The following is a 255,239-nucleotide window of genomic DNA, read 5'->3' on the forward strand; positions in this document are numbered from 1 at the left end:
GAAGCTGTCTACTATCTCAGAAAAATGTACACCCACACAGTCTTCACTTCGGAGAGCATGAAGGACCAGTGGGGGGGGGGAGCCACGGCCTGGAGGAGTTGCTCTTGGAACAGAGCACATATAATTCCAAAGCTTAGAAACAGTCCAGCCTATGGTTCTGGTGGGTCAAAAGAGGGCACATTCAGCCTAATAAACGGAGCTGGGAGGAGAGCCAGTCTGGTGTGGGGACCTGAGAGCCAATGGAGAAAGTGATCCCAAGAGGAGGGTGACGCTCAGGAGGAGGGAGCATCAGCCAATGCTGCTCTGAGCCCAGGAGCAAGAAGGTCCTCGAAATCGACCCTTGGATCCAGCCACATGGGTCAGGGGCCCATGACAAGAGCAGTTTCAGGGACCTACTAAAGGTTGTCCCGAGTAGTGGGACCTCCAAGGGAGACCAGGAGAGGGACTGATTGGCCATCTGGTGGAGACAGCTTTGGAGGGGCTTTGCTCTCAAAGGGAGTCGGGGAGCACTTCCCAGGCACGTGGGAGGCTCTAGGTTTGAACTACCAGCGCCACCCAATAGTAACAGCAGTCACAAGAAGCAGGGTTGTAACTGTCAGAGATACATGAGGCCAGGAGGGGTCGTTTACTACTTGTAGATGGTGAAACAGCATGTTTGTCTGTTGGTGAAGACGGCCCAGTCTGTTGGTGAAACTCGTACAGTTGTTACCTTGCCGCCTCAGTTTCTTGTGAAGGTCGGCGGAAGCCACCTAGGGGCTTGGCTCACCTCTGCCGCCCACCCCCTTGAGGTCATTCTAGCTTGGCTCACCTGGGCCTTGTCCAGGAGTCCATACACACTGAAGATGTTTGTGTCTGGATGAACCATGACAGCTTGGGATGGCATCTGTGCCAGGTTGCAGGCTTGGAACTGGCTGACTTCAGCCCGGGCTCCATTGGGGCACAGGAGCTCATAGTCTTGTGACCTGAGGTGAGCAGCCCAGGGCTCAGGGTTGTGGCCTGGGAGATGGCATGGGGTGGGGAGAAGTGGGAGAGAGATCCATGAGACCCTTCGTCAGAGGAGGGGGCGATATCTAGAATGCTTCCCAGACGCTGTGCTCTGCTCTGTCACAGGAGTGACAGAACCTGCTGGGCGAATGTGAGGAGGAGGCGGGCTCAATGTGACGGGCGTGGGTCACAGCCACTGCCTATAACACGGCAGCGTTGGCATTATCACCTCCACTTTACAGATGACAAAACCAGGGCTCCTAATTTTTTTTTGGGGGGGGGTGGGGGACAACAGGGTCTTGCCATATAGCCTAAGCTGGCCTCAAACTATGATCCTCCTGCCTCAGCCTGCAGAGTGCTAGGATTACGGGAGTGTGCTATAGCGCCAAGTCTCCTTATCTTCCTGACGTTCCCTCCCAAGCAAGAAGTCCTATCTGTGGGTTATGCCCTTGAGCCTGGGCACGGGTGACCTCGAAAGCTAAGTTCTCAGAATGCAGAGGGTCTGATGCCACCGATGGGTGTAAAACACAGTTCCAAGGGACACGGCTTGTGAAGAACCTCACTCTGCAGATCCTGGGGCGAGGCAGGAGTCTGCGTTTCCAACCAGCACTTGTGATGCTGAAGCAAGTGCCCGGACTCAGAGCTTCCCAGAAGTCAACACCCTGGGGCCTCACATCGGTTTTTTGTCTTAGGCGTTCACTTCGCATCCGCCTTCCTCTCTCTCCTGAAGGAACACCGAGCGAGCGGGTTCCACATGGAGCTAAAGATAAAACAGCACCCTGGGGGGGGGGGGCAGGTGTGTCGGGGCAGCCAAATCTCCCACAGTCCTCTCCAACACGCTGGCTGCCAGGTTTGGGGGACCAGGCAGGGCTGTCAGGCTCATGCAGGGAGGCCAGCTCCCTTCCCTGGGAGGTGGGACAAGGTTGCTATAGCAACAGGGAGGGCTTTCTCCAGCTTGGCTGGGGCGGAGTCCTGTGACCCCAGTGGCCTCCCGGGACTGCGAGTGGAATCTGAATTTTGAAATACTGATGTGTTTCCTACGTTTCTGAGTTGCCTTCTGGGCCACAGCTGTGCCCCCCTGAGCTGTGACTCTGAGAAGAAGACAGTGGATGGGTGAAGATGGCTGAGCCTGGTTTTGGGGGATGTCAAGGCCTGGGGCACAGCAGGTAGGTGAAAAGCACATGAAGCATTAAGTGCTGTGGACTCAGCCGCCAGCCTTTAACACAGATGTGGCTTCTCCACCTGGGTGGGGGGTGTGTGTGATGGAAGGTGAGAGGCACTGGACTCAGGATCTTGGATGTAGCTTTTGGGGTCCTGGGGGGGCTCTTCTGCCCCAGTGGAGACTGGGAGAGTGACTCCGGGAAACGCAATGGTTCCTGTGATGAACCTGGCCGGGCCCTGTCTTGGTGCCACTTGAGTGGACTTCCTTGCACAGGGCACTGACCTGCTCGTGACCCCCCGCCACAGGCTTCAGCGCCCCAATAAATACCCGCAGAGGGGCTGAGATGCAGTCACCACATCGCAGCGGGATATGAACTTGAATTCTGGACCAAAAGAAGGCATCCCCAGCAGAACCTTCCAGACTCAGTCTCTCCCGGATGCCGCTGGGTCTCCAAACCCAGCAAAGCCCCGTGCCTGGGTTGTTTTGGACCAAGAACAGCCTCCCTCCCCCCCCCCCCGCCTTTGCTCCGGCCCAAGCCCTCTCATGTACCATTTGTATTCTCCAAGACAGTCGTGTGCTTGACAAAGGCGACGTCCCCTGCCTTCTCCGCAAGGCACCTGTCACAGGAGAGCAGGGCGGGCGTCGGAAGGAACGTCCCGCTGGGGAGCCAGGTCAGAGGACACCCCCCCTGCACCCCCCCCCCCGACAGCTGCCACCACGTACCTGAAGGCGCCATTGTAGCCGTAATACCTCTCCTGGCTGCTGCCCACACACTTGTTGCGTCCGTTCTCATCGCCCACGCAGAGCGCGCACAGCGCCGGAGGGTAGTTCCTCGGGTTGTTTACGGGCACGCAGCTGCCATTGAAGAACTCACTCACCGCTGGGGCAGAAGGGGAAGGATGTGATGAGGGGCGGGCAGCAGAAAGAGAGCCAGGGAGGAGAAGGGCAGGCTGCAGCCCCTCCCCACCCCACCCCCCAGCCTGCTGGCCTGGGCCTGGACTTCCTCAGGGATGGGGGGATCACTATCTGAAGATCTAGTCGCCCTTCTAGAGCAACTGCGAGTACTGCCAGGAGAGGGGACGGTCAAGCCCAGTGTCCTCCCTGTGCTTTGAAGTAAGAAAACTGTTTCTGAGTTCCCGGCCAGGAGAGAGGAGTGTGGCCAGTCAGCTTAAGGACCTCACTGGCTTTGGACTGTGAGACTATGGGGAGAGATTTGCATGAGACGCATGGCGGGCAACTGGCAAACATTTCTTATTCTGTTCTCATCTTAGCACTTAGGACATTGAAGCACTTTCTAACAAGGTCCTCAAATGCGAGGGGGCTGCTAGGTGTGGGGGCCACCCAGGCCCATTCTCGTTCCCATATACTTGTGTTGGCCAGTGTAAATTCTACTCGGGTTGAGTGTCTGGAATACTTAGCCATCCCACGAAGCTCTGTGTGTGTGTGTGTGTGTGTGTGTGTGTGTGTGTGTGTGTGTGTGTGTGTTGGGGTGCATCTCTCAGGACCATGTCAAGAACAAGACCTATTAGGGTGGATTCACAGGCTCCCAACCCTCACTCAGAGCTGACCACCTCCCCATCGGATCCCGAAGAGCTTCGGGATCTGTGTCCCTTAGAGGGAGGTACCTGTGAGGACATCACAGTCCTTGGGCCGGATGAAGCCCCGCTGGATGAGGGCGCCTATGGGCACATCCCAGCCCGCGGGGCTGCCCAAGCCTGGGTGGCAGGAGCGCTTGCTGCGGAGCTCATCCAGGGTGAAGGAGTAGGCGCTGTCCCGCCTCGCCACAGCCACCACAAAGTAGGAGTTGCTCCTGTCCTCCTCTGCCGGGAGATGGACATCTTGAAAGGGGTCCTTTATCAGAGCTGTGACCCGTGCCTCAACCACCCCCTCCTGTTTCTCTATCTCATCTTGTGGGTACCCCACAGGCTTGGGGGTGCCCAGGCTGATGTCCCAGGACCCTTAGCGAGCAGCTGGTGTCTCCCCTCTTTACCCGGCCCCAGGAGCCCTTACCCATGGTCTTCCTCACACCCAGGTGGAATTATCCTCACTTTTGGGGAGAAAAGCAGGCGCGGCTGAAGCCTTTAGACACATTTCCTAAGCCCAGAGATTTCTCACAGCCAAGGGGAAGGGACCAAATGTCCCAAGGTCAGTCCTTAAGAGGACCAAGGACAAACTCAAGCCCCAAGCCACCAAGAAGGGGTGACTGAGTAAATAGGCAGAGGGCTCCACGGAATGTCAGGGAGAGGCCAAGGACACCCTTGCAAACTGTGGTCTATACGTATGGCCTGGGTCGGCCGGTAAGAAGGGCTGTTATAGTTGTTAACGGGAATTTAAAAATCAGAAGAATATGCAACAGAGACCGGCTGGGCTCTGCAAAGACTACGGACCCTGCCCAGAAAGTTTTCAGACACGTTAGAAGTGTGCATTGCCCAGATTGGTAACTGAGGCCTGGGGTCGGAGGGGCTCGCTTCCCGACAGAGATGAGGCCCAGAGATGAGGCACCAAGAGGAAGCTGGAGGGTCTCAAAACGATTTAGGGCAAGGTTTCAGAGTTATAAAAGAATGGACCACCAGACAGGGGCAGGTACACTCACCGGCATACTGCTCCCCAGCGGCCGGGACCAGGCCGTACATCTTTCCTGCTGTGTAGATGTCCTCTCCTGTCAGGGTCACCGCATCGATATACCCCACCTGCAGGGAAGAGAGAGAGTCGCAGTATGCTTCTGGATGGCAGGAATCCCTGGACATGGCAGGCCTTTTCCTCTCTTCCTTTGGGAGTCACCCTGGTTGGGAGAATCCCATTTTGTTCCTTCCCGTACTCGTGAGGATGCCAGGCCTGGAGCTGCTGGACAGATGGAGGACTAAGGGCAGCCAGTACCGGTGGAGGTACCCCAGTTCCTGCCAACATAGTTTTTTGAAAGCATGGCTGCGGAGACTCCCCAATCCCTGCTTGGACCCTGGGGACTGCCATCTCCCAGAGGCCTGAGGTCTCTCAGCACTCCTCAGTGGGTGGCACATTGCATGGACAAGATGTACCTGCAATGGCAGAATGGCTGGGAGATTAGAAGATGATAATTCTGGGGCCTCAGGAGGATTTTCCTTGAGTGTTAGGGGCAGATTCTGTCTGAGAAGGCAGCTCTTCTTTGCAGCTCCCCTGGACCCTTCCTCCCAGGTCACCTACGCCCTATCCCACCTGCCCATCCTGGAGCCTTTTGGTTCTAGCCTAGGTAGCTAGCATCCTAGAAAGGGGTTACATGGCAATAAAGCCACAGGAATATGATACACCCCAAGAGAAGGGCCAGGCTGGAGAAAGAGGGGTCCGGGACCCTATGAGGGTACCCCACACTATACAGCCCACAGGCGTGAGGAGGTAACCATGGAGCAGCAGACATTGGACCTCGTGGGTGTGTCCCTAAGGGCTTTCTGTTTACTCAGAGTTCCTCACACCTCTGTGATACCAAGGAACCCACATCCCCAGGGCCCACTCACTGTGGAACCCAGACTAGGGAGGTGAAGGCCACACTGGACACCAGCTCCAGAGTCTGGGAAGCTAGAACTCAGGCTCACTGGGGCCTCTTGCTGAGCTTCTGAGGGGGCCTGGGGCAGACTCTGCCCCGCTCGCCACAGGCCTGGGTGCCCCTCTGAGGCTGAGTGGAGGAGTCTGCAGCTGAGAGGCAGCTGACCCTGCCCTTCCCATCTCTTTGTGCTGTGGCATTTGGAAAGAGCTACCGAGACGAAGGCCGCCAGTCTGCCAGGCGCCAGGACAGAGACACCCTCTCCTCCCAGCCTCCCTCTGCCTTAGTCTCCAACCAAGGAGGCCAGGAGGACGCACTGGATGGGCTCCGAGCAAGGGCTGGGGTTTCCCTGTGGATCAGTGGGTGCCAATGCCCCTCAACGGATCATAGAACGTGCTCAGGGCAAAGACTAAACCCAAATGCAGTAGAAAGAAACACCAAGCCTTCTTTCTATCCTTTTATATGCGGGATGCCTAGTTTTCAGACATTCCTACTAGATCTCCAAACACAGTGAAATCTACTGAGTGTGGGCCGCCCCAGCAACTCCAGCGAAGGACAATCTCCCACTCAGACCAAAGGTCTGCTCCCGATCAACTGTGCTCTTTCCTCTTTCCTCCTCCCCTCCCCTGTGAGCTTGTCACAGCCTCCCCCCCCTCCCCACCACCGTGCATTGGGATGGGAGATGAGGACCCTGGCAGGTAGCACAGCTGCCTCCTCCCCGGCCCACCCCACCTGGATCTGTTCCATGCAGTGCTCAGCGGACTCCGCCGACACACACTGGATCTCGGGCTTGAATCTCTGCCGGCTGAAGGCCACAGCCATATCTCCGCACTTCTGGATCTCCGCTGTGGACAGCACGCACCAGCGTAGGTAGTGGGGCAGCCCTGTGGAAGGGTACACACGGGGGCGGGCTCTTCACCAGGAAGCCTTTCAAACCAGAGATGCTTGAGGCAGCCCGGCTGCTGTGTATTGAACTCAGTCTGGCTTGGCCATAGGGGTGAGGGCTGGAGGCCGGGGCCCGCTTCTAGGCTCCTGCATTACTCTAGACGAGAGATAACACCTGAGCCCATAAGGTGATGAGGGAGGAGCAGGAAGCTGTGGGGTGAGAGCTGACAGTTCTGAATCGTTCTAAAATAGGCTCCGATGGCCTGGGTCCCAGACCTTGGAAGTTCTCCTGGGGTCCCACAGGTCACACAACTACAGGTCTGCCTCCTCCCCAAAGCTGAGGTAGAAGTGACTACAGGGGCCACAGGCACACTCCAGACTGCCCGGGTAGGTGTCCTGCCTGGCAGCCTCATACAGAATCCTGCCATGTTGCTTAGGCAGGGATGCCGCTGGAAGGGCCGGGACCGGCCGGGACCCGAGGACTCACGGTTGGGGTCACACAGCAGACCCTTCATGGCGTGCAGGTATTCCTGGCCCAGCCAGGCCTCGTAGTTCTGTGTGGCAATGGGCACAAGCTCCAAGGTGGAGTCTTTGAACAGCAAGTTCTTCTGGCCATAGGCCTCGGAGCTGAACATCTGGAAGCTGCTGCCCTCATGGTTGAACAGACTCTGCGTGCCGAGGGCAGAAGCAGGGTGGTGAGGGGGATTGCGGGCTACATCCCGTCCTCCCAAGTTCAGTCACCTGAACCCCCTTCCTGCGGCCGCAGGCCGGGTGCCCACTCTGCCAGTTCTCCGCATTGCCTTCCCCGACGACACCCTGCTCCCTCCGCACCCCTCCGCTTCTGCCTCATCAAACGCCACCGTTTGAACACAGGGCTCGTGGCCCAGGTTTAGATGCTTACGAGCACTCTGGGCAGCGACTGGCATAGCAGGACCTCTGAAAAACCCTGTTTGCCAGTTAGGCACAGTGCTCTCCGTTTCACACTGACCTGGCTGCTGGCCCCATTAGATCTGTCCCAGTGGAGTCCTTCCAGACCTTAGCCCCGAGTCCCCACCTCCACCCTAAGGGGCCGGCCGGTGCTACCTGGGAGCTTTCAGGGCACAGCCTCCCTCCTCACCTGGCCTTCATTGAGCAGCTGGAATATGAGGCCCCCATTCATGTCATCCCTGACCACCACGGCGTGCGCAGGCACCCGGGCCAGGTGGCATCGTCTCCACTCAGTGACATCGGCCCGGCTGCCATCCCTGCACAGTAGCTGGAAGTCCCGTGACATCAGCGCCTTGCCCCAGGACGGCAGGGTTTTCCCTGGAAGGTGGGGACCGGGGAGTCAGCTCTTGTGCCACAGAGGGTAGAAGGGGCAGTGGGGGACAGGAGAGGGGTCTGGAGGAGGCTGGGCATTTTGGTGGTGGGAATCCAGCACTCATAATGAAAGTCCTTCAGCTATACGCACCGCCTTGGACGTATACACTTTCTCCCTCTCTCCGTTGAGATAAATGTGAGGTAGTGTGCCACAATAGAACACACACAAACCTGGGCCACTTACACATGAGAAGAGGAGTAAGGAACCAGAGCTGCTTAGGGTGAGAGAGCTAAATGTAGCAAAGAAGGCAGGGGACAGGGGACACAGTGAGTCGCCTGGCAGAATCCCCAGAGCCGTGGCCCCGAGGGAGAAGGATAATCCTCCAATCTTTGTCCAAAGCGCCAAATGTTACTATTTTGGTTTTTATTCCCCCTTAAGGTCTTTTTTCTAACTTGCCTTCTATTTATTTCTCTTTTCTAATGCCTTGAACATAATTAAGCACACAGTTAATTTTGCACACTGCTTTTTCACCTATCTCTATATTTTTCCGCATTATTTTTATAAAGTCCATGATTCCTTTTTGCAGATTTATTTATATTTTTGTTTGCATCTATTTGTGTCTGTCTGAGTGTATGTGAGTGTGTATAGTTCTCCGTGGAGGCCTAAAGAGGGCATCAGATTCCCTGGAGTTACAGTGCTTGTAAACTGATTGATGCCTGTGCTGGGACTTGAACTCAGGTCCTCTGGAAGAGGAGTAAGTGCTCAACTGCTGAGCCATCAATTTCACACATTCCTTAACAGAAACACAGTGTTTATCTGAGATTGGCAATCAATACTAAACAGGAGTATTATGAAAAGTCATCTTAAGGCCTAGACCCAAACTACCGTGGGTCCTACCTACTGATCCTCCTATGACTGCTAGACCAGTGGTCCTCAACCTTCCTAAGGCTGCGAGCCTTTAATACATTCCTCATGCTGTGGCGACCCCCAACCATAAAATTACTTCATTGCTACTTCATGACTGTCATTTTGTTACTGTTATGAATCGTAATGTAAACATCTGGTAGTTCCGATGGTCTTAGGTGACCCCTGTGAAAGGGCTATTTGACCCGCAAAGGGGTCGCAACTCACAAGAACCCCTGCTCTAAACTCAAACCAGGGGACTCTGCTAGGAAGTGGGAAGGCAAAGGTAACCTGTGGGATCATGAGAACTCTCACTCACAGCTGGCTACAAACCAACCCCTCAAGCCGCAGGCGCACCCAGCAAGGCCATTTCACTCAGCACAGACACGGAGAGCCTTCAGTACACAGAACGCGTCTCTGCACATCCGGCCTCTCTCCACTCTAAGCTGCTGAAAATCTGCCAGTATCTGTGGTCTATGAGCCAAGCAGGCCTTTCAGGCCTCAATCCGCCGTTCTTACTTCTCAGCTTCCAGGGGCATCTCTCTATGTAGCCCTGGCTGTCTTGGAACTCACTCTGTAGACCAGGCTGGCCTCGAACTCACAGAGATCCACTCTGCTTCTCTTTTCCTAGTGCTGGGATTAAAGATGTGTGCCACTATACCTGGTGCATGAGGATGTTTCTTAAACAACTAATTCTTCAGAAACCATTAGATTACTACTCACACTTAGAAACACAACAGCAACCACACACACACACACACACACACACACACACACACACACAAACAAAACAACAACAACAACAACAACAAAATGATCTGGGGCTGGAGAGATGGCTCAGCAGTTGAGAGCACTGACTGCTCTTCCAGAGGACCTGGGTTCAATCCCCAGCATCCACATGGCGGCTCACACCTGTAATTCCAGCTCTAGGGAATCTAATGACCTCTTATGGCTTGCTTGGGCACCAGGTGTGCAAATGATGCACGGACATACATTCAGGACAAACACTCGTGCATACATAAAACTGAAAAAAAAAATTCAATGCTGATTCAAGCTCAACACATCCCTATTTTTTGCCCTCCTTCCAAATTCTTCTTTGCCCAACCCCTCTTGGGGCCTGTATCAAGGACAGTTCATTTAGACCTTTACAAGATTGGACCCATCAAATGGTCATGGAGTGGGAGGGGCTTCCAAGACCCAGTCCCCCTGATTCTATGAGCAGTTATTACTGCTGAGGGAGGAGGAAACAGTTTTTTCCTCAGTGGTGTAGCCACTAGAGGCCACACTCCCGTAAGTAACCCCTCATCTCTGCTCCTGTAAGTAATCCTAGCTAAACTCATTGGTTAAAAATCTACAAGGAAAGCCGGGTGGTGGCACACGCCTTTAATCCCAGCACTCAGGAGGCAGAGCCAGGTGGATCTCTGTGAGTTCGAGGCCAGCCTGGTCTACAGATCGAGATCCAGGACATGCATCAAAACTACACAGAAAAACTCTATGGGGGGGGTGGGGGGGAGAACAAAAACAAAACAAAAACAAAAAAAACCCTAAAACAAAAACAAACAAAAAAGTAAATCTTGCTGCATATAATTTCTACTTCAATTTAGGGAGGGGAAAAAAAAAAAAACAAAACCCTTATTGATATCCGGGTAAATCCAAATTAAAGGACAGTTCCAGCCAGGTCTGTAATCCTAGCACTCATGGCAATCCTCCTGCCTCAGCCATCCAATTGCTGGGATCATAGGCATGCACCACCGTGTCTGGCTGAGCGTGCTAAAACTCAACTACTACAAAATTAAAAACAAAATGAAACCAACACATCCCGGCAAGCCATCTTCAGCGAGACTGTCCAGGAGCAGGCCAGTCTTCTCCAGGTCACAGGGAGCACCAGGAAGGGACAGGGCAGCCCACAGCGTCTTGGGCAGGGCGTGTAGACTCAAGTGGTCAGGGACAGAGCCCCACTCAGAGCAGAGCCTTGCTTGCCCCTAGGCAGTGGGAACGTCGCTGGTGAGACTCACCTGCCGCCTTCTGCAGGTGGGGAGCTAAGGTACATAGGTGTGAGACTTGTCCAGAGTCCCCGGGGAGACTCAGAGCAGCACTTAGCCGGACTGCTTGCTGCCATCTGGGGCCAACCCGGGCAGCTCCTGCCGATCCCACTCACCATCAGTGTTCTCCAGCACCGTGCTGTGCTTCACAAAGGCTACGTCACCGCTCCTTCCGCCAGGCACCTGTGTAGGAAAAGGCACCAGCCTAGGGAGGGTGTGACCCCTGCTCCGGCCACTCAAGCCCACCCATCTTCTGCCCTGGAAGTTTGACCAGGGCTCAGGGGATGATTCTAGGAGGCATCTTTTCACAACTCTGCCGTTCTGGGGCGGGAGGGGGGGGGTCTGCCCCCAGATTGTTGACTGTATGCCTTTGCCAAGTTGTGGACCCTTCCTAGCGTCGTCATCATGTGTCAGGTGGGACAGTAAGTAAGTGGGGTGGGACTCCTCTGAGCTTGAGTGTTCTCTGTCTGTCTGTCTCTCTGTCTCTCTCTTTTCAAGACAGGATTTCTCACTACAGCCCTGGCTATCCTGGAATTTACTTTGTAGACCAGGCTGGCCTTGAACTCAGATGTACTTGCCTCTGCCTCCCAAGTGCTGGGATTGAAGCCACCATGGCCAGCTATGAGTGGTCTCTTTCAGTCAGTGCAGGTCCTGAGCTGCCTTCCTTGGCCTGCTGTCTGAAGCCCAGACACCCAGTGTATTTTGAAGATGACTCTCCTCTGACACAGGGGACTAGACTAGGAGGCCTTTCATGCCATACCCAAATATCCCAAGTGGAAAGGATCTCGACTTTCATATATTCTCCCAATATGGGAGGCAGGTTGGGAACTCCTGGGCGAAGGGGTCCTCACAGTAGACTGGACTGGGGGCAGGGGTGGTACCAGAACACTGGGGTCTCTGAGGGCAGAAGGAAGAAGGGGCAGATAGCCAGGGACATGGGGAGCTGGTAAGGACTTTGTCCTTCTTCTGCGGTAAAACTTGTTCTTTCTCACCACCGGGAAGCCCCCCATCCTAGGTGGGGGCACTGGGACCGATTGCTAGAGGGTCTAGTGTGGGAGCCCGTTCTGGGGTTCCTCGTGGCTTTACCCAGCAGGTCCGAATAGAGGATGATCAGGACCACGGGCTTGAGTGCAGGTGTCTGAGATGGCCTGCACTTGGCTGTGCTGGGGGAGGAAGTCTTTTGCTCCACCCCTTGGCGTCTCTATAAAAACCCTGGACCAGAGACAGTCCTGGCCCGTTGGAATAGGTTCCAGGCCCTCTCGAGGCTATCCTTTATTTTCTATCTGTTTATCTCCGCTATAAATCCTTCTATCTAATATTTCCTGCTGCTCGCACTCAAGAAAACTCTGGGAAGCTGTGGGGGTGGTGGGTAAACGCCCCACAGTCTAGGAGTCTCATGGCATTAGACATGAGGTGCTCTCTCTCTTAGGTCACAAAAGGCTAAAGTGCCTGTCAGGACCAGCATAAGGAAAGGCCCTCCCTGACGGTCAGACATTGGAATGGGGGCCCGGGAGGGAGCAGCCTGAGATGGCTTTTTCCATTCTCTCTGGTCAGAGCTCTCCTCCCTTTTCTAAACACGCCAAACATGTTGACTTTGTGAGCAAATCCTGCCTTGGCCCCGTCCGGTTTCGTGTTTATAAACTAACCTGGACAGCTCCGCACAAAGAGCTCTTTGAAGGGGCGGCCCACACCGTCACCCCCCCCACCCCCTGCACACTGAGCTCTCTCGCTGCGCCCTGCCCCAGCCCCCTCACCGGAAGGCTCCACTGTAGTCATAATATCTCTCTAGAGGGCTCTTGTCACACACGTTGTGCCCGGAGGAGTCGCCGCGGCAGAGGCGACAGAGGGACTCAGAGGAACTGGTTTCTCCTGTTCCAGGGACGCAGCTGCCCCCAAAATAGTCACCAACAGCTGTGGGAAGGAGCAAAGAGAGGTCACTGACCCCACACCCTGGGAAGTCAGGAGTGGCACCAGCCACCTTCCAGCGCCCAGTGAGGAAACCCCAGTATTCCCAGACTGGGCCCTCGGACCCCGGCGGGGCTGTTGCCGTGGATGGGAAATAAAATGTTTTCTCTAAATGTCTTCATAGGACAACTGGATGAAAATTGGATTCTGTCTTCCCTGTAGGGTTTTCAAATCAGTGACCAGCAATCTCACCAAAAGAGGGGAAAATATTGAAGAGACCCATGTGGTCAAGTGGTCTGACCCACTCACTGGTCTGCATAGATTCTGCGGGTTTTTCTTTTCTTTGCTTCATCATTAGTAAGAGTCCCAGAAGCCTGCTTCCAAAATACTTGCCCATCCGCCTGGTGGACCACCCACCCTCAGCCACCCTGAGAGGCTGTGTGGCCCTGTGTTCCCCCAGGTTGCCAGTTACGCCGTGGCTGGGCCCACAAGTCACTTGGGGGCTTGTGGGTGAAGTCAGTAGCATGTCTGGGTCCCGAAAATGTAGTTTCTGATCCTGTAGAGCTCGGGGCATGTGTCTAGACAGAGACCACCCTCTCCAGCCTGCACAAGGTCCATCTCTTCTTGGTTTTCTTCCTACGACTGTGGTTGGGGCCTCCGTCTGGCTGTGTTACACGGGACATGGGAATGGGCAGTGTGCTCTGTAGTAGCCGAGCAGCCCAAAACTCAAATGGAGGCCACCAGGCCTGGCCAGCAGAGGGGAGGGAGGGACTGCAGTCAGGGAAGGCTCTCACAGGAGGTGGGGCTTTGCAGGTTCCAAGGGGGCGTGGCCTGAGGGTGACTTGAACAGACTCAGCTGGGAAAGGAGGGGTTGCCCCCCAAAGGCCCCAAGCTGGGCCGGAGGTCCTCACCTTTGAGCACATCGCAGCCCATGACCGAGAGATGGCCGCTCTCCACTAGGTAGCCAATCGGCACGTTCCAGCCCACAGTCCGGTTGACGCCTGTGTGGCAGGACTTGGCGCCCTTCAGGGTGTGGATGGTCACATTGGAATTCCTCCTGACCACAGCCACGGCGTAATAGGAGGTGCCAGCGTCTAGGAAGAGAGACGTAAGGAGTGAGGACCGCCCGGGAGAAGGACACAGGTGACTCCAGGAAAGGCTGGGCGAGGTGGTATTCAGTGCGCATGCGTGCATGGATGACTGCGTGGACCTGTGCTTGGTTTCCTATCATTGAGAGAGCTGGAGGGCTTGCTCTCTTATACCACAAGATCTCCCCTACCCCGCCACGCCCCTCCTCTGCCTCAGGAACCAGGCAGTAATTCATTCAACTGTCCCCATGTCCCTTCTCAAGCCATCTGGCCATTGCCGGGTCTCCATTTGCTCGAGTCAGGGGAGCCTTTGATTTCTAAAAGCTGAAACCCTTAGGGGAACCTGGAGGTCTGAAGGAGGGCACCGCGGTTATGGAGAGAAGAGAGCTCAGGGAGCAGGCTAGGGTGCTCCCTGAAGGAGGAAAAACCACGGCATGGTGCTGAGCTGTGGGGGTGGGAGTGGGGGTGGAGATGGGGTGGAGACACACACGGAGCTAGTGACGCAGCCCCAAGTCACTCAAGACCCTGAATGGCTCTGGGCACGTGAGCTCTGCAGCCCCACAGGACTCCCCTGGGCCCACGGTAGAGAGGGGTCATTCAGAAAAGGCACATAACTCATCGACAGGGACTGAAGACCGGGTCAGTCACATACAACACACAGACACAGACACAGACACAGACACAGAGACACACACACACAGACACACACACAGACACACAGACACAGACACAGACACACACACACAGACACACACAGACACACACACAGACACACACACACAACAAAAAAAAAAAAAAAAAAAAAAAAAAAAAAAAAAAAAAACACACACAAATAGAACAAGACACAGACACACAGACACACACACACAGACACACACAGACACACAGACACACACACACACACACAGATACAGAGATACAGAGACACAGACACACACACACACACACACAGACTCAGAGACACAGACACAGAGATACAGAGATACAGAGACACAGAGACACAGACACACACACACACACAGACACAGACACAGACACACAGACACACACACACAGACACACACAGACACACAGACACAGACACACACACACACACACAGATACACAGATACAGAGACACACACACACACACACACACAAACAAACACACACACACACACACACAGAACACAGAGATACAGAGACACAGACACACACACACACACACCGGTCTCTGTCTCCCACATACACACACAGCATGTGGTCATGGATGTTCATGATTAGAGCATGCTTGGGTTTGAGAAAATTAAGCGGCTGTTTCCAGCCATCAGGTACTGCCTCTCTCGTGAGTTACTGGAGCGGTCAAGACCTCTGCCACCAGGCCCTCACTGGAGCCCGCCCCCTGGCTGGAGCCCGCCCCTGCTGGAGCCCCGCCCCTCACTGGAGCCCACCCATCACTGGAGCCCCGCCCCATCACTGGAGCCCCGCCCCCTCACTGGAGCCCCGCCCCTCACTGGAGCCCCGCCCCTCACTGGAGCCCACCCCCTCACTGGAGCCCCCCCCACCCACCCCATCACTGGAGCCCGCCCCCTCACTGGAGCCCCCCTCAGGGCCCCTCACTGGAGCCCCGCCCCTCACTGGAGCCCCGCCCCATCACTGGAGCCCCGCCCCATCAGCCTTCTTTCTACCCTCCTCTGTAGGCTTCCTGGCACCTCTTTCTCTTGGCCTTTTCCTTTCACACAGTCCTTGCCCTGTGGGGACCCGGGGCTTGGGGGCGCATGTCGGCTCTCTGAATCCTGCTGTTGAAGCAGGGCCTCTTCTCACCACTCCGTTCCCGACCAGAGTGCAGTGGGTGCTCAGCGGGGTACTGAGTTAACCAGAGGAAGAGCTGTGCTAGGGGCCCCTGAGCCAGGGCTGTCGGTGGCCTTCTCTGGCAAGTGTGAAGTCTTGCATGAGGTACCCATCAGAGGCTGGCAAAGCGGAGGGGCAAGGCCTTAGGTAAGGCTCCTGGAGGAGAATCAGAGCTTGGGGACCCTTCAGAGGCCCTCTGCAAAGACCGGAGGGCCCGGGAGCTCATGGGGGGATGTGGCTGCTGCCTCGCCAGCCAGCCGCAGAGGCTGAGCGTTGGTCAAGCTATGGGAGACACACAGAGCGTGTCCAATAGAGGGAGCCTGGCGTACGGGACATGGGATGGGCTGAGGAATCTGCCCCAGCTGGGCATGGTTCTGGGTCTGCTGGACTCTGCAGCTCTCACCTTCCTGTTCCCATCCCCCACGGGCTGCCTCTGAGAGGGGCACTGAAGTGTGTACATATGGGCACCTTGGTCACCAGGCACCGTGGATTCCACCTAGTCCTGCCCCAGGCATGGCACTGCCCCTCAGTAAGGCCCAGTGGACAAAAGTTGGGGTGTGTGTGTGTGTGTGTGTGTGTGTGTGTGCTGTCGGGACACCCAGGAAGAAGAGCGGACTCGGTCAGCTTTTATGTTCCCGGCTCTCCCACCTGAAGCTTTCAAAAGAGAACTAGGACATTCTCAGAGGGGCTTTCTGCCTGGACCCCTGGAAGTGTTCTGTGGACAGAGCCGTGGACAGAGCCGGTGACCACCCTGGGGGCTTGAGGGTCATGTGGCCAGACGGCCCGCTGACTGACTTCTGTGTGGGATCTTGGCTTCTCCCAGAACCAATGCCCCTTACCTTGGTCATATACTTCACCCACCACTGGCTTCAGGCCACGCTCCTTCCCTGCTTCATAAATGGCTCCTCCATCCAAGGTGATGGCATCAGCTTTATGGTCCTGATAAGAGAGTGAGGATCAGCCAGGCCAGCTGTGAGCCAACTCATCGAGAACTCAGCGACCCACAGGCGTCCCAGAACCCCTCAAGAGGCATGGGAGATCACCAATGCCTTTTGCATCTGACCCAGGAGCCTTATCTTATCTCGGCCCTGCCCTAAGGGCCCAGGACTTCCCCCTTTGGCAGGCCCAGAATTCAACCTGGCTTTACCACATTTACTCTTTACAAATACTAGTTACTAATTTTGCAGGATCATAACAGACACAGTGAAAAACCAGAAGATGCAAGATGGAGCTGAGCCGAAGTATCTCTTCACTGTGCGGTCCTCAGCCTCTTGCCCTGATCCCAACCAGGCTTTTCCTCCAAGAGAATTCACGCAGGACCAAGACTGAGAGGAACTGTCATTCATTATTGCGGCCTTCTGCTCTTACAGGGCTGGCCCCACGAGTGGATTAGTTCTCAGAAGCCTGTTGGGGGTCAGGCTGCAGTGGAGACCCGGTACCTGTCCTATGGTGACTACCTTCCTCAACCGGTCCTGCCCCTGAGAATGGTTGATGCCAGTTCAATGGGTCTCCCATCACCCAGGCTTGCTTTCCTTTCTCACACAGTTACTCAGGACCCTAGAATGGAACCTTACAAGCCTCCTTCTGGAAAGCTCCATGGCAGTGAGTGATCATCATGGGCTATGAAGTCGCTGTGTTGGTTAGGTGGCCATCGTTCCCCCACCCCCCACACACACACTTGGACTTGAAACAAGCTACAGTTATCTAAGGAGAGGAAACCTCAGTTGAGAAAACACCTCCATCCGATTGCCTGTGGAGCACTTTCTTTTTCTTTCTTCCTTTTTTTTTTTTTTTTCTTTTTTTTTTTTTTTTTTTTTTTTTTTTTTTTTTTTTCTTTTTCTTTTTTTTTTTTTTTTTTTTTCAAGATAGGGTTTCACTGTGTTGTGTAGCCCTGGTTGTCCTGGATCTCACTCTGTAGACCAAGTTGGCCTTGAACTCACGGAGATCCACCTGTCTCGGCCTCCCCAGTGCTGGGATTAAAGGTGTGTGCCACCTTTATGGGCAGAGCCTTTTCTTGGTTGATGATTGCTATGGAAGGGCCCAGCACAGTGTGGGCAGTGGCATCCCTGGGCAGGCGGGTGGTCCTGGGTTTGTATAAGAAGGCAAACCGAGCAAGCCAGGAGGAGCGAGCTCATAAGCAGCTCTCCTCTGTGGCCTCTGCTCCAGCTCCTGATTCCAGGTTCCTACCAAGTTCCTGCCTTGACTTCCCTTCTTGATGGACTAGAAGAAATAAACCCTTTTCCTTCCAAGTTGCTTTTGGTCATGATGTTTATCATAGAAAAATCAGCCAGGACAGTCACTGTGGCTTGCTCTCTCCCCCGTGAGTGGCGAGCATCCCTGTCGCCACCCTGGCAGGGGCGTTGAGCAAGGAAAATTCTACCAGAGGATTTTCTCCGCTTCCTCCTTTCCTCACTGGTGCCTGTCTGGACTACAGCCCCCTCCATTCCCCCTCCCCGCCCCCACCTCCCACCTGGAAGGAAAAAGTCAGAAGCTTGCTGCTGGGAAAAAAAAACTCCAGATTGCATCGCCCAGCCTTGGCAGAGGGACACCGGCCTCTTTCCCAGTGAATGGGGCTGTTGTGTGCTCCTCCTGAGTCAGGGCCCTCTTGTCTGGGCCAGGGGTGGGGAGCGGGCGGGAGGGAGAGGCCTCACCTCGATGAGCTGGACACAGTGGTCAGCAGAGGTGCCCTGGATGCAGAGGAGGGAAGGCTGGATGCCAGCCCCCTGGAAGGCCTGGCTCATGTCTTGGCATTTCTGCTGCTCCGGATCCGAGATGGTGCACCAGCGGACCTCCGTCACACCGAGTGCTGTGGGGCGGACAGTTGACATCGTATCCAGCCCGTGGTGACCCCCACCAGCCCGTATGGCCAGTTCCCTGCCACACAGCCTGGCATTCGCATGGAGAGGCAGCGGGGCGCAGAGGCAGGCCAAAGCTGTGCTTGCAGATGGGCTAGTTCAGAACGCAGCCCACGGATCCCCGCCATCGGGGCTCAGGCTGGGGAAAGCGAGCACTGGCCCCAAGCCTAACAAATTCTTGTCCCTTTCCAAAAAGGGCACTGGCCCAGGATCCCACCTCAGCTCTGTCCCTGCCCTTCCGCTCCAGAACGGGACCTGATGACTGAGTGGGTAGCTGTGGGTGCCTGCCTTCTGCAGTGGGGGCAGAGTCAGGTCCCTGTCGGGGAACGAGCCACAAGCGAGGGAGGCTGAGGAGTGAGTAGGTGGATCCATGTTTCTGCTCCTTTAAGGGTGACTTCAGGAGACTTATTAGCAGGTGAGAAGCACCCCCCCTCCAGTGTTGGAAGTCAACCTATGCAGAGCAGGACACACAGGGCTTCCTTCTGAGTTCCTTGATCTGACCAGGTCAGAGTCCTAGGGAGCGTCCCCGCAGGGGCCCAGGGGAAGGGGTTCCAGAGTTCCTCGGGGTTGATGACTTTGCAACCAGGATCCTCTAGAGGCCTATACTTCGGGGAAACATCTGGAAATTGCCTTTGGGCTGTTTGTCTGGGGGCTGTGTCCTTTCTGCTGACAGCTTGCTCTCCATCCTCACCAAAGGTCGCCACCTGGACATTCCACTGCCTTCCTCTGCTATTGGGCTCACAGCACCCAGCCCTTGTCCCCAAGGCTCCTCTCTTCCTCCTCCTTACCCTCTTTTTCTCCTCCTCATAAGGGCTGCTACATCCCCTAAGCTCCCTCCCGCCTCCCACACCAGACAGGCCACTCCAGGACTTCTTCCCCAACATATGGCACACATGCATTTTCGAGGTCTGACTCAAGGTTGCCTCCTCCAAGAAGCCCTCAGGACGTCGTGGTGCGTCCTGGTAGGGGCAAGGGGACGGTAGGCTTAGTGTAGCACTGCTGGGTACCCTCCCCTCCCTCCGGGACACTTCTCACCAATGTGCAGGACCAGGAGCAGCAAAAGAGCCATGCCCAGGAGCCTCATGGCAGCGTTGGATTGGCTGGGGTCCAGGGGGTTCCGGCCTGGCTTCCTCCTGCTTGGTCTCACTGGGCCTCCACTATTTAAGGGTGGCCCTGGCAGAGTCCACGCCTCTGACACACCCCTCACTGGATACCTGGGCCGGTCAGCTCCGCCGTGGCTTTGGCTCTGGCACCCCCTGCTGACGCCTCCTCCGCCCCCAGCTGGTCCAAGGTTGCTGACCCGACACAACTACTCCCTGGCCCTCTGTCCTCAACAATTCGCCTTCCAAACCTTCCTCTTCGAGGCTAGAGGACCCCATTGTCACATCCTATTGGACAGGGACACATTCAGATTTGGAAGGAAAAGAAGGGGGAAGGTCAGAGTGTGAGCTGAAGGGAAGCTGGTCACCAAAAATTCACCGCCACCTCCTCCCTTCCTACGCAATGCACAAAGGGTCTGGAGGCATGGAGGATGAACCTGTGGAGTACTTGCCTGTCTGGGGAGGGACAGCTGGTTGGAGGGACCTCAGGGTCTAGGCAACTGCTTCTGCCTGGGCATAGAGAGGAGAAGAGTTTGCCTCCGGCTACCCCCGTCAGTGGCAGAGAAGGCACTAGACCCAGGCGTCCAGGAGAGCGGACTCAGCCTTGTGTTATGAAAGATGGGCCGAGGACCAAGGAGGAGGGAGGAAGAAATGGGAAGAGGAGCAGGAGAGAAGAGGGCATGAAGGGGAAGGGGGAAGAAGGGAGGGAGGAGGGAGGGAGGGAGGGAGGCAGGTGAGGCCAGGCAGGGAGGGAAGGGTGGTCCTCAGAACAGCTGTATGAAGTTCACCCAGGAACCTGCTGGGACTCTGACCTCAGGCCCTCTTCATACCCACTTGGTCCACAGCTCTGCAGATGGGGCCATCAACGTGTGTGTGTGTGTGTGTGTGTGTGTGTGTGTGTGTGTGTGTGTGTGTGTGTGTCCATGTCCCCCCCCCCTCCTGCCCCTGCTCCAAACAGTAAAGTGTGAGAGCCAGTGTTCCAGGTCGACCAGTGCCCTGGGCCTGGTGTTTGTTAAGATACTCGGGAAACAGGCTGCAGAAGGTCTCCTCTCCTGCTCCCCCAGAGGGTCCGGGCAGTAAGGAACGGAGTCCCTGTAGCAGCAAGTGTGCTGTCAATGGAGACATGTTCCTACTCCAGGTGTCCCTTGTGGGGCATGGGCTGCTGAGGCCATGTGCGCATGTATGCTGAGAACACCAGCAATTGTGAACAAAACCTTTTGCTTTAAATATATATATATTCTTATTTTTAATTATGTGTAGGTCTGGGCATGTGCGTGCAGAGGCTCTCCAAGACCTCAGATCCCCCTGGAGCTGGAGTTGCAGGTGGTTGTGAGCAAGCTGCTTGGCAGGAAAGCTGGGATTCAGACTCAGGTCCTCTGTAAGAGCGACCTGCGCTCTTCACCACTAAGCCAACTCTGCACCCTGCTGTAGCATTCTGAAGGATTTTTGTGTGTGTGTGTCGCTGAAGCTGGATTTAGGCGAGGCCTGCTGGGTGGCATGTGTAAGTTTGCCTTTTCTTCTTTCTTTCATTCTTTCCTTTGTTAGAAACAGAGTCTCACTCCGGAGGCCAGGCTGGCCTTGAACTCCCAGCCTCCTGAGTGCTAAGATCGCCGATGTGGACTGCCACACTGAGTTTATCCACAAGCTTTCCAAGGGCAGAAGCCAGTGCTCCACCTCTGCTCATCACAGAACCCTACGGGTGAAGTCTCCCCTCTGATTTCCCCGTCACTGTGTGACAACATCCTCTGCCCAGGGTCAGGGAGATGGCCAAGCTGCTCAAGGTCTTTGCTGCCTGCAGGTCTAACAGCTTGGGGTTGAGCCCCAGGACCCACATGTGGGGAGACAACCAGCTCCCCCAGACCGTCCTCTGGCCTTCACAATGCATGTGGTCTGTGCACTCAAAACCAGTAAACATCAACGCAATCAACCATAAGAATACTCGGACAAAAGCAACCAAAGAGAATGGGTTCATCTCAGCTCACAGTTCAGGGTTCCAGTCCATCGCTGGGAGGGGAGTTGCAGAGGCGGGAGCCTGAGACAGCTGCTCACACACATCTTCAGTAAAGCATCGAGGAGCAGGGGATGAAAGCACACCCTCTCCATTTCAGACAGTTCAGGACGCTCCGCCAAGGAAAATGGTACCAGTGGGCGGGTCCTTGGCATCCACTGACCTAATGACTTTGTGGAGAGTTTTAGAGGCTCATCTTTTTTTTTTTTTTTTTTTAAATTCAAAAGTTTCTTTTTCCATTTTATATACCAACCACAGTTCCCCTACCTCCCCTCCTCCCTCTCACACTCCACCTCACCCCTCATCAGTGGACTCCTCAGAGAGGTTAAGTCAACAAAGTCTGGCATATCAAGTTGAGGCAGGACTAAGCCCCTCCCCTCTGTATGGAGGCTGAGCAGGCATCCCTCCATAGGGAATGGGCTCCAAAAAGCCAGTTCACGCACCAGGGATAAATCCTGCCCCTTCGCCAGTGGCCCCACAAACTGCCCAAGCCACACAACTGTCACCCACATTCAGAGGGCCTAGTTCGGTCCTATACAGATTGCCCGGCTGTCAGTCCAGAGTCAGTGAGCTCCCACTAGCTTGGGTCAGCTGTCTCTGTGGGTTTCCCCATCATGATCTTGACCCCTTGCTCATACAATCCCTCCTCCCTCTCTTCCACTGGACTCCAGGAGCTCCTCCCAGTGCGTAGCTGTGGATCTCTGCATCTGCTTCCCTCAGGTATTGGATGAAGGTTCTGTGATGACAATTGGGGTAGTCGTCGATCTGATTACAGACGAAGGCCAGTTCAGGGACCCTCTCCGCTATTGCTAGGAGTCTTAGCTGGGGTCATCCCCGTGGATTCCTGGGAATCTCCCTAGCACCAGGTTTCTCCCTAACCCCATAATTGCTCCCTGTCAAGATATCTCTTTCCTTGCTTTTCCTGTCGTCCCTCCCCAACTCGACCATCCCTTCCCTCATGTTTTCTTGTCACCTCCCCTTATCTCATCCCCCACCATGCTCCCAATTTACTCAGGAGATCTTATCTATTTCCCCTTCCTAGGAGGATCCATGCAGGTCTCTCTTTGGGTCCTCCTTGTTACCTAGCTTCTCTGAGGTTGTGGATTGTAGCCTGCTTATCCTTTGCTTTATGTCTAATATCCACTTATGAGTGAGGACATACCATGTTTGTCTTTTTGGGTCTGGGGTGCCTTATTCAGGATTTTTTTTCCCTAGTTCCATGTGCCTGCAAATTTCATGATGTCATTGTTTTTTTACAGCTGAGTAATAGTAAATGTACCACATTTTCTGTATCCATTCTTCAGTTGAGGGGCATCTAGGTTGTTTCCAGGTTCTGGCTATTATGAAATAATGCTGCTATGAACATAGTTAAGCAAATGTCCTTGTGGCATGAATGTGCAGCCCTTGGGTATATGCCCAAGAGTGGTATTGCTGGATCATAAGGTAGACTGAATCCCAGTTTTCTGAGAAACTGCTGCGGGCCACAGGAATATTATCTTAAGAACTCAGCTGGTTATGGCGAAGTCACTACCTGAAGGGATCAAGGAATTCCTTCAGAGGAAGCCAAATTCCAAGGAGCTTTTGGTGTTACTTGGCTTGTTATATATCAGCTGTCTTCTGTTATGAAAATCATGTGTGCCTTCATAGCTTTCCCAATTGATTTTTCCCTAAGAAGGGCTAACAGTGTGGACTGATCACTCTCTGGACATACACATTCCAGGTATTTGGAGAACAGCCTCAGGAAAGGCTTCTCTGGAATCAGATATCTCCCTTAGCCACTTTCAAGGGCTAACAATGATAAGCTTTACACAGTTTAGCTCGTACCCTCCCTTCTTACAGCCTTACTAACTTTATAGACCTGTAACTCCTTACCTAACCACTTCTAGGAATATTTAGATAACCTTCTGCGCTGACAGCTATGTGCAGCCAGAACCCCAGTTCAAGCCTCCTTGTAATTATTATCATTGGCAGCATCTGGCCAGGTCCATCCCCAGATGGAGGAAAGTACCTTATCAGAGATACCTCTGTATTCTCTAACAACAGACTTAAGCGTCCAGACTACCTGTTTGAGAAGGCCTGGCAGATGTACCAATTAAGCTTAGCTTCCTCCTTTCCCAAATCTTACACGGCCCAGACCTCCCTGTCCACCAGAGAGAGACACACTGGGCCAGGAGTCTTGTTGAGGCAGGAACTTGCTTTATTGCATCAGGAGTGAACTTATATAGGTTGGGGTGATGGGGGGGATATGGGGTGAGGATAGCGGGCCAATGAGATGATGCCATCTCAGCAGTTACTAGGCAGAGGCCGATTCTAAGTCAGGTAGTGCTGAGTCACTCGCATTTGGAAGTCATGTCCCAGGATAGATCGCCAAACTCGAGCTAGGCTTGGGAAGTCACACTGGGCCTCACAGCTGGGCCCTGTGGGGCCCAACACTTGTAGACTCTTAACATGTTCTACCAATCATGTTTAAGATTATAGTTGCGCACATAAGATCCCTTTTCTTAGATATTACCCAAATTTAGCCTTTAGTTAATTCATTGGTAACTTCCCCTTTGGGTTGCAAATGATAATTAACAAATACTGCCCCTTTATGTGATTCTTATCACCCCTCCATTTGACCCTGGAAGCCTGACAATCACTGCCTGAGGAAACTCTTACCGGCCTTTATGACTACACAGGAATTCAGGCCTGGTGATCTGGGTGGAGGGGAGGATTGTGCTTGTTTGGGTATATAACTGTAAAACTAGAGGCGGAATGATGAATTAAAGTGAATGGACTAAAGAGTTTGGTGTGCCAAGATTCTATTTTCCCAAAAATAGTCCTCGCCATTCATAGTTTCTCTCCTGAGCCCCTGGGATGTATGGTATTAAGGCTGGTTCTTCTAATACTATAAAAGAAGAAACCACCATACTGATTTCCAAAGTGGTTGTACAAGTTTGCACTCCCACCAGCAATGAAGGAGTGTTCTCCCTACTCCATATCCTCTCTAGCATAGGCTGTCATCAATGTTTTTGATCTTAGCCATTACAGGTGTAAGGTGGTAATCTCAGATGTGTTTTGATTTGTATTTCCCTGATGGCTAAGGATGTTGAGGTGTTTTTTTGTTTGTTTTGTTTTTGTTTTTCTGAAATAGGGTTTCTCTGTGTAGCTTTGTGCCTTTCCTGGAACTCCCTCTGTAGACCAGGCTGGCCTTGAACTCACAGAGATCCACCAGGCTCTGCCTCCTGAGTCCTGGGATTAAAGGCATGCGCCACCACTGCTTGGCTCTATATCCCATTTCTTAATTGGATTATTTGGTATTTTGATGTCTAGTTTCTTGAGTTCTTCATATATTTTGGAGATAAGTCCTCTGTCAGATGTAGGGTTGGTGAAGATCTTTTCTCATTCTGTAGGCTGCCATCAGCCAACATCAAACTAAAAGGAGAGAAATTCAAAGTGATCCCACTAAAATCAGGAACAAGACAAGGTTGTCCACTCTCTCCATATCCATTCAATATAGTACCTGAAGTTCTAGGTAGAGCAACTATGACAAAAGGAGATCAAGGGGATACAAAATGGAAAAGAAGTCAAAATTTTGCTATCTGCAGATGACATGATAGTATACATAAGTGACTCCGAAAATTCTACCAGGGAACTCCTACAGCTGATAAACACCTTCAGCAATGTGGCAGGATACAAGATTAACTAAAAAAAAAAAAAAAAAAAAACCAGTCCTCCTATATACAAATGATAAACAGACTGAAAAAGAAGTCAGGGAAACATCATGTGGTGATGTATTGTGTCCTTCCAATATGTGTGTACCCTAATAAAGCGTATCTGAGGATCAGAGGAAAAAGCCAGCCACTATATTAAACACAGAGGTCAGACAGTGGTAGTACATGCCTTTAATCCTACCATTCAGGAGTCAGAGATCCAACCAGATCTCTGTGAGTTCAAGGCCACACTGGGAACAGAGCCTGGAATGGTGGCACACGCCTTTAATCCCAGTACTAACCATAGAGGTCTGGAGGTCTGTACAGACAGACAGGAAGTGATGTAGCTGGGCAGAGAGAGGAAGTGAGATGGCCAGACAGAAAGGAATATAGGCATGGATATACAGGAAGTAGGTCTCTTTGGAAGCTGAAGAGTCAGTAAGGTGAGGTTGGCTGTGGGCTTGTCCTATTCCTCTGATCTCTCAGTTTTAACCCCGAAATCTGGCTCTGTGTTTTTTATTAATAAGACCGTTTAGCAATTTGTCTTACAACATCACCTTTTACAATAGCCACAAATAACAAAAAATATCTTAGGGTAACTCTAACCAAACAAGTGAAAGACCTGTATGACAAAAACTTTAAGTCTTTGAAGAAAGAAATTGAAGATGTCAGAAAATGGAAAGATCTCCCATGCTCATGGACAGGTAGGATTAACATAGTAAAAATGGCAATCTTACCAAAAGCAATCTACAGGTTCAATGCAATCCATCAAAATCCCAAGACAATTCTTCACAGACCTTGAAAGAACAATACTCAACTTCATATGGAAAAACAGAAAATCTAGGATAGCTAAAACATTCCTGTACAATAAAGGACCTTCTAGAGGCATCACCATCACTGACTTCAAGCTCTACTATAGAATGCTATAGTAATAAAAGCAGCTTGGTATTGGCATAAAAACAGACATATGGATCAATGGAATTGAATCAAAGACCCTGACATTACTCCACATACCTATGAACACCTGATTTTTGACAAAGAAGCAAAAAATATACATTGGAAAAAAGAAAGCATCTTCAACAAATGGTGCTGGCACAACTGGATAGCAGCATGCAGAAGATTGCAAATAGATCCATATCGATTGCCCTGTACAAAGCTCAAGTCTACGTAGCTCATAGACCTCAACATAAATCCAGCTACACTGAATCTGGTAGAAAAGAACGTGGGAAGTAGCCTTCAATACATTGGCACAGGAGACCACTTCCAAAACATACCACTGGTAGCACAGACACTGAGAGCAACAATTGCTAGATGGGACCTCCGGAAACAGATGCTTCTGTAAGGTAGAGGGCTCAACTTTCGGGAGATTTAAGACTGTCAAGTTGGCAGGTGACACGATCACAGAGGGTTACTTTTCAGTGTGAGCGATGAAGTTTTGTAACTAATGTTAACAACTGTGATGAAGTACTGCCGCTGAGGGAAACAGATGAGACCAGCATGGGTGGGGGGGACAAGGCTGTCCCCCAGGGCTCTGCTGAGCAGCTGCAGTGGCATGATGAGGGCATGACCAGGAATCTAGGTCCGCAGAAGGGGGCATCTTTGAATCTCTCTCTGTAGGTCAGAGAACAACTTGTGAGAGCCAGCCCTCCCCTCCCACCATGTGGATTCCAGGGATCAAACTCAGGCTGTCGGGCTTGGCAGCTGTCGGGGGGCATAAGAGGTCCTTGTACTCAGAGAAGCGCAAAGAGAACCAGGAATGTTAGTCACGTGGGGTGTCTCCTCAATGTCAAATACCCAAATTCCATCCGGAAAGCTGAGAGTGGAGGACATGGTGACCTTTTTGCATCTGTGGAGGCAGACCCTCACCTAAGCCCCCAGAATGATCATCCCAGACTCTTCCCTCCCTAGACCGTTACCCATCCTTAGGGGAGATGTCACAGGTACTTCATGGCCTGTGACCTCTATGCTGTCGGTCAGAGACCACACGAGATTCTAGGCCTTGAGCTACAGAACCCACCTTCCTGGTCACATGTACTCTGTATAAGAGTCTCTGTGTAGTCACACTGTAAGCTTCATTGTGCACCTGGAGTTGGACTGGATTGTTGTCTGGAAACCTTTCCCCAAATTGTACTGTGTTTTAAATATGCTGACAATGATCCGCCTGGCATTAGACTCCCTGAAGTCTGACCCAGGTTGATGAAGTCAATCTGCACTGTTTCTTTTTGCTGCTGTTTTTGTTTTTCAAGACAGGGTTTCTCTGTGTAGCCCTGGCTGTCCTGGATCTCACTCTGTAGACCAGGCTGGCCTTGACCTCAGAGATCCAACTGTCTCTGCCTCCTCAGTGCTGGGATTAAAGGCGTGCGCCACCATGGCCCAACTGCGTTTCCATTCTCCTCTCTTTGAGCAGTTCTTTCCTTGTATGACACCTTCAGGGACCGCTTTAGGCATCGAGTGCCTTTGCTCACCGAGTCATCTCACCAGCCCAAAGATGGTGACATCTTATCTGCCATCATTCCCAACATGCCTGGGAACATACATGGAACATAGCAACATAGTGTGGAATATTCAAAAAACAATGACAGCATCACTTACTATAAACAAAGGGAAAGGTGGGAAAAAAATCTCTTTCAAGGAGAGCACAAGCTTTGAGCACCCAGCTACAGCATCAGTACTCTGTGGAAGAACCAAGAAAAGGGAGAAGGGTAAGTGGAGGAGACTCCAGGGAGCTCAGTGAGACCGCTGTAGATGGATTCTCCAGAGGAAGCCACTTGGGAAAAAGGGATGGCATTCCAGCTGGGATCTGGAATGCCCCTAGTCCACGGTGCTAATGGGAGGGAGTCGGTGAAAACTTGTAGAGGCCTGTCCTAGTGAGATGTAGGCTTCAGTCTCTGAAGGGGACTGGAGGGTCTGTGTCCCCGCCCCCCTTCTTCCTTTGGCCATGAGGAGTGGTTGTCTAAGATGTCTGTTCCTGTCCTGCCGCTGCACCTGACTTGGAAGTAACTGGTCCATCTGATTGTAGATGGGAGCCTGCAGATGCAAGGACCCCCAGGGGTCTATTACAGGCACGGTCAGTTAACACAGATGGGGAGGGTTCCAGGAGGGTCAGATCCACAAAGAAGTCACTGGGGCTGGAGAAGGCCCAGGGTGTAAAGTGTCTGCCATGTGACCCCTGGGACCCACATAAAGATAGAGAGAAGGGACACGACCAGTGTTGTCCTCTGATGTCCACGCATGTGCTGTGGCACACTCTGTCTACACATCATACTCATACTGACTAAAAAGAAAATTCCTTTATTCTTGAGCCCACTTTACTATTTATTACTGAGCCAAAGAAGTTTTTCATTTTCTGAAAATTCTACTACAAATACAGGTTTTCAATTTGTAGAATTACAAAGATTAAAACATTTTGGTAAGTTTCAAAGCCACTATAGAATTATCAATTTTACTGAAAAATAATGTTTCAATATGAGCAAAAACCAGTATAAAAGAAGGCAAGGGTAGAAAGTGAAATTCAGTAAGACTGTAAGTGGTCTGCCATGCGATTTTTCATATCCTCAGTATCTTCCCAGGAGGCATCAGCTGATGGAGGACGAAAACATCTACCCACAAGAAGATCACATTAATACAAAAAGAGAAAAGTCACAAAGCAAGATCAGGAAGAATTATACCACAAATATTTCAAAAAAATTGGGTGCCCTAGAGATTTAAAGTCAGACCTTTTTATTGCCTGCTACCTTTCCCACCCTCCTCCCAATCTGCAGATGAAGTTACCCCAACAGTTACACAGGCCATTTTAGACAGAACGCCACAGCAGTGAGGACCAGGCTGTGGGGTCCAAACTTGCACTGATTCCCTACCCTAGAAACTTGCTGGGGGAGAGGAGGCAGGGGACAAGGGCCCTAAACATGAGTATGGGGACTGTGGAGTTCAGAGGGCAAAGGCTGCCATGAAGAAGCCTCCTGTGAGGGGCTGGAGAGATGGCTCAGAGGTTAAGAGCACTGGCTGTTCTTCCAGAGGTCCTGAGTTCAATTCCCAGCATGACTCACAACCATCTATAATGAGATCTGGTGCCCTCTTCTGCACACAGGGATACGTGCAGACAGGACACTGTATATAATAAAGAAGCCTCCTTGTGGGTGAACTTAGCTTCAGCCATGAAGAAAAGCAGGGCTTTGCTGGGGAGGTGATGTTTTGAGATGTAGCCATTTGCATGACAGCCATGATATGTTCAGCAGAGTATACATCAAAGGTATGGCATCAAAGGTATGGCCAGGGAGGTGGTGGTAGGTGGTGGCTGACTCTGCGCACATACTCCATTCTAGGACCATATAGGCAGATGTGTTAGTGTGGATTAGGGACTGATGGAGGCCACTGAGCAGAGACATGGTTCAAGCCACACTTAAGACAAGTCATCTGGTAGTAGCTGGATCAGACAAGGCAGGGTTTATGATTTAAAGGATCATTGCAACAACTTTCTGGGAGCTGAGAGTGACGTCAGTAAGAAAGGTGTGATGTTTGGGAAGAATTAAAAGTATTTGGTGACTGAAGCCGGGCGGTGGTGGCACACGCCTTTAATCCCAGCACTCGGGAGGCAGAGCTAGGCAGATCTCTGCAAGTTTGAGGCCAGCCTGGGCTACAGAGAAAGATCCAGGACAGGCACCAAAACTACAGAAACAAAAACAAAACAAAAAAAGTATTTGGTGATATGTCAAAAGCACCAGTGTTGACATTTAGGTGGCTGAAAGAGCATCCTAGGACGCAGCCACTGTTAGCCACAGGGAGAGATGTGCTGAGTAGTAGTGTCAGGTAAAGCAGACCTGAACCAAGCATTGAATGTTCAGAGAAACGGAGCTATACTCAGAAAACTGTCTCTTCTAGTCTTAAATACCACTGGGGAAGTAGGTATTTTTGATTAAACGACTCACAAGATTTAGAAAATCTTTTTGCAGAGACTCACACTGTGGGACATATGGAGCGTTCATGCGCTGCTGTAGCTGCTCCATCTGGGAAGTAAGAGAGTCTAATTTTAGACACACTGAAGACAGATTAGGTCACTCATCTTCCCTAGAGAAAGTTCCCATCGTGCGCTCATTAGCAACTTTCACATGGTAATTGTTCTGTGTGCTCATTTCCAAGGTTTTTTGTTTGAGACAGGGTTTCTCTCTGTAGTTTTGGTGCCTGCCCTGGAACTCTTGCTGTAGACCAGGTTGGCCTCAAACTCAAGCGATCCTCCAGAGTGCTGGGATTAAAGGCATGCGCAACCACCGCCCAGCCTGATCTCCAAGTTTTTTACATTAAGAAACAGTGTATATTAACTTACAAGGTAATAGATTTGTGATATTTTTGTTCATATTCCATATCTTTTTTTTTTTAAAAATTCAACCATAAGTACAAGCTGTTCAAACAGAAACCCACCACTAACCACTCACTGAGGAGAGGTGTGTATGTATAAATGTGCTGTGCCAAGATTCCTAAGGGTTAGTCCAGAGCCAATCTAAAGGATAAAACAAAGTCAAAACCCGTGAGAGGTCACGTGAGGGGACAGCTGAGGACCACGTGTTATCTGCAAACTGTACTTTCAGGTCAGTGTGTGGAACCAGCTGACAAAAGGATCCTTAAAGACACTGCACTTGAGTCTTCTTTCTTTCATCTTCTTGTTTCTAACCTTTCTAGTGGCTTTATTGGGGGAGAGGAAGGGAGGGAGAGAGGGAGAGGGGGGGAGAGGGAGGGAAAGAGAGAGAGAGAGGGAGGGAGAGAGAGAGACACCGACCACACGGAGGGAAGAGAATACGGAAGGAGAGAGCGCAGAAAGAGAGTGAGTCTTATTTCTATAAATCATGTAGTAGATTTAAGGTCCATGGGTTACTACACAAAGAAACCAGGTAACTGATTTTTATGGAAAACAAGGTGGAACCATTTGGAGTTCAAAAAACCAGGTTTTCTGAAAAAACAAGGAAAAACCAGACTTCTGTCTCTCCATGGGTTTCTAGCAGGATGGCTGATTTTTAAGTTTGTTGCTCTGACCACAGCTATCTTTTGGAATTAGCTCCAGGACCCCTGTGGATACCAAAGCGGGATCAGGGCTAGGTGCTCCGAGTCACCCGGACGACCTGAGTATTTGGGAAGCTGTGTATGAGTTATACACAAATACAGTATCACTTCCTTGGGACTCTGGCATCCAGATTTTCCTGTACCATGGATCAATTCTCTCCTTAGATACCAAGACAGGCAACAGGGAAAGGAGAGAAATGGCTCTCCCAGTCATATTTAAAGTGTTTTCATCTCATGCCAGCCATGGTATGACCTTTTTGTATCATAGTTTTTTAAAACAAGTTTTATATTCATTGTTTTGCCTGCGCGCGCACGCACACACACACACACACACGTGTGTGTGTGTGTGTGTGTGTGTGTGTGTGTGTGTGTGTGAGAGAGAGAGAGAGAGAGAGAGAGAGAGAGAGAGAGAGAAAGAGAGAGATAGATAGAGATATCCCCTGAAAACGGAGTTACAGTTGTGAGCTGCCATGTGGGTGCTAGAAACTGAACCCAGGTCCTTTGGAAGAGCAGCCAGTGCTCTTAACTACTGAGTCATCTTTCCAGCCCCATGGTGTGACTTTGTAAAGAAAGGTGTATGCCTACATTGAACTGGAATTCTTTCGATGCACCGTGATTTTGTGTGCACGTGTGATTGCGAATGTGTGTGGGAGCACCTGCGGCAGGGGAGATCAGAGCCGGATGTTGGCAGTCTTCCTGTAACAGTCTCCTCCCAAGGCTTCATGGGTTTCATGGAAACCAGAGCTAGCCATTTGATCCAGTGATCTCACTCCAGCCCTCACTCCTCTCGGCTGCTCCCCCAGTCCTGGTGGATTACCACTACTATTGGTTTACCGAATTGTGGAAAACCAGTGAGAAACTCTACCATGCTGGCACCTGCTCCCCAAGGTCTCAGTAGTATAAAGCTACCCGACCATCAATTCTGCTCCGCAGACATCTGGAAAGAAACCAAATACAATGTTCAGAACACGAATGACATTCTTCCTGTTCTTCAGGGTGTGACCACTTACTACTGCACACTCCAAATGGCTTATGCTGGGACCTCGCTTGTTGTAAGGTGGCTTTTGGAGCTCTCAACATCTTTCACTTTTCTTTTCTTTTGGTTTTTTGAGACAGGGTTTCTCTGTGTAGCTTTGCACCTTTCTTGGATCTCACTCTGTAGCCCAGGCTGGCCTCGAACTCACAGAGATCCACCTGCCTCTGCCTCCTGAGTGCTGGCATTAAAGGCATGCGCCACTGCCCGGCTATCTTTCATTTTTCTTCCTGAGTGTTTATGTTTGGCAACAATCTACCGTATCTAGTGTAAGAATTACACATATTGCCTCCTGTCTTTAAACTTAACTTGTAATGTGGTGAATGAGTCTGATTTAACAAAACAAAAACACAAAAACCCCTCCAAAGATTCAAGACACATTTGATATATGGATTTTACAATAAAGTTTATTAGCTGTTCTCCTCTTTCTCATAAATGGAATGGATAATGTTGGTATTTTTTTTTACAAACCAGTACTCATTTAAGAAATTTTAACAAGGTTGCCAAAAAACCACATATTGAATAAACAATTCCAAAGAGCAATGGGAAGCCAAATGATGATAATGATGGACTAGAGAGACCGATTTCTGAAGGCCTTCGGCCTCTCACTAAAATTTAACAAGTTTGCTGTGAAGACCTGTGCAATTCTAGTACAGCGCAGCCACACAAGATGAGTGAGGTCTGGGACATCTCCAGAGCGGAGCTTGTTCGTCTACTAAGGAGAGAGAACTAAAAGGAAAGGCGGAGGACCCACATCAAACTCCACCACAGGCACACAACACTGACAGGAAACCTAGGACTCCTCGGGAGCTTCTGTAGGAAGGAGGAGAACACGCTCACACGGCTACCTGCAGTCTAGTTTTCTAGGATTTCCTCACCACCACCATACACTTGCTTTCAGTTCACATGATTAAGGAAGATAGGTCTCATCAATTAATACTTAATTTAAAAACCAAACAAAAAGTTAGAAGTAGGTGGCAAAAGAAAAATATATTTTAAATATATATATATATGTTTGTGTGTGCAACTATGTAAAGAAAATAATTCCCATAGTTACAGAGTTGAGTTAAAGAAAGTTTTATATATATTTATATATATTTTATTATAACAAAATAGGCAGTTATTGTGGGTAAAATAGTCATTAAAATCTGCCCCCCTCCCTAAGCATACATTAAAATTTCAGGCTATGAACTGGACACCTTCCCACTGACATGATTATCACCACATCTCCACATTAACTTGCCTGTCCGCAGTTCTGTCTGTGGAAAGGTGAGCCCCCGAACCCCTCAACAGAGCTGTAATGAGAAAGTGTATGGACAACACTAACCAGTGCTGCCCACACCGACTACAGCACACACCACTGTTCTTCCTCGCAAGTGGACTAGGGGAGGGCTCACACGATAAAGACCTCTCATGAATAACAAATAGCCCTCCTGAAATTATGAGTGAACTCAGACATTCATTGTGAAATAAAACCCCTACCTTTCTTGTCTTTAGTGAAATAATTACTTTAATACCAGAAGTCAATTGAGGAAAGAACTGGAGAGCTATCACACCGGCCAAACCATGCTATTAAATAAGTGTGCACTGTTGCTCAAGGTCCACTGAGTCACTGATTGAAACCACCTTTCGTTCGTTTGTACCGAAACTGGAAAAGAATGTATATAAAGCTTTTCTGAAAATCTCTTAAAGTTAACTTTCCCTTAAACATTAAGGAATTTTACAATTTTTGCATCTACCCCAAACCCTTGATAGCTGGTCCGGCTATTCCTCTTCAGTCTGAAGAATGGCCGGAAACCGAGAGTAACACAGAATAATACAATGATGCAACATGAAGGAGACACTGGATGTCAATAACGGGCACAGGTGCCAACCGTGAGGGGTCTGAGTCAGTGTGAGAGGAGACTCGAGAGACTCCAGGACAGGGGAGAGAAACGAGACCGTGGGAAAGGAACAGGAAAGCCATCTTCATAATTTCTCTTTTGCTGGGACCCAGATATAAGGACCAGACTGCTCTTCTATGACCTGCTTCACCTGGTTGTAGATGTCCTCCAGCGTGTCTCCCTGTACAATGGCTGTAACGACACAAAGTTCCAAGGCCCGTGAGTTGTCTTTCTTCGCCAGCAACAGTACTGTGGACTGGGAGAAGGTAAACTTTGGAAGCAGCTGTACACAAGCATCTCCTACTTGCTCGGCAACAGCTGGTCATTCAGCTAATTTCACTACGTGGACAGCGCACACACACACACACACACACACACACACACACACACACACACACACACACAGGGACCGAAGAGGAGACGCGGCCATCCTCCTTGACCTTTTCTTTTTGTTTAGTTTGCTGTCATCTGAGCTTGTATTAGCTCACTCACTCACTCACTCATCTGATGGTGCCTTGCACAAGCTAACCCCATGCTCTATCTCTGATTTATGATTTCCTCAACTTCTGTGGGAACTACAGAGAACAAGCACAGCTACGTATCTCGTGGTGGCGGGGTAGGATATTAGGGAAAGACAGCTGACTGGATTGTGCACTCTGCTGAAGTATGAAGTGTGCCAGGTCCTGGGTGTAGGTGGACTGATATACATAAGCCGGGGTCTTGTAGTTAGAAACTATTAAAATCAATATTAAGAAATAATGTGTAAATAAAAAATGGCAACACAGGCATGTATTAAGGTGCATACCTATAATTTCATGACTTGAAAAGCCGAGGCAGGGGGATTATAAATTCTAGGTCAGCAGGGGCTACACAACTAAATCCTGTCTCAAGAATCACAAACAGAGCTGGGCAGTGGTGGTGCACACCTTTAATCCCAGCACTCGGGAGGCAGAGCCAGGTGGATCTCTGTGAGTTCAAGACCAGCCTGGTCTACAGAGTGAGTTCTAGGACAGGCACCAAAGCTACACTGGAGAAACCCTGTCTCGAAAAACCAAAACCAAACCAAACAAACAAATGAAAAACAAACAAACAAAAAATCACAAACAGTAACAACAAAAATGGCAGTGATTACTAAGAACTAATTATTTGGGTACTTGGAGCCTCTAGTCTGTAAGGCTCAAAGGTGAGTTAATGAAACTAAAGAGGACTCCATGGAGCCAGGCAGGTGGCTTACAGAGACTAATCCAGCACTCAGAAGGCCCAGGCAGGTCTGTAAACGTGAGGCCCACATGGGCTAGCACCAAGTGTGAACAGGTGTAAGGAAACCACAATGTCTAGTTTCTGATGGCCTGAGACATCTGGAATAAAATGCCAAATGGAGATGAGGTGTTAGGTAACACTGTCTGGCTGGTGAATGAGGTTAAGTATACCATAAGGAGGAACATCTATGTGCATAAGAAGAGCGTCTATGTGGCGAAGAATGTTGGAGTAATTAAAAGTTTTAAGTTTTATAATGTTTGCAAGTATCAGCTTTGTGATAGAAGTTCACATTCTGAGCTACACAGAGTATCCTTTAATATCTGCGGAGACACAGACATTTGGCAAACACCAGCTTCATCTGACTGGCTCACAATGCTTCACAGGGCAAGTCACAGTGTCGAGCAGTGAAGGGCAGCTGCTGAGGTATGCCTTGGGAAACACACACACACACACACACACACACACACACACACACACACTTTGTTTACTGGGTAAGTTGTGGTTCTCCTGGGTTGGAAAAGCAAGAGGTCAAGGCCACAGACACCTCAGCCATTACCGCTGACACCACCCCACTAGGAAGAGTCCAGAATGGCGCCCCAAGACTGCATGATGCAGAGGCTCAGTGTCGCTTCTTTGAAATGCCTGCTCCAAACTCAGATCCCACATCTGGGGAGATCACAAGCTTCCCCCTGCCTTTCACTCTGAAAGAATGCCAAGGTTATGACTGACTAATAAATAAAGGCTAATGGGTAGTTCTAGATTAAAGGAGATCCAATATACATGCTCCTGGATTGGATCCTGATTTTTTTTTTTTTTTTTTTTTGTCATTTCACTCTAACACTGCTAATATCTGGGGAAAGTCTGTATTACATGGTAAGATTATCAATGTTAATCGCACGCTTTAATCTCGGGAGCAGAGCCAGGCGGATCGCTGTGAGTTCGAGGCCAGCCTGGCTACCAAGTGAGCTTACGCAGAGAAACCCTGTCTCGAAAAAACAAAAAAAAAAAAAAAAAAAAAAAAAAAAAAAAAAAAAAAAAGATATCAATGCTTGAGTTGATTAGCAGCATTCTCATATGAGGGATATAAGCAAACATTCAAATGTCTTTTTTTTTTAAATATTGACATATTTAGAAGTAAAGGGCATCTATTTGTAACTTACTCCGATGTTTTAGAGATAAAATGATAACATTTGGAAAATATGGGTAAAGGGCACGAGCTGTTCTTATGCTAATATTCGTATGGTTTCTAAGTCTGAAATTAAAAAAACCAGACCCCCTCTGCCTTCAGCACATGGCTTATGATGTCAGAGCACTTACTGGAACTCATGTGATCATTAGTTCACATGAGGTCTTCGAGGTACTGTGTGTCGTGGTCCCAGCTACTCAGGCAGCAAATGTCAGAGTCACCTGAGTGCAGGAGTTCAGGGCCACCTTGGGCCACCCAGCCAGACCCTCTTTTCTAGCCAGGTCTCAGCTGTTGTGCCAGCAGTGGGCTAGCTGCTGCCACAGTGGGGCTGTTCATAGTCCCCTCCAGCCCTCAGTAGCCTGTGTGTACCCAGTCTACAGTCTACTGTTACTGTAGCAGAAAACACACTAAGACACCTGATCCAACAATCTCATTTCTGGGTATATACCCGAATAAAAAAAAATCAGTATATCAAAGAAACACCTGCAATTCTTTGTTAACCTCAATATTCACAATAGACAAAATAATGAAAACCACTTATATGTTTGTCAACAAAGAAAATATGGGGCATCTGAATAAAAAGAAGGAATCCTATCATTTTTGAAAACATGAGTGAATATACAAGACACTACACTAAATTAAACAAGACACACAAAAACCAATTTTCCATGGCCTCATTTACCTGTGGAATCTAATCTGAATTCCTAGAGGAGTACAGTGACGGACCCCGAGACTGGGAGAGGAAGAAAACCTGATTAAAGGATACACACTTCTCTTTTCAGGAGGACGTGGTGCTCTGGCCACAGACAGCACTGGGAAAAACAAGACCCTCCAAGACATTTCTGTATTTGATGTACAGCATGGTGACTACATCACCAAAGCAGACCTCAAGTGACCTCACCAACACACACCACACCAGAAACTGTGCTGACGTATGTACTACCATGACTGTGGCAATCAACTTACAAAGTATATGATATTACACTGTACACCTGAATACCTCTGAATTCTAGAAGTTCTATCTCAGTAAGCCCGGGGAGAATAGATCAAAATTTACAAAGGGTTAAGAGAGAAGGCCGAGGCTTCACAGAAGCAGTGAAATTAAATCTAGTTTCCTCTGGTCGATTGTGAATTCTTCCTGTGCGCACACCACAGGAACACTACATCTTAAGGCTCCCCATTCCCAGCTAGGCTAACTTTTGAGTATTCTGTGGGATAAAACCCACAGATCTTGTAGTTTACTTTGAAAATTACAGGACTAGTTACTACGAGTAGATGTGGATACAGCAAAATTCTCTCATAAAGGGCACTGTCACACATGGTTCCAACCTGTGAAATGTTCAGTGAATTCCTGTTCCAATTTCATGGCTCTCTCAAATGTTTTTCTGGCTTGTTCTTCTGTTAGGCGCTTATTCATTTCCCTATGCAAATAAATTTAGAAATTGGTGATTACCATATTGTAATACTCTTTGAAAAAAGATGAGAGAAGACATAAAATAATGCGAGTTCAACTCTGGCAAACCGTGGCCGTCACTAAGAACGGCTGCAGCCACAGGCCTGCTGCCCAGCACACAGTGGGAACAGGGCTGCAGCACTTTCTACACTAGCTCAAAGCAGCCAGCGCACTCACCTGGGACAAGGCTCACTGTGCACGTCAGCACGACGTGATTCACAGGCCTATGTACCAACTCACAGACTGTAAATGCACACACCAAACAGCACGGTCAGAGAGTAACAGTTTGAGGAAACAGTGAAATAACCTAGCTTCTTCGCTGCTCAAAGTGTAGTGGGATGAGAGAGAAGAAAAAGGAGGAAGACTTGTATATTACAAGTTTAATCATCTGTCCTGAGTAAAACTTATTTAGAACTTGGTTAGAGGGGAAAACTGTAAACATATGACATAAGGAAATCTGGCTATATGATATTAAAAATATTAAATGTGCCGCTTTAATCCAGCACTCGGGAGGAGAGCAGCGGATCTCGTGAGTTCGAGCCAGCTGCTACAAGTAGTAAAAGGCGCAAAGCTACACAGAGAAACCCTGTCTCGAAAAACCAAAAAAAAAAAAAAAAAAAAAAAAAAAAAAAAAAAAAAAATTTAAATGCCACATTCACAGCGAAAGGCTTCTAATTCAGTAATTACTACTCTTCAAATATATATGAAATAATACATGACATTTATTTCAAAATAATCTGGGGGTGTGTGGACAGAAGTAGTAAGCCAATCCTATAAATCTTCTTGCAGCGGCATGATGGGTCCACAGGGAGGGATTTGGTCCCACTTGTGACAGGAAGCCTTTGGTATCTCAGCATGACGAAAGGCATTTCGTGTGGCTATGGTACAGTGTTCTTTCAATCAGGATTCAGAATTTCAATCAGGCATCAGAGTTCCCTAGACACTTCTTGTAGGGTAGGTATAATGGTGATCAACTCCTGCTTTAGTTTATTTCCTCATTTAAGAAGAATTTTATTATTCTATGTGTCATGGTACATGGGCATACACACCATGGCATCCATGTGGAGGTGAGGACACCTTTGTGGTAGTTTCTTTCCCCACCTTCACATGGGTTTCAGGGACTGAATGCACATGAGGCTTCTGCAGCAAGCTCATCTCCTCGCTGGGCTGGATCGCTGGACCCTCCCCCACTCTTGCTGGGTGTAGGGTTCTTGATTGACAGGCTCTATTTCTTCCGTGTTTTTGATGCACCGATTCACTGCCTTCGGACTTAAAGTTTCTGACAAGAACTCCGCTGATAATCTTACTGGAAAACCTCTTGGATGTGATGTGTCATCTCTCATGCTGTGTACAACACTGTCTTCCAACAGTCTGACTATAATGTGCCTCTCAGGGCACCTCCATTTCTTTTGCTTGAACTTTACTCAACTTCTTGGATATTTATATCCTTTTTTTTAAAAAAAAGATTTATTTATTTATTATGTATACAGTGTTCTGCCTGCACGCCAGAATAGGGCACCAGATCCCATTACAGATGGCTGTGAGCCACCATGTGGTTGCTGGGAATTGAACTCAGGACCTCTGGAAGAACAGTCGGTGCTCTTAACCTCTGAGCCTTCGCTCCAGCCCTTATATTCATTTTAAAATAAAATCTGCAAAGTTTCTTCAAATAATCTTTGTTTCCTGCTCCCATTTTTGGATTCATGATGTATATAGGTCTATTTGATACCGTCTCCCAGTTTCTTGAAGCTCTGTTAATTTTTCTCTAAAGTTTCTAGTTGCTCCTCAAACTTGATAATTTCCATTGTCCCATCCTAAGTTTGATCAGACTTCTGTCTGTCTGTTCAAATTTACCTGAATCCCTCTAGTCAATTTACTTTAGTAACTTTTTTTTTCATTCCCAGAACTGAAAAAAAAGGAAAGATCTTACTTTCAATTATGTGTCTCTGTGTTGCTGTATGGGTATGTGTGCATGGGTGCAGTGTCTGTGAAGCCAGAAGAGGATGCTGGGTCCCCCAGAGCTGGAGCTACAGGCTGTTTCAAGTTGCCTAAAGTGGGTCCTGGGAACCTAAGTTGGATCCTCTCCAAGAGTAGTATGTGCTCTTAAAGGGTGAGCAGTCGCTAGCTCCCCAGAACTTCACATCTTCTCTTACTGATATTTTCAATTTGCCCAGATAGAATTTCCGTGACTTTGACCTTGTCTTTTATGTATCCTTAAGGTGTTATAAATGTCATATAACCTAAGAGCAGAAAGAATACTATGGAAACAAAGAGGACAACAGAGGCGAACACAAGTGGGTATGAGCACTGAATGATATATATGCATGAGAATGTTACATGGAAACCCATAGTTTTATTTAAAAACCATGTATTGTAATAAAGTCATTTTACAGTCTGTAGTGAGTTTGACATTTGGTCTGTCTCAGGGAATTTATTTTATTTTTTCCTTTGAAAGGATCATTCTTTGCTATACTTTTTCAAAAAAGATTTTTTATGTATACAGTGTCCTGTCTGCACACCAGAAGAGGGCACCAGATCTCATTGCAGATGGTTGTGAGAAACTATGTGGCTGCTGGGAATTGAACTTGGGGCCTCTGGAAGAACAGCCAGTGCTCTTAACTGCTAAACCATCTCTCCAGCCCCCTTTGTATACCTTTTTGTTTTTGTTTAAACATTTGAATCTTATGATTCAGTAACTCTGGACACTCATTTTTGCTGTTTTATTTAAAATTTTATTTTATTCAGTTATCTGCTGTTGTAAAGTGTTTCTGTGCTGAGGCAGCCTGATAAAATTTTTCTCAGGTGTTCTCTGAGACTGTGCCATTCTATGGTCATGTACAATATATCTCTAAATTATACCCATACATGTGACTACTTTTCAAATGTCCTGGGCTGGATAAATAAAGGAGCAGGAGCAGGGCAGGGCTGTGCAAAGGCACTGAGGCGTCCAGTCTTGAAAATTACTTAATAACCAGGGGTAGCTTACTGTACTTCTAAGTCAGACACAGAAACCATCTAGCTGGCAGTTCCTCATCCACAAAGACAGGGTCTCTGTTGTGTCCTTGGCACCTACAAATTGCATGCAGACAGCTGAGGAAATGCATGAATGGCTGCTTGCTATGGGGCTAAAAATAAAGGCATGGGGTGTTGACACCATGCTGAGAGCTAAAATTAACCTTTTAAACCAACTCTAGGGAGCTGTAAGGCTTCAAAAGATTTCAAAGTTCCAAAATCGATAGATCAAACAGATAGATCCTGCCAGTGGAACCACTGCACACGTGGGGTGATGGGTGATGGATTACTACTGTAATCCATCATTTGGAGATCTTCTTGGGTGACCCTGCCACCCCAACCCCAGGCTTTGTTTATGGTGGATAAGTGCTCTACACTGGACTTTCAGTGCCCTGATGTATTCTTATATTTTATCCACCTACCTACCTACCTACCTACCTACCTACCTACCTACCTACCTATGTTTTTTGAGACAGGGTTTCTCTGTGTAGCTTTGCACCTTTCCTGGAACTCTCTCTGTAGACCAGGCAGGCCTTGAACTCACAGAGGTCCACCTGTCTCTGCCTCCCGAGTGCTGGGATTAAAGGCGTGTGCCACGACCACCTGGGTGGATTTTTAAATTTTAAACCAGCCTTACATTCTAGGAATAAATTCTGCTTGGTTATTATTATTATTATTATACTTTATTAGGTGTAGGATCATGTAAAATTTTCTTTCCTTTTGTCCTTTTCTTGTTAACACTTTTTGAAGTGTAACTTTAAAAACATGGAAGGGTAGTATCTTAAATGTACAGCTTGACAAATGGTCACAAACCTGTGCACTGAGTACTCAGGTCCAATGCAGAGCATTACCAATGCTCTGGAAGTCAAGAATGCCATCCTCAAAGCTAAGTTTTATTTGGTTTCTGCAAGAGATGATTAAACCTGGAATTTCAAAACATGCAAACATTTAACTTGAGATCTTTTATTAAAATTGTTAGGATTCTTCTATGCATTTGTACATAGCCAGTGACTGCTCATGCTTATTTTTGCAAAATGTTTCATCATGAAAATGTCATAATTGATGTATTCGGTTGGTGGTAGTCATTTAGGTAGTTTCTAGGTGTTGGCTATTTGAATAGCACTTTTGCTGGCAAGAAAGTATGTTTGGTTAAAACAAGCAAGCATTTCTGTTGTATGTTTCTAGGAATGAGAGTTCTAGGCTAATCATAAATTAGCATATGTCAACCTTTCAAAGCTACTGTAAATTTATCAGTGTAGATTCACCAAGAGACTGTGAGGCATTTTCAGATGCTCCACATCTCTGTCAAAGACGTGCGCTGTCTTTTTCCATTTTCGCTCTTCTGGTATGTGCAGGTGGTAACATGAGCACGGCTTTCACTGTGTAAAGCTGGTCTCCTGCTGAGTGTGTGCCGACCGTCTGGAGGGCATTTCAGTGCTCTGTCCACGGCCTGATTTCTACTGGGCCTGTGTCGAACTATAGCGACTGCTGATGTACGCTGATGCCCCTTCCCATTCTGGTGTTAGCACCGAATGCTTGACTTCGTTTCTTGGTCATTGTTAATGTTCACTGTATTTTCAAAGACCATCTTTCCATCGACCTGCTCTGTTGTACACCGACTTCCTATTTCACTAACTTCTCTTCTGCCTTCTTGGAATTTAATGGCTTCCAACTTCTCTTACGCTCTCTGAAACAGCACCTCTCTCACTCCGTAGCCCAGGCTGGTTTGGATTGTCAGCAGCCTCCCTAAGTGCCTCAGTCCTGAGATGGTGTGTGACAACATGCCTGATGTTTGGTTTCGTCTAGTATAGGCTGTGTAATCTCTCCTTCACCAAAGACATGACATTAAGTCTGTTAGCGGTTTTTGTTTTTTAGTTTTTTGAGACAGGGTTTCTCTATGCAACAGTCCTAGCTGGTATTGATATGTAGTTCAAAACATTTATCACTTTTTCTGGAATTTCCTTTTTAACTTATTCAGAAGTATAATACTCAGTTTTTAATACGAAGGCATTTGAATTATATTTTTTATTAATTTTGCTGTGGGCAGAGGATATTTGTTTTCAATCACTTGAAAACTGTACCTGAGCAGACAGTTTGGTAACTGTCACGTGTGTTTGAAATCAATGTGTATTTTGCATATGTTGAGTACAGTATTTAGTGAGTATTGGTGTCAAGTACAGTATTTTAATGAACGGAATATTTAGGTTCATTGACACTATTTTTTCTCGTTTTTATTTGTGCTTTTTCTTTTTTAATTAATTCTACTAAACAATGGAATGACATGTTTCCATGTATGTATGGAATACGTGTGTCCTTGTATGTGTGTCAGAGAGCAGCGTGCAGGAGTCCTTCCTCCCTCTGCTCTGTGCGTCCTGGACTGCACTCGGGTCGTCAGGCTTGGAGGAAAGAAAGCGCCTTTGGGAACCATCTCACCTTCTGTCCGTAAGGAGCCACCATCCTTCATCTTTTTAATGGCTGTTATACAGCCGCACTGCCCATTTATTACTATGAATGAAGATGCTGCTGCTGCTTTAATCTCACAACACCCTCTAAGACAGGTGTAACACTACTCTCTCCATTTTATATGAGACACTGCGATGCACGCTGCAGTTAAAGGGAGCACCATAGGCATTACACTTACATGATATTTTCCATGGATTTGGGTTTGATAAAAATAGATATTGGGTAAAGTTGTGCAATCTGCAATCTCTTTATGGCATTTCCGGACACATCAAGGATACAATGTTTGCCCTAAAATAGAGACAATAAGGAAGAAAATTAAGTAAGTGGACCAAATCTTTTCAATTACATTGAAAGTGTCCCCCACAACTCACCATCTGAATTATTCTTCATTTAGATCCTTTTTATCAAGCAAAATTGTCATTTATCAGTAAATTTTAGAAGGAAAATTAAATGAAGAAAACAATGATTATGAATAATTACTTTCCCATTCTCAAAGCCATTTCAAAGAATTAAAATGCAGTTCTCACATCCCTCGTTTTTATAAAGCAGCAACCGCTCAGTGGGTGGAGAGAGCTCGGTGCTAGTGTATGGTCTTCTTGCAGAAGATCTGCGTTTAGTTCATGGCACCCATGTTGGGCAACTTACAGCCACCGGCCAAATTCCAGCTTCAGGGGATCCAAAACCCTCTTCTGGCCACAATTGGGACCTATGTGTACTCACGTGTACGTACGTACACACACACACACACACACACACACACACACACACACACACACACACGTTAAAATATACAAATAACTCCAAAGGTCATTAACCAACTTCATTTTATAAAATGGCATGACCAACAGAAGGTGAACAAAATCCTAGAATTCACACTCTTTCAAACCTGTAAACCCTCACTACCGCTATCCTTTAAAAATTATTTGTATTTATGTGCTCCACGTCTGTATGTGCTCAAGGAGACCCGAGGAGAACAAAGGATCCCCTAGAGCTGGAGGGGTAATAAATAGGCAGTTGTGAGCTACCTACGTGAGCACCAGGAACTGGTTCTCTCTCTGTGAGAGCAGTACACACTCTTCACCACTGAGACCCCTCTCTAGCCCCTCACCACCGCTAGTCTGTTCTTTCAATCCTCATTTCATTGGGGACTAGAAAATACCATAAATTGACATTTGGTAAACCCAATTCTGGATTTATGTGACTTTTCTGACAAATTCACTGACACAAAAGGTCATTTATATTTTTATTACAGATGAGTATTTCTAGTTAAATAGGAAATGAAAATTAAATAAATTTTGTGATGTTTAAAATTAGGTCCTCAATCTCATAAAGTACCTTATAATTTAAAGGTTATAGTTCCTGTTAAGAAATATTTAATAGGCATATTTACAATAAAAATATTGAAAAAGACTCCAAACATACAGAACAGGAAATGATATACTCACAGCACTAAATTTTATTACTTTTATGTACATGTGCATGTGTGTAGGCCAGAAGCTGACCCGACACCAGGTGTTTTCCCTAATTGTTCTCCACCTTCCGTTCTGAGACAGGGTCTCCCTGAACCTGAGGCTTGTCGCTCAGCTGGACTAGCTGCCAGTGGTTTCCGGGGAGCTTCCTGTCTTCAGTTCCCAGGGCTGGGGCTACAGGTGCACACAACACGCTCTGCCTCTTGTGGTACTAGAGGTCTGAAGTCAGGTATCCATGCTTACGTGGCGAGGGCTTTGGCAGCTGAGCCGTCTCTGTGGTCCGTGTTAGGTTTATGACACAGTTCATGGACAAGCTGATGGACTAGTTAAAAGCGAGGCCTAGCTGGAGGAAGCAGCTCACTGGGAGGGATTCTGAAGGGATTTGTGTATATTTCTACTCTCTCTTCCTTTCTTTCCTCACCATGGACTGAAACCTCAGAGACCATGGGCTACAACAAATGCTTCCTCCCCCCGCTTTCCTTCACTGTGACAGAAAACTGACACGCTGGCTTCACTCTCTTCACATAGACATGTAAATTCCAGAAATACTACCCACAGATAGTGACATTTACTATACGATCACAGTATAGCTCTAGCCGGTCATCTAATGTCCCTTACTGAACAAGCAATAGAAAACTGCTGGCTGAGGAATTGGATTTACTTACAATGTCCGAGTTGCCATCAGGTGGGCGCAGTCCCTCAGCCCTTGACATTCCAGATCTGGGTATTTTATTAACTGGTTTGTGTGCTGCATGTGTGTGTGAACGTGGGGATGTGGAGGGCAGAGGCCAAAGTTGGGTGTCCTAGCTCCTAACCTTACTTTTTAAGGTTAGCTTCCTCACAGAACCTGGGCTACACTGGCTGGCCTGTGAGCTCCAGGGACTCATCTGTCACCACCCCGCTCACCCCCGACTTGCCGGCTCTTACATAAAAGCTGGAGAAAGCTGGACACAGGTCTCCCTCTAACTAACAAGCACTTCACCCAGTGAAGCATCTAACCCCAATCCTGGCATTTCAGAAGAGTACCGATCATTCATTTCACAGGATAGGATTAAATTTGGCTCAGCCTGTCTCTTGGCTATCAGAGGGCAAGTTATACATTTTTGGAAGGCACACCACTCTTATGAGATATCTATTTTTCCCATTTCTACTGACCATGTGATATTCAAACTTCTGTCTGCTTAGAATTTCTCCAAGATAAAATTATCTTTGTCTTTGTAACTAGTAATTTCAGGGATGACGCTTTCTCAGTATGTAAATAATCTTGTTTCTTATAAACCATCACTTACTGTGATTATTATTATTATTATTTTTTTTTTTTTGGTTTTTTCGAGACAGGGTTTCTCTGTGTAGCTTTGCGCCTTTCCTGGGACTCACTTGGTAGCCCAGGCTGGCCTCGAACTCACAGAGATCCGCCTGGCTCTGCCTCCCGAGTGCTGGGATTAAAGGCATGCGCCACCACCGCCCGGCAACTGTGATTATTTTAAGATAAGTTTTAATAATCTCTAACGTTCTTGCCTGAAAGCATTACTACCGTGTGTAATTTCCTACTGTGTCATGCCGTGACCTTGTTAGCGGCCGACAGTGCAAGCAAGCACAGCTTCTCCTCCACCTTTTCATTTCTGTATTGCTCATGCCTTCATGGGATACTTCATTTTATTTAACCCTATGCTTTGTGATCAGTTATTAATTTACTTTGACAATCAAATGCTAATTTTAAATTTCAAAATTATACAAAATGTTTACTCAAACGCCACTCCCAGCCTCGTCGATCCATCTTAAAAAATACAAACGTGTAGCTAGGCTGGCCTGAGCTGCCTCCACCTCCTCCAACAATCCTACCAGTGTGCACCACTCCTTTCCCTGTGCTGGTAACTAATCTCATTAGGTCCTGATTAGTCCTTCCTGTGTTTTCACATAACTGAGTAGATTCGTTTCCTTATTTCTTCTTTTCAAATATCAATTCAAGACGGGCGAGGTGGCGCACACCTTTAATTCCAGCACTCAAGAGGCAAAGGCAGGAGGATTTCTGTGAGTTTGAGGCCAGCCTGGTCTACAGGACAGCCAGGACTACACAAAGAAATCCTGTCTTTCAAAACCAAAACCAAACCAAACCAAACCAACGAACCAAACAAGCCCCAAAAGATAAAATATAGATCTTTCTTCATGTTGCATATCAATTCATAGATACTTCATCATTTATTAAGTGTAAAGAACTCCAGCTCATAGATATTGCTGATTTTCAATCACTTTTCAATTATCTTTGCTTACCAACATGTACTAGTTTTACGTATTAGTAGGGTTAAATGTGATACATGTACTGAGTCCGGACTCATCAAATACAACTTTTTATTCACTTTCCCTATATTTTTCCCTATCTCTACTAGTTATTAGCCTACCATTGTTACTTTTTTTTTTTTTTTTGAGAGACCAGGTATTACTAAAACCACTGATGTTGGCGTGAAACTCACCATAGTCCAGCCCAGCTTCAAGGTTATAATTCTTCTGTGATGTTTCCTACTGATTGATTTGATAATGCCAGATTGACCTTGAATTTATTGGACAGACTGACTCAGTCATGGTATGGTAACCTTATGATATAGTTAGAACATCATCTTGAAATCATCATAAAAACTGTTTTAACCTAATGTCAACGTATTATCAGACTATGTTAGATAATGTTTTAAAATTACTTGTTGCAGGGCACCTTTAACCCCAGCACTTGGGAGGCAGAGGCAAGTGAATCTTTGCCTCTCGAGTGCTCCAAGTTCAAGGACAATCTGGTCTACAGAGCAAGTTCCAGGACAGCCAGGGCTACACAGAAACCTTGTCTTGAAAAACAAAACAATAATAATAAAAAACAAACCAAGACAAAAAAAGCAAAACCAAGGCCAATCCAAAACGAAACCCCCAAAACTTGCAGTTACACTGTTTTTGAATTTTTATGCTGTCTTTGAAGACTCTGGAGACTTTTTTGGCACCTACGATTAACATCTTACTCAGTTTTTCTCATGGTTACTTGACTTTAGCCAGGACAAGGTCTGGCTCTAGAAGAGGCCTTAAGATTTTATTCTATTTTACAGATAGATACATGTGATCACCTTATTTTCCGATTTTACTTAGCTACAGAGGTAACACTAACAGATAGTAAGGCCATGTCATCCACCTTCTATTTCTCCATACAAACTCCTTAGGAACCACACCAGGGTGACCCTGGCACTCACCTTCTCCGCTACAGCTCGCACAGACTGAACGCTTGTTCCATACAGATGGTTGTTATACTGGCCAGCTTCAATGAACTTATGTTCCTGGATGTCCTTTTCCATCTGTTCCCTTGAAGTCACAAAATGATAATCTCTTCCATCCACCTCATAGTCACGCTTTGGTCTAGTTGTATCTTCAATAAAAAAGAACTTGGGGAAGTGTTTCATATTTTAAAACAGAATAAACACATCTTCTACTTAATTCATTGCTTTTTAAAAAGTTTAACACAATACTTTTAAATCTAAAAAAGAGAAAGTAATATTGAAGATAAAGGAATAATTAATAAAACAATTAACTATAACCCTTTACAGCAGTTACATTTATTTTTACCAAACAGTGACAGAAAGTGCTAAAACAGTTTTAATTTGGGTTACTCACGAGGGACGCAGGATCCAAATTTGTCGGGAAATTCTGAGATTAAATCATCATTTACCCTGTCTTTCATGGGTCCCAATATAATGACTGGTCGAGTATAATTAACTACAAAGATAAACACATCAAAAAGAATATATACTTAACAAACACTAATGTGTTTTATTTTAGCAGAGAAGAAAACCATTCTGAAGAATCTCTTCTTTATTCTTTCTCTACATTATGCTGTTTTGTAAATAAATGTTATTAAAATTAAAATTACAACGTCAATCAAGTCAAATTTACCATCTTAGACCTTTCAATATATCGCTAACACCTCATTGTAAACAGAAAACAAAGCATGGTGTTTTACTGGTGGTTTCTGAAGTTAAAAACTAAGAAAGCAGAGCAAAGAGGACAGGAACAAGAACAAGTGGGTGTAGAAGTGATGGACGGCAGCAGTGATCTAGAAAGACGATCCAGCAGAGCACACAGTGGGCCATACTGAAGGGAAGCTGGTGGTGAGCATCAGACTAGTGTTGTGGTTGGGGAGTTAGATCTAGTGAGGAAGATTCAACACATGGGATAAAGAGGGAGGGCCCAGGGGAGGGGTAACAAACAAGGACTTTAAAATCATCTCTGATTTTTTAAAAGTTATTTCAAGGGTAGTAATGCAATATTATACATGCTGAAAAAAAGTGGCTTAGGAATACAACACCAATAAAAACCAGTCAAAATAAAATGATTTGGTTCTAATATTCTCTGGGTTAAATAGTGCTTCTTGAAATTCATATAGCAATTTCTACATTTATAGTTAAAAACAGCAAAATTCCAATACAGCATTTGACTTGTGGGAGTTGCTTCTCTTTTTCCACCATGTTGCTTCTGGGACTGAACCAAGGCCATCAGGTCTGGCAGCAGGCACCCTGTCCACCTGCCCTGTCTCACTGGCCCTGAATATATACTTTTTAATAAGGCTAGAAAACATTAACAAACTTCACAAACCTTCTTGTTGGTTCACTGGCTCATACGATAAAACATATTCTTCTTGACCACCTACGGAGAGTTAAAGCAAGGGTAAGGAAATCTCAAGGGAATGATGTCAATGTCATCCGCGTCCACACAACTCACCCAGTTCCTTACACAGAAGACACTAGGACGTTCTGAGAACTGACAGGGTATACAAAAAGGTACTAGAGCAGAAATTATCCAAGGCAAGATTCAGTACAAAAAGGGAAATTATTAAACCATATAGGTAAGTTTGATAGACATGAGACAAAACATAAATGTACTATTTTTTTCCATAACTTAATGTTATTATGTGCTTCTTCTATTTATAGATCATCTTCCTTTCTAGCTGGAGGTTTAATGTACTGGAAGGCTGCCTGGCTTTGCTCACCAGTACTACAGAAAACAGGCAACAAACAAGTAACAGCCTCCCTAGATAAAAAACCAAAACCAACAAAAATCCCTTCCTATGGACTAGGGCTAGATGTGGGACTGCTTGCCTACAATCCCAGCAAGCTTGAGGTTGGCCTGGACTATGTAGTGAGTTTCTGCCTAAAAAAAAAAAAAAAAAAAAAAAAAAAAAAAATCAGAAAAACCCAATAAGCCATAGAAAATATGTTTTTGTTCCAATTGAGTATATTTATCTAAAGCTATATTTTATTTTTAAAAACAATTATAATCTTGCTTTGATTACAAAAGCACTTCAGAAGTTAAAGCATCTGAAGTTTAAATTAAAGGAGCTTTGTAAATATAAATGAAAAAAAAAAAAAAAACAAAAAACAAAACTACCAACTATGTGAACACCATGAAAATAATTAAAACCCTAGTTCTAAACATGTACTATAGAAAACAAACAGATTCAGTGACTGAATGAAAGCAATGAAAACTGAATAATGTATTTGGAAAATGGCCTCCTTATCAAGATTCTGTAACAACTCTACCACCTTTGTGATTGGTTTTTACTGTGTGTAGCTGTTGGCCTTACCAATCTGTAACAGTGGCACACATATCTGTACTTGCTTTAAACTGTGTGTTTAAATGTGTGTGCTTGTTTCCAATCTTATTACTGCAGTATCCCAAAACAGATACTTCATGAGCTGTTTTCTCTTCCTCTCTCTCATCTACTCATGTATCTAGGCATGGTGGCACACAGATCTCTATGAATTCAAGGTTAATCAGTTCTCTGTAGAGAGTTCCAGGCTAACTAAGGCTACACCTAGTAAGAACCTGTCTCAAAAAAAAAAAAAAAAAAAAAAAAAAAAAAAAAAAAAAACAAAACAAAAACAAAAAAAACAAAAAACAAAAACAAAACAAAAGTTACTGATGTAAAATATGGTTTACATACTACAAAATCATGCAGTTGGATATTCCACAACTTAATTCATGCAAATGGTGAGAAAAGACAGTATATACTTTCATTACCCCTTTTTAGTCTAGAAAAACCACTCAACTACTCTACAGTGGATTCTGGTTATAAGCAAATAAAGAAAAATTTTCCCATTTGTCTTCTTCAAATTACATAGCATTATGTAGAAAAAAAAATCCAACCAACAAATGAGGGTTAAAAGTATATATTGCCAACATGAAATATCTGGGACTGGTAACAGGATTAACCTTTTGAGCAGCCATACTCATCTGTAATCAAGATTACTTTCATTTTAGACAGCAGTAAAAAAAGTCAGAAAAACAATTTTAATTTTTAAGTTGCTACAACTGATATTCACATACTCTCCCCTCTTTCTACACCCCAATTTGCCTAAAAAAATCCATATTTATATAGTTTAATTAACATCAAGAATATAGTATTAAACATCAAGGGAGAAAACAGTATTACTTTTTGAGCAATGGTTGCACAGAATAAAAAGGAAATAAACTAATAATCATTTAGTATTACTAACAAATATCTTTTTAGTGCTTATGTTAAAAACAAAATTACTAAGAAAAATGTAAGTTCATTCCCTATCAGATAATTACTTTTTATAAGATATGCACAAATCCACACACTATGTATCGTATACACAATCAAGTTGGTAAATAGGTTTGCTTTCATTAAAACCTTGAAATTAACCTTTCTATGTGTGGCTTGAGGGCCTCTTAGCCAAAATGCTTGTAGCAAAAAATTCTTTAGATTTATTTTTTTGCATTTAAAAATACTTACACAGCCAATCCTGGCTAAGCAACTCTAAACTGAAAAGTTTGAAAATTAATTTGTTCTAGATCTGAAACTTTTAGAGTGTCACATTGTTGCTAAAGATTGTGAGTTTTTGGGTCGGAGACACTCAAGCCTGTACTTTATTTGGCTTTTCCTAGTTTCTCAATCTTAGGTATCTGACTTTTGGTTTTATAGCTTATCACCGAGGAAAAGCCACTCGAAGGCACTTATCCCTTCTACAAAAGAACAAGACATGGAACACTTACGGTAACTGCTCTCACTGTCGCTGGCGTTAGAAGTTACGTGCTCTGATGGGGAAGGAAAACGAAAAGAAAAACAAAGAAAACCCAGCGTCACAAATTTAAAAGCTGATAAAAGCAAATTATCAAAATTAAACAAGGTGATAATATAAATGTTGAGATATAAACCACACATAACCACAGAATTTTTATAAAGCATTTTAGATTTTCTATGAAAAAGTTAAGTTTTCAACTAAATTAACACGAATTAGCAAGGGGAAATACCTGTAGTAAAAGAAAATGCCTTACTCTTTAAATATAGTTTATGAACAAAATTCTCAGCAAAAACCCACGTAGAACATAGAACAGACACAATGTAATCTTGAATTAGTTCATAAAATACCATATCATAAAATCCAAAAGGAGAAAATATTTGGTACCATTTAGTTTAGGAAAGACCAGTAAGGACACAAGTTCCACTTGAGCAAAGAGAGGCCACCTCCTGACGGGACAGGCACTTTCATCATTTATAACAGGGAAGGTTCTACCAGAGCTCCCCAGCAGAACCTAGGCTCCAGAGGCCACCCAAAGCTCTGCAGATGACAAACTGTCTCACACGTCACAAGGAAGGGAATTTGAGAGGCCGGCACTGTCTTTTAATAGACTGGCTGGCATTCCTCAGCAACTGTGCTTTGATAACAGACTACTTTGCAAAATAAAAGAACCGCCCCAATAAATATTAGTAAAAAGCCACCTAGCTTCCGCTCACAAGTGGCCCCATTTCATAACTCGGTAAGTTACAGGTGCTCATCTCTCAATAAATATCTTTATATCTTTCTTGAATAAAAGAGCAAAAATTTTATTTATAAAAACAAAACCACAAACTTTCAAGGACAGAGGGAAACCTAAATTTGTAATGTTAGGGAAAGAACACCACCACCACTACCACCACCACCGATGACATTGTAAGACAAAGGAGTCTGAGGCTAAGGTCTGCTCAGGCCAATCAAGCAGCTCTGAAGAAAGAAGAGTGGACCTCATGTGAGTGAAAATAAATCCGTTCATTTTAACTTGCAAAGAGAAAGACTCTCTTTAAAAAATGTGCATGTGTCGAGGCCGCAGGCCAACACGGAGTGTCTTTCTCGCTAGCTTTCCAGCTTATTTTTGAGACTTTTTCACTAAAGCTGGAGCTCACTGACTGGGCAGGACTGGCGGGCCAGCCGAGTCCCAGGGATTCTTCCATTTTCACTCCCAAGTGCTAAGATTATAGGCATGTGCCATTCCACCAGTCTTTTTTTTTTTTTTTTTTTTTTTTTAAACATCAGGTCTCCACGCTTCTACGACAAACTTTGTTGACTGAACTACCTCCCCAGTCTTAAGGTACATACCTTTCTTAATCACATTTTAAATAAAGGGCTTAAATTTTAAAAATAGAATTAGGGGAGGGGGAGTCACTGGTAAGATGCCCACCAAATAATCCCTCTGTACCCATGCTCAAGGAAGTCCAATGCTCAGTGCACTGAAAAGGGAAGCAAAGACGTCAAAGGAAGAAAGAGACTTGTGGGAAGAAGGGTGCAGTGGGGCCAGAGAGCATGATGGGGGAAAATAACTAAAACTTACACATGCAAGAGACTACCAGGGAGGAAAACTGTAAAAATTGTAAAGTTTGTCTTCTGTAAGTTAAGACATTTCAATAAAATAATTGTACCTAAAACTGAGAAGTAGAATACATGACAAGCACACATTAAAAACAGTACTTTAAGTGTATATTAACTTTTGTCTCTTTCCATGTTCATGTGTACACATGCATGCTTTACACGTGCATGTGGCTGTGAATGCATGAGGAGCCTGACGAGGAGGCTGCCCATCATCCTCTGCAGCTCCTCCACCTTCTTCACTGAGGCTGGTCTCTCCATCAACCCTGGAGCTCACTGATAACACTGCTAGTCTCACCCGCTATTCTGCTTCCTTTGCCTGCAGAGGCTGGAATTACAGGCAGGCTACGACACCCATTCAACATTTACACGGGTCTTGGGGATTTGAACTCTGGTCCTTATAGCTATAGGGGCAACTGTTCTAACCACTGAAGTATCTTTTTAGCGCTCCCCTCCCCCACTTCTTTTTCACGTTACTACACGGACTTCAATACAATCTTTGAGATTCTTGAATAATAGTCAATTTGATTTAAATTATAATTTATCTGTTAAACATTTCAGTGTGCTTTAAATTGTTTTTAAAATAACATTAATAATTCTAAATGTTTTAGCTTTTATCACTTTTTACCTATCCTATTTCTTTAAAATTTGTTGTAAGTAGAAATTAAAAAATAAAAACCTCTGAAGCCTGTATTAGGACTGGCATTACAATCTTTAGTCTCTAAGTTGTAAAAGAAAGAAAAAGTTATCTGCAGGACGAGAATAAGTAGGTATGTAAGAGACAAAACTGATGAATGCTGAGCTGGAATTGATGAAGCAGGGTAAAAGAACAGAGTTTACATTACTAGTCCACCCTTCAATCTGACACACTATAGAATAAAAAGTTATTATTCTTTGTTTTTTATTTCACCCCCTCACCTCAAACCCTTCAAAACTCCCAAAAGATACACTATACTAACTTTGCAGGGTTTTGCATTTTCTGTACTTAGTTCCTCTATAATAAAACATTGCTGTTCTGAGCTAGGCTTTGGACTAGGACAATCACTGCACTGCTTGAGAATTACAAGAAAGGTAAAGCGCCCTTCTCTAAAGATCCTGTGGGGGGCGGGGCTGTAGCTCAGTGGTACAGCACCTGCTGAGCATGCAGGATGAAGCACATGGGCCGAAGCCCTAGCTCTGCCAAAATAAAAACAAAACAAAAACTTGAACATAATTTGCAAAAGAAAGTTGGAGAGCTAATACACAGATGAAAAAGTGTTTAAATTTACTTACAACACAACAACAGAACCAGACATGCCAAACAGAGACAAGGATATAAAGCAGCCAGAATCATCTACTGGGGTTAGGATTGAGGGGAAAAAGAGTCTAGACAACTATTTGCCGGACAGTCATCGCTAAATATCTCCCAAAGGTTGGTTCCAGGACTCCAGAGGTAATACAATGTGAGGATGTGAATGTCCCTTCATAAAACTTGTGGATTTGTATGTATTTCCCACTCTCTCCTTTCCTTCTAGACAGAGCCTCATGTAATCCAGGCTGTCCTAGAATAGGTAGCTAAGTCCTTCTCACAGGCCTCTAACCTCCCAAATGCTGGGACCACAGGCACAGAGTGACACAGTCGTCTTCCATATACTTTAACCCATTTTTGATTCTGTAACTACAATACAGTGTAAATAATGGCTAAACTGTTCCGAGACTGAGAAGGAAATGAAAGCCAATTCAGTAGACGTTACTGGAGGCTGGGAAGTGATACAGTAGGTAAGAGCGCACAGTACGACTGCGGGTTGAGAAATGCAGGAGCTGCAGGAGGAGAATGCCAACCCATCAGTTCGGTGCATTTAGTGTAGTGCTTTGAGTATGTGACAAATCCAAGTCCTATGCTTTGCAGATATCTAGACTTTTCTCCCAAGTAATTTTTGTTGTGGAATATTACTTTTACTATGTAAAGATGTGTTACATTTGTTTAATGATGTAAACATGTGCTACATTTGTTTATGCTACATTTGTTTATGCTACATTTGTTTATGCTACATTTGTTTAACGATGTAAAGATGTGTTGCTCTGCCTACCTAACACACCTGATTGGTCTAATAAAAGTTGAAAGGCCAACAGTTGGCAGTAGAGGGATAGGCAGGGCTGATGGGCAGAGAGAATAAGGAGGAGGAGCAGGGGAGAGAGGGAGAGGCCTCTGGGCCAGCCATTCAGGCAGCTGTCAGTCAGCCAGACTCAGAGTAGGACATGTAGGATGAAAAAAGGATAAAAAGCCCTGAGGCAAAATGTAGGCGAAGAGAAACAGGTTAAATTAAGTTATAAGAGCTAGCAAGAAAGGAGCCTAAGCTAAGGCCGAGCATTCATAACTAATAAGTCTCTGTGTTTTTATTTGGGAGCTGGTTGGCAGCCCAAAGAAAGCCTGGAAAATTGGTGCCAAGATGCTATTTTACCTTCATCACAGTGGCTGCTCTTTTAATTACTAGCAACTTGTCTGCTCAGGCCATAGCCTGGGGGGAATTCTGTTCCCCCAGACAATGGCTCTGTTGCTGCCAACAAACACAGTGCTAACTAACTAAATCTCTATAGTTCTAATAAAACTTGAGATTCAAAGGCTAGGGAGAAAAACCTGTGAGCTCAGAGAGAGCAGCAAATGCCTAACTTTCTCTCTCAGCTGGCATCCCGGGAAGCCATTCCCTTCTACACTGCCCCAAATAAAAAACCCACACTCAGGTCCTACCTGCTACTTCCTGTCACCTAGTTGTTAACCCCGACTCTCTGAGTCTAGGTTAATTTTATTTAATCAACACAAATGGAACACATCTTTACATAGTTAAATAAATGCAGCATAGACAAATATAATGCATCTTTGCCTAAACAAATATTCCACAGCAATTTTCAACCTGCAGTTTGATTAATTCTTAGATAAGGAAACTATGCATATAGAGAGTCAATTTTGTAAAGCTAAACAAATATATATGTACAACCTAAAAATCTCTCCCTCTCCTATGTATTTCCCCAAAAGAAAGGCATATATCTGAATCTCAAAAGACATGCACAAGAATATTATTTCTGACTGCATATCTGAGGTACATATCTTCAGTTTGACTTTTGGTTTGTGCTGTGAGCATTTTCCATGTCATCTGTATGTAGATCAGGCTAATCTCAGGCTGTGATGCTCTTGCTGTGTCTTCCCAGGACCAGATTACAGGCATGAGCGACCTGGTTAATATGATTTTCAACTGTCATATAATACTATAAATACAGATAAGTCATATTTCATTAACCATTTCCAAATTAGAGACAGGATGGCTTCAATCTTTTTTATTCTTTTTGCTGTTACTTCTAAATAATGATAAAATTTATCTTCATCTCCAATTATATCCCGAGGATAATCTCCCTGAAAAGGATTTAATGGACTAAAAGAAAATTTTTGAGAAAGGCTGTATTAATTTACACTTTTAATCACAGTGCTTTAAAAAGCTACTCTATAGAACTATCTCCACCATGGACTGCATCTCTAGGCAATGGGTAGAAGGCATTACTTTGTATATGCTGACTACTGGGAAAATACACACGCTTCTTCTGCTTATCTTCTGAACTCTGCTGTGCTAGGTAGGGGCTGCACCTGTGGCGTCTCTCAGAGGTCCATAAATGAAGGACTTGGTCCCCAGCTTGACACGAGCAGAAGGTGTAGACACTTAAAGCTGCAGCCTCGTGTGCAGCTTTAGGCCACCGAGGGTGTAGTCTCCAAGAGGGCAGGAAGTAGGACACTAGCCTTTTCAGGCTTTTTCTGTACTTTCTGGAACCCTGAGGTGAACAGCTTACTCCACCACACACATTCTGCACTGATGTGCTATCTTGCCACACGCCTCCCAAACAGCAGGGCCAAGCGATCATGGGCTGCAACTTCCAAACTGAGTCAAAGTGAACATCTGTCTTTATAGCTGATTCTCTTAGGTTTTGCTAGTAAGAGAAAGCCAACACACTTGTCTCATTCCCTGTCTAGTTTTCTAGTGGATAGATGTTTCTTCTTATTGATTCATAAAAAACCCTGTACTTGATGCAAATATATTCTTCAGGTCTAAAAATGCTTGTGGGGTACCTGTCTAGGAAATGTGAGGCCTCAGGTTGAGTCTCTTAATAATACAGGAAGAAAGTACTCCCTAAGCTTTCTTTCTCTCCTCCTCTTCCCTCCTCTGCTTTCCTCTCTCCTCTGCCTCTTCTATTTTTACCATGTTTACCTGTCTTCACAAACACTTCCTTTCTGACAAGGCATGTATTGTTATCCTCTCCAAATGTTACATTGCCAATTCCAAGCGATACTACTTGACCGATTATTTGTAATCAAAGTAAAAGTCAGCCTGGCTTCGGCCTTGAGAGCTGTGCACAACTGCTCCCATCAACTTTTAGAACAAGAAGAAAGCAGACAGACACAAGACACCTATGTGGCTAGCCGAGGTGCTTTATAAAATTGAAAACTGTGAAGATAGAAAGGAAACAGAAAATGAGAGTGTCGTAGACGGGCAAATTCCTTTCTGAAACTGTGTGTTATGATTTCACTTCAGAGTACCCCATCTACTGCCCATTGAGTTATATCTCCTTTAGTCTTATTTAGTGAGTTTTGAACTTTAGCATACAGGTTAATGAAGTCATAAGTAATACCATGATGTACCCTTCTTCCAGTATTTTCTCTAGAATGAGCAGCCTCTAATGCTTTATGTGTTTGTTTTACATGATAACCTCCTTCATACCCAGTTTTAGAATTCTACTGGTATTTTTCTGTCTCCTTCAATATTTTCTGAATAAAACCTTGACCTTTAGATTGCCAAGTTAATAAATTCTTTCAATTCCTAAGAAATGAAGCAGATACTTATAACAAAATGAATTATAATACACTATGTAGAAAATCAAATCTTTCTCCAAATGACATTGCCTGATAATCATTTTTCTTCATAATTTTTTTCTTAAGGAAGTTTCAATTCCCAATTAGAGAGAGACATAGGATGAGGTGTAAGCATACATAACAGCGTATGTTATGTATGTATGTATGTATGTATGTATGTATGTATGTATGTATGTATTATGCAGGAGCCATAATCATCTCTAGCAGCACCAGTAGGAGCCCAGTTCCCACTGAGTTCTTTTTAGTGTTTTCATAGGCCTCTGGTACTTTAAGGAGATTAAAAAATTCCAAGTTGATGCATATAACCTCTAAAATATACGAACCACAAAATAAATCCCAGAGCATCTGGGGAGACATTTTCCAGTTACTGAAGGTTTTCATTGACAACTTCCCTAAAATGTAAAGAAGCTGCCACTAGTAATAGGAAATCTGTGGTGCCACCGAATTATATTTTTAATTAAAACTTCTTCATACAATATATTTTGATCATGTTTTCCCCCTACCTTAACTCCTCTCAGATCCTCTGCATCTCCCTACTCACCCAACTAAGCAAACATAAAAAAGAGCACAGCATGTCTAGAGTGAAGCGTGCCTAGAATTCAGCATGCCTAGCAGAAGTACTTTACATACATATAAAGTACACTCTCTTCCACCTAATGCAAACCTAAGTCATTAAGATCGAAGTAAAAGTAAATCATTAAAATGTAAAAATCCATCATTAATACTGTAACATTTAATATTATTTAATGATGTAGTTCTTGGAAGGCTAACTAGTTAGTTATCAATAAAACTCTACAAGTTTTCAAAATGCCTAATAATTCTAATGAAATGAACAATTTAACAAAAAAATTAGATTGATTATTTCTATGAGTCATGATCACCTAAATTTTAACTTAGTAATATTAGGTGGTTTTCATACTTCAGTGATTTGAAAATAGCCAATTTAAAACAGTAACTCACTCTGTAGACCAGTGATGTAATTGCACTCAATGTCAGTGATGGGATCACACTCAGTGTCAGTGATGAGATCACACTCAATGTCAGTGATGGGATCACACTCAGTGTCAGTGATGAGATCACACTCAATGTCAGTGATGAGATCACACTCAGTGTCAGTGATGGGATCACACTCAGTGTCAGTGATGGGATCACACTCAGTGTGAGTGATGAGATCACACTCAGTGTCAGTGATGAGATCACACTCAGTGTCAGTGATGGGATCACACTCAGTGTCAGTGATGGGATCACACTCAGTGTCAGTGATGAGATCACACTCCAGTGTCAGTGATGAGATCACACTCAGTGTCAGTGATGAGATCACACTCAGTGTCAGTGATGGGATCACACTCAGTGTGCAGTGATGAGATCACACTCAGTGTCAGTGATGGGATCACACTCAGTGTCAGTGATGGGATCACACTCAGTGTCAGTGATGGGATCACACTCAGTGTCAGTGATGAGATCACACTCAGTGTCAGTGATGAGATCACACTCAGTGTCAGTGATGGGATCACACTCAGTGTGCAGTGATGAGATCACACTCAGTGTCAGTGTCAGTGATGGGATCACACTCAGTGTCAGTGATGGGATCACACTCAGTGTCAGTGATGGGATCACACTCCGTGTCAGTGATGGGAATCACACTCAGTGTCAGTGATGAGATCACACTCAGTGTCAGTGATGGGATCACACTCAGTGTCAGTGATGGGATCACACTCAGTGTCAGTGATGAGATCACACTCAGTGTCAGTGATGAGATCACACTCAGTGTCAGTGATGGGATCACACTCAATGTCAGTGATGGGATCACACTCAATGTCAGTGATGAGATCACACTCAGTGTCAGTGATGAGATCACACTCAGTGTCAGTGATGAGATCATACTCAGTGTCAGTGATGGGATCACAGTGTCAGTGTCAGTGATGAGATCACACTCAATGTTAGTGATGGGATTATAGGCATGTATCATATGCTTGGCTCTTATTAAAATATTTATTAGATTCCTTCTACTTATCAGATCTGCTAATCTTTATATAACTAATTAGTTAGTAGATAGAAGGTTAAGAGCAGCAGCAATAACAACAATAGCAAATCAGAGTAAATAACCTGGTTAAGAGAGGAGCACTAATTATAGTACACTCTATATCACTTCTTATGGTCTTAAGAAAAGAGGCTACTTAATTTTCCCCCAGACTGCTGCTTGAACTTGATGTCTATCTTATCCTTTCACATTAAAGCAAGGGGTTTCTAACATATAACTGTAGTGATTTAAACTTGTTTTAAAAAGGGAGACACAAAACTCCAAAGGTATACATGTCAATGTTCTATTAATATGGGCAGGTAGTATCATTTAAAAAAAACCTTAAAAAAGTCTATAATTAAAAATTTTCTAGCAAAAGTAACTACTAGAAAAATTATGAAACTCAAAATGTAACTGAGTTTTTCAAGTGGTATCTTAAAAAGGGAACACAAGAAACAACAAAAATTGTATTATAGAAATAAAAATCCCAAGCATGTTACAAACATGGAAAGTCTAAAAGCCATCTAAAGCACATACCTCCTCATGCCAGAAAGGCACTATTGTGAATCTCAAAATGTACCCGAATAAGGTAGGAGGTTAAAAAACAACTTGGGAGTGTTTTGATCACTTACTCAGGCCTTTTGATCCCATGTCGTCAGGGATCTCCTGTAGAGAGTAGTCCCCAGAGAGCAAGCAATAAAAAGACAATCAAAGAGAATAGTTGTCAGTGATGCATAGAATTGGTGCTACAATAAGAGACAGTTCCAAGACCATTACAGGTACACACATCTTAAGAAGAATGCTTGTATAGTTTTCAAAATTTTCGAATGAGCTACCAACTAAATGTTACTTACGAAAGGAATGAAAATTGGAGCTTGACTCCAGATGATCTAGTATCAGAAACTGGTAGTACTATACCTACATTTTTTCTCCTCAGAAATACTCTTTGAATGTGTGTCAAGTGCTTTTTATATGAACCCTTACTTCAAAGAATTATATTTATTTTTATATGTAAGTTATAAACAGATAACTTAAAATACTGTTCACCAATTCCTGGGTGCCAGAAAAGTTAAGACTGGCATACAGATTAATTTATGTGTATTAAATTTCTCCTGGTTAAGACAATCAGTCACCTGTTGCAGCTCTTGAAACTGTCTCCATGGTAACAACCAACTGCAGGGCAGTAGGTCCCTCTACATTCTATTTTCAGTTGACCAATGGATCCACATACTTACGGTCAGCATCACTGGTTTCCTGCTCACTCTGGTCCTTGTTCTTGTAGAAGGGAAACTTTCGGGAAAAGAGGTTCTTTTTACGCTTGTCATTGAATGACTGCTGAAGAAGAGAAGGAGGGCAAAACAAAGGGGGTGTCTACTTCTGTGTGCACAAAGGCCCAGCCTAGCAGCTACGGAAGCTGACTCCTGTGACCACAGTGTGCAGTCTGCATCAATTTTACACTGATCACATAAAAAATGAATTTCTGATTTTGTATAAGGTCCTATAATTCTAATATTTCATAAGTGGTAAATATTAGAATTTTAGAGCACATTCAGTTTTATCTTAAATAATAAATGCTACTTGACAAAAAAGTTAATCAGATTACTATTATAGTATAAACCAAACTAATATTTATTTATATGAATATGTATTTTTCTAGGAAAATTCCCAGGTAGAGTAATAGATATGTGATACCAAGTTATTTTTAATATTATATTGCTGTTCAATTACCTGTCACGTATTAAGTAGCAATTTTGATTTTATTTTGTCCTAATTATGCTTTTTCTTTTGTGCCTTTACTTGTGGCTACAATGAATCAACACAATAGCCACTATAAACAAAGCAAACCTAAATAATTATGAGGATGTTCCTAACCAAGAAAACAACAACAACAACAACAACAACAACAACAACAACAAAACCACCCTTCTTTTGGAAGAGAAAAAGGTAAGTGTGACCTCTGTGACACACGAATGGGAAGGACATCTGTGCAGTCACTAATCGAGACTTGAAGCATGAAGGGTGTTTGTTGAAGAGGAAGTGCTCCCTGGGCAAGGCTTCTGTTACGGGCTTTCTAAGTAGAAAGGACCCCACCTACCAGTGACATTACATGAATTATCTGGCGTGAGGATGATATGAAGAGTGTTTTTTGGGGGGATGGTGGGTGTAGGCAGTGCTAGGGATTGAATCCAGGGCCTTCTTATACATGCTAGGCAAGTGTTTTACCACTAAGCTACACCACTAGCCCAACGAGAGTAATCTTGTTTTGATTTTCCAAGTTCACCTGGGTCATAAAATGCTACATGCAGCAGCCCTGTACCGTCAGCAACCTACTTCTCAGGGCTTCAGTTACCCGTGGTCAACTTGGTTTGAAAATATTAAGTGGACTATTTCAGAAATGAACAATCCCCAAGTTTTAAACTGCATCTTGATATGAGTATCATGATGAAATCTTACGCTATCCTGCTCCAACCTACCCTGGATGTGAATTGTCAGTCATTCTGTCCAGTGCATCTACTGTATACTCGACTGACTCATGAGTGATTTGGTAGCCATCTTTGCTATCAGATTGACTTCTTGGAATCAATGTGTTTATGTTCAAGTAAACATCATTTGACTTAATGTATCAAGGCACAAGAGTAGCAATAATGGCAATTCTATTCTATTGCTATAATTATTCTGTTATTATTAATCTCATATTGTGCCTAATTTATTAATTATACTCGTCATAGATGTGTATCTACAAGAGAAACCCAGTATATATATATATATATGGGTTTTGGTTCCATCTATGGCTTCAGGAATCCACTGGAGTCTTGAAATGCATCTTTACACGTGGGCCATTGCTGCACACTCTTCCGCAGCATACTGACACCAATCTGTACTGCATGTCCTTGTTTATAAACAGGGGGTGCGAGCAATTAAGGAAGGAATCTTTAGCTCTACTTTTATAACTCAAGTTTTACTTTGAAAAGAATCATTATAAATTAATTAGATAAGTAAATTTATAAACCAAGCAAATTATCTTCAAAGTGGAAGGTTCTGAGGAACTAGAAAGAAGAGAACTCTTAGCAGAAGCTGAAACGCTGTTGCTGAGAAGTAGGGTTGGCCGCTATTTCATAAACCGTCAAGTAGCATTATGTGATTAAAAATGGCCATCTTTTTTGTATAATAATCACTGACCAATTTATGGTTTTTGAAAAAAATGATGATAAAAAGGTTATTTACCCTGTTTACTGCATATATAATGGTCAGAGTCAGTTTCCTAGCACACAACCAAAAGAAACATGAAGTTCAAAAATGTTTTGATTTTTGTTATCTTTGCAGTTAGCCAAAATGAGATATCACAAGGACATCATAATATAGGACAGGGAGAAATGTGTGTTAGTTAAGAAATGTGTTAATTATACTAATTTAATATCATCTAGGTGAATTTATTAAAAGTGCAAATAAAAGTAGCATAAGCAAACAAGTAAGAAAAAGTTTATGGAAAATACAAAACTGAAGAGACATGTTACCTTCAGTTTTTCTGTATTTTCAATGAAAATTATCTGTAATTTTTTAATATCATCAATGTCATATTGTAAGAGTGTAATAAACATAATAAATGATACAATGCCACAAACTCCTGATACATATATTAAATATAGATACACAATTTCCGTATGTAGCATTTCAAAAATAGCTAAATGAGTGTTAAAAATGTTAATGAGGAACTGAAATGTTAAAGGTTTGCAATAAAAAAGTTTGCAGCCCACTATGTAAGGAAGGAAAAGGAGGAACAGAAAACACTACAGGAAGAAACGCAGTTCTGCATCAATGGCAAGCGTAGTTTTACCCCACTGAGTACCATGCATACTTCTGATGCTGTGTTAGAACACAGTGACTGTGTACAAAGTTGGTTACAGTCAACAAACAAGACTAAGATTTAAATGTCGTTAATTAAGTTAACTTTTTACAGAATGAAAAGAAAGTTAAAACATGCAACCTCTTTTTCAATTCACTGATGGTTTACTGTACTGACTTATTTAAATACACACATAAAACAAGTATAGAAAACACTGAGTATTTAATATCCTGAGTATTTACTTGGGATTTTTCTTCTAATAAAATTTTCTAACTTATATATTACTTCAGGTTATAAGATGTAATTGTGCTTTTGTATGGAGCTACAAGTTAATTTTACAGAAATTTTCACTTTCAAAAATTAAATTATGTAATTTATTCAGATTTAATTTCTTTAAAATATTGACGTTTTAAGCATTGGGTGCTTCGTGAGATGTGATGTATAGTGATGAAGGTGTACAGAGAGTAAATGTATTTGCTGACTTAGCTTTTACATTTATTTCAAGAATAATGAAAAGCTTATAAAATTTTGCTTCAGATTAAAGAAACTGAAGACACAAATGTTATGAAAAGCATTTCAGTACAGCATGTGTAAAAGTTCTTTCTTCGGCTTACTTAGAACATTTCAGTGCAGGGGGTTATGGGTAAATAGGAATTGCACACATAGTATAACTGAAACCTGTACTGTCTTTCTCATCTATCAGCATCTTATATTTTCACATTCAGCAGACTTAAAGTAAAAATATGCAAGGAACTTGATATATTTTCACCATCTATACAACTTCTTTTGACTTTCTTTATTCCCTCCAAATATAGCTTCGTGTTAATCCTAACATCAAAAACCATGGATTCTAGTAAGAAATTAATTATGGGATGAAGGGGATACAGAACCAAGAACATGACTTCACCTGTAACTTGTGAACTTACACTGTGACTTAGTTCAATGAAACACCCACCCATCCACCCTGTAAAGACAAGGTTTTACCATGTATCAATGGATGGCCTGAAATTCACTATGTAGAGCAGGCTGCCTCAAACTCACAGAAATCGCCTGCCTCGGCCTCCTGACTATTGGGATTAAGGTGTACGCCAATATGCTCAGCAGATAATAATATTTAGTGGGAGTTAATAGTATGGAAGAATCACTAAACTAGCTGTCCTATAATACCTAAAACACAAGCATGTCTGTTGCTTATCTGCTTCTCTCTACACCTTGGTATTAGAAGTGCGCATCATCAACTCAACTAAAAAAGTATCATCAAACAACTGAGTGACAGCTGAGTCCATATCATTTATAAAAATAACACTGATCAAAAGTTACCAGGAGTCTATCAAATGGTGTAATTGGAAAAGTTGTGCAGAATAACTACTTTATAATTAATGACTATGACTATTCTAACCTGCACCAAGAGCTGCTCACAGTTAATTCGTACAGTAAGTCTTCTTATTGCAACAACAGAGCTGAAATAAAAATTATGGAAAGGCCTACTGTCTTAGGAATTTCCAGAAGTAAGAGATTTCATAGACTCACCCCTTTGTCTCCTCTTGCTTTAGAATTGAACTTGACGGTCTTTAACCGGGCTCGTTCTTTCTTCTCCACTCTGTCAAAGCACACAAGGTCACTGACTTTGTTGCTGGAGACCGAATCCTAAGCCTTACATGTCTCAGACGTATTTTCTAGCACCGACCCTTGATTCCTAGGTTTTCCCCGTTTTCAAGTTGGACTTTCACTATGTTATTCAAGCTTGATGTGAATTCAGAACCTTGTCTTACCTTCCGAGTAGCTGGGGTTTATAGTCTACATTACTACTCCTGGTTAGAGTGGTTTTCTCTTAAAAAATGTGTGTGTGTACATGTTTGTGAGTGTACATGCATGCACACATGTATGCATGGAAGTCAAAGGTCACCATTAGAGGTCTTCCTTACATGTTCTCTACCATTAAAAATATCTAGTTGTATGTATGTATGCATAGATATATGTATGTATGTATGCCTGTAATATGAGAATGAGCAAATGAGCAAATTGAGGAAAGACAGAAGAGTTGGATCCTCAAACTTAGGTCATAAGCATACAACATGATTTGGATGTTGAGAACCAAACTTGGGTTCTCTGCAAGAGGCAACACATGCTTTTAACTCAGTGAGCCATCTTTTCAGGCCCCTACCTACTTTTTGAGGCAGGGTTTCTCACTGAACCTACAGTTCACCAATTAGGGTAGACTGGCTTGCCGGCACACTCCAGGATTGTCCTGTCTTTGTCTCCTCCAGCGTTGGAATTCCTGGTGTGCACCATCCTGCACCTGACATTTTGTATGGGTGTCAGGATTAACTCAGGTCCTTACACTTGTGTGACATTTTACAGACCAAGACATCTCACCAGTCCCTAGATGTTATTTAAGTCCAATACAATTAAGAGCCTTGCTTGACATCACCTATAATCTAAAATTCATTAGACTTGCTGATAAATGACACATCGTTTTACTGTGAAGTCAGAAACCTCTTATGAAGTACCAAACTACAGTATAACGTGTACACTCCCATGCACTCAGTTCATAACTACACTGAACACACTTCCAGACTTCAGTCATTTTCCCAAGTCTCCTTCTTTCCCCTTTAAATACTAGCTTAGCATAGCACATACATAATGAAAATAAAGCTCAAGAGAAAGCAAACGTAGCAAAATTAAAAAATTTGGACACACACTGTATTATTCTTGAAAAATTCTGTACTGTTCTGAAGCTCTGAAATGTAAAATACATGTAGAAAAAAATTTAAGCTTAATTTCAATAATATATATGTAATAGATACAATTGTATCTTGTAATATACAAGTCAGAGCTGAAACGTATTTTGGAAGGAGAACAGGCAACCTTCATTACGTCTTTGAGGGCGAAAGGTATACTCTGGGAACAGGTTGAGAGGTGCCAGAAAGGCTTTACAAATACTGAATTTGAACCTTGGTAAAGGAGCATCTACACTGTGCATGGAGGCTCATTGTGAGCTTGAGGTCAGACTGTGTTCCATAGTGAGTTCCAGCCAGGATGGGCTAGTGTCCTGACACTTAAAGATGTAACAACAAAAGGGTCACCTATTCAAACATGCAAGGAAATGAAACCAAATCTCATTTGGATAGTGACATCAAAATCAATCACACAAATTTGGTTTCATGTATATTAAACTTTAGTTTTCAGCTTTTAATTACGATAGCATACTTCAGGAAAACCTAACATAACAGCCTATGAAAACTATTTAGTTTTCATTTCTATGTTTGATTGTGAGTACAACAGGACCTTCGTATCAAGGATGAAAGCCTCATGTTCTTTAGTACTCCAGAAGAATACTTGGAGAATTTAGTGTACCACTAAACTAGAATTTATTGATTAAACATTTACCATTCAAAAATGAGACTTTTCTAACTACTGTTTGGTTTAGTAAATATATTTATTTATATTTTATTATATTAGTATTTATAAATGCTATTCCTGAAATAAAAAGAACTTGAGAACTGTAACTCTTCATGGTATTAGATTTCTGGATAGAAGATGGTTTTATTTAAGAAAACAAAATTTAAAAACATTCAAGAAAAAATGAAGGTGCCTGTGTCTCCTGAAGCCTGTGGCTGTGTGTCCAAAGCTATCAAGGGCACTGTGGAGGAATGCCTTGCCTTTCTTTGATATGCAGAAATGGCTGGGGCATTATAAGCCCTAGATTGCTGCCCAACAATCCAAAGTGCTGAACAACCTTTCAAGATCCCCTCTTGGTGCCATGCTTTAGAAAAAGAACAGAACTGGTACTATCTGGGCTCAAATATAGTGCAATGTAAATACAGAAGATTTTAGGGGCTGGAGAGATGGCTCAATAGTTAAGAGCACTGGCTGCTCTTCCAGAGGACCCAGGTTCTATTCTCAGCACCCACAGGGCAGCTCACAACTGTCTGTAACTCCTGTTCCAGGGGATCCAATACCCTCACACAGACATACATGCAGGCAAAACACCAATGCACATAAAATAAAAAATAAATTACTAAAAAATATATAAGATTTTGATGAATATTTCTTTGGAACAATATAATCAAAGGTCTGGTGACATGAGCAGGAGAGGCTAATCAAAGTGGGGGAAGTACTCCAACCTCACCACTTGGGCAAGGAGAGACCCAGCCCTGAGCAGAACACCTGGAGGCTGCTGCTTATGATCTGTTTTCCACTGGGAAGAATGTTTAGTGAAAGCTTCTTCAAAGTGTGTAAAAACAAAGAACTACTTTATCTTAAAAAAACAAAAACAAAAACAATAAGGCCAATTTGTTGTGCCTTCCTACTATATTTCATGGTAGAAAAAATAATCCCCTAATTCTATTTATGAACTAGGGGATGAGTGGACACCTCAGGTGAATCTGTCTTCCTTCTTTCTTTCCACCCAAGTCAGTATGCTTCTCAGCAGGTGAGGGCACATGGGAAGCATTTGTACGAGACTGCAGAGATAGGACAATTTTTAGGAGCTGCAACTTTGATATTTAAGATGTGAGGTTTCTGTCGAATCAAGAAGGCAGAGAAGCAATTCTAACTGAAACACACTATATTCTAATCTAGGAAAGAGGAATGCCAAAGGCTGCACTCCTAAAATAAGATTTCCATCAAACATACGATTATACAACAGATGGATCTTGCTAAGCAGATAGATCTAGCTAACAACAGTTATAACCCGTCCCGCCCCCAATCAGTAATTATCTTGGCAATACTTTAATGTTGCTCTGGGGCTTAAGGTGTAGTTCAGTGAAGAATGCTTGTGTAGCATGCACAAACCTGGGGGTGGCGTGGGGCTGCAAATAAAATAAAGTAGCACTGTTTGTGCTATATATGAGAAACAGACATGATACGGTGTATTTTTTCCATTAAAAAAAGTATAAATCCAACTTGTCAACAAACTTCATCCTAAATGAATTAATTAACTATAATAAGCATTAATACCAGATTTGCTGGCTATCTTGAAGTAAGTCTAGATAACTGAAATAAAAGGGAATGAAGCATCTGACAAGTTCTTTCTTCTTTTGTGGTACTGGGGATTGAACTCAGGCCTCATGCATGCTAGGTAATCAAACCTGGATCCCCTGGAAGAGCAATCAGTACTCTTAACTGCTGAACCATCTCTTCACAGTCCCCTCAAAGATAATCTGGTGACAGAATATTTTGTAGTTATATCACCGGCTACTATTTTGTTTGTTCGTTTGAGACAGAGTCTCACTATGTAACCTTGACTGAGATCTGCCTGCCTCTGCCTCTGAGTGTTGGGATTAAAAGTGTGTGCTACCTCAGCAGGACCCCCACTGGTTACATTTAAATGTGATAGACTTAAAGAGTTATGAATCACATCATTGAAAACAAAGCATACATAAAATCACTATTTAAGGAAAGATATTTATTAATTAGCTTTCTCAACTTATTAGTTCAATAATCTTAGGGTTCCAAAATTTTAAACTGTGTATATTTGAAGTATAGTAATGCACATCTGCATCCTGGCACTTGGGAGGCTCAGATAGGAGAACTGAGAATTCAAGGTCAGCCCATGATACATAGCAAGACCATGGCTCAAAAAACAAGGTTGGGAGATGGCCCAGTGTGTAAAATGTTTAGTGCACAGCTCAGAGTCTCAGAATCAACACAGAACAGGAAATGGTAGTGCCCCTCCTACGTTTATGGCTTGTGGAGACAGGAGGATTTCTGAAAGCTGAGATGAGCAGCCAGCCTGGTGTCTGCAGTGGTGACAAGAGATCCTGCTGCAGACAAAGTGGAAGACGAGGCCTGACTACCACACGTGTGCCACGGCACATGTAGGCCCTCCCTCACACATAAAGCCTATAATTTGATTTGTTATATATATTTTTGATATTCATAGGTAAAAACAATTGCTATAAATAATGGTATTACATACCTATCAAATCAGTTATTTATTTATTTATTTTTTTGGTTTTTCAAGACAGGGTTTCTCTGGTAATGGCCATGGCTGTTCTGGAACTTGTTCTGTAGCCCAGGCTGGCCTTGAACTCACAAAGGTCCATCTGCCTCTGCCTCCCAAGTGCTGGTATTAAAGGTGTGCCCCACCATGGTCCAGTTCACATAGTTATTTTTAAAACATTCTTTGGGTGGTGAAATATTTAACAGTCTTCTTACCTACAGGCTCATCATACCACACAGTAGCATTCTGGAGTTTATTTTACAACTGAAATGACGTTATCTCTTGACCAACATCCTCCCACTCCTCTTCCACCCACTCCGGACTATTTGGAAGGTCACATAAAGTGACACAGGCTCTGACTGTCTGTATCAGACTGACCTCACTAGCACAGTGTGCTCCCGGGACAGCCGGAGAGCAGAGTGAAGAAATACCAGCACAAACAGTGGCCTCGGAAGGTCTGAGAAAAGCATTTACCTGCGTTTACTAGGAATCACTCCGACTTCATCCCTCTCACCGTCTGCCGCCACCTGCCTGGCTTGCCACCACTCATCATCCGACGCGTTGATAACGTGGAGAATGTCTCCAAATTTGAAGTTCAATCCTTGACTGGGAAGGCCGCTATCTTTAGTCTTGTCGTAATCAAAAAGGGCTCTAGATTCAGAATCAAAGAGTTCATAATGATTTGTTATAGTGGTACTAATCAATTTAAAAAATATATGGGATTCCAGAAGTATATATAATTTGTACAAACAAATTATTAGTAGAGTATTTGTATAGACAAAATGTTTAGACTTATTTCACATTATATGTAAGACAGTAAGAGCAAACAGGAATCACAGAAATCATACTGTAATGGAAACAGTCTTAAGTGTACTATTTATTGCTTTCAGTGTTTTAGGACAGACTGGATGCCTATTTATCTGATACAGGGAATTGCTGTATAGCCCAAGTGGGCCCAAAACTCAATATTGTTCTTGCCTCAGCCTCCTGGTGCTGGGAAGTCTAGCTTCTTTATCTCCCTGTGACTTCTAGGAAACTAAAACTGTCACACGTGACTCATGAGCACTGTTTCTATTGGTTGGTGGGGACATAGATGCTTTAGCGTAGGGTGGTTTCAGTGCTGGGCCCAGCACTTCCTGAGGCTTGGCTGTACTTCGTTTTACTTTGACAGTTTGTTTCGTTTCACTTTGCTCTTTCTTTCCTATTAAATGGGACTAATAATGACATATTGTAGAACTGTTCAGAGGATTACATCAGATTTTGTAAAGTGTGTAAGAGAAATTTAACAAATCTCTGGGTACAGTGACCTACACCTGTAGTCTCAGCTAGCCATGAAGTTGAGGCAGGAGGATTGCTTGAGTCAAGGAGTTCAGGGTGAGCCTCGACAATATATTGACACTCATCTCACAACAAAGAATAAAAATAAAAAATCCAGCACCCAAAATTTCTTTCACTATAATCCAATAACAAACTATACTGGATTTTTAAGTGAAAAGAAATATAGCTATTCTAACAAAATACAATGTAAACATTATTTATTGTCCTCTCTGATTAGGTATCTAGAAAAACAAACTTGCGTCCATAGGTTAACATAGATGTAGACATAGATGAGACTACACCAATAGTCTTGATTCCACCAGCTAACTACTTCCCCCGCCTGTTTGCAAAGGTACAATTAAAATACTTTATTAATTTTATCCGACATGCACAATGTTAAGTTTTTCAAAATTTGTTAAAAAGAAACTAGTATTTGCTACCATTTAACTAATTAACACACACTATTTAAACAAATTGATTCTTAAGTCCAAATAATCTCTCCCAAAAGAAGAGGGAAAGGCTGGACTGCAGTGTGCTTGTCCAGCATGCACAAGGCCAGGAGTCTGATTCTCAGCACCAGGGACGAAGGCAGGCTGTGATGCCCAGCACTTTCAGCACACAGCCAAGAGAACCACAGACAACTGTGGCAAGCAGACTGAAACACAAAACATCAATTCTTTTGTCGAAGTTGAAAACTGAAAATTAAGGCAAAGTTTTTCCATGCCAACCAACACTACATTTTTTTTTTTTTTTTTTTTTGGTATTTTTGGTTTATAGTTAGTTGTTCTTTAAAAAGTGGTCAGTTTTAGACATAGTGGGATGCAGTGCCTACTGTGTTCTCCACCCTTTCCTTTTACAATATATGTGCTAATGATCTAACTAGTTTTAGAGTTTTATTAGTCTTTTATAGCATTACTTTTTATTATTATTTTATGTTTAAGAGAATATGCACAGGTAAATGAGACCCAACCAAGCTTATGTAGTCATTACTAAAACATCAACCTAAATTTTTCTTTTTTTAGTACACATTTATTTTGCTTTTCTTTACACCATTATTAATTCAAAGGGTCACATAATTTAAATTATTAAAATTATAATATCCTAACTCTTGAAAGATACAATTCAGAAAATCACTCATGAAAATGTTTTTATTGATTTGCACTGAATTTTTCTATAGTAAATTCAAGTCAGTCACAGTAAAAACCTAAAAGAATCTGTATACATAAAGTGATTAAGTGATGTCACAATTATAAGACAGACTCACCTGACATAGAGGGACCGCTTCTGGCTAGTTCGAAGAGAACCCGACCCTGAACTAATGCTACTGCTCATCAGCTGCTCCCGTAAGTCATGTATTTTAGCTTCAAAACGGCTGTACTCTGATGGGAAAGAAGAAATAAACTAAATATTCCCAAAAACAAGTTTTTTAAAGGTAAAATGTAAACTATATAAGGTGTCTTAAAACTGACCTAATAGCGGGCAGTGGGGGCACACACCTTTAATTTAATCTCAGCTTTCAGGAGGCAGACCCAGGTGAATCTCAGTGAGTTTGAGGCCAGCCTGGGCTACAGAGTGAGTTCCAGGACAGCCAGGGCTATTACACAGAGAAACCTGTCTTAAAAAAACAAACAACCCACCCCCAAACCTTGACCTAATGACCTAAAAACTCTAAATTAGTTAGATCATTAACTTCTAGCCATTAAGTATGGCTGCAAATTTAAAATAGCAATAAGCTTCTAACTGTACCAGAAATTAGAAGTGACTAGTGGAGGATGTCTCTGTTCAAGTTACATTTGATCCACTGAAAGAAAACTCCATGAGCTGGGCGGTGGTGGCGTACACTTTTAATCCCAGCACTTGGGAGGCAGAGCCAGGTGGATCCCTGTGATTTTGAGGCCAGCCTGGTCTACACAGCAAGATCCAGGACAGGCACCAAAACAACACAGAGAAACCTTGTCTCAAAAAACCAAAACGAAAGAAAAGAAAAAAGAAAAAAAAGAAAACTCCATGAATCAAATAACACTAGCAGTTTTCATTATCTTTTAATTTAGTTGTAAAATTTAAAAAGGACTTATTCCAGTTCTCAATTTAAAACAGAAGTCTACAATAATTAATATCAAATGCTTTGACTCCTGCTATTTTCCTTGTGAGAGAAAAACTCTCAAATACAGAATTTATGCAAAGTTAATAACAATGGAAAATATACCCAGGTCAGATAATAGAACTAAACTAAACTAGTTTATAGTTTTTAAATTGTCAAAATGCCAAAATAAGAAAGGTAATCAGAAGTAACATTCATAAAATTAAAAAAACATTTAATTTTTTTTTGAAGGTGTCTATTTTAAACCATACTATAATGTTAAAAACCATTAAGTTCCCTGGTACAGTGAACCTGGTCACAAGCTCTGCCTCAGTCAGAACATTATCATAGTCTTTTTAAGACTCTGTGAAGTATCTTCTAATTTTGTTTTTTCTGAGTGTCCACAGACCGAGGCTGGGCAACTCTGGCAGTAAAATCACAGCAGAGGAGCTTTGATGCCCCCGGGTAATCTACCTACATTTTCATGTCTTGTTGTTAAGTTTGATGATTTTATGTCTCTGGCCACTTGATGAGGGAGGCTGCCTGATGGGTTCCTTCCCCCATTTCAAGTGAGTTGTTGAAACTGTGCACATCTTTTAACTCTTTATATTAAAAACAAACAAAACAACTATTCAGTGTGTTGGGGGAAGGTATGCATATTCCACGGACCCCGTGTGGACACAAGTTGTCAAAAGGTCACTTGTGGAAATTGGTTCTCTCTTTCTGTTGTGTGGATTTGGGACTGAACTCAGGTCATCAGGCTTGGTCACAGTGCCTTTACCTGCTCAGCCATCTTACTAGCCTATCAAGATTTTAATTAATCAATTAACTAACAGTAGTAAGGACTCATGATTTCCTAATTCATTTAGTAGGTTATAGTTAGTATCATATCACTTATTTGTAGCAGAAATTGTTAATTTGGCCAGTGTGTCTTGTTCCACCTTGGATTTGTTTTTCTTTTCTTTTTTTTTTGGAGTATGTTTCCATATTGCTTGAGTCTTTTACTTTCTGGGAGCCAGCCTCAGTTTTTAATGAAGTATTCCTCATTAGAAGGCAAGACCTAGGGACTACGCATGCTCATTGCTACTAGGGTGTGTCTGGGTCCGGACCCTCAGTGGTATTGGGGGTAATAAATATGGATAATTATATATGCATATAAAGATGTTTAGATCTATATTTGTATTTACATCTACCTAACCTGAAAATTGAGTTCATACCCAATTTTCTAATTCTAATCCAACATTATAGAGTTTATATTTAGCTTTTCCCTTCCTATATTTAACCATGGTAAATACTGGCTTACCATGGGCATTCACTTTAGTATGTTTCTGTATGTAACAAGTGTCTGCCCATCAGCATTCACTACTTCCTGACGGTGCTGACGACTCACACAGGACGGTACCTGGCAGGAAGCCCTTCTTCTCACGGGTTATGCCCAGTGGACCATAACAGCACTTCTTCCCGCCCTAGGCCCGAAATGTGCCCTGTTCTGTGTAATGGTGTCAGGAGCAGACTTATCAAGATGTGGAAGAGGAAGCCTCCTCGCTTCAATGTACAAACATCTCCCCAGTTTCACTACTTCCTTAAGGAAATACTAGTCTTGGTGAAGTCTAACTTCTCCTATTTTAGTGAGTTTTTCAGTCTCTGCAGTCACTGTGGTCGGTTGTTCTCTGCATACCCCAACTCTGTTCTGAGTACTCCTGAGACAGCAGCTGTCAGTAAGTTCAAAGGCGTGTCCTCTGGCACACACCTGTCAAGACAGTATTCTCATTCTTCTTTTCGGTTCTCAAGCAGGTTTCTATGTGATTCGGTCTTGATCTGTTCAATTTTATCTAAAATTAGTTTCCAGAATCCTTTTTTATTTTATTTTTTTAAAGACAGGGTCTCCTGTAGCCCAGACTGGCCTTAAACTCAAAAGAGATAAATGCAGAGATTAAATGCTTGGCTTTTCCTAAAATTTTGGGGAGGCTCTGTAATAACTTCATCCTTCTAGACCAGAGCTTCCTCTTTTGCTGTTTCTGCCAAGTGTTCAAAGATCTAATCTAGTATGTGGGGATTCTCCTACTGCTTTTTGTATTTACCCCATGAATTTACTTTTCCATTTGGATTTTATCCCCGGTGTTTTTTTTTTTTCCAAGTGTGGGGTTTTGAATTCAAAGTGAGTTAGAGCAGGTTGTCATGGGCCAACTACTGCAGCCCTTCCCAGGTGACTGCAAACTCACTGTACTCAATACAAAGACTGCACAAAACCTCTCCCTGCTACTAGTACACCGTCCTACTTCACTTGCTACTACTCACTCAATAGGAGCTTTCCCTATTGCTTTGCCCGGTACAGTCAGTGGTATCAGAGGGGTTCAGTAGTGTTCATAGCTTGCTTAGATCAGTTTTTATTTTGTGACTCATGGAAAGTTCCACCTAGTTCCGTTGTAGATCTGTTAATAAATTTTAATTTTTGCTCTCCTAATTATTTTGAAGGAAGGGGCACAGAAGTTCTGGGACATTCAGCATTAAACGTGCCATTTCATTTTTGCATTTCCTAGGAGTTCCACTGGTTCTATACTTTTGATTTTAAAAATTCCTGTATTGATTACTATTACGAGTGCATGTGGGTGTGCACACGCCATGGCATGTGTGAAGGTCAGAGGACAACTTTCAGGACTGGGCTCTCTCCTTCAGCTGGGTTCTGGATTAAATTTGGACAGTCAGGTTTCCACAGTGCTTGACCTCATGGAGCCATCTCACCTGTCTGAGTTTTCCTTGTGTTACTTGTTTTGTTTTGAAAGACAATCTCAGTATGTAGCCTAGGCTGACCTCAAACTTGCCATCTTCCTCCTCAACTTTCCAAGCAGTATGCCTACAGCAGGCATGATCACTCCAGCTACTCCTATGCTTTATTATCTTTGTTGTTTGAAAAACATTTTAGCATTGTTTATTCTTATAGTTTCATTTATTTACTGTTTTTATTTTTCTTTCTTTCTTTCTCTTTCTTTCCCTTCCTTCCTTCCTTCCTTCCTTCTTTCTTTCTTTCTTCATTTTTTTTGAGACAGTTTCTCTGTGTAGCCTTGGCTGCCCTGGAACTCTATCTGTAGACCAGGCTGTCCTCAAACTCAGAGATCCACCTGCCAAGTGCTGGGATTAAAGGCGTGTGCCACCACTGCCCGGCTTCTGTTTTTCTTTTTTGAGACAAGGTAGATGAAAAGGCCTCAAACTCACTATGTAGAGGACAGTCTTGAATTCCTGATTCTTCTCTTTACCTCCACAGTGCCTAGGACTACAGAGGCACACAACTATGCCCAGCTACATTTTCCTTTTAGTAAAAGTGTATCCATCTTTAACAATTAGTTGGTAAAATCCCCTAAGAACAGACGACTGCTCTTGAAGGGAAGTGACTTCTGTGCTGTGCTAGCTCTAAGTCACGCTCTTCTCTTCATATTGGGTCTACAACTTTACTACTCTAACAACTCTACAATATTTAACAATATGCACATTACACTTTATGTAGCTGACATTACTAGTTTTCACCTTGACAATCTGATTATGAGAAACCTTGGGCAATTTTAAGCATTCAGCATTTTAGAAAGTTGAAAACTTTCTACCAAAAGAGCAGATTACATTTTACAATGAGGTTGGAGAGTTCTTTCCTGAGAAGCAACCAATTACTACAGAGCAGCAACCGTCTCAGACATTAAACATTTAAGATTGGGGAACTCGGATGATTACTAACAATTTCTTAAATATAAAAACAACAAATCACAAGTTTATGGTCCTTACTACTAAGAATTCTTTGTAACATTTGTCTTTATGACCCAAACACTCTTCAACACACTTCCCAATGTTACTTTAAAACGGTACGCTTCATTTACCTCATCAAAACTGCTGTCCTCTGCTTTCCTTTCCATCGGTCCCCACCTGTCCTCCCATCGCCACCTTCCATCCACCCTGTGACTGCTTTCTCCTGCTTCATGGGGAGGGTCTGGTCTCCCTTCTTGGTCATGTGACCCTTCTAGAGACCACACATGCTCTCTGACAGAACTGCTACCGGGAGAGAACAGACTGTGCGCCACACAGGAGATGTTCTCCAACATTTCAAGACTAAGGACTAGAGCATATTTTATCTCATGTGGCATATTAGAGTTATTTGAAAACATCTAACTAGCATGTGCATGCTTATTTGAGGAGAGATAATGTTTAAAGCCCCCTCCCCATTTTAGGATCCACAAATCTGGTATTCAGAAAAATTTTGGAAATTATAAACATATACAAGAGCAATCTATAAGGAAACCACTGAAATAGGAATCACATACTAAATACTAGTATTTAAGAAAATTCTTTTATTCAAAACTTTCCCCCCCTGTTTTTGTTCTTATTCGAGACAGGAACTCTCTGTGTAGCCCTGGTTGTCTTGGAACTTGCTCTGTAGCCTGCCTCTACCTCTGGAGTGATGGGATTATTAAAGGTGTGTGCCACCAGTGCCCGGCTTCAAAATTTTCCTCTTAAATTAAGACTAGAATGGTACTGATCGTCACCAGACCCCTCACACCGCCCCCAAAAAGAAAAGAGGATCAATCTGAAAGATCATTTAAAGAGAAGCTCAGAAATCACAAAAAAACCAAAATAAAACAAGTACAAATACCATAAAAGAGAACAAAGAGGAAAATTTCTGGGCACATTCAGTAACTCTGGAGAAACACTATGAGCAGCAAGTACACCTATTCGATATGGGGCATGTGCTAGACTTAGTTTTGTAAAAATCGGTGGTCATAAAAAAAAAAAAAAAAAAACAAGACTATATGTGTTCTGTTCCACTATAACAATCCTTCCTGTTAGCAGAAAAGTTCTTCTTCTTTTTTTTTCCGAGACAGGGTTTCTCTGTGTAGCTTTGGAGCCTGTCCTGGATCTCACTCTGTAGCCCAGGCTGGCCTCGAACTCACAGAGATCTGCTTGGCTCTACCTCCCTAGTGCTGGGATTAAAAGCGTGCGCCGCCACTGTCTGGCTAGTAGAAAGTTCTTATGAATGTATTGAATTGAAATTTCAAACATTTACTTTCTAAAGGATTTTTAAATAATTAAATTAAAATATAAATATCACTCCCCCTTTCCTTTTCTCCCTCCAACCCCTCTCACATTCCTTCACTTTCTCTAACTGATGTCCTCCTTTCATTATTATTGTCTCTCTCTCTCTCACACACACACACACACACTACATAAACATGCAAGTACAACCTGCTAACGATGGATATGTTGCGCGCACACACTTGTTTTCCTTTGACAGCACCGCCATAGCCTATTTTTAGCTTTCTCTGGCTCTGTCTTACTTTGTTTGCTTCTGTCCTATGCTCCCCAATGAATTGCTGCAGCGTCTCTGGGTTTTGTTAGCTTACCTTATTCTCTCTCCCGGCTCTTAGACTTCTACTTTGTAGTTTTTTTCAGAGTGGATGCATAAACTGTTATGGAAGCTGAGGTTACCTTTCATGTCACACGTCACCTGTCACTGTTGCAGAGCTCTGCTGCTACTTTCTGCTGTTTATAACACCTTCATACGAATGCTCAGATTAGCTACTTTTAAACTACATATTACTCTGAGTTGAATCTTGTTGGACCAGGAAAATAAGAGTAAATATAATAGCTGGTAATTGTATTTCTTTTAGATGCTTAAATTATAGAGTTTTCATTTAATGCTTAAATTATAAATTATTTAATCTAGCTCCTTCAGCGACTTCACTTTTCCTTCCTCATCATATCGTTTATGAACATCAACAAGTATGCTACTATGTATTCTTCTGGGTGTCCAAACTGATCAACTCCACTGAGGTTTTACTAGTGAACTGGTAATGTTGATGCCTACTAGAGTTTTATACATGTTTACTAGGATATTACCTCACATTTTCCATTATTATTTTCTTCCCTTAGGAATCTAGTCAAACTATGTCATGATGCTTTATTGTCTACAAACACAATATAATACAAACTTCATTCTTCTATTTTAAACAACAAATGCTACTAGAAAATATTATATTAATAAGTATAATCTAATTCAATAAAAAACTCTTGAGTAACTTCATTTTCTTTAGCAGCATTACTATTTTTACTTATGGTTTTTATTAATCTTTCAAATCAATGACTTAGTAAAAGTGATATTAAGATGTATTAAATAGGAAGTCAGATTAAAAGAAACTTGAAAATTAATCCAAATAATGGTACAATCTCAAAAGAGTTAGCAGATGAAGTGTCCCTTACCCTAATGAAAAAACACTTCTGACTTGGAAAATGAATTGGTTTAGAATGAACAAATGCTGGATTAGTAAATTAAAACAAAATATAAAAGAGTTAAGATTAGAAATGAGACATTACTATGGGCTGGGGATGTAGTTCAGTTGGCAGGTGCTTGACTAGCATGAATAAAGCCTGTGGCGTGATTGCCAGCACAGTATGAAGACAGGCATGGTGGCATTCAACCATAACTCTGGTATCTGGGAGGTAGTGGCAGAAGGATCATTTCAAGGTTATCCTCAGAATCACATTGAGTTCAAGGACAAACAAGGCTATATGAAAGCCAGTCTCCAAAAACAATAAAGGCAAAAAAGCTAAACATTATCAAGAAGAAGAATGTAAAATTAAGAACATGCAACAGTAACAGGCAACAAGAATTGCATTACCTTCAGGTCGATATTGTGCAACGATAGTGACAGCTTGGCCTGCATTTTTTAATGCGGCTGCTGCTTGCTCATGACTTGCAGCTCTGAGGTCAACACTGTTCACCTATAAATAAAATCAAATACTAATGTAAGAAAACAAAGTCTTTGATTAGAAATCAATGGCCTGTTTATTATGTGAGTAGGCACAGGTTAGTTGCAGTACTTCATTGTTTAAATACATTATACAGTAAAACAACACATGATTATTTTAAACAATTTCATTCACTAAGAATACTTTATCAGCAAGAGGAGAAAGTCAAGCATATCCTTGAAGGATTTCAGAAGGCTGGCTACCCAACTAATAATAATACTTGATCAGAATGGTTTCTAACTGGTTCTACCCTGTAGAACCACCACGCCTTCCCTGGATCAAGTCCTCTTGGCTACAATGCATGACTGTGTTTCTAGATACACTCTACTACTCTGTTGAGGGTCTAAACGTCTACACTCACAAACAATGTAGCTTTCTTGTTCTGTCTGCCTCACAGACTGAGTTGGGAAAATATTACAATTATTCTGATTTTCAGGAGTTTCTTAATCTTTTGAAAGATTGTCAGTGAAACTGTCTAGTCTTGGACTTTTGATTTCTCTTTCTTGCTCCACATATATAATCCATATACCATAAAATATATATTTATATTAGTATTAGGATCAAATCCATGACTTTACGAATGCTAAGTACATGCTCTATCACAAATTACAATCCAAACCTTTGAATAGTGATTTAGTGTTTGTCCTTTCTTGCCAGCTCAGAGCCAGCATTCATTTTTCTTATTTTCGGTTTATATCTTTTACAAATTTATGAACAGTAATGTATGTAACAAATACCTATTATTTTAAGTATATAAGCATATATAAGTATATAAGCACACACACACACACATATATATTTAGTAACCACTTTTGTTTTAAACTCTATATTCTTATTATTTGTGCTTGTGAATTTTATCTAATGAGGTACTTAAATGTTTTTCCTAGAGTTTTTAGGTCGTGTTCAGTTTTGAAGATCTTTTTGCACATTTTCCTCTTGCTCCTAAGTATTTTTCTCCTTTGCTTTCATTGCATTTCCCTACAGAAAACTAGTAAACATTTACATATCAATGTTACTGATGTATATTGTCAAACAATGCTGTCTTTAAACATAACCAGGAGGAGCCTTGAACTCTCTGGAGTTGTCTTGGCTGTGCTGCTGGCCTAACATATTTTGGCAACATTGTGTGTCAGTGACCCACATAAGCTGGTCTCACACTGGCAACTTAAAATTATCTATTATGGTCTGAGTTTTTCACACCAAACCCTATGCCACCTGAAAATGTACTTTGACAGAGGTGTGAAGTGAAGGTCCTAAGCTAATTTTATTTTCCTAACTAGCTAATTTGTTTAATGACACCACCAATTTATCCTTATCACACTATAACTTATTTTTAAAAGACTAAACTACAGTATAACTTCACAAATATAAAACAAAACAAAAAACTCTATGACTAATTAAGATGGAAATATCTGGCAACTATATACACCCATGAAACTCCTTAAAGAATATACATACCATCTCTATTATCCAGGCCCGAGAGTTCTACTGGGCACTTTAAAAAAAAATCTTTTTATTGATTCTTTGTGACTTTCATATCATGCACCCCAATTCCACCCGTCTCCCCGTCCTTCCATATCCTCCCTCTGCCCTTTGAGGTTTGCCCCTTGAAGAAAACAAAAAAGTCAATGTAATAAAAGACAAAATTAAACAGTGTCCAAAAGTGACAAGAAGACACTTATGGTTGCTCTCATCCTTGACCGAGTGGTGAAGGAAGGAGGAACAGATGGAAATAAGAAGAAGCCACTAAAGAAAACTACTCAACATCTGGTTTCTTGTAGACTGGGGAAAACAAAATTTCCAGGAAGCCACAAGACAAATCTAGATGCCCAACCTGTTAACCTCATTACAATGGATCTTGACGGAGTGTTTGGGGACTGAAACATGAGCATTAAGACAGACTTACTCATTTCTTAATTGTAGAGGGTACTTCCAAATACAAGATAGGAGCTGTGCTAGTTTGAATGTAACTGGCCCCCATAATCTCATAGTGGGCGGCCTATTAGGACATGTGGCTTTGTTGGAGTGAGTATGGCCTTGTGTATGTCACTGTGGGGGTAGGCTTTGAGGTTTCCTATGCTCAGGATATCGCCCAGTGTCTCAGCTGACTTCTGGTTGCCTGCAAGCCATGATGTAGCCAGCACCACGTCTGCCTGCATCCCAGCACGCTCCCCACCATGATGATAATGGACTAACCTCTGAAACTGTAAGTGAGCCACCTCCATTAAATGTTTTCCTTTCCTTTTAAGAGCTGCCATGGTCAGGTGTCTCTTCACAACAATAAAAACCCAAACTAAGACAGTAGCCTACTAAATGTAGATCATGATAATATTCAATGTGGTCAAAGTACTAAAAACTGACACTGAAAATCTGTTAAAAATTAACAAAAGGAACTCTTTACTTTTAGTTGCTTGGGAACAGAAGTGAACCAAGAGAGGTCAAACAAAGTCCTCCAAGTCAGTGCAGACAGAAGAGAGTACAGAATGGGAAACAGATATTCCCAAGGTAAAGAACAAACACAGGACGGACATTCAGAGAACAAAAAGGACTACAGCACCTTGAAAAGTTGGGAGCTGAGTTATAAAGTAGTTTTGCAAGTTGGCAGCTCAGCTGTCCAGTCCTCAAAAAATGCTTGCTTGATCCTACTCTTAAAAACCAATCAACCACTAACCACCAACCAAAAACCAACAAAACAAAACAAAAAACAACCAACCAAAAACTCCCACTAAATTAAACTGAAGCTCTAACAAAATATAGTTCAATTACAGATCATGTGCGTACAACTTGATTCTGGAAGCCTTAAACACGAATCATTCCCCTAGGATCAATCCCCAACATACAAATCATTCTGTTACAGAATAATAACATATAGTGTTTACTTCATGCTCTAAACAAAATCTGGTTATTCAATGAGAACAAGAGAGGAGGGGGGGAGGTGGGGTAGACCCCTCAGACTCCCCCCGCCCCCAGTTTCCATGCCCACTCCTCCCTGAGAAGAGAGAGGAGGAAGAGGAGGAGGGGGTAAGGTCAAAGCACAACTACAGCTGGGTCTCTCTTTCCACCCCGTGGGTTCCAGGAAGTGAACTCAGGCTTAGCAGCAATCATCTTGTGTGTTATTTTATCCAAAACGTCTCATGATAGTTAAGATCATAAGACAAGCAAAGATGGAAGACTAAGAGAAGTTAGGTGGCTGTGGTGGCACATGCCTGGATCTTAGTACTAAGAAGCAGAGGCAAAAGGATATCCAAGAGTTGCTGGCCATGCTGGACTACACTATGGAGGGTAGCGGGCCAACCAGGGCTTTAATGAGACCTTGTTACTAAAAATAATAATGATTATTATGATAGAATCATGATGATGAAAATGCTAACAGCTGTAGAGACAGCTGATGTGGATGATGAGTTTGGAGAGTTTGAGCAAAGGTATAATAACTATCAAAAAATGAACCAAATGGAATTGCTAGGGAAAAAAATGATCAGAGATTTTCTTTGAAAGACTTAGTAGTATAGGAAAATTAGTAAAAGTAAGAAATAGGAAACTTGAACATAAGTCACAGCAAGTTTCCAAGATGAAACTTAAAGACAGGGAAAGATGAAAGACAGACCATCTCATTATTCGTGGAATAGTATCACACAGTTTGACAAACACAGGGGAATTCTGAAGGGATACTGACAGACAGAACTCCCAAAACTGACAGAGGAGACGCAAGACGGCAGGCAGAACAGTAAGTAACAGCACTGCCATGCAAGCCTGTGAACCTGAAGTTGAACTCCTAAAGCCATGGTGGAAGAGAGCTGACTAAGGGAGACTTCCTTTGACCTCCACTCACAGCATGTGTGCTCACTACCACTCATACCCAATAATTTAAAGAAGTGCCGAAAGAGAAAAAAAATGCTGACAAGTTCTCTATTCAGTGAAATTATGAGAAAAGGAGGTGAATGAAACATAGTTTAAAAAATCAGTACTGAAGAAAAAGTTTTAAAAAATTGGAGAATATTGTAGTGTAAATAAAAAGCAAAGATATGAGACAGAAATCTGTAAGAATTACTAATTAATAACTGTATCCCATCTGGGATGTAGCTCAGTGGTGGAGCAGATGTGTAGATGAGAGGCCCTAGGTTCAGCCAAGTGCCATAAATAATGGTAATCATTATATCACAATAAACTGTTAGATGCGGAAAGTGTCAGTTTGGTTTAAAAACAACAACAACAAACAAACAACAAAACAAAACAAAAAAACCAAACAAGACTGAACTCTACAATGCGTATCAGAAATATATTTTAAGTTATTTTTAAAATTCATTTTTTAAATGATTAACAGGTAACAGTAAAGACAATAAAAACATCTAATCATCAGGTCCTACCGATATAATACGATCTCCTTTTCTGAGCTCTCCACTGAGATCAGCGGGTCCTCCAGCCAGGATGAAGGAGATAAATATTCCTTCTCCATCCTCACCTCCTACAATGTTGAAACCAAGTCCTGTTGAGCCACGATGAAGAACAACTTTTCTAGGTTCCCTAAAAATGAAGAAAAAGAAATGAAATACCTACAATAAATGAAATGTCATGTAGAACTTGAACATTCTCCCCAGAAGCGCATCCTACTGATGACACCTCTGAGGGATGAGGCCCTACGATGGCGCCCTGGCTGACCTTCAACTATCTGGCCTCAAATTCATCGCGACCTTACCCAGTCTCCTGAGTATGGGGATTATAGGCATGTGTTACTATTACCAACCAACACACAAAGTTAAATGGAAAAAAAAAAAAAATCAAACAAAACAAAACCTAAATGTTACATAAAAGGTTTCCCAAAATTACAAGAAAAAGAGAAATAGAAGGGAAAAAAATATAATTTTATATAAAATTAAAAAAAAATCAATGGTAAAAATCAAGCAAACAAAACACATTTTATAAATATTCAAAGAATGAAAATATCAAAACTAATATAAAGTATTATATTAAACTACATATAAACTAATATATGTAGTCTGTCAAGAAAATTTGTGCATACTATTGTTTGAGAGTCACCATAGCCATTACTTCTTAGCTACACAAAGCGGCTATCTCTGTCGCTTGGAGTGGAGCATTTCCTTAAGCTGCAAAGACACCAACCATTCAACTGTAAGTCCAAACCACTCCCTTTTGCTAAGGAGAGGTCCTCTGACGAAGGAAAAGAAAATGTTCCGTCCTTTTCCACAGAAAAAGACCTTAACAAGACGGAACACATTCCTATCCTCCATTCTCATATCACCCACTTGACCATCAATGAACATAATGAAATCTCCTTATTGGTTTAGATATACTGCAATTATGGAGGTGAAATCAGAGACCTCAGAGGCGCTATGGGTTGCCCTGCCATCCTGGAAAATACCCATCTCCAAACTTTTTATTTGAAATAATTAAGCATCTTTAACAATTGGACATGACTACATGCACCTGTAGTCCTAGCTGCTTGGGAGGCCAAAGAGTGGGAATTACTCAGGACCATGATCTGAGCCCATTCGGGCATCACAGTCCATCTCCAAACAAGAGCAGCTTTCCTGAATTTTATTATCCAAAATACAAAAGAATTTTTTTTTCTGAGTGTTTACTACTTTGTTTTTTTAAAGAGAAGGTCTCACTATGTAATTCTTATGGCCGTAAATTCAGAGATCTGCTTGCCTTTGCCTCCCAAGTGCTTGTGATTAAAGGCCTGTAGCATCATGCCCAGCCTTGTTTATTACTTTACAAAATGAATTTTAAGATGGATGCATTTACCTTCTTCTACACATAAAAACTCTCTGGATTGTATCTCCCCATTGATAATTTTCACAACTGTTGGCACAGTTATGTGAAAATCATTCACATCTATCTTATGGTAAGATCATGAAAGTGCCAGCAGTAGATCCTTTTAAATTTGATGAAATATAGAATTCCACTGACAGATATTACTCTTAAAAAGAATATAGTATATCTGAAAAGCATTTAAAAGTTTTAATATTTTTTTAAAACGTAAAAGAAAACAATTGGTTATAATAGCCGTGAGAGCTAAATCTTATGTTAAGATGAATTTTAAGAATTATTTAACATAATATTATATCAATATTCTTAGGTGCTGGCCTACTCAAAACTTGAAAGAATACGTTCTACATATATATAGTAGCCAGCATTATCCAATTTTGCTAACTCTTTTATGGAGTTTATAGAGTTATTTTTCTTATCAAAAATGGGAAATTAAACAAAATGTTTAGGAAATACAAGTGTATATATACATCTATATGAAAGAAAACGTGGCTAATAAAATTCAGGAAGGCAGTAATCTGGGGACACTGAAGAGAGACGGGGTAGGACGAGAAGCACATGCGTTTCACCACGTTAGGCAGCGGATTTCAGGGCACAGGGCAACATATGCATGGACTGTAAATTCAGAGAATTATTATTTTCAAGTTACTTGCGTAGGAAAATACATTCTAAATGTAAACGTAATAAATGGAAAGGAGCCCAACAGAAGCTGTCGTTAGAACAATTCAACTACAAGATACTCCGGGGCTCTCCTAAGCAACTGGCAGTGACTGTAAAGTACTCTGGTGGTCACTCACGAAGCCAACACACAAACAAGTTACATACGGTCTTGGACCTCCACTCCTGTCTATTTCCTAAATAACTGGCTCACAGCAAGCACTTCAACAGACACATGAACGTCAGTGGTTACCACGGAAGCTGGAAACAATGTAAGTGACACATAGGGGCTAATAAACTGTGGTTTCAAAGTGTGAAGAGCGCGCGCGCGCGCGCGCGCGCACACACACACACACACACACACACACACACACACACACACACAAGTATTAGTGAAAAAGATGAGTGAAGATTAATATATACTAACCCATACGTGAACCTTGAAAACAATGCTGTGAAATGTCAGTCACAAAAGAAGACATGTTGCTTGGTTCCACTTACATGAATTATTTAGATGAATCAAATTTGTAAGACTGAAAGAAGACTCAAGTTATCAAGAGCTAGTAGTAGTGTGGATTCATCTGTGATGATGAAAACAGTTTTGGAAATGGCTTGTGGTAACACTGAATATAATGCGCCTAAAATATACGCTGTGGAAATGACTACCATTTTAATTTTATTATATACATATATTTTATCACACTAAAAATGAATGACACGCACTACAAATGATTGAGTGTGTGTATGTGTGGGTATTGATGTGTGCAGTCAGAGGAAAATCTCCAATGTCATTCCTCAGGTACTGAGGTATTCCTCACTGGTCTGGAACTCGCCCTATGGGTGAAGCTGGTGGGCTTAGGGACCTGCCTGCTTCTGCTTCCCCAGTGCTGCCATTGCCAGTGTCACGACTTGATCTTTTAAAATGTGGGTTTAGAGTACGTAAGTATCAAACTTAGGTCTTCCGACTAAGCCATTTCCCAGCGCCCTCTGTAAACTTAACAAGAGTAAATTATGGTGAGTATCTGAATAAAACTAATTAAAAAATATTTGTTTGTTTGTTTGTTTGTTTTTCAAGGCAGGGTCTCACAATGTAGATCTGGCTGTCCTAGAACTCACTCTGTAGACCAAACTGGCCTCAAACTCACAGAGATCTGCCTGCTTCTGCCTCCCAAGTGCTGGGATTAAAGGTGTGTGCCCCCACAGTCGAGCCTGAATAAAGAACTATTAAGGACTGAACTTTATAGCAATTAAGTATATGCTGTGGTATTTCTGAAGGGAAGCTGAGAATGAGAGACCACTTCTCAAGAGGCTTTGGCTCAAACTGTGGAGGACTCGCAGTTTTTGGGCACTGATTTTTGTACTTTATGATTTGAGTAAGGAGCCTAATTATCAAATGGGACCGATACAATGCATTCCATTTTAAGAAGTTCTAGTCAGTAACCATCTGATTTTCACATGAGTATGCAAATATGTACGTCTGTTGTGATAACCAACCAACAGATACTCTAGATATGGAACATGCAGAGAGGCTGGATGGGGACAGGGAGGAAAATGGAAATAAAACTCACCCTTTAATTGGCAAAATATGTGAAGATATTAAAGATATAATAGGCACTATTAGCAAATAACAAAAATAGAAATCAGTCAAGAAGTAATGCTTACAAACAATAAGCATTGACTATTCACTCAAAAAACAAGAATTCTATTCTTTCTACTGATTTTCATTATTAGTCCAACTAACAGGCATTTATTTTGTTTCCAACATTGCTAACTCAGAAACAAGATAAACGCTTCTATACTAGAGACATCACTGCTTCTTTTCTTTTTAAAGACTTAATTATTTTCATTTTATATGTATGAATGCTTGCCTAAATGTATGCAAGTACACCACCTGTGTGCTTGGTGCTTACAGAGACCAGAAGAGGACATCAGATCTCTGGAACTAAAGGGACAGGTGGCTGTGAGCCAACATGTGGGCACTGGGGACTGAGCCTTGATCCTTTTTTAAGAGAAGCAAATCCTTTTAAGCATTAAGCCAACTCTCCAGCTCTGATCCCAGTTTGTTGTTGGGGGATTTTGCTCTCTTGGGGGGCCTACCACCCAGATCCCAAAAAAATTCACACACGGAGGCTTATTCTTAATTACAAATTCCTGGCTTTAGCTTGGCTTAGTTTATAGCCAGTTTTCCTTAAATTATCTTGCCTACCTTTTGACTCTGGGCTTTTCCCGTTCTCTTACTTCTGAATCGTACTCTTACTCTGTGGCTGGCTGTGTGTGTAGCTGGGTGGCTGGCTCCTGGACTCCTCCCCTTCTCTGGCTGCTGGCTCTCTAATCCTTCTTCCCAGATTTCTCCTTCCATTTATACTCTCTGCGGCCAGCCCCGCCTGTCCTTTCTCCTGCCTTGCTATTGGGCAGTTCTTTATTAGATCATCAGGTGTTTTAGAAAGGCACAGTAACACAGTTTCACAGAGTTAAACAAATGCAACATGAACAACAGTAACACACCTGAAAATATTCTACTACACCAGTTTCTTTTCTTTTTTTTCTTTTTTTCACCGGAGCTGAGGACCGAACCCAGGGCCTTGCACTTGCTAGGTAAGTGCTCTACCACTGAGCTAAATCCCCAACCCCTAAACCAGTTTCTTAATCTGTAGGTGCCAATCCTACATTGAAGGCACAACGAATGTGGGGATGATGAAAAATTTGGCAAAAGTAAAAGGTTTTTGAATGTACAATAAGCAGAAATGAATTCAAAGTTAAATGTGTAAAGACTCTCAGGTGTTTCTGGTCGCTATCTCCCGTGCTGCTTCTGAACGTCTCAGGTGTGCATGCTGCATTGTGCATGCTGCCCCACTAACAAATGCTGCTTGACAACCTCATCTAAGATTTAAGACTGCTGTGCATTTGAAAAACAAACCTCTTACAGAGTTCTGCTCTTACGGAACCACAATGCTTTAATTACAGAAACAAAGACTTTTTACATATTTTCCAATCATTTTTCTTTAGCATGTAAATACCAAAGTAGTATATCTTGGGATTGTATAGTAGACAATTTGATTTAAAAACTTTCGTGTTTGAGGCCAGGTGGTGGTGGCGCACACCTTTAATCCCAGCACCAGGTGGATCTCTGTGAGTTCAAGGCCAGCCTGGTCTACATGTAGAGCGAGATCCAGGACAGGCACCAAAACTACACAGAGATACTCTGTCTCAAAAAAACCAAAACCAAAACCAAAACCAAAACCAACCAACCAACCAACCAAACAAACAAACAAACAAACAAACAGAACTTGGTGTTTGAACTTATAACTTGAGTTTCATAAAAACTAACCAACCAACCATTAAATGAATTCTGGCTTGGGATCAGGATAGAATATCCAGTTCCTGAAATGTCCTAGCCATCCTTCTGTTATGTACTGCGTTTTTATGTAACACGCTGTTCTCAGCAAACAATGCTGACCAATGTTGAAAATACTCTACAGCCTGCATTATCAAACATTTAGCCAAGATTTAGTTTTTACTTTTAATTAAGTTTTAAAGATTAATTTTACTTATGGAGGTTAGAGGACAACTTGGAGGAAGTGGCTCTCTCCTTCTGCCAGGTTGGCTCCAGGAAGTGCACTCAGGTGGTCGCGTGTGCTGGCAGCTACCAGTACCTGCTAAGCCATCTTGCTGGCACCAAGATTTGATTCTTTATGTTATAATAAATGAGTACATTCATCTGATTAATATGAAAATTTGGTCTTTAATTTTTTTTATAAGATTTACTCTTGCTTTAAAATAAATTATTTTATCAATAAATGCTTGATTTATGTATCTATTTTATATACCCATATATCTGGCAATCATGTAAAATTTCTCCAAAGAAAGGAGCTGTAAAGAGTTTAGGAACTAAGTCTAGTGTCTGCAGTCTACTGAGAAAAGCCACAATTCAAACAAACACCAAAGTTCAAAGCCAACAATGCTTATAATGATGAAAGTAATAAAAACATAACAGATATTACTGAGTACATATATAATGCTAAGTGCTACAGTTAATACAGTTAATATAAAATACTTGTAAAATTTACAAAGCAAGCTATACCTTGAATAATATGAAAAGGAGCTAAAATATTTCTATCTCATTACAATTCCAGGGAATTTCTTAGACATAAATTTTAGTGCAGTTACTACTGTTAAATGAAAGCAAAATTTAGTTTCAACAATATATATCAAGCAATAAAAGTACAACTTGGTGATTTCTGAATACAAATGCTTACTATAATATTCTATGACATGTATTAGAAAAAAATCCCACAAAATTAGCTTAATGGATCAGTGTTGTCTTAGTTTAGCTTTATCTAAGCTAATCTCTTCCTTTAAAAACAAAACAGAACAGTCTTGATCTGTAACCCAGATGAGCCCGAAACTTACTATGTAACCTAGCCTCGAACCTGAACTCACAATCTTCCTGCTTCAGCCTTTTCATGGCTATAACACCAGGGGTGTACTAGTATACCAAACTATTTAAGCTACGTTTAATGAAACTTACCTCACCTTAAGACAGTAAAAAACAATATTTTAGAAAGGAGCAGAAATTACTTATTAGCCCTAAAAGGTATGGCTCTCTTTCGTGGCTAATCAAAATGTTACTTAACAGTTGGCTTTATGTACGAAGATGAATATTAAGTGCCTTACCTAGTAATCTCATCATCTCCAAGCACTGGTTTAGAAATGGGTGAGTATCTTGCGGGTGACGCTGGTGTCTGGCCCAAGTAGGAAGATTGGCTAACATGGTTATCAACAGGTTGAGAAGAAGCTTCAAAATAAATTGAGAAATATATCAAAAATGAAAGATGCCACTTAGTACCTGGATGTGAACTTTAAAGTTAAAGTAGAATCCTTTTTGCTACTTTGTGTAACAGAATTTAGTAGAGAAGATGTCAGCTAAGAACAATGTATAAGCTCAAGTTTCAGGTCAAAACTGGCTTTAACATTCAGATCAATGAAGCTAATTTATTTCACTTGCACTCTTTTGAGAAAATACAACTACAAAAGAGTTTTATATAAGCTGATTTGCAAAATTAAGTCCAGGATAGGTTAAAAACTGTCACAGAAAGGGATACAATATGATGTCACTAGTAAAAATATTCATTATTATTAATTTTATGTGTATGGGTATTTAGTCTGCATGGATGTTTCTGCACCATGTGCATGCCTATTGTCCAGAGGCCGGAAGAGGGTGTCAGATCCTCTGGGCCTGGAGTTACAGGCTTTGAGCTGCCAGTGCTCTTAACTACTGACTTATCTCTCCAGCCTCTTTAATTTTGTTAAGAAGCCAATTGTAGACATAAAAAAAAGAAAAAGCATACAGATTCACAAAATTATTGTGAATGGAGGCCAGAAGTGCAAAAATAGTAAAGCCTTATACCAGGTTTATAAATGTCTATCCAATCTGTACCTATTTTTAATTATACCCACAAAGAGTGGACATCTGGTAAAGCAAAAAATGTTGGGGATTTAGCTCAGTGGTAGAGTGTTTGCCTAGCAAGCACAAGGCCCTGGGTTCAGTCCTCAGATTCAAAAAAAAAAGTAAAAAGTAAAAGTCATTTGTTGTTTCATTTTTATAATAGTATCATACGCACTTGGTCATTCAAGAAAAACTGTAACACAGAGTTATACTGCAACTCCTGACCACCAAGTCCCAGGCAAGGAACATTTTAGCTATTGTTTACAAAGACACCATCCTTGAATGATCTGAATCATTGCCAAAATACATAGAAAGCAATAAAGCATTTCAAAACTAGCTGCAATGTCTAACATTTTTATTACCAACCATTGGCTTTTCCTTTTACTGTACTACTAAGCATTTTCTACAGGTAAAGAATCTTGGGAGTATACAATGTGTGCAGAGGTTATCAGTTCAAGCAACTACAGTGGTTGTGAAGGTGACTTTAAATAAAGAAACGAGGGATCTGAATGAGAGACAATGGGAAATAACTGAACTGTATGGTATAAGGAGAAAATGCATACTCTACTAAAAAAGCAGCAGCATCTATGTCTCTATACCATACAAAAAGAGTGTGTGATGTCTCCTGGCAATATAACCCAGAGGTCTAGTGTGTCTACTGGTATCATGGGTGTGCAGAGCCTAACAGTAATCGCTTCCTCACCAGCTCCCGAGAGACTCTTTTATATTTTCATCAAAGTACTTCCTGGGTTTTATATATATATATATATGTATATGTATGTATGTATGTATATGTATATATGTATGTTTATTGATTTTTGACTGTCAAGTTTCATTGCTGTATTATCCTGTTTGTATGGAACAAAAATCCAAACTAATAACCACAAAACTGAACAATAAAAATTCTATTAAATGTCAAAATAAAAAATGTATCTTTTCCCTGATAGATTTAAACTGCACCTTTATGCAGTGAACATTTGAACCTTTAACCTCAAATGTCAGTCTATCAGACAGTTAGCACTAAACATTTGTGTTCCTTTCAATCAATTAACCCAAAGAAAGATCAGAAAAAAACATTGCTATTTTTATACTTGAAATCTTACATAACAAGATCTCACAGAGAAATGATGGAACAAAGAAATACAATTTCCTATCATGAAATATCAAAACCAATGACCCAAGACCTACAGGTGTCGACAAAAAGCAGCAGAACTTAAAGTGAAAGGGAGAAGAAACTGGAGCGAGATCGTGAGTATAACAGGAGAATGTAAGCTGACAGGGAGAAGCTAGGGAAGTGTCATCACGGTGGTGCTGGAACTACGTCAGGGATGACGATGGGCTTTGTCATTAGTAACAGGCATACTTTTATCCCTGTACACCGTACTTAGGTTCCCATCTTGTTTTGCTTTATTTTTCAGGACAGAGCTTCTCTGTGTAGCTCTAGCTGTTCTAGAACTCGCTCTGTTGACCAGGCCTGCCTCTGCATCCCAAGTGCTGGGATTAAAGGTGTGGACCATCAAGTTAAAAATATTGGTTGTGCCTTTCCAATTCCTAAGGTTCACAGACAACTTCCATGAACTTTTTTTTTCTTCACTGTTCTTGCCAAAAGGTGTTTTACTATCCAGTAAATCAGCTGTTTGCTGCTACCTTTGACATCTGCTCTTTTCTAGAAACCCCCTCTCCCCCAGTCTTGGACAACCACCTCCTAAATCCAATGTGATCTAGTTCTCTTTTCTACAGAGATAATGAACGACAGAAAACACGGACAGTCTTGTTTACCAGGTTAACTGAATTAAGAACTAAAATCTTGGGCTGGAGAGATGGCTCAGCCGTTAAAGGCTAGGCTCACAACCAAGAATATAAGAACTAAAATCTTTCCAACAAAAAATTCCAAGTCTATATAGATGAATTCATTGATAAATTACAGTATCAATATAATTTATCATGTTAAAAGAATAAAAGAGAAATTCTCTGTAAATAAAACATTTGTGCATTTTAAAAACTTACAGAATAAACTCTGTAAATCCGGAATAAAAATTTGCTTTCTTAACCTGATAATGGGAATCTACCGAAGTCCTGGCAAGATGCTATTTTCCTAGATTGAGACTGTGGCAGTGATATGCATTGTCTTTCCTTTTCTTTTTAAAATTTAATTATTTTATGTGTATGTACTTTGCCAGCATGTATGTCTGGGTACCATGTGTGTGCCTGGTACCTGCAGAGGTCAGAAGAAGGTGTCAGTTCCCCTGGAACTGGAGTTACAGATGGTTGTGAGCCTGTGGGCGCTGAGAAATGAACCCAGGTCCTCTATAAAAGCAGCCAATGATCTTAATTGCTGAGCTATCTGTCCAGCCTCTGTTATTTCTTAACACTGACCTGGAGGTTGTGTCAGTCATCACACAAACAAAGGAAGTAAATGTTTAGAGAACAGGGAAAACAATAAAAAAAAATCCTGAATTTTATACACAAATCACATGGTTGAATACACAGACTTTTACAAAATAATCTAAGGTACTTTTAATGAACTTAGCAATACTAATTATATAATCAACATAAAGAAGCCAGCCATGCTTCTACATATTAATAAAAACAAGAAATATTTAAAAAGCAGTATCATTTATAATAGACTGGGTATCAAGGTTACCCAGTATCTTGGACTAAATGTAACAAAAACAATTATAAAATCTCTATTCTACAAAACACTCCTCAGATAAATTTAAAAATATCTGTGTAACTAAGACAAAGATATCATACTCATGAATGACTCAATTTTCAATTCTTGAAAAACTGCGCTGTGGTTTTCTCTTCTTTTCTTTTTTGTTGTTTCAGCCAGGGTCTTACCCCATTGCCAGGCCAACTCTGAACTTCAGATCTTCTTGCCTCAACCTCCTAAGGGATGAGATTGCAGGTACGAGAAGCCTAAGTTTGGCTCTATCTGTATATTTGTCTGTATATGGTGCACGCACATGTCTAACCCTGTGAGTGTGTGTGTGTGTGTGCGTGCATGTAGAAGTCAGGAGTTGACACTGCGTACTGCTGTGGGATAATGCTCTTACACACTGTAAACATTTGCCACTTGAACTGGCTTAATAAAACACTGATTGGCTGGTAGCTGGGCGGGCAGTTAGGCGGGAAAGCCAAACTGAGAATGCTGGGAAGGAGGAGGACGGAGTAAAGGAGTCAGTCGCCAGCCAGATGCAGAGGAAGCACGATGAGAATGCTGCACTGAGAAAAGGTCCCGAGTCACGTGGCTAGACACAGATGAGAATGATGGTTATTTAAGTGTAAGAGCTAGTCAGGAATAAGTCTAAGATGTTGGTTAAGCATTTATAAATTATACTAAGCCTCAGAGTCAATTATTTGGGAAGCGGCTGCTGGGTATTTGGGAAGTGGCAGATGGGAGAGAAACTTCTGCCTACAGGGTACCTTCCTTTACTTTACCTCAGTGATTGGGCTCACTGAACTTGGAGCTGGCCATTAGGCTGGACTGGCTGCAGCAGGGTCCTTCTGACAGGATCCTGCTATTTCTGCTTTCCCAACATTGAGGTTACGGACAAACTCTTCTATGCCTGGCTTTTCTGGGGTGTTGTACATCTGAACTCAGATCCTCATGCTTGAATAACTAGCACTTTCCCACTGAGCCATCTCCATAGCTCCAACATTGATTTTCATTTGAAAAATCATCAAAGAACTTCAAAGAAGACTTAAAATAATCTTGAAAATAAAGCTGAAAGACATACAAACAGAAATCAACATGTATTATAAAGTCACTAACAGAGAATGTGCTGTTGCCAAGAGGATTGATAAATACATCAATAAAGAGTCTAGAATTAGGGCTGGAGAGATGGCTCAGAGGTTAAGAGCACTGCTTGTTCTTCCAAAGGTCCTGAGTTCAATTCCCAGCAACCACATGGTGGCTCACAACCATCTGTAGTGAGATCTGGTGCCCTCTTCTGGCCTGCAGGGGTGTGTGCAGACAGAACACTGTATACATAATAAATAAATAAATCTTAAAAAAATAAAAAAAGAGTCTAGATTAGAACTATTCCCTTAATATGTAATAAAATCACCAACAAACTCAGTGGTAAGAATCATAATCTAAGAGGCAGACAGATCTCTGTGAGTCCTAGGCCAGCCAGGGCTACATATGCTGTGGAGTATTATTTTAACTAGGCAGTGATGCTGCATTTGTTTAACAATGGAAGGGTGTGTGTTCAATGATGTAAAGATGTGCTGCATCTGTTTCACCTTGCCTGCCTAAGGCACCTGACTGGTCTAATGAAGAGCTGAACAGCCCAGCTAAGCAGTGAAAGGATAGGCAGGGCTGGAGGGGAAAGAGAATAATAGATAGGAGGAGAAATCTAGGCTGGGAAGGAGGAGGAGAATGAGGAGACACCAGGGCCAGAGCCTGGCAGATGCCAGACAGACAAACAGAGAAGCAGTGAAAGAAGATATACAAAAGTAAGAAAGGAATAAGTCCCAAGGCAAAAGGTAGAGAAAGAGAAACAGGTTAATTTAAGTTAAAAGGGCTAGGCAGAGGGCTGGAGAGATGGCTCAATGGTCAAGAGCACTGACTGCTCTTCCAGAGGTCCTGAGTTCAATTCCCCAGCAACCACATGGTGGCTCACAACCATCTGTAATGAGATCTGGTGTCCTCTTCTGGCCTGCAGGGACATGTCCAGGCAGAATACTGTACACATAATAAATCTTTAAAAAAAATAAGTAAATCTAATGAAATAATAAATAAATGAGCAACTGAAAAAACAAAGACAGCACTTTTTAGCCGGGCGGTGGTGGCACAAGCCTTTAATCCCAGCACTCAGGAGGCAGAAGCAGGTGGATCTCTGTGAGTTCGAGGCCAGCCTGGTCTACAAAGTGAGTTCCAAGAAAGGCCCAAAGCTACACAGAGAAAACCTGTCTTGGAGGGAAAAAAAAAAAAAAAAAAAAAAGAGCTAGCCAGAAATGTGCTTAAATTAGGCTGAGCATTCAAAACTAAGAACAAGTCTCTGTGTCATGATTTGGGAGCTGGTTGGTGGCCCAAAAAGAAAACAACAACAAAAACACCTGATACATACATATTAAAACCTTGTTTCAATAAAATGGGGCTGTGTATGTCATATTACCTTTATGTTAATATCTATGCTTCATACATAATCTAACTTGCCTTGCCTTGGAAACTGCATCCTCTAATAAGGAATTCTAGAGGTTTCATATAATATTAAATAAAAATAAATACTTGGACTGAGATTTATAATTGAGAATCATTCACCACTGTTATAAACTTGGAAAATCCTCTTCTCAGGAAGCCAATGGACATTAATTCCTGTCCTCTTATTAGAATGATGCTGATATGTGTTTTAGGTTTTTTCATTTCAAATTTCATAATTTGGTCTTATTTACTATAAAAGAGTGAGAAGACATAAATGATACTTTTAGACTGAAAGAAGGTAGTAAGAATTTTAAATTTAGGTAAAAATCAGTGAGTACTATTTTGTGAAAAATTTTATCCTGACATGTCTGGACTACTCTTTTTGTATAAACTTAATATGCAAAAGTATGAACATTTTAAAAATGTTTCTGCTGCTAACAAGTTACCAAGATATCATTATACATATTGCTGGGTATGTGACTCAATTTGTAATCTCAGCACTTGGGAGGCTGAGGCATGAAAATTGCCAGGGGTTGGAGGTCAAGCCTAGCTTACAATGTGAGATGTTGTCCCCCAAAACATACCCATAAACAACACTAGTATATTGTTCTGCCATAAAGGCTATCTTAGGAGCCTAGGAAAGTGCTCAGTCCATAAAGTACTTATCATACCAGCCTTGGGGCCTGAGTTTGAACCTGGAGGCAAACAGATCCCTGGACTCAAACCAGCCTAACTGGTAAGCCCCAGATCCTGGGGGAAAACCCTTTCTCAAATGAAGCAAGGTGGATGGCTCCTGAGAAATGACACCCAGGACTGACAACTGGCCTTCACATGCACGCACATACATACATACACACACACACACACACACACACACACACACACACACGCATTCAGAAATACATACTCACACATATACACAAAAAAGGATATCTCAGGATGTTATTACTCTGCCATTAAAATGTGTGTAATCATGAGTTTTAAAAATATTTAGTTATGCATATTATGGAATACATTTGTTTTCAGATAACTAACTTGTAACCAATTATTTCATTTCTTAATATTCTTCTGGGATTAAGAAAATTGTGATTAAAAATAATACATGCTTTGTGTTTGTTTAGGAGCTTAAAATTGTCTTTGCATTTGACAATAAGAACCAAAATTTCTTCAGTGTGCCTTTGTCAGCTAGTAATGACCAGCAGTGAACACCTTAAAAGTATTTATGAAGTATTATACATGCATTTAGGCAAGTAGAATTTGTAATTGAGGCTCTTGATACTGTTTTTCCCCCCTAAAATTATGTTTCTGCTGCATGGATGCCTGCATGCCATAAGAGGGCACCACATCTCATTACAGATGGTTGTGAGCCACCATGTGGTTGCTGGGAACTGAACTTAGGACCTTTGGAAGAGCAGCCAGTGCTCTTAACCGCTGAGCCATCTCTCCAGCCCAATGCTAAGTTTTTACACTCCTCACTAGAAACAGGGAACAGAAAAGCAAGCATTCACATGCTTCCCTCATCACTTTGGAGGTCCACGGCCTGAGCCTGACTACTTTGCTTACACGCCTCACATGTCACTGCATAACTGGAGTGTCCACTGTTGTCTCTGCTCAGACATATTCAGACAGGAATATTCCTGCAAGTCTCACTTGGTAATTATATACTTCATCTAGAGATGGTGGTGCTTCTCATGGGGGTGTGTCATTGGAGCCCTTAAGAGTGGAAGAAGTTGGTGGAGAGGTTAAGTGGGGTAATGACAGAGATTTGGTCTAGTGCCTGTTTGTTGTGGGGTTTCACTGGCTGCTGGCATTTCCCAGTGAACATCTGTCTCAATTTCTAAGGGAAATCTGAAATAACTCATTGTGCTTATCAAAATTTTAAGTTCCCTTTTGTCATTAGTTATCCTAATATAATAGAAAAAAATGGTACACAAAGTATTGTGTGTGTGTGTGTGTGTGTGTGTGGGGAGAGGGAGAGAGAGAGAGAGAGAGAGAGAGAGAGAGAGAGAGAGAGAGAGATGTTCAAAGCCTTCAAAATAACCAGAAATAGGTCATTTTGCCTCATTCATTTGCCAAAGTAGCTAATTCCAAGCTCAAAAACTTTTGGCGCAGGCTGATAATATTCTTGTATTTCAGACTGTAAGCTTAATAGCAGGACATTGTGTCAATAATTGTGCAGCAATCATTGCTGTATACCTTTGGTGCTTAATAAATGTTCATAATTATTTCAAAAAGAATCATAATCTGTTTAATAAATAGTGCTGGATCACTGGGGTATCTGTCTGAAAGAAATATATAACCTACAAAAACTAAATCAAAAGACATCAGGTTTAGATGCTACAAATAAACTGTGAAGCTTTTAAGTTCCCTAACATGACCATAGGATGGGAAATGATCTCAATGAGCTCTGCAAGAATGAATCATGGAAACAGTAACAACAACAAAGACTTCTCTAGGGATCGTGTGAGCAGCAGCTGCCACGGCAAGGAGAGCAGTGCTCAGGTCACTTCCTGACATCTAAAGGAGGCTTTTGGAACCTTACAAGGTCTCCAGTTTGATATATTAATCAAACAGAAGTCACAAGAAATGCTGCCTACAGCACGGCTTGTGAAGATTGTGTGCAAGTGGTGGAGGGGTTCGGGAACTCTAACTGTGTATGGTGGCAGTAATCCTGTGGGGGTCGGCACGTAACATTCCAGGAGGGAAAAAGAGAACAGAAGACATTCAGCATAAAACACGGAATACTTCACATGACTGCAGCAGAATATTAACTTGTGTTATATCTGTTTAATGATGCAAAGATGTGTTGCATTCTTTTATGTTGCATTTGTTTAACTCTGTGAAGCTGGGCTACTGTGTCTGTCTAAAACATCTGATGGTCTAGTAAGGAGCTGAATGCTCAATAGAGAGGCAGGAGAAAGGACAGGTGGGGCTGGCAGGCAGAGAGAATAAATAGAATGAGAAACCTGGGAGGAAAAGAAAGAGCAAGAGAACAAGGAGAGGAGGATGCTAAGGGCCGCCGGCCGGCCAGCCAGCCAGCCAGCCAGCCACTCCCAGAGTAAGGGTGAAAGAAAGATACAAGAAGTAAGAAAAGGAAAAAGCTCAGAGGCAAAAGGAAGATGGGGTAATCTAAGTTAAGAAAAGCTGGCATTTATAATTAAGAATAAGCCTCCCTCCATGTGTGATTTATTTGGAAGCTGGTTGGCGGGCATTCCAAAAGAGCAACAATTACCAACAACACATGATGGCTAGCCCGTGGGCAAGAGGCCAAACTTGATTTCTTGCTTCCAATAATCAAACTTAGTACTTCAGCTGCTGATATGAAGATTATTTACTTGTGATCTTCAAGATAAAAATGAACACAAGATTTTGGAGGGCCAGCCAGATTTCATGAATAATTTGGTGCTCCATCCCAAAGAAAGCTTTGAAATTGCAAGGGTAAGCAATGTCCCCTCCTGCAGGGTTTGGGGCTTGGAAGGAAAAGTAGATAGGCCATTTTCTTCCTCATTCTCCTTAGGAGTGCGGCACACCCAGGATGCTGTTAAGTTATGGTTGTAAAGAAGAATGAAACAATCTTGTTTTATGATCTAGGCCCCAAAGTCTCTTTAGTCAAATAGACTGGTGCTTAAAGCATACCTTTAAAGTCGGTGCTCTTGCAGAAAGTTACTGGCTAATTTGGCATTGTATGCTGTACAGCTACCCTCAAGAGACTAGCCCTGTTCATACGGAGCAAGCACACTTATTTTAGGTGGCCTGCAATTAGTGAACACTTGTTTGCAGCCACTGGTCATCCTAGTAAAGTGATAGATCAGTTTCAAATACATCACTGAGGGCAAGCTCAGCCTGTCCTCGCTACTTCTGTAGCTGCTGTAACTGGTCTTTTCCACTACATGCAGTTGGAGGCTATCACACGTGGCTGTTTTGGGTGACCAAAATATAAAATAAAAATTTCTCTGCATTTTTGACCTTATACTTTGTGATTTTAGTATTCTGTCCAATTTCTTATTTTAATGCCAAATATACCATAAACTCTAGAATATCTCAGTTGTCTCTTCTGTTAAGTAAAATAGAGTCAAAAATTGTTCAAGTAATTTGATTAAAATATAAAATTTTATTCAAAAATAAGTAGGAACAGAAAAAAAGTAAAACAGCCAGGTGGTGGTGGCACACGCCTTTAATCCCAGCACTTGGGAGGCAGAGTCAGGTGGATCTTTGTGAGTTCGAGGCCAGCCTGGGCTACAGAGCAAGATCCAGGGCAGGCATCAAAACTACAGAGAAACCATGTCTCAAAAAACCAAAAAAGAAAAAGAAAAACAAACAAACAAACCAAACTAGGTGGACATAGTTGCAATTTCTTGAATTCACAAGCCCTCCTTCAAATCAGTAAAAATGTCCGGGCTGGGGAGACGCCCAGTCAATACAGCACTTGCTGTGCAAGATGAGGACCTGAGTTCAGATCCCACCACACAGAGAACAGCTGTGTGTGGGTCTGCAACCAAAGCTGTAAGTACAGGAAGGACGGGAGAGAAGGGAATACCTGGGGCTCACTGGCCTGCTGGCTTAGATGAATCTTTGAGTTCCAGATTCAGTGAGAGACCCTCAAAAGGCAGGGCAGAAAGTGAGAGGAGACACCTGACACTGACTAGTAGCCTCATATGTACACCCACATATACATGTGCAAGCACAAGCATAAACATGTAGAGTTTAACTGAATGGCATAAAAGATACCAGTCAAAGCAATAATCACATGAAGGTGATTATTACTCATGAATTACCTAGAAAATACTCTGATTTCTTTTAGATAATGTAAAATTTTTGCCTTTTCTGGTCACCAGAAAAAATAATAAGTGAAGATCAGTATGAAAATGATTAATGCATAACTCAATACATATCCATTATCATGTATAAGTAATAAAGACTAATGATCACAAAAGTTGAAGATGCAAAAACCCAGACTATAAAGTGTTTCACATACTTTGCTAATTTGTCCATGGCCATACCACCCTAACCTCACTGGGAGCTCTATAACACAGCAATGTTACTCTAAGAGAAATGGGGTATATGTTCAAGAAAAATATGTAAACTGGGCATGGTGGCACATACACAAATCAGAACCAAGGAGGCTGAGGCAGGAGAAGCATGAATTTGAGGACAGTCTGGGTTATATAGCACAATTCTGTCTAAAACAAATAATGATGGTGAGGAAAAAAAAAGATGTGCAAAACCAGCCATGGCAGCCATTTTCCTTCTAAATCAAAACTGAAAATGACCCAGCAGTAAAACAGAAAATCTGCTGTATGTTCATATAACAAAATACTAACTACACAGCACTCAACAAGAAAACAAACCACCAAAATGATATGACCACACAGATCCCACATACCTTTAAAGCAAGCAAAAGCAGCAAGTTACAAGAGTACAAACAGAAATTGAAGGAGTAGATCTAAAATATCTACATATAACAAAGTAACAAATACACACACAGAGACACAAGGTTCTCTTTAAGAACAAGACAATTTAATGCCACCTCTCCACTCTTGACCAAGGGAGCCCAGTCTTGCCTGGTACTTTTTCCTAGTCATTCTCTCACTGATCATTCTTCTCTCACCTCCTTTACTTTACATTTACTCCTCAATCTTCCAGAAGAGAACTTCCTCCTTATCACTGTACTTTCAAATCTCCAGCTATGTTCTGAGGTGAGGGATCAGGACTGAAGACGACAGTGGTTGAAACACCGTTGGAAAGAAGAGTCAAGAGACTGGAGGCGTACAGAAGTGAGTATCATCAACAAACAGTAAAGCCTGAGCTTAACAACCCATCAGGAGCTGGGCAGTGGTGGCTCACGCCTTTAATCCCAGTACTTAGGAGGCAGAGCCAAGCGGATCTCTGTGAGTTCGAGACCAGCCTGGGCTACAGAGTGAGTTCCAGGACAGGCTCCAAAGCTACCAGAGAAACCCTGTCTTGAAAAAAAAACAAAACAAACAAACCCCCCCCCCAAAAAAAACAAAACAAACCAACAAAAAAAACCCATTAGCAAAACAGAGCTACAAGGAGGCAAAGAAACGAAGTTACATCACCCAAGGTCAAATGAGGTGGAACTGGTAAGAGAAGTGACTGAACTGATGGCTGTGAATGCTTTAGAATTGTTAAAGGTGATGAAGGTACCTTTACTGAATTACTGAAAAGATCTAAGTATCAGGACTTACAAACAAGCTGAAGTGGAGGACAGAAGAGAAAGCAAGAAATCAAGACAGCAGAAAGCCAGGGTGTACATGAGTTAGTGCAGCTTTCTGTCATCTCTAAGAACGGCAATGTGAATAAACACTGCAAGAAAGATCATGTAAGTATTCAATGAATAAAGCCAGATCTGAAAGGGAGATTCAAGATGATTATAATACAGGGAATAGGCAATAAGTTTAAGGCAAGGTCTGATAAGGGCTTAGGAAGGCAAAAACTACTTATGAAAAATAAATTGAAATGCTTAAAAAAAAACCCACAAAATAAATTATTCATGTTTTTACATACTTAATAAATATAATTTGTAAGTATACTCAAAATTCTTGACTGTAATTGCCTGAGATGGGGAATGGTAATAAAATACAAAGCTGTGCTACCCAAGGTGAACTACAATTTTTTCATCATGTTCTCTCAGTTCATTAACAGACAGGAAATGAGAACAAAAAGAAACAGCTAAACATTCCACAAAACTTACATAACCAACAACAGTCATCATTACTTACTCTTCTCTAGGATTAACTCTTCCACTTAAAAATACCATGTCATTATCACAAAAGGGCTAATTTCAGAAAAATACTTTTTTGTTTAATGTTTTTCTAGGTAGTAACCTGGCTATTTGTAATACATGTTTGATCAAATTTAGGACATCAATTATCAATTTGTAGAAGAGCTGTCCCAAATGTACACATGGCTGTCCTAAAGAGACAATATTCAAAATGAGACTGATGCCTGAAACAACAAGCCAGATTGTAGTTTAAGTTGTAAATAAACACATACATAGTCCCTATGTGAAGTTTATACACAAGATCAAGGACATAAAAAAATTACAAATAAGTAGCAAGGTGTTTTCTTTGTCAAAAAGAAGTATACATCTGTTGATTAGAAAGGCTGAACATCATTAAGAAAATAACTCATTTACATTAAAGTCAGTGCTTCTCAAAGCATAGTTAATAACCCACCAGGAGCATCAGAATTAATTTGCCCATACACAGAATAAGCTACTTGTTTATTTCTGTGCTTAAAGCACATAACATGAATCTGCATTATTTAAAATACCTTTAGTAACTTATTTATAGAAAAGCTTAAAAATCAAGGTGAAAACTAATTTTATTATAAAGATTATGACTTAATAGATTCTTAAAAAACTATCAGATTAAATGATTAATAGTTCTCTTAAAATACTTATGCTCTTAAAAAAGATTTTATTTGTAATTATGTGCATATGTGTTTGCAGACACATGTGCAGGGGCCTGAGGACAAAAGAGGGCACTGGATCCCTGGAGCTGGAGGTGCAGGTGATTGTGGACCACCTAAGAGGACACTGGGCACCAAACTTGGAGCCTCTGTAAAAGTCGTACGCTCTCTTAATTGTTGAGCCAGCTCCTCGGCCATTTTCTTCTTTCCTTCTGAGACAGTCTATAGCACGGATTGGCCTTAAGTTATTTTTACAATCCCGATCCTCCTATCTCCCTTCTCCTTAACAATATATAGTATTTTTATGATGTCTACTCTGTTTTATTACAGTATACTGGTAACATTATAAAGGACATATTTGTGAAAATAAGACAAATTTAGGCAGCCTTAAGCTAACACACTTACAGTTAGTGATGTCAGGTGGTGCATAGCCATCATTTATATACATACTTGTTGGTTTTGCCACTTTCAAATAAACAAAATCAGATGTATTCTTTAAGGCAGTTACTGCTTCTTCATGAGTAACTTCTTCTAAACATACACTATTCACCTACAAGAAAATACCAAGAGATAATATTTGAAGACATTTCATTATGCTTTCTGATTTTTAGTTGAAAATAATTACCCAAAAGATATGGGATATGAGAAAGTAATTTAAGGAAAACAAAGATATGTGGAAAGAAAAATGCCAATCATTCTATGAAACAAGGAAATTATTTACATATGTTCATGAAATAGACATTTTGATTCTAGCTCCTTTTCCAAGGCCTCAACTTTCTCTCACTCAGAAGACATTTAGGGATGTAGTAAATTCTTTTAGGGAGAGACAGGGTTAAAACACAAACTAAAGCCGGGCGGCGCGCCCGCGCGCCCCGCGGCGGCGCGGCGGCGGCGGCGGCGGCGCACGCCTTTAATCCCAGCACTCAGGAGACAGAGCTAGGCAGATCTCTGTGAGTTTAAAGCCAGCCTGGTCTACAGAGTGAGATCCAGGACAGGCTCCAAAGCTACACAGAGAAACCTTGTCTCCAAACAAACAAACAAACAAACCCCCAAACAAAAACAACAACAACAACAAAAAAAACAAACAAAAAACCCCCACAAACTAAAGTAAGCTATTACTATTAAGTACTGCTCAATTTGTACAACAATGCACAAATACCCTGACATTCTGTCACTAAATGTTATGTTTTCTTATTTTCCTATTTAGTGTTAGATATGGAACATAAGAGCTGACAAGATATACTGAGGAACTCAATGTGCGGTAGGAAAGAAGATGATCTCAAAGTTTAGACTTGAGCAAAGTTATCTGACATTGATCAAAGAGTCTTGATTTACAGTTAAACAATGACCTTGGGAGTAAGCACTAACAAAACACAGAATGCACATCTTAATGTTTGTAAGAAAGGAGAGAGAACCAGTGAGTGAGATAAAGAAAAATATCAAATTAGAGGCTAATTATGCGAAATACAAAAAGTGTTTGGAAAATGATGGTGTGCCACGCACCAGGTTATGTCAATTAAAAATGAGGCTTCAAAAATTGTGTAAGTTCAGTGTAATTGTGAGAATAAAGGCTTCATTAAAGTTCATTTAGATATAATGCAATCCTGTTGCTTTTGAAAATCAACACAGGTTATTGGCTTCGTGCCAACAGTACTGGTTCTGGACAAACAATAAAAATAAAATTGAGGGCTGGAGAGATGGCTAAGCGGGTAAAAGAACTAGCTGCACCATCCCGACAACCTGACTTAGATCCCTGGACTCAAAACCAATCCGCCGTGGTGCTACACATCTGCGATGCCAGCACTAACGATGGAGGCAGACAGACACGGGGGCTCCGCGGGAAGCTAGCCTGGGGTGTGCAGCACAGCAAGAGAAACGAGGGCCACCCTGCCTCAACAAGGGGCAAGGGAGTCCTGAGCTGGCACCTGTACTCACACACGTATGCAGAATAAAAAATAAGTACGAGATGAGAGACATCGAGTGATCTGCGAGGCTGTTTGTATTGGCAAATGTGTACTTGTGGTGGAACTACTGCTTGTACTACTGCTTAGGGAAAGGCTGGCGATTCCACTATAGGACAAGAAGTGAGAGCAGAGAGCACGCTCCTTCCCCCTGCCCACCGCCAAGTGCTAATGCTGAAACAGTTACAAGTGTCTAGAAAACAGTAGGGTGGTAGCTTTGTGGCTTAGTAATGTTACTAGCAGAATACCCAATGAGCCAATAAAACCCATGCTTACTAGTCAATGAACTTTGTATACAAGTACACAGCATTCTTCCTACCATAATTATTATAACACTCCAAGTGGAAATGACTTAATTACCACTCTACTACACCCATTTTATGGCTTCACAAATTTATCTGGGTCCTCACGTCACTAGGCTTGAACGTACACTGCCCTGGCTATTTTTGCCCTCATTCTGTCTCCTGTTACCATTCTCTCAGTCTATTTTGATTAGGATTAGGCATGGCTGATGTAACCCACACTTGTGAAAATGTTAACATGTCTGACATGTTGTGCTGGCTGGTTTTGTGTCAACTTGACACTGCTGGAGTCATCTGAAAGGAGGGAAACTCAATTGAGAAAATGCCTTCCTAAGATCCAGCTGTAAGGTATTTTCTTAATTAGTGATTGATGCGGGAGGACCCAGCCCATGGTGGGTGGTGCTACCCCTGGGCTGGTGGTACTGAGTTCTATAAGAAAGTAGGCTGAGAAATCCATGGGAAGCAAACCAGTAAGCAGCACCCTCCATGGCCATCAGCTCCTGCCTCCAGATTCCTGCCCTGTTTGAGTTCCTGTCCTGTCCTTTGGTGATGCTAATGTTAAGCCAAATAAACCTTTTCCTCCCCTCCTGGTGTTTCATTGAAGCAATTAGAAACTGTAACTAAGATACACGTCTAGCTTTCTCCTCCCTTTCTGGACTTCATAGGACCTTAACTTTTCTTCAGGTTTCATTTTCCTAGAGAACATGAAGATGAAGGCAGTTGTTGATAAACATTGGATAAACTATGATAGAGTCAAAGTTAAATTTGTATGAAAGGATTTTAGCTCTAGGAAATGATATGGATACATCACAGTATCACCACACTGACCGAAAAAAGCATGAGAAAACTACATACAGTCCAATACCCTCAAAAAAGTTTCCAAATAATAAGCTAAATATTTAGACATATGTATGTGACTAAACATTCTAATTATTTTATGTGTTTTCTATTCATTTTGTGTGCACGCGCACATGTGCATGCCTAGTGTTCATGGAGGTGAGAAGGTGGCATCAGATTCCACCTAACTAGAGGCACCGTGGGGGCGCTGGGAACTAAGTCTGGATCCTCTGAAAAAGCAATAAACATTCTCAACCACTGAGCGATCTCTCCAGACCCTGTTTAAACAATTGGTAAGTAGAAAAAAAGATACACAAAATTACTGGTGTTCTAGTTTTGGGGATGAGTAACGACTTCATTGGTTTTCATTGTGTTATAAATGGACGAGTTATAATAAGAGGGCCACACACGACCATGATAACACTGCACTGTAAACTTTGTGATTTAACAAGTCTGTGCATTTCAGGACTCGAACTCTTCAACTAGGAAAGAGAGGTGGGAGAGAGGAAGTGGGGAAGATGGAGAGGGAGGAAGAATCAAAACCAGAGTGGGCTCATAAGAAAAAGTAACAATACAAGGATCACTGCAGGCTAGAATCCACTCAGATAGCTCTTACATAGTTTCAGTATAAAAATAGCAGTTTTGACAGGAAAATGTAGACAGGAGAATGACTTTTAGAACAGTACTTATACTCACTGCTAGGAGCTTATCTCCAATCTGAAGCTTGCCATCCTTGTGTGCTGCACCTCCTTCAATTATTTTGGTTACATAGATGCTGTTATCACCAGGAATATGCTGATTTCCAACACCTCCAGCAATGCTGAACCCAAGACCTGGTTGAAATGCACTTGTTTAGAGTCACATCAATAAGGTGAATTAAAGCTCAGGGGAAAAGGGATGACAATCAGAAGTGATCATTCCATCACACAGAAAATGATTTCTAGCTGACAATGGCGGTGCATGCCTTTAATCCCAGCACTGGGGAGGCAGAGGCAGGCAGATCTCTGTGAGTTCGAGGCCAGCCTGGGCTACAGAGCGAGATCCATGACAGGCTCCAAAGCTACACAGAGCTACACAGAGAAATCCTGTCTCGAAAAACCAAAAAAGATTTCTTAAGTTATCTGCTTTTCAGATCTTAAGTGTAGAGACTAGAGAGGTGATCTGTGGTGAAGAGGGCTGGCAGCGCTCACAGAGGACCAGAGTGCACACACACACACCAGCTCCCAACCACCAGTGACTCCAGTTACAGCGACCCAACATGCTCTTCTGGCCTGTGACCACCAGTCACTAACATAAGCAAGCAAAACAGTCATACAGATAAAATAAATCTAAATGTTTTTAAAAAACCTTAGGTTATAAATGCAGGGTTTCTAATAGTTACAAGTGTTCCTTTTTCTTTGAATTTCTTAAAAGTCTTTCTGTAAGTGGACTTCAGAATCAACAGAAATGTAAAATTATGTTTTGCTTTTGTTTCTACTGTAGTTACATTGTTTATTAATACTTCAATATTTTCTCAAGATTAAAACAAGTGAGGGGAAGTATTTTTTTCTTTGTACTAAGTAGAACACCAGGCTTTACAAATGTGGACACTTTCCCCTCCTAAACAGTCTTGAATTGACAACCTAAAATAACAATTTTTGCAGTTCCAAAATCCCATCTTCAATACCAAATTCTCCACAGTTTTCATTTGTTGGAATCCTACTTCCTCTAGGAGGTCAAGTGCTAGAATTACTATTTCAACTTATCCTCAATCTCATCAATGTCTTCAGAATTCAGAAATCACTTCACCAGTCCTCGAAACAGAGGTGACCGCCATGATACACACCATACTATCTTTTTCTTAAAAAAATAAAGATTTACTTATTTATTTATTTGTTTGTTTGTTATGTATAGTGTTCTTTCTGCCTGCATGTGTGCCTGCACACCAGAAGCGGGCACCAGATCTTATTACAGAAGTCTGTGAGCCACCATGTGATTGCTGGGAATTGAACTGAGGACCTCGAGAAGAGCAGCCAGTGCTGAGCCAACTCTCCAGCCCCATACTATCTTCTTTTAAAATCAAAAGTTAATATAAACACTGCACACGATTCTACTGAGATAAACGTATGATAACCTTCAACATAAAACAATGTTTAACTCGTGTTTCTTACACTGTCTTACTCTGATTGACAATGTACCTTTAGGACCTTTAATGAGTTTTATTTCCATGATTTTCTCTGATGCTGGCTTCCGCCTTTTCACGTACAATCGCACAATAGATCCAGCTTCTTTCAGTGCCTCGACTGCTTTGCTATGGGTTACATCTCGAACATCTGCTTCATTTACTTTCAGTATACAGTCATTTACTCTGAGAAAAACATAAAATATTAAAACAGTAAGTATCAATGTTCTATTTCACCATTTTTTAATTTCATTTTATTAAAATAATTATTTATTCCAGAACTATACATGAAGAAGCTACATCTTAAATTTCAATGTATAAATTTCTCAAGAAATTTATAGCACATCTCAGCAAAGGGAGGAAAAAAATTGAAAACAGATTAATTTAAAAATATTATTTGTGTACTCCTTCTGTACAGACAAAGATATTGGATAAAAATAGCAAACATTGGCACGGACCACTTGCTAGGCACTTCCTTGGTGTTTTAATTCTTAAACTACTTGTACCAGTTACGTATAGATAAAATTTTTACCCATGAGGCATGATGAATTTAAATATATTGCTCTCAAGGTCATTAATGAGTGACAGAGCTGTAATTAAAAATAAGAGAAATGGCTGGGTGTGGTGGTGTATGCCTTTAAGTCTAGCTCTCAGGAGGCAGAGGCAGGCAGACCTCTGAGTTCAATGCCAACCTTGTCTACAAAGTGAATTTCAGGACAGCTACGCTACACAGAGAAACCCCTGTCTCAAAGAACAAAACTGAACAAAAAAAACCCCCAAACAACAGCAAAACAAAAAAAAGGAGAAAACTGGAGCTCAAAGAAACTTAAAGTCAGTTAAGCTAGTTGAAGGTCAGAAGAAGGTAGTATCAATTTTAATTTCTTCAAATATGAGATGTAGTATTAAACATTACTTATATTTAAAAAATTAAAGACCGTATCATTTACTTCAAAGTTCTCTTATGTAAACAACATAATTTCATGGTAACTAAATTTACTTTTTTTGTTCTTATTCTCATCATTTTCAACTTTGCTCTGGTCCTGGCTTTGACTGCATGGCACTCCATCAGAAGAAAAATGATGGTCATTTCAAATTAGCAGAGGAGAACAAACCATATGTAAGACAGTACAAGTGGTCCTGATAAGTTTCTCTATCACACCCAAAGGAATGACTAGTACTCTGGGTGTGTTCTTCAATTAAACAGGGAACATAGTAATTTTCACATAAGCTACACAAACAAACAGGGAGTGACATGAGATTAGGAAGTAAATGTTGCATATGCATGGATGGTCAAATTCCTAATTTTTATGTCTAATTCACTAATATAATATATACGACCTGCCCTACCAATGAGAAGAGAGCTGAAGTACTCAGAACCTTAAAATAAGATGTTGATTTAACAGCTCATAGACTATAAAATCCTTACTCCCAACATGTCAGTCTGTAACTATATATAAACATAGATCAACCAAAGAAACTGGAAAAATGGCCCAAGGAAATACCAGTTTTGCAAAAGACATTTTCCAAAACAGAACACTATGTAAGTTTATATACATGCTTTCCTAAACAGAAAATAAAATTGTTTTGTGACTTTGTCTGATAAGGACAACTCATGACATCTATAAAATTGATTACATGGGGGCCTGGAGAGATGGCTCAGTGGTTAAGAGCACTGACTGCTTTTCCAGAGGTCCTGAGTTCAATTCCCAGCAACCACATGGTGGCTCACAACCACCTGTAATGAGATCTGGTGGCCTCTTCTGGCCTGCAAGGACACATGCAGACAGAACACTGTATACATAATAAATAAAATCTTAAAAAAAAAAATGGTTACAGACATTTAAGCCATCAAAATGCATTACTTGTCTGTGACCCAAGATGCAGTCCTAGGGCATGGCATTACTTGGCTGGGCAGTGGTGGCACATACCTTTAATCCCAGCACTCAGGAGGCAGAGGCAGGCGGATCTCTTGTGAGTTCGAGGCCAGCCTGGGCTACCAAGTGAGTTCCAGGAAAGGAGCAAAGCTACACAGAGAAACCCTGTCTTGGAAAAAAAAAAAAAAAAAAAAAAAAAAAAAAAAAAACCCAAAAAAACCACCCCCCCCAAAAAAAACCCCACAAACCCAAAATGCATTACTCAAAGTATTATAATACCTAAGATAAAACTGAATTCCCAAAGTCGGAAACAATACAATGAGAAAAATTACCCGAGAGTTGGTCATTTAAATGGGCTTGAGCATCTACCTACATTTAGTTTTTATGTTGTTTCTTTGTGTTAGTTCACGTCTTTTGTAACACACAACATTAAGTTTAAGACATACCGCAATCTTCCATCCTGGGCAGCTGCTCCTCCTGTGATAATTTTGGTGATGAAAATACTTGAGTCATCTCCAATGTGTGGGTTGTCTGTACCTCCTGCAATGCTGAAACCAAGCCCTGAATTTCCCTAAGGACAGAGGGAAAAATTCCAGAGATCTAAGCATTTAGGCTCTAGAAACTGTACTAAACTAGGAACTATAACACAAAAAGGAATATGCACAGGTAAGAGAAAGAGTCTAAATTAAATAGACATGCACTTCATATAAGGAAAAACTTCTTCAGAGGTATTGCTCAGTAGGAGAGGCTAAAGAAAATGTACCAAGTTCTTCAGAAGCCTAGTTTGAAGTTCTTTATTTACAAGTATGTGTAATTTGTCTGTGAATTACTCTCTACTCAGAGAGGTGACATAACAAATTTCTTTTAAAAGGCGTCTATCTCATTCATGTTTGATAGGGCAAATCTCTTCCAAGAGACAAAGCACGTGAACTCTTCGCTTCGCTAATTAACTTGTTAATTAATTAATGTATTTGAGAAAGGTCATCCTATGTAGCCTAGACTAACATCAAACAGGATGCAATCCTTGCCTTGACCTTCTGAGCTGGGAATACAGATGCCACGATGCCTGGCTACCGCCTTTACTTTTGAGGACAAACATCATTTCATCTTTTAAAAAAGGGTGGGTGGAGGTGGTTGCTTTTCTTCTGACCACTTTGCCAGTTGTTTACTTAAAAACCAACAAACTGGCGCTGATAAGTAACAGCAACCATTACTCTCTGAGATGTTTAACCAATGTACCCAAATAGCATGGCATTGTTTTAGTACTGAAGCCCAACCTGAGAACTTAATATTGGTGAGCTTTTCTTATGGCAAGTAGACTTTGTCAACTACCACTTTACCTTTTTGCTTATCTTACAAAAAGAAAACCGAATTTCTGAGGACTATTTGCACACAAAAGGGGTCCTACTGCCATAAGAAGTCTATAAAGAGAAATGATATTTCTTTGAACTAAGAAAAGGTATGTAAAAAAATGTCTATTTTCTCAAGAATTTTCTGCATGTAGCTTTCTAGCAACTCAAATAAATGAATATATCTGACTTGTTACTTTAACTATTCATATTTAAGGACTTAACTAATTTCCCACTACTTGTCCTAAAATTGCAATATAATTAATTTTTTTTTTGTTTTTTGAGCCAGGGTTTCTCTGTGTAGCTTTGCGCCTTTCCTGGAACTCACTTGGTAGCCCAGGCTGGCCTCGAACTCATAGAGATCCACCTGTCTCTGCCTCCCAAGTGCTGGGATTAAAGGCATGCGCCACCACCGCCCGGCTTATAATTAGATTTTTTCAGTTTATATTCCTTAAAGAATTAGTAGGATGTCAACACTACTAAAAGATTGTGAAAAGCTGCCAACAAATTTAAGTATTCAAGCTTTTTAAGCAGTGAAAAATATACAGTCCTAAACTAAATATGATAAATTCAAAAGGCATGGAGAGGATTATAAATCAAACAGCAAGAGATGTCATAAAATGCCACATTAAAATATATGTTATAGATTAATGCTGAGCTTACTTGAGTGTTACTGAGGTACCTGCCTAATTTAAGTAGGTGGCATGAAATTAAGTAGTAGACAATGAAGATCTACTACATATTCAAAGACCCTTTCAGTTTTACTTGTTTTTCAGGCATCCATTCTGGCTTCAAACACAACACAATGTAAATCTAAGATTTCAGTTTTTAAAATGCAGGCATTTTGTTACTCTGGAGAGTTACTTGTGTAGAACATTAAATTCCCTGAAAGTGCCTGCCAGACAAGGGCAGCCTTTCTAAACACAGCATAAACTGATTATGCCCGCACATCCTCTCATCCTCACAAATAAGAATGTATGTATGGAGGTAGGCATGTGTATCTGAGACAAAGTCTCAAAGCTCAGGCTGCTTTGGATGTGCTGTGCAGTAAGGCTGGCCTTCAACTCCTGTCACCTCTTAAGTGCTGGGGACACAGGCGTGTCGCTGCCCAAACGCGGGCCACTTTCTTAGAGACAATTAAAAGAAAAATCTGACAAACTACCATAGTCTAGAGCACCCAAAGGAGATAACTAAATGGAGGGTTGTTTCCTGGAAAAAACAAAACAAAAACAAACAAACCATAAAAACTAAGGAATAAGAAGTGTAGACTTCAGTTAATAATACTGTACGTACATATGATGACGCATTATGGAAACAAATACACTGTAACAAAGGCAGATGTTAACAATAATGGAAGCGGAGTGCAAAGTAATGGGAATTCTCTGTACTATCCTTATGCCTTTTCTGTAAATCTACAAAAACTTAAAGGACATTAAAGAAAATAAACATTCTGAAAATGCCATGGCTAATTTTATGACCTGTGATCTTAAAAACATTTTTCTGGTTTTGAAGAACATTTCCCCCTTGTATTCTATGATTGAACAATATATTTAAAATTTCAAACAACAGATTAAGATAATAGTTTTTACCCTTTCAAGTGTGATTTCCTCATATTCATAATCTGCATCAGTACCATTAACCTATAGAGGAAAAAGAGAAGTATCTTAAAAATTCAGAATGAAAAATCCAAAATGTCAAGATTATTCTACATGATTTGTTAATGAAAACCTGTTAAACACGACAGTGGTTAGAAAACATAGCCTCACGTTAGTAACTTTAGGAAAGATTTACCCGGAATGGAGGAGTGTAAATATGACTATGCTATACTAGTATTACCATGACTTTCAAAAACAGGAGGGGTGCATTTAGCATTTACTATTTTTGAATGCTGAGTTTTCTTCTGATTTTTTTTTGGGGGGGGGTTTGATTTTTTCAAGACAGGGTTTCTCTATGAAACCCTGGCTGTCCTGGAACTTGCTCTATAGACCAGGCTGGCCTCAAACTCAGAGATCCATCTGCCTTTACCTCTGGGATTAAAGGCATGCACCACCACACCTGGCTTAAAGGCTGATTATTAAAGATTTATTTTATGTGAATGAATGTCTTGCCTGCATACACACCTATGCCCCACATGCATGCAATTATTTAAGGTGGCCAGAAGAGTACATTGGATATCAGTGGTTGTGAGCTGCCATGTGGGTGCTGGGAATTGAGCCTAGGTCCTATGTAAGAGCAGAAAGCTCTTTTAACTGCTAAGCAACCCTCCCTCCCACAGCTCATCTTTCTTGTCTTGATCCACATAGCTAATTGGTTATCAGCTCTACATAATTTAAATACCTTAACTTTTGAAAACATTTCACTTCTTCATTCTCATTGTCATTTCTTTGATTCAGGCCTCATTTAAACTTCTTTTGGAATACTGCAAAGGAATGTCATCTATCCAATCAAATTTAGATTAGTAGTATCAACTGCCCGAATCACTGTATGTGTGCGCGAGCGTGCGTGTGTTTAAGATTTATTATGTATACAGTGTTCTGCCTGCACACCAGAAGAGGGCACCAGATCTCATTACAGATGGTTGTGAGCCAAGTGGTTGCTGGGAATGGATGGAACTCAGGACTTCTGGAAGAGCAGTCAATCATCCAGCCCCCAAATCATTCTGGGTTTCAATCAGACTGATTTTCAAAGTCCAGGCTGGTAACATAACACATGTCTTTCAAACCTTTCAGAAATTCTCTTTGTCTAAAACTAAAGTCTGTGGCTTTCTAACCAAGCCTCTGTATGAATTAACCCCCACTGACCACTTGCTCCCATCTGAGACACATCAAATATGTTCTCTTCCTCCTTTCACTTTATTCTCTATTCTCTCTAAAAGAAGCATCCCCGTAATGAGTGTCCCCGTAATGAGTTTGAATCCTTGCATTATCATTTCTAGTACTAGGGGGCTAGGCAAATATACTCACTATAGGTCAAAAGAGATTATGAGAGTCTATTTCTGAAGATGACTCACATTTTCTACCCTACTTACTCTACAGTATCACTAAATCTAACACCAAGGGGCATTGAGTCTAGGATTCAGGTAAGTCCTACTACTACCTTAAATAAAGCAAATTATATTAGATGGTTGAGCCTGGGTTTTATGATACTGTGTAGTACTTGGCTTTGCCTTACAGTTCATTTCTTATAACTTAGCAGATACTGCTGTGGGCCACAGAAATATGTAGTAGGAATTTAGCTGACTATGGCAAAAGCTATTATCTGGAAGAGTTAAAAAACTCTTCCAGAGGATAAAGCCAAGACACAAGGAATTTTAGTGATATTAGCTTCCCCCCAGAGCTGAGGACCGAACGTAATATTAGTTTTTAAATATATTAGCCGGTTCCTGCAATGATTTCCTGGTGTGCTATGGTAGCGTTCCCAATTAATTCTTTTTCTAAGAACTTCTAACAGTGTAGCTGATCATTCTTTGGGCACAATTTCCCCTATACTTGGGTATTTGGATAACTTCCCCCAACTGTGTTGACAACAAGTCACATAGTCAAGATCCCATTTTTTAGGCTTTTGTTCCTTTGTTTCTTAGCATTAGACTCAGAAGTCTGCCTTTCTGTAAAATTGTTGTCATTTGCAAGTATCCGGCTAGGACCATCTCCAGACAAAAGTATTTTATCTGAGATATCTCTCACACATCCAAGGACAGACTGCAGATAAGCATCCATATCATCTGCTAGTCTCCCGAATTAAAGTAAATAGTCAAGTCCAGGTAGATATTAGGTACAAGCCTTGTTTCTTGTGCAACTTAAGCTTAAACCCTCCTTTCTCCCATAGCCCAAGTGGTATGTCTACACTTCCCCTTTAACAGTCTACTCAGAACAAAGACTTTTATACACCAGGTACATCAAGCTGTGACACAGGCTGCCTAGCTAACCCTGCCCCGCCAGGAAAAGGCACAGCCGAGATTAAGGGCAGTTTGATTTCACTCATGACTTAGTGACTCAGACTCTTAACATTTTAACTAACCACTTCTAAGAATATAATTTGAGCACAAAATTCCCTTTTCTCAGATCTATTAACTAAATTTAGCCCTCAGTTGATTCTATTCTTTATTAGTCACTTCCCTTTGGGCTGTAAATGATAACTGACAATTACTGCTCTTTGTGTGGATCTTATCATCTCCTTTTCGACCCTGAAAGAATTCAAGCCTGGTGACCTTGCCTTAGCCAGAACATTGCTAATTGTATGGGTATATAACTGTAAACCTCAGAGACTTAGGGAGAACTAGATTGGGGAATTATGATGGAATGAACTAGATTTGGAAAAAACTAGATGGAAAAGAACTAACCAGAAAAATGTAGAGAGAATCGGGCAAGAAAGGAGCTAAGTATGAGAGCAGAAAAGAAGCTGTGTAGACAGAAAACTGACTCAGAAGAATAAAGCGGAAAGACTAAAGAGTTTCATGTATGTAGATTTATTGGAGTATCCTTGAGATTAATTAATCTGCTGCTGGTAGCATCTCTTCTGGAACTCTGGGAAAAGACTATAGAGGGGCTTGACCCTAATAGTCTTTGTTACCATAAAATCTTAGGAAACTCCAACTGCTGATGAGCAGATAAAAATGAAGGAAAACCAAGCAAGATCCTCGGTCCTCAGTCTTAGCTTCATTCTTAACCAAGTAGCCAGCACCAACTGCCATTCAAAAAACATGAAGTAATTTTAGACTTCCTAGTTTTTAGCAGTAACCCACCCAAAACACTATTAGCAGTTAGTTATAACCCAGCTAGTTAACCTGTGAAATTATGAGAAATAATGAATTACTGCTCTTTTAAGATATAGCTTTTAGTGCGATTTATATGAGAGATAGCAAAAGAAACACACACAATACACACACACACACACACACACACCCCAAAAACATAAGCCCCTTTGCCCTCTTCGCTGTATATAGTGACCCTTAGTCCAGGTCTGTCCAGAAAGTAGCTCATGATTTCCTTGAGGGCATTTGCAATCCATATCTACTGGGAGACATGAGGAACAGGAAGAGAACAGAAAGACTGCAAACCCCGCCACAATCATATGTAAATTTTTCATGGTCCTATTCATTTTCTCCAAACTCATCTATGTACTTGACATAATCCCACTCCTCTGAAAGAGAGGGGAGAGGAGAAGAGGGAGAGAGGAGAGAAGAAATGGAGAGAACTTGTTGCATATACTGTGGAGGGCTGGATTTAGACATAAATGCTTCATCTAAAGAGTTAGGCTGTTCAATGGTTGTTTATATTTAAATTTAAATCAATTAATACTCAATTAAATTTAAATTTCATTCTGCTACTGTGGTGGGTAACAATTATTGATATGACTTTGTTGTATTTCCCTTATATCCTAAGGATAAATCTCACTAAACACAGTGAATAGTGATTTTATTATTGTGCTTTGAATTCAGATATAGTCTTCTTACTATTAATTCTGTATATTTTCTTTTTAGATGACTGATTGCTAGGCATTTCACATTTTTTTGTTATTATAATTTTTGGAACCATACTTTCTCTTTTCTTTTTTTTCTTTTTCTTTTTTTTCTTTTTTTGAGACAGGGGTTCTCTGTGTAGCTTTGGAGCCTGTTCTGGAACTCACTCTGTAGCCCAGGCTGGCCCCGAACTCACAGAGATCCACCTGGCTCTGCCTCCCAAGTGCTGGGATTAAAGGTGAGAGCCACCACCAGCCGGCTTTTTTTTTTTTTTTTAAAGTAATTTATTTATTTTTATTTTATGTGCATTGGTGTTTTGCCTGCATGTAGGTCTGCTGTGAGATGTTCTCTATGGCAAATATGTTGCTCTGATTGGTCAATAAATAAAATACTGATTGGCCAGTGGCTAGGCAGGAAGTATAGGCAGGACTAATAGAGGAGAAAAGAAAGAACAGGAAGACAGAAGGAGTCACTGCCAGCCGCTGCCAGGACAAGCAGAATGTGAAGATGCCGGTAAGCCACGAGCCACGTGTCAAGGTGTAGATTTATGGAAATGGATTAATTTAAGCTATAAGAACAGTTAGCAAGAAGCCTGCCATGGCCATACAGTTTGTAAGCAATATAAGTCTCTGTGTTTACCTGGTTGGGTCTGAGCAGCTGTGGGACTGGCGGGTGAGAGAGATTTGTCCTGACTGTGGGCAAGGCAGGAAAACTCTAGCTACATATGTCTGTATGAGCGTGTTAGATTTTGGAGTTACAGACAGTTGATATCTGCCATGTGGATGCTGGGAATTGAACCCTGGTCCTCTGGAAGAACAGTCAGTGTTCTTAACCACTGAGCTATTTCTCCAGTCCGGAATCATACTTACAAGTGGTTATTGTTTACATACTGGAGTAACATTTATTATTAATAAACTTTAAAATGACATACATTTTGAATACTGATACATATATGCCATAAAGAAACAACAACAACAACAAAAAAACCCTGTAATACATATATTCAGTCCTTTCCTGACACAGACTTAAATTTTCTAATTAGAAAAACATCAATATAATCAAAGAAGACAATCCTATTATGTTAAAAGTGTACTACTTGGCCAAAGGAAGATAACATAGATGCTTAGTTTATTAATACCATGTAGTTTAGGTTCAAATCAGCAATATTTTTCCTATAGAGTCAAGATATTATGCATCAATATTCATAATTCATGACTCACACTGCATAATCTAAGTAACTAAAACCCTCAAAGCCAACACCACACAAGCCAAAAATCTAAAATAAAATGTACAGAAAAGCAAAAGCTTTTCCTAATGGAAACTAATTTTAACTAAATCAAAATAAGCCCTAAAGAGTTTGCTTAAAATATGCCCCAAATAATGAATCCAAGTTGATTTAAAAATACTTAACTATCAACTATATTACATATGGAAAAAATTGAAGATTTTATCATGTAAGAAATTATCAAATCTCAACTAAATGAATTTTTTTTTTTAACATTTCACCTTTAGGATTAGTTTTAAGAGAAAATAATGACAGAGAAGATGAGAGTGAGTTCAACAAATTTACCTTTTTACCTCTTTAATGGAACCTGTAGAAATCTTCATTTTTGATCCTTAAGTCTGCCCTACATTTTTACTTAAAAATATTTTATTTTACTATTTTTATCTTAAAAAAAAATCTTGTGTTTGTGTGGCTATCATGGAGGTCAGAGGACAACTTGTGGGAGTCAGTGCTCTCAGTCCTGAGGAATCAAACACAGGTCTGTAGGTTTGGAGACAGAATATGGCTAAATGGAGAGACAGCCAAGTTCAATGCCAGTGAGGTTGTATCAATTTGTACTTAAAACCGAGTTTAATACATCATATTTTAAAACTGAGAGCTTACCTCCAAAAAAGAATAAACAAAGATGTTTGGCCTCAGTACTTGTATTAAATATAGCAGTGAGGGTTCCAGTCAGGGAGGTAAGTCAAGAATCAGACACATGTGGACTGGCAAAGAATAAGTAAAACTGTATCTGCAGATAACAGGACTGCATTATAGAAAATCCAAAGAAATCTACAAAGGATCGGAACTAATAAAGGGTTCAGCAAAGCTATAGGATAAAACACCACTATCTAAAATTGTATGGTATTTTATTCACTACCAATAAGTATACAACTTATATACTAAAAATTATAAAATTTTGCTGAAAGGAACTGAAAGAAACTTACATATTGCTTATAAGAAATTTATTTATTTTTTTGAAAAACAGGAGCTAAAACCATTCAATAAGGAAAGAACAGGCTTCAACAAATCATGACAAGCAAACTCTACATTCATAGGAAAAGAATGAAGGTATAGCCCTACCCACATCCTACGAAAATGAAACCAAAATGGATCAATACCTAAATTTAAGAGCTAACATTATAAAAATAGTAGGAGAAAACATAAATGCAAATCCTCATGATTCTGCATTAGGCAAAGTTTCCTAAGACTAAAAGTAACAAAAGAAAAAAGTGTGATTTGGACTTTGATGTTTCAAGGGAAATTATTAAGAAATTAAAATATGGAGCTGGAGAGAGGCTCAGAGGTTAAGAGCACTGGCTGCTATTCCAGAGGGCCTGAGTTTAATACCCAGCATCCACATGGTGGTTCAGAACCTATAGTGGCATTTGATGCCCTCATCTGGTATAAAGGAATACATTCAGACAAGCGTACTCATATACTTAAATAAATCTTAGCTGGATGTAGTGGTGCACACCTTTAATTCCAGCAGAGGCACCCTACAAAGCGAGTTTGAACTCTACAAAGTGAGTTCCAGGACAGTCAGAGCTGTTACACAGAGAACCTTGTCTTGGAAAAAAAAAATTGTTTTAAAAGGAAATTAAAATAAAGACAACATAATGGGAGAAAAAACTGCAAGCCCTATACGCACAGAGGACTTCTATGCAGAACACTTCAAAGGGAACTAAAAGACAACTAAAAGTGGGCAAATCACCTAAACAAACATTTCCCCAAAGATGTAGAAATGGCTAGTAAACACATAAACACTGTTTAACTTCCTCAATCACTAGGAAATGTAAACCAAAGCCATAGTAATATAGGATATCTATAATTAAGAATATTGTAACAACACCCTTGATGAGGAATAACAGGATTAGTGGTGGTGGAGAAACTGGAAACCCCATATACTGCTGGTGGGAAACAGAAAATAATATAGCTATGCTGGAAACTAATTTGTCAATTCCTTAAAGTGTAAATATACTTATCATATAGCCGAGCAACTCCACTCTTAGTATGAAATGAAACTTTATGGGCACTCAAACTTCTAGTGTTAATCACATCAGTTTTATTCATAACAGCAAAAGTAGATACACCCCAAATGTTTCTCTGCGATGAGCATGTTCATGTAAGAGAATATTTACCAACCAAAAGAAACTAGCAGGGTGGGGTATGCTCAGTGCAGCCTGAGACTCAAAAGGGCCTTGGTCACTGCGGGTGGGGTGCGGAATGGGGGACCAAAACAGTAACAAAAACAAAACCACAGAATTGATGCTTACTACACCATGGACAAATTTTGAAAGCACTATGGAAAGTGAAAGGAGCCAGACAATTAAAAAAAAGTCACAAGTGGAATGATTTTATTTATGTGACAAATCCAGAACAAACAAAACACACTGTGACTTAAGGAGCCTGGGCACTGAGGAAGAGTGGGAAGTGATTATTTGTGAGTACAGGATTTCTTTATAGGATGATGAAAGTGTTTTATAACTCGATAGTGGTGACAGCAACATAATGTAAGTACATGAAAAACCAGGCATCCTGTGTTTTAAACAGGTAGATTTTGTGGTGTGTGATTGTGGCCTGGGGAAGAGATGGTAATGCAGGGCTCGTCTCTGCACCCAGACTGTTGGCAAACTTGCTGCTCTCCTATGTCTGGCTACTGAGTGTTGGGGTTACATACACATGCTACTAACTCTGGCGAAATTTACAATGAGTTAATATTTCAAATGGCATGTTGTACATGACCGAAAGCTTATTAGCACTGTGCTGTTGAGTGCTTGGGGTAAAAATACATTAATGTAGTTTTGTTGAAATATAAACAGGCACAACTTTTTGAAGAACAATTTAAGCAAAGTGGGCCTATGTGGCCAACTGAAAGCAAATCCTTAGGCACTCGGTCATTCTGGGCTTCCAGACCAGGAACACTGTATACATGCTGTTGCATTATCTTTGCAGGGGAGAGTGCAATGCGTGATCTGACTGTAGAGTCTCACTTACTACATAGTTATGGTGATGTGGTGGCCTCCAAAGGCTCATGAATGCTTGGACCCCAGTTGGTGGAACTGCTTGGGAAGGATTAGAAGGTGGGGCCTTGTTAGAGGAGGTGTGCCACTAGGAATGGGTTTAGAGGTTTCAAAAGCCCGGGCCACTTCCAGTTAGCTATCTCTCTATCCTTGTGATTGTCGTCTTACCGTGTAAGCACCCAGCCACTATAGTGTCACCCCATCTCCCCATCATGACGGTCAGGGACTAACAACGAACACTTTCTTCTAGAAGTTGCTTTGGTCACGGTGTCTCTTCACAGCAATAGAAAAGTAATTGAGACAGATGAATTGGTGTTATTGTGTGCATGTTCACGTGTATGTAGGTATATGTCGGTGTGAGTTTGTGGAGGTCAGAGGACTATCCTGGGTGTGGTCTTCAGATGCTGTCTGCCTGGATTTTTTCCCCCTCTTTTTATTTAAAATTTATTTCTTTATAAATTTATTAATTTTTTTTTTATTCTTACATACCAACTACAGTTCCCCTTCCCATCCCTCCTTCTGCTCCCCACCCTACCCCATATCCACTCCTTAGAAAAGGTAAGGCCTCCCATGGGGAGTCAGCAAAGCCTGGTACATTCAGTTGAGGCAGGTCCAAGCCCCTCCTGACTGCATCAAGGCTGAGCAAGGTGGTCCACCATAGAGAATAGGCTCCAAAAAGCCAGCTCATACACCAGGGATAGGTCTTGATACACCTGCCAGGGGTCCCTCAAACAGACCAAGCTACACAACTGTCTCCCACATGCAGAGGGCCTAGTTCGGTCCCACGTAGGCTCAACAGCTATCTGACTAAATTTTGGAGACAAGATGGTTTACTGGCCTGGAACTCACCAAGTTAGTCCCAGGGATCCACTTGTCTCTCTGCCTCTCCAGGGCTGGGATTACAAACACAGGCCACCAGACCTGGTTTGTTGTTGTTTGTTTTTTTTAGATAGGGTCTCAGTGTGTTGAACTAGTTGGTTTAGAATTCTCTACAGAGACCAGGCTGGCCTCAAACTCCCAGAGATCTGCTGCTTCTGCCTGTCTAGTGATGGGATTAAAAGCATGTGTCACCACGCTCAACTCACCTGGCATTATTTCACAGGGGTTTTGGGAAACAGATCCATGTCCTCAAGTACTTTATTGATTGAACTATTTTCCCATCCTTGTTTTTGAAACAAGGTCTCACTGTAGCCCAGGGTAGCCTCAAATTCACAATCTTCCCATCTCAGTCTTGAGTGCTAAAATGACAGATGTGGGCCACCACATCTAGCAACTACTAGTATATTGTCTTAATAATGAATAAATTACATTTTGTCTAGACTTTCTATCAAATCTCAAGTCATAGGGATTGTCTAGAAGGCCCCACCCCCGTCTCCCCAGCAAAGATATAAATGTTAGAAACAGTGTCTAGAGTGCAATGTTCTTTTCACATAGTCACTATCACTGTGAGAGGTAACACTGATGGAAAGAAGACTTTTGAAAAGTGATGAACAGCTCTTTGGAGTCGGCATCAAGTCTCTTTCTTTCAAAACCCCCAAGTATGCCACACACCAGTATTTATATGAAGACAGAATAAGACGTTTGTTGAATAGACTGAAAACTAACTGTGGATTTTTATTTTATTTTATTTTTTTTTTTGGGTTTTTCGAGACAGGGTTTCTCTGTGTAGCTTTGTGCCTTTCCTGGAGCTCACTTGGTAGCCCAGGCTGGCCTCGAACTCACAGAGATCCGCCTGCCTCTGCCTCCCGAGTGCTGGGATTAAAGGCGTGAGCCGCCAACGCCTGGCCTAACTGTGGATTTTTAAAAAGTGGGTAAAAGGGTTTCCTAAGTTTATAAAATGACACAGCCCAGCTGGAAGCAGAGCACTACTTCCAGTTCATGCACAGGCACCAAGCTCTTTGCCTCCAAAGCCACTTTTCTTCCAAATCAAAGTCTTAGATCATTGCTCTGGCTATTGATCTGGAAGGGGAAATTTTTTTTTAAAAAAGTAAGTTTACAGAAAAAAACTAAAATTGGAGTTAAAACTATTTCTTCAAATACACAGAAACCAGTTTACTAAAAAACTGATCATGTAATTAAAATTCTAAAATTACTGTGATTATGCAAGCATTATGTAAGTAACTACACAAAATTATTATGAGTTGGGTTAGAGAGATGGCTCAGCAGTTAAGATAGCTGGCTACTCTTCCAGAAGATCTGGGTTCAATTCCCAGCACCCACATGGAGGCTTGCAACTATCTGTAATTCCAGCCCTTGGAGCCCTCTTGTGGCCTCTGTGGGCACTACACACATACATTGCACAGACATGTATCTAGTCAAATACTCATACACATGAAATAAAAATAAATATAAACCACCCTCTAAATTATTGAGTATGTAAAAGCATTTAGTGAAAGTTATTTATAAACTCAAGATTAAAACATAAATTTCTATTTTACCATTTCTGCTTTGTGTAAATCCTAAAACGATTTAGTATTGCTTCATTTACTATAGCAACTCAACCAGATGACAGTATGATTCTATTTACTATCAATGATAGGTATATTGTATACTAGTAGAAACAAAACTTTTTTGAGACAGGGTCTCATGTAGCCCAGGCTGGCCTTAGACTCACTATGTAACCCAGGCTATCCTTGCACTCCTGATCATCTGTCTGCCCCTGCTTACCAAAGGCCAGCATTAGAAGTGTGTACTATCACAATCAGGTTTGCAGTATATAAAGTCTTAAGTAGAATTCATTACAGAAAATAATGCTGTGGCCTTTTTGACTACATGAAATTGAACAACAAAAAGGGCAGAATTAGTTAAATCTGGTGATGAACAGAACTTACGTAAGTTGGTGTCTCCAAGCTGTCTGTGTTGACCAGCACTGGAGGAGGATTTGCCTGTAAAGAAAGAGTTGTAAAGTGTTAGTCTAACAAGGAAACCACCAAGCTCCAGTACCATGTTCTAAGTAATAACAGCTCAACACAGACTGGCTGTGAGTCTTTTTTTTTTTTTTTGAAGCAGGGTATGGCTCTGTAGCACAGTCTGGGTTTGAACTTGTGATACTTCTGATGCAGCCTCCCACGTGCTGAATTTTACTGGCTTGCTATTTCTAAAGTTATTATGTTATTTAAGCTTTTTATATATTAACGCATTCAGGTGAGATATATTAAACAATACAGCCAAGTGAGGGAAAACGAGATCTAAACAGCTGTAACTAGGTTTGCTATTGTTTCCCTTTTTCTATTTTCTTGTGTTTACGTACATGTTGTATATGTGTGACACACGTGTGAACACGTACACATGGAGACCTGAAGTTAATGTCTGGATCATCCTCCACTGCTATCCCACCTCACTCTTCAAGGCACATTCTCTTACAGACCCAGACTCTAGTTCTACTCTTGCATGGCAAGTACTTTAACCACAGAGTCACCTCTACAGGCCCAAGTCTCTATTTCTATGAAAACAGGTTCAAATATGAGATTTGAAAAGAAGCTCACCACAGTCTTCTCTAACCCAAGTGGCATTCTTTAGTAAAACAAACAAAACTACTTTGTGAGGAAACCCAGTTATTTATTTCCAAGGATCCCACAAACATTCCAATCATTTTATCAATCTAGGAAAAAAATTCTGCCAAAAATGAATTATTTGAATGTTGAAAAAAAGAGTCCTCTCAAACATACACAAAACTATCTGCCACACAGAAAATCAGTCACAAATTAGGAGAAACAGACTATTTCTCCATGTAAAGACCTAGATTATTTTGGTTTTTGCTGTTTTTCTAGACCATCCACAAAATAATGTTACAACATGTAGAACACTGAGCATCTAGTAACTCTGAAAGGAAAAAGAAAAACAACCTGGTTTCTTGTTAAGTTCAAGTTCTTTTCTACATGGATGATACTAAGGAACAAAAATCAATTATCAAATGAAAAACATACCAGAAATGATAAATTCTTCTTAACATTATTTTTTCAAAATGTTTTAAGATTTCTTTGTAATAGTGCTAAATCAAACACTAATATGAAGGATTACTGTCCTTTAAACGAACTTTCAGAGAGAGATACTTATATGGTAACATTAATTCTTTAAAGAAGTACACAGCAGCCAGGCGGCAGTGGGGAACACTTTTAATCCCAGCATTAAGGAGGCAGAGGCAGGGGAATCTCTGTGAGTTTGAGGCCAGCCTGGACTACAGAGTTTCAGCACAGCCAGGCTACAGAGAAACCTTGTTTAAAAAAAAAAAAAAATTACTTAGCAAAGTTGTATAAAAGCACATTGTAACACAAGACAGTTTTCTTCTAAATATACAAACTGGCTTTTTATTTATGTACTTAAATTTAAATTTTTGTTGTTTTGAGGCAGAGTCTCATAGTACTGCCCAAGATCTGGAATTCTTTATGTAGCCCAGGCTGGCCTTAAACTCACAGCAATGCTCCTGCCTCAGCCTTCCAAATGCTAAGATCACAAGCATAAACCACCATGTCCAACTTTGTGTAGGTAACTTTAAAATGTGAATATGTAAGCCAGTAGGGAGACACATGCTTGCAATCCCCCACAAGGCTGAGGTGGAGAATCTCAAGTTCATGAACAGCTTGAGTTACAAACAGAATTCAAATGATACATTACTGTCAGTCAAATACTATTCCAACGACCATTTGATAAAATGGGTAAGCACAACAATTTCAGTTTGGGCTACATGTATAAGAGGAGTAGTTTAAAATAAATCAGTAGTATTTTAAAAAATTATCTACAAAGACAACATGAACTCCTCCTACATGTTCAACCCTATTTAAGTAGTCTATCCATGATTTAGTGACATCAAACAAAGCAAAACTTACAGACATCTGGGATTTTACAGACAGTTGAAATGACTCATTTCTTTCTTTCTTTTTTTAAAGACTTATTTATTTATTATGTATACAGTGTTCTGTCTGCATGTATGCCTGCAGACCAGAAGAGGGCATCAGATCTCATTACAGATGGTTGTGAGCCACCATGTGGTTGCTGGGAATTGAACTCAGGACCTCTGGAAGAACAGCCAGTGCTCTTAACCGCTGAGCCATCTCCTCAGCCTATGACTCATTTCTTAGTGGCAAAATGAGATTGGTAATCTTTACCTTACTCATGACAGAGCTTCACTGTATTCTGCCTAAGCAATTTTAGAGAAAAGGCTATTTAAAGTTTAAAATAAATTATATTCCTCACCCACTGTGAAAGGAAGTCATTTGATTCCCTCGACTCATCTGTATCAACCATGCAATAGGTAGGTGTTTACGGAAGCCTAATTTACATAATTTATTAATATATTAACCATAATTATTAAAATGTTTCCTGTCAGAAACAATCATCATTGTAGATGCTTTGTTTTTTATTCTAGTAATTTATAATACTGAAATATGTATATAAAACAATACAATCTTCTATTTACTTAAAACTTAAATAATGCAGAATAAGTTGTCTATAGATATTGGTAAAATTTAGAGTGACCATACCTAAAGGGAAACCTTAAGAAACATGAAACTGGAGAAAAAATCATGAATATTCACAGTAAGAATTAAAAATTTAAATCAAACTAGCAGCTGGTAGATAAATCTATCATGACAGAAGAAACCCTAGCAATTTAAAATACATTGTGACAGAGAGAGAGACCTTGGAACATTCAGCATTAAATAGGACATCTCCATCGAATCTCTCCCTTCAGGGCTCAGAGAATCCCCCAGAAGAGGAGGCAGAAAGAGCAGAAGAGCCTGAGGAGATGGAGGACACCATGAACAAGACCCTCAGAATCACCATGATCAAGAGCTTGAGGAGATGGAGGACACCATGAACAAGACCCTCAAAATCACCATGATCAAGAGCCTGAGGAGATGGAGGACACCATGAACAAGACCCTCAAAATCACCATGATCAAGAGCCTGAGGAGATGGAGGACACCATGAACAAGACCCTCAGAACCACCATGATCAAGAGCCTGAGGAGATGGAGGACACCATGAACAAGACCCTCAGAATCACCATGATCAAGCTCACATGGACTCAGAAGCCGAGACAGGCTGCACCAGCATGCAGAGGCCTCCACTCCCTGTATGTGTTACGGCTTCCAGGGCAGTGTTTCGCTGGGATTTCGGAGTGGGTGAAGGAGCGGGGCTGACTCTTCTGCCTTCTCTTGGGCTCTTTTCTTTTTTCTTGGCCAATTCTAATGAGTTAGTTTTTGTTTGATCATATTATATTTTATCATTAAACACGTCATTATAAAAAAGAAAAATATCATAAAAGGTCATTGGAAATAAGAAGTTACAGACATAAAGCTCAAGTAGCAAAATGGACTGATTACCTCAAATGTAGGCACCTAACGTAACAGTAAAACATCCAAGTGGTATCAGGAAGTAGGAAATGAAAACATCTATGGATATATAAATTATGTACCAATTTAAAATTTTCTCTCAAGATGGTATTTGTTGAGATAGTATTTTATATTTCTCCAATTTATAGTAACAGGAATGAATGGAGGAACACAATTTGCGCGGACGTTGAAGATATAAACACAATACAGATAGATACAATCTCATAGCACCAAACTTAAAGCTACGCTACCAGCAAAAATAAAGGACAGGCCACTCTGACAGAAGGCAGAAAGTGTAGCTACAGAAAATAAACTAGTTTTACACAGTTGCACTAAACATCTAAAGTAAATTTCACACAGATTCTTTTGAGTGCTTAGTGCTTCCCTGTAAGCAAGGTCACTCATTCCAAGTTACCTCTTGTCCCATTAAGGTCTTCAAGGTCTTATGTTGGTCAGAGTAGCCCCTGCTTTCTGTTTTCTTATCATCTTAGGTGGGAAAAGAAAAACTCACTTCCTACATCTCACTCCAAAAGACACTTTATGTCAAGACCTGGTCCAAGATGTCTATCTCATAGTTATTCTGTGATATCTGACTATAGTAATCCAAATGAATATTCAAACTTTTTATCCAAGAGGACTATATGAGAAGTAATATAAAGAAAACATGTCATGAACAGTAGAAAGTTACACACATGCTTATCTATTATTGTTTATTAACGAATATAGCAACGTATGTGTTTTCACTTGACAAGAAAGCCCTATAAATCACTTAGAGGCTAGGGGAAGGGATAGTACAAAGGCAGAGATATTCCAGAGAAAAACAAATGGACGAGCCAGTAACAAATCGGACCTGTTAATAGTAACAGAGAGAGTTCATTTTACTGATCTATTTCATCATCAATAAAGTCTTTGGTAGTGATTGCTGCTATACCAAATTACAAAAATTCAGAATACACAGTAAGAGAAGCTAAAAAGTGGACGGAGTTAAGTACAAGTATTAACAACTAGAGGATCTAGGTAAAAGGATGAAACATCTTTGTACATTTTGCAACTTTATAAACCTGAAGTGATTTGAAAATACAGACCAATATAAAAACAAAAATCTAGAAAGCAATAAAGGAACTTCAGTCAAGTGTCAGTATACAATTACAAAAAAATTAATCCAGATAATTGCATTGATGCTATTTTATTTAAGATTACTCATAAAATGAAAACATATCCAGTCAGACAATACTACTGATACAATAATTTAAGACTCAATACTCTTTTGTATCGCAAAATTTGAAAAGTTCAGAGGTCATTATACCTCTAAGGTAATGACTCTCATTCAATAATGAAATTAACTGCTAACTTTTCTCCTGTAGAGTTACAGGCTCTTCCAGGAAGTCAATTATAATATTACTATATTTGTAAGTCCCCCTGATCCACAGGGCTTATCTCTCAAGATGTTGCACAGGTATTTAAAATAATCGGGTAGTAGTACTGTACCGTGTGTGTGTGTGTGTGTGTGTGTGTGTGTGTGTGTGTGTGTGTACCCATGATAAGTTTAATTTATAAATTAGTCACAGAAATAGATTATCAGTAATTAGTAATAAAATAAAACAACTTACAACATTATCTCATAATAAAACTTATTTAAAGTTTATGTGTCAATGGCTTCTAGAATTTTCTACTTAAGCCAAATCTCAGATGGGGAAGGATATTAACACATATGATTGGAACAATTACAACAACAACAAAAAAGAATAAAACCAACTTATTGTGAAGTGTGTGAGTATCAAAAGAGCTCCTCCACCAAGCACACCTCAAGCATGGAAGGGGAAAGAGGGAAGAGAGTGGGAGGGGAGTGGAGGGGGAGGAAGAGGTTGAGGGGGAGGGAGGAGAGAAAGAACGAGAGACCATCCAAGAGTGCACTAGGACAAAAGCATTTTGTCCAGATTTTAATCACAGAATAGTGCTTCAGGCTGACATGAGCAAGTCTAAAGCATCCACTGAGTGCAGAACACACCTCTGGATTATAAAGCTAGAACCATACAGACAAGTGGCTGCATCCCTAGCAGAAAGAGTCACATATCATCACATGCTTGATTTTTCAAGTGGAAAACTAGAGCTCTGAAAAATTGAGCAATTTCTTCCACTATCACATCTAGAAATGAGTGTGACAAAATAGTGGTGGGTTTAGGTCAGACTATGAAGTTCATGATGTTTCATTAATTTTAGGGAGCCATTCAATGTGTCTTGCCCTGTACCATTTGTAGTCAGCTTAAATGAAGTTCAAATGATATGATCAATATAAAAGCACTTTGTAAAAAGGAAAAACAATATAAGGTGTTTTTGTTTTTTGTGTTTTCTGGCCTGTGTGAAACTTACTATGTAGACCAGGCTGGTTTTGAGCTCACAGGGATCTGCCTATCTCTGCCCCCTCCTCTGCTTTAATGGTAGTATTCAAGGAATGCACTATGGTGTCTGACAGTCTTAAAAAATTATCCATCTATGTACCTTTCTTTCTTTGGGGGTTATTTGCCTAATCCTCAAACTTACTGGGAATGGGGTGGTGTAATCTCTCCCTTACAGATAAGGGGAGTATAGCATTTAGGAAGTGTAACCTGTCTGTGTTACAAAGACAGGACTAAACTCCGAATCTTTTGCCTTCCGCTTCTGTGCTGAATAGTTTTATGTCAATATGACACAAATTAAAGTCATCTGAGAGAAAGGAATATCATTGAGAAAATGCCTCCATAAGATGGAGCTGTAGGAAACCCTGCACGGCATCTTCTTAATTAGTGATTGATGCAAGGGTCCCCTGGATGGGCGGGGCCATCCCTGGGCTGGTGGTCCTGGGTTCTAGAAGAACACAGGACGGGAAAGCCACAGGCAGCAAGTCAGTAAGCAGCACCCCTCCGAGGCCTCTGCACCCCTCCGAGGCCTCTGCACCCCTCCGAGGCCTCTGCACCCCTCCGAGGCCTCTGCACCCCTCCGAGGCCTCTGCACCCCTCCGAGGCCTCTGCACCCCTCCGAGGCCTCTGCACCCCTCCGAGGCCTCTGCACCCCTCCGAGGCCTCTGCACCCCTCCGAGGCCTCTGCACCCCTCCGAGGCCTCTGCACCCCTCCATGGCCTCTGCACCCCTCCATGGCCTCTGCACCCCTCCAGCCTCTGCACCCCTCCGAGGCCTCTGCACCCCTCCAGGCCTCTGCACCCCTCCGAGGCCTCTGCACCCCTCCGAGGCCTCTGCACCCCTCCGAGGCCTCTGCACCCCTCCGAGGCCTCTGCACCCCTCCGAGGCCTCTGCACCCCTCCATGGCCTCTGCACCCCTCCGAGCCTCTGCACCCCTCCGAGGCCTCTGCACCCCTCCATGGCCTCTGCACCCCTCCGAGGCCTCTGCACCCTCCGAGGCCTCTGCACCCCTCCGAGGCCTCTGCACCCCTCCGAGGCCTCTGCACCCCTCCATGGCCTCTGCACCCCTCCGAGGCCTCTGCACCCCTCCGAGGCCTCTGCACCCCTCCATGGCCTCTGCACCCCTCCGAGCCTCTGCACCCTCCGAGGCCTCTGCACCCCTCCGAGGCCTCTGCACCCCTCCGAGGCCTCTGCACCCCCCCGAGGCCTCTGCACCGTTTAACTGCCTCCAGGTTCCTGCTCTGTGTGAGTTCCTGCCCTGACTTCTTTCAGGGATGGACAATGATGTGGATGTGTGAGCCAAATAAACCCTTTCCTTCCCAACTTGCCTTTGGTTATGGTGTTTAAACACAGTAATAGCAGCCCTGACTTCTATTTCTTTACATCCTGATTCCTCTAAAAATAAAGTACAATTTAAAAGGTCAAGCCTGAGTTCTAAATTCTTTTAAAGATTTTTTTTTAATATTACATTTTTAAAGTACCTAATTTTTTTCACATAATAGATTTTGGTCATATTCTTTCCCCTCCCCAAGTTCTTCTTCCAGACCCTCCTCACCTTCCTACCTACCCAACTCCATGCGTTTTCCCCTTTCTCTCAAAATAAACAGAACAGAATTAAAAACAAAACAAAAACCCAACAACCCCAGAAAACAAAATAAAGACCCAGAAGACAGGAAAAAAAAAAAAAAAAAAAAAAAAAAACCAACCAAACAAAAACCATATCAGCCGGGCGGTGGTGGCGCACGCCTTTAATCCCAGCACTCGGGAGGCAGAGGCAGGCGGATCTCTGTGAGTTCGAGGCCAGCCTGGTCTACAAAGTGAGTTCCAGGAAAGGCGCAAAGCTACACAGGAAAACCCTGTCTTGAAAAAACGGGAAAAAAAAAAAAATCAAACAAAAAATCAGCAAACTATAACAACAAAAATCAATGGAGACCATTTTGTGTTAGTCAACTACTTCTGAGCCTGGGACATACCCTGGATTGTGGTTAATATATCCAGTGTCACTACACTGGAGAAAACTCATTTTCTCTCTCCCAGCAGGTCTCAACTGCAAACAGCTTCTTGGCCAGGGGTGGGACCCCATGTCTACTTACTTCCCCTTCTCTCTGCTGGGATTCCGTCTGACCTGAATTTGTACAAGAAGTCACAGTCTCTGAATTCCTATGTGCAGCAGCCCTACTGTGTCGAGAAGACTGCCCTAGTCATCCATCATGTCTAGCTTTCACAATTTTCTGCCTCTTCTTCGGCCCTGATCCCTGAGCCTAAAGGGGAGGAGGGTTGGATGAAGACATCCCATTGAGGGCTGAGTGCCTCACAGTCTCTCACTGTCTGCACACTGTCCAGTTGTGGTTCTCTGTGCTAAATCTCATTTGCAAGTCTCCGATGAAGGTTAAACAATGAAGATTTAATTTGTTTTTTTAAAGTATGTATATTTGTGAATCAGGTGCCTGTAGAGGCTAAAGAAAGTGTCACCTGACCTCAGTGCTGGGAACTGAACTTGGGTCTTCTATAAGAGCAGTACCTGCTTTTAACTGTTAAGCCAGCCTTTCAGCCCAAGTTACATATCCCTTAAAAGAATATGTTTCAGAATTTATCTGGGGACAAACATTTAAGTTCTATTAATTTTACAATAAACATGTTATACTTAATAATGAGACAATCCCATCATCTTTTCTCGTAGTATAGAGCATGTATCACCATCATCACCTAAGGATATCAATACTGGTTACAACTGAGGATATGGCTTTTCTTATACGTGCAGCATCACTGACTTTGTTTGCTTGTGCTTTGAGACACAGTCTCTATGTAGGCCTGGCTGTCCTGGATCTCACTCTGTAGACCACACTGGCCACGAACTCACAGAGATCCACCTGCCTCTGCCTCCCCAGTGCTGGGATTTAAGGTGTGAGTCACCACACCTGGCCACTCACTGACTTTTAAATTTATTCATTTGTTCTCTCTCTCTCTCTCTCACTCACTCACTTACTCACTCACTCACTCACTCAAAAAACTTAAGCAGATAGTATGAGGGGATTATGTGCAAAGGTACTGTGCAGATAACACCTATTCTCTTTTTCACTGGGAACTGAAATCAGGACTCCCCATACCTCATCTATCAGTCAGGTTCCTAATCACTGCAAAACCTCTCAATCCAGAACTACTACTACTCTAGCAATGCAGATTAGCCAACAGACTTTATCACCGTAAACTATCCAGTTACACACCAGTAATTGGTTGGAATGAGTTGAAAACAAGTCAGACTGACTTATAAACTTTTGTTTTTTAACTACAAGCCTATGATTGTTTCAACAATTTACGGTAATAGTGGACTGCTAAGTTAGGGACACCGAGTAAGTAAATGAAAGAACCTAAAAACAGAGCAGAAACCTGTACAAAATTTCAAGGGATTCTAGCAAACTATTTTAACATAAAAAGTACAAGGATCAAGTAAAATAAGCTTTCAAATCTTCTTTTGAAAAAAATGTTATACTATTAGACACTTAAAAACATATATTAATCTTTACCATGTTATAACAACTTTTAGATTGCTGATTGCTCATTCTTTGCAATCTGAAAATAATATGTATCTGGATTTACCTATTCATGATGGCTTCATAATGACTAAATTCTTAATGATTTCTACAAAAGGTGAAGACTTTGAAGTCATAATATAGTATAATTCAGTCATTATGATACATACATCTCACTATACTACTGATGATTTCTCCTAGAATCTCAGTATGGCTACTTTGTCTGATTTTCAGGTTCCCCCCACAAGGTTTCTCTGTCTAGCTGTCTTGGAACTTGATTTGCAGACCAGGCTCAAACTCACAGAGATCCTCCTGCCTCTGCCTCCCGAGTGCTGGGATTAAGGCGTGCGTTGCCGCCGCCGCCGTCGCCACCACCAGGCTGATGTTCAGTTTTTAGCCTAAGATAAGCCCTAAAATGTGAGAGACCCCAACTGCTCTCATTTCCCTCGCAGTGGGGCTCGTTTGAAGCTGTAATTAGACTCACTCACACAATGTCTACCTACCTAGATTTATGTCACTGTCAATTTCAGCAAACATGTCTATAAACACATGTTTTACATTATGAGCAATACTGGAAGCTCTTAAACAAAAGATCATTAATACTACACTTACTACTAATTTTACTGAATATTAATATGTGTTGCAAGGGCAATAAAATGTCAGCAAATCACTCCTTCCAACTAATAAAATTCTAAAAATAAAAAAAATCATCAAATTCGCTGACATCTGACTACAATTTTACTTTTTTCTCACTGTTCCATAAGCTTTAAAAAAGTAGACTTTAGTTTGGAGCAGTATTTACAGAAGTTACAAAGACTATAAGTATCTCACACAGAAGCAGAGCATCATGGCGGACATCTACATCCCAGCACTCAGGAGGAGGCCCAGCATCAAGGCCAACAAGGACGACACAGGGCCCTGTCCTAAAACAGGGTTTTCATGTAACTGAGATACACTCTACATCAATACATGTAAAGCATGGGAGTTAACCAAATAACAAAAGGCTGAGTATTTCCAAAGACAAATCTACATTGAGAAACAGCGCCATATAAAAGAATGGATCTGGCAAAAGAACAGGACCACTAATTGCAGAAATTAGACAAGTTTATAGAAACAAAACCATAGAACTTACTTTGAACACTGTTACAAGTACAAAGGCATGTTAACAAATCTCCAAACGTTTAATATAAGCTCAGAATGCACTTCGTTTCATAGACTACCAAATAAAAGCTAGTGTTGAACCTATCTTAAATCCCAACTGAAGTCAAAGCAAATTAATATATCTAATGAAAAAAAAAATACTTCAACAGTTTTAAAGGAATACAAATAAAACATTGAAAGCAAATTAACTTTTTATAAAGAAAAAAGAAACCAATAAAAACCTGTGGTGCGTTGGGCAGGACGACAGTACTCTCAGCAGGGGCGGGCAGGGCAGGGGTCACAGGGACAGTGGGAGAGGAGGGAGGAACAGCTTCTGTGGGCTAAAATCACCAATGACAAAAAATCAGGAAAAAACATCAAATAAAAAAGACATAAACAGAAAGTTGTACCATAAAGATAAATTATAGTTCTCCATATAATAATTAAAAAGTGAGAAAATTATTAAGGTATTACTTTAGTTAGTTAAGTAATGAAACTGTCCTATGGCTATTTCAGCAACAATTATGACCTCAACTTACAACATCAGTGTCTATGGTTAAGAAGATCTGTTCTTTAGAATGTACCAACAAAGACAATCAATCATGCACTATTTAATGATATGATTGTTTTATAGACAGGTTGCAAATTTTTTTCTAGCATCCAGAAGCTATCTGATTATTTTTCCTTTTCACATTAAAAAAAAAAAATTAGCCTACCATGCAAATGTTTATGAATACACAGGAAAAGATTTAAAAAAATCTCCAAACAGAATTATTATCATTTAAAATAATCCATACTATTAAAACTCTTGCTTCCGAGAACAGTAAATAACCTGCCTAATGTTCCTGTGAAGTCATTATCCCAGTTACCACTGGCTCCTTCATGTGATCTACTCGACAAAAGTGGAGGGAAAAGCACAGAGGTGTTTCGGCAATTTAAACCAATAAACTGTAATACTTTGTATACTTAATTACTGTCTGGCTTGATTATTGTTAAGAGTATTATGTAATATGCACACAAAATATATTTTCTAACAAAATTATACTACTATAAACACATTAACTCAAAAATACAAATGAAATATAATGTAAGAAAACATTTAAAATCAAGCAGATAGGGAGACAATGGATACTAACAGAGACTTAAAGCAAAGAAGAAAAATTAAGATGAAGCTACTTTGCTTGTCACTGATAAAATTATATTAATAACTACTGTTTATAACATCAGTCAAGATTCATTAAAGATGTATAAAGCCACGTGTGGATGGTGCACTGGTTGAGGCATAATTCAAGGACAGCCTGAACTCATAGTAATATGTATTATTATACAATAATACTGTCTCAAAACCAAAACCAACCAATCAAACAAAAGACTAAATGAAGATTTGAACAGAAAATTTTACAAAGTCTTACAAGTGTGCAAATGCAAACCAAAGCTAGTGAGTTGGCATTTTATACATACTAAGGAATGGGGTTATTCAAACAAAATGACAAAAATCAAAGTAACAAGTGGCGGCAACGATGAAACTAAAACCCTTGTGATACTGCTGTGTGTGTATAAAATGGCACAGGTTGGGGTTGGAGAGATGTCAGCAGTTAAGAGCCCTGGCTGCTCTTCCAGGGGACCCAGGTTCAATTTCCAGCACCCACATGGCAGCTCAAAACTGTTAACTCCTGTTCCAGGGGATTCAGCATCCTCACACAGACACACATGCAGGCAGAATACCAATGCATATAAATAAAAAAAAAAATAGATTATTAAAAAAATAAAATAAAATGGCACAGGTATTTGTGGAAAACAATTTAGTGGTTCTTCAAAAGCAGCCATGGAACTATGGTGTGATCTAGTAATTCTACTTCTAAACAACTAAAGAGTGGGAAAAAAGATTCAACTACTTGTATACAATGTCCAAGGCAGTGTCATTCCCAAAAGTCAAAGGTGAACGAACAATTCAAGTGTACATATATACAGATAATCAACAATATGTGGAATATACCTATAATGGACTACGATTCAGCCTTACAAAAGAAACACATTCTGGCACATGATATTACATGGGTGGACCTTGAAGACTTTATGTAGGTAAAATGAACATACCACAAATTGGTTCTACTTATACACACTTTATTATAATAATATTTTAAAGATGACTATCACATCCTATCACATTGCTAATGGATATTTAAATCCACACAAAGTTTAGAAAAAGTAACTTACCAGTAAATACCTGTATTAAAAACTGCCTCAAGTCTGACTTAGCAGTTTAATGTAGTCTTAAGGAACAATTTAAAAAGATATTCTCTGAGATATTCTCTGGAGAAGAGTTTATAACTGGGGAATTGTGGAATATTATAAATATCCTAAGGTATCTCAAGTAGTGCTAACCATTAACATCAAATGTTTTGAGCAATTAATCTATAATAGCTTATTAATCAGATGGAATACTGCTTATAATATTAAAAGAGAGAGGAAACAGAAAGAAAGGTTTGAAATGTTAACAAATGGGGTCAGGATCATGACTGTTTCCTTTCTTGCTTTTATTTTGAACTTGATTTCTCCAATTGTTCACAATAAATACACAGAGACATTATAAATACAGGGTGAGGGAGGAAGATTGGTGCATACTAACACAAAATAAATCATCTTTCACCAGCACACTCTCTGTAAGACAAACAAATGAACGTGCTCTAAAGACACTGCAAATCTCAGTAATGCTGGAAGAATATTAACACTGATAAATGAGCTTAAATTGATGGATTCTGCTATCTGAATTTCTTATTTTCCTTTCAAACAGATTTTTAGCCATTAGATTTTATGGTGAAAAAAAAATCAATCTCCCCTCCCCCCTGAAGAAGTAATTCTTAAAATGAGGGATGACATTTGCATAATATTGTGAATATACTTAATGTCACTAAGTTATATACTTAAAAGGCTAAAATAAGTGGCTGGAGAGATGGCTAAGAGGTTAAAAGCATTAACTCAGAAGCTGGGTTTGAGTCTCAGTTACCCACATGGGTGACCCTGGTTCCAGGGGACCTGACGTCGTTTGCCGTGGAAAGCAGACACACTGACATACATGTAGGCAAAGCACCCAGACATGAAAAACATGTATCTAAAAGGCTGAAGTGAAAACTGTATGCTATGTTACTTCACCACAAAGGAAGAAAGTACACCGAATTAAGAGGGTATGGCTTTGACTTGAAGCTTCAGTCACTATTTCTACTTCTGAATTCTGTCTTTGAAGGTTAGAATTAAAAACTTAAATGGTAGGCAAACAATTTTCACTCAGATACTCCCACGACCTTTAAAATGATTCATGACAAAGCCCAGAGGAAGAATGGTTTTGAAAGAATTGTTGCTAGATCACTTGGATGTACATGCTGAAAGAACATGTGAATACAGATTCCTAGTTTCAACCCCAGAGAGAAGCAACCCAAACCCTCTAGAAGGCAATATGGTAAGACACCACCGCCTTTGTAGAGAAGGCGACTTACTGAACAGAGAAGTAGACATTGCTCGAACCAAAGCAGGGTAAGGAGATGCTATCAGCTGTGAGCAAGGAATGGTGGGAGTGAGCACTGTGCCATAGGGCGTGGTAGCCGGGACAGGGTGAGGGCGGTGTTGTATGGGCACAGCAGCATAAAAGCCTGGCATGAGGCTCAACGATCCCAGTGGAATACAGAAGCAACCTGTAGATGCTGAAGCAGTGAGGAAATGGAGAGTGAGGGGAGGTGTGAAGGGAGATTTCACGCTAATAAGTGAGTATAGAAAGGGCAATGGGAGCAAGGTTTCTCATGTTAGACAAGTAAAGCTGTAAATTATGAGAACAGAGAAAAATCAGGACAGACCTATGCTGTTAGACCAGATCTGGAAGTACTGGTATAAACATAATGGTTTTTCAATACATATAGAAACAAAACTAAAATACAGGCATAAATGTATTTCCCAGATCTGCCTCACTGAGAACAACTAGGACACTTACTACCTCAAAGCCTAGACTTGTATCTAGTACCCAGGTCTTGATTTTTAAATACCCATCCTCAAATAAGAAAACAAAAGAGTAGTCCTTACAGAAATGGCTGGCTCCAGTGCTAGGATCCGGTGAGTGTGACATCACCTGGACATCCTGCTATCGGCCCCAAAGTAAGTAAGTACTCCAAGAAAAACAGTTATCAAAGGGCCTAAAAAAACATCCTGAAGGGCTGCCACCTGGGAAACACCCAAGACTCAAAATAAATAATAACTGTATTAGATTAGTATTAGTATTAGAAGAATATTAGAGACTTTTCTTTTGCTGTGATAACCATGACCAAAAGACTTAAGGAAAAAGGAATTTATTCTGGCTTATGGTTCTAAAAGGCTAGAGTCCACAATGGCAAGAAGTGGTAACATGCTGGTAAGAGCAAGAAGCCGGCGGGTCTCTTTATTCATCCATACACAGGAAGCATTGAGAGACATCAAGTGGGGTGAGGCTATACAATCTCATAGCCCGCCCCCCAGTGATGCACTTCTACAGCAAGGCTGTACCCACCTAAGGATTCTATTATCTCCCCAAACAGTACCACTTACTGAACAAGTGCTGAAAAACTTGGGCCTATGGGAGAGATACTCTCATTCAAGCTACTAGAGTAACAGTGGCCTAAAACTCAATAAATAAGATAGGAGAGTCTATATTGAATAAATGCACATAGGAATTAATAAACAAAATGCATTTCCTAGAAATAAAATGCTAATTAAAAAGTGTAGAAGAAATGGTGAAATTATCAAATCATCATCATGTTATAATTCATTTAAGAAATAGCAATGGATGCTTAAACTTCCTCTTGCTGTTGCTAAGTGAAACTTCCATTTCATTTTACTTGACGAACATCTGAATGGGACACAGACGCGGACGAACGGGGACACATACACACACACACACACACACACACACACACACGCACACGCACACGCACACGCACGCGCACACGCACACGCGCACGCACGCACGCACACACCATACATTATGTATCCCCTCAAAATACTAACCTGGATAAATCCAACAGATACTATCCTAATAAAGTAATCAGAGGTAACTTTACAGTAACAGGCAAAGTGAAACGAAATACTATCTCAGAGGAGACAATGACAACACTAACTTTGGTGGCAAACACAATTAACTGCATCTAATCAAACAGCCGACCCAAACCAAGCGATAATACTACAAAACAACTGGTCATAGTCATCATAACTGTGATAATTATTTCTTACAATGTTTGTTCAGTTTTGATGAGATTTAGTAAAACTACTATAAACTGTCCATATTTTAACTTTTATCGTGTATGGGTGTTTTGGCTGAAGTATGTCTTTATCCCACACATATGTACTGCCTGAAGAGCACAGCAGAAGGGGTCAGATCCCCTGGAAGTTACAAACAGGGGTGAGCGGCCATGTGGGTCCTGGGAATTGAACCAGGATCCTCTCGAAGAACAGCCAGTGCTCTTCACCATGGAGCTATCTCTGCAGCCCCCAGAGTACATATTTAACATATGCAATTTGATGAGTCGACACATAGGAAATCGATGATCACAATGCACCCTGTGTATATATATATCCACCACCTACAAGAGCTTCCCTGTGTTCCTTTGCTGTTTTAGTTTTGAGTTGTTAGAACACCAAAAGTATTTGATTTTTAAATGTCTCAAAATACCATAATGTAATATCCTTTTCTTATACTGGTATTAATTTCTTGGTAATGGTCTAGTAGTAAAAAAGTACTACTATATTAGTAGTGCTCACTAGAGTCCTAATACTAGGTAAGAGTAACAGATCAAATAAAACCAGGTAAAGCTACAGGCTTACCTCAAATTTCAAAGCACAAGAAATATATCCACTGGTCAGCTGCTCCCTAAATCCCTTTATGACAAACTATTATTCTTTTTATATTACATTTCAACCCCACTGTACTGCTCTTTTCAGGGCCTGTTCTAGAATCTATCTCCTTTGGGAAAGGATCTAAATATTGTTTCTTAAAAAAAAAAAAAAAACAAACCCTAAAATACCCTATGACATCTTAATCTATCTTGCTGTCTATAAGACACCTGGAGTTAAGAATTCTGTGGAAGAACACATGCCCTACCTTTTCAGAAGGCTGAACTTAACAACAAATGACCTACCAACAACCAAAATATCCAGGGTACAAATGATAAAGTAACAAAATAATCCATTCAATTCACTTGAAACAAAACTACAGCCCTAAAAAACCTAATCTAATGAAAGTTAATGGAAAATGACAGACACTAGATCTTACAGAGCAGTGAGGAGAGGAAGTAAAGAAATGTATGAAGATGAATACATTGGAGAACATGATCAAATGCTTGGGACTCTAAATTGGAAAATGTCAAATAAAATATAATGCATATAATGTATGGGTTAAATACTGAGCAAATGTAAAGAAATCATTACACTTGTGTTATTTCAGAAAAGAAAGATTAGAGAATAGCACTTTAAACTTTAAAAATCTTCTAAACCCATATAAATCAAGTAGGAAACAACCACCATTATGTCACTCCTGTCCTGTACCATCGGTAAGATCAGCTCGCTAGAGGCCTGGTTTTTGTTTTGAAAAATCTTGGTCATGTGACTAGCAACAGTCTCAGTTGTTTGTATCCATAGCAACACCACGGAATCATTAGCCTCTGAGGCTGCCTTTGGAGACTTGTTTCCATGACAACAGAGGTTATATTAACACTGTCTGAAGGAACACTGCAGAAAATTGTAAATTTTTATAAAATAATTTGACAGATCATACACATTTTCAAGTACTTTTGAAACAAATATCACATTGACAATTATGTGAAAGATGCTTTAAAATGATTTAACAAAATTGCACTAATTTTCTACATAGGTTTATATTTTATACTAATTGAAGGTCTTAATTTAGGAAACCTGTACTTAAAATGTAGACTTTTATGTGATCTGTGCACATCCTCATTTATGAATAGTAGTGCTACCCCTCACTTTTAGGTATTCAGCAATACATACATATTGTGTTAGCCTATTTATCAAATCTCTTTCTGTTTAGACAGCCAATGTGCTTTCTATTACATCCGTAAGAATCCTAAAGTAAGAATCAAGAGGCAAATTAGGAGACTGTGATAATATAGCTGAGAGGTGATGATGGCGTAACCTGATGCAGTATCAGTAAAAATGGACATGAGCAGTCACACAGAAACTGTGAATGTAGAGTTAATATGCCTTGAGGACTGATGGGAAGTAAGAAGTATTAATAATAATCTCCAGCTGGGCAGTGGTGGCGCATGCCTTTAATCCCAGCAGGCAGGTGGATCTCTGTGAATTTGAGGCCAGCCTAGTCTACAGAGTGAGTTCCACGACAGCCAGGGCTACACAGAGAAACCCTGTTTCAAACAAAAAACAAACAAACAAAAAGAATAATCTCCACAGCATGATGCGGTGGTACATGTCTTTAGTCCAAGTACTTTGGAGGCAGAAGCAGGAGATCTCTGTGAGTTCGAGGCCAGCCTGGTCTACAGAGTAGTGAGTTCCAGGACAGCCAGGGCTACAGAGAAGTCCTGTCTCAACCAAATAAAACAACTTCCACAATAGCAACTAAAAACTATTTCCTAGATAATAATTAGACTTGGACATAAAGGAGCTATAGTGCTATCTAAGTTTCTATTTTTCTTGCTAATTATTAAGACTTTCAGGACTGGAAGGGATTGGCTCAGTGGGTGAATGCTTGCTGAGCAAGCAGAGCCCTGGCTTTAAAACCTAGCTTCCTAAAACTCAAGAGTTTGTAAAACATAAGACAATCAAGAGAGGCTGTGCAGGGGTGGCACACACCTTTGATCTCAGCACTTAGAAGGCAGAGGCAGGGGGATCTCTGAGTTTGAGGACAGCTAGGCGGCTACAGAGAAACCTTGTCTCTGGGTGGTGGTGGTGGTGGTGTGGGTGAACACAGAGATAAAACAAGAAATGATTTTCAGAATGTAAAACTGACAAGATAAATAAAACCACATTACTAAGTAGCTAATATTTACATTTTGTATCAACATGCTTCATGAAACCAGTAAAATGTACTTGGGCTAAACATGAAAGTCCAGAAAGATCTAAAAGTACACTGTATTTTCAAGGAAAATGAAATAAACAAATGAACAAATCTTTTGGTAGCAGTATTTTAAGACATAACCACCTTCTCCCACTGTTGTTGAATAAGGATCTTGAGTTTAACATGGCATAGTTGGAATTCTTAATCCAAGTTCTTTGGACCTTTATTTAATGATCTACTATACCACAAAGAGGCATGCTTCTGATTAAATGTCAAAGCAGCTACTTAAAAGAAAGAAAGAAACCAAGAAAAAACTGCAAGCCTTTTGAATGTTTACAGAAGGATAAAATACAGCCAAGTACATTTATAAAAACTCCACTTGGGAATTACTGTATTCAAGAAAGGATCAATATCTGCAGGACAAAAGGTGTTTCTCATGGTTTAATATTTTTCTTATGACTCATATGCCCTTTGCCACTGTCACTGCAAACATATTGCATCTTTAATATGAGCTGTATAGTTTTAAAAAACTGAAACAGTATTTCAACCAGTTGTGTGACATCCATGCAGCATCTCAGAAGCAAGTATATATAAAATCAGACATATTTTAAATAATCCACAAAGGATATCAAAACACAAATATTTTTAAAACTTAAAATAGCTATGGGAAATAGGAAAAAAGATCTAGCAATTAATTCTATTGTAGAAGCATGGATGTGAAATTGTTAGTTTACACAGACAAGTTAGCTCATGAATCTATTATTCTTTAATTGCAACAATTCATAAAACTCAGTTAAGGTTTCTAATCTCTTCATTATGAAAAGATTGTATTTTATATTAGCGTTCAGCTAACGACCTTTGAAAAAGGATGATTCAATCACTAAGAATTTAAAGAAAACAGACTTAAAGGCTGAATTTAAAGATCTGGTTACATAATTAACACAGGGAAGAAATTATCAATTAGTATACCTTTGTCTTTGATATTTTTCAGAACTAGCCAACTAAACATGTGCCATCATGGACTTCATTAACTACTAGGCTAACACGGGCCCTTGGCGCTGTTTAGTAACCCTTTCTGCTCTGTTCCAGTCCCCTTCTTTAAGTCCCCAATGCCTCCCTCCACTTACCTCTTCAGTTACACTGGCCTGTTGCTGTCTCCATGGCTTTCCACTTGCTATTTATACTTTTCTTCCCAGAATGCTCTTGTTTAGACATCTACAGTCCCAATTCTATGAACTCTTTCCATCGTTACTCAAACATCACCTTCACATCCAACTCTCCATCACCAATCCTATCACCTCCCCACAAATCTTACTTTTTCTCATTTTCTTCCTGAATACCACATATTTTTGGTAATTAACTGTTGTCTCCTATTAATACGAGGTTCACAAAAGCAAAGATTTCGGTTTAGTTTTAGGTTCAGTGTCACAGGAAACTGTGTGTGTGTGTCAGATGAACCAACCCAATTCTGGAATGGATTCTGAATACTTGCTCTTCCTTCTCTTACTCCCTTTCATGCTGTACACAGACAGAGCAGACACTGGCTGAAGGTTCTTTCTGCATAGGGGGTAGCTACACCCAATCAAAGTGTTCAAGGCATTCTATTTGCCAACCCTACAAACAAGTTTCAAAGTGTAAAAATGCAAAACCAAGCCAAACTAAACCATACCAACCCCAAACCCCAATCCAAAACAAGGGCCTCCTCCCTCCTGTCGTGGGACAACAGCGCCCTGCCTAGTGCTGGCGGCCTGTGTGACAACGAAGGTGTCTGCAGAGTTCCATCTGTTTCCTCTTCAGACTGTCAAGTCCATGGGGTCTTCCCTCTCAACTTGCAGGTTCTCCTATTCTCAGTCTGGACTCTACTCTCATAGATCTTAAGGTGTTTCTTTCTGTTCCTATCTGCTTTACCATTTTATTTCCGTTTTGACCTTTTAGTTCTCGAATTCACTTTTTGTTATCAGTCTTTTGTTTTTCCTTTTGAGACAGATCTCACTATGGAACTCTGGCTGACCTGTAATGTCCTCGGTAGATTAGCCTGATCTCAAATGAAGAGATCCCTGTCTCAGCCTCAGGAGTGCTGCAACTAAAGGCATGTTCCACAGTGCCCAGCCCTTAACACTTGTTCAACTAATCTTCTCTTACATTACATCATTATTGTGGGTTTTGTTTTTTCTCTTGGTTGGACCCTGCTAAGGTTAAAAATCCTCTACCTAAGACATACCTGTTTTCATTACTTTTTAAAAATTAAGACATAATTCTTTTTTACTCTATAATTAGATTACTTCTTCAGATTCCTTTCTTATGAGGCCATAATATTTTGTGGAACTGCTGACAATGGTGGCGGCCATCACTGTGTTCGTGGTACTGAATGAGGACGATGGTGCTACTGAACTGGAGACTGACCTCCAGGCCTGGAGGAGCTGGGAGGGCTTCGGGGGTCCTGTCTTGTATAATTCTTACTGAATCTTGATCCAGATAATATTTCCATTCCTAATTTCTAAAAATAAGGAAATAAACTCAGAATAGGTCATTTTCCCAATGTGCTATGCCAAGTAAAGGGCAGGATAGAGACATAAACTCAGGCCATTATCCTCCAAAGATATCCTTAACCAGCATAGAACGCTGTCTCTTTAAATAGCCTAAGATGAAGTTCAGTTGTTCTCAACTGTAATCACTATTTAGCAGCAAAGGTGATAGATAGCACTCCACTGATATACCTCATATCTGTTTCCTAAAATACTCTGAAACCAATTTCAAGTTTACAACCTTTTATTATAGTAGATAGTTTTACAAAGAATAATTAGACTATACAAAAATCAAGATGGGATCCATTTTATTTCAATTCCAGGATATAATCTCCAGTTATTTTCTGAAAACCATTTTAAAAAACGTGTACTCTGTAATAATCATTATCTGTTTCAAAGCTAGATGGCTAAGCTAATGGGAGAAGTCTCACAAACTAAAACCCCAACCCATCCCCAAAACTGTTTAGAAATGGAAACAACTTGGGGTTTTAAAAATTATTTAAAAATTATTTTAATTTTATGCTTATGAGAGTTGTGCCTATATATATAGGTTTGTATACCACTTGCAAGCACTGTGCCCAAGGAGGCAAAAATCCAGTACACTGGATCCCCTGCAACTGGAGTTACACGTGGCTGTGAGCTGCCTCTTGCATGCTGGGAATTGAACCCAGGTCCTCTCAAAGAGCAGGCAGTGCTCTTACCTGCTGAAGCATCTCTGTTAAAGATGTATGTGGTGGCAATGTCTTTAAATACTCAGAGTTCTGTGAAGACGCCTTTTAAAATCCTCCTCCTGGGGTTGGAGAAATGGCGGGGAAAACCACGTGCTGTTCCTTCCAGGCCTGGAGATCAGTTCCCAGCACCCACGCCAGGCTACTCACAACTGCAAAGTAACTCCAGCGCCATATTATCCAACAGCCTCTCCAGGCCTCCACGGCAACCTGGACACATACAGCGCACACATATTCACATTAAAAAAATTCCCTGCCATCAAATACCATGGTCAGTTAATCTATACTTGCTTAAAATCAGACCAGTGTTTTTGTTCATCAATTCCTATGTAACTGTAAAATGATTACATCAGTAGGTTTACTTAAAAGTTTCTTAAAGTGATAAGTATAGGCTACATGTTCTGAACAATTATTTTTACTTTTATCAAAATTCTAAATTTACATAATAACATTGTTGGGGATTGATAATAGAGTAAAAGATCTTTTTTTTTGGTTTTTCGAGACAGGGTTTCTCTGTGTAGCTTTGCACCTTTCCTGGAACTCACTTGGTAGCCCAGGCTGGCCTCGAACTCACAGAGATCCGCCTGGCTCTGCCTCCCGAGTGCTGGGATTAAAGGCGTGCGCCACCACCGCCCGGCAGTAAAAGATCTTTTAAAAATATGAGTTTTAATGATACAATTCTAAGTTCTTCACATGTGTAGAGTATAACTCCTCACATAACTTTTCCTTTTTCAATTTCATTTAATTTTATGCAAGTACTTTGCCTTCATGCAAGTCTGTATACCAAATGTGTGTCTGGTGCCAGTGCTTTTGTTGTTGTTGCTTTTGAGACAAGCAAACTATGTAGCCCTCACTGTCCCGGAACTCGTTATGTAGACCAGGCTGGCCTCGAACTCAGAACTCCATCTGCTTCTGCTTCCCAAGTGCCGGGATTAGGGTGCACCACCACTGGCTAGCCAGCACTCTTTATTGTTGGTCCTCCCCACATTATTCCTCTGTTCTCAGAATGTTTCTAACTACTTCTGAAATGTCTTACAAACCCTATGTTATAGATGTGCCCAATTTTAAGCCATAGTTGTACATAAATTTTGTGAAAATAATGACCAAATCATATTTAGAAGCTCCAAGCTTCCTTTCAGTCAGTGCAGGATTAAATGGAAACAAACACCTATATAGTGTCTATTTATTCAATAAATTATTTATCAATGCATTTAATATGCTGGGCTGTAGGAATAGAAGAGAAACTGCCCACCTTACAGTACCAGCTCCTATGAAGCTTACGGTTCAGCAGATGACACTGTACTGTGATAACCCTTCAGAAAGTAACACTGCTTGAAAATAAAGAGCCAAAATGAAAGCCTAACAAACCTGAAAACGCCATAGATGTGTAGCTCCATCCTTTTGTCAGTAATTTACTTTAAATTTATCTTTAAAACTTACTTGACTATATTACATATGTAAATATGAAATGTGTTTCTTTTAGCCTATTTGTCCTTGACAGAAGGGCCAACTACATTAAGATATTATATAGAAGCTGCACAGATGAAAACTTACATAAAATATTTCTCATTTAGTTCTTCAGACTAAGCCAATCTAAATTTAAGATAGCAACTTTGTATTTTTTTAATAGAATTTAATTTTCAGGCCAGATTTAGGTTCACAAAAAACTGAATGTCAAGTACAGCAAGTTCTCTTGCATACCCTCGGCCCACACATGTATACAGCCTGCCCACTATCAACACCCTGCAACGGAGTGGTCTATTTGTTACAACAGACGAACCTATACCACCCCACCATTCTCAAAGTCCAGTGTATACCAGTTCACTCTTGCTGTTGGACATTCTATGGGTTTCCAGATGTAAGATGGCATCATCTGCCATAATCACAGTCCAGTGTATGCTGGTTCACTCTTGCTGTTGGACAGTTTACCAGTTTCCAGGTGTATAATGACATTATCCACCATTGTAGAACCACACACAATAGTTTCACTGACTGATTCTTCTCTCTAATCAAAATCCTGGGAACTACTGATTTTTACTTTGTGACATTCCCCAAAAGTCACAAGGTTGGGATAATACGTATAAGGCCTTTTCAGACTGCTTTGTTTTCTCTGACTAAGCATTTACTATTCTTCCCTGTGTTCCTTGACTTAATCTTTTTACTGCTAAGTACTATTCCATTGTCTGATGTGTATCAATTCACCTAATGAAGGACATCTTATTGGCTTCTAGGTTTTTGACAATGATAAGCAAAATTATAAACATCTATAGATAGCTTTCCTGTGGACCTAAGTTTGCAGTTAATCTGAGAAGATTCAAAGGAGTAGCACTGCTATGTTGTACGGTCAATGTTATAGGTTGTAAAAGTCTCTATAAATATTGTAAATAAATACTTTTTGTTTAATATCTGAGTAAATACATATGCGTGTGCTGTAAAAATCTTAAGACAAATGGAAATATGATGTATGTCCCTCAATATTCTTCCTGTAAAAGGGTGAACATTTTCAAATGTGAGTCATGGTCTTTTGAGTGAGGAATTAAATAGATGCTCCTGCCCAAAGAAGCATTTTATAACTAGTCAGACAGACACTTTGTGCCTCCTTTCTCCTGGAAACGATCCTACTCTTGATCAGAGTCAGCACTTCTGAAGAAGTTTTAAAAGGCCGCCTACTTACTTTGTATATATTCCAGTTTAGTGCAAAGGCACTACAATACTAAATATAAGCAGCCTCTTAAGGATGAAGACTATCCTCCCATCCTATCGGGACCAGCTTAATAAAAAATGTATAGATATAAGGGTGGAATCTAGGATACTCCAAGATAAAGACGTCTTGGTAGGAACACTGAAGCCTGTTGCCTAGTTATAAGTCAGAAGATAAATGGATATAAATAGGTAACCATATGCCTTTGTTTGCCTAGGAAATACGTATTTGTACTTGTCCCACTTTAGTTATTAATAGTACCCTCTTTCCATCTAAAGCCTAAGAGTTACATAGTCATCCTGACTGTGAGAAAACCGAAGTTTTTTCCAGGCTCACTTCCTCCCCAGTGGGACAAATAAGAAAGAAGCTATCAGTCAGAGGAGCAGCTTAACACTAAGGCACTACACAGATGTTCACGGAGGGATTAGGACAGAAGAAGACACAAATCTGCACCAGCTCTTCTGAGTACAAGATGATGTGTCTGCTTCTTCCCTCATTCAACAGTATTTGTGTTGTTGTATTTGGTATGTTGCCAACAATGCTGCAGAAGCTGAGGATTAGCATAAACATAAATGGAAAATTCTGCCTATAGAAACGGACAGTCTAGTGAAGGAAGCTCACTCGGAACTGCATGGGCACTTGCACTCACTCATAAGCACATACTCCCCCCCCCCACCCCCACACAGGTGGGAGTGTGGGGGCAGAGCGAGAAGCCTATCCTAAACCCAAAGCCAATAGGATTTGCTGTTATCTTGGAAGTGAAGCAAAGGAAAAGAAGATAATCTTTTTGTCTTTATATTCTCAGCATACATAAGAATAGGAAGTAATAAGGTTAAAAACTCTTGGAGCTGAAATGTAGCTCAGCGGTAGAGCATGCTTATTAGCATAGCCCAGATGGTGTGTTTTCTTTCAGTCAAAGACCACAACAATAATAACAAAGAAGAAAACAAATGAAAAACTTAGTTAAATGAAAACAAGAAAATCAGTAATAGTAATAATGAAGAAGTTATATTTTTAGTATTTCATATGCGTAACTCAAGTGAAAATACTGAGTAAACAGGAAGCTGTAGCGACAAAGCCTAGTATACAGGAATTAGCTCTAAGCTAAAGACAGAAATCCTGATGGTAATAGCACGAGACTGGACTGGACAAGATTACTTAAAAACACACAGGCACGCATGCACGAGAATTAAAGACTAAACAATAAGAAAAAGGAAGACACTCCAAAGGAAATGAAGCTGGGAGAATATCAGAAGATCAGCATCTGAAAGTCAAAAGTGAAAAAAAAATTAAAGTAGCAATCAATTGAGTTAAATTCTTTTGCCTAGTAGGTAAAATGAAGAGTAAAAACTGACAAGTTGGATTTGGTAACATACACACATAGAGGCATTTCAGCTGTTGGTGTTAGTGAGAGCTATTTCAGCTCATGGGAATGACCTAATATACAAGAAAAGGCGACTGAGAGAGTGGAAAGTGGAGTGGGATGAGGCCTTGACTAGTCAAACGGGAGGGAGATCCAGCAGAAGAGAAGGGTGAGCTTTAGGAACACAGACCGTTCACCTACTGCAACAGGCTAAAACATAAAGGAAGACTATTTACTCAGACCGAGACTGAGAAAACAGGTACTGTAGGCTTAACGTGCAGTTTCAGAGCTGTTGTGGAGAAGGCAGAGCTGCAATTAACAAAGTACTGATGCTTCCAAGAAAGAGACGAAGGGGGAGAAGGTTAAAATTATGGAAGAATGTGAGCAAGGCAAAGAGGGATGTCTCAGTAGCAAAAGACAGTAAAAACCATCGGTCCCTGGGGTCTTAAGAGGATTAAAAAAATTATTGTAGTGGGAGTACTGAACAGTAAGCTGAAAACAGTGCTAGTCATGTGAAATGCTTGCATCAGAAATTTAAGTGATATACTGAGTGGTGTTGAAAAGTCTTGAACATAATCATTTGAGTAGATTGTTCAAGTAACAGAAAACACAAGATCCTTGTGGATAAAGAGATCAAAAATAGAAAAGCCAAAGTTTTATGTAGATTATATAAGGATACTGGAAGCCACTAAACATGATTATCCAAATAGTGGGCAGAACAAAGACAGTAAGTCCATAGCTCAAATTCTCAGCAAATCACATGACTAAGAGAGATGCAGATGTTCAGAAAGGGAGGGAAAGGAAATATTGCCCAATGACATCTGATCTTACTGATGGAAGTTTAAAAAAAAAAAATAAATGAGTTGAGATTACAAAAAGCAGTTTTTATAGTCATGAACCAAAGAAAAGGGAAAAGGGAAGTCATCCACAAAATAGTAAGAACAAGAGAAGAAAGACATAACTCCATCTCTTGGTCCCATGGGAACTATTTACAAGAGCAGGATGGATGGATGATGTGAGGAACCAAAAGGAATGGTTGACACTGCTTATAAAATTATTATATATGTATTAATTATTCAAAACAAAGAATAGTTCTCATATGAAGTCTCTGAAGAAAAAAATTATAGCAAGGTAAACCAATTCACAACAAATATATCTTAATAATTAAAGAGTCCCCTTTCCCAATTCACAATATAAACTTCTGAGGCAAAACCAAATGAATGGAGATAGCATGTAAACAATATTTTTATTACTATTGTTGAGGGTTAAAGGGTCGAGGAAATCCAGAGCACATGGGATTTGTGTGGCCTAAGGATAATATGAAGCAAAAAAAAAGAGAAGAGCCACTGTGGATCATTAAAAAATACCATTCCAGGTAACTGAAACAGATATTAATTTCATAAACATTTACTAAGCACCAACAGGAGCACTTGGTATCTTGTAGATCTTTGTAACTATTTGGTTTTCTTATCATTCAGAATACAATGACTTCCTAAAAGTTCCAAATATTACAAAGAACCTGGCACATAATCATAGTTTTAAACATGAATATTTCTAATAGACAAGCAGTTCAAATGAATTTGTAAGCAGTTTCTTTTAACTTGTAGCAGGGTGTGTTTGGGAATAACAGTAGTGATTGAGATAATAATTAAAGTTTTATTTAGTAACAACTCTCCAAATTGCTAAAGTATAATATAATTCAGTTAAAGAGAATGAGATTAAAAGTTAAGCTTCCTACCAAATCTTTAGAAAGTTCTTCTCAGACAACATCCAAACAGAAGGCCCTGCTATTTGCCAATCACAGTACAGAACATATTCATAGTAGTTACATAGTATATGTTCAACAACAAATGATGAAATGTCATCAATCTACTTTGTTCCTGACAACATACAAATTCTTTTGGTGCTACCAAGCTGCCAAGCCTGAGTTATTATACAAATGTACTCCAGCATCAACTCAGATGCAATCACGTCTCAACTTCTTTTTCAGTTCCACTATATTTTATCCTATAAAATAAACTCCAATAAGTCATAACTAAAGACTTGAACATATCAATTATGCAACTCATCAGATAGGTATAGGAAAGAAAAGTGAAATGTGATTACTCCGGGAAAAACCTTTGACTTAGGAATTTTTTCTACTTCCAGAGACAAAACACAAAGGTAAAGGACAAGAGAACTATCTGTTAAGAGGTTTGCAAGAGAAACTAACTCATTCCTCAGCGTACAAACACAACAGGAACCAATGGGGGGTGGGGTGGGAGTGGGGGAATAATATTCAGTGGTGTAACAGGACTACAACCATCTCAGTGTCTAGGTTACTGTATTCTAAATTCTATATTTTCAATGGTTTTATATGTAAACTATTGGTTTTTTCATTTGTATATGTCCTAAGATGAATATCAGATATATCAATGTGTATATACATATGTATAGTAATTTACATAAATCATCAGGTATATTTTTATTGATGATGAAAATATTATTTAATATTAATCCATAACAACCAGTAACACTAACCTTTAATTTTTTCATCCTTTTATGATCAGAATCAAGATAAAAACATTCTTAGAGCAGTCAGTATTCAATTTAAGAGTCAATCATTGCCTTTCAGTAAGTTTTGGCTGGAAGCAACCTCAGTGCCTACATATAAAATGATGATGCTTCCTACTCTTGAATTTCATCTTAAGCATATGAGAAATAGGTAGAATTTCTGACTTTAAAAGTTGACATTTTACTACCAAAAACCATTATGAGAAAATTCTAGTAACCAAAACAAATAAATCAGCTTGGCAATTATATCTATATTTACTGTGCTGCCTCTAGTGATGGAAGAAATAATCTTTAAAGGAAATTTGTTTTTAAAGGCCCAAAAGAATGTTTATGCATCTGTATGCATATTAAGAATCACTGACTTCAAAGGAAAAACCAGTTTTATTTTATTTTTAAATTAGACTATTTTATACCCTCTTATTTTTCACTAGTTGAATATATGCTAAAATGTATTTTAAAATATTAATACTTCCTTTCATCTTCTTTTATACCAAACCACTAGCATTTTATTCAACTGCTTTTATTTTCTTCTCCTATATTCAATATTCATTTCCCCTTGAAGTAATTTTATGGGACTTTTTAAAAAATTAAATTTCCTGTTTGCTAGCTTCTTTACAATTTGACTGTGTTAAAATATTCCATGACTATGCAATTGTACACATTTACTAATTCCAGATTCGCCTTAGACAGTATATATTTATAAAATGGAAGGACTCATTAATATCTTGACTAAATCAATTTAATATAACTTTAAGATAAATATATATAATATTGCTAACTGTATTACATCAATCTATTCTCAAAACATTAAAAATTAAAATAATTAAGCTATCTTTTGTTTCTTTACTATAATCTCTCCCTATGGTTATCTTCTAACATGCAAAACTAAACAAATAGGGCATTTTCTTTTGTTCAAACATCACTCTTCATAGCATTTACCACCATCTAAAAATAAGATGAACATTATTAACTTGTATTTTAACATGTGTTAATGACTTTTCAGTTTTAAAGAAGTCATTTAGCAGAATCAGAGACTGTTTTGTTTAGCATTACATAACATAAGGGAAATGTTTTTCATTTCCCCTTCTGTGCTAAAGATCTGCAGAGACGGACTAGAAACATAAAATTTCAGTGCCAAGATAACAACACAGAAGACACATTTTTAATAATAAATCTGCATGAAGACATCGTGGCAAAGCAAATATGAACATAAATATATTAAAAATAATTTCAACAAGTGGCATGTTACCTGGGTGGAGCTGGTGGCTACCGAGATGCAGTCAATAAAGCTGTGTCTTCGAGTGAAAAACGCAACTATCTGCTGCCAGCGTGAAGGCTCTGGCTCAGCCTGCAGTTCATCTGACGAGCCCTTTTTTGCCCAGTGTTTCTGCTTTGGGCCTACTGAGCCATGGCTAGAGCTAGTATTGCCTCCTCGACTGGCGCGAGAGTACAGAAGTGTGTTGTTTCCGAAAATGTAATTCATCTCTGCAGCCCTGCAGGTGGTTGCCAAGCAGTCTTACTTCTCTACCAGCTGCTGAGTGGTGAATGATCGGTAAAAACTGCAGCTAGAATTACAGCAGCATCACTTGTAGATCAGGGAAAATAAAAACCTTGAGAAATGATGCTCATTTTCTCTGTAGTTTCTTCCTATGAACGAGCTTGTATCTTCCTTCTGTACCTGTTAGCTGTATGATGGCTGAGTTTATTTTTGCAGACAGAAAAAGACGACATAAGGTGGATTTCTTTCTCGTGATTATTTTTTCACCAGCGTCTGCAGGAACCAAAAGCTGTTCTTTTGTTAGCTGATAACTAGACGGACTGAAATCCAGGAAGTGAGGTCGATTAGCAGGTAAAGAAGGATGTTATAAACACTGGGCTACCAAGACCCTTTGGGGCTGACTGATTTAACGCATTGGGTGGAGAAAGCCCGGGTTACTAAGTTTCAATCAGTGTAGAGTAAAATCCAATGGCATCTTCACTGCTTACATAAATTATAAATATGAACTGAATTTTAAAATACAAGGTTTCTTTCTGCTAACAGCTCTCATTGTTTAAAGTAATTTCATTAAAAGAGTATTTGCTATTCACAAATTTTGACATCATAAAGGATCTTACATTATTTAGCATTGGTTTTTAAATTGAAGATACCATGTGCTGAATTCTGAGGATCTAGTGTTAGGGAAAATATGTTTATAATACAGCACAATCATTTTATGAAGTATAATGATTTTTAATATTTTGATTACTGTGTCTACAACAGATTGATCAGCAAAATATATACATGGCCACTGGAGCCTTTATGATAAAAGAACTGTTAAGAAGGAATCTGTACCGTCTGTTTAATATATCATAATCAGTAAGATTACAAGATTATGAGTTTACGCAAAAGAACAATAATAATTTTTGTATTATAAAACACTGTACAAATGTACTCTGGCTCATAAATACTGCTTGATTTCTAATAAGCATTTTTTAATCTATATTTTTCCTGTATTTTTTCATCATAGCAGTTAACCTTAGAACTGACTAGTGTTTAATATAAATTCTTTAAATTTTTTAAAATTTAGTTTACGTGTATGTGTATATGCCACGTATATGCAAGTGACCAGGAAGGCCAGAAGAGGGCATCAGATCATCAGATCCCTTGGAGCTGGAGTGACAGGTGGTTGAAAACTGCCTGTTATGGGTGCTTGAACTCAACCCAGGTCCTTTGGAGGAGTAACACATGCTGGTAAACAATGAGCAATCTTTCTAGCCCCCATGGGATGCCAGTTAAAAAGCTCCCTAAGTAACTTCCTTCAAGTTCAAGAAGTAGATTCTGGAGCCTAACCTATGCCATGCTATATTAGTATATGTTACAATATATGTCCACTTTTTAAAAGTATATGTGAACAAAAGTGCTACTTGTTAATAATTGAGTGAATCAATTTTTAGTCCTGTATGAATACATCATAAACTGTAGGCCCAGTCATGAACATTTTTCAGATGTGGAAAAAATCTCAGTTGTGCACTTCACAGCAGAAATTAAATGTAACTACTGGACACAGCACTGCAGGTCACAACCCTGAGGTCCGCTGCAAACCAGGCTCTAGAAGAAAAGGTGCCTACGTTATCTCTTTGGTTCCTTGCCTAAGACACGCCCCCAAAGAGCTGAGACCTGTGCGGGAGTCTTAGGGATAAGACACTTTACCAAAGAGATTGCAGCAGAGTTTGGTGTTTCTTTCCAAGGACTAGGAAAGCAGCTTGCAATCTGTGGTTCTAAAGAGATTAATTCTATTTAAGTCCAGTAGAGGAATATAAGAAAACATTAAAAGCTGACACAGATCTAAGAATCCTCTTTGAAGAAAAGAATAAGATCTCCTGAAAAACTAAGTTTTATTATGGACAAGGTATTTAATAAACAACTCATTAATACAGTTCATACAGAGAGTAGTCAGTATGATCCCGAAATGTGTGCCATGAGCCATATATTCTGACAAACACCAAGAGAAAAGAAAAACTAAACCCAACACTGAAGTTTTGATGCAGTCTTTGATATTGTGGATTATTATGACAAAGACACTGAATATAAATCCCAAATACAAATCTACTTCCTCAACTTGCAAACAGTAATACAGACACAACAACAATCCTTCAGTGTACACAGACATCCTAGAAAGCCACAGCACTTCAAAGTTGAGAGATCACATCATTTCACATTTCTCAAAAGCACAAGTATGCTCTAATATATAAATTTCCTATTCAAATCTATTCACTACACAATTTCCAATTTCTCAAAAAGCTTCTGTATGAAAATGTCTTGTTATCCAAAGTACAAAAAAATCTAGGCTCTAGATTAGGTCATCCACTGCCCAAAAGTATATGCATACAAAACAGTATATGTATCAAAATCATAATTGGTTCCACATATTTTGATTGGGATGTAGAAGACAATCAAACCAAAATAACTGCTGTCAACATCTTAGGGTATATGGAGATTAACCTTTTATATAGTTTAGTGTTTCCTTTCAAATGACTTCTTTGTATGTCTGCATGACTCTCTGTCTGCCATGTGAATGCTCGTACCTACGGAGGCCACAAGAGAGGGCTTTGGGTCCCCTAGAGCTGGAGTTAGAGGTGGTTGTGAGTCACCTGATGTGGGTGCTGGGAATCAAACTCCAGTTCTCTGGAAAAGCACCACATGCTCCTAACCACTCAGCAATCTTTCCAGTCCCAACTTTCTCCTTTCACACTAGAATTCTAGCCTCACAACTGGAGAAAGCTTAGCTTAGGAAGGTGAACTACACATATACATAAACATCCATATGCATGTGTAGCTCCTCTTGGTTGTTAACTACAGTTGGAATTAACTAAAGCTCAAGCAGGCAGGCAACTGTGCAGGATTACTCTTGGTCAAGTCATTTGAAGTAGGAAAGAGCCAGGTTAAATCTGGGCCCCACCCTCTGGTGGCAGCCCTACACAGGACATGGAGAAGGAAGGAAGCTTTTGCTCTCTGCCTGCTTGCTCTTCTCGCTCTTGTTGCCAGGTTCATTCCTTCACTGTAATTCAAGCTAATTCTTTGGGATTCTGATGGACACTTTAGACCAGCTGAGATATTCAGCTTTGTGGACCAAGCAACCATTAGATTCTTCAATTTTCTGTCAGGAGACAGCTATTATTAGATTAGCCGAACAACAGCTTTGTAAGCGCATATATATATATATACACACACACACACACACACACACACACACACACACACACACACACATTCTAGCAGTTCTGTTTCACTGGAGAACCCAGACTAGTGTACATACACACACACACACACACACACACACACACACACACACACACAGTAGCCATGGCTGGAGTGGAACTCATACAAATCTGCCTGCCTCTGCGTGCTAGGACTAAAGGTGTGTACCACTATACCCAGCAAAGTACATATTAATGATCATTATACAAAACTTAAATATCATAATAAGCTTAGGAGTATAATATGTCTTTTAAACAGAAGTAAAGATAGTTCAAAATTATACAGAATATCAATTATTTGCATACGTATTTCCAAACTTACAAATCAACCCAGAAGCCTTTATGTATAATTACAAAACAAAATATTAAGTAATCTTAGTGGACAAAGAGTGCTATTTATTTAGAAAAGCAAACACACAAAGACACACAGACAGACACACAACTCTCATTTAAGTAAATCCCTTCTGTATGAGCACCACCTAGTGGTCAAACTGTATACAAATTACATGGTCTTAGTTTAAGGCCACCCCAACAAGAAACGAAAAATGAAAAAAATTTTACATGAAAAGAAATCCTTAGGGCCGGAGAGACAGTTCAGTGGTTAAGCACACGTATTGTTTTTTCAGAGAATCCACAATAGAGTCCCAGTGCTCAAATCAGACAGCTTTACAATCAACTGTAAATCACTCCAGCTCCTAGGGACCCAATACCTCTGGCTCTGAGGTGGGGGTGGGTGGGTGGGCGTAAGGTTGGGGGAGGGGGGTGGTTGCGTGCATGCATGTTCATGTGCCTGTGCTCGCGAGTGCATGCACATACACAAACCCTGACATACACATGCACACAAAATTTTTAAAATATTTAAGAATGAAAAATCCGGGGGCTGGAGAGATGGCTCAGAGGTTAAGAGCACTGGCTGCTCTTCCAGAGGACCTGAGTTCAATTCCCAGCAACCACATGGTAGCTCACAACTACCTGTGATGAGATCTGGTGCCCTCTTCTGGCCTGCAGTCATACATAATAAATAAATAAATCTTAAAAAAAAAAAAAGAATGAAAAATCCAACATATATATTCCAGGGTTGTAAAAATGAGTTAATTTCAAAATTGCTCATTATTTACTTGAAACAGGAATATATTCTCTTTTTTGGAAGATTTTTTAAATTTTTTTTTAACCTTTCTTTTTTTCTTTTTCTTTTCTTTTTTTTTTTTGGTTTTTCGAGGCAGGGTTTCTCTGTGTAGCTTTGCGCCTTTCCTGGATCTCACTTGGTAGCCCAGGCTGGCCTCGAACTCACAGAGATCCACCTGGCTCTGCCTCCTGAGTGCTGGGATTAAAGGCGTGCGCCACCACCGCCCGGCAGGAATATATCCTTGTAGTTAGTATTCAGTCAAAAGGCTTATGTTAGATTACATGCCTTCTTCTGTAAACCCATGTGTGATAATTTTTGAGGGACTCTTTAGAGCTGCTGCATGACTTCCTTCGGCAACATTCCCACCACTGCTGTGTGGAAGGTGTGCAAGTAGGAGACAAGCGCAGTCGAGGTCATCACGTGTGCATCCACCCTCCTCTGTCTTTTAGTGCAAGTTCTTCCTAACACTAGTTATGTTGTGCGTGCTGGTTGGCACACGCTGCCCTTGCCATTGAGAAGAGACACGTGTGAGTTACTGTTTCGTTCATGCCGCTGCGACGTCCACAGACAGCAACAGCCCTTCAGCGTCACTCCACTTCAACTGGACCTATTCGGAAGGCTGAATCTGTTTAACTTAATTGACTTTCTATTTCCCAAGATCCCAACTCATTGTTTTTAGGGTCCTGACACTATAATCCCTGAATTTGTCCGCTATGTCCTTTTTATTCACACTGGTATTTTTTTTAAGCATTATATCACTAATTTCTTTATTGAGATGTTTCCCAACATTAGCCAGAAAGTCCCCTTTCCAGTTTCTTAACTGATAAAATCAGGAACTTTTGACCCCTGCAACTTGTCATCAGTTGATTAATGGGGAGGAGGAAGCAGCACCACCTCAGAGCCTGCCCACACAGCATCTCACGTGGGCAGCCCTGAACCCCAGGAGCCCTCTGCCATACCCCTCTTTCCTAACAGGTACCCTGGCACACTGAACTGAACTTCAATGCTCAAGTCTCTCCCCTACAGTACTTACTCCAGGGTTGTTTCTAACTTGGCTTTCTTGAACACCTTGTTTAAATGTCGACTTTCTTATGTAATGTGATTCCTCCTATTATTTTATAACATACTGCGAGGGTTAGTTTTAATTATCAACCCGACAGAGTCTAGAACCATCTGGGAAGGAAGTCTCAATGAGGGACTGTGGATTATAATGGCCCATGAGCATATGTGTGGGGACTAACTTGATTAGTGGGAAGATCCATCCACCATAGACGGCACCCTGTTCTGTTCTGGGCACCCAAGTGAGCAGACACTGTGTGCGTGATTTCATAGCTTTCTGGTGTGACTATGGATGCCATGCGACCAGCAGCCTCCAGTCCCCATGCACCCTGACTCCCCTGCCATGAGCTGTAACCAGCAATTCTGAGCCAAATCAGCTCTTTCTCCCTCGGGATGCTTGTCAGGGTGTTTACCACAGCAGCGGAACTGATACAGTATAATCATGCTACATCTAACTTCCCATTAAAGGACTAACCACTGAAAGCTAAATCATGATTACTCTAGAATACCTGTTTATGTTTTTGAGGTATAAGCAAAACTGTTATCTAGCAATCATGGCTTGGATTTCTTTGTTTTTGATTGTTTTCAAAGACAAATTATCAGTCCATGCTGGCCTCAAATTTGAAATCCTACTGTTCCAGCCTCCAAAGTACTAGCATAGCAGTTGATTTTTTAAAGGATAATCATCTATTAAATAAATTTTACTGTTTTCTTATTTGAGGATTTGTTTTGTTTTGATCTAACGTAAGCCACACCGTCCCCAAACTCACTATGTAGACAAAGCTGGCTTTGAATTCTTAGTCCTCTGGATTCTGCATTCCAAATGCAGGATTACAGGAATTCAACACCATGCCTTCTGACTCTGAATTGTTTTTACTTTTCTATCATTAGCTATTATTCGAATTATGAGCAGTGCCTAGTCAATATTCAGCTCAGCAAATCATTCTTATTCAAAATACTTTCCATAATTGCAAAAATAATAATTGGAGGAAGCATTAACTAAAATAAAGGATACATGAAGAGTGTGGTGGAGCACGTCTTTAATCCCAGGATTTGGGAGGGAGAAGCAGACGGATCTCAGTGAGTTCAAGGCCAGCCTGGGCTACAGAGTGAGGTGAGTTCCATGACAGCCAGGGCTATTATTACACAGAAACTCTTGTCTCAGAAACAAAAACAAAAACAAAAACAAAACACACCCACACACCCACACCCACACAGGAAAAAAGGAGCCAACAGGGATGCCTACTATTTTAAACGTCAATTTAAAAATATAAGTTAACAACAATGACAAGTGTTAGAAGGGAGATATCCCCAGTGGCTGGATACTCCTAGGAGCCACTGGCTAAGAAACAAAACCCCCAGTGCCAGGTGTGGGATAGCTCTGTGTACTGGTGGTCTAAGAAACAAACCCCAGTGCCAGGTGTGGGATATCTGTGTACTGGTGGTCTAAGAAACAAACCCCAGTGCCGGGTGTGGGATAGCTCTGTGTACTGGTGGTCTAAGAAACAAACCCCAGTGCCGGGTGTGGGATAGCTCTGTGTACTGGTGGTCTAAGAAACAAACCCCAGTGCCAGGTGTGGGATATCTCTGTGCACTGGTGGTCTAAGAAACAAAACCCCCAGTGCCGGGTGTGGGATAGCTCTGTGTACTGGTGGTCTAAGAAACAAAACCCCCAGTGCTGGCTGTGGGATAGCTCTGTGTACTGGTGGTCAGGGAGTCCCAAAGGCCAGTGCCAGGTGTGGGATATCTGTGCACTGGTGGTCAGGGAGTCCCAAAGGCCAGTGCCGGGTGTGGGATATCTGTGCACTGGTGGTCAGGGAGTCCCAAAGGCCAGTGCCGGGTGTGGGGTAGCTCTGTGTACTGGTGGTCTAAGAAACAAACCCCAGTGCCAGGTGTGGGATATCTCTGTGCACTGGTGGTCTAAGAAACAAAACCCCCAGTGCCGGGTGTGGGATAGCTCTGTGCACTGGTGGTCTAAGAAACAAAACCCCCAGTGCCGGGTGTGGGATATCTCTGTGCACTGGTGGTCTAAGAAACAAAACCCCCAGTGCCGGGTGTGGGATAGCTCTGTGTACTGGTGGTCAGGGAGTCCCAAAGGCCAGTGCCAGGTGTGGGATATCTGTGCACTGGTGGTCAGGGAGTCCCAAAGGCCAGTGCCGGGTGTGGGGTAGCTCTGTGTACTGGTGGTCTAAGAAACAAACCCCAGTGCCAGGTGTGGGATATCTGTGTACTGGTGGTCTAAGAAACAAACCCCAGTGCCGGGTGTGGGATAGCTCTGTGTACTGGTGGTCTAAGAAACAAAACCCAGTGCCAAGGTGTGGGATAGCTCTGTGCACTGGTGGTCAGGGAGTCCCAAAGGCCCCTAAAACAACACAGGCTCCTGCCGCTGCTCTCGGTTGTCACCAGAACTACATCCTAAGACCTTACGGCTGAAGATACACCTTGGTCGTAAGAACAAACATCAAGCTAGAAATGAACTGGAAGCATTCATAAGGCTAGAAGGAATGCAGGCAGCTGAGGGAAATGAGGTGAACAGTGGTCTTTTGTTTGTTTGGTTTTTGTTGTTTTTTGAGACAGGGTTTCTCTGTGTAGCCCTGGACGTCGTGGAAATTGCTCTGTAGACCAGGTTGGCCTCAAACTCAGAGATCTACCTGCCTCTGCCTCCCAAGTGCTAGGATTAAAGATGTGTGCCACCACTGTCCAGCTAACAGTGGTCTTAACTATGAGCTACAACACCAACCTGCCAGAAAAGATTTGACCACTGGCGCCATAACAGCATGATTGGTGGGGTGGGGTGAGCCAGCTACTCTCTAATGGGATGAGCCCTGATGCACAAAAGGGAATCCATACCCAGTACTGTAAGTCTGGACAGTAACCTGTGCCTAGAAAGCTCACAGGCCCTTGGAAAGAATTTACTACTATTGTTTATCTAGACTGACGTGGTATGGAACTACCTTCTACACCCTATCTATGTTTATAACATAGATAGATGCTACTATTACCTTCAATCAGAGAAGCTTCTCTATGCAAAGAACAGTGGTGAATGCAGAGACTCATGGGTGTCAAAAACAAGGGATACTTGTGTCCTCAGCCCTAAACTGGATGTTTCTTTTTCTTTCTTTCTTTTTTTTTTTTTTTTTTACATTTTTATTGTGTACATGTGCGCCACGGTACACATGTGGAGGTCAGAGGACAACTTGCAGAAGATGGTTCTCTCCTTTCACCATATGGGTCCCGGGTATCAAACTGAGGTCATCACCTTGGCAACAAGCACCTTCACCCACTGAGTCATTTCACTGGCTCTAGAGGAGATATCTATAACCCCCCTCCAAGGTTCAGGGAACATTGTAGAAGAGGGCATGGAAAGAACATAAGAGCCAGAAGACAAGGAAAATGGTTGTAAAATAGTCTCTCCTGGACATGGCACAGCTGTTGCAAATAATAAATGTAGTCTTAAAGAAAATGGCCTCAAAAGGAGTGGCACCATTAGGAGATGTGGTCTTGTTGGAGAAAGTGTGTCACTGTGGAGGCAGGCTTTGAAGTTTCATAGATGCTCAAGCCACGCCCAGTGAGACAGACCACTTCCTGTTGCCTGTGCAAGATACAGAACTCTCAGCTCCCTCTCTAGCACTATGGCTGTCTGCCCACAGCCACCATGATGATAATGGACTGAACTTCTGCACTGTAAGCCAGCCCAATTCAATGTTTTCCTTTAGAAGAGTTGCTGTGGTCATGGTGTCTCTTCATAGCAATAGAAACCATAACTAAGACAGGAACTCACAGTAGTTATGGTTGTCTGCACTGGGTCTGTGTAAGACTGGACTTACCAATATCAGCCAAGGACAGAGGAGGAAATCACTGGGGCCTTACCCCTCCTCGCTGAACTAATTGGTTACTGATAAATCTGAGGGAAGGGAACAATCATTGTCTTCAATTGTGTACCCACTGGTAATCCTGCGAGGTTCCACTGAGTAATTTCAAACCCATGGTCACACAAATGGCCCTAGCTAAGCTTAGTAGGTCACAAAAACAACGATACAAACATAGGATAGGGACTTATAGAGGAGGGGACTGTCAACAGGGGTCAGGAATCAAAAATAATCAGAATGAATTATATACATGCATGATATTATCAAATAACAAATTTAATTAATAATAATAATAAAAAACAGACACTGAGTTGTACAAATTCCTTAAGAAATGCTTTGCTTCATTATAAACCACAATACTAAAAGGGCAGAAAAGGCCCCTGCATTGGGTTTTTTCTTTTAAAGAGGTTATTAATCTGATATTTGGACATGGTATATTATATAAGATCATGTTTCACTACTGAGTTCCCTATAATATTCATCTCTTTAGAATCTACCAATTTTAAGTTTTAAAACTTTCTAATGAAAAGCAAAAGAAATTCTGTTGGAATATTTTAACTAGGCAAAGATATGTTGCGTTTGTTTTACCTTGCCTGCCTGAGGCACCTGATTGGTCTAATAAAGAGCTGAATGGCCAATAGCTACGCAGAAAAAGGACAGGTGGGGCTGGCAGGCAGAGTGAATAAATAGGAGGAGAAATCTAGGCTCAGAAAGAAGAGGAAGAGGAGAGTGGAGAGAAGAAGGGAGATGCCCAGGGCCAGCCAGGCAGTCCCCAGCCAGGAGACAGGAGAAGCAGTCAAAGTAAGATGGACAGATGGACAGAAAAGTAAACAGTCCAAGGCAAAGGTAGATAAAGAGAAACAGATTAATTTAAATTAAAAGAACTATATATACATTTTAAACTTTGTTAAGATATGAATGGTCATATAGAGTACTAACTAATTCTAGAAAAAAGGCTTCAATTAGCTGCATATATATGTCTTTGTGTTCGAGTCTCTTATCAGTTTTCTGCAGGAAATCATGGCCAGGCCTAACATCAACTGAAGTCTCCAGGAAGAAGATGGGGCCCCACAACAACAACAATTCCACGTGGACAATAATAATATCACTGAACTGACAAACATCATCTACAGATCAGCTTTGAACTACAAGGTGCTCAGAGCAATTTTGAGATGACTAGCTGAGATGATCCAGTCTCAAAGACTACTTGAATAAGGACTTGAGATAAACCCTGAACTTTGGCATTATACACAGACTGGATAATAATGAAGGATATAGTTACCTTTCCTAGAATTTGACAATTAACCTAAAATTTTTCTTTCAGGATAAAGATAACTTCGCCCATACCCAGCAGGAAGCAATTTTAAGAATGACGCCCACATTCCCAAAGAGGTGGTGTGGGGCGGGTGGTTTTTTGGTTCTTTTAATGGGTTTTGGGTCTTGGATAATTTTCATTGTTTAGGGGGTTGGTTACAAGTTGTTGTCAAGGGTTAGGAAAAAGGCTAAGCAAAGGAGATTAGATTTAAGGTTCTTGTTTAAAAAAAAAAAAGAAAGAAAGAAAGAAAAGAAAAGAAAAGAAAAAGATAATTACTAGTTTTAAATACTTTACATTATTAACAACTATTAGGATATAAAGAAATGAAAGTTAGTAGTTATAGACATTACAATAGAAATTGTAGTCATATTAGATACGTTTTAAAAATTGAGCAGATATGTTTTAGACAGGTCATCTTCAAACCCTTCAGAGATCTACCGAATATGGCATTTAAAATGTTTTAATAACTTAGAAATTTTTCTTTTTTGAGACATGTCGGCTCCTGGCAGTACCAATCTACTTCAGAGAAAATATGGGCATTGAAGAAACTGCATATGGAGTTAACTTTCATTGTGGCAAAAGTTAGCCACTGGACAACAAAGTATCTTCGAATCAACAAGAAAAAATGGACAGACAGAACACGAAACAAAGGACTACCGATTCCTGCCAAAACAAGTGTGGTTATGGCTTTATCAAAAGGCATCTTCTGAGCCCAGGACAATATGGCACCATCCCTGAAGTGGCCTTCACAATCTGGAAAAGGTACAGTACCCTTTTCTTAGAAGGCAGCTGAACAGGCAGTGGGCCGATGGCTTCTGTTGTGCAATGGAATAGCAACTGAAAGCTCACGCCTCTCAATAGTAGACTGGCATTTAATAGAGGGATGTGGAGAAGAAGGGGATGCTGAGATGAAGCCATATATACACAGCCAAGAAGAATGGACAGCTGAATTCAAAAACCGTCAACAATTTCCAGAATTTAAAATCCTGAATCATGACATGACACTAGTGGAATTCAGGTGTTTCTGGTACATGGACTGCTCTCACCCAATGTGAGGTTGAACTGTTGACCTTGTGTACAACCTACTTCACAAATGAGTCTGTCAGATACACTAAGCCTATAGGCTGAAGATGATGCCCCAACACTGCGGAGAAACCTCAGGTGACTGTCCAGGCAGCTGGCTGTTTCTGTCAACTCACAAAATTTTTGGAAGTTGTTTTTGTGCACTTCCTGTTTTTATTTTTGTTAGGTAATATTATTTCCTTCTTGGGTCTCTGAGGGAGTTGAAGATTAGTTAGTTATAGTTGAAGATTAATTAGGATAGAAAGTGAATTAGATACATTTTGGACTTACTAAAATAGGATAGATAAGGGAATTATTTTCTCTGATTTGTCAAATACAAATGGACTAGACATCGTTTAGGTATTTGTTACTTGTATATATTGTATATAGTTATTGTACTTTTGTATATAGTTTTTCTTTTGTTAGTTATAACCTTTCGCCTTTTTTCTTTTTATTAAAATAGAAAAGGGGAAATATGGTGATATTTTATTTGTACTGAAATGTGATTTTAATTTTATGTTAATAAATAAAGTTGCCCTGGGGTCAGAGCTATTAGAGCCATAGCAAGAGCGTGGTGGTTAGAAGAGCTAGGTAGATTTCTGTGTGTTCAGGGATACAGCCAGTTTTGGAGACATACGCCTTTAAGACCTGGAGGGCGGTACTTACAGGCAGTGATGAGACAGTCATGTGGTTGGGTTTACAACCAATGAGAAGGCAGAACAGAAAGACTATTTAAACACAGACAAACAGGAAGTAGCTCTCTCTCGGGGAAGCTAGGAGCACTGCAGGAGGTAAGATTTTATCTCTGAGCTCTGACCTCTCGGCTTTCTCTTTTACATTGGCTCTGTGTTTCTTATTTTAAAAAGACAATCAGTTACATCTACAGAAACAGATTAATTTAAATTAAAAGAACTAGCTAGAAAAGAGGCTAAGCTAGGCTGAGCATTGAAAACTAGTGAGTCTCCATGTCATGATTTGGGAGCTGGTTAGTGACCCAAAAGAAAAAGCTGGTACAGAACTCTAGTATTTTTACCCCTTTTTCTTTTTTAAACTTTATTTTTTAATTTTTTAAGGATTTGTTTATTTATTATGTATAAAGAAGCGGGTGCCAGGAATTGAACTCAGGACCTTTGGAAGAGCAGCCAGTGCTCTTAACCTCTGAGCCATCTCTCCAGCCGTAAACTTTATTTTTATTTTATGTGCATTGGTGTTTTGTCCAAATCCATGTCTGCATGAGGGTGTAGGATCCCCTGGAACCATAGTTACAGGCAGTTATGAGCTGCCATGTGGGTGCTGGGAATTGAACTTGGGTCCTTTGGAAGAACAGTCAGTGCTCTTAACTGCTGAGTCATCTCTCCAGCCCCAATTAATTTTATCTTTATCCACTCTTACTATTTCATCCTTCAAACAAGTATTTTATGAGGTGACTGTCACAATAATTTATACACAGGTAGGAAAAGAAATCCTCCAAATTATTGCAATTATATCATAATACAGTCTATCAAATATCAAGAACTTACGAAAATATTATAATTTTGACTCAGTAATCTGAGTTCTAGGAATCTATCTTAAAGAAATATCCCCATACATCTTTTTATCCAAAGATTACTTACTATCTCTTTATTTACCCTATATAAAAGAGGAAACAGGGAGAACCCCTGCTTGACCAGAGGCCACGCCAGCCAACAGAAGGCCAGGTAGGCTACCCGCCATCCTCTCTCTCTTGGTGCCCCTCCCCCAGTGCTATCCCCAATCCACCTATCCCACTCCTCATCACTGTGTCCCAGCCCACAATTTGGGGCAGAGACACTCTGATCAACCCGAGGCCACGCCAGCTGCCAGAAGTCCAGCCTCCAATTCTGGTAGACACCCCTGCTCAACCATTAAATGAGATCATGGGATACAAATTGGAAAGGAAGAAGTCAAAGTATCGTTATTTGTAGGTTATATGATAGTATACATAAGGAGCACCAAAAAGTCTTCCAAGGAACTCCCACAGCTGATAAATACCTTCAGGGAAGTGCCTGGATACAGGATGAACTAAAAACAAAAAACAAAAAAACAAACAAACGAAAAAACAGTAGCCCTCCTATATACAAATGACAAATGGACTGAGAAAGAAATCAGGGACACAACACCCTTCACAATAGCCACAAAAATATAAAGCATCTTGGGGTAATGCTAGCCAAGCAAGTGAAGACTTGTATAACAAAAACTTCACACATTTGAAGAAAGAAATCTAAGAAGATAATCAAAAGATGGAAAGATTTCCCATGCTCATGGATCAGCAGGATTGACATTGTAAAATGGCCATCCTACCAAGAGAATTCTACAGATTCAATACAATTCCCATTAAAATTCCAACACAATTTTTTATAGACCTTGAAATGACGCTACTCAACCTCATGTAGAAAATAAAACAAAACAAAACAAAAAAAACTAAGGATACCTAAAACAATCCTGAACAAGTCTAATTGGATATTTCCATGTTGAAGAACACAAATAAATCTGTTGTAGAATATTATTTTAAGGTGTGTTATTTTAGTTTATGTTGCATTTGTTTAACTCTGTGAAGCTGTGTTATTGTGCCTGCCTAAAACACCTGATTGTTTAAAAAAGAGCTAAACGGCCAATAGTGAGGCAGGAGAAAGGATAGGTGGGGTTGGCAGGCAGAGAGAATATATAATATATAGAAGGAGAAATCTGGGAGGAAAGAGAAAGAAGTAGCCAGAGAAGGAGAGGACTCTAGGGCCCAGCCACCCAGCTATAAAGCAAGCCACTGAGTAAGAGTAAGATTTACAGAAATAAGAAAAAGGTAAAAGCCCAGAGGCAAAAGGTAGATGGGATATTTTAACTAAGAAAAGCTGGCTAGAAATAAACCAAGCTAAGGCCAGGTATCTATAAGTAATAAGACTCCATGTGTGATTTATTTGGGAGCTGGGAAAGAACAACAACAACAACAAAGATCCATACTTACTAGCCTGCACAAAACTCAAGTCCAAGTGTTTCAAAGATCTGAACATTAAACCAGATAAACTGAACCAGATAGAAGAGAAAGTGGGGAGTAGCTTTGAATGCATTGGCACAAGGAGACAAATTCCTGAACAGAACGCTAATATCGCAAGCACTAAGATCAAGAATTAATAAATGAGACCTCATGAAACTGAAAAGCTTTTTTAAGGCAAGACACTGTTAAAAGGACAAAACAGCAGCCTACGTAATGGGAAATGATTTTCAGCAACTCCACATCCAATAGAGGGCTAATTTATAAAATATTAGGGAAATGCAAATCAAAACTACTTTGAGATTCCATCTTACACGTGTCAGATGGTTACGATGAATAACACAAGTGGCAAGGATGTGGAGCAAGGGGAACACTCCTCCACTGCTGGTGGGAGTGCAAACATGTACAGCCACTGTGGAAGTCAGTATGGTCGTTCCTCATAAAATTGGGGATCGACCTACCTCAAGACCCAGCTGTACCACTCTTGCACATAACCCAAAGGATGCTCCATCTTACCAAAGGACACCTGCTTAACTATATCCATAGCAGCTTTATTTACAATGGTCAGAAACTAGAAATAACCTAGATGTCCCTCAACCAAAGAATGGATAAAGTAAATGTGGTACATTTACAAAATGGTGTATTCAGCTATTTTAAAAAATGACATCGTGAAATTTGTAGGCAAATGGATGGAACTAGAAAAGCTCATCATGAGTGAGGTAGCCCAGATGCAGAAAGACAAACATGGTAAGTACTCATTTTTAAGTGGATATTAACTGTAAAGGATAATCATATATAATCCACAGACTCAGAGCAGCTAAGTTAACAAGGAGGGCTCAAGGGGGAAACACATGGATCTCCTGGGAAGGAGAAAGAGAACAGACTCTGCCAGTTGACTGAGGGCAAGTGAGTGTGGGATCAGGTGGAGGGTGGAAGAAGAGAGCATGGGGAGAGACAATTGGAAGTGGAAGTGGAAGGCAGCGGGGAGGGGGTGATGTGAAAATCTAGTGCAGTGGAAACTCCCTAGAATCTATGAGGGTGACCCTAGCGAGGACAACTAGTAATGGAGGCTACAGAGCCTAAAATGTCCACCTTCTGAAACCAGGCAAGGCTTCCAGCGGTGGGACTGGACACCAACCAGCCACAAAACCTTTGACCTACAATCTGTCCTGCCTGTAAGATGTGATGGAGCAGGCCAGGCGGTGGTGACACACGCCTTTAATCCCAGCACTTGGGAGGCAGAGGCAGGCAGATCTCTGTGAGTTCCAGGCCAGCCTGGGCTACAGAGCGAGATCCAGGACAGCCACCAAAACTACAAAGAGAAACTCTGTCTCGAAAAACCAAAAAAAAAAAAAAAAAAAAAAAAAAAAAAAAGATGTGATGGAGCAATGGTAGTTCAGAACTCCTGGGAGTGACCAACTATGACTAGTCTAATTTGAGGCCCATGCCACCAGAGGGAGCCCATGTCTGCCATTGTCTGGATGACCCAAGAACTGGAGACCCATGGCAGAGCCAAACACAACTGGCAAATAAATAAATAAATGAAAATTAATGGATGATTCTTAATGATGATCTGCTATCCTCATAGACTGGTGCCTTGTCCAGTTATCATCAGAGGCTTCGTCCGGCAGCTGAAGGGAGGGAGTGGATATAGAGACCTACAGCCAAACAAGAGGTGGAGAGAAAGAGTCCAGGTTGGAGGTCTCGCAGAAGAGGGGGAGGAGGAATTTTGGGAGTCAGGGGGGTCAAGGACACCGAGAACGCAAGGTCTGCAGAATCAACTAGCCAGGGATCATGGGATCTAACGGTGACTGAACTGGCAATTGTGGAGCCTGCATGGATCTGTGCTAGGTCCTTTGCGTATCAGTTATGGTTGTCAGCTTGGTGTTTTTGAAGACTCCTGACAGTAGGAGGGGGAGTGTCTCTGACTCTTTTGCCTGCTCTTGGGACCCTTTTCCTCCTACTGGGTTGCTACAAGCAACCTTGATGTGAAGGTTGGTGACTGGTATTATTGTATTGCATTGTGCCATGTTCAGGTGATGTCCCTAGGAGATCTACTCTTTTCTAGGGGAAGATGGGGGTTGGAGAGAGGATCTGGGGGAGAGTGGAACTGGGAGTGGAGGAAGGGGAAGCTGTGATTGTCATATATTGTATGAGAAAAGAATAAACAAACAAATAAATAGGAAACAAATATTGCAGACTGAATATGTCCATCAAATATATTATAGTGTAAGTATACACAGTACAAATATACTATGCAATCTGTTTCGATCATTCATCTTTTCCTTTTATTTGGGAGTAAAGGGAAGGCCACAGTTTCTCTATGCAGCCCAAACTTGACTTTTCTCTTGCAGCAGTCTCTAGCTCAGGCCCCAGGGGTATGAGATTACAAGTATATGGCACCATGCTGGGCAAGCTCTTCAAGTTCTCTAAGTTTTGCTATTACATATTAGCTTTAAAAACCACTTGAAACAGTACTGGGTATGGCAGCCCAGACCTGTAATCCCAGTAGCATTCGGGAGGCTGACACAAGAGAACTGAAGATCCTAGGTCAGTCTGAGCTACAGAAAAGGTAAAGCAATGTTCTTTATAAGCAATACTTACAATAAACAAAGGATTCAATCAGAATATGGAAGGGAATGGATAACAACAACAAAGAAACAAACATAAAAACCCATTCACTTACAAACTGGTCAAATGATGTTCCACACAAAAGCAAGCAAAAATCCTATGTAGGCAAGCCACAAAACAAGAAACCTGACTGATGAGTAAGTATATCCTAGCTCACTATAAAAAGGAATATGTATATTCAAGACACAATGAGATATCACTTCAAAAGGAAAATAAGAACACTATGTATTTATGAGAATACAGACCAATTAAAGCCCTTCATCTTGCTTTTCAAAGTGAAAATTATACAAATATTGTAGTTTGGCACTATAATGGGGGAGGGGAGGTCATATGTCTCTCCTCTATTTTTAGCTAGCAGTAACCTAAAATTCAATACCAATTAAAAGTGAGAAAAATTATGAAAGCATATAAAATAGAAAACTCTACGTTGTGAAACTAAATAAGTTGTAGGAATATAATGTTGCACAAAAATGCAAGTTGATATATGAATCTATTAAATAAAGTTCAAAATATACAAAACAATACATTGATTTTAACTCTAAATATGTAGTAGAACTTTAAAGGTAAACATTATAATTCAGGATTGTGATTAGGAAGAAAGAAGAGATCAGACAAAGACAGAAATTTAAAAGACTTATGTTAAGTGTTTAAAAATGAATTTGAAATGCTACTAAAAAGCATGAAATTCTTTAGGACCATAAAACCAAAACCAACCCAAAGAGTAAGGAATTTACATGGGCTTGAACAATTATTTATAAACAAAAGTAACATCTAAGTCATAGCAATAAATAATAGTAACGAACAGTTATTATCCTACCTTTATTGGTGAAATATGAGAATGAGAAACAAATCCATGGACATTCTCTATCTCTGACAGGTTCTTTTCTGAGACATGAACCAATTCTGGACCTAGCACCTCATTAGTGACTTGTGGGGAAATGTGCTCTGGGGGAGGTACCTCTTCATCCTGATACCGGTATTTCTGTGAAGTAAAGAAAACTATTAAATACAAAGAAACCCTAAAACCAAAGGAAGCTTAATTCAACTAATGATTTTCATAACTATTCAAATATTAAACATAAACAATATAAAAGCATTTTATACGGTTTATTCATAAAATTTGAGACAAACAGGACTCTATTTTAAAAATCTTGATAAAGGTTTAAAAAACTGCAATATAAGTTTAAATATCAATTTGACCATTTCTTTCTTATCCAACACTATATGTATCTCTAAAAGGCAGATGTTTGAATGAAGTCAGCACAAAAATCTGCTTATTTAGCTAAACTGGCCTGGTTTCTTGTTCTGTTAACTCGTACAAAAAAGAAAATAAGCCAGTCAGCCATTTTAATTTAGAACTGAAAATTAGCCCAGCAGAAAATAGCATTTTCCTTTACCTAACAAAATAATCACTTGTCTGTGCATGGATAGATAGATGGACAGAGAGACACTTCTCTTTTCTTTGCAATCTTTTTTTGTTTGTTTGAGACAGGGTCTCACTCTGTAGCCCTGTCGTCCTATTATTTACTTATGTAGACCAGAGATCTGCCTGCCTCTTGTCTCTCAAGTGCTAAGATTAAAGGTGTACACTGCCATACCCGGTCCTATGCAATCTTTTTGTTGGTTTGTTTACTTTTATTTTATGTGCACTGATGTCTTGCCTGCATGTATGTCAGTGTGAGGGTATTAGATCTTGGAATTACAGACAGGTGTGAGCTGCCACCTGGGTGCTGGGAATCAAACTCGGGTTCCCGAGATGAGCAGCCAGTGCTCTTAACCTGAGCCATCTCTCCAGCCCCTGCACAATCTTTTTTGTTTTGTTTTGTTTCTGTTGTTGTATTTTGAGACAGGGTTTCTCTGTGTAGATCCAGTTGTCCTGGAACTCATTCTGTACACCAGGTTGGCCTCGAACTCACAGTGATCTGCCTGCCTCTGCCTCCTAAGTGCTGGGGATTAGGGTGTTTTTTTGTTTTGTTTTGTTTTGGTTTGGTTTTGGGGGGGAAGGGGTTTGCAATCTATTTTTAAAAGACTAACATAACTTTTAAAAACAAATTTACCTCACAACATATAAAAGTAAATAATAGTAATAGGAACTGGAAAAAAAATAAGGCACATTTTCCAATTCAGGTTATGTTTGTTCTCTACAAAAAGTTAAAACAAAACACACTCATTCACTCACAAATAAAACTAACAATAAAGAAAAAATAAGGTGCCAGGCAGTGGTAGCTTTAATTCAGCAGAGACAGGTGGATATCTGTGAGTTCGAGGCCAGTCTGGTCTATAGCACGAGATCCAGGATGGGCACCAAAACTATACAGAGAAACCCTGTCTCAAAAAACCAAAAAAAAAAAAAAAAAAAAAAAAAAAAAAAAAAAAAAAAAAAAAAAAAAAAAAAAGAAAAGAAAAGAAAGAAAGAAAAAGAAAAAATATAAGGTATAACAGGAAATAAAACAATACTCAAACTATTACTGGCCACTAAAGCTATTCTTACAAATTATTAGAAAAGAATAGCCAACAAACACAAATAAGTATGTTTAAAAGTCACACAAATAGGCCAATACCTTACAGGAAAATGCTCAACTTGTTCAATAAGCAGAAGAGGTGTTAGCATGAAGAAAAACGTGCAAAATTCATCACATTCACATTAAGAATCTTTCTAAGGGCAGTCTCACAATGATTCAAAGGCTCGGAAAATATTTTTATTTCTTTGCCTAGTAATTCTAATTCTAGGAATCAATCTTAGAAACATCAATGACACACATGAAGAAGACTGGAACTAAATTTCTATTTTTCATGCTGCACAAAAATCAACTCCACGTGGAGGTCCCAACAGCTTTAAGGAGCCAACTTAGATATCCATCTACAGAGGAATGGACAAAGAAAATGTGTGCACGTATGCACAAAGAGAATTCTTTTAGCTATAAAGAAGAAGTTTACAGAAAAATGAATGCACCTGGAGATAATGATTAGGCAAATAAAGTCAGTCTCAGGAGGATCAATAGTGCATGTTTTATCTCCTTTGTGGTTCTTAGACTTTACGTAAATACATAAACTCATGGAAGTACACATGGTGGGAAAGTAAAGGAGACAAAGGTGACTGACTAATAAGGAAAGAAGGGAAGCAAAGGAGGAGAAATACGCTCCAATGTCCATCACATACTTGGATGAAAATGTCTGTTATGTCACCCAGTGTCATTGTCAGAGAAAATAAAAGAGCAGCACAACGAAAAGCAAGCGTATCAATGAAGAACACGAATACTGGCTGAATAAAAATAGTGCCTGGCCTGGCAAGATATGGCCTTGATGTGATGTAAAGAGTGGTGTGAACGCTAACAGTAACCAACCACTTCCTGACTGCACTTGAAGTCTGCTACACAAGATGGAACCCGCTCCTAGTCCCCTGGGCCAAAAGCCAATGGCTGTCTAGGTCATAGTCCCTAGGGGAGAACCTAGTACTATTATTATGCTAATTGTACAAAGCAATAAACTGTACCCTAAGTTCTTATCTTTATACTCTTAACCCTCATCAGAGAAAGTTCTTTTTGTAGTAGATACCTAACTCAGTTGAGTGGAAGCAAACTTTACTCATGGCAGATATGACACAAAGAAATCACATTTGCAACTTTATAGGAGTTCCACCAAGTCGCATGTACTTTTAGGAGAAATACCTCCACAAGGACCTTGACTTCAGAGTAGTTTGGGGGGAAAATTAAAAGTACCTATTAATAGATTCTCCCTGTCTCCCCCACAACAACAAAAGGCTAAGTAAACTATGATACAGGCATCCTAGGAAATACTATGTAAGTTAAATCAAGTAAAAATGCAAAAGGGCCAAGAGGTGCTTATGGATATGATAAGATAAAAAGGGAGATTATGGAATCTACTTTTAAAAAGGAACCACTTGTTTTAAATAAGATAAGTAATAAAAATTTTTTGGTCTGAGTTTATCAGATGTTACTGGACTGGACACTGTTAATAGATAATGGAGTTTTTAATATGAATCTGTCAAATGTTAATGGACTAGATATCGTTAATGTAATCTTGACTGTGTATATTGTATATATTTATTCGATATAAATTTTCTTGTATTAGTTATAAGCTTTTTTTAAATATTAGAAAAAAAAGGAGAGATGTGATGGTATTGTGTTCCCCAAAATATTGTGTACTCTGCCGGGCGGTGGTGGCGCACGCCTTTAATCCCAGCACTCGGGAGGCAGAGCCAGGCGGATCTCTGTGAGTTCGAGGCCAGCCTGGGCTACCAAGTGAGTCCCAGGAAAGGCGCAAAGCTACACAGAGAAACCCTGTCTCCAAAAACAAAAACAAAAACAAAATATTGTGTACTCTAATAAATTTATCTGGGATCAGAGAACAGAACAGCCACTAGATACAAAGGCTAGAAAATGGTAGCACTCACACCTTTAATCCTAGCACTCCAGAGGTAGAAATCCCTTTGGATCTCTGTGAGTTCAAGGCCACATTGGAAATGGCTAGGCATGGTGACACACGCCTTTAATCCCAGAAAGTGAGCCTTTATTCCCTAGGGAGTGGTGGTAGAAAGCAGAAAGGTATATAAAGCGTGAGGACCAGAAACTAGAAGCATTTGACCTGGTTAAGCTTTCAGGCTTCTAGCAGCACAGTTCAGCTGAGATTCATTCTGGATGAAGACTCAGAGGCCTCCAGTCTGAGGAAACAAGATCAGCTGAGGATCTGGCGAGGTGAGGTAGCTGTGGCTTGTTCTGTCTCTCTGATCTTCCAGTTTACCAATACCTTCCCAATACCTGGCCCGGGTTTGAGTTTATATATAAGAACTTTTTAAGATTCATGCTACAGGTGGTGGCGCATGCCTTTAATCCCAGCACTCAGAAGGCAGAGACAGGTGGATCTCTGTGAGTTCGAGGGCTAGCCTGGTCTACAAAATGAGTTCCAGAACAGGCACCAAAGCTACAAAGAAACACCGCCCCCCCACCAAAAAAAAAAAAAAAAAAAAAAAAAAAAGGAAAGGCTGAAGATATAAATTACTGAACTGAAAAAAAAAACATGTTTCAAAATTAGGTATTTATATTTTATAAAAAAAGTTGTTTATGTGCATAAATAAAACTACAAATACATTTTAAGGCAAAACAATAGTGACTACAGGAATACACTGAATAGGCATATAGATGTGTTCATTGTGTAAAAATGCATATACTCACACTCATGAATGTAGGTTAAAGAAATTAACAGTAAGAAATAAATTAAGTTCATTTTGAAAGGCCAGAGAAATCATTTTAAATACTGTTTTCTAATCACCTTTTAATCTACACATTTCCTCTCGATCTTTTATTTTATTTAAAATAAATTTATTTTTCTTTTATGTATGAGTGTGTTTTGCCTGCATTTACATTTGCAGTGTCCTTAGGAGCCAGAAGAAGGCAACAGGTCCTCTGAAACTGGAGTTACTGATTGCTGTCAGCAGTCATGTGGGTGCTGGGAACGCAATCCACATCCTCCTAACCACTGAGCCATCTAATGGTGTGTTCTTTCATCAGAAAGCACAAAATTTCTAGCTATTTATTTTTGTGATATTAGTACTTCTTGATACTTAGTGCTTAAAACAAGGCATTCCCAGAGAAGGGTTTGCAAAATGATGACAAGCTAATTTTTTTCACTAATTAAATGGAACGCATGTCAAAGCTACACTTCACCAATTATTTGGTAATTTGCTAGCATGATATATACAGAAGTAACAGGAGAAATACCTGAATTTTTCTATAATTAGATTTCATTACACACAAACATTGGTTACCGCCCTCCTAAGATGACCCATAATAGCTTTCAATATCTCATCTGGCACACTCTCTCCCTCCCTCCCAAATTTTCTAGCAGATTCTAATGTTCATATGGAATTGCAAGGGACCAAGAATAGCCAAAATAAATCTCTGAACATTAAGAATGAGGGAAAAACTCACACCTCCTGATTCTAGAAGTCACTACAGACACACACACACACACACACACACACACACACACACACACACACACACACAATGGGTGGGGGTGTAGCTGAGCTGGTAGCACGACCTAAATATTCAATACACATACCAAAATACATGTGACATTGTTTATAGAACTAGAAAAAGGAACCTAGCCATTCAAATGCAACCATAGTCAAAACAGCCAAAGCAATCACCAACAGAACAAAGCAGGAGGCATTATGCTACTGAACTTGAAAGTGGTTTTTTGTTTACTTATTTGCTTTTTTGTTTTTTGTTTTTCAAGACAAGGTTTCTCTGTGTAGTTTTGGTGCCTTTCCTGGAACTCACTCTGTTGCCCAGGCTGGCCTCAAACTAACAGAGATCCACCTGCCTCTGCCTCCCAAGTACTGGGATTAAAAAAGGCGGCTACCACCGCCCGGCTGAAAGTGTATTTTAATTTAATGAATGTTGAGAAAATTTGATCGTCTATGAAGAATGAAACCAAATCCCTAACACAAATCAACTCAAAATGGATTAAAAACTTAGTTGTAAGACCTAAAACAATGAAGCCACTAAAAGAAAATAGGGACAATACCTCAGGACATTAGAATGGCAAGGAAATTTTGATAAGACTTCAGACAGGAAACAAGAGTAGACAAATGAGATTTCAAAGAAAAACTTGCTGCACAAGAAAAGCTGCACTCATGACTGAAGACAAGCTACAGAATGAGGAAAGTGAAGGCTACACATTTAACACAGGCTCAGCAAGCAGAAAACGAGAGTAATTTAAAACCTGCAATAGTTAAACCACCAAATAACCCAATTTAAAACTGGGAAATGGACAGAAACAGACATTTCTTAAAATGAGGCAAAGAAAAGGCCAAGAGGCACGTGAACCAGGCTCCACATCAGCAGCCAACACAGAAATACAAATCAAAGACACACAAGGTACCATCTGACTATTATTAGATGGCTATTATCAAAAGACCACTGGTAATCTTTGTATGCTGTTGATGAGAATATAAGTCAATATACGCACTATGGAAACAGTAGGGAAGTTCCTTAAATTTTTAAAAATAGGCCAGGCAGTGGTGGCGCACGCCTTTAATCCCAGTACTCAGGAGGCAGAGGCAGGCGGATCTCTATGAGTTCAAGACAGCCTGGTCTACAGAACTAGTTCCAGGACAGAGGGGCTACACAGAGATACTCTGTCTCGAAAAATTACACACACACACACACACACACACACACACACACACACACACACACACACTTAAATAGGATTACCATATGATCCAGCAATCTCACTACTGGGATACACCCACAAAATAGGAATTTAACGAAGTCACCACACCTGTACTTGCAGGTTTACTGCAGCTGATAAATGGAAATAACTGAATTACTGATCAACAGGTGAACGGGTAATGAAAATGTGGTAGTACATATACAGACAGAATGTTATCCAATATTAAAAAGGAATGGAATCCTGTCACTTGTGGCAACATGGATGGAACTGGAGATCATGCTAAATGAAGAAAGCGAAGTGCAGAACAACAAAGAATACAGAACAATACATAACACAGAGCTCCACTGATGTGTAGACTCTAAAAGTGTGGGTTTTGTAGCAAAGTAGAACAGTGTTCAACTGTACCCTGCACTTCTATTTTGTGTCACGTATGTGGTGTGTATGTGTAAAAGAGTATTCTTAAATAAAAAAGTTTATCTATTAATGTTTAGTGACTGGTTTCAAGGTAGCATTAAATACTATATTCCAGTGGTATGGGGACATATTATTTTTTAGTATGTACAGAAGAATTCAAAGGTAGTTTCTGGCAATATTTATTTTTAGTCCAGAAGGCTGAAACAAAGAAGTAATAATAGATAAGAATTTAAAAATATAGTAGAAAATAAATAATAACATGGAGTCTAAACCTGGTTTTGGCTAATTTTGCCAAAGAGATTTGAGAGGGAACGAGCGCAGGGTGGGGGAGTGAGTATGTTAGTTGCAGTCTGGATCCTATATGGTGTCTTGTTGACTTCTAATTTTTTGACTGCTGATGAGCAAACAATAGCTGCTGAGAGACAATGAATTATAAAAAAAAAACCTACTAATTAAAGCAACCTATATATTTAAAAAAAAATGTATGAACTTAAAAATGGAAGTTAAAAAAATACGTTATGTTGGGGAAGAGGTTACACTTTGTTTCCACAGAAAATGAAAGGCTGTGGATTCATTCAAGTTTGATAGAAATCAGATTTGATCGGGAAAGACTCCCTTAAAATCCTGACTACAGATGTAAAGAAATAAACCTAGAAAAACTACAAGACAGGTGACATACATTTTACCTACTCAAACATAAAACAACAACAAAAAAATCTTCTTTGGCTGGCTTGTGCACAACACACAGTCCACACTTGCATTAATGCAGATATGTGTGTTACCTTTGAAAGTTTGTGTGTTTTCAGAACAAGGGGACCAGACACCAATGAAAACAGGTGGCCCAGGTGATGCAACATCTCAGATGCTTCTGTTGCAGTTTCCTCCGAGTTCTACATCCAGAGCAGCTTCAAGGCTGCTGGCTGAGATGGTCCAGCCTCACAGACTACTCCAGCCAGACTTCAGCTAAGCCGTGCACCCTCCCATCACACTGAGACTGGACAGCTAGCTCTCCCAGGACTTAGTCATTATCTTAATTTTCTCAGTGTCTCCTAAAGATGTCATTGCCCCCAAACAACAGAAATCAGTCTAGAGAACTCAACGTCCACATTCCCAAGAAATGGGGTGGATGGTTTTTGGTCGTTTGGTGAGTTATGGATGTTAATCATCATTTGGGGGAGTTAGTTACAAATTGTTACTGGTCATAGTCAGGGAGAAAGCTAAACAAAGGTTCAATTTAGGGATCTCTTTCTGAAGGGAAAAAAGGGGGATATGTATAGAAATGATGGGATAAAAGGGCAGATTGTTGAGTTTACTTCTGAACAACCATTAGTCTCAAGTATTTTACATTGGTATGGATTTTTGTATATTGATATAAATTAAGGTTATTTTTGTTATACTGTATATATGTTTCTACTCTTGTTTAAAGTATTGTACCTATGTAGCTCATTTAAAAATGTATTAAGTTTTAGTCCTTGAAAGCTATTTAGGATAATAAAAAAATACAGGTTAATAGTCATCTATAACAATTAAACTTATGCTCAAGTTACATATGTTTTCAAGGTCATACAGAGATATGTTTAGATAGACAGGTAATCTTCAAACACTTCAAAGACCTACAGAATATGCATTTAAAATGTTTTAATAACATAAGGCTTTTCATAATAATGAGACATGTCTGCTTCTGGCAGCACCAATTCACTTCAAAAAAGGATGGTGGGCATCAAAGAATCTCCTTACTGAGATTGCTTTCATTGTGGCAAAGCTTGCCAGTTGGGCAAGAAATTGCCCTTGCCTTGACTGTTGACAATATACTGTACAAACTGGACAAGCAGGACACAGAGGGATAAGACCACCAAACTTTGCCAAGACAAGACAAGACAAGACAGTCCTTCAAAATTCCTGCTTCATAGAAAAGTCTGTCAGATATTCAAGGCCTGTAGGCCATAGATGGATGCCCCAACATTACAGAGGAGCCTAGGGTGACTGTCCAGGCAACCAGATGTCCCTGTCATTTCCACAGCTTTGGAAGTTGCCTTCTCTGCACTTCCTATTTACTCAGGTAATATTATATCCTTCTCGGGTCTTTGATAGTTAAAAACTAAATAGTTATAGTTATCTAGTTTTTCTTTAGTCTTAATAGAAAGTAAATTAGGTACAAAACTTTGGACTCGTCAAGATAGGATAGATAATAGAGTATTTTCTCTGAATTTGCCAGATACATATGGACTGGATATTGTGAGTATATTTCTTACCTTGTAGTTGTTCTTATTGTATATAGTTTTGTATTTTTACAGTTAAAACCTTTCCTTTTTATTTAGACAAAAAGAGGGAAATGCTGTGGAATAATCTTTTTGTACATTATGAAGATGTGTCACTCTGATTGGCTTAATAAAAAGCTGAACAACCAATAGCTAAGCAGTATGTGTGGACAGAAAGGACACTGGGAAGAGGAGTTACCAGCCAGATGCTGAATAACCAGAATGGGCATAATGGAGATGAAGTAACAAGCCAGTAAAAGAATGTAGAATAAAAAATGCAGGTTAATTTAAGTTGTAAGAGCTAGTTAGAAACAAGCCTAAGCTAAGGCCAAACTTTCATAATTAAGAAGTCTCCATATCATTATTGAGGAGCTGACAAAAAAAAAAATCCAACTACAATAATCATCACAAAGGATGCAAGAAAGGCCTCTGACAAAAAATGAACATCTTTTATGATAAAAGCCCCAAAGACCTGTACAGTGATGCCACACGACTTTAATCCTAGCTCTCAGGAGGCACAGATCTGAGTTCAAGACCAGCTAGCTCCTGAGTTTCAAGGCAGCCAGGGCTACACAGGGAAACCCTGTCTCAAAACAAACAAGTCCCAAAGAAACTAGGAACAGAAGCATATTTCAGTAGCCATATGACAAACCTATAGCCTAAATGGGAAAAACTGGAAGTATTTCTCTAAAATCGGAAACAAGGGTTTCTGCTCTCTCTACTCTAACTTAATACACTGCTTTAAGTCTTAAGAGTGCTAAGGCATGAGAAAGAAATGTATACAAGCAAGCCAATCTAGGTTTCATGTGTGAGAGAAAACATCCAATATGTATCCTTCTGAGTCTGGCTTATTACACGAAATATGGTGATCTCCAATTCTATCCACTTGCCTGTAAATGCACACACCCACGAAATAGAACCAGGGCTGTGAAGAGAAAGGGTACTAGTGAGAGAGGACAAGAACAGAAAAGGGGAAGTGAATATGGCCAAAGTGCACCATGCATTTGAATAGAAACATCATTACAAAGCACCTAACTCTGTATAATAAACATACTATTTTTTTAAAAGAATGCCTGTTTTAATTTATCTTGTATTTCTGCTAAATGGACAAATAATTTAGTGAGAGCACTTACAAAATTAATGACTTCAGCAAAATTAATACATGAAGAAGTCAAACTACACACTGCTTCCCTCAACACCCCCACCTGCTCTCCTTGCTTTTCTCTAATACACAGGCAACTTAAAGCTAACCACCATGCTTCCCACTCCTGCTTGCTAACAGAGTCAACATTAAGATAGACACAATGAAACAAACGGACACTTACTGGTTCTGTAAACCATCCCTCTCCCTTTCTACCTCTTCTTTCTATAGTATGACTGGAATCACAACAGACTCTCAATGGAGCAATCTTAGTATCTAGAACAGACCCTTACCTCCAAGCTGGTTGTACTAGGGAGCAGGGGAGGAACATTTATTTAAACTGCTGCTGTTTTATTTAGTATTTAATTATTTGTAAGCTCAGCCTTAAGCATGAGTTAGCTGAATAAAATCTGTCAGCCAGATTGTTCAAATCTACACTGTAAGGGTTTTGTTTTTGTTTTCCTCCCAATTAGTGAGGGGTAGTACAGGGGTAATTATATGAGACAGTGGCCTCTAACTGGAATAAAAGACACCAAACCACCACGAGATTATTACTTAAAGGATATGACGAGGAGGCAGAGTAAGGAGTCACAGCCTACATGAACAGTGTTTGTGTGTGTGTGTGTGTGTGTGTGTGTGTGTGTGTGTGTGTGTGTGTACGTACACTTGCACAAGGCCAAGAGAGAACATCAGGTCTTCTGCTACTATCACACCTCCACCTTATTCCCATTGACACAGGGCTCTCACTGAACCTGGAGCGGGGCTGGCAGCCAGCGACCCCCAGGGACCCCAGCGACCCTTGTCTCCACGCCTACGGATGGCTGCAGAGATGACAGCTGCACACTGGGGTCTGAACTCGGGTTTTCCTGCTTGCACAGCAGCTGCTTGCGCCCACTAAGCCATCTCTCTAGTACCATGAAAATCATGTATTCACTACAAATTCCATACTATAATTATAAATGTGTAAACACCTATTAATTTTTTAAATTATTTATTTATTTTTATCCGAGACAGGGTTTCTGTGTTGTTTGGGTGCCTGTCCTGGATCTCTCTCTGTAGATTTCTCTTTCCTTTCCTTCCCCCTTCCCTCCCTCCCTCCTTCCTTCATTTATTTATTGGTTTTTAGAGACAGGATTTCTCTGTGTAGCTTTGGAGCCTGTCCTGGATCTCACTCTGTAGCCCGGGTTGGCCTCGAACTCACAGAGATCCGCCTGCCTCTGCCTCCCAAGTGCTGAGATTAAAGGCGTGCGCCACCACCGACTGCCCGGCCTTTATTTATTTTTTAACATAATTTCTTTGTCGATCCTTTGGGAATTTCATGTCATGCACCCCAATTCTGTTCACTTTCCAATCTCCTATATCTGCCCCTCATCCCTGCAGTGTTCCCCCAAAAGAAAATTTAAAAGAAAATTCAAGTTTTAAAAAATTTCAAACCATAACAAGCAAACAAACAAAGGGAAAAAACAAAAACCCAAACCAACCCTCTTCGCTCCCTGTCTTTCCCACCTCTCCAACACCTCTTCATTCATCCTAGGGGCATTAAGAGCTCTGGTGTGTCACACAGGATACCCTTTTGTCCAGTCAGCTTTACTTGTAAATGTTCATTGCAGTAAGTCACTGGTCTGATTCAAGACCTCTGGTTTCTGGCACACCATCATCACTGGACCCTCACCAAACTCCTCCAAGATATCCCAAGGCTGCCCCAGTCATGAAGATTCTACAGGTACTGTTCCACAGGACCATCCCTTCATAGCTCTAGCAGGTCCCAGATGAGGTAGATGATAGGGTGGGTCAACCCAAGGCCCATCTGTGGGCCTGGGTGGTAGCTGAGCTGGTCAGCCGGGGCCACTGGGACTGACCCCCTCAGGCAAGGGGTGGAGTGAGCTCTCCTAAGCCCAGGCCATTGGCTAGTTCCCCCTCATCCATGGTGAAGGGTGGGCCCATCTCTCCTGAATGGGGAAGGGGGGCAGGTCTCTCCTGAGGGTTGGGGTTAGCTTTCTCGCTGCAGTGTCCAGTGAGGGGCAAGGCCAGCTTCCTAGGGCCAGTGAAGGATGGCTTAGTATGGTCTTCTGATTTCATCATGCCTGGTTCTATGACCCCTGTGGTAACACAGGCCACAGACATCAACACAGACACCAGTGTAGCAGGACCATGGAGCCAGACATGGCCCTCAGCAGCAGCAGAACAGGCCACTCAGATCAGGATGGCTATGGTGGCGCCACAGCCTCTGGACACCAACAAGGCCACAGGCTGTGGCCCAGACCCCAGGCTTCTGTGTGACCTTTGGTGGCAACAGGGGACTCAGACTTTAACACAGACCACGGACCCAGACATGGTCCTCAGTAGTAGCCGAGTCTGGCAGTGCAGGCCTCTCAAGATTGGCATGGCCCCAGTGGCAGCGTGGCCCTCGGACACTAACATGGTCCCAGGTGGCAGCCCAGACCTCAGGCATCCACATGGCCATTAATCCATTTATAACCATAACCAAGCTGCAATAGAAATATATTTAAGTATTTTTCTTATTTTTCCCCCCTTTGGTTTTTTTGAGACAGGGTTTTTCTGTGTAGCCCTGGCTCTCCTGGAGCTCACTCTGTAGACCAGAGTGGCCTCAAGCTCACAGAGATCTGCCTGCCTCTGCCTCCAAAGTGCTGGGATTAAAGGTATCACTATGCATGCCTTTTGTAAATGTAAAGTTTAAGTATTATGCTTATGTACTGGTAAAAATGATTTATTTTCCACTATTTCAAGCTGTTTCTGACATGTTTTAACCAAAATTTACAGGACAATTCACCTCTCAAAAGTGTTCTGCGGGGGCTGGAGAGATGGCTCAGAGGTTAAGAGCACTGGCTATTCTTCCAGAGGTCCTGAGTTCAATTCCCAGCAACCACATGGTGGCTCACAACCATCTGTAATGAGATCTAGCGCCTTCTTCTGGCCTGTAGGCAGAACATTGTATACATAATAAATAAATAAAAAAAAAAAAGTGTTCTGCTTTGATTGTACATTTAACATTTTGATTTTATTTTACCACAAAGCTTTAATAAATTCTGAATTTATAAAAATACATCAGTGAAAATGTAACTCATCTGTAGTCTTAGATTGTATTTCTGTATATAGTCTCTGACAATAATATAGACAGCTTAATGTTATCCCAACATTTTAGAAAAGTCTTTAAAAATTCTAACTATAAAGTTAAGCCTCTCACATAATACTAGCCAATCCACATTCTTTTTATTTCCAAAATTACTGAAGTATTTCTTAAGTTATTGGATGCCCTTTCCAATTATCTTTAATTATTATACATATGCCCATAAGACATTTTCAATATACTGTTTTCTTCGCTATCCCCTAGAGGGCCACCAAGGACTCCTCTCACAGACAGACTCCTACCACGGTTGAAGTGATGGGGTTTAGAAGAGGTCTTCAGCGGTCACCAAGAGTATTAGACTAATCATGACCAGTGCTTGCAGTCTCTTAGAAAGACCCTGACAGTGTTGGCACTTTAAAGACATCTTATGGACCTCATCATATATAAAAGCTTAAATTAAAAAAGAGAAAAATATTTTCCAGTGATTAATTCTTTACACTGAAAAACATTACTTTTAACATTTAAAACCCTTCCCCCAAAACATCCCATTGTATACAACACATGAAGAAAAGCCTAATAAAACACAGAGGAAACATAAATGGAGCCCGAGTGGTCTATGTCATACAGAGGAACTTTGCTCTGGCTCATAATTTAATGCCCAGTAAAAATGTTAAAAAACATTAATGAAAGCATTTTTCTTGTCCAACCATTTCCATTTGGCATTTCTGAAATATTACTAGAATTTTCTGACAGGATAAAGACTTTTTGTAGTGAAGAAAAAGCAAAAGGAACAACCAAACCTCCCCAGGTGATCAGAAAAGGAATATATTCATTAGTAAGGTTTTTTTTTTTAAAAAAAAGCTTCAGCATATATATTTTAGTCCACTACCAATTTAAGACATATTCATACCATAAACTGGAAAGATTATAGTATGAAACTAAGGAAAAATTTTTATTTAAAACGATTTCTGGAGCCAGCAAGATGGCTCAGCAGGTAAGAATGTTTGCCAGCAAGTCTGGTGACCTGAGTTCAACCTCTAGAACCACATAACAGGAGAACCTGCTTCTGCAACTGTCCTCTCACCATGGCATACATGCCAACACATTCACCAAATAAATAGAGATAATTTAAGAAATTAAATAGTTCTTTATAACTAATTATTCCCAGAAATATATTTTTGCTAGACAGCTCTTCCTATTTTCAATTGGTTTTAAACCATGTGCTATTTTTAATTGCAGAAATTATGTAAATACATCACTTAAAAAAAAGTTTAAATTGTATGTACATGAGTGTTTTGAGTTCATGAATGTATGTGCCCCACATGTGTGCCTGGTGCCTGCAAAGGATTGAAGAGGGGCAGAGCCTCTGGAACCGGAGTTCTAGGTGAAGCCACCCTGTGGGTGCTGGGCACCAAACCTAGTTCCTCCACAGGAGCGACAGTGCTCTTGCCTGCCGAGTGAGTCGTCTGTCCAACCCTGATGCATCACTTCTCTGCACCTCTCCAGAGTGCTCTGTGTCAGGGGTTCGCAACCTTCCTAATGCCGGGACACCTGAATACAGCTCCTCAGGTTGTGATTCCCAACCGTAAACTTATTTTCTTTGATACTTCATAACTGTAGCTTTGCTACTGTTATGAATTTAATGTAAATAGTCTGTGTTTTCTGATTGTCTTAGACAACCTAATGTGAAACCCAAAGGGGTCACAAGCCACATGTAGAGAACTGCTGTTCTATGTAAAGATAAAGATACAATTTGCATTTTGTGGCGAAGTTTGGGGCTTATTTTCTTCATGCATAATCCATCAATAAAGTAATATAACACTGACTTATACATGGTGAGTAAGGGAGTATGCTTTTGTTGTTTCATTTTGATAGAAGCTTTTTTCTATATATAAAATCTAAGATCAATTTGATTTAGAATTTTAAAAAACCTACAATATTAATGTAAATATTAAGCCTTCAATCATCGATTTCATCAACATGTTATCAGAGGAGATTTCCAGCCCCATAGTAAAAGAGTTTCCTATATATTTAATTTTCCACAGGATCACAACATAAAAATGAAGCAAACAATACTGCATCAATGGAAAATGATGGCATTTCACATTAAGTGTTCACAAAAAGTAGAGCTTGGGGCTAGAGAGGTGGCTAGTTTTAAAAACCCTCGTTGCTCTTTTAGAAGACCAAACTGATCTTCTATCAGACACATGGGGAGACTCCCAACCTCCTGTCACTTCAGCTCCGGGATCGGATACCCTCTTGGGGCCTTTGAAGGTACCTGCACATTTGGCACACACATAAATAAAAATGAAAGGTAGTTTTTCTTTACAATTGTATTTATCTATTTCATGCATATGGGTGTTTTGCCAGCATGTATGTCTGTGCCACATGTGCTTGGTGCCCACAGAGGCCAGACGATGGCGCTGGGTCCCCTGGGACTAGAGTTAGTGAGAGAGTTGTGAGCTGCCATGGGGGTGCTGGGAATTGAATATGGGTCCCCTCGAAGAGCAAGCAGTGCTCTTAACCACAGAGCCATTTCTCCAGCCCACAATATAATAAAAGTTAATTAAAAAAAAAAAAAAGGCAGAGCTTTCCTACATTTTATCTATGCTCAGACCAGCTCTTGTGTGGGACACACAAAGGGCGGAGAATTTCCTGATACAAATTAAAGTCAATCAATCTTACTTGAATTATAATTATTTATTTTCAGAAATACTACTAGATTTTTAATACCAAAGCTTCTTTACAAAGTATTGTGCAAACTCATATCCAAACACTAAGGGCACTGTGCTGCTGGTGCATGCTACTTTATAGTGCATGACACTGGGAAGAGCAGTTTGTAGTTGATCCTAGGAGATATTTTTTCTGACCCTGAGCACGTCAATCAATTTAGACTGAAATTCTAGAAAAAACTTCCTTGGCCAATGCTGCCTGCCAACTGTAGTGAGCATGTAACGAAAGCTCACTTTCCCAAAGACGTCTATTGCATGCTGCTTCCTTCAGCTGGCTCCACCTCCACAGCTGAGGTCAGCTCTGCATATATGACTGGGACTCAGATCCTCAAGATGGCTTTTTCTTATGTACAATCAAATTCCTGGACTTCAACTTGTCTTTATCAAGGCCCCTAAATTAAGTTTAATCAAGCATGGGAGCCACCACGGGCTCCACCTGCTGCAAGAAACTCATTTTGTGTAAGTATGAAAATAATTTCTCTAATTTGATGTACAAGTGGGATTTGTCTCACTCTCACTGATCATGTAGACTATGAGTAATAGGCCTTCAAAAAAGATATATCCCAGCACATCTGCTCACCCAAAGTCCATTACTAGCATGTTGTCTACCAGAATAATATGTCATGCAAAGTTCAAATACAACTATTCAGCCAAAGGTCTTCATAATGGACCTACCTTAGCGAGCTGGTTGGATGGTAATATAAATATGTAACACTTTCAATTATAATACCGTGCTATAATCATTTTAATAATTAAGAATTTCAGTTGTTCTTATTTGATTTTTAAAATAAAGGTGATTAATTTATATAGTTAAAATTTATCAATACTTAAAACTACAGACAGTATGAGAAATAGAAATTTGTGGCTTAATGTGCAAAACCTAATTTTAACCAATCACAAGTATATTCTGTCAAATAATGAGCTTCAAAAGCAGCCTAAGGAAAGCATTGTTAACAACAAGAACACCAACAGTTATCAATAACAGCTGCTTTATCTATTACTTACCAGACATTGTACAAAGTGCTTACATGTTAGAAAGGCTATTTAAGCTTGAATATGCACAATCTTTCAATACTGTAAGAAGAAAAAGGCTACTCAACATTATCTGAGGAAATGTTTCTCAACATAGGATAATTTTGTTGAAACTATTTGCAATATCTGCTTTTACAGCTGACAGGCAAGGTCTACTGGCATTGTGTGGGTAAAATGCAGGGTTGCTACTGAACATCCCTACTGACACTGGACAGCTCCCCACAGTGAAGAACGATCACGTTTAAATCAATAGTGACATTAAGAAACTCTTGACTTAAGAGAATATACTTCAAATCACTATTACAAAAAGTTAAGGCGTCGAGTATATATTCTTTTTGTTTGTTTATTTTTATTTTATGTACACTGATTGGTGTTTTGCTGGCATGTATGTCTGTGTGAGGGTGTCAGATCCCCTGAAACTAAAGTTATAGACAATTATGAGTTGTCGTGTGGATGCTGGGTATTGAACTCCAGTCCTCTGGAAGAGTAGCCATGCTCTTAACCACTGAGCCATCTCTCCAGGCCCCAAGTTATATATTCTAACTTAATGATTTTATCAAGTAGAGAAGAAATAATTTTTTTAATATGAGAAGGTAACTAAAAGTCCATAGCCTTGGTAGCCATTAACTAATTTCTTTCCAAATTTGATTATGGTAATAGTCAAATGAAATACAATCCATGGTCTATGTTCATTTTATATTTGCCTAAGTGCAATGGCTTAGTTTTCCTGGGGGGGAAAAAAACGCACTTAACACTGTACTTAGTTCATATAATCCAAATATTTAAGAGATCAGTTAAAAATCACTACACTGTTCATTTGATAAATATGGAATATACAGTTTCAACAATTTACCCAGGGACAGAATTAGCAGAAAAGGGAGTCCTCTCTGACTCCAGATTTCATTTTCAATGACTAATAAATGCAAATAGTGGTTAGATACCTGTTAAGTCAATTTTGAAATCCAAAGTATTTACTGTCCTTTCTTGTTGCCAGAATGACAATTTGAGGAAATAAGACAGCACTTAATGTATTTTTAAATTGGTGTTTTCTCAGTAGTATGTCACAAAACTAAATATAATTCATACAAAGCACAATATTTAGATCAAATCACCAAAAGTTACCACATATAGAGCAGAATCTCCCCCCCCCCCAGACAGGGTTTCTCTGTGTAGTTTTGTGCCTTTCCTAGAACTCACTTTGTAGTCCAGGCTGGCCTCGAACTCACAGAGATCCACCTGCCTATGCCTCCCAAGTGCTGGGATTAAAGGCATGCGCCACCACCACCTGGCTTAGAGCAGAATCTTAAGCCTTAAAGAATAAATAAATGAATTTGGGGCTGGAGAGATGAGATGGCTCAGTGGTTAAGAGCACTGGCTGTTCCTAGAGAGGACCCGGTTGAGTTCCCAGCACCCACTTGATGGCTCACAACTGTCTACAACTACAGTTCTAGAGATCTGATACTCTCTCTTCTAGCCTCTGTGGGTACTGTAAACATGCAGAGTGCAAAAATACAATGCAGGCAAAACATATACATACACTAAAAATAAATCTTTATAGCTCTACTTTACTAGGTCTCTTCCAATTGCTATAGATACAATTATTTCAATTGTATGTTACTGACTTAAATTTAACTTCAACAAGTAAGAGCTAACCTACAAACTAGTTAATGTAGCACATGATTTTTCTATGGCGACAGCCCAGATATGCAACATTAATGAGCAGCCACTGATAACTTCAACAATTGGGAATTATCCTCAACAGAAACTCCTAATAATTCTCATGAAAAGAAAACGCTGTTGATAAATCTATCTAGGATTCAAATGGTTAATGGAATTAGAGAAACATCACCATTTCCCTTGGATTTCATGAAGAATCAACCCCAGAGAATATGACTTAGTTGTCTGACTGCTGTGACAAAAGGCTTGACAAATCAACTTAAGGAAGAAAGGGTTAATTGGCTCAGTTTCTTGTTCATTCAGTCCGGAACCCCAGCCCACGTAATAAATAATACCACCATGTTTAGGATGGGTCCATCTTTACCCAATCTAAACAATCCCTCAAAAGCATGTCTGGAGACTTGTTACCATGGTGATCTAAATCTCAACTTGACAAACAAGATAAACGATCACAACTCTCCCCGTTGTCAACCAGACATCCAAACATAACACTTTTGAGCCAAAGCCTTTCACTCCGTGTCTCCAATGGCCATTTCAGAATGTAAAGTGCAGTCATCTTTCCAACAATGTTTAAAAGGAAGTCCTGATTCAAGGTAAGCTCTTACCCATGAAGTCCAATGGAATTCTTATCCACCTCAGGTATGAGAAGAGGACTTCTGTCCTCACGAACAATGGTGTATGATAGCCAGTGAAATTTTATATGCAAAGAATCAGAAAATGGATCCCGTTTCAGGGGGCAAATCAGTCCATAAGAACCAATTCAGAAATGCCAGATGGCAGATTAAGCAAACAAAGGCTCTGAAATGCTTTATAAAACCAGATGTGATTAAAAACCAGACATGTGCAGGGCGGTGGTGGCGCACGCCTTTAATCCCAGCACTCGGGAGCCAGAGCCAGGCGGATCTCTGTGAGTTCGAGGCCAGCCTGGGCTACCAAGTGAGTTCCAGGAAAGGCGCAAAGCTACATAGAGAAACCCTGTCTCGAAAAACAAAACAAAACAAAACAAAAAAAACAGATATGTGCTACACAGGGAGCTGAATGTGTACACACACACACACACACACACACACACACACACACACACACACACAGTGAAAATGTTCCAATAAAACAAACTGGGGGAGGGGAAGCATCTTCAATAAAAAGAAAATTTCAGATAATCTATAAGATAAAAACTAAAAGACCAACAAAATGGCAATATTTGAGTGAATAGTAAAAGCATTATTCTTGATTTTTAAATGTCTTTTAACAGGTAACTGTACAACACTGCAACTCTTAAAAGATGATACAGAAGTGACCTTAGTATGGACAATACTCTTTTTAGATATACCACTAAAACAACTCATGAATGAAAAAACTGTTAAGATGGATTTCATTGTATTAAAAACATCTGTATCGGGGCTAGAGAGATGGCTCAGAGGTTAAGAGCAGTGGCTGCTCTTCCAGAGGTCCTGAGTTCAATTCCCAGCACCCACACGGTGGCTCACAACCATCTGTAGTTAGATCTGGTGCCCTCTTCTGGTCTGCCTGCATACATGCAGGTAGAACACTTGTATACATAATAAATAAGTCTTTAAAAAAAGGATTAAGAAAAATCTGTATCTGTAAGAGATAATAGAGAATAAAATAAAAAACATAAACTAGAAGCAAATATTTGAAAATTATTTGATAAAGAACTAACTAGTAATCAAAATATACAAAGAACTCTTATAGTTCAATAACAAATAGGCAGAAAATATGAATAAAAATTTAACCAAAGGGAAAAAGCATATAAAAAGCTGTTCAACACTACATGTTGTATGAGTTTTTTTCAACACTGCAATGAGGTGCCACTATTTACCCAGCAGGATGACTAATACCTATGCCATGAGGTGCTGCTATTCACCTAGTAGAATGACTAATACCCAACAGAGAAAGGCAGAAAACAGCCGGCACTCACTGCTTGTAGAACAAACACAAAATTAAACTTCCTACTGGCCCACCTGGCAGGAATGGATACATTGTAAAGAGTGCCTCTCTCTTTGGTTATCAAACTGTTCAAACAATAGACTCTAAGGAACTGGAATTTCCCAGGAATCTCCTGAAGCACTGAGGAACTAGAGGGAGAGTTTGTAAAGAAAGAGCCTGTCTCCTAAGGAAAAGAATCACAAGATAAGATACTGCATATCATATTTAGTAGAGACCCTCAGAAATACAGATCAGGGCCACAACGTGTACAGACAATGGGTAAAGTCAAAGGGAGAGACAAAATTGCTCTTAGTAACAAAAAGGAAAGCAAGAGGAAAGTCATTAATTACCAAAGTAGGGGCAAGACAGAAGAAAATTCAGAAAAGCTGGGGAAAGGCAAGGCTAAGTAAAATACCACAACAGTACATTACCACAGACACCAAGAGCTGAAGAACACAGCAAGAATGTGACTGGTTACAGAAACTACTGTTAAAAGGCTGGAGAATAGAAGTGTTCAACAGCTGTGACAAGAGAACCTGTCAGCAATTTAATAAAGCAGTTTAAATGGAGTGTTAGGGTGGACTAAAGTCAACTGAAGAGTTACTGAGGTGGGAAAGTGGTACCAAGCTGTGCAGATAAATCTTTAAAGAAATGGAGCTATGAGGTTTGCAGAGAAGAATGGACAGATGGGTGATATAAAGTTTTAAGTTGAGAAAGGACATTTTTCATGCTGAAAGAAATTACAGTAAGTTGGAGGTATTAATATTGTGTGTGTATCCATTTGTTTCATAAATACCTTATACACATGATCTAAAAAGAAATGTCTACAGTATGTTTCATGTACCAGAATTCTGATTGTAACCTATCACATACAGTCAAATGTAGAATCTCTTACAGGTGGGCCATGTCAGGGCTCCAAGTTATTGGAGAGTATTTCAGATCTTCTAATAAAAGATATTTAGTTTTATTTTAGGTTTTTTTTTAACTTTAGTTCAAGCTCATAAATTTGTTCTACAAAATTTAAAAACTATTATATTTAAAGAAGCTGTTGTTAATTTATGCTTTGGGATACATGAACCATGAACTTATAATCCGGACACAACAACAAAAAAGGGATGGAACAGAGCTGTCAAAAGGCAACTGTTGTGTGCTACTCAAGGTAAGTTGTTTAAGTTCAAAACAACGGGTTGTAACTTTAGGATGCTGGATGCAATTCTCATGGAAAGCACCAAGAAAACAGATGGGGAACACACACAAAGGAGGGTAAGAAAGCAGTGTCAATGTTCTACACAAACTCATTCAAACAAGGGGAGAGAAATGCAGGGAATGAAGAACAAAACTGCCATAAAATGCACAAGAAATAAATCAAAAAAGTGGGAAAAGGGTGTGAGTTAGTTGAGCACTCACACCCTCAGATGCAAGCAGAAGCAGAGAAAGCAAACAGGAAGAAGGGAGAGGCTTTCAACTCTCCAAGTCCACCCTGAGTGGCACACTTCATTCAGCAAGGCCACACCTCAAAAGGAAGGGGAGTTTTTATTCAAATGATCACAGCTAAGGACCTAGGGAAATGGAGAGTCAGTAAACTGCCTGCCTCACATACATGAGGACCTGAACTCAGATCCCTGGCACCCACAAAAAAGTGAAGTATTGTTATGCAATCTAAACCCTAGCTGGAGCTAGGGAGAAACAAGCAGATCCCAGAGCTCACTAGTCAATTGGTGAATCTGGATTCAGTGAGAGACCCTGTTTCAAAATATAAAGAGAGTGATAGCGAAAGACTACTAACACACACACACATACACACACATGCACCTACACATACAATGTATACAAATACAAATATTATGAGGGGGCAGGGAGGGGATATACAAACACAAATATTACCAGAGGGGGAGCCGGGGAGGAGATAACTATCTAGTTTCAAACATTTCAGAACTACAGTACTCAAAGCAGTGGTACTAAAGACATATCTAAACAGAACACTATAAAAGGACCACATTAAACCCTTAAATACATAGTCAAACATTTTTTATAAGAGTTTCAAAACCATTCAATAAGAAAAGGCAGTCAGCCTTTCAACGTGTGGTGATAGAAACACTTCACATCTATATGTTAACAAAAAAAAAATTAGGTTGGATCTTAACCTAATGTCATGTAAAAAACTTGAACTCACAACTGACAAAGGATCAAACATAAAACATAAAATGCTGAAAACTGTAATGTTCCTTAGATATGACAACAAAAGAAAAGAAAAATAGTCAAATAGATCTCATGCAAAATTTAATTCATGCACCAGATACTATCAACCTTGCAAAAGCAAATTCAAAGAATGGGAGAGGATGGGCATAGAGATGCCTTTAATCCCAGCACTCAAAAGGCAGAGGCAGGCTGATCTCTTATGAGCTCCAGGCCACCCTGGTCTACATAGTGAGGTACAGACCAGCAGAGCCAACAGAGACCCTGTTTCCACAACAACAGAAAGAACACGAGAAAGTATTTGCAAATCACATATCTAATAAGGGATTAATATCCAGAACATATGAAGAAATTCTAATTATAATAACAAAATCCAATTCAAGATTTTCCAAATAGATTAAATGCAAATGATCTCATTCTTCTTCTGTCAAGGCACACTTCCACGACCATGGCAAAGACCATGGTAAATCACAGCATCCATTCTTTCAACCTGTTAGAATTCTTGGTGATGACCTATTGCTCATAGTTTGCCAGTCTTTGTCTCTCACATTCATTTTATATTCGTTATATATTTTTATATAATTTTTAAAAAGCAACTTTAAAATTTATTTCTGATCTTTTCATTTTACAGTGAAAACTAAAAAATCAGGTTAAATTTTGCTCAACATAACTTAAGGAATGTCTCCTTTTAAATCTTAAAGACCTCATACTTTCACCTTTACTTAATATTAAATTTTCAAAATCTGAAATATTTTGAAACATAAAAGTTCTGAAACTGCAAATACCAAACGATAAAGTAAAACAATTATTTAGAAAATCATTACATATGGTTTGCTTATAGGTTCTCAGTGTAAACTCTGAGTCACACAAGCGAAAGGAGATAAATGCACCACATGATGTGCAAAGAGTTATAACTAAGCAAAAGTTTGTTTTAGGACCAAGCGTTTCCAAAGGCCAATAAGAGAAAAACATGCTTCACGAAGTATTACTTAATTATAATAAAACAATCAAATCATCACAATAACATTTATAGTATCAAAATTCAATCTAATGGCATAATAAATAATAAAAAGTTACCCTAGCACAGGCACGTGAACATTTTGTGTGTGGCAGTAAAGCATCAGATAACACTAGAGGGCAGCATTTCGATTCATTTTAACTTGAAAAAAATCTGAACTCTTAAAATAAAGTTCACAGCCCTTTCAAAGCTCTGGCTGAGATGCAATTTTAATACAACCTATTATAAGTACAAGTGCCCCAGTGTATATACGAACGCTTTGTCCACGTGAATCAAATGTGGTATTTATAATTTTCAAGGAAGTAAAATAAAAATAATGGTGCAATTTCTTATTGGTTTTTCATTAGTTACCCAGTTAAAATAAGTACTTGTTGAGTACCCACTGGAATCACAGTCATCCCCACAAAAGGGCGTTTCTTTCTTTTTTTTTTTTTTTTTTTTTTTTTTTTTTTTTTTTTTTTATTTTTTTTTTTACAGAAAGGCCAGATTCATTACAGATGGTTGTGACCATGTGTTGCTGGGAATTGAACTCAGGAACTCTGGAAGAGCAGTCAGTGCTCTTAGCCTCTGAGCCATCTCTGCAGCCCGGGCGTTTCTTTCTTATCCACACAGGATACTCACACACTAGTTTCCAGAAGAAGTACTCATCAGAACCCCAAACCGTTAACAACTTGAGACTCAGAACTAAGATGCAAAATAAAAGCAACAAAGAGCTGATAGAGTGGAAACAGGCATGACTGAGAGACTTTCAATCTCACCTTTTCTTACTGTCGTTAAGTTCAAGTTTGTTCTGATAATAGGGCTGTACTTAAAACCATCCAGCACCCCAGTCATTTAAAAAGCAAGGGACAGGGACTGGAGAGATGGCTATGCAGTTAAGAGCACAGGCTGCCCTTCCAGAGGACCTGGGTTCAATTCCCATGACCCACATGGCAGCTCACAACTGTCTGTAACTCCAGTTCCAGGGGATCTGACACCCTCACACAGACATACAAGCAGGCATAATACCAACACACATGAAATAAAAGTAAATATATTAAAAATAAAAAGCAAGGGACAGAAAGTACAAAAGAACAGAAAAGGTATTATTCAGAAAAGACTACTCTGAGCGGCCAGGAGGCTACCTATTTTCTATTTAATAAAAGTTACTGTTACCATGCCAGTCACTGTTTCCCAGTTGACAGGTTTTTTTTAGTTCAACTCATCTTTAACAAGTTGTAAAGAAGGTACCACTATCTCCCCTATGTTACAGATCAGGAAACTGAAACCCGGAAGAAATAATAAGCAACTGGCCTCACAATCAGGGATTTAATAGGAATTTAAAAAGTGAGTGGCAGAATAAGAAAAAGCCTTACTTATTCATGTGGAAGTCATTATAAAAGGATGAACAGAAAATAAAGTCAGTACTTGAGAACAATGTCTCTTATTTAAACTCAGAAGATTCCAAATAAGACATGCCCATATGCACTGTTAGATACTAAAACATAAGAAAAAGGTGAACTGAGAAACACCACATATTACTGGTAGTATACATCTTTAATCCCAGATTAAAAGAGGCAGGGAGACTTCCATGAGCCACTCTGGTTACTTGGTGAGCTCTAGGCCAAGGCTACATGGTGAAACCCTATCACGAGAACCCCAAACACAAAAACTACGAAGTTCAGAATGACTTAAGAGTAACAATGAGTCTTTCCAGATGTAAACAATTTAGTGGCAATACATTCAATACATATTATGGCAGTGAACTAAAAAGACAGTCTGAAGGTAACTAAACTATGGGACACTTGACAGTATTCACCAAAACATTAAAAATGTTATTTACATTAGAAATTCCTCACCAAAAGAACCGTGATTATGCTCAGATTTAGCAGCAAGCTTATCATTTTAAGGGGAAAAACAAACAAAAATGTTGATTAAATATATTATAAACAATGAAATCATTTTAAACGCTACAGGAAAACATTCAATGGCATGTTAAGGATTTTCAAAATGCATTAAACACAAATATCCCATTCCCACCCACCTCCAATCCCTCAGCCACACCAAAACCACCAACTGATCACACCACTCCTGCCTTCTTAATACGACTGCTGGGGATGTAGCTCAGCAGCAGAGCACCTGATCAGCAGTCATCTGACACCAACCAGTAATAGATAAATGTTTAATGTGAAGGCGGTGACAGGTGGGTCTCTGAGTTTGAGCAGGCCAGCCCGGTTTATATAGTGAGTTCCAGGCCAGCCAGAACTGCACAGTTGAGACCTTGCCTACAAAAAAAAAAAAAGAAAAAAAAAGAAAAGAAAAGAAAGAAAAGAAAAGAAAAGAAAAGAAAAGAAAAGAAAAGAAAAAAGGAAGGAAGGACACAAGGAAAAAGTAAGCTGGTTATGGTCAAAGAATACACACTGACCTTGTTAACTATTAAAGTCATGATGCAAGGGGCAAGAACCACTTAGGAAACAGGTGAAATGTCTTTTATCCCTCTTTCATATTGTGTCCTATTAACACAAAGGAACCCCTAAGGACTCCAATTAGAGTAATTTAAAACCCATCTTCTCCAAACAAGGAAAACTACAGTAGTTTGTTTTTAAAATATATTTTATTTACTGTGTGTGTGTGTGTGTGTGTGTGTGTGTGTGTGTGTGTGTTTGTGTGTGGTGTGCGCACGCATGCGTGTAGGCACATGCCATGGCATACACGTGGAGGTTCGAGGACAACTTTTGGAATTAGTGCTCTCCTTCTACTATGGGTTCTGGAGATCAAATTCAGGTGGTCAGGTCTGCATGGCAAGCTCTGTTACCTGCTGAGTCATCTCACTGGTCCTACAGAACCTGCTTACAGCTACTTCATACTGGTATGGGGAAGGCGTATGAGATGAATTTACCCAGACCTCTTGCCTCTCTGAACTAGCCAAGAGATATTCCCAAGGACGCCATGCTACTTCTCTAAATGGTTTCTCAGTAGCAAAATGCTTAATGAATTTAATAAATCGAGCCCAAATTTTGTATAGAAAAATAAATAAAGCTAGGTATAATAGTGCATACTTCGAAACCCAGAACTTAAGAAGGTAGAGACAGAAGGACCAGGAAGCAGAGGTCAGAATCAGCTGCATATGCATTCAAAGTCAGTCTGTGCTATATGAGACCCTTTCTCAAACAAACAAAAGAATAAGTAAAATTTTAAGTAAGCAGAGCTCTAAAACAGAGAAGCAACAAGACCTATCAGATTCTGAATCATACTACATTTAGTTTCAATTAGTAAAACACTGTCAACCTGGTTCAGTCAGCGAAAGAAACTGACTACCCAGAAACATGGGAATTGACTAGGTCTAACCCCCAGTTAACGGGGTGGAGGTAAACAGGGACTTGTTAAGAGAGAAAAGGAACAAAGGGGTAACAACTTAGAAAAAACCTTTTACTGAGAAGGGGGGACCAAGAGCAGCACTGTGAGCAAAGACACTTGACAAAGTGTGTGAGGGGAAGGGGAGCTTGGAAACCTGCAACTGACATCACAGACAAAAGTTCATTTCTGATCTTAAAAAGTTCTAACAAACTACAAAACGAAGGACCAGCCCTCCAAATAATACAGTACTATAAACCTCAAGCACATCAGAGAAATGCAAACCAAAACCTCACTTATGACAGGCATGGTGGTTCATGCCTTTAATCCTAGCACTCAGGAGGCAGAGGCAGGCACAGCTCTGTGAGTTTGAGGCCAATATATGGTCTACAGAGTGAGTTCCAGAAGAGCCAAGGCTACAGAGAGGAACCCTGTCTCTCACAGAACACTATTTACCCAGCAAAAGTAAGAAATATTCACTCATACATTACTAATAAAAATGAAAAATGGCACAATTCCTATGGAATTATTTAACAAAAACACCAAAATTAACGTACATTCTCCTCTGAACTAGCAATGCCACATATACACAGGAGACCTTCACAAATACACAATGACAAAGCTGTTTATTGAAGAATTTATTGAAGACTCTTTCTGTTCACTCAAAGTCTTTATAATTGTTTCAACTCATTTGTGCTACTAGAATACAGTGCATTACAGATTCGGTAATCAAAAGAGATCGGAACAAATTTCCTTTGTGTCTGGAAGTTAGACCGTACAGTGTCAGGACACCTGTAGGACAGGTGTCTCGAGTGGCTAAGAGGCAAGCTCCAGCACAACACTGTATCCTCCTCACCAGCTGAAAGGGTAGAGGGGCAATAAGCCTCTCATCAGGATGCTACCTCAAGAGGTCAAAGCAGTCATGACACAATCATTTCTCAAAAGCCCCAACTCTCAACACCTACACATGGTAATGTGTTAATTTTAACATGAATTTGGGGGGTGTACCATCACTTGAGCCTTAGCATGTATCTTTTGAAGATCTGGAATTTTTCCTAAAATAGGTATGGATCTAAATTCTATTTTTGCTTAAATATAATCACATACACATAATCAAATTTATTTTTTAAAAATCACTGAGGAAAAGTTTATAAGTAAAATCAGCCAAGGGTGAAAGACCACATAAATGTAAAACACACTATCAATTGTATAAAAAAAAATAAAAGCATTCTTTTTACTTGGGACAGTATCAAGTCCTAGAAAGAACAAACAAAGAGTTCTGAGGCCGGGGAGACGGCTCAGGTGGGAAGGCCAGCCGAGCAGACCCCAGCACCAAAGTAAAAGCCAGGCATGGCAGTGTGCACCTGCAGTCCCAGCACTTGGGAGGGAGGGAGAGGCAGGAGCATCCCTTGGGTTTGATGGCTGAAAGAAGAGGACTAGGTTCTGTGAGAGCCTGTCTCAAAAACTGAAAAGCAACAGAGGAAGATACCAGCCCTCCACATATGTGTACACATGTGTACACACACATACATACAAGAATACAAACAACAAAAAACCAGTTTCCTACAGGAGCCCCCGAGAGAAGGACTGAAAATGAGACAGAGCTGAACAGCACGAGGAGGGAGACAGTGAGACTGACACTGTCTGTCACGAGGACGGCAGGTAAGCCAGGACGCCCTTGAACTCACGGTGCTCTTCCTCCGCCTCTGCTTCCCGAAGGCTGGGACAACAGAGGCATCAGTCATGTCACGACAGTTTTGATTTTGTGGTTTTAGTTAGACTGGGTCTTGCCAAGTAGCCCAGACTGGCCTAGAACTTGCAATTCCCCTGCCTCTACTACTCAAGAGCTGAGATGACTGGCATGTGCCCTATCTAGCTAGTTGTTTGCTTGTTTGAATTGAGGTTATTACTCAAAAATTACATTTAAAAAATTCAGGAGGAGAAAGTAAAACATTAGCTGCTGAATAAGAATGGGTGTTACAAGCCAGGCAGTGGTGGCGCACACCTTCAATCCCAGCACTCGGGAGGCAGAGGCAGGCGGATCTCTGTGAGTTCGAGGACAGCCTGGTCTACAGAGTGAGATCCAGGAAAGGTGCAAAACTACACAGAGAAACTCTGTCTCGAAAAACCAAAAAAAAAAAAAAAAAAAAAAAAAAAGAATGGGTGTTACAGACCAATAATATTAAATTAAAAATTGTTTCTTTGTAAAAGCAGCCACATTTTAAGTGCTAGTAAAAAGGACAGTAATGTTTTCAGAACCTCTCCACCACTACATGAAGTTCTACTGGACAATGCTGAAGCTGCTGACATTCTGCAGCTCAGAGATGGAGTACTAAAGTGAGAAAAGATTCTGTTTCCCAAATCTAGTATAACCTAGAAACAAATACAAATGTCACACAACCAGTGGATGATTAGGGTATTAAAGTGAGTATCCAAAAAGTATCAACAAGAAATGACACCGTGGAGGGGCCGACGAGACGGCTCAGCGGTAAGAGCACTGGCTGCTTTGCCAGAGATCCCTGGTTCGATTCCACATGGCAGCTCATAACTGTAACTCCAGTTCCAGGGGATCTGACACCTTCACACAGACATACACACAGGAAAACACCAATGCACATACAATAAATAAATAAATGTTTCAAAAAAAGAAATGTGTGGAAACAACAGGATCTTTCTGGATCATTCTCAATTCATTATTTTTTTTTTTAAAGATACAGAATGGTAAATGATTTTTAATATTTTATCTTACATGTGTGGGTGTTTTGCCTGTATATATGTCTGAGCCCCACTTGTGTGTCTAGGGTCCATGGAAGCCAGAAAAGTTTATTAGCACCCTGGAATTGGAGTAACAGACAGCTGTGAGTCACCATATATGGGTGCTGGACATTGAACCCAAATCCTTGGAAGAGCAACCAGAGTTCTTACCACTAAGCTATCTCTCCAGCCCCAATAAATAAATGTTAATGACAGTTTTCTGAAATATCCATATGTATATTACAAAGTAAAATAATTTTTTAGGCCTCAAGTTTGGGTTCTCTGGACCAAAGTTCCACCCATAACATACTATACTGAGTCCCTACTATATACTGAACACTGGATCAGGTAGAGATACCATGGAAAACTAAACAGTGCTTTTGTGATACTTTCAATACAATGAGAATACAGTAATAACAAATATAAATGCATGGTCTATTATGTGTTAGAAAGGAAAAATGAGGCATACTTTTCTAGACGAACTAAATCTAATCAGTACACTAGAGAGTCCCTGATGAAGTCATCCATAAGCTGGAGTCAGAAGGGTAAGATCTGAGAGTAGAAGCTTGTAAACTGTGATGCACAAATACTCAAAGATGAAAGAAACACCTTAAGAGGAACTGAAAAAAACCCTATTAACCAAAATAATGGAAACCTAGTATAGTTCTTAAAGCAAATGTATTGCCAATTCCTTAATTGGGAAAAATATCCAAAGAATATATATATAATAAGAATATATAAGTATTTATATCAATATTGACATTTTATATATTAATATTTAATAGTATATTATAAGATTATATATAACATATATATCTCAAAACTGTCCTTGATAGCACCTAATATGGTCTACAAGTGTTGGCAGATTAATAATAAAAATATTAACAACTGAGACTGGAGAGACAGTCAGCAGCTAAGAGTACTGGCTGAGATTCCAGACAATTTGGGTTCAATTCCCAGCACCTACATAGTTAACAACTGTCTGTACTCCCAGTTCCAGAGTATCAGATACCCTCTTCCGGCCTCCTCAGGCACTGCATGCACATGGCACACAGACACACATGCAGGGAAAAAGCCAATATGCAGAAACTAGAATAAATCATGAAAAAATATTAGCAACTGGCACTTGAGTGTAGGCGAGTGTCTTGAGCTGGAGAGTTACTTTCTCCTTCCTATCCTTCATTAAGAACCTATGTACAACACACCTTTACTTTAACTCTATTCTGTCACCTATCAGTCTATTAAGTAATTCTCAGAAGACAGACAAGAGCTTTTTCCACATATATGAACAACAGTTAGTGTAACACAGGGTGGAAAAGGTTATGATCCTACCACAGGAAACTCTGACGCTAAAGTTACACCTGTTAGCCCTCTTTTTCTTTTCTTCCCAGAAGGTACTGGATCAGGTAAAAATCTGCTATGACAAAGAATATATATGCCCTTAGCTGCAGTTTATATGTATGTAAAGCACTTTACTGCTACTATAATAAAAAAAAGATACTTAGCAATATTCCCAAAGCATTCCTTAAATCTAGTGTGCTTACAATGAACTTTCTTACAGTGATAATGAACCTGATAAAACTATATTCTCTACCTAGTCCCTCATATTAGCTCTACACTGATGTATTTATAAAGTGGCTAGTTAAGAACTTAAGAACTCTCAAGGAGAAAATTAACTGTTTTCTAAGACATTATATGGGAGACACACAAGAAAATATTGTATCCAAGCAGATTAAATAACATGTAATCTATATTAGTACAAGTAAAAACAACTAGAAAGAATACCCTAATATAAATACTCCTTCCCCTTGAAAAGCATTTAAACCCAGAACAGTTTTTGTTTTTGAAATTCAAGAAGGAGGCATGCTTTCCAACCCACTACTTTTCTGTTTCAGATGTATTAATCAGGGCTGGGCATACAGCTCAGTGGTGGAGCACTTGCCTGGCATATGCATGGTCTCAGGTCCAATTCCCAGCTCTGGGAGGGGGAAATCAACTTAGTTCCTTTTAAGGAACACATTAATCAGAAAAGGAACGTAGGGTTATTTATAACTGTCTTAAATTAGTAAATGCCAATTATACTACTGTAGATGAAGGCCAAGATTTAGCAGTTCAATAACAGTGAAGATTTAGTCATCTCATCTCACAACCTAGTCATTTGAAAGCGTTTTAAAATAAGTCTTCATTGTGAAGAACATATAGTTATTATAGTTATGGGGGGGACTCAAAAACTAATCATCATTGCTTTAGCTCAACCCACATGCCTGTTCTTAAGGGTATCCATGGTAGCAATGATGCAACATGCCTACCTAGTTCACTGTGCCTACACAAGTGGGAGAACGGGGGGCGGATGATGCTAACATTTTACTGGAGGTGTTTTAGTATTAACACGATAGAATTATATCAACTACACTGTGAAGATTTTAAAAACCAGAAAGCTCTCCACAAATCAGATAGGATCCTAGTACAGGAAGACAAGAAGGGGGAGGAAGGATACACTGAAGCCTTTAGTTGGAGAGAGAGAAAAAAAATGTTGCTCATCTTGCTGTAGCAGTTAGTTTAAAATGTTCAAAGGGTTTATTTCTAATCATAGAATAAATGATTCTAATTTAGAATTTTCAAAACTACAAATAATGTTTTATGCTTCCTAATTTCCAACCTACATATCTTCCTATTTTTATTTTCACAGTTATATAATAACTTATAAATATTTTAAGGACAGTGATTATATCCAGTGTTTTTTAAGTAATAAAAAAATTGTTCTTTTGCTTTAAAAAAAAAGAGGGTGGATGCAAAAATAAATCTAAATCTATGAAATAAAGACTAAAGAGATATATCAAAAGACTTTGATTTGCTATATAATATTGGAAGTAAGAAATTAAACAAGGTAATTCACAGGAAAAAGCCAAACATAGATATTAAAAAAAGAAAAAAAGCTTGAAAGGAAAACACAAACAAACAAAACTGTTTTCAGGCGTATGTGTCCTTTAAACACTCTTTGGGAATACTTCAATAAAGCAGTTTACTTAAGTCCTGGAGAAGCCCACCCTCTTAGCACAGAGAACAAGCCCCCCTCATGGGCATACTAGCATCTGATCACAGACTACTATCTGAACCATAGCTCTGCATGCAATAATAAAACAAAAGTCAATGCCATCAGTTTTCCTACTTTTCTTCTTCTGAGAACTAATTCTTTATACAGAAATAATCAGAGCTTGCTTTCAGAAATACTGAACACAGTCTTAAAATCTCAACAGTTGTGTCTAAAAATCACTATGCGGCATTAGTGCGTGGAAATAAAAACTAAATGGGTACTTCCTATTTTGAAAACCCAAATGTAAAGTTGAAATGTAAGCACCTGGAATTAGAACCACACACTACACAAGGCCCCCAAACTGGTGCTTAGAAATCAAAGTGGTCTGCTAGAGACCAAGTGAGGCGTGCTGAGCAGGACAAAAAGCAAAGCAGGCTTTACAAGGACTTCAGAAGCGCTGAGCAAGTTCACGGTTCGCAATCCAGACCAGCATCTATCTAACAGCACCACAGCGCGAACACGACTGCTTAAAAAGAACAGTCCAGAAACCGTTCCCAAATGAGCTACACTTTCAGCTAACATGACATGTCCAAGGGAAGAGAAGAACTCCTGATGAAATACAAGACCTAAACATACCAAGGCTTTCCAGACCTATGCTGTTAGGAGGAAAGCTTCCTGTAAATCTTGGGGTGAAAAAGAATCAGTTTAACACACTATTTTTACCTACCTGAAATAATTTCAAACTACTGCCTTTGCTAACTATGTATCACATAGAGTCCAGTATCTATTTCCAAGCACCTAACAACGGTTATATCTTAGTTTAAGAATGAACACAGAAAATCATACTGTATCTTACCTTTGTAGTTACAATGCACAGGCAATCCATTATTCTACCATTACAATATTATATACATAAAGCAGAACTATTCAAATTGCCTATTTCAACAAAAAAAAACTTCAAATAAAAAAGTTGCTAGATAAAAATCATAGATGAAAAGTTAGAACTGTGCCAAGATCTCGCCAGCATCCATTCTTAGAGCTAGCAATTTTTCTACTATCTGAATATAAGAAGCCAGAGTGCACCACGTGCCCTCCAATCTTCTTTATGTAATCTGTGTCTGAAGAAGTTGAAACGAGCCACAAAACACTGGGGAGCTCGTCGGGGTTCCTTCCGTGAGAGCCCACAGCTGCTTTAGACGCTAATTCATTAATCCCTCTGTTCAAGAGACGCCGCAGCCACGGAGTCATCTGATAAAATGCTCCACCAGGAGGTTCCCCCAACACAAATTGAAATGTTTCTCCTTGTTTGATAGAGTTTGGATATTCAAAGAACAGCCAAAGAAGAAGGAAAACATCACTAGAAAAACGCAAGCCAACATTTCTTCCACTAAACCATCTCAGCAACTGCAGCCTGCAAAGTAATGACTTTCTCGGGCAGTAATGAATGGAATATTCCAAGTGTTATTTCTGAGAAGGGGAGCAGGAAGAGCAAAGCAGTAATGTAAAATATCACTAAAACTTACATTTTTTCCTCCTTACCAAAATAAACAACACTTTACCACTGAAGCCAGATTTTTACTATCAAGTAAAAATTTTGACAATAGAGTGTTCCTGAGTCCACCTCACCCAGTCCCTTGGCCCTCGGGTACAGGGAGGAAGCACCACCAAGAGGCAGTTATAACTGGACCATTTCAAACTCCTAAGTAAGTATTCATTTTGAACCCAGAGGCCACCTAACTTTTTAAAAGGTGTCTGGCCCTCAAGATCACAGGCTCACAGAGGAAAAGGACACAGAGACGCCACCAAGTGGCTTTCAGTTTTGTCACTGAGGCTGCAATTCCAACTCCCCTATGAACACACATAGTAACGAAGAGTACTATCTGCAGTTTTGGTACCTTACATAAAATTTATCATTTCTTAAAGCAGAATATTAAAAACAACATATGTAATATTTAAACACTGACAAGGCATTGCATTTTATGAAGGAAAGTAGAAGAATTCAGTTGGTTTCTTCCTTAGTGTTCAGAAATTTCTCTCATAAAAATTTTAAGATACCAGAGAGGGAAGGTCTCTCTCAGTGTGGCAGACCTTCTAAAGTGGAGGTTGGACAATCCCTATAGCAAATAAGAAACATGGTTCAACCCATTAATAAGCTATATAGCCAGTCATTTTCTTTCTTAGCAGGGGGTGGGGGGAAGCACACTCAGTTTTCCCTTTTATAAAACACACAGTGGCATTAAGAGTCTCTCCCTTACTTCTGTTATAATTTCTATATTCAATAGATGATAAGTTCCAACAAGGGCAAAACTCAAGAATGTCCCTGCATCTACTGTTTTGTCCTCAGCACCTGTGATTTAGCACAGGTGACCAGAACATAATGTGGCTCAGTATATGTTGATGACTGAGCAGCCTTTCTAACATCTAAACTGTCGGTGATTATTACAAAATTCAAAGTCTGAACTGATTCTAAAAAACGAGACACCTCATTTTCCCAAGAAAATCTCTAAAATACCTTTGCCAACTCAATTATAAACTTGTAAGACTATAGATTAAAAAGCCAAAGAGCCAGGTTTAAATTTGAGTCACCTTGATGCATATTTAACAACAGTTGCATTTTAGGAAATAATTTTTTGTTTGTTTTGGTTTTTGGTTTTTTGAGACAGGGTTTCTCTGTGTAGCTTTGCGCCTTTCCTGGAACTCACTTGGTAGCCCAGGCTGGCCTCGAACTCACAGAGATCCGCCTGCCTCTGCCTCCCGAGTGCTGGGATTAAAGGCGTGTGCCACCACCGCCGCCCGGCTGGGAAATAATTTTAGTTGGACTCTCTATTCATCTTCGACAGCACAGTCACCATATAACTACACCACTCTAGTCAGATGTGGGCTGGGGAGACGGCTCAGTTCATAAAGTGCTTGCCCTGTAAGCACAAGGACTCACATTTAATGCTCAGAACCCACATTTAAACTTTAAAAAAATAAATAAATAGAGCCAGGTGTATGGCTCAACCTTCTAATTCCAGAACCAGGAAGCAGAGACAAGGTAGAAGATACCTGGCGCTTGGTGGCCAGCCAGCTTAGCCTAAATTGGCATGGAACATTCTAGGCCAATGAAAGACCCTGTCTCAAAAACAAAGGTGGACAGCAAGTGAGTAACTACTGCAGAGATTGTCCTCTGGTCTGAACACACAAGTGCATTTGTGCCTACATACTCACCTCCCAAAACATGCCACATACATTTCTGTATGCATGCACTCACACACACTCATATCTACTTGACTTCAAACAGCAGTTTTACAGAATATAGGTGGCATGAGATGTTGCTTTTTTAAAATTAAAATGTCACCTGAACATTTACCCAATTTCCTACTAGTATCCATTTTAAGTACACATATTTTCCCTATTTGGACAATAGTTGTATATTTAAAATGTCTATGATGTAACCAATTAACTGTATCGCCCTTTTAATGTACTTAATTCTTTCAATGAAGCTTGAATGTAGCATATCATACTCAGGAATGATCATTTAATCTGTATTAAATTCTGCATTTACTCCACCTATCAACATCCAAACTGGCATTGACGAGGCACATTTTAAATCAATGTGTTTCTTTCTAGTCATTTGCTCACTGAAATGATTTAGAAGCTACCTTGTAATATAAGCAACTTTAAAAGAACTTAAAATAAGCCTTTGGAGATGACAATCCCACACCTAATATCTAGGCACATAGATAATCAACACCACTTCAGAATACCAGTGGCTTTCTAGGTAGGCAACTGCTTTTAACCATGATGGGCTTGATAGGGAACAAAATGATCCACCTTAAACAACTCAAACAAAAACACTGGGCAAATATAGAGGACTAATTTTCAAGTACTGAAAAGAGGCTGTTCAGAGCAATGAAGCTGAGGCAGAGGAAGCAGAAGATGAACCCTGTAACTGTCCAGCCCAAGTTTTGGAGCAGGCAACAGCAAAGGTAGAGGAGAACTAAACACAGCCCAGTGATATTCGAGAGACCTAACTGAAAACCCGGCAAGCAGAAAGAACAGGGCTATACAGGCTTAGCTCTGATCTTGATCAAAGACATCCATTTGAGGCTAAGAAAAAAACCAGGAGGTAAAGGAAGGAGATGTGTCAGTACCAAGAATTCACACAGTATCAAGAATAACAGAACAATTCCTAACAGGCAGGACACCAGGCAGGATTGGAAGTATGGCCACAATCTGGGAACATTAGCCTATACTAAAGGTTCCCCAATACTGCTAGAAACAGACAAATAAAACAACAACAATAAAAAAAAACTTAAAAGAACAACAGACTTACACTTTTTCCAAATTACTTCATTGTACATCAAAGCAAAGTTCAAGAATATTTAAAGGAATGAAATAAAATAATCTATGCTTACAAAGGGTTAAAATTCACTATATTTGCCAAACTTATTAAAAATGAGCAGGCATAGTCAGGTGGTGGTGGCACACGCCTTTAATCCCAGCACTGGAGGCAGAGGAAGGTGGATCTCTGTGAGTTTGAGGCCAGCCTGGTCTACAGAGCGAGATCCAGGAAAGGCGCCAAAGCTACACGGAGAAACCCCATCTCGAGGAGAAAAAAAAAAAAATGAGGAGGCATGTAAAAAGCAGGAAAATATAATCCAGAGAAAAGCCAATTAAGAAAGTCAGAAATGACAAATGATAAAATAGTGAACAAGGGCATTTTAAGTTACTTTTGGTTCTGCCTCAATATGTTCATGTGGAAAACAAGCAAAGCAAGCAAACAAATGATGACCATATTATAAGATATGGGAAATTTAAAAAGAACCAAACTGAACTTCTGCAGATCATTAACATATTTGATATGAAAATTTTTCTGAATGGAATTAACGATACTACATTTAATGAACTTTAAGACATAAAAACTGTCCATAATGAGGCAAAGGAAAAATTATCATACTAATGAGCTAGGGGACACATCCAATGGAACTGATTTACATGTAATTGGAATCCCTGAAGAAAGGAGGGAAGGGGACATATACCTGGGATGTCTCTTTCTCACTTTTAACCCAGGGTGTTGATGGAGCTAGGCAAACACTCTACCACTGATATATACACCCTTGTTCTCATTTTTATGTTTTATTTTGAAACAGAGTCTCACTGAACTGTACAGAGTGGCCCTGAACCACCCAAGCAAGCCTTAGACTTGTAATATCTACCTATCTATCTATCTCTATATCTATATCTATCTACCTACCTACCTACCTATCTACTTATTTATTTTGTGTATGGGTTTTTTGCCTAAATGTGTATCTATGTAGCACCTGTGTGTGACAGAGGGAGTCAGATCCCGAGACTGGATTACAGACACGTGTGAACTGCCATACAAATGCTAAAGTACAGCCAGCACTTGTAACCACTGAGCCTTCTTGTCTCAGACTCAAGAGTAGTTGAGATTTACAAACTATCACCAGGTCCCACTCAGTGGGTCTAATTTTCCAATGTGGGTAAAAACTATAGACCTACAAACTCAAACTCAATGAACCCTAAGTACATGTGTTCTCGCACACGCGTGCACACATACACACAGAGTTTTCTGTGGATATGAGGTTTTTCCAAAACAAAAATTGAGAGAGACCTAAAAAGGGTCCAAATTAACTGTAAAATATGTAGCTCAGTGGCTGATTACTGACTCTACCTCTCAAGAAGAAAAAAGTACAGAGGCATACAGACATTAGTTTGTACCAACAATGGGTGAAGATCTCACCATTAAGGTTTGAACTGAGCCGTCAAGGTGCACAAGGTGCAACAGCCATCTAAAGAATGGCACAGTTTTTGTGGTGTGGATCACAGATGAGCATGGAAAGCAAAATGAAAGTGTCTGAGTAAAACACCCCACGACACAGGCGGCGGCGGCAAAGGTGCACGCCTTTAATCCCAGCACTCGAAGAGGCAGAGGCAGGGTTCGGAGGCAGCCTGGTCTACAGAGTGAGTTCCAGAACAACCAAGGCTGTTACACAGAGAAACCCTGTCTGGGGGCTATGGGGTGGCAGGGAATACAGTAGAAAAATCTTAGTCATCTTAAAGCCAGAAAACACTGCATTAATTAATCGTTAAGTGAGGCTATATTAAACCTTGAACATTTAAAAAACAGGAGTGCTAGGCATGGTGACAAATGCCAAGATCCTGGGTTAATCTCAGCACCAGGAGGCAGAGGCAGGCAATTTCTGTGAGTTCAAGACCAGCCTGGTCTACATAGAGAGCTCCAGGGCAGCCATGGGTACATAGTAAGACCCTGGCTCAAAATATAAAAAAAAGTTAGTAGAAGCATGACCAAGCGTTAGAGAAAATATTTTAATATATGCATTTGACAAGGGAATTATATCCAGATACAGATCTTGTTAATCATAAGATAAAACATTTACCAAGTGAGTTCCAGGAAAGGCACAAAGCTACACAGAGAAACCCTGTCTCAAAAAAACCAAAAAAAAAAAAAAAAAAAAAAAAAAGAACATGTTTTAAATGGGTAAGAAATCTGAACAGATACTTCACTGGAGAATCAAAATGACCAACTGGGGGTTGGAGTGTTGTCTCAGCAGTTAAGAGGATGTGTTACTCTTGCAGAGGACTTAGGTTCAAGTCCCAGTACCCACACAATGGCTCACAGCCATCAGTAACTCCATTTCCAGAGGACTCGACACCTCCTGACCTCTGTGGGCACCAGGCACAAATGTGGTGCACATACATACATGTAGGTAAAATATTAAAAAAAAAAAAAAAAAAAAAAAAAAACCTACTTTAATGAACTGACATATGAAAAGGTGCTTGTTAATTGTTATTCTCTCTAATGATAAGAAAATTAAAAAAAACCAACCAGCCATCATGAAGAATCTCTACACACTTCCTATGCATGTATCAGAGATCTTTAATACATTTTAAGTCAATCTTTAGAAGGCTTTAGATTAAACTTTAGTAGTCCTATGTGTTTTTAACTGTCCTGCCTCCAAAAAATTCTAGATAAAAATAAATCCTAAGATGTTGTTTAATATTATTTTAACTAGGTAAAGATGTGTGGGGGATGGAGAGATGGCTCAGGGGTTAAGAGCATTGGCTGCTCTTCCAGAGGCTCTGAGTTCAATTCCCAGCAATCACATGGTGGCTCACAACTATCTGTAATGACATCTGGTGCCCTCATCTGGCCTGCAGGGATACAGGCAGGCAGAACACTGTATATGTAATAAATACATCTTAAAAAAAAAAAAAGACATGTTACATTTGTTTATGCTACAAAATATTACTTTAACTGTGTAAAGGTATGCTACATTTGTTTATGCTGCATTTGTTTAACATGTAAGGATGTGTTTAATTCTGTAAAGATGTGTTACATTTATTTCACCTTGCCTGCCTAAGGCAATGATTGGTCTAATAAAAAAAAAATGCTGAACAGCCAAGAGTAGGCAGGAGAGGGAAAGGCAGAGCTGGCAGGCAGAGAGAATAAACAGGAGGGAAAATCTAGGCTCAAGAAAGGAGAAGAAAATGAGGAGAGAGGGACAGGCTGGGGGCCAGAAGCCAGGCAGCCACCAGACAGACAGACATGAGAAGCAGTGAAAGTGAGATGTTCAGAAAGAAAGAAAAAGATAAAAAGACCCAACGCAAAAGGTAGATAAGGAAAAACAGGTTAATTTAAAAGAGGTAGCCAGAAACAAGCCTAAGCAAGGCCGAGCACTCAAAACTACTAGTAAGTCTCCAGGTCATGATTTGGGAGCTGGCTGTTGGCCCAAAAGAAAAAGCCTGGTACACTAAGATGAAAGAGAAAGAGATGATCTCCCCACACACGTGGATAACTCTAAAGGCCGGACAAGGAGGCGGCAGATAACAGGCACATAAACAACAGTACTCAAGAAGACTGAAGGAGACAAGTGTGTCTTCTTTCAGTCAACTAATCTCAGTTTCTGTTTTGTTTTCTTTCCTTTTCCTTTTCGTTTTATGAAACAAGGTTTCTCTGTGTAGCCCTGGTTGTCCTGGAACTCACTCTGTAGATCAGGCTGGCCTCAAACTCACAGAGATCCGCCTACTTCTGCCTCCCGAGTGCTGGGATTAAAGGCCTGTGCCACCACTGCCTGGCAGTTTCTTCTTTTTACAGCATACTTTGTGGCATAAAAACCTGCTTCATTCAATAGATACATATACTCTGACAACGGAATTATGTTTTAATAACCCATCATAAACTGAAAACATGATCCACTGAAAATACAGTGTGACTGCATGGCTGACAGGGTGGCATGCTGCCATCGTCTAGTATCAAAAGATGAGTCTTGGGGGCAGGGCTACAACTCAGGGATAGAGCACTTTCCCAGGCTGAGTGTGAGAAAAGGATCAAAATTCAAAACTCTGAAGTATGTTTTCTACTTAGTGTATGTGTATATACATGCGAACATGAGCACAAGTGCCACAGCACACATGTGCAGATCAGTAGAAAACCTGTGGAAGTCCGTTTTTCCCATCAACCACGTGAGTCCTGAGAAGCCACCTTCCTCCATCAGGCCATGTCACTGACCCAGTGGAATGTTTTTTTGTTTGTGTTTGTTTGAGACAGGATTTCTCTATGTAGCCCTGACTGTGCTGGAACTCAGAGATTCACCTGCCTCTGACTCCCAAATGCTGGGAATAAAGGTGTGCACCACCACCACCCAGCCAGTACAATGCTTTCAATCTAGTTCCTTACTGGTAATCATTTAGACTGCTTCCTCTCTTCTATTTATTAATATACATGGAATACTGCAATGGACATATCTTTAATTACTTTATGAGAACATAAATCCTGACACACTGGTCACATTCATTATATATACTGTTGTCTCTCAATTATTACACAAGTGTACCCTCCTCTACCAACCACGTAAGAGTTTCTGTGTACTCATTTAGTTAATCCTTAATGAGCTTATCATTTGAAAATATCCCTTGTCAATTTAAATCTGCATTTATTTAATGTGAGGTTTGCTTCTTTATATTTTTATAAACTGCTCATTCACACCTATTGGTCACTTTCCTATTGAATGCTGGCTATCGTATGTGTTTCTTGGGTTGAAGTGCTTACAAATAAAAAATAAAAAAAAATAGCTCTTATGCATTATGTGAAAAATTTTTCTTTTTTGTTGTTTTTGTTTGCTGGTTAGTTGACACTCAGGAGGCAGAGGCAGGGGGATCTCTGAGTTCAAGATCAGCCCGGTCTACAGAGAGAGTTCCAGGACAGCCAGGGATACACAGAGAAAACTTGTCTCGAAAAAAGAAAAAAGAGACGTTTCTTTTATTCTAAAGGCATAGAAAATTTTGTTCTTATGATCTCATTTTTTAATCCTCTGGTTCTTTCAGTCACTTAAAATGTGCTATCAGGAACAGAACACTACATTCTTTTTGTAATATCCCAGTAAATTAAGCAATTTCTCCTACTTCATCTTTTCTTTAAAAAAGTTATATACTCACACTCTCTCAAAGCAATTCAACAGAATTGTTTTTTATTAAAACAAAATGTCTTTTTTAAAAATGAGTAAAAGTATAACAAAGAAAAAAAAGGAGGCTCCAGCAATGTAGGTCAGCAGTAAACTGCCTTGCACAAAAGCAAGCTACCCACAACTGACCATCAGTACTGGGGTGAGGGCGGAGGAAACCTTTGCTCCCAAAACAGTTTTTTTTTTCTTTTTCCGAAACAGTTTTTAAACAAACATTATTCTAAACATCTCCCTAGGCATATATATGGTCAAAGTAAAAGGCAGACATTAAAAAGGCTCTAAGAAAATAAGACATCACTTTAAAAATAAACTATATTGAGCTTAATTTTACTATATTAAGAAAAAAGGTTAACAACATCATAAGGTTGTAGATGTAACCAACAGTCTTATTAAATAAGAAACACAGAAACAATGTAAAAGAGAAAGCCGAGAGGTCAGAGTTCAGAGCTAAAATCTCACCCTTCTGCCTGCGGTGTCCCAGCTTCCCGAAAGAGAGCTATATCCTGTCTGTTCGTCTTTTTATAGTATTTTGTTCTGCCTTCTCATTGGTTGTAAACCCAAATACGTGACTGCCTCGTCACTGTCTGAATGTACAGCCCCCTAGGTCTTAAAGGCATATGTCTCCAATGCTGGCTGTATCCCTGAACACACAGAGATCTATGGGATTAAAGGCGTGTGCCACCACCGCCACACTCTTTCTATGGCTCTAATAGCTCTGACCCCGGGCAACTTTATTTATTAACATACAATCAAAATCACATTTCAGTACAATTAGATTACCACCACATTTCCCCTCTTCTATTTTAATAAAAAGAAAAAAAAGCAAAAGGTTATAACTAATAAAAGAAAAACTATATACAAAATTACAATAACTATATACAATATATACAAGTAATAAATACCTAAACAGGTATTTGACAAATCAGAGAAAATAATTCCATCATCTATCCTATTTTGGTAAATCCAAGATGTATTTAATACACTTTCTATCCTAATTAATTTTTCAACTATAACTAACTAATCTTCTCAACTCCCTCAGAGACCCAAGAAGGGAATAATATTAGCTAACAAAAATAAAAACAGGAAGTGCATGCAAGCAACTTCCAAAAAATTTGTGAGTTGACAGAAACAGCCAGCTGTCTTGGTCTACTTTTGCAAGATTCCCGAAAGTTGCTTGCATCCATCTACCATTTCTCAGGTACCATTATGTTCCTTCTCAGGTCTTTGATGTGGTTGGAAAACTAGATAGCTGTAATTTCCTCAGTTATGATAAAAGATAAGTTAGATATAAAACCTTAAATTCACAAATATAAGATAGATAGGACATTTTCTTTAATATTGTAACTATAATTCTTGCTCGGTAATTGCTTTGTTATATGTAATTTTACCATGTTAAAGTTAAAACCTTCCTTTTTAAAAAAAGAAAAAAAGGGGAAGTGCTGTGGATATTGTTCTATATAAATAAAATACTGGTGGCCAGTGACCAGGCAGGAAGTAGGTTACCAGGCAGGAAGTAGGTGGGACAAGGAGAGAGGAGAATTCTGGGAAGCGGAAGGCTGAGGAGGGAGACACTGCAGCCACTGCCAGGACAAGCAGCATGTAAAGACTCTGGTAAGCCACCAGCCACGTGGCAAGGTATAGATTTATAAAAATGGGTTAATTTAAGATAAAAGAACAATTAGCAAGAAGCCTGCCACGGCCATACAGTTTATAAGTGATATAGTGTCTGAGTGATTATTTTATAAGTGGATTGTGGGACTGCGGGGCTTGGGGAACCTGGAGAGAAGCCCTCCAGCAACATAAGGTTAACAAGAATTTGGCAAGATTTACATCCATTTCCAACTGTAAATAAGTAAGACAAAGAAAACTGGATAAATGCAAAGATTTACATCATTAAGAGAAAACAGACAAGTACTTATAGAAATTGATCAATCTCAAACACTTTTTGCAAAAACAAAAATTGTAAAAGAGGCAAGAGCATACTGAATGACATTTTTGTCAGAAAAAGTCTGTCTATCCAAGATTTAGTGTATGACTCTAATAATAACTCAAATCATAAAGTAAAATAACCTTAGGATTTTCAGGTTATCTTTCAATTTGTAGTTAAATAAAAGTATATTTTTGCATGTGTTTGAATTCGGCTCAGTGTGCTCCAAAGTCTTTCCAGCCACAAACATGACTCAAACAAGAGATCAAGTCAGTGATCACTTAGCCAGGCCTCCCATCCAAAAGCAGCAAGAGTGAATGGGGAAGAGGGGAACACATTTCCTACTCACACAGCACTGTCAAAAACAAAGAAATCTCCAAACATTTCAGGGTTCTCATAACTGCCCTTCAGTGTGTTTTAACTACTTACATTTTCAGACTAACATCTGTCAAGAAATTTGCTACAAAAACAGTAATTCCTAATAACAGACCTCACTCAAGTTTAGAATATTCATTTCTCCATTAAAAAAAATAATCTAGAAACTGATGGACATATCCCAGGGCTCCTCTTAAGTGTCCATCCATGAATGGGTATGAACCTCAAACATTACCCAAGCATTTCCCACCGGGAACACCATGTAAGCCTATCCTTTCTCACACATTTTCCAAACTACTCACATCTAACATTTATTTAAAGTTCTCACTCTTCTGTTCACTTGAGACTTCAGCATGTCTAGACAGTTTAAGCAGTGAAGAAACCAGGGCTGTAATAGCATTTCCAGGTACCAGTGTTTCACATATTTATAAAAATATAAATGTTTCTAAACTCCTTTTTCTTTGGTGTTGAAGACTGAACCCAAAGGGCCTCAATCGGGCCAAGCAAACCCTCTACACTAAGCTCTAACTTTTACTCTCCAGTATAATGTTGATGAAATTCAATACATTTGTGCTGGCTAGTTTTATGTCAACTTCTCACACAAGCTAGACTTATCTGGAAGAAGGGAACCTCAATTGAGAAAATGCCTCCATAAGACCCAGCTATAGGGCATTTTCTTAATTAGTGATTGATGGCGGAGGGCCCAACCAATTATGGGTGGTTCTATCCCAGAGCTGGAGGTCCTGGGTTCTATAAGAAAGCAGGCTGAGCAAGCCAAGAGGAACAAGCCAGTAAGCAGCACCCCTCTGTGGCCTCTGCATCAGTTCCTGCCTCCAGGTTCCTGCCCTGTGTGAGTTCTTGCCCTGACTGCCACTGGTGATGAATAGTGATATGCAAGTGTAAGCCAAATAAACTTTCCTCCCTGAGTTGCTTTTTGGTGATGGTGTTTCATCATAGCAATAGTGACCCTAACGAAGACAAAAACAACCTTTTTGTTTTTATTTTGACCTTTCTTACTGAAACCTATATGGAGATAAACTTTCACCTCAAAAAAGGAGTTCATTTTTTAACTTAATGAGTATCAGACATTTTAAAATAATCTATAAAAGGGAGGCTGGAGCTGGCTCTGTGGTTACGAGTGCTTGTTGTTCTTGCCAAGGATTGGGGTTCAGTTTAGTACCAATGCGGTGGCTTACAACTACCCATAACTCCAGTTCCAGACCTTCTTCTGACCTCAAGCACTGGGCATGCACATGGTACACACATACATGCAAGCAGGGCATTCATACATATAAAATAAACTAAGTAAACTTAAAAATAATTTTTTTAAAAAAAATCTATAAAAACTAGTAAGTCTCTGCTTCATAATAACAGGTATTAACTAAACAATAGAAAAAAAATAGGTAAACATGAAAGTCAATGCTCTTAAACCTTAACATTTTTTTAAAGACACAAGTCTTTTAACCTAGGACTAAGACAATAAATATGAACTGAACATATGACAGTAATTTACATAAGAGAGAATAAGACAGAAGTACATTCCTCACAGTACTGGAAGCTAGGAAGCCCAGAGTCTAGGCATGTGCCCTGGTAAGGACTTCTGTTTCACTCTCGCGGGCAGAGGGAAGACCTAAACTTAGGCATACACCTTCTTTCAGAAAGGCCTTAATTCCACTCATGAGGAACAAGCCCTCATGACCTCATCACATCCCTCCCCAATTCTAGGCCAGCAATTGAACCCAGGACCTCAGGCATGCTAGGCAACTTATTTTGGAGGCAACACATTTATATGAACCCTAACAATAACTAGACATTTTAAAACTGCATTTGAAATAGACCACAGAACGAATTATCATTATAGCAAACGATATAGCAACTAAAAAGGAGTGGGAAAGGAAACTGTCCAACAAACTGTAATTTTAAAAAAGAGTAAAGAAACAAGAATACATACAAAGAGAATGTGTAAGGTTTACTAAAATAAATTATAAATTCAATGTTAAGAAGTTTGACTACCAAAGATAGACTTGCCCAAAACTAGCTAAAGAAGTTGGGTCAGTCATTTTCTTTTAGATTTCTTTTTTTCAGCTTTAAAATATAGGAGAGTGATTATATTGTGCTCATTCATACTGCTCTAAAATGCTAATTATATAACAACATATTAAATAAAAGAAAGTGAAAATCTGACTGCTTCATCACCAATGTGCTCCACACAGCTGCTACGGGCACACCACCACTTTTCTGACTTATTACTCATCAAACAGAAGCTGATTCAATTCTCTAGGCACAGTCTAGTACTAACCAGAAGGGACTAACTCCAATTTAGAGACAACTACTTTTAAATGACTAACGCCTGCTTCTCAGGCAGAATCATCTTTACAAAACGCTGCACCAATCCAACTCTACTAGCAACAATATAGGACAACTGAAAAAGGACATCACCAATTACCAAGACAGTCATTACCACGGGAAGAATCAGGCAGTTCAACTACAGAGAAAGGTAAACACCAGTGCTGACTGCAAGGAGAGCTTTAATGCAATTCTTCAAGCCAATCTACAGAGAATTCTATTAGTAAGGGCTCAGAACCACCAATTACATTCTTTCTCTAGGCAAGAACACCAAAGCAAAATCATCTTTTCAAACTACAATGGCCACGTTAATAATTATACAAACGGAGTTTTTTGAGATCTACTATGTAAAACACTTTCTAATATCCTAAAACAAGTATTTCAGACCTCAAACAAGTTACAAACTTTAAGACAGAATCAAAAGAAATTCTCTACTTTTAAAGAATATTTTAACTCTATTCTGTATCTCATTAAGTATTTCCACAAAATATCCACCTTTAAAAAAAATGCACAAGTTAATAAATTGATCACTAAAAAAATGACGTGAAAACTGTCTCTTACCTCTATAGGAGGGCTAAGGCTGCTGGGCAATGTTTCTGAAGTCACAGTAGTGCTTGGAAGGCTGGCAATCTCCCAAGTATTCACAGGCTGAACTGGTTCAGACTGCTTTGAATGATCTACACATTTTGGATTATCAAGTAAGGTCACTTCATAAAATTCTTGAATATCTAGAGATGAAGAAAACAAAAATTTCAAAAGCATTTATATCTCCTAAACTATGCAATGCTAAAACAACATAATTCTAAGGCAACTTCTTACTCTTAATTAGAAAAATAAGTTTACCACATACTTTTTGTTGTTGTTGTTGTTGTTTTGTTTGTTGAGACAGGGTTTCTCTGTGTAGCCCTGGCTGTCCTGAAACTCACTCTGTAGCCCAGTATGGCTTCGAACTCAGAGATTTGTCTGCCTCTGCCTCCCAAGTGCTGGATTAAAGGCATGAGCCACCACCTCTCACAGCTCAACTGCATACTTATACCAGTAGGTATATGTCAAAATTACATCGAACCCTGCAGGACACCGTGTGCAGTCCTAAGTATTTTACACTTCAAAAGTCAGCATTCTGGAGATAGTTCACAGTTAAGAGTGGCCAGTGGCTAAGAGCGCCCAGTGCTCTTGCAGAGAACCTCAGCTGGGTTCCCAGCATCCACGTCAGAGAGGTCACTATTGCCTAAAACTCCAGCTCCAAGGTATCCAATGCCCTATTGCAGTCTCTGAAGGCTCCTGCATGTTCATGTACACATCACTACACACAATACACACATTCACACAATTAAATTAAAACACATCTAAAAAGATAAGGCCTCATGGATGGGAGGAGCTCACAAGCCCATCTTAGCTGAAAAGCTACAGGCAGTTGACAAATGCTGGAAGGGGGAGAGGCAATTTTCTTTGAGGGTATGATAACTGTAAGGTTACCCATGTTCCCTCCAGTAGATGGCCCATACCCATGCACATAAAAGCAGCACTAATTAGACCCATTAGTCATTTTAAAAAACTGTATTGGACATGAAGGTAGGAAGTAGATATGGGGGCAGAGTCTAGGGGAATTGAAGGGGAAATTAAAGGACAGATATGATCAAAATACATTGTATACAAACATGTATAAAATTTTCAAACAAAATGTATTTTTTAAAAAGTGCTGGGTTAAAAATCCTAAATCTTTTACCAATTTGCTACATGAACAAGATTACTAGTTCTCTGATTTGTCTCACTGTAAACTATGTAAGAACTGTGCTAGTTATAAAGTGCTTAGGTTGTTAATACATAATGTACTCTTACTAAACAGTGGTTAATATCAATATTACAAATTGTTCAGGTGAATCATTACTAATATTTTACATCTTTATCATCACTATTCAGACCAGGAATGTAAATCCTCAAGGGGTTTTAACTGTCCTTCTAACCAAAGTGAATATATTTTTTAAAAGTTAAGAAAAACCAAAGAACCAGGACATCTCCAACTCCTCTGGTCTGCATATCCAAGAAGAAGTGAGAAACAATCACTTAAAGGTATGACAAAACCCTGAAAGAAACGAAACAGAATAGCACAGCAATTGCTTTGCTCCAGTTAGAATTATGCAAACTTACTTAATATTAGCTCTGGCTACTCACACTGCTTACTAACAACGAGTGACAATTACCTAATGTTTAGATTTCGCACTGTAAGTTCTTTAGTCATTTACTAGTATAATTTAGAATTCTTTAAAGAGAGGGAATTATTTAATAGCCAATATGGGCATTATCCTATATAAACAATGAACAATAACTATTAGTAACATTCAGTGTAACTTTCACTTCTTGTTTCCTCCTATCTTTAAAGTGTCATCGTGCCCTTTAAAGACATCTCACTGGCAAGGAGACAGACAGCTCGGCAGGTGAAGGTGCTTGTCCCCAAGCCTGATGACCTCAGCTCAATTGCCAGGACCTCCATACAGGAGGAAGAACTGACACCCACAGCTGTCCTTAGATTTCCAAACTCTAAAAACTGTGGCACATGTATACCCACACACAATTGTAATAAAAATTTTTTGAAAACCCACATCTCACAAGACAGTAGAGACAAAGTTGTTCTGTTTTCAGTTTTAGTAAGTAGAATTAAAAAACTCCAAGTACTAATTAAAAAATAATGCTTGTACCCTGAAGATGAAATCAACCCATCTCATCAGCTGTTAAAATTGTTACTGGGCTGGAGAGATGGTTCCGTGGCTAAGACAGCTCTTGGAGATGACCAGGGTTTGGTTCCCAGTGCCCATGTAGTTAGTGTCCTAGGACAGTCCTCAACCCCAGTTGCAGAAGATTCAGCATTCACCACCTTCCTTGTGGCCTCCTCACACCCCAGGCAAATATATACAAGCTGATAAAACACTCTTACAAATAAAATGAAATCAGTTAAGTCTTTCCTTTTTTTAAGAATGTTACCAGAGAAAATTGGATGTGAAAGAATTTTATGGACCAGAAATCACTGTATGGAAAACTGACACATAGCCATCATGAAGAAACCAAAAATTCAAAATCACTGTATCTCCTATAAGGTATCCACACCAAAATTAGTTAGTTTTAACCCCAATCAAATCTTCAGAACTAATTTCTTGTTCACAGGAAATACCTTGAAAGGAAGAACAAGTCAAAAAAACAACCAAAAGTCAGCCATAAACAAGATCCCAACTTGACACCTAGCCTCCTCAGAAAGTCAAAGCCACGAGAGGGAAAAGGAGTCACTTCAACATAAGGACTGTTCTGCATTTCCTACGAAAAAAGTAAAGACAGCACCAAGTGCAGCGTGAGCCTTGACTACTGGTAATGTAGGGTTGGGGAGGCAGCTAGAAAAGGCAATGGGAGAAGTTGGGGAAACACCAACTGCCTTCCAGAACACTTCAGGGATAGCTGTAATACTTTTATAGAAGTGACTTATGGAGGGGACTTATGAAGAATGTGCATTTTACACATGCGGCGTATATATCTATATTTATATCTTACCCATATTCTCAATTAGTAGCACTTACACATGATTATGTAATATACACGAGGTTCTATTATATTAGGCCTCCAAGAGCATTGAATGAGTATTGAAGAGTTATCAGTATCTAAGTAGACTATACTAGAGTAAAGCAAACTTCAAATTTTAAACTCCTATACGACCTTTTATCTTATAATTAACAAAGCACTGTTATAATACCAATGCAGTGAAAATCTGTACTAGTAATAACCTAAAAAACAAAACTTTCTGCAATGATAAAAATGAATTTGGCTGCATTATCCAAGCTTCAAGCTTTATATGGCTATTAAGCATTTGAAATGTTACTAGCGTGTTTAAGACCTGAATTTATAATTTTTGCAGACATAATAGCCACCTGGCTAGACACTACTGTAGAAATCTAGACTACTATACTTTTAGAGCAGTAACATTACATTTGACATGTATGAACAATGAATAAAGTGTGAATTTTTGGAAAGTTTCACAGCATCTTGCTTATCAATTGAAGTCCTCAACGCTAGATCTTATATTCATCTATCAAACAGCCCCTTTATATATGTAGGTATGTGTACACATATGTACATGTATATATATGTATAAAGGAGCTGTTTGAGAGATGAATATATATACATATATGTGTAGATATATAGAAAGTGTGTGTAAGTTAAACTGGCTTTTAAGATTTCTATTATTTTGTGCGTGCGTGTGTTGGGGGGGTATTTTGCCTGCATGTGTGTCTGTGCACATGCATGTGGTGCCCTCAGAGGCAAGAAGAGGGTGTCAGATCTCCTGGGACTGGAATGAGACTGTTGCAGGTGTTGGGGTTGAGTCTGGGTCCTGTGGAAGAGCGGTCAGTACTCTTCACTGCCGAGGCGCTGCCCCAGCTCCCGCGGTCAGTACTCCTCACTGCTGAGGCGCTGCTGCCCCAGCCCCCGCGGTCAGTACTCCTCACTGCCGAGGCGCTGCCCCAGCTCCTCAAACAGCCCCTCTATTTGCTAATGTAAACTCCTATAACTGGAGTATAAAGCATCAATTCTCTTTCAACTGTATCAGGGTTAAAACAAACCGAGCTGAGGAAACAGCACTTAGATTGGCTAAGCGGCGCACACCTTTAATCCCAGCACTCAGGAGGCAGAGGCAGGCGGATCTCTGTGAGTTCGAGGCCAGCCTGGTCTACAGAGCGAGACCCAGGACAGGCAAGGCTACACAGCCTATTTTGAAAAACCAAAAGCAAAACAAAACAAAAATAGAAAGTACTAACAAGATATGAAAAAATACGAACCCTTCTTCACTGCTCATGAATTGAGAGTGTAAAATGGTAAAACTGTCACTGAAAATGATCTTAAGGCACAGAACTTCTGTGTGATCTGGTAATTCCACCTCCTAGTACACATACAGAGAAAAAAAGATAGGAAAGGAAGAGAGGAGGAACTGACCCAGATTAACAGATCTGTATACCAATGGTTAGTTACTACAGCATAAAAACTGAAAGGTAAAAATTCAACTAGCCTTCAAAACTGACCAAATAAATAAAATATAGTATGTATGTACAAAGAAGTATCACTTACCCTCAAAAAGGAATTAAATCCTTAATACAGTCTATGTGGATACATAAATCTTGAAAATAACCTAAGTGAAACAAGCTAGACATAAAAGGACAAATACTATATTTCATTTATATGAAGTATCCAGAATATCAAATTCAGACACAAAAAGTGAAATCACTAGAGTAGAGAGAAGGGAGGCTGAGGATAGGGAATTACTGCATTTTAACAGGCATGTGGCGTGATCTAGATGGTTTTTTGTTCGTTGTTGAGACATAATGATTGCTCAAAAGAGAAGTTCAGTTTGAATTGAAAATAATTAAAAATTAGGGTGCTAAATTTTATATTATGTATACTTTCCCACAATAAAAATATTAGAAGAGTTCTAGTATCCTAGATAAAGAACGTTAAGGCTTGATAATGAGGAGGAGGAGGAGGAAGGCTACGAAATGCTCTCCCGCAGACATGGCACAGGCTATGGCAGGTGCAGACGCAGGGCTTGTCAAGGCCAGCCTATGAACAGTCACAGATGGGAAGGGGCTCATGGGGCCACGCCTTGAGGAGCACGGGGAGACAGGAAGTCACTGTCCTTGATGACACAGCCTCTGTTAAACTGCCCGTGCTTTAGTGGTAAACTTCACGCCCAGGCCCTTGGAAGTGATCCTGGTTAACAGTGGTAGGTCACAAAGCAAACCAACCAACCATCAGTAGTTCACAGCCATCTGCAACTCTATACCCAAGGGATCTGATGCCCTCTCTGGACTCTGTGGGCACCAGGCATGCAATGGTACATACACGTGCAGTCAAAATACCCATGCACATAAAAATAATGATAAATTAAAAATAGTATTTTTAAACCCAACAACAGAAGTGTCTTTGAACGAATGAGAAAACGGAAGGGAACGGTAGGGTGTAACTCAGTGGCAGAGCACCTGTCTAGCATATACAAAGCCCTCAGTTTAATTAATATGTGTATAGGTAGATATACATAAACATAATTTAATATGTAACATGTAACATAATTTGTTACACACTTAGAAGTTATTTTAATACAGAGTACACTGCTGTATTTTACAACACAAATTGATTATGCTCATCCATCTTTTTAGCGTTAGTAAACTCAGGTTTACAGAAAGGATTTAGGGTTACAGAGTAACTGAACAGCAGCAGTCTCCCGTCCTCCTTCTCAACTACTAACCTCTGACGTTAGGATATGCTGCACACGTTCAAACTGACATTTATGTGCCATTCACTGTCATCTGAGGACCAGTTTACATCAGTATTCACTTTGTGTCGTACACTGAGTTAATATGTACACTTGTTGTTCTGACACATTAATCCATTATTGTGACACCACATACAGCAGTTTCACTGCCTTCAACAACTATTCGAATTTCCTCTAGTCCTCAAATGCTGGAAGCTGCTCATCTTTTTGCTACCTCTCTAGTTTTAGGAAATCTTCCATATCATATCTTACCTTATACATTACATTGACAAAACCTTTTGAAGAGCATTTCATGACAAAAGTCTCAAATGCATTCCTCCTTTCTCACCAAATAACGTAGTTTTAGGAACTGATCCCAAAGTACACAGTCTTTGGAGACTGACTTCTTCCCCTTGGCAGTACATGTGAAGTCTCCTGTCTTTCTTGTGGCTTGTTAAGTTTTATCTTTTTATTGCTAACACTCTAATACTCCATATTATATGGTTCTACTGAATTATTTGCTTAACCATTCAAGAACATCTTGACTACTAAATTTTACTAATTACTAATAAAGCTGCTATAAATAATACGCAGTGTTTTTTTTTTAAATCTTCTTCATGCTACACTCTTACCATGGAGCTACATCCCCAACACCTAGATTTTATTCTGTGTGTTGTTTTAAGGAAACTCATGGTTTCCAAGGTGTTCAGTCCATGGTCACCTGGCTGTGTTTCTGGGCCTGTTGTAGACCACTAACGGGTGTGGGAGTGTGTAGCAGAAACTATTAATGGTGGACAGGAACCAAGAAAAGGGGCTGTGTGAGCGTTTGGAGTGGACATGTTTTCAACTCGTCTGAGGAAGTACCAAGGAGCCTACGTAACTGCTGGGTAATCTGGTGTTAACAGTTTTGAAGAAACTGCCTGAAGAGTCTTCTGACACGGCTGTGTTGTTATATGCCTCCTGGCAGTGTGTGTCACGCACATCCTCGCCATCACTAAGTCTTCTTATCAGTGCCCCGTGGCACTACCCATGCTTTCGTTTGCTTGGTTCTGAGACACAATTTCACTCTGCAGCCCAGGCTGCTGTAAACTCAAACCGTCACATTGGCGCCAACTTTTTTTTTTTTTTTTTTTTGGTGAGGAAGTTGATTTTTTGAGACAGGGTTTCTCTGTGTAGCCCTGGCTGTCCTAGAACTCACTCTGTAGGGCTGGTCTGAACTCACAAAGATCTGCCTGCCTCAGGCATGTGCCACTACTGCCCAGTTACACATTGGCTTGAACTTTGATCCTACTGACTCAGTTTAGTCATTTTCCTTGGCAGTGCCCTACAGTACTTGATGATTTAAATATATTTTTATATTTTAATATATTTACTTGCTATTTCTGATTACTGTAGTGAGATATTTGCATCTTCTGCTCATTTCTAGTGGGTTTTTTCTGTCAAATCTTACATGGCTTTTATGTTAGGTGCCAGTCTTCTGTCAGATTAATGTGTCACAAATATTTTCTTACTGGTTGTGACTTGTCAGTATTTTTCCACCAAATAAAACACTTTTTCATAGATTAAGAATGTTCTGTGTTATGTTCAATTATTGCATATTCTTAGGCATATGTTCAGACTCTTCTTGAGCCTGACCTAATACTAGCCTTAGTTCTTAGCTTGAGAAACATTAAATGATTTGTGAGGTGTTTCTGTTTAGGATGAGATGAGTTATCACCCAAAACAGTAAAGTTTCTTTTTCTATTTGAAAATGTCCATCCTTCTATTTCTTACTCTCCTGCCTCAGCTCCCTACTTTTGGGCTATTTCCGAAATGCTGTACTTCCTCTTCCAGTGTCAGCAAACTATGAAAGTAACAAAGGCAATGAAAATCTTTTACATAAAGACTTCTGAAATAAGTGACTTGACTCCCACAGATTTCCACAGACAACTTTCAGGAATCGGTGTTATAAGCATCTTTACTTACACAGCCATCCCAACCTCTAAAAATGTTTTTGGTATTTTTTGAATGGATATGAATGATTTTGCTGATTCTTAAAACTCATTCAATGTCTTTAAGCTTTTAATTTTTTTTTTCATTCATATGTTCAAGCTATTTGTGACCTTCTGATCTAGAGCTTTGTTTAGGAACTACACTTGCAGGAACCAGTTTAGTCTAAAATCAGGGAGAGCACTTTCAGACTATGAACGGAAAGTACAACTACAATGTGATAAGACAGATCCAGGAGATTCCAGTAAGGTTTTCAATTATGAATCATTTAAGCATGCCATTTCCTCTAAGACATATTTTAGCATTCCTGCATATTCTTCTAGTTTTTTTCTGCTAATGTAACACCATTTTCACAGAAAAATATTTTCAGAGTAATAAACAAAAATGTAATGTTATTTTAATTATATTAGTTAAGCATATCTGGGTGAGCCGTCTGCAGCACCTTCAAGGAAGTTTGGAATCACTCTCAATCTGTATCAATCATTCTTACCATTGTACTCACTTATTTTCTTTACATTTTCAAAGTAAAAATTCAAATAAATGGTACCTAGTTTTACTGAAGGACTGTTACTTTACACTGGTTAGTAAATGTGGTAATTTCTGAGAAAACTGTACTGAGAGAGACAACTTTTGAAGAATTAATTATAATTTATTTATTTTTCTATAGTTAAATGTTTTCACAGTGTATATATAAAATTATGAGCAGTCCCTATTGACACTGAATATTAAAACACATGAATAGACCAGAACTGAGAAAAAAAAAATTAACTTAAAATTGTTAAGTTTCTGGTGATGTAACCTTTACCTTGCTTGAACAACTTCCCTTTCAATTTTTTTCAAAATTTGAATACATATTTAGTAATAAAAATTTAAATATATAATTAAGTTGTTATAGTATCGTAAACCATAGCCATCACACATTCATTAAAATACACCTTTTTAGTGCGTGTGTGTTGTACATAAACATATGTGTATAGCTAGGGATTAAACACACAGTTAGAATGCTTTTTAAAAGTCTTGAATGTAGGTGAATGCTTTCATAAACGATGGAGATAATCTTGGGATTAGAATATAAAGGAAAGTCCTTCCTAGTATGACACCACAAGCAGAAAACAACTACCTATCTACTGGTCAATCTAACCATAAGTAAACACAAGTTCTTAAAATCCAAGTTTAAGAACACGTAACAAACAAGGGTAGTTATTTGTGATTCACCTACCAGCAGAGTTAATATGGCTAGTGTTAATTTTATAGTAAGGAAAATAGTAATATAGTAATTTAAGTAAAGGGAAAAGAGTAGGAAGAAGTACAATGACATGAACAGATAATTCAGAAATTAAAATAAAACATCAAAATAATATATCCCATAAATCAGGAGATACTAAAAGATATACAATATTTTATATTATTGAAGGCAAACTAGTCATTCTTCTATATACTGCCTAAAATATTATATTGATATAACATTAGTAAGAGTATTTCACAAATTACATGAAAAGCCTTAAAATGTACACCCCTTTTCACCTAGTAATTAGCATCTGACAATTTATCTTATGGCTATAATAAAGAATACAAAACAACAACAACCCACACATGTATGGGTGATGTGCACACTTGTATGCCTATGAATACAATGTTTATCAACTCATATAAAAAATTAATTTAAAAACCTTGTTCCTGGAAGGCCATTAACAGAAAAATTTATGTTACGTAAACAATCGTCTAAGATGGCAGAAATCTGGTATGGAAAGAAATCTGTTGATAAATTTTGGGAAAAATAAAAATAATTATGTATGGTGCAGAGAAGTTACGCATTTATACAAATTCAACTGCAGTATCCCAACACACTCAAAAGCAATTCTCCCTGTCAACCCACCACGTAACACACTCAGAAGACTGCTCCCTCTAATAGCTTTCGTTCTCATGTGCCTCGTACAGTGTGAGCTTCCTGCTGTATCTCACTACAGAGTGTGATTCTTTAATTCTTTTTAATACAAGTCACTTAAACAAGTTCATTTAGTACTCAATTAAAGAAACTGAAACAATTATGCCACAGAGAAAAAAAAACAAACAATGTAATAGTCAATAAGCAATAGTACTAAATTTCTGAAAGATTTTCTGGGATTATTTTAACTAGATATAGCTTTTCACCTTACATAATAATTTTATATTTTATAAGATTTACTTTGATTATTTTTGAGTGACTGTTATGTGCATGTTCGTGTGTATCAAAGTAGGTATGTGCATCTCTCTCTGGAGATGGAGATCCAGGCGCTTGTGAGCCACCTGAGGTAGGTGCTGGGAACTTAAGCCACGTGCCTGGCAAGAGCAGCCCGTGCTCTGAACCTCTGAGCCCATCTCTCCAGTCTCTCCTTACATGCCAACTGAGCAATCAGTTCTCACATAGCACAGTTTAGCTGTTTTGTTTGCATAAGACGTTACAGGTACAGACGGACACACAGACCACCACTGACTTGTAGTTTACAAACCTACAGCTGTCTGACCTTCAACGTTTTAGAAGGAACGTGTACTATCTTTGTAACACTCCATTTTGGAGGGCTATGGCGCAGACCACTAGAGAGCAGGATGACAGTGACACACAGCCCGCACTGCAGAAGGAAAACCATCTACCAGTTCATCTCACAGCAAAATGTAAACGTCAAAGAGACTTAGCTAACTTCTAAATCAAGGTACACTGTAAACGTCATGTGGACTCCCAAAGAAAAGAAATATGCGACAAAATGTAAGTATTTTGTATCTCCTACACTGGAAACATGGTAGATATTAAACTAGTACATTAAAGTAAGTTATCTCCAAGCTTTGGACATCATTTGACTAACACAAGAATACTCCTTCAAAACGTGTATGGCTGGTAACCCTAAGGTGAAGAAACTAGACATGTCATAGAAGACACAAGAGAAAGCTTAAGGAGGTCACCCCTGAGCTAAATCTGAGACAGTCTAAACATGAAAATCATTAGAAGGGTGAAAAATGACAACCAATGAAAGAAACATCTGCAAAGCTCATGGCAGACACAGAAGGCTTCTGATTACAATAAAATGTCAAGTGTTGCTGGACAGTGATGGCACACGCCTTTAATCCCAGGCAGATCTCTGAGTTCGAGGCCAGCCTGATCTATAGAGTGAGTTCCAGGACAGCTAAGGCTACACAGAAAAATCCTGCCTCAAACACCAAGGTGGGGGGGGGGATATGCAGGGGTGTGGAGTGTTGCTATTATGTAACTATCACTTTTCAACAACCACAGTAACAAGTACTTCAAATAAGAATCATCCATGGTGTCTCTTCCACATATGCACCTAAGTGCAAGGGGCAGATACTAGAAAGAAGAGAAATCAGACAACAGATAATAGGTGATCAAACTTAATGTTACCATGGAAGGGAAGACAACACTGCATACTTCTGATACACAGAATCCTACACCAAGAATACAAAATCTGAATGTAATTACAAGCAAACACCAGATGAACCCCAAGTGGAAAAACATTACATAAATGCACGTGAGCAGGAACGGGAGAGACAGCTCAGCAGTTCAGAGCACTGGCTGCTCTTCCAGAGGACCCAGGTTCAGTTCTTAGCACCCATATGGCAGCTCACAACTGTCAGTGACTCCAGTTCCCAGGGAATCTAATGCCCTCTTTTGGCCTCTATGGGTACTGCAGGCATGTGGTATACATGCATGCAAAACATTAATGCCCATAAAATAAAAATAGATCTTTTTTTAAAGGAGGTGTCAAGGGAGAGTTGTATTATTCAAAAAGGTCAATGTTGGAGCTCCCTGGGACATGGAGGCAGGAAGATTTCGTGTTCAGGGTCTACCTGGGCTACAGAGCAACTTCAGGGGCCATCCTGGTCAACATAGCAAGACAATGTCTAAAATTTTTTACGACGTTTTAAAAGGCTCTCTCTCTCTCTCTCTCTCTCTCTCTCTCTCTCTCTCTCTTCTCTCTCTCTCTCTCTCTCTCTCTCTTTCTCTGTCTTTCCCCTCCTCCTCCTCTCATCCCCCCTCCTCCAACTAACAGTAATATCCAGTCCTGGCCTATGTCCTGTACAGAGCAAAGGTTCCATCCTGCATAGAGGAAACAGGGACAGCTTAGAAGCAGTTACAGATGCTTTTACAGCTCTGCTAGCCCAAGGTTCCAAAGAAAATTCATCCAGATCCAGCAACATCAAAACAATGCTGCGGTGCTGGGGTAGACAAATAAACAACTCAGCTTTATGAAATCAATACTACTACACGAAAAGTTCATAAAATTCTCTTAATTCCAGTCTGATCCATAGCCTGTTTTCCTGCTCAAACCTACCACGCAAATACAATACAATACAATAACAGGCTAGAATGTAACCTCCATTACGATAAAAAACGCAATTTTGACATTTTAATTCCAAAGAGTGCTAAGTTCTCAAATCCTGTTTATAAAAAAAAATCAACTCATCATTACAAACAATCTCCTTGAAAATGATATTTTAAAAATAAAGAAATAACCACTGCCCCTACAGACCAGCATGTCTTAAACCTATCATGGCTATTACAGTTAATGTAATGACAATGAACATAATGATAAGGGATATTTTAATTAATAAAGTAGACGAGGTCCTGGATTCAAAGTAGAGTTCGATTTCACATGACACGAGTATCTGAGGGTCCGTAGGCAAAAACTGGCTATTTCTAGTGCCTCAGACTTTAATCCAGACAATGGTAAAATCGCCTCATTGGTGAATGTACCTCACAGGACGGAGGACTAAGTGAAGTGTTTGAAATGTAGCCATTATTACTTTTTATATCATTCCCAGCAACAGTTTTCATGGGTTATTTGAGATCTTGGCTAGGAAAAACACAAAAAAGCTTCAATTAAAAGGAATCGAGAAATCTAAACATACATTTTTTTCCATGGACACACAAATGATGAAGGGGGATGATGATGGAAAGGAGCTCAAACCACTAAAGCCATGAGATAACATCCTGCACTTACAGGAAGTCCATCATCACAAACACAAGAAATAACACATGGCAGCAAGGACACAAAGGGAACCACGCTACACTGCTGGTGGGAATTTAGATCTATAGAGCCACTATGAAAAACAGTCTTAGTTTCCCAAAGAAATTAAAAATACAACTACCATACAATCCAGGAATCCACTTTTGGGGACAGATATACCCAAAGGAGATAAAATCACCACCTTGTAAGGATATCTACACACCCATCATGTTCACTGCAGCATCACTCACAAGCACAAGACACAGAAACAATTCAAATGTCCATGTATGGACCAAATGCTTTAAAAATGTGCTGGTTATGCACACATATATACATACATACAAACACAAACAAATCCATTCTTTAACAAAAAGTTTCATCTACTACAACATGAATGAACCTAGAGACATTGTGCTAAAAATACTAGACACACAAAAACACTGCCTGATTTCACTTATGTGTGGAATGCTTAAGATGGAGACTGAGGATGAAATCTGTGGGTGAGGAGACCTAGGAAAAGAGGTTAAAATATGTGGGATACATGTGATGAACAAATTTAGAAATCTAATGTTCAACATGAGGACTAAGACCAATAAAAGTATATAGTACTAGGGATTTTTGTTAGAGTAAGCAGATTTTAGCCGTTTTTTACTAAAAATAAAAGTATGCAAGATGATACACTAGTTGCTTCACTATAGTTCTACTTTATTATCTATCTAGCTCATAACATCATGTTGTAAACCTCAAATATACACATCACAATTTAACTTTTGTTTGTTTGGTTTGTGTTGAGACAGGGAACACTGCGGAAGAAGGTAGAAAGCGGAGGGTGGCAGAGCTGGAAAATGCTGTACTCTGGACATGGCATGGCCAGTGCACTAATGAGCTCACAGCAGGGAATGGCTGCTGGGGAGAGAATCGTTTTCTTTGTGTGTCTGTGTGCATGGCCACTGGTCGGTTACCCATGCACCCACAAGCAGTACTAATTGGACTCGGTGAATTTTTTTATATATATAGACAGACAGACAACATGAAGCTGGGGTGCTCCAGGGGAAGTTGGAGGGAAAAGAATGGGGGGCGGGGTATGAACTGTATGTATGTAAAATATTAAAAATATAAGGTTAAAAAAAACAAAACCGTGGGGGCATTGGGAGTGTAGTCCAATGGTAGAGTGCTAATTTAGTGTGGGTTTAATCCCCGGTATACCTTCCCTTAAATAAAATTAAAGCTTACTATTTATTGCAGATAAAATTAAATCATGTACATCACATGACTAAATTTACCCAAGGATCTGAAGACAGACCTTGATACCAGAATCCTGTGCACAAGGAAAGCAGATGTGCTGAGAAACTACAGGCTACAGGCCAGGCAGGTGGTGGCAGTGGTGGCGCACGCCTTTAATCTCGGCAGAGCCAGGCAGATCTCTGTGAGGTCTGGGCTAGCCTGGTCTACAGAGCGAGTTCCAGGACAGTCAGGGCTACACAGAGAAACCCTGTCTCAAAAAGAAAGAAAGAGCTACAAGGGTAGACTGGTATGAAGCCTCCACAGACTCCCAGGGTCACCCTGAATCCCAGACACCTTAAAAATGACCTGAAATCATTATGAATCTGCGTATCTGGGTTTTGATATAATCAAACCATGTCGAATCTATCTAACTCACCAAACTTTCAAATATCACATGAGGGAATAATATATATTACATTTTCAAAGACGTTCTGAATCAACGACAAAAGGATGATATTCTCATTAATAAAAAAAAAAAAATAAAGCCAGGTGGTGGTAGTGCATACATTAATCCCAGCACTTGGGAGGCAGAGCCAGGTGGATCTCTGTGAGTCTGAGGCCAGCCTGGTCTACAGAATGAGTTCCAGGAAAGGCTTCAAAGCTACACAGAGAAACTCTGTCTCGAAAAAACAAAACAAACAAACAAACAAAAAATCACCAAATATGTTTGGGACTAACTTTTAAACAAATGCGCAGATAATGTGCTTTGTTGATAGAATTTAAAATATTTGACTTGGAAAAAACTGAAGCCAGCTGTGGTGGTGCATGCCTTTAGTCCCAGCACTCGGAAGGCAGGGACAGGTGGATCTCTATTAGTTTGAGGGCAGCCTGATTTACAAAGGGAGCTCCAGGCCAGCCAAGGTTACATAGTGAGACCCTATCTTCAAAAACAAACAAACAAAAAGAACTTAGCTGAAACTAAAAAGTTAATAAAAATGACTGCTTTTAAGACTTTTCAATTTTTTTTCTTTGTTTTTGGTGGTTTTTTGTTTTTGTTTTTCAAGACAGGGTTTCTCTGTGTAGCTTTGGAACCTGTCCTGAAACTCACTCTGTAGACCAGGCTAGCCTCAAACTCACAGAGATCCGCCTGGCTCTGCCTCCCAAGTACTGGGATTAAAGGCGTGTGCCATCACTGCCAGAATTCTATTTAATTACTAGAACATTTCCTACGTTTTATTAAATTGAAATTATCAACTTTAAGTTGCATCACTATTTCATGTGCCAGCAAAAATTTAAAAAAAATTAAATCCACAACCAAACAACAAATTAATAACAGCATCTACAAGCCAGATGTGATTGCTCACATCTGAATCCCGGCATTCCAGAGCCTGCCTGGGCTACCCAGAAGGGGAGGGGCAGGAAAGAGGGGAGGATATAGAGTGTATTAAGATGCCACCCAAATTCAGACATATTAAAATATTTTTTAATGGGGGCCAGTGAGATAGTTCAGTACACAAAGGTGCTTGCCACCAACACTGATGACCTAAGTTCAATTCCCAGGTCCCATGTGATGGGAGGAGAGACAAATTCCTAAGTTGTTCTCTAACCAACATAAGTGGCACATGGGTGCTTACATGTAAGTACGGGTCTATACACACACTCTCTCCCTCTCTCTCTCTCTCTCAATATAATAAAAATAAGATTTTAAATGATATCACAGAACAGATACAAAGTCGTTTGTCCTTTCAAATAACCCTAAGGTATCAGAAAGCTAATGTATCTATCAACTAGAGGAAAAGACAGCATTTCCATACCACCAAATCCCACAACCTCATACAGACTTTAACTGCACAAAAACAATCAATACTATTACTTCAAAGAATCAATAAATACTGATGAAATTACAAAAACACTTGGCATAGAACATGCCTACTGCCAAAAACACTGAACAAATAGGTTAATTCACTAAAACCTAAGAAAATGAGTTCTAAACTATAGTCCAGAAGCTAACTGCCTCTGGGTGGTGGCTCACACCTCTAATCCCAGCACTCAGGAAGTAGAGGCAGGAGGATCTCTGAGAGATCAAGGACAGCCTGGTCTACAGATCGAGTTCCAGAATAGCCAGGACTGCACAAAGAAACCCCCGTCTTGGAAAAAACAAAAAACAAAAAAGCAAAACCCTACCTGCCAAATGACTTTTAATTAGCTCTGGTCATCAGGCCTATGTTTCCTTTAAATCTAGATATAAACCCACATGCACCAGCTCAGGAAATAAAAGTGCTACCACTGAATGGAAAGCAGTCAATCCACAGTTGTTGGGAACTTTTTACCAGCTGAAAGTACAATGCAATACTACTTCAAAAAAACAGCAAAGATGCAAAAAAAAATCTTAACAGCTTAAAAAGATTCAGAATGAGAAGCAAACGTGTTTTGTGGTATTGTTTTTTTGTTTGTTCACTTTTTAGCTCAGACTCTACTTAAACTCACTATTTAGCCCAGGTTGAACTGGAATTCCTGATCCTCCTGCCTCATCATCAAGTGCTGAAATTATAATATGTGCCAAAGAATGAATATATCAGTGCAGTAGAATCATCAACTCAATTATAATACACAAATACACAAAAACCACTACCAAAACATCTATTTCAGAATGGCTAAAATCTGTTACTTTTGTTCCACTAAAATCTGATAGCACATAACTGCTGTGGAATGTTGTTCTGTATGCTGTGAATGTGTGTTGCTCTGATTGGTTGATAAATAAAATGATGATTGGCCAGTAGCCAGGCAGGAAGTATAGGCAGGATAAGCAGACAAGGAGAATTCTGGGAAGAGGACAGCTGAGTCGGGAGTGGCCAGACAGACAGCGGAAGCAAGATATGAAGGCAGAAGTGGAAAAAGGGTTAGTTTAAGTGTAAGAGCTGGTCAGTAATAAGCCTGAGCTAATGGCCAGGCAGTTGTATTTAATAGTAAGCCACTGTGTGATTATTTTATAAGCGGGCCAAGCAAGGGACTGGGGGGGGGGGGGGTTTGGCGGGACCCGGAAAAATCTTCCAACTACATGTTAACTATTAGACATTAAAATACAAATAATCCAAATAACAAAGTAAGTTCATTAAATAACGAAATTATAAAGACAAATAAAATTCTCTAGTGCAAACGTAAATAGAAAATAATCAAAATTCAATTCTGCATATGAACGAACATTCAAAGCAGGCAAGGAAGAATACGCAACAACTGCCTCAAAACATAGCAATCACAATATGGGAAGGGTCGATTCTATTTACTTTACTGACCACTCAGTTCTCCTAAGGAACAGCTTTCCCACACAGTAAGACTACAGTCTACATATACATGTGTATGTAAATGAGGACAAACAAGCCGTGCCGTTTTTTCTCTAAAGTGTCCCTACTATATAAAAATTTCTAGGTTTAATGTTGATCTAGAAAAATCAGCTAAAAAATTATTTTTCTCTTCCTCATTTGCTGGTTTTTTTCCCCATCCTCCAAGTAACAAATTGATGGTTCATTTGAACCTTAAACTTCATGGCTTAGAAATACAAATGCCAAAGTGTCTACTATAGCATTATCAAAATGCTGATAATTTCTGAAGATGGGTGACAGATATATGGCCGTTCATCATCTCTCTATCTTTAACGCATGTTTTTAAGTCTGTAGTAACACTAAATTTTATAAAGTTTTAAGGTCTATCGAGTGTCTTACAAATATCTTTCACTCTAAAATTCAATAAAGAACATCAACACAACAGTAAGGCATGCATCGAAAACAGTGTTCTAATTACACCAATAATTATCTATCAACACACACACACACACACACACACACACACTAGGCCTATCTGCTGGAAAGTTACTGGGAAACCGAACACAATGTGAGAAAGGCTATGTCTTATTTGAACATGTTATACAGCTGGGTTTTTTGTTTTTTTTTTTTTAAATCTTGTTCTTAAACCTGGAAGCAATAAAGACCCTGGTATAGTAGTTTGCAAAATTGTAAAGTACACAAAGCAAGGTGTCAGAGATAGATCAACTTGTTTCTTATATTGGGGATGGTATGGAAAACAAAAAATTCCGTTTTTAAAAAGGCCTTACCTGCTTTCTAAGGTATCAAAAGCCCACTGCTTCAGTTCACCACCCACAGTCTACAGTTCATCGGCAGCCTACAACAGCTACAGGAGTTTTCTGATATGTAATCACTAACAGTGTCAGGAACTAAATTCCGAACTTCAGACTATTTGTCCCGTTCTTTAAATCAATGAACTATCTCATATATAAGATACAGGAAAGAACAAGACTGTTACAATACCGTCTTCGGAATAAGGTAATTACTAGACAAGGCCATCTCTGAGATTGCTTTCCAGATCTAAAATTCATATTGCACAAATGCCACGTTTAACAGAGATGTCCACTAAAGTGATGAGAGCTCTCAGATACAATAGAACCCTCCACATATTTTCAAGGGGTCCAGAAATATAACTCAAATATGGAAACACACCAATAGTTCAGTCATTAACACATTTCTGCAACTTGTCCATATTTTAATAGCTAACACTAAGACATGAAATGCAGTTCTCGAAGTGCACAGAAGTAATCATACTGGTAAGTGTTTCTGGCTATTAAACATTTTTAGAAAGGACAGTGACCTAGCTGGAAAACCACACTAACTGAAGATGTGCTAAGCTAATGACCGTCCCACAGAGAACCACATACATCACCATTCTAAGTTTAAAGTCACAGAGAAGCATCATGCATTAGCGCAGTGGTCACAAACATAAAAAGTTTGAACTCCCACCTATTAAAGCTTGAAAGAGGTTGCTCTGAAATATGTTAATAACCCGCTCTATGGAACTTCTGAGCTGTCTGTCTTCAGTCTGGCTTAGTTTCGATCGATATTCTTCCAACAGATGCAATGCTCTCTGAGTATCTGCAAAGACAAGGATGGTTAACATTTCACAGATGTATTGTGTCTGTGTGCATCCGCATACATATATACAGGAAAGTGGCATGTGCTCCATCTACAAGACATCTGAGAGGTTCCCTCAAAGTCCCTCCAAGTCAACCACTATCGTCACTCCATTCATGTTCCTATTCCCTACTAACACAAATATTGTGAAGGCTTTTATATCACAGGAGAGAAAGATGAGCAGTCTGTGGTTAATTGTGGACTGAGCAACTTAGTTTTACACTGCTTAATAAACAAGAAAAAATTACAATTTGTCGCTTTAGCCCAAATTTTAAGCATTTCTAAGCGTCAGTCCTTAGTATCCCCCAGTTGCTCACAAACTAGTGTTGAGTAAGAATGACAAAGTGAAATTCTGAAGCAATAAAGTTTTTAAAAAGACGTGGTAGGGTACTGATTGCTTCTGTAACCACCGGAGATGTCAAGAAGGTGAGTTGAACGAACTTCTGTGTTTCCACCTTCTGAAAATGATGTGACGCTTAGATACCATAGGCAATCAAGGTGAGACTGCCCGTACATCAGTTACAGAAACCTGTTAAAAACAGTCATCACAACACTGATAGATGTTTCAGCGAGTGACAGCCACAAAAAAAAAATTCTCACCTTGCTTCCGGACCGGCATTTTTCTCCAGAATCAGGAAGGCGGCACACACACCTTTAAAAACACAAAACAGGAAGGAAAACTTGAACTAAAGCAAACAGAACCGTGGATCCAATAGTAACGCCCCCCCCAACCCCCCCACCTCCCCCAACTTTCGACTAGGAAACACTCCAACCTTGGGGTGAGTGCTCACCTTCCAAAGTTTTCCCAAGTGAAAAGCCAGAGCTTTACTTAGAGCCCAGGCGTGTCAGCCACGGCAGAAAGCTGCTCCCCGGGGCTCAGGATCCCCCACCCCGGCACCCCGGCACCCCGCCACGGATCAAGAGCGGACCCAAGCCCGCTTCGGAATGTCGCTCCGAAGCTTCTTTCCCCGCTCCGCAAAGCGCACCTGAAGACGAGGAGCGGGGCCACCGCCACCGCGCCGTGCTCGCCGCGCTCCCCACCTGCTGCCGCCGCCGCCGACGACGACCGACCGGCCGGCCCGCGGAGCAGCCGAGCAGCCGCGCCGCGCAGCGCCCCGTCGAGCGCCCGTGCGGCTCCCCCCGCCCCGCTCGGGCCCCCTCCTCTCTCGCTTGCCTGGCTCCTCGCTCGCCTCCTCCCGGCGACTCCAGCAGGGGCCGGCCCGGCCCGGGCCGCCGCCGCCGCTCGCTCGCTCTCGCGCCGCTCTCCGCGCCGCCCTCGCGCCGCTCATGCACCTCTCGGCGGCCCCCACACCTGCGGCGCCGCCGCCGCCGCCGCCAAGTTGCCGCGAGCGGCGAGCGCGGGCGCCCCGGTGCGCTCGGGCCGGACGCGGAGCAGCTCCCTGGCCCGGCCCGCTCCACGTACCCCGCCCCGCCCCGGCTCGAGCTCAGCCGAGGGGGTGAGGGGACGGGGAGGGGAGGAGCTCCCGTCGGCAGCCGCACCCCCCCCTCTCCCTCCACGCGCCGCTGCCTCGGCCGCCGCCGCCGCCGCCTGGCCCGCTCGCCGCGGCCCGCCGCCCCGCTCGCCCCGCTCGCCTCCGGGCCGCCCCACCCCCGGAACCTCGCCTCCTTCCGCGGTCCCCCCCAGTCGCTCTCCCCCTAAACTTTCCGCCAAGATGGCGGCCCTGGAGCTGGCCGGGGCGCGCGCCCACGTGACTGCCTTTCCCCGGGCGCTCTCAGCCAATGAGAAGTGAGGAGGCGGCTCGCTCCGAGCCCGGGGCTCCGGGCGCTGCTACCTTGGGGCTGGGCAAGGGAGGAGGGCCGGGAGGGGAGGGCGCCGGAGAAGTGCGAGGGAGACCCGCCGGCATCCAGAGGGGAGCGCGCCTGGCAGAGAGGAGCCCCCGTCCGAGTGGCCCCGAGGACAAAGGAGCGCACACCCGCGCTCTACAGGTGGGCTGGAGTGGCGTCGGGACGGCCCGCCGCCGGGAACTGGCGTGCGCCAGCCCCGGGGATGCTGGAGGCGTCGGGGAGGAGAGCCGTGGCCTCACCTGCGCCGGATCCAGGACGCCGACTCCAGACGCCCCTGAACCCCGCGGCACACGTGCCGGCCAACTTCAAGGTTCTTGCCCGGCACGCCCGGGGTGGATCCCCAACCAGGAGAAACGAATTTGAGCCGACTGCGCCGCCACCCACGTCTAGGGGGCGGAGGAAGAAGGGACTTGGGAGGGGCAGGGGTCGTCCACGTCTTCTTCCACTTTGTGCTGGTTTTCTAAAAATGCCTCGCGTCTCAGAGGTTTGAGGAGCTTCATTGAGGACGAGGTGTAGGTCACACGGTGATGGACGGACTGATTGGCTGAAAGTTTGAGGGTGTCAGAGGACTTTTAGGTCTTAGTGGTTAACTCCTAGCATGAGCGCGCTGAAGGGTGAAATGAGGGTCCCTCATTCATTTTTCTCATTCATTCATTCACTTGTGTCCCGCCCAGTGATGCTCCCAGGTGTTACTCATATTATGGCTGTCCCTTTAAGAACTCACAGCGAGCTGCTCCTAACCCTCACACCTGCTTTAAATTTCTAACACTTCAGAGCCCAGCAAACAGCCCCAAAGAGTTGAGCCAGAAGTTTGAGCAAGTTCTCCGAGTCACTGCCCAGGTCTTTGAGCTGCTTCTGAGTAACAGGGACTTTTCTGCTCCATAGCCCTGGAAAAAAATTTCCCCAAAGCCGTCAGAAGTTACTGAGGTGGAACCAGAAATCCAGAGATTGGAGTAAGGCTGGATCAGCGAGATGGTTCACCTGGTTAAGGTTCTTGCTTCTGATCCCGAGGACCTGAATTTCATCCCTGAGACCCACATGGTGGAAGGAGAGAACCTCCTACAAGTTGTCCTCTGAGCTCCACGCACATACACAGAGCCAATCAGTAAATGTTCTGTAATTCAAAAGGGAAAATGAGGTTTTTCAATAAACCTGACAGCCTTTCAGCGAGACTCTGTCCTTGACCAATGGAAAAGTCTGAGAAGGAACCTTGTACCGTAACCGTAACTCGGAGGTATGCTGACGGCTGGGTTTTGCTTTTGGATTTTCCCTTAGACTCCTAACTTACAAGAACCTTGGGACTTTAGAGCTCACGTAGGTCGGCTTTCAATTCAGAAAGGGAAGAAAACACTCCCCATGCCACCTAAGTTGCCCAGTGGCCACAGTGCACAGCTCAGCCTTCCTAGCTCCAGCCCAGGGCACTTGACACGGATTCCAGACAAGCATGTCGGCAGCGTTGGTCATTAGGCACGCTGGGATCTTGAGCAACAGTAAAAGCCACATTGCAGAGAGGAAATGGGTCCAGAGAGCAAATGCGGATGGCTCCTGAAAGAAAAGGATCTTAATAGATGAGTGGGGGTGATTGAACAGCGCAAATGTCTGATGGCTTCATATTATTGTCAAGACTTCACTGACACGCTGCCAGTGTGATGACTCCAGTAAGGAACCATTCTTAACCTCCATGTCTCTGGTCCCCATAGAACCATCCTAAAAATAGAATTTCTCCAGAATTTGGGATGGAGGGAAATTTGTCCTCTTCCTTGCTGTTGACTCTGTTCATGTATGTTCAGTTGCTGGGAAATGTAATGGAGATAGAAATAGCAAGGTCCAAAGTTGTGCTTTCAAGGACCCAAAGCCCTGCAGCAGATGGATAAAGTTCAGTGATTTCTGGCCAGGGGACCCTGAAGAGTAAAATCCAAATGTGTGTTGGTCCTTAGTGTCATCCTAATCCTTCCCTAAAAACCGAGAGAAAGGCGCAATGATAAAGGGCACATTGCGATCCTCAGCGGCACCCCGAGATTATTGTCAGCAATGTCCAAAGCCAGGAATGAACCCAGTACTTACACTACTTGAGGGGTTGGGACAGATCCAGATCTACTCTGAGGGGACTTTACTGTTATTCTTCATTTCTGTCCCTCTGTGTGAATTATTTAGGGCTATAGAACAAGTTCCTTGAAGTTTAGGAACTTAAAAGAACAATAAATAATACCACAGCCTCTATGGGGCAGGAATTTAGGGGCTGACTCTGGTTCAGGACCTCTAGAAGTTGCTGTCATCTGAAGACTTAACTGGGTCCAAGGAGGTTTTATAGGGGGTCTGTGAGGGGGTTGAGAAAGGGTCTCACTATGTAACCCTGACTGGCTTGGAACTCTTGATGAAGACCAGGATGGCTAGCAAACTTGCTGGAATGCTTTGGGTTTTCAGTCCCCAAGTGCTGGGATTGTAGGTGTATACTACCAGACCCCAACACGGGGCTCTTTCGGCATGACTAATTCCCATGGCTATGAGCAAGAGGCTTCAGTGTCTCGTCATGAAAACCTGTCTGCACCACTGCTGGAGTGTCTTCATAACAGTGATTGACTTCCCCCAGAACATGGGGATCTAGGAAGGCAAAGCAGAAACCATAGTATTTTTCATGCCCCGGTCTCAGGAGAAACACTGGTTTTGATCCATTCTGGTTACTTAGAAGTAGCTAATTTATAAACAAGAGTCTTATCACAGCACTAGGGGATTTGACATGTAATGACAAACGCATTCCTCTAAATCAGCGGTCCTCAACCTTCCTGGTGCTGTAACTCTTTAATACAGTTCCTCATGTTGTGACCCCCCCAGCCATAAAATTGTTTTCGTTGCTACTTCCTAACTGTTATTTGTGCCACTGTTAGGAATGGTAACGTAAACATCTGTGTTTTCTGATGGTCTTAGGTGACCCTGGGAAAGGGTCGTTTGACTCTCCGACTGGGTTGCCATCCACAGGTAGAGAACTGCTTCTGTAAATGGTGTCCTTTTTTTTCTACACCTTTGTGGAAAGGGAGATAAGCAGGCTCCCTTAGGCCTCTTTAATGAGGACAGAAATCCATTCATCAGGACTGATATCTCCTCCCAAAGGTAGGTGTTCAAGAACCTGGGTACAGGAAGTAAGAAGTGTCAAGAACCTTGCCAGAAGCCGGCTACCATATCACAGCATTCAAAGCAGGGCTGTCTGTAGGTTTCCAAATTACTTTTATTGTTACAAACTCTTCCTTACGTCATGCACTTAAATGCATAGGGCCCAAGGTATAATCTGTCTACTTTAACAACCTCCTCACTAAAAATACACATGCACATGTATACCCACAAACACTCAAATAAAAGAAGTTCAATCTGACCACAAAATTTTCAAGTTAACCTTTCTGTTGACTAGTTTAGAAGCCTTAGACATCAAAGGACCACAGGGAAAGGCAAACTTCCCGTTCTTTCACTGCTATGGCAGAAGTGTGATCAGAAAGAATGTTACCTTTTAAGTTCAAGCCTTCTTTCCCAGCCACCCTTTTCCCTAGGCTACCTTTGCAGCTCAGCATCTAGCTTTCTCTCCCCACCCCGAGCTCCCAGCCTGTCCTCTGCAGAGCTGTACAGATCCTGCCAGACTCTACGGCAGAGTTAGGGCTCCGGCCAGCGAGTAGCAATCCACAGGCTGTGCCAGGACAGTCACAAACAGGAAAGGAAGTGATGCTGTCAGGAAGGCTTGTGTCAGCTTACATTGTGAGAAGAATAGTGTGAGGGGTAGTAAAGGTGGCCGAAGGTAGTGTCACAAGCTCACTAAGCCAGAAGCATGGATAGACACTTCGACCTTTCCACAGTGTCAGAATGTATTGAATAATAATAAATTCACAAGGTTCAGCCGTTTTCGATGGCGGCAGTGTGTCTGTCATGTGATGGTACCTGCCCAGAGTGATGATGTAGCTTCTTTTATTCCAATCTTAGTTACTAATGCTAACATATCTCATCATACACAATAAATATATCTGTATATCTATATGCATATATGTAGATTTCATACAGAGTGGCTGCAAATTAAAGAGGCTACAGCAGAGTTCAAAAGGTTTCAGAAGTGGGCTGAGGAAGAATCTGGAATTGATAAGATAATGAACCAGACTAGTGCCAGGAGGGAGCTGCAGGGATCAGGCTTGGGAGCAAAGCTGCAAAGTTCAGTCACTAAGTACGAGTCAGGAGCAGGAAAGCAAAAGTCGGGTCCAAAAGGACAAACCGATGGACGGGCAGGCAGTCCAGAAGTCTGCATTGACAGCAGAGAACTGAGCTGGGTCAAAGCTCCAGGAGTCAGGGAGCCCTCTCTCTGAGGCTCCCTCCTCCTCCACTATCCCACCTCCCCCCCCCCACACCACTTCTTAATCCTCTCTTATCTCTATACACACACACACACACACACACACACACACACACACACACTCACACCAGATATCAGATGATAGGTTGCTGTGTGGTATCCATCACTTCATGCGTGATATACCTTTCCTAGGCCTGGCATGTCTGATACATTTTTGAACCTGGTTTCCCTGGTAGAGTTTTAATATGCCCGTATGACTCTACAGTCTGGGTTTATTCCTATCAACTTATAGGGTGGCTCCTTTCTACTCCAAGGAAGAAATCACTTATCAGTTTTGGGTGGGGGTGATAGAGGGTACAGTTTCTGAGTCCACACAAGGGTTTCTTCAGTCATCCTATTCAAAATGGAGCCGGACATGGTGTTGCATGCCCTTAATCATAGCATGCCAGAGCAAGAAGCAGATAGAGCTCTGAGTTTGAGACCAGCTAGGAACCTTGCTGATAGGGCTAAACATAGTGAGACCCTGTCAAAAAATAAAAATAAAAAAAAAAAATGGAGTCTCTTGGGGTAGGCAGGGCCTGAAGAACCAGTGTCCTCTGCAATGTAGAGTGACTGAGAGTAGCGTGTAGCCTTATCTCAACTGATGTTAGGACTGCCATGAAAGCCAGGGAGGCATATCTTAGTAGAATACTTTAAGAGGGACTAAGAAAACCAGGGTCTACAAAAAAGAGTGTAACCAGAACAATAGTGTTCCTGCAACCTTATTTCAGAGAAGCAATTATTCCATCGAGGGCCATTTCCCTGAGGAAAGAGAGCTCCAGGGAGCTTGACTTGGGTCTTCAAGCAGACTTTTTCTATGTGTTCATGGGACAGAAATTCAACCCGTGGATGAAAGGTATGTGGATACTGCAAGTTGTTCCCTAAGGTGCTTGGTCTAACATTCCAGAATTCCAGAAGGTGCTGGGAATGTCCCAGGAGAAAGTTGCTGAATGCACTCAGCAGGGCCTCCTTCACATAAAGGGCTAGACAGCCTGGACCAGAGACTGAAGCTCTGTGGCCACAGCTGGAAGCCCTTGCAGCTTCAGTCCCTGCTGAAGACTAGAATGCTGTTAGTATCATTTCACTATATCAAGAATCCAGTCTACCCAGTTTAGATGATACCAAGCCTGGCCTCGTTCTCATGGATAATGTTCTAATTTCACTTTTTTAAAATTGTGACAACATACTTGGACCAAAAGAAAAAAGAAAAAGGAAAGAAAGAAAGAAAACTTAGATCTCATAGTTTTTACTGATTTACAGTTTCAGGGAAGCCAGACTCAGGAACTTGAAGGAGCTGGTCACACTCAGATGAAGAGCAGAGAGTGAACACACGCCTGCTCCTTAGTACTCAGTTTGCTCTCTGCACTTACACAATCAGAGCTCCCAGCCCAGGGAAAGGAACCACCCTGGGTCTTGTCACAACTTAAGACAATCTCTCACAGATGTGACCATAGGCCAACCCGATAGAGGCAATCCCTCCCTGAGAATCATTGCTCAGGTGAGTCTAGATTGTATCAAGTTGATGATTAAAATTGATCATCACAGCCGGGTGTGGTGGCGCACGCCTTTGATCCCAGCACTCGGGAGGCAGAAGCAGGGGGAATCTCTGTGAGTTTGAGGCCAGCCTGGCCTGCAAAGCCAGTTTGAGGACAGCCAGGGCTGTTACACATAGAAACCCTGTCTTGAAAAAAAAATTAACCATCACAGAGAATTACCAGAATAAAAAACTACACAGTGAAACCAGTTTCACTTAAAATGTGGACAGTTGCCCATCTCTCCAGTAGGCAATCCAGGCATCAAACTCAGACTTTTTAAATGGGGAATCACCCAGCTTCTGTATATTGTTGCACACTCTTGGATTCGATATTAGCCTGTATCCCTTAAACTGGGACAGAACTTCTTATACTGTTGAAAGGTAGACTTACTTTAGTCTCAAAGCAACCTAAGAATCGTGGTTATGCTCTCCCACTTTGCAGAGGAGGGTACCAAGGAAGAAAGGAGTTATTTTAGGGCACCACAGCTGGGTTACAGTGGGACCAGGCATCAGTTGTTTTTCATGAGTCTACATTGCCTCGCTTCCGCTTGACCTCTCCATAAGTTAAAAGCAAAACCAAAAAGTGTATGTATAGGTATGGAGGAGAGGGGTAGTATACACAACTAAAGGGGAACAGAGATGGGTAGAAAGACAGAGAAACTGGAGGTGAGGAAAACAGACTGAGAAACTTAGCTCAAATAAGACACATGGCACTCGGCAGAGGCAGGTGAATCTGAGTTTGAGGCCACACAGCAAGCTTCAGGCCAGCTGGAGCTACACAGTGAGACCCTGTCTCAAAAAAACAAAAAGCAACCAAATAAACAAAACAACAAAAACAGGAGATAGGCTAGTCTGTTGTGTATTTCTGTCTCAATGCCGTCAACAGTGGAGACAATTTTGATGCAACAAAATGGGAACATTGCCTCTCACCTCAAAGAAATAAACCTGGTTATGTGCTATGACTAAATGAGTTAGGGCTTTGCTGTTTTGTTTTTTCTTTTTTTATATAATTTATTTAAATTTATTTTATGTGGGTTGGTATGAAGGTGTCAGGTCCCCTGGAACTAGAGTTACAGACAGTTGTGAGCTGTCATGTGGTCTCTGGGAATTGAACCCGGGTCCCCCGGAAGAGCAACCAGTGCTCTTAACCACTGAGCCATCTCTCCAGCCCCTTGTTTTGTTTTGTCTGTCTGTGGACCAAACTCAGGGTCTTGCACTTGCTGCTAGCAAACGCTCTACCCCTGAGCTAAATCCCCAACCCCTTGTTTTGTTTTGTTTTGTTTTGTTTTTTTCAAGGCAAATGTTTATTTTTAAAATATCCTGGGGCTGCAGAGATGGCTCAGTGCACTAAGAACACTGGCAGCTCTTCCAGAGGACCCAGATTGGATTCTCAGCATCCACATGATGACTCACAACTGTAACTCCAGTTCCAGTTCCAGGGGATCCAGCAACCTCTTCTGGCCTCTGTGGGCACCAGACACACAGATGGTAAACAGGCATACATTCAAGCAAAGCACCTGCACATGTTTACAAAGTAAAAGTAAATAAGGAGAACACCGTATAGTTTCTTCTTCCGTTTTCCTGGGAGGCATCCTTGAGTATAGTTGTGAGGTTTTTCTAGATCCTGAGATGTTCAACTTGATGAAGCCCTTAGGTACCACCCGGGCCCATCCTTTGTTTGACAGGCAGGCCTTGTAAATCCAGGAGAGCTCCCAGTCAGCATTGCACACAGTTACCAAAGGACTTTCCTGGGTAGCAGAAAGCTGTTAGCATTTCCGAGTAATCAGTCTTGGGCTGCCGAGATTCAGCTGTTTTCTAATGGTGCATCTCTTAGTTTAGGCAAGTTGGACTTCAGCTGTGAAAGAACTCTTCATATTGAAAGAACTGCAGGTCTCATACTGGAGCCCTCAGGGTCAGACTAAAATCTCCTTCCTCGAGAAGGCCTCCTCACCCCACTCTTTGCCAAGAGGATTAGCAGTGTCTCTTCCAGGAAGGCTCTGTGTAAGGCTCCTCAATCAGATTATCTTTTTATAGTCAGAGAATACAGACTTAATTGAAATTTGAATAAATGTTATTAGACCGTTATGAAGTTATTTGTATTTTGTTTCTGATATGGGGCATAACAGAATTCAGATAAACCAAAAGAAGTTAAAAGATTTTTCATAATGGAATGTGGACTGAACCATGTGACAGAACATTTTTGGGATGGAAGACAGTCAGAGCTTTCTAAAAAACAGTTTCCCGTGGCAGCCTCTCATCTGGGAAAGTGGCACTCATGAGAGCTATAATTTTCCTGGTTTTCATTTTAAATAACTTTATTAGTCCTTGTCATTTTACACTCATAAGGACAGGAAAGACAGCAAATCAATTAATCTTACTTGCTATTTAAACTTCCTTTGAATGTATATTCATTTCTTTCCAAAATAATTATACCAACTGAGATATTTGTAATTAAAATATCCTCTACTTTTTATAAATAAGTCAAGCCACAGTTGAAATAAAGAAAAGAAAAAAAAAACCTTTTCAGAAATTCTTTCAAAACATCATGGCAGAGGCAGAGGCAGGCAAATCTCTGTGAGTTCGAGGCCAGCCTGGTCTACAGAGTGAGTTTCGGGACAGCCAGGGCTACACAGAGAAACCCTGTCTCAAAAAAAAAAAAAATGCAAAGTAGATGAAATATTGGTAACTTTATGTGTCTAGGTTAGGAGTTGAAAGAATAAAAATTGCAGTTTAAAAAAAAAGTAGTAGAGAAGAATTATACACACACACTCATACATACACACACACTCATACACATGCACAAAGGGTGTGTGTGTGGATTTCTCTCATTTTATGATGGGGTTATAAAAATATCCCCCAGCTGCATTCAAATACTTCTGTTACTGAACATAGCTTGGTCTAATTAAACACAAAGCCTATTTTATAGTAAAGGGTTGAATGTCTCATAATTTATTGAATATCCACCTCCAGAAAAATAACAACAACACTATGAGCGATTTATCCTCTTAACGGCATGGCTGACCAGAAGCTACAGCAGTACAATTAAAATTGTATTGTATTGCAGGCGTATTACTGAGTTAGGGGAAAATGAAAATTCAAAATACATATGCTGCCTTTATCTTATAGTGAAATTGCAACAAAAAAAAGCATTAAATCATAAATTTACTGTGTGCTACACACGCCATGTGTGATAAATGCAAAATGGTCTATTCTATTCTGAGTACTTTTGTGAAGATTTGAAATATTTCTTAATTAAATGTTTAAGCCTAGAAAAGTCAGGTAGTTGTGGGAATAACAGCCCCAAATTCCAAGGAAGTTGGGGGAATTTAGAGTTTGTTGAGGTGAGGGCTGAAAGCAAGGAAATGGTGGAACATCTATGTAAAGAAAAGCAAGATGCCCATGTTCCCACTGATTCAGGTGACACCCTCCACTTCCTCCAAAGACAGAAGCTTGACCTAGTTCAGATCTCAGAACCTATGTAAAGCCAGACACAGGACTAGCACATGTCTGTAATCCCAGTGTCTCTACAGGAGAGATGGGAGACAGAGACAAGAGCATCCCTGGAGAGCAGCCTGATATAAAGCAATAGCAAACTGATGCGATGAAAGGTAAGCATTCCCTCCCTCCCTCCCTCCCCCTCTCTCTGTGGGGGGGGCATCATAACACATACATACAGAGATTAAAATAAAAATTACTATGGCAGTTTAAGAAGCACATATACATATCAATAAAATTCATCCTCTGTTCCCATTCCTCCCATACCCACTAAAAACAGACTCCCTTTCTTTCTTTTTAAATTTTGAGACACTATGGCTGCGTAGCCCAGGCTTAGCCTTGAACGTGCAATTCTCCTGTGTCAGCCTCCCAAGTTCTGGAATTACAGATAATACACCGCCATATTCAACTTAGAGTGGATTTTAATAGATTGGTAAATCCCTTTGAAGGCCACTCCATTTTGAGGTGTTCATGTGGCTGGGGATAAAGAGGCCATTTGAAAAACCGGCTGAGACAGATGATGGTGGCCTGAATATGCACGTGGGCACTGACTAGACCAGATGTGCCAACAGGACTCGGAGCCACCACCTTTCCCTGAATCAGCAAGCCTGGGAAGAGAAACCTCGATTTCCACAGCCGTTGGCTATGAGGAGTCGGCTCGCATCATGGCTGCCTCTTTCCTAATGTATGCCCTGGCTTCTAACTGGAGACAACAGAAAATTAAATATGCCTCCCAAGTACCACCTCCCCTGGGTTGGCATGGCTCTGTCATGCCAACACGGCCGAAGGGAACATACCCGAGGAGCTCCTCTTCTCTTTTTTGTGCTGTGGGGCTTCCCCATTCCCAGCCAGCTTTGCGGCTTCTATGACCGACCGTCAAATGCAAGTGATAGCAGCCCTGGCCCTTGCTAGCACAAGCTCTGCCTGATAATCACCTTGATTTATTCTCATCCAGGTGACCACTGCTTATTTCAATAATGACATTAAAAACTTTCTCAAAAGGGCAAACATGAGAATTAGAACAGAAAGACTGCTTAGTCAGCTCCTTCGATAAACGCCTCATTCTTCGGGTCCTTCGCTTAACTGATATAGATTATGCATCTATTATGAGCCAGACACTAGGATACATTACACTTCTGAAGGATAGTTCAGTTCAAGGAGAAAACCAGGATACCACATAGCTGATACCTTGGCAGATATCTGGCAGTTCAAATCTTGATTCTATGCTTATTATGGTCTATAGCATGGAAAGGATCGACTTCAAACTTCTTCAAAGTTCCCTCGCATGCATGTGAATGAAGATGTCCTCAGTATGACTACAATGTGCCCCAAAGAAAACTGCTAATAGGGGCTGGGGAGATGGCTCAGCAGTGAAGAACATTGGCTGCTCTTCCAGAGGACCCAGGTTTGATTCTCAGCACCGACAAGGAGGCTCACCATGATCCATAACTCCAGTTCCAGATGATCTGATGCCATCTTCTGACCTCCCTGAGCACCAGACATGCACGCGGCACACAGACACACATGCAGACAAAACATCCATACACGTAAGAGAATAAAACAATTTTTAAAAAAGGTTTACTACTAATACCTTTTTATGCCAGTTTATTTTTAAAAGCAGAGACTCCATATCCCTGTAAGTTTGTGACACTATTTTTAGAACCATAATAAAAAAAAGTACATATACTTACTTGTCTAGATTAATACTCTCTCTCCCTCCCCCTCTCTGTTTTTCTGTTTTATATTTAATGTATTGATTCACAGCACAAAGTTTTCATTAATAAACTTGGCAAACAAAGCTCCTGGAAATCTTGCTCCAGGGAATGATATTCTGGGTAAGTTTTTACTAAAGATGACATTTTCATTAGCACCGCTAATGAACTGTACTTATATCTTTGGGGAGTTATGATTTATTAAAAAAATTAAATGTTTGAAAAAATACCAAAATAATTACATCTATTCGTTTTGAATATGATCGCAGTGTTTGCAATAGAAAAATTAGTGACTGTTCCCCGCAGTCATGGTGGCTCTTAAACTCGGCATAATTCTGGAGATTGCCACTGGGAAAGATTGCACCATTGCTCATTAGGTGGATAATGTCATTATAATAGCTTTACTCGGAGACATAAACCAGTTAAATGAAGCACCCAAAACCCAAAGGCAGAAGTTTGTTTGGTGAATCATTCTTGCTCTATGGCAGCTCTATATTGAGCCAGAATGCAGCTCAGGGCTTAATTTGATGAATCTTCCAAGGAGATGCTGCGGGAGGCTAGAGTTCCTATAATTGGTCTCTAGGCTTCGTGATCTCTGTTCACAAAGTTGTCTGTTCACATAGCTTTGCAAGCTAATTGTAAAGAAGCCAGGAGAGAATAAAAACTCATACATAATAAGCATTCAAGAAGACACACACACACACACACACACACACACACACACCACCCCATATTCTCTTACCCCATCTGTGCTTTTGAATCTCTTCTGGCCCTTGTGACCTTATATTGGGAATTTTGGTGCTGCTCTGGCCCAAAGTGCTGGGAAGTTCAGATCAGGTCAAGGGCAAGCCCAGGCCAGGCTGACTCCAAGGTTAGCCTTATTCACATGTTTTTTTTAGGCTGGGCTTAAGGAACATAGCCAGCTTGCTGGAGGTCAGTAAATTAGTTCTTCAAAGTGGAACCCACTGCCATAGTAAGAAAACTACTGCGGGTTATCTCTAGCCCTGAGCAGAGTCTCAGGAAAGGCTGTCTTAGTCAGGGTTTCTCTTGCTGTGAAGAGACACCATGACCACAGCAACTCTTACAAAGAAAACATTTAACTGGGGTGGTGCAGTGGGTAGCTGTTCCAGCTTTGATCTGGAAGTACTACCCCCAGTGAGGTTTCTGGTAACTGTCACGCCTACCTATGACCTGCCCCTGAGGCAGGCCAAGACAGAAACCCTTAAGACCCGAGATCTGGATGTGCCAGCTCTCTTGGTTCCTGGTGATCCTGGATGCTGGATGGTAGACCGAGCAGAGTTCTCCTGAGGACACCACTGGGCTGCACTTCACCTCTCCGGGATCTTATAACCAATCCCTTTACTTGTTGTAAGTTACCCCAAAATAAACCTCCCTTTTAACTACATGGATTTGCCTTAATAAATCCCACAAAAAGGCTGGT

At 40.8% G+C, this 255,239-nt stretch overlaps 2 protein-coding genes and 1 pseudogene across 24 annotated transcripts in view; 1 reads left to right on the forward strand and 2 right to left on the reverse strand.

The window, feature by feature from the left end:
• The window catches only part of Meltf (melanotransferrin), a 22,932-nt gene extending 3,319 nt beyond the window's left edge, over positions 1-19,613 (reverse strand). The window contains 15 exon segments of the mRNA XM_028894109.2: positions 809-996; positions 2,696-2,763; positions 2,870-3,026; positions 3,772-3,966; positions 4,740-4,836; positions 6,393-6,544; positions 7,033-7,213; positions 7,663-7,850; positions 10,907-10,957; positions 10,960-10,973; positions 12,545-12,701; positions 13,607-13,789; positions 16,453-16,552; positions 18,265-18,419; positions 19,504-19,613. Coding sequence (XP_028749942.2) covers positions 809-996; positions 2,696-2,763; positions 2,870-3,026; positions 3,772-3,966; positions 4,740-4,836; positions 6,393-6,544; positions 7,033-7,213; positions 7,663-7,850; positions 10,907-10,957; positions 10,960-10,973; positions 12,545-12,701; positions 13,607-13,789; positions 16,453-16,552; positions 18,265-18,419; positions 19,504-19,552 — 1,935 coding nt within the window. The 5' untranslated portion in view covers positions 19,553-19,613.
• A 13,126-nt stretch (positions 19,614-32,739) lies between these two features.
• On the reverse strand, positions 32,740-243,018 carry Dlg1 (discs large MAGUK scaffold protein 1). Of its 23 annotated transcripts, none has more exons than XM_037209803.1 (27): positions 242,934-243,018; positions 241,489-241,540; positions 240,718-240,849; positions 221,978-222,144; positions 174,271-174,435; positions 136,976-137,074; positions 126,169-126,222; positions 115,179-115,229; positions 112,687-112,811; positions 110,383-110,552; positions 108,902-109,038; positions 105,511-105,655; positions 91,754-91,874; positions 85,000-85,156; positions 80,506-80,608; positions 73,034-73,148; positions 70,927-71,103; positions 66,036-66,105; positions 61,897-61,996; positions 52,120-52,161; positions 51,316-51,351; positions 49,699-49,749; positions 48,721-48,822; positions 48,303-48,475; positions 43,788-43,897; positions 38,011-38,102; positions 32,740-34,427 (listed from the first exon to the last, which is right to left on the reverse strand). In XM_037209803.1, the coding sequence occupies exons 2-27, from the start codon at positions 241,505-241,507 to the stop codon at positions 34,321-34,323; spliced, it is 2,820 nt and encodes a 939-aa protein (XP_037065698.1). In that variant the 5' UTR covers positions 241,508-241,540; positions 242,934-243,018; the 3' UTR covers positions 32,740-34,320. The 23 variants fall into 23 exon arrangements, with proteins under 23 accessions (XP_037065698.1, XP_028749891.1, XP_028749890.1 ...); XM_028894058.2 differs by lacking the exons at positions 61,897-61,996; positions 242,934-243,018 and adding exons at positions 61,294-61,327; positions 242,063-242,143 and having other exon boundaries at positions 51,316-51,336; XM_028894057.2 differs by lacking the exons at positions 61,897-61,996; positions 242,934-243,018 and adding exons at positions 61,294-61,327; positions 242,063-242,143.
• Positions 93,192-101,614, forward strand: LOC114710023 (annotated as a pseudogene).
• Positions 243,019-255,239: the final 12,221 nt, after the last annotated feature.

This window comes from Peromyscus leucopus, chromosome 12, assembly GCF_004664715.2.
Source record: "Peromyscus leucopus breed LL Stock chromosome 12, UCI_PerLeu_2.1, whole genome shotgun sequence".
Classification (NCBI taxonomy): domain Eukaryota; kingdom Metazoa; phylum Chordata; class Mammalia; order Rodentia; family Cricetidae; genus Peromyscus; species Peromyscus leucopus.

What these genes read in the sequence shown, in the direction of transcription:
- Dlg1 (XM_037209803.1), bottom strand. An exon ending in AAGGAGATCGTATTATATCG is followed by an intron (nt 80,609 to 84,999) that starts GTAGGACCTGAT and finishes TTTTATTTATAG; the next exon opens with GTGAACAGTGTTGACCTCAG. An exon ending in TGCACAATATCGACCTGAAG is followed by an intron (nt 73,149 to 80,505) that starts GTAATGCAATTC and finishes CTTTCCCATCAG; the next exon opens with AGTACAGCCGTTTTGAAGCT.